General features: G+C 47.1%; 1 protein-coding gene across 11 annotated transcripts; it reads right to left on the bottom strand.

The window, feature by feature from the left end:
- Positions 1-448: 448 nt before the first annotated feature.
- Positions 449-209,740, bottom strand: ARHGAP22 (Rho GTPase activating protein 22). 11 transcript variants are annotated; one of them, XM_054436169.2, is made up of 11 exons: positions 208,964-209,740; positions 205,852-206,014; positions 136,379-136,578; positions 108,824-108,911; positions 33,392-33,568; positions 14,037-14,244; positions 9,352-9,484; positions 8,436-8,509; positions 7,651-7,772; positions 4,637-5,516; positions 449-1,014 (listed from the first exon to the last, which is right to left on the bottom strand). In XM_054436169.2, the coding sequence occupies exons 2-11, from the start codon at positions 205,901-205,903 to the stop codon at positions 786-788; spliced, it is 2,163 nt and encodes a 720-aa protein (XP_054292144.1). In that variant the 5' UTR covers positions 205,904-206,014; positions 208,964-209,740; the 3' UTR covers positions 449-785. The 11 variants fall into 11 exon arrangements, with proteins under 11 accessions (XP_054292144.1, XP_054292147.1, XP_063525939.1 ...); XM_054436172.1 differs by having other exon boundaries at positions 33,440-33,568; positions 208,964-209,717; XM_063669869.1 differs by lacking the exon at positions 208,964-209,740 and having other exon boundaries at positions 205,852-206,029.
- Positions 209,741-240,821: the final 31,081 nt, after the last annotated feature.

Genomic DNA, 240,821 nt, shown 5'->3' on the forward strand with positions numbered 1-240,821 from the left:
GTGAGGCATGGGCACCTGGAGTATGGTGAACAGACGCTTCCCATGGCCTTGGCTCAGCCCTCCTGTAGAGTGGCCACACTTGCCCACACCTCACTCAAGCACAGCATCTGTGCTGGGTGCCCACTCAGGCTCTGGCCCTGGAGCAGAGCTAGGGCCACGGTGGAAAGACCAGGGGACCTCCCAAGACAGAAACTAGATGCAGAGGTCCAGATGGCCAGGGGGCGGGGGGGAGTAAAGAAAGGCATCCCACCTGGAGCATGCAGACGAGAGAACTGAAAGCACAAGGCTGCTGCCCCTCGGGGGGCTTCACATCCCACTTCACAATGCCTGTACTATTCCACCCAGGGGCATACCTCAGGGGGCTCCTAGCCCTTGGAGAAACAGGAGCGGTCCTGTATTGTGCCCTGTATTGCGCGGCATGAAAAACGAGCCAGGTAACAAGGCACCATGCTTTGTGAGCACATTTAATAAAGAAAGCTGACTGTTCTCGGTGGCTGCCTGGATCCTGGGTGCCCTCCATTTCTGTGGCCATGAAGGACATTTCCTGGGTAAGGGCTAAGCGCTACTCTTGGTACCGTCCCCTTCTGACCCTCACCAGGAGCTGCACGGTTGGAGCGGCATCTGATCCCACCTGGAGTGTGTGGGGTCCCAACAGAGGTATCAGGATCTCTCTCTCTCCAGCTGGCTCCAGAGCGCCTGGCTGCTCCAGAGATACAGAGGCTTCTGACTCCATACATGGCTGGAGACCAGCAGACGTGGTACAGAAGTGAGCTCTGCCATTCCTTTTACTTTGGGGCCCTGGCACCTTTTGCCCCAACAGTCAAGCTTCCTAGTGTCGAAAAAAACTCCTCCATTTCCCTCTGCAACAGCTGGTTCCTCCTCTCCGCGTCCTCCCGCGCCCGTTCAGAGTTCCGCAGCTTTATTTCCAGCATGATGTATTTTTTCTTTTCCTGGTCCAGTTCTTCTTCTAACCGAGACATTCGTTTTCTCAGGTCAGTACTCCCTTCTTCGATTCTGAAAAGTCAAGGAGAGATGCTGTTTGACACTCTGCGGGCCAGGTTCACTGTCCCATGGGTGTACCCTGCTTGTGTGCACTGTGGGTTGAAGGGTCAGGCCAAGCCATGGTGGCAGGAGGAAACCCCGGCTCATCTACTCCTCACAAGAACCCCAGTACTTCACCCATGAGCAAACTGCCCCCTGCCATAGCTCCCCTAGCTCCCCTGGGCCTGTGATCCCGAAATGCCAACACAAGGATCCATGCCTTCGGTGCCTCCCTCGGTCCGCATTTGCCCCTCCAGTGCAGTATGGGATCCCTGCCAGCTGGTAGGAACAGTACAGGCCCCTGCATGGGGAGGGTGGGAACTCGGACTGTCCCCTGGCCTTTGCGCCTGTGCTGTGGCCTCCCCTCCCACAGCTCCCTGCGGCTCCCCACACTGTCCCCACGATCCAGCCACACGTGGTGACCCACAGAAGATCCTGTGGGGTGGTCACTTCCATTCCTGCTCGCCCGTCATGTTCAGCTCAAGCGCCCCCTCCATGATGCTACTTCCTGTGATCCTCCCCAGCAGGTCACAATGGTGCTCCTCTGCGCCACCAGAGCCTATACCACACGCTTCCATGCAGGCTCATGCCGCAGTGTGCCAAGGTTGGCACGGCCGTCTTTTTGACCAGACGACCAGCTTCTGTCTGTCCAAAAGGACACACCTGAGCCCAGCCCCTGGGAACATATGCTGGATTTTAACGCCCAGCCTGGTGACCTCTGAGCCACATGGCTGTGGACAGGACACAAACCACAGTGAAATGCAGAGGGTAACTGCTCCTCAGAGCACTGGTAACCATGGACTGGAACATGCCAGGGGCCAGCACAGCACCTGATTCGTGGTGCATGATGAACAAACACAGATTCCCCAACCCACCAAAACGAAGCCTCCATCCTCATCACTGAGCCTGAAGCATGGCCTGAGCCCTCCCCACCAGGAGCACAGACAGCTGTCAGAGAGAAGCCACCCACCTCCCCACTGCTGCCCCTGGCTCGGGCCTGGACCTCCCCTCTTCCTTCTCTGTCAGGCTCAAGACTCCAAGCCCCAACTACACGCTGATGACTCTGCACCATTTCATCAGCATCTCTGACTTAAAGGGCCCTGACCCTCATCTCCAGACCACCCTTCCGCAGCCCTGGTGCACTCTTGGTGAACACCTTCCCTCAGCTGCTCAGCTGAACAATGATGTCCTCCCCTGGGTCCATTCTTTTTCTCGGCCCCATATCTGATCAGTTAGCAAAACCTTTTGGCTCTACCTTCAAAATAATGCTCAGCACCTGGCCGCTTCCCCCACCTCCACCTGCTGCCCCATAGGGCCACACCCCCCATAGGTCAGGCCTAGACTCCCACACCTCCTAACTGGTCTGTTCTGCCCTTGTCCCCTGGCAAGCTCTGCTCGGCACGGCATCCAGGTGCACCTGTCAAAGTGCCCAATGTGCCAAGACCCTCCATCGGCTTCTCACTTCATTCTCATCTCACTCCACGAAAAATCAGAGCATTGCCCCCGCCCCACACATCTCCAGTCCCCAGCCCCTGACTCTCCCTGCCTGCAGGGGTCTTGGGGTCAGTGCTGGCTGCAGCTCTGGGGTCTCCTTCCTAGGGCCCTCCAACCTTCTACCCTGAGGCTCCTCTCCGCTCCCCTCCATGCTGCTCTATATTCCCCTCCTTCATCTCCCTTCTAACACACTGTGTATTTTTAAAAATGTATCGTGCTTATGGTCTTTGTCTCCCTGCAACCCAAATAAGAATGCAGACAGAGATTTTGATCAGTTTTCACCCCAACTGTGGCCACCTGCACAGCATCTGGTACTTCACAGAAAACAGGTTCTCTTTTGGGAATGCACGAAGGAAGGCTGACTCCCCAGCAGGGCCCTGGGGAGGGGCTCTGACCAGAGTCCTAGGAGCCAGGACAAGGCCATCCTCACCCCACCCCCCACCCGATGGCTCCATACTTCCAGAGAACAGGACACACATTCCCCAGTCACCTGCTGGACAGGACAGGTGCTAATGCCCTCACCTTCCTTCCTGTGCTCAGAGACCTTCCTCACTCTAGACCCTCCCTCTAACCAAGACAACAACCCAGACCACTCTGCTAGTGAGTACAGTCCCTCCACAAGGGCTACCACTGCTGTCCCTTTTCCTCTGGGAACCTCATCTTACCTCCAGCCAGCAGGCAGGAGTTAATGTGAGCAGCAAAGTTTCCCGAGCGCTCTCATCCACTGTGAGTCACTTAATACTCAGGACAAATGGGTGAGGTCACTGGGGCCCAAAGGTCCTGCCAGGGACACTCAGCCAATCCCTGGTGGAGCTGGGACTAGAATCCAAGTAGTCTGACCCGGAGTCCAACAGCCCTGCATCTCCCTTGAGAAACCAGGCCTCAGAGCAGGCCAGAGGAGCTCCAGGCACTCAGCACACAACTGGCGCAGCTGGTCCAGCCCAGCCTTCTGCATGGACAGCCTTCTGTATGGTAAGACTTCCCACATACCCTGTAGTTTGGTCTGTGAGCTCATCTGCAGCAGATAGCATCTTCTACTATATTTCTGGAGGCCCTTGGGTTCTGCTGATACTATTTCCTTTCTCGGCTCCATCCTATGGGTCCTTCCAGCCCTGCCTGGCTCAGGCACTGCCTGCTGTGACTTCCCCCAAGGCAGAGGCCTCTGCCCTCAAGGTCCCTCTCCTGTCTCTTCCTTTTGCAGACACGGTGCCTGTACGTGCCTGGCACTCTCCATCACCCAGGGAACAGCTGTCAGCAGAGCAAAAGGGCAAGGGCTGCCATTCCAGCTCCCAGTGGAAATCACAGGCTCAGAGTGGGTGGCAGGAATGCCTTCCACATCCATCCACTGCCTCTAATGGATAAAGGAATTCCCTGCTAGTGGGTGGGACCCAGGTGAACAGGTCGGCCGGCTAACGGGGACCTGCAGCCAGAGGGGCCAAGGAGTCTGAGATGCTAAGGGAAACTCCCTGCGCTGGACAACCTGGTCTCCAGGAGCTGAGGTTCCTCACTGCAGAGGGGAACCCGGGTCCTCATGGGAGGCTGGAACTCTGGCCCTCTGTTAGTGAGATTGTAAGCCTCAGGGTGCAGCACAACCATCCTGTGACAAGGGCGGGCATGAGGGCTTGGTTCAGCAGGGAAACCGGATTCTGATCCCATCAAGGAAGGGGTCCTCACTTCCAGCCTGGCTGGCCTGGGGCCTGGGCACTTCCTGGCGCTCAGCATCCAGGCTATGAGCCCTTATACTGGGACAAGCCTGCGACCTGCCTCCAGGGGCCGCCCCCTCCCTGGCTGCAGACTGCACACTGACTCTGTTTCCACCCCTGCGGCAAAGGTCCCCGGCAGGCTGGGCAGGCATTCCCACTCGCGTGGAGTCAGCAGGCCTCTGCAGCGCTGACTGCGTGCCAGACTGACTGCGTGCCAGACTAACTGCGTGCCAAGCCTGCCAGTCCCAGGGCTTTCCCAGAGCGAGGATTCCCCTCTCTGAGGCTGGCTTCCAGGACCAGCGGCCCAGAGGTCAGGGGCCGACGCCCATGTGCCAAGAGCACAGCTCTCCCTGCAGGCTCCGCCCCGTCACAGGAGGCTCCACGGGGCAGCACGTTACCTTTTCACACTCCTCTCGTACTCAGTCCGCTGGCGGCACAGCTCGGCTCTGAGCTCAGTGACCAGCCCCTGTAAGGCCTCGGAGCGGCGCGCATGCTCCCGGGTGGGGCTGTCCGGCTCGCTGGGCTCGCTGTTGCTGGCACCCGCGCCCGCCTCGTCCATGCTGTGGTCCAGGTCCAGGGACTTGGGGTCCTCGCTGCTGCTGGGGAGCGGGGAGGGCTCCAGGGCCCAGTCGGTGTGCAGGGAGCTGCGGGCGGACGAGTCACTGGCGCGGCCCGCCGTGCAGCTGCTGAGTGAGCCCCCCACCGACGACTCGCTGGACGAGGCCCCGGACCACGCCATGCTGGCCACGCTGGGTATGCCGGGGACCAGGCCCGGCGCGGGCACATTGTCGTAGGTGGAGAGTCTCTGCACGGAGCCCGAGTCCTTGAGCCGGTCTCCCGACGAGGCCCGGCGGTGGCCGCGCAGGGAGGACAGCCCGTTCATGAGCCAGTTCCCGCCGGAGGAGATGATGGGCACCTCCAGGGATGAGCCGCCCCCCTTCGGGCTTCCCGATCGGGACCCCGGCTGCCGGAAGGAGGACTTCCAACTAGGCAGGGTCTGCACCTTCTTTCCAGGGCTGCACCGGCTCCCCGGCCCCGTGGGGGCTGTTCTGGAGAGCACCGCCACGGCCGCCCCGTCCAGGGAAGAGGTCCTGTGCGCGGGCAGGCCGGGGCCGCTGGGCTTTCCTTGGCTGTCCCTGTTGACCTCCTCGGAGCCCCACCCCACTGCGCATTGCGGGCCCCCGCGCGGGGAGGTGGGCCCTTCTGGGACCGGTGCCGTGAAGAGCTGGCTGTGTTTGCGGATGAGGACGGTCATCAGGTGCTGGACGAGGGAAGTGCCTGCCGGGAAGAGAGGCGGAGAAGGGCCTTGCTGCCGGCCACTCGGCCCAGGCTCGCTCTGCCAGTCATGGAGAAGCTGCAGCTTCGTGGGAGCTGGCCCTGTCCCCAGAGCCAGGCCGCCCCTCAAGGGAGCCTTCATCTGCCCAGAAGAAAGGACCACACACCCTCCAACTCCAGGCAGGACAGCAGGATGGGGCCGCAGAACCGCCTTCCTCAGACACAGAGCCTCAAGCAGGGAGGAAGCACTGTGCCTGCGCCACGCCCTCCTGCTGGGGTAGGGTGAGGAAGCAGGCACCAGGGCTGCAGGGTGAGCAGGTGGCAGGTTGGAACTGGAACCTGGAACCTGAGATGCCAGAACTCTCTCGGCTGCCCCATGTCACCCCCCTGTACTGCTGACAACTGCCATGCCTGAATGTCCACACTCTGGGAGCATAGAGCTCTGGGACAGGGAATAGAGCCATCTTTCCTGTGTGGGGGCACACACATCCAATTGCACACACTGTGCACCCCGCCCACCCCCTAAAATCCCCCCAACAATCACACGTACAATGCACCCCATCCACCCCCAAAGTCCCACACACACAAACAACTGGACAATGCACCCACCCAGCCTCCCCAAATCCCCCAACACACAATCGCACATACAATGCCCACTCCCGAAAATCCCACACACATAAAATTACACACACAATGCACTCTGCCCAGTTTCCCCAAAGCCCCTACACACACACAAGTGAACACACAAATCCCCCACCCAGCCTCCCCAAATCCCCCCATATACAATCGCACAATGAACCCCACCCACTCCCCAAAATCCCCCACACACAACTGCACACACAATGCACCCTCCGCAGCCTCCCCAAATTCCCCCATACACAATCGCACACATAGTGCACCCTGCCCACCCCCCAGAATCCCACATACATATAATCTTGCACACACACAATCCCCCGTCTCTAGGCCAAGGCCCCTGAGATGCAGCCCTCAGTCCTGGGGACTCAGTTCCTGCGGTGGTGGGGTGGGGGCCCGCAGCGGAGGTGGGCAGTGCAGGAAGGACCAGGGCATCTACCCAGCTGCCTCATTCCCTCCTGCCACCCTCACCACAAAGGCCAGACGCTAGGAGGTCCCCCGGGTAGGAGGGAGGGCTGAGTGCCAGGGTGGACTCTCCCACTGAAGTTGACTAGAAATCCTGGAAGAAGTCAAGGAAGGCATTCTGAGGCCAAGAACCTAGGTGAAGCAGGAACTCCATGAAGCAGGCAGGGCAGGCCTCCCCCCTCAAGCATCTGTACCACCAGGCAGGTGGGAGCTTGTGTTATCCTGGCCTCAAGGGGCCCTGGGGTGGGAGACCCAGCCAGGGCAGACCAAAGTGCGGACTTGAGCAAAAGCACTCCGCCATGTCCCTCAACATGGGATAAGGGGCAAGAACAGCCTCAGCTGTGGGCTTCCTGTCTGAGCAGCACATCTCTCATGCATACTCCACTGGGGACAGTGTTCCATGGGCCCTATGAGGTGGGCTCTCTTTTCTATGGCAGCCTACACCTGTGCCCTTTGCTAAGTCTGGCTGACTGGCCTCAGTTTCCTCATCTAAAGTGGGGGCGATTACCACAGCACAGGCTGGTTGTAAAGCCTGAAATGAGGTGATACAAACAAAGCACTTGGTAGAAGCTTACTGAAAGCGGCTGCTGTTGCTGCTATTTTTAATCACTTATTGTTATTTATCATAGAGAAATTCTCCAGGGTTTGCAAAGCTGACATCCAGGAACCTATGACAATTGCTTAATTGTAAAAGAAAAGCAAACATGTCTGTGTCCAAGGGCAAGAGTGCTGACCTCTCCCATTCCTCCAGCCTCTTCCATCCACAGAAACCCCTGGCCATTCTAATTGCACCCAGTGACCTGCTGTTGCCCATCGCAGGGCAAAGTTCCTTTATATCTTATAGCTGGACCTCATGGGGGTCGGGGGGGTGAGGTCTGCAGAGGTTCCTGCCAAGTCTGCAGAGATGGAGATATGCCACCTGAGCCACCCCTCCTGCTGGCCTGGCCCTGGGCTGGGACGGTTCCAAGGACTTGCCCCGGACCAAGATGAGCCCAGACCCCAGCAGCACCCAGGGCCACCAGGTGCACCTCCCACTTACCTTCCATGATGGTCACTGGGTCCTCTACCTGTGGCCGCAGAATGTTAGGTCCAAAAACGGTTGCCAGATTCTGGACACTCATCTTGTTGACGTTTGAGTATGCCTGAACTTCATCCAGAAACCTACAAAGTAAGGAAGCAGCAGTCATCAAAGAAGCAAGTTCTGACGCCCAGTCTCCTGTGCGCGGCCTGGACGCCCCACCACACCCCTGCTGAGCCCTGCTGCCTGTGGGCTTTTGCCCACTGGGTACAGCCTGCCTCTGCCAGGCTCGATGAGGGCAGGCTTCCCCTGGGGCCCAAGAGGGCCATCAGAAGTAAAGGTCACTGGGACAAGGGCCCACTGCTATTTGTGTGAAAGGAGGACAAAACTCTGCACATTGTAGTGGGCGCAAATTCTGGGAAGTCCCAGACCCCAGTCAGCGCTGCCCCTGCATGCCCCTTCTCAGTGTCTAGGATGGGGATACATGAACGGTTGGGGTCAAGGGGCAGATGCCTGGGGGGACAGGATGGCAAGAGACACACAGGAGGGACAGAGGGTATGTCCCTTCTGGAATTATCTACCCAGGGCTGTTTAAAACCAGCTGCTCCCATGGGACTGTAAGCTTCGTGAACTCAGGGTCTGTGCTTTTCCACTGCCTGCTTCGTCCATGCTGGGTGAGGCTGTGCAGGGTGGGGAATGACCCGGGCCCCCCTCTGACAAGGAAGAGTTATGTGTCTCGCTGTGGGGCTGGGGGAGTGTGGAGCCAGTGCAGGAAAGTGTGGTTCCCCTCCTGCCACGCCGCTTACTTGCAGATGTATCTGAGCAGGTTGTAATTTGCCTGAGGAAGGTTGCTCACTTGTTTAGCCAACTCCAGAGTGCCCTTAGGAATGGAGAACAGAATTTCAAACACCGGCAATGAGGCCCCTGACCCTTCTCTGACTGCGAGGAGGGGTAGGCAAGGAGAAGGGAGGTGGGGGCTATGGCGGCCCAGCCCCAACGGACCAGAGGGCTCCACCACCTCCACCTCCCCTCAAGGAGTGGCCAGGGCCCAGCTGTGACCTCCCGGGAATCTAACTTGCTTCCAAGGAACTGGTGTGAGGGGTGAGCCTCTGCGGGGCCCGTGGAGGAATGTCAGGGCCAGCACTCAGCTCACTTATCAAGACACAAATATTTGCCAGATAATGAGCCCTCACCTCCCACATGGCTGCAGGGAAGGCAAACAGTCCTTCCCTGGCCCTGGGCCACCTGGGGCTGCAGACCAGCACCTGCACGGGTGGGGACGGGAGGGCTGGCTCATCTGTCCTGGGAGCCAGCTCAAATTCTTTTGGGAAGGAAGCAAGATATAAATAAAAGGTCTCCCTGTTTCTGAGCCCATGACAGGCCTGAGTGGCCTGAGTCGGGTGTGGGGAGTGTGAACACCTACCGGTGTGGCAGCCAGAGCTGGGGACATCGGACCCACCCCTCCCAGGGACCAAGGCCGCAGACAGGTATGGCTCCAGACAGCAGGATGCCCCAGCCCTCCCCGACCTAAGCAGGATGCCCTGGCCCCTCCCCCACCCGAGCAGGATGCTCCAGGCCCCCACCACACCCCCAACACAGAGCAGGCCTCCACAGGATCCATGTGCCATGAAAATTCATAAAAAGTCAGAGTCTGTGTCCTGAGTCTACAGGCTGCCACCCAGCCAGCCCATCTCCCAGGAGCTATCCCCAGGAGCCACTGACCTCCCCCTCGTCCTTCGTGAGCAGCTGGGCGCAGCTGAGGAAGTCCTCATACCTGGCGAAGGGGACCACGGGCTCGGGGAGCTCCCGCAGGTACAGCTTCAGCAGGGAGGCCACCGTGTGCACGTCTGTTGTGCTGTTGGGGGGAAGAGGACAGGTGTGTGAGGTCTGGGATGCCAGGGGACTTCAGGGGTGACTGGTACCCCCTGACGCCAAGAGGCAGCCTCTGGTCTCAGATGCATTCTTGGGCGCACTGGGGGCTGTATCTGCGGCCAGCTGCCCTGGTCAAGGAAAGGCCAGTGCTGCTTCTGGGAGCAGTGGATAGAGCTGGGGCAGGGACGACTAAGTATCCATGGCCAGGAGCTCCAGCTCAGGGACCACCCATCATGTCTAGGCACCTGCTCAGAATCCCTGAGTCTCATGTCTGTGTCAGTCCATCCAGAACCTGCTCCTGTCCTGCGTAGACTGCGTAGGACTCCAGGGACTAAGAAGCCACAGGGCCCTGCAGGGCACAGCTGCTCCACCCTAGCAGCTGCCCTGGGCCAGAGGAATCAAGTGTGATGCAGGTCAGGTTGCACAGGGGAGGGCCCTGGGACATGGGCCAGGGAGCCCCTTCCACAGGCCTGGTGGCCATCCCAAGGTCCCCTGCAAGACGATGTGGGAGCTGCCTGCTCTGCAGTAGGAACAGCTATCCTGCAGGCCCTCCATAGGTGCTGCCAACCCTCAGCCCGAGCTTGTCCTCTCCGCTACACTTGACTTTGGCTGGAGTGGGAAGAGCTGCATCAAAGGCACCCACAATGCAGGGCTGCTGGCTCCTTGTCGGGGAGCAGGTATCCGGGTACCAACCGCAGGAGCAGGTCGGAGGTCAGGCCCTTTCCTCTCTTCCTGTCCACAATGGTGACACCTAGGCTTCTAAGCTCATCACCCCCTCTCCAGTGCCCCAGGAGTCCACTCCAGGCCTCAGTCTCCTGCTCTGGCTCGGAGCTGCCAAGGCAGAAGTAGACCAGTTGTGGATGGTGGTGGCAATGGGCCGGGCATAGTCCTTCCCTGGGTCCTGTGTGGGGTCTGCAGTTCAGGTCCTAAATGAGAGCCTTGGCATCTCCTCCGAGCTTGCATTCCAAGCAGTAGATGGGCCCCAGGTTGTTCATCGGCTTGTCTAGGACCATGGACTTAAACCCTGGGCTGCATTTCCCTCAGGAAAGATGAGACCGGGGCCAGGAGACTGTGGCTGTGCCATTATGCTATCACCTGACCCCAGATGAATCCCAGGCTAGGCTCACTGAGATAAATACCTTCTGGCCCTGACATTTGGGATTCTGGGGTTCCATGTATCCATATGCACCCCAAATCCATATACCTGGGGGCCCTCCTTGCCTGAGGCTCAATGACTCTTGGTCTGGCTGGGTCCAGGCAGCCCCCATCCCACCCTCCTTCCATCTCCAGCCAGGTATACTGCTACCACACCCTCCTCAGCCTTCTCCTGGGCCATGTTCCTGGCCAACTGCCCTGGGTACCCAGGCTTGAGCCCAGCAGCCCCTTCCCCACTGGGAGCCCATGGCTTCAGTGGCAGCCTGAGTGGAGCGCGAGAGACTGGGGGAAGGGCAGGAGGCAGGGAAGTGTGGTTGGGAGCCAGCCTGTATGTCTTCCTCTTTTCTGCAGCTGGGGGGATGGGAGCATTTCTGCCCTGGGTGAGTGGACACAGAGCCACCCCTCCTCTGCAGACCTGCCCGGCTGCATCCCTGCCCCGCGGGGTCCTGCTGCTTGGCCCTGCCTGACCCCCTATCTGTTCAGCACCTGAGCTCTTACTTCCTTTCCTCGTCCCTCCCTCCCTCCCTCCCTCCTTCCTCACTGCAGTGCCTTTCCTCCAACAGCTGTCGCCAGGCCTTTTCTTGGGACTTTTCCCTAAACTGCTGTCCCCTTCCCCCGCTCCAACAAGCACCCAAGGAGAACTCTGTACAGCCCGTGGCCCTGTGGGTGCCTCCCCAGCCTGTGGGCCTCCCAGCATGTGGCGACATTAGTGCAGGCAGAGGGTGGGGGCGGGGGCGGGGGCGGGGGCGGGACAGAAAGGGCAGCAGCTGGTCAGGGGACGAGGTGCCTGCCCTGGGGGCAAACCGGCCCTGGTGGTCAGTGCAGCCCACAGCAAGGTGACCCTCCATCTGCAGGTCCCTCGTCACCTCTTTGTACCCAGGGAACCCCCCGCCCACGCCAACACCGGCATCTATGCAGGATACGCCATGCCTCCAGCCTGGCCCTGACTCACCTCACTCCCCTAGAGTCCATTTCTCATCACCCAGCCCCACTTCCTCGACCTGCCCCCCAGCCGGGCCACCTGCTTCACCCCACCTGGGTGTCCGCAGGGCTCCTCCCTGAGCAGCCCAGCCCTGCCATCTGCAGCACCCTGGGAGGTTCCCTACCACTAGGCCCGGGACTGGTGCCCCTGGTGTTTACTTGTTATCTGTCAAGACCCACCCCTCTTAGAATTTCTAATGCATGTGGGTGCCCCTCCACCCCTAGGCCTCCCAGTGGTCCCTCCCTCAAAGGATAGCAGCTGAGGGAGTAAGGAGAGCCTGGCGGCCAGGAGTCCATGCAGCCCTAGGCTCCGGCCCACAGGAGGCCATCCTCAGAGCTCAGCAGCAGGGTGGCAGCCCGGGAGATGGACAGCCCAGTGCCCAGGGGACACTGTGCTGGGAAGGGGCAAGTATGGGACAGCTCCAGGCACTGAGGCTTCCAGGCCTGGTGAGGCTTTAGCAGAAGAGAAGCCCAGGACCTGGGGCCAAAGGGGACCTTCTTATAGAGATGAGCAGGAAAGTGAGGAGGGGGCTTCATGGGGAAGGGGCCAGGACAGAAGCCAACACCCTGGCAGGCAGGCAGGCTATGGCCTTGGGAAGAGAGCTCCATCCCGGGACCCTCTGTTGGAAGTGGGGGAGGAGGGGACCCTCTGTTGGGGGTGGGTAGGGAAGGGGACCTTCTGTTGGGGTTGGGTGGGAAGGGGGGCCGCCCTCAGGGGTGGGTGGGGAGGGCCCCTCTGTGGGTAAAGCTGCAGAGCCAGAGGAGCTGCCATGGAAATGGTGGAAAGTGGGAAGGATGGCCTCAGATACCCCAGGAGGAGTTTCTAAAGGGAGAGGAAACCAAAGCCCAGGGCCACCGTGGCAGTATGGGGGTCACTGCTGAGATGGGGGTGGAGGGACAAGGCCAACATGCCCACTGTGGAGATGGCCCTCCTGACACAATTCCAGAAGCAGGGTAGAAGCAGCCAGAGAGGGAGAAGGCAAACAAGGGAGGGCTTCCAAGACATAGGGAAGGCTGCCCCAGGCTGCTGGGAGGCCGAGAGTCAGGTCTGCATGGAACCCACCCTAGGGTGCCAGCTGCCTCTCAAGGAGGCTTCAGCAGGCAGGCTAGGTGGAGAAAGGAGGCTGAGCATGCCAGGAACCACACCTTGGGAGAGCAGGTGTGCCCAGGTGGAGACCCGCCCAGCAGGATGAGAGAAGCTTGGCAGGGTGAGTGAGGCGCGGACGGCCTGCGCCACTCCAGGGAGACCCAGCAGAGTTTGAGTAGGGGAGTGGCAAGGTCTGATCTGTGTCTGCAGAAGCCCCTCAGGTAGCATCAGGCACTAGGGCAGAGCATCTGATCCTGGGGAGCTTCCTAAAGTCTCGGTTCCCAGGCCTTACCCAGGTGACATTATTTGAAGCAATCTGCAACCCTAACAGGATGGAAGAGGCCTGGCTGGCCGGGGTTCAGAATGGACGACAAGCTCACTGAGCGTCAATACTGGGATGGAGCTTCACAAAGCTCCAGAGGAAGGGTCCCCCGTACCTCCCTGGGCAGAGCACTGCTAGGGAACAGTGGTCAGTCCTGGACTCCATATCTAAGGAGAGGAGCTGACACCCTCCCCTGGCTGCAGTGACGGGCCTGGGAAAGATCTGAGGGGCTGAGTGTTCTGCCCCCAGAGGAGAAGCCCTGGGAGGCCAGGGCTGCCTGCAGGTCCTGGTGGGCCCATCCTGGGGCAGATCCAAGAAGACAGGGCAGAAGCCCCATGGAGGGTAGGTTTTCTTGATGTAGAAAGAACTCTATGAAAAAACTGTCCCATAATGGGTGGGGGCACTGTCAGGGGAAACAGAATCCCCAAACGGCCCTAGGCTGGGGGTATAGTTGGCTCCACCCAGGGGCATCCAGGGCCTGGGTAAGCCCCCATGATGGGTAGGATGGACATGGCCCCAGAGCAGATGGAGGAGACTCGCTCTCCTGTCCCCAGAACCCAAGAGGAGGGGAGCCGAGCTGCTGTGCCATCTTGCCATTGATAGAGCCTGGGGGTAGGTCACTGAAGGAAGCACGGCCAAGAGACAGACCCCGCAGAAGGCCTGGGGTCCCGGATGCAGCTGCGCCTGGTCTGTCCTCACATGGCAGCCAGCAAAGGTCCTTTTCCTCCTGCCTGGGTCAGGTTTATTAGCATGTGCAGGGGAGGCAGGCTGTGTGGATGTGAGCTGGCCTCGTGCATGGCAGGCATCCATCCTGAGAGGGGACCCCGGGCTGGCGGAGTGAGGGTGTGCCCTACACTCTGCCCAATAGGAGGGCTGACCCACCATCCTGTTGCCAGCCCACCCCTGCCCACTGGAGCTGGTGTCCGGGGCAGGAGCCCCTGCAGGAGGAATGGACAAGTGGCTCCACCTTACCCCCAATCACGAGCTCACCTGTCAAACAGTGGCTTCTCCCCACAGTCGAAGGAATCCTGCAGGTCCCTCACCAGGTTGGCCTGGCCCGGCATGCGGAACAGCCCCTCCTCAGTAAGCCCGCGCTCCCGGATGAAGTCCACACACTGTTCCACCAGCAGGGGCGCCAGGCGGGGGCCATACTTCCGCTCGTGGTGGACTGTGTCCTCCAGGCGCTGCCCAAAGATCCCTGAGCACAGAGAGGAGCTAGTCACACCCTCCACCACCCAGCTCAGTGTTGGGTGCTCAGGACAATGGAGGGCAGGCGCACTGTTAGGGCTAAAGGTGGCTCCTCCTCAGGAAGCAAATTACACACTGGGAGGATGCATACCAGGAGGCTGTGCCCTGGCCGCCCGGACACATGCCGGGAGGACGCACACCAAGAGGCTGGGCCCTGGGCTGCCTGTGGACAGACAGCAGGAGGGAGCAGTGAGATGGTGGTGTGACCTGGCCCATGGAGCTTGCCCAAGCCAGGAGCAAATGGCCCCTGGGAGTGTGCATTATGCCTGTCATGGATTGGTTTTGCAGTCATTCCAAATGAGAAGCCATCCAATGCCCATCAACAGCAGATCTCCTGTGTTCTATTCTTACCATGGAACACAGTGCAGCAATGAGAATAAATGAGGCACAGCTCACTGGACAAGACAGATGACATAGTAATGTGAAAACCATAGTCATGACTCAGCATCAATCATCATTAGGAAAATGCAAATCCAAACCACTATCTGATACCACCTCACACCCACTAGGATGGCTACTGTCAAAAGATCAGATAGTAACAAGTGTTGGTGAGGATGTGGAGAAACTGGAACCCTTCCTTGTGCACTGCTGGCAGGATGATAAGATGCTGCAGTTGCTGTGGAAAACAGTACGGCAGTTCCTCAAAAAATTAAAACCAGAATTACCAATAATCCCTCCCCTGGGTATATACCTAAAAGAATTAAAAGCAAGGTCTCAAAGAGATACTTGCACATCCATGTTCACAGCAGCATTATTCACAGTAGCTGAAACATGGAAGCAAGCCATGTGTCCATCAATGAATGAATGGAGAGCCAAGACGTGGTATTTGCATACAGTAGAACTTGATTCAGCCTTAAAAAGGAGGGAAATTCAGACAAGTGCTACAACATGGGTGAACCTGAGAACATTATGTGAAGTAAATCATTCACAAAAGGACAAATACTGTGTGATTCCCCTTATATGAAGAACCTGGAGCAGTCAAATTCACAGAGACAGAAAGTAGAATGGTGGCTGCAAGCGGCTGGGGACACGGGAGATGGCAAGTTAGAATTGAATGGGCACAGAGTCTCAGCTTTGCAAGATGGAAAGTGTTCTGGAAATGGATAGTGCTGATGGTTGCATGATAATTCAAATGAATGTAATGCTGCTGAACTGTGTGCTTTAAAAATGAAGACAGGAAATTTTATGCTAAGTGTATTTTATGAAGTGTTTTAAAAATTAGAAAACAAAAAAACAATCATCAGAAACAAAAGAAGCCAAACCCCAGGGTGCACACTGCATGACTCCATGTATGTAAAGTTAAAGACAGGCCAAACCCATCTGTGCTGTTAGGCCGGGACATGGTTACCTTGATGGGTCAGTGACTGGAAGGGTCTCAAAGGCTTCTGGGGTCCTGGTAACACTGTGTCTCTCCCCCAGCACTGCTTACCCAGTTATGTTCCTCTTGAGAAAATTCACTGAACTGTACACTTATGACTTGTATGCTTTTCTGCATGTTACTCTTAAATAACATTAGCAAGAAATCAGAGAGAGAATGATCTAAAACAATACATGACAAGACACCAAATGAGGAATAGAGGGAGAGAGGAAGGAGGCAGAGGAACTTCTGAGAAAATCTATGAAAACTAAATATATCACTAGGCTAAGAGGTTCCTGGCAGCCCAGGCAAAGAAGGGAAGGAGTTGAGATCCATAAAGCTGTCTATACCATGGCACAGTAACTAGAGAAACAGACTTGTGCCAGCCCCTAAGCTCTACAAGGTGAGTGCCTGACTCTTTGGAGTGCCTGACATTATTCACACCCACTGTGCAGAGACCTTCACTGCAGGGTGGCTTGTGGGGTGTTCCAGGGGCAAGATGCCAAAGCTCCATGTCCAGGCTTGGGACTTCTCAGAGACCTGGGCACTGAGCCAGCTAAAAGTGAGGCTCCATTTGTCTCACTTAGCTTCCCACCCAGGGGCTATTTTGGAATAAGATACATCGGTCCCTGATACAGTGCCTGGCACAGAGCAGAACACAGTAAATGCTCCTCCTCACCCTGCTTGACCCAAAAACAAAGTGTATAAAACCTGAAAGGCGAAGACTCTTCCTTTGAGAACACATGCCCACATGGGCTGCACCTTCTGGATACCAGCAATGCTTTAGGGAGAAGTGTGTATGCACGTGTGCATGTAGTGTGGGCTTGTGTGTGCATGTGTATGCACATGTGCTGGATGTGCGCTTATAAACATATGTGCATATGTGTGCATGTGGGCTTGTGTGTGCATGGGCCTGCACACGTGGGGGGGGGGGGCACATGAGTGTGAGGAGAGTGCCGAAGTAGCTACACACGGTGTTGTGGTGCCAGGTGCTGTTCTGAGCATTTTACACTCATCAGCACATTTAATCCTACCCATCTGATAACTTAGGGACTGTCACTATCACTAACCATCATCATCATTATCTTGACTTTTGCCTGTTCAGTTTGTAGGATGTCTGAATGGAGAGGCATGGGGGCTTAAGAATGTGCCCAAGTTCACTCAGCATGCATGACAGGGACAACGGTCCAACCCAGGCAGTCTGGCTCCAGGTATAGAGAATGTACTCAGCCGCATGGCTGCTTGGCACCCACGTTGGTGTGGAGATACCTATGTGAGGCATCCCCCAATCCAGCACCAGCAGTTCCTGAAAACATGGGTCATGTGAACAGACAACAGGCAGAGGTTGCAATCCTAACACGAAGGGAAAGCTGCTCCCACCTGGGACCTGGTGGACAAGACCAGGCGCCCCTGCCCAGAAATGGGGCCGAAGGGGCCATTCATCAGCCTTGAGCACAGGGGGTGATCCTGCTGCAAGCGTGGCCTGCTAGCTGCCTGGGACAGCTGTGAGAAGCCAGTCCGAGGAGGTTCCAGGGCCCACCACTGGCAGCATCCTGGCCTTTCCACCATCCCAAGAGTGGCCCGGGCTGGTCCAATGACACTGAGCCCCTGCTCTCTCTCACCTCAGTCAGGGCTCAACATCTGATGCCTAACAGTGGGCCACACAGGTCCACAGATGTGCCTGTTTAGCTCAAATGATGTTTGAAACATTTTTAAATTAGTTATTTACAATCAAGAGATTTCATATACAAATCTGGATTTTCCCAGCTTCTCTTAAAAAATCCAGACGTGGTGACACCAGGCCTGAGTTCCAAAAAAAACAACAGTTGCAGAGCTCAGTGGCATCTGTGCCCTTTTGACAGGACACACACTTGCTAGTTCTCCGCAGTCCCCACCATCCCCTCTCACTTCCAACCTAGCCCATGCTTCGCTCATGTGGTCTTGACAGGTATTCGTTCACCTCTTCTGCTTTGACCTCTGGGGCACAGACTTCCCCCAAGGACAATGGGGCCAGGATAAGTAGGAAAGGTAGCAATGGGAAGCTACACCTCTCAGGACCAGAGGCCTCTGCTAGGACCTCAAATGAGCAGGCAGTGGGCATCCAGGAGGAAGTGCCCATGGGCAGAGGGTCCCATGAGGGGAGGGGCTGACCTGGCAGTGCCCCTGGTGCCTGCCATCTGCCTCTTGCCTCCCTCCCCTTTCCTCCAGCTCTGCCCACTACTTGAGTGGCATGAATCCGTCTGCCTTCATGGGCCTGTGAATGGGTAGGGCCTTCTCCCTGGGTATCGCTTTCCTCTTTGGTCTGGGCAAATTTCCTACTAGCCCTTGGAAGAAAGCTCAGAAGTCCCTCCTACGTGAGCTGCCCCAGATCCTCCCTTCAGCTTTCCCTCCCCTCTGTCACAGCCCTGACTGCCACTACTCCAGACAGCGTGAGGACACTCCCCTCTGCTGGGTTGCTGAACTGCCCAGAGCCACATGCTGGGCTTGCAGCAGAGGCCAAGGAGAGCCAGTGAAGGAGGGGACCGAGCTCTCCAGGGCCGCCACCCATCTCAACTCACAGCGTTCAGCCCCACCCTCAGCTCACAGCTGACTGAAGGCCACAGTCAAGGAAGAGATACATGGGGGAAAAATTCCAAAATTCTCTCTGGAAGCCCATGGAGCATGGGTAATTCCACCCAGCCATCTATTGGCTCCAGCCCTGCCTGCTGTCCCATCTCCTACCCCCAAAACTCCTGCTGTCTATCTGTCCATCCACCTTTCCATAACCCCTATACTTTGTGCCTGGCCCCACTCTAGGAATTAGAGAGCTGCCCTGAGGGCTGTAAACATATAAATCTCCCTGGGGCCTCCCCTGCTCCCTGTTCCCCCACACACGTCTTCCTCAGGATAAAGCCTAAACTTGGCAGGCAGGCAGGCAGGCAAGGCCCTGCCCCACTCCCTCCACCAGACCCTAGGGGTGCAGAGCCTGGGCCAGCCTACCATTTGCACAGTGCCCGCACATCCAGGCAGCTCCCAGCCCCAGCACAACCACTACCCCTTTGCTCCCCCATGGCGCCTTCCTGACCGCTTTCCCAAAACAGGGATGGAAGAGCCAGGAAAAGGACATCCACAGGGTCCTGGGCACTTCTAGAGAGAACAGGTTCAGGGAGGAGGTGATGCTGAAACCAACGTCTAAAGATGAGCAGGAGGTAGCCAGGTAGGCGGGTGGGGGTGCAGAGCACATGACAGAGGAGCATGGGCGTCAGAGGGCAGGGGTGAAGGAGCATGGTTGGCAGCACCCTGCCCTGGCATGGTGGGGCTGGGGTGGGGACACGGGAAAGTAGACAATGTTCAAGGCCAAAGGTCACAGAGACAAAGATTCTGGGTCTGCACCAGCACTGGTCTGGTGCACGTCCTGGCTAACCCACTGAGGAGACGAGCTGCTTCCCTTTCCTGGGGCTCAGTCTCTCCATCTATGAAATCTATAAAATGGGATGATCACACCTGTCTTTAGGGGGTGCTATGAGGGCGAGACTTCCCTGAGGCCCAGCCCCCAGGTACCACAGGCTGCAGACTGGCCCCACATTCCCAGCTGGCCACTGGAACCCTTGGAGGGGAGCTGCCAGGAGCTGTGAGAAGGTCTCGTTCCAGCTCAGCCTCCCAAGAGGCTTCCTTCCCCGCGGCCCTCCTGTGGGAGGCACCCTGTGCTGGGGCTTCTGGGCCCGGCCTCCCTTATTAGGGGCCTCACCAATCCCTCCCCTCATCAGGGTCTCTCGGGAGCCTGGCAAGGCCTGCCCCCGCCTGGCTGAACTCCCTCAGCTCTCCTGGCACCCTCGGAGGGGAGCCTTGCCAAGAACTAGTTCCAGTAGGTTTGTCAGCTCCCTGGAAACCCAGCCATCGTGTGGGTTCCTCGAGGTCCCAGCCCATGCTCTTCACAGAGCACTGGCTCTGCCACGGCAGGGGAAACTGGCACAGGCTGCCTCTCCTCTTGATGAACTTGCTGCCAGGCCTCCCCCGCCAGCGTTCCCTTGGCAAAGCCGTCCCTCACTCCCCTCCCCGGGAATCCCACACCGGAGAGGAAGCCCAGGCAGAGCAGTCCGCTGGCTCCAATCCGCGTCCTCAATGACCCTGGGCACTGTCCTAAGCCTCTCTGAGCTGGACTTGGCCACCTCCCGGGGTGTGAGCGTCCACGGGAGATCGATCACACCAGGCACCCGGGAGAGGAGCTTTGAAATGCGGCTTTCTCCGGACCTTGCAGGGTCAATTCCTGGACAGGTTCTGCCTGCCTCTGAGTCCCACCCCCAACGCCGCACTGGGGAAGGGAGACCTGGGATTCCCTCTTGGAGCTGATCCCGGAGCAGAGTGGAGCTGCGCAGCAGGTCTGCTTCAGTAATATGCCTGCTTTTCACTCTTACAGGAGCGGGCAATGACATAGTCTGAGAAGAGGCACAATGAGGAAAGTAATTCTAAAATTCTCTCTAGAGACTCCCAAACTTTGGGTAATTCCACAGTTTCCCTCTTGGCTCCAGAACCCCAACACTCACCATCTTCCATGCAACCACCCCACCCTTTGTCCGTCAGTGCAGGGACTCACTGGCCCGCCAACTCTGTCACTTCCAGGCTCTGCGCTAAGTATTAGAGAGCTTCAGAACTGTCCCCAGGGCTGTAAGCGGTAAGATCCACCAGCCAGCCGGCACAGCTGAAAACTCTCCTGCTCCCCACACGTCCAGGCCTGGAGGAGCACAGCAGAAGCTAAGCTCAACTGGAAGGGTCCTGCCCTGGGCAGTCCACCCCAGGGCAGAAGTGATTCCCTCCTCCTGGGGCCGCCGGTCCCACACCCTTTCCTGTGGGCCAGGTAGGCTTGGGGTCAGAGCCCGAGGCTCGGATCCCGCTGGGTCCCCTCCGTAGTTTGGGGTGCGGAGGGATCCTTTGCAAGTCCCTGCGTCCCTCCCAGACTCTAAGTCCTCGTCTCTACATGCGGAACGCCCACAGCCAGCAGGAGATTGGAGGACGCCTCCGGTCCCTGTCTCTTCCCTCGGACACGCACGACCCCCGCCCCCTGGGAACCGTCCGCAGCACCAGATCCGCGGTGACACCCAAACTCCCCCAGGCTCCCCGCCGACCCCCGCGAGACGCATGCGCGGCGCTCTCGCCCGCTGCGCCGGTCCTGGCTTCGAGCGCCTCTCTGGCCCGGAGACTCAGCTTCTCCGGCGGGCCCGGGGGCGCCCGCACCCCGTCCCGCCCCTACCTGGGGCGGCGGGCGCGCAGCAGGCGGGCAGGCGGCAGGGCGGCCGCGGGCAGGCGCGGCACCCGGAGTAGGCCCGCGCGGCCGGCATCAGGCCCATGGCGCGCCCAGGCGCGGCGGCGCGGCGGCGGCTGGAATGCCCGGCACGCGCGCAGGTAGCGTCTTGCCCGCCGCCCGCCCGCCCCGGCCAGCGCCGCCCCAGGCCCGGACCCTGAGGCGAGGGAGGGCCCAGGATCTGTGAGTTGCCTGGGATGCCACGCCCGAAGTCGGCCTCCGTGAGGGATCTCCAGTGTCAAACTTCACACCCTTTCCCCTAATGCCCCACGTTCCCGGGCACCGCAGGAATCCCTTCCCTCTTTGCCCAGGACCGGCTTTCGAGCGCCCGCTCAGCCCTTCGCCTGGGAAGCAGGTGTTCCAGGTGAGGCAATGGACGTCCAGGGAGGTTAGGTAACTGAGTCTGGGTCACCCAGCAAGGAGGAGGTGCTGGCTTCACAGTGGGGGTCCAGGCTTCAGGCCCTCCTGGCCTCTTCCTGCCTGGGCATCCTAGTGCCAGAGATAGTGGTTTGGACTTGACATACAGTATGCCCCTGAGCAATCTGAGGGGTATTAGCTCCCCTATATTACAGAGAATCAGAGAGGTTGTGTGATTTGCCTAAGGTCATACAGCTGGTGATGGACCTTCATTAACACCTACATGATCTTTCTGCAAAGCCTGTATTCTCGAGTTAGGTTTCCGAGACCAGCCCACAATCCCCATACTTCCAAAGGGTGACGGCTGGAATGGGTACACCAGGAAGGCAGGTGGACAGAGAGGCACGGCTAGGGGCAGTGCAACGCCAGTAGCAGGGATGGGAGTCCCAAGGGTAGGAGGCCAGAACTCTTAAGGGAGGGATTTGCGGCCCTGGGGCTGGAAGAGGCTGGGGCCCTTCTTCAAGCTGGACGTGCAGAGCTGGGTCACGCCTCTTGCTCATTCTAAGCAGAGCCTGGCCTAGGGTGAAACAAGCCAGGCGCTCACCACAGGGGCACAAGTTAAGAGGCACCCAAAACCTCACTCAGTAACTAGGATAAACACTTTATTGTAATATTTTTAAGAATAAATATTAGGCAAAAAATCTTTGATGAACAAAAGATCAAAGTTTTCAATACAGACAGGAGCAGCTATGCACTTGCTCAGGCCTTGAGGGTGAGTGCCTCCCACCCCAATCCCACCACACTCCTGCCTTTATTTCACATGTTCGCATTTGACCATGGATGTGGTTGGCTGAATAATGCCCTTCCCCACAAGATGTCCTGATCCCTGGAACCTGTGGCTGTGTTATCTTACACAGTACAAGAGACTTTGTAGGTGTGATGAGGGCTGGAGAGGTTAACCTGGGTTATCTGAGGGGCCAGGTGCAATCATAGGGGTTCTTTTACGAGGAAGGCAGAAGGAAGTTTGACCATAGTGGAGGCGGCGGGGGCAGGTCAGAGGCAGAGACTGCAGTGCTGAAGCAGCAGCCAAGGCCTTGCTGTAGCCCCTGGAAGGTTAAAGATACAAGGAACTGCTTCTCCCCATGTCCTACAAGAAACCAGTCCTGCTGACATCTGGATTTTAGCCTTAGAAGACTGGTTATGACTTCTGACCTCCAGAACTAGAAGATAATCATGTTGTGTTGTTTTAAGCTGCCAAATTTCTGGCAGTTTGTTAGAGCTGCAATGGGGACCTAATATAAGGATATTTTTGTATTAATGTTCATTTTTTAAAAGATTACAATAAAATATCTTGATTACTGAGTTTTTTTGGTGCCCCCTTACATTTTGTGCCCCAGGCCAGGGAGGATCCCTAGTCCTGGCCCTGACACTAAGTATGGGGGCTAAGGTCCTCAAAACTGGGAGTGGGGCCGTGGAGCTGTTTTCTCCCTCCCCAGAGCTCAGGTGGACATGAGGGTGCCAGGGCAGGTTGGTGCAGGGTGTCACAAGCCAAGGAATGTCTGCCCTCCACCTACCAACAGAGCCTGGCATTCCCATGGCCCAGGGACCTGCCAGCCCTGAGCAGCCCTGTCCATGTTAAAGAGCAGGGGCCAAGGGCTCAGCAGAAGCTCCCACCAACCGGGGGCCAGCAGGCTTCTCTCAGGTGGGCAGGCAGGGTCTGGTGCCCACGTTTTCTCTGCTCTGAGCCATGGTTTCCCTGCCTGCGTCTTCAGAGTCAGACTGGCCAGTCTCTGCAGAGTGCCCTCCACCCCTACCCAGGAGCCCCACATGGCTAGAGGCCTGCAGGCGCCACCCATTAGAAGGCTCCGACAGGCACTGCCACATTGAGCTCCAGGTGAAGCCCTAGCCCTGCCAATGCCCACCCCACCTCGGGGGTGGTTTTTAGCGGTGGGGCCTGTTGGGGATGGGAGTGCAGAGACAGTCATGAGACTGCCTTCTCGGGGCAGGGCTGGGGAGCTGACAACCTGAGTCTGTCCTCTCACACAAGCAACCCAGTAACAGTTGGCCTCTTCACTCTGGATGGTCTTTGTCTCTGAGCTGTGTGTACAACAGCTCCCTGGCTAGGGCTGGGATCCAGGACCTCAGAGACTGCCTCTTCCCTCAGTCTTAATTATGTCCGCCTCCGCCATCAAGACAACTCAGATCTAGTGGGTAGAATGCGCTGAGGCCTACCTGGCAACAGCATCCAGCGATGAGCTTACCCTGGAGGTGGGCTGCGCTGCCCCCAGCCCCACTGTGTGTTGTTAGGTAAGTTGCTGAACCTCTGAGTCTCTGCTGCCTCCAGATTGTACCAAACTCCTTGCAAGGGCAGCCCATAGCCAGTGTGAGCTCCCTTCCTCTTCCCTCAGGGTGTGTGGGCTGAAGTCCTCCAGGGCCACTTGGAACAAGCTGAGAGACAAAGATCCCAACCCTAGGACACCCTGAGGCTTCCTGGCATCCTGCTCTCTACAGCAGGCAGCCAGCACCCAGGCTCTGCACTCCAGCAGACCTAGGTCGAAATGCCAGCTTCCCACTTATTTGTGGTCTGGACAAAATGCTGGAGCCTCCTTGATTCTGTCTCCTCACCAAAAGTGGGATATAATGGGACTGATTTCACAGGGCTATTGTCAGGCTCAGCAGGGACACAGAGTCCAAGACAGGAAATGCTGGGGTCCCCAGGGGTTCATCCCCATCTTAGCAATAATTGAGACAAACTCTTTTCTGGTTTTGTGATCTGAGGTCTATTGAAACCAGACTGAAACCAAACTGGCCAAGCTGATGGGCATTTCTCATCAGAGCTGCTGAGAAGGAAGGGCTTAATGAACCAGCAAGGTGGTTAAAAGAGTGTTGAACGTTAGCGTCCTGACCTTTGCAGGAAGCAGTGGTGACAGCCCCCTGTAAATCACCCCGACTAGCTTACCAGGCTCTCCATAGATAAGGCAGCTGCTCTGGCCTTTGTTCTGGTAAACAGCTCTGTGGCTGTCCCATCAGCGGCAGGGGAGGGCGGCTGTGGTTGGAGGCCATTTCCTCTGCCTTGGGGATCCAAGTTCTCAGGCTCCTGGGGCTCTGGCAGGGGAGAAGCCTTGAGCGCTGCAGGGGAAGGAGGCCCAAGTGTGCTCTGAACACCCTCTATACCCAGAAGAAGCCAGGCCTGCCCTCTATGGGCCTGGACAGGATCCAAGGTCCATAGGGACATCTTCTCCACTTGAGTACATGGACCCTCAGGGCCCACTAGAATGGACAGAAGGCACCAGAACTAGTCTCAAGTACCCCTTCTGCTGGCTTAGTGACCTGAGGCCTAGCCCAGGTCTGCAAGAGTCCTTTCTCTCCCCTTTTGGAAGGGCTGCCTGGAAAAGCCCAAGCCCACTGGCCAGACAGGTTGACATTCACAGGAACTAGAAATAAGACTGTCTTCTTGAATCTCCCAGTAGGGCTGGGATATAGAGCAAGCAGTGCTGGGGGAGAAGTGGTCCACTTGGCCTCCAGCACTGGCAGCCTGGCCTGGGGGTAATCACCTCTCACTCTGAATTTGATTATGCCTCCAGGGCTTCCTTTTAGAGATGTCATTCCATCAAATGATGACCACTACCAGCTAACAAGGTTGCATTGTGTCCCACCAGATTGTCCCAAGGTTGGATTTTTTCCATGTCACATGTCCTGCCCTAGGGCTTCAGGGGGCTGTATTTCTCCCTTTTCTTCCACCCATGATTCCAGAGGAACCCAAGGGCGGGAGAGTTGACTCCTGGGGGTCTGAGAAAAGTCTCCAGAGGCCTGTGATATTCCCACACAGCCAGGCCAGGGCAGTGCAGTTCTGATGATGACCACAGGCCTACTGCCTGTCTCCGGCCCCCATGCCCCGCCCCAGCACCAAGCAGTCACTCTGGGCGGGGACACCTTTTCCCAGCTGGGCTCCTTGCCCCAAGACTGCCTTCTGCGCTGCCACTGGTAAGGTTGGGACCAACAGCTTCAGGGCTTTGCTTGGCGGTGCCTGCTGGCCGTAGTGGAACTGTTACCACAGTGCTAGTTAGCACCAGTCCCAGCCCCCAGACTTCTGAATCCAACTGCCCGCTCAGCGTCTCCACTGGTTTAATGACTCATAGACACCTCAAACCTAAACGTGTCCAAACAGAGCTATGGTCTTGCCATAGCCTCCCAAACCAGCTCTGTGCTAAGTCTTCCCTTCTTACTTCATAACAACTCCAGCCTCCAGATGCCCAGCCAGACACCTTGGAGTTAGCCTCCACTGCGACCTTCCTCACATCCACAGCTAGGAGAGCTTATCGTCCTACTTGCAAAATAGATTTGGAATCTGATCACTTTCACTACCCTGACCACAGGGAGAGCACCCCCTTCTCTTGCCTGGATTATTGCAAATTCATCTCCAGCTCCCTCTTGCACAACTCTGGTCAGCAGGCAGAGTGGTCCTCTTAAATGATGTATTACATCAAGACATTTCTTGGTCAAAGCCCTCCAATGCCCCCTCCTCATTTCAGAGTAACAGCAGCCGGGCCAGTTGTGGTGGCTCATACCTGTGATCCCAGCACTTTGGGAGGCTGAGGCGGGTGGATCACGAGGTCAGGAGTTGGAGACCAGCCTGGCCAAGACAGTGAAACCCTGTATCTACTAAAAATACAAAAATTCACCGGGCGTGGTGGTGGGTGCCTGTAATCCCAGCTACTCGGGAGGCTGAGGCAGGAGAATCGCTTGAACCCGGGAGGCAGAGGTTGCAGTGAGCCCAGATAGCGCCACTGCACTCTAGCCTGGGTGACAGAGCAAGACTCGGCCTCAAAAAAAGAAAAAAAAAAAAAAAAAAAAGAGTAACAGCGGCTGGGTGTGGTGGCTCATGCCTGTAATCCCAGCACTTTGGGAGGCCGAGGCATGTGGATCATTTGAGGTCAGGAGTTCGAGACCAGCCTGGCCAACATGGTAAAACCCCTGCTCTACTCAAAATACAAAAATTAGCCGGGTATGGTGGTACGTGCCTGTAATCCCAGCTACTCGGGAGGCTGAGGCAGAAGAATTGCTTGAACCCAGGAGGCAGAGGTTGCAGTGAGCCAAGATTGTGCCACTGCACTCCAGCCTGGGCAATAGAGTGAGACTCTGTCTCAAAAATAAAATAAAATAAAATAAAACAAAATAAAGTAACAGCTAGAGTACTGAAAGGGGCCCAGGAAGCCTCTACCTTCTGGCCACCCCCATCTGGCTCCCTTCCTCACTCCCTCCAGCCCATCTGCCTCTGTGCTGGTTCTAGACCACATCGGATGTTCTGCTTTTGCCCAAGCTATGGCCTCAGTCTAGCACACTTCCACTAGATGTCCCCTTGGCTCACTCTCTCACCTCTTTCAACACTGTATGAACAATGAGATAATACTTCATACCTGTTAGGATGGCTATTAAAAAAAATCCAAAAAAAACAGAAAACAAGTGCTGGTGAGGATGTAGAGGAACTAAAAACCTTGTGTACTGCCAGTGGGAACATAAAATGGGGCAGCCACTGTGGAAAATGATCTGGAGGCTCCTCAAAAAATTAAAAATAGAATTACCATATGATCTAGCAATACCACTTCTGGGTATATACCCCAAATAATTGAAATCAGGGACTCAAAGAGATATTTGCACACTCATATTCACAGCAGCATTATTCACAATAGTTGAAACACGGAAGCAACTCAAGTGTCCATCAATGGATAAATGGATAAACAAATGTTGTATATCCATAAAATGGAATATTATTTGAGCTTAAAAAAGAGAGAAATTCCAATATTCCACATAGATGAAACTTGAGAACATTATGCAAAATGAAATAAGCCAGTCACAAAAAGACAAATACTACAGGATTCTACTTATATGAGGTACTTAGAGCAGTCAAATTTATAAAGACAGAAAGTAGAATGGTGGTTGCCCAGGGCTGGAGGAAGGAAGCCAGAGTTTCAGTTTGGGAAGATGAAAAAGTTCTGGAGATGGATGGTGGTGATGGTTGTACAACAGTGTGAATACACTTAGTGCCACTGAATTGTACACTGTACACTGCTTTCTTCCCTGCTGAGTCCTCTGCCTGCATGTGACAGGTCTCAATAAGTGTTTGATGAATGAATGAGGACTGTTTAGTACTGAGAGAGCGCTGAGCACTTTATGTCCATTTTCTCTCTTAATTCTTATGACAATCCTGCAAAAAAGATATTATTCTTCCTATTTTGCAAACAAGGACACAGAGGTACAGCGAAGATAAGAGGTGTGCCAGGTCATGCAGCAAGCAAGTGGCAGAGCCAAATCACACCTAGACCCAAGCCTGTTGCCAAAGCCTCACTCTGCCTCCTCTCACACTTCAATGCAATGGGCTTGGCTAAGCCCCTTCCTATGCATATAAATTCCAGGCTTTACGGGGGCTTGCAGACTCTCTGCAGATAACCAGGCAAGGGACACACATGTTCAAGCACCCACCAGATGCTGAGGCAGCCCTGGGGACCCTGTGACTATTGTCTCCCTTCTCTCTCCTCTCAGAGAGAACTGGCAAGGAGACAGCTGGCAAGGAGGTACTGCCCCATGCATCCTTCTGGGGCTGTGTTCCCTGAACTGGGCGTGGAAGTTCAGAGATCAGTTTGAGGAGTATTGGCCTCTTAACAATATCAAGTCTTCTCATTCCTGAACATGGGATGTCTTTACTCTTATTTAGATCTTTTTCAATTTCTTTCAGCAATGCTTTGTTATTTTCAGAATATAAGTTTTATACTTTTTTTTGCTAAATTTATCCCTAAGTATTTTACTCTTTTGGATGCTCCTGTAGATGAAATTTTCTTAATTTCGTTTTCAGTTTGCTCATGGCTACTGTACACAAATACAACTGGTTTGTATATACTAATCTTGTATCCTTCAACCTTGCTGAATTTTTAATTAATTCTAATAGTTTTTTTGTACTTTCTGTATACGAGATCATGCCATCTGCAAACAGAGATACTTTAATGTCTTCCTTTTCAATCAAGCTTCATTTTATTTCATTTTCTTGCATAATTGACCTGGCTAGAACCTCTAGTACAATGCTGAATAGAAGTGGTGAAGGCAAGAATCCTTGTCTTGTTCCCGATCTTGGAGGAAAAGTACCCAGTCTTCCTCGATTAAGTATGATATTATCAGTGGGCTTTTTGTAGATGCCCTTTATCATAGAAGTTCCCTTCTATTCCTAGGGATAGAATAGAAGTTCACTTCTATTCCTAGTTTCTGGAGTGTTTTAATCATTAAAGGGTGCTGGATTTTATAAAATGCTTTTTCTAGTCTACTAAGACGGTCATGTGTTTTTGTCCTTTATTCTGTTCATATAGTACATTAATTGATTTTCAGACATTAAATCACCCTTCCATTCTTACGATAAATCTCATTTGGTCATGGGGTATAATTCTTTGGATTCAGCATGTTAGTATTTTGTGGATGATTTTTGTATCTATATCCATAAGAGACATTGGTGTTCCAGCAATAATTCTCTGTCCCTCCTGCACCATCAATCTTTTGCAATGATGCTTTGTCTTCCAACTTAAAAAAATAAACAAACTTCCTCTTTACCTCACCTCCTCCTCCAGCTGCTGTCCCCATTTTTCTCTTTCCCTTTTCTGCAAACTTTTTGAAAGAGTTGGCTATGCTGACACTCCAATTCCTCTCCTATCATCCTTTCTCTTTCCCACTATTACCAGGCATTCCACAAAAGCCCCTTTGCTCAAGTCACCAATGACTGCTCAGCTTTCACCCTCTGGTTGATCTATCAGCAGCACTTGGCTGCAGTTGATCACTGCCCTTGTTCCTTCACTTGGCTCAGGGACCCTGGTGGCTTCTGGCTCTGCTCCCTCTTGGGGCTTGCTCTCTTTCTCACCCCCTCTGCTGTCCCTCCACCCGCTCTGTGCTGTCTCATCCAGCCTCATGACTTCAAACCCCATCTATGTGCTGGTGGCCCCCTAAATTTATCTCTCTAGCCCAATCCTCTCTCCTGATTTCTAGGCTGAAATATCTACCTGCCTACTTGACATCTAAACTTGAGCATCTTATAGGTATCGCAAACTAGGCCCATATCTTCCTTCCAAATAGCTGCAGTTCCCGTAGTCTTTCTATCTCAGTTAATAGCTAACCCATTAGCTTCCCATTGCTTAGATCAAAACATCTCAGAATTACCCTTAACTTCTCTCATTCATTCTCATACACCTCTCATCCATCTTAGCAGGGGAATACCACTGGCTCTACCTTCAAAATAAATCAAGAATTCAATGACTTCTTATTGCCACCACCACTGGGCCAGGCCACCCTTACACTGTTGTGTAAGGAGCTCCTAACTGGCTTTGGTCTCTTCTCAACATGGCAGCCAGAAGGATCCTGGTAGAAGATGGGCCAGGCTCTGCCACTTCTCTGTTCCATGCCATGAGGTGCTAACAGCTCTACCATGATGACAAGGCCATTCATTCTTTGGTCTCTCTCCTCCCCTTTGCCCACTCTGCTCTGGCCACACTGGCCTCCTTGCTGTTCTTCCGGGATGGGCCCCCTACTTCTGCCTGTGCTGTTATCCACCCTTTCTTTCCTTCTACTCAAAAGTCACCAAACCCTAACCCTATCTCTTGTGTTCCCCTCCCTGCCTCTTCTGTCCCCACTGTGCCCACCACCATCTAACCTGCCATGTGCCTGCTCAGCTGGTCACCCACCTCCTCTACTAGCACGTGAGAACCATGAGGCCAGTGCTTGTCTCTCCAGCTCGCTGCTGTCTCCTCAGCCCCTAGAACATTTGCAAGTCCATTGCAGACTGGCTGAATGACCAAATGAATTCCCAAATGAGAGGCACTCCAGCTGTGGCCATAGCTTGGTGGGCTGGGCAGGCCACCAGAAGTGAGGCTCCCCTGACCACTGGCCTGCTCCCATTTCTCAAGGGGATGGCTGGGCTGTCCCATTTGCAGCAGGCACGCTGCCCACTCCTGTCTGTCAGAGGTGGCCTGCCGGTGCCAGAATAAGCACCCCAGGAAGGGCTCAGGGGCTCTGTTACAAAACAGTCAAAGAAGGACTGATCCTCTAAGCCTCCTTCCCGGGGGATGTGGGCTAATAACAGCTCTGCCAGAAAACCTTCAGGGGCTAACTGAGCCCACCTGCCAGCACCGTGCATGCCCAGACATGTCTGGCATCGCTAACTCCTGAGATTTCTGCATTTCTTCTGTACTCCCGGGAGAAAGGAGATAAGCGCCTTTGATGGCAGTTCCTGTTTTAATGGTTGTGAGTTCTTCAGCACACAGCCTGGGAAGGCAGATAAATGCCAGGCCCGGGGAAGGGGTCAGTCTAGGGTCTATGTGGGATTCTGCCAAAGATCCCCAATTCTGGGCAAGCAGAAACGGAGATGGACATGTGGCTGGGGAGCCAGGCCTGCTGGGTGCTGGTCTTGGTGCAGCTCTTGGACGGGCTATTTGGACCAGGACCAAGCACAGTCTTTGAGGTCAGAATATCTAACTCCACTTCTCAGTGCTGCCCCCTAGCCGGCTGTGTCATCTTGGGCAAGTCATCTCACTTCTTTGACCCCAAGTTTCTCCCTTTGTGTCATTTATTTTTTATATGCACACATCTAGAAAAGCACTTAAAGCATAAATGTGCAGATAAACATGTCATTGTAAAAGGAACACCTGTGTAACTACCCAAGCCAAGCTAGAGAACATTTCAGATATGTATGCCCCTCTCCCATCCCATCTTAACCTCTTCCCTCCTCCCTACTATCCTGACTTTCATAGCATTCATTTCTTTGCTTTTCTTTATATTCTGTTGCCTATCTATAAATAACATAGTTTACTTCTGCCCTGTGTTTCAACTTTATATATGTAGATAATACAACATGTTATTTTGTTTGTTTGGGTTTAGTTTCGCACTGCTTTTAAGATTCATGCATGTAGGTGGCACTGTAGTGGATTCATTCCCATTGTTGTGGAGTTTCCCATTGTAAGACTGAGTCATAGTTATTCATCCATTGTACTGTTGCTGGGCACTTGGGTTAGTGTCAGGCTATCATCAATAAGGCTGCCATGAACATCCCATGTATCCAAGTCTCCTGGCATACCTGTGCACACATTTCTATGTGGGACATGCTTCATATGGAATTGCTGGGACACAGGTGTGCACAGCATCAACTTCAGCAGACACTGCTGATTTCCCTAGCAATATGTGCAAGTTTCTATAGCTTTCTATCCTCATCACCACTTGCAACTGTCTTTTTCATTTAGTCATTCCAGTGGGTGCATACAAGTATCCCATTGTGATTTAATTTGCAATTCCCTGATTACTGATGAGGTTGTGCACAGGAGCCTACGTTCACTGGTCATGAGGATTTCTTCTTTTAGGAAATGCCTGTCCAAGTCTCTTGCCCCTGCTTCTGCTGCCTTGTCTGTTTTTGCCTCATTCATTTGTAGGAGTTTGGGGAGTAATTTGATGACCATATGTGTTGCAAACACCTTCACCCAATCTATAGCTTATCTTTTCATTTTCTTAATCTACCTTTTACAAACAGATGCTCTTCATTTTATAAAATATAATTTATCAACAATTTCATAATAGATCAGTGTTTTTTTGTAACTCATTTAAAAATTCTTTCTCTACCCCAAGATTATGATAATGTTCATTCCCTGGTGCTCAAAAGTGCCACCTGTCATACATCAAAGTCCAACTATGTAAGATTCTGCTTCTGGGCTCTATTCTGTTCCACTGGTTCACTTTCAGCAACCTGGAACCAAAGCCACTGCGAGGCTGCAGAAATCCCTGGGTGGGCTCAGACCTTTCCAGGCCATTAATCTAGGGCCCTAAGTCAAATGTGCTGCAACCTTCAGGGATCAAGGAGACCAAGGCTGACAGTGTGATATCATTCATGAAACCTGAGAGAACAACTTTCACTCTCAACATTATATTGACTCTTCCTTGTAAGGGATTTATCATTCAATGAAAGGTGGTCAGGCAGACCATAGCCAGGGGTGGGAGAGGAGAGTGGGCAAACAGAGGAGCAAAGGAAGGGGCTCAGCCTATGTGGCTTGTGAAATCTGGAGATTGGCTCAGAGCCCCAAAAGGTGAGTCCTTTTGCCCAGACTGTGTGCTGATCAAATACCATAGGGAGAAAGAGGACATCCATAGCTTGTGTGGTCAGAGCCCAGCCAGCTTTCAGACCCCCAGTCTCCACATTCAGCAGGGAGTCGGTGGCCCTGGCCCCAATTCCATGGTGATCCCATTATGAAAGATCTTCTCATGACCCCTTCTTATGGACACCAACCTAGAGATAGCAACTGCACGGTTGGGAGTCACCTTTCATTTCTGTCATACCCCATGTCCAGACCATAGGCAAAACCTGGCAGCTCCACCTTCAGGATACACCTGCAGCTGGCCACTTTGCACCATCAGCTGCGTGCCCACCCCATGGACTCTCCTGGCCTGCTGGGTCTACTCCTGTCCCTCTATGGTCCACTCCTCATGTGGTGGCCAGGGAGCCTTTTTCATAGATCTGACTGAGGTCCTGTGTGTCTCCTGCTCTGAGCCCTCCTGGTATCCCACTGTATATAGAACAAAATAAAAAATCCCCACCAGGACTCCATGGCCTTGGTGACCACTCTTACCTCAGGCCCTCCCACTCTCTTGGGCTTCACTCCCTTGGGGCTCCGGCCTTCCTGACATGCCTCGTGTTCCCAAAGCTTGTCCCTACCTCGGGGCCTTTGCACGTGTCCATGTCTCTGCTGGAATGCTCTTCCCCAGCATGCCCCTGGCTCCCCATCGCTGCATTAAGCCTGCTTGGCCACTCCACCTAACCACACCCCCGCCATCCTCTCACTGAGCTTCACTGGCTTTGTGGCATGTCTCACCCCTGGACACCACGAGACACATGTCCTTGTCTACCATCCCTCCCACAGAGAATGGAGATGAGGGAAGGTGGAGGTGTGGCCTATCCTCATGAATTCCTTACCCCTGGAATAGAATCCAGTACATTTAGATGTCTAATACACAGTTTTCAATAAAGGAGGAAGTGAGTACACGGCAGCCGTTGGGTGACTCCTGAGGGCTGGCACAGGCAGGGGGCATGATTACCTGGAGGCAAGGGTTCTAGAGGGTGGGCATGCGATCTACGGGCAGTACCTCCGCCCAGCGGGGCCCAGATGACCCGGCGGATGGCCTGCACCCAGTCCTCCATGTCACGCTGGGAGCTGGCCATGAGTAGGAGCGCCTCGGGGTTGGCCGGCACCTTCTCCCGCTCCCCGGCACCACCTGCAAGACAGGGAGACACAGGCTTACGCAGGGTCCCTGCCCACAGCGCACTCTCCATCCCCGGCACTAGTCAGCGTCACTCCCTGTGGGATATTCCCAAAGTCCTTCCAGCAACAGCTGAGCTTTGCTTTTATCTCACAGTCCATCCCTTTCACACCTCATACCTCTTTTTTTGGAGCCTTTTCCCATTTTCTCTTTTTTCCCTTAGTCTCACTTTGTTATTTTCCCATGCCAAAATAGAAATAATTTAATGCACCCCAGGACACTATTAGAAAATAAAGCATGCAGATGTTAGGCCAACTCAGAGACTTTCGGTGCCCCAGGGTGGCCTCACTTTATGCTTTGTTTCAAATCAATTTTGCCCATTTTAAGAACACAGTTAAACGTCACTATGTGCTTTTAACTTTGGCTCGGAGATTAGGGCCTCCCTTCCCCATCCTGAAGACAAGAGTCTCCGTATATATTAAGGTCACAGAGGCTGGATGTTAAACCAGGATGCAGCACAGTGCCCCAGAATTCTCCACCACACCCATCTCATGGCTAGACAGTGGATCGGCACCTAAAGGCAGAAGAATCGGAAAACTCAAACAGTTGCTTGTGAACTGACTTTCTCCTCTTTGGTTCTCAAGTTTTCATGTGTAAGCAAATTGGTCTTTGGGAAATACAAAAAACTATTTATACTGAACTTTACAGGTAATTTTAGGGTTTTCAAGAACGAGTTTGTCTTTATACATCCTATCCCTGACATCCCAGGACTATCTGCCAGTAGGGTGTGAGATCCACAGACCTGTGTTCCCAGGGGGTGGGTGGGCCCAAGCCATGCTTTGCTAGAGCCTGTGACCCAGGGATGGAGAGCAGACAGGACCAGCACTTACTGAGCACCTGGTACATGCCTGGGACCCTTCTGGTAAGCACAGCTGCCACATACATGCCCTCCTGGGGTTCTTTATCCTCCACAGTGACTCCGTGAGGAAGGTACTATTTCCAACCACATTTTACAGATGAGAAAACTGAAGCACAGAGGAATTAAGTAACCTGTTGAATGCGCACAGCGAATGAGTGGCACAGCCAGAGATTCAAGTCCCGGCTCTGGGCTCTCAGCCATCCCACGCTCCCTCCTGCCATCTCTCCGCCAAGAACTGGGGAAACCAAGCAGGCTGCTCTGAGGGCTGAGGCAGAGGGCGGGGCTATGTCCCGGCTGAGGGCACCACAGCGGGCCTGGGGGAGAAGCGGGAGAGGCCGTGGTGCCTAAGGCTCAGGAGCGTGAGGAGCAGCCAGGGCTCTGTGATACCCTCTGGAGCCCTTCACTACGCAGGTAAGCCCTGCTCGCCGGGGCTCAGGCAGCCGCTGGGCAGCAGAGCTGTGGAGGTGGGTAGGAAGGGAGCTGGAGGCTGAGACAGCGGAGCCCGAGACAGCGGAGCCCAACTCCAGAGGCTGCTCGGTTGGCTGCTGTGGTCACTCACAGGACTGTGGGCACTGCCACCTACCGAAGTTGCCACCTGGAAGCAGCTGTGTCTTGGGGACAGCAGTGCTGCACAGCATTTGGGCTACGAAGGCTGGAATGGCTGAGTGTGCGAGATGGAGAGAGGAAGCCAGATGCCACCAGGAAGCTTTTTTATGTCAGCATTCCTAGAAAAATATCTCAAGATGACTTTGAAAAAAAAAAAAAAAAAGGAACCTGGAGATCCACAGCTCCAGGAATTTGTGGTTACTTGGTTTGTCCTAAATATTCACTTTTGTACCTAATCTTGAATTTCTTATTTGAAAATTATTTTCCCTGAAGAGGGCCACCCAAGTCATACAAGCTTCAGGCCCCACAAAACTTGGATCTGCCCTGCCCAGAGGCTGGCAGATACCCTCATGTCCAGCTGTGCCCCTGTCCTGGGTCCCGCCCCAACGTGCTCTCAGCCTGTCTAACTTTTTAAGTATTTATATATTTTTTATATATGCATAACTGTTAAGGAAATGGCCACACACTGTTTTGCAAAGTGACTGCTCCATTTTACTTTCCCGCCAGCTGTGTATGACAGTTCTGGGACCCCCACATCCATACCAACACTAGCTACGCTCAGATTTTTTACTTTCAGCCATCCAAATAGGTGTGCAGGTGTTTGAATTTGCATTTCCCAAATGACTGATGATATTGGACATCTTTTATGTATTTAGTTGCTATCTGTGTGTCGTCTTTGGTGAAATATCTTTTCAAATCTTTTGCCTATTTTTAAAATAGGTTATTTATTTTCCATTATTGGTGTTGAGAGTTCTTGACATATTCTGGATATAAGGCCTTTACCAGACATTTTCTTTGCAAATATTTCTCCCAGTCCATGTCTCTCTCTTTTTTCATTCTATTAACAGTGTATTTCCAAGAGCAGAAGTTTTTAATTTTGCAAAGTCCAATTAATCATTTTTTTCTTTTATTGAGTGTGCTTCCTGTATTGTATCTAAGAAATCTTTACTTCATCTAAGGCCATAAAAGTTTTCTTCTAGGTTTTCTTTCAAAAGTTTCACAGTTTTAGGATTTACATGTAGGTCTATGAGTTACTTTTTGTATATGGGAGAAGGTATAATTGAAGTTCATTCTTCTGCATATGCACGTTCCAGCCCCACTTGGTGAAAAATCTATCATCTCTCTACAGACACCAGTGAACCTCCATGTGCAATTGTGCTATCTGCAAATAGAGAGAGTTTACTTCTTCCTTTCCAACTGGGAATCGTTTCTTTCTTTCTTCTTCTAATGACACTGACCAGAGCCTCAAATACCATGTTGAATAGAAGTGGTGAGAGCAGACATTCTTGCTTGTTCCTGTATCTTATGGCAAAAGCATTCGGCTTTTCACCATTAAGTCTATCTGCTGTAGGCTTTTTGAAGATGTCCTTAATCAGGTTGAGAAAGTTCTTTTCTATTTCTAATTTGCTAAGAGGTTTTTTTTTATTGATACATAATATTCGCACATAGTTATGGAGTACATGTGATGTTTTGCTACCTGCACAGAGTGTGTAATAATCAACTCTAGGAATTTGGGGTGTCCATCACTTCAAGTGTTTATTATTCCTATGTGTTGGGAACATTTCAAGTCCTCTCTTCTAGTTATTTTGAAATATGCAATACATTGTTGTTAACTATTGTTACTCTACCCTGCTATGGAACATTAGAATTTATTCTAACCCTATGTGTGTACACATTAACCAACCTCTCTTCATCCCCCTCTCTGCTCGACTCTTCTCAGCCTCTGGTAACCATCATTCTAATCTCTACCTCCATGAGACAAACTTCTTTTCAGCTCCTGCATATAAGTGAGAACATGCAATATTTGTTTTTCTATGCCTAGCTTATTTCACTTAATATGCTGGTTCCATTCATTGCTGCAAATGACATGATCTCATTCCTTTTCTATGGCCGAATAGTATAACATTTTGCATATATACCACAGTTTCTTTATCCATTCATCCACTGATGGACATGTAGGTTGATTCCATATCTTTGCTATTGTGAATAGTGCTGCAGTAAACATTGGGGTACATTGACGTATTTATGCCTAGTGTTCCATTATTGGAACGCTAAGCTTGTGGGAGTTATGCGTATCCTACTGCTCAAGGTCACTGCCAAGGTCTGATTTTTCCCCAAAAAATTTGCAACCTCTGGCATAAATGGGTTAATTCCTTTGATATACTGATTTCCTTTCCTTTGGATAAATACCAGCAGTGGAATTGCTGGATCACATGGTGGTTTTACTTTTAGGTTTTTTGAGAAATCTCCATACTGTTTTCCATAATGACTGTCTTAATTTACATTCCCACCTACAATGTATAAGAGTTTTCTTTTTTCAGTGTCTTCTCCAGTGTCTATTATTTTTTGTGTTTTTTATAATAGGCTTTCAAACTTGGGTAAGATGATATCTCACTGTGGTTTTGACTTGCATTTCTCTGCATTTTTTTCATATACCTCTTCACCATTTGTATGTTTTCTTTTGTGAAATGTCTATAGGATCCTTTGCCCACTTTTTAATGGGTTGTTTTGCTAGTTGAGTTCCTTGTATATTCTGGATATTCGTTTCTTGTCAGATGAACAGTTTGCAAATATTTTTCTCCTATTCAACGGGTTGTCTCTTCACTCTGTCGATTGTTTCCTTTGCTGTGCAGAAGATTTTTAGTTTAATATAGTCCCACTTAGCTATTTTTGTTTTTGTTGCCTGTGCTTTAGGAGCATTAGCCATAAAGTCTTTGACTAGACCAACATCCTGGAGTCTTTCCCTCTATGTTTTCTTCCAGTAGTTTCATACTTTCATGTTTTATGTGTAAGTCTTTAATACATTTGTAGTTGTTTTCTGTACAGAGAAATGTGAGAGATGGGGTCTAGTCTCAGTCTTCTGCATATGGATATCCAGTTTTCCAGCACCACTTATTGAAGAGGGTGTCCTTTCCCCAATGTATGTTCTTGGCACCTGTGCTGAAAATTGGTTGGCTGCTGAGCCACGTTTTTATTGGGAATGGATGTTAGATTTTGTCAAATGTCTTTTCTGCATCTATTGTAATGAGAGTATAACTTTTTAGTGTGTTAATTGATAAATTACACTAATACATTTTCAAATGCTGAACCAATCTTGCATTCCTGGGAGAAATCCCGCTTGGTAATGATGTATTATCCCTTTTATATATTGTTGCTTTGATTTGCTAAAATTTTGTTAAAAATATTTTATGTATTTTCATGAGGGATATTGGCCTGCAGTTTCCTTTACTTACAATGTCTTGGTCTGGTTTTGGTGGCCTCACAGAATAAGCTATTAAATATTCCCTCATTTTCAAACCTAGAAGTTTGTAGATAATTGCTATTATTCCTTCCTTAAATATTTGATATAATTCACCAATGCAGCCATCTAGGCCTGGAGTTTACTTTGTGGAAAGGTTTGTAATAACAAATACAATTTCTTTAATATATACATCTATTTCTTCTTGAGTAAACTTTACTAGTTTGTGTCTTTCAAAGAATTTGTCAGTTTCATCTAAGTTATTGAATGAATTGGCATAAAGTTGTCCATAATGTTCCCTTATTATCCTTTTACTCTCTGAAGAAGCTGTAGTGATATTACCTCTCTCACCTTGATATTGGTAATTTCTGTCTTTTTCCTTTTCTCCTTCAATCAGCCTTGCTGGAGGATTACCAATTTTATTGATCTCAACAAATCAGCCTTTTGCTTCATTGACTTTGTTGTTTTTATGGTTAGCAAACTTGTTTTTAAAGGACTAGATGGCAAACATTTTAGGTTTTTAGGCCATATAGTCTCTGTCACAACTACTTTACTCTGCCACTATAGTGCAAATGCAGCCAAAGACAATATGTTAAGGAAAGGTCATGACTGTATCTGTGTAAACTTCATTTACAAAAACAAACAGCCAGCCCGCAGGTTGTAGGATGCCGACTTGGGTCATAGTTCATTGATTTCCATTCTGATATTTATTTTTTTTTTCTTCTGCTTACCTTGGGTTTAATTTGGTCTTTTTCTAGTTTCTTACAGAGTTCAGTGCTATAATTGTCCCCTGAACTACTACTTTAGAGGCAGCCCCCAGATTTCGATACGTTGTGTTTTCATTTTAATTCAGTTCAAAATACCTTCTAGTTTCCCTTTGGATTTCTTCTTTAATTTATGGGTTATTTAGAAGTGTGTTAGTTTCCAGATTTGGGGGGATTGTACCAGAATATGGTATATCTTGCTAAGTGTTCTGTGTGCACTGAGAAAAATTATTCTGCTGTGGTTGGGTGGAGTATTCTATAAATGTCAATTTGCTCTAGTTGAAAGTTTTGTTCAAATCTTCAATATCCATACTGATTTTTCTGTCTACTTCTTCTATCAATTATTGAGAGAAGGCTATTCAAATCTCCAATTATAATTTTAGATTTGTCTATTTTCTCTTTGTATTTCTATCAGTTTTTGCTTCAGGTAGTTTGAAGCTGTTATGGAGCATAAATATTTAGGACTGTTATGTCCTCTTGAAGAACTGACCTCTTCATCATTATGAAATGACATTATTTATCCCTAGTCATATTTTTTACTCTGGTCTGAAATCCTCAATATAAATATAGCCATCCAGTTTTCTTTTGATTAGTGTCAGTATGATGTTATCTTTTTCCATCCTTTTAACTTATTTGTGTCTTTACATTTTAAGTGCATTTTTAATCAGGCATATAGTTGGGTCCTGCTTTTTATCCAATCTGATAAGCTTTCTTTATAATGTGATTATTGGGATGCTTAGATTTAAGTGTGGCTTGTTTTCTATCTGTCCTTTTTTCTTGTCTTGTTTTGGATGGAGTTTTTGTTTTTTGTTTTTAATGATTTCATTCTATCTGCTTTGTTGGCTTATTAGTAAAAATCTCACTCTCTTCATGCTATAGGAATTGCTTTAGGGTTTATGGTATACATCTTTAACTTATCAGTCTACATTAAGTGATACTATACCCCTTCATGTATAATATAAAGATCTTACAAGATTCTACTTCCATGTCTTCCTTCCTGACCTTTTTTGCCATGGTTGTCTTACCTTTTACTGGTATACTTTGTTATACATCCCATAATATATTGTTGCTATTTTTATTTTATCATTTTATTATTATTATTATTATTATTTTGAGACAGGGTCTTGCTCTGTCACCCAGGCTGGAGTGGAGTGGTGCAATCTCGGCTCACCGCAACTTCCTCTGCCTCTTGGGTTCAAGCGAATTCTCCTGTCTCAGCCTCTTGAGTAGCTGGGATTACAGGCACGCACACCACGCCAGGCTAATTTTTGTATTTTTAGTAGAGACGGGGTTTCACCACGTTGGCCAGGTTGGTCTTGAACTCCTGACCTCAGATGATCCACCCGTTTTGGCCTCCCATGTTATTTTTACTTTAAATCTTAACATCTTTTGAAAATATTTAAATTATAAGAGAAAAGCATATATTTACCCATGTAGTTACCACAGTGCTTTTCATTCTGTTGTGTAGATTCAGATTCCCATACGGTATTATTTTACTGCTGCCTGGAGGTCTTCCTCTAACATTTCTTGGAGTATGCAGCTATTGGTGATGAATTCTTTCAGCTATTGAGTGTGGGAATCATTAATTCATCTTCATTTTTGAAAGATATTCTCACTGGATAAAGTCTTCAAGGTTGGAAATGTTTTTCTTTCACAACTGTTAAGATGTTGCTCTACTTGCATTGTTTCTCATGAGAATTTTGCCATCATCCTCATTTTTTGATGTTTTGTGTCTTTTTTACTGTTTCACTAGTTATGGGTAATTTGATTATGACGTGCCTCGGTGCAATTTTATTCAGGTTTCCTATACTTGGAACTCACTGAACTTCTTAGATTTGTGAGCTTATAGTTTTCATAACATTTGGAATATTTTGGCCATCGGTACTTCAAATACGTGTTTCCATCCCCTGTCCCTGCTTGAGATTCCAGTTACATGTATATTACACAACTTGAGGTTATCCCGCAGCTCGCTGATGCTCTGTTTTTGTTAAATTTTTTTGTCTCTGTGTGTTTTATTTTTGTATAGTTTGGTAGCAGAATAACAGCCCCCCCAAAGACATCCACATGCCTGTCCCTGGAACCTGTGATTAGGTTAGGTTACACAGTGAAGAATTAAGGTTGCAGATGGAATTAAAGTTGCTAATCAGCTGGCTGCTTTGAACTAGGAAGATTATCCTAGATTATCCAAGTGGTCCCAAGGTAATCATAAGGGTATTTAAAAGTGGAGAGGAAGACAGAAGAGGAGTGTAAGAGAGAGATGTGACTATAGCAGAAGGGATAAAATGTGAGAAGAACCTGATCTGTCATTTTTGGTCTTGAAGGTGGAGGAAGGGAGTCAGGAGCTGATGAATGCAGGCAACCTCTAGAAACTGGAAAGCTCAAGAAAAATGGATTCGCCCTCAGACCCTCCATAACGGAATTCAGGCCTACTGACACCTTGATTTAAGCCCAGTGAAACCTGTGTCAGACTTCTGACCTACAGAACCATAAGGTAAATTTGCATTGTTTAAGCCACTAAATTTGTGGTAACATGTCACAGGCCAGGCACCAGGCACAGTGGCTCACGCCTGTAATCCCAGCACTTTGGGAAGCTGAGGTGGGAGGATTGCTTGAGCCCCAGTTCAAGACCAGCCTGGGTAACATGGCAAGACCCCAACTCTATGAAAAATAATTTTAAAAAATTAGCCAGGCATGGCATGACCAAGCCTGTGGTTCCAGCTACTAAGGAGTCTGAGCCCAGAAGTTCCAATCTGCAATGAGCTGTAATCACGCACTGCACTCCAGCCTGTGCCACAGAGCAAGATCCTGTCTCAATAAATAAATAAATAGTAAACAATGTGTCACAACAGCAATAGAAAACTAATACAGCTAGTTGCTATTGCTATGTCTTCACAAATCTTTTCATGTTAGTGTGTCTAATCTGCCATTAACCCCACTCAGCATTAGTTTTCATCTCATACATAATAGGTTTGATCTCTAGAAGTTTAATTTAGGTCTTTTTAAAAAAATAACTTTCATGTGTCTACTTTTTGATCATATACAACACAGTTAGAAAAACTGTTTTAATGTCTTTGCTAATTCTAAAATCTGTGTCATTTCTGGGTTTGTCTCAATTGATTGCTTTCTATTTTTCTCCTCATTATGGGCTACATTTTCCTGCTTCTTTGCATTCCTGTTATTTCTAATTAGTTGCCAGACACTGTGATTTTTAAATGGTTGGGTGATGAATGTTTCTGTATTTCCGTAAATATTCTTCAGCCTTTTTCTGGTATGAACTTAGATTCTTTGAAAGAGTTTGATCCTTACAGATTTTGCCTCTAAGATTTGTTAGGTGGATCCAGAGTACTCAGTACAGAGCTAATTATTTCCCACTACCGAGGGAAAACCCTTCTGTGTATTCTGTCCTACGCCCTACAAGCTGTTAGGTTTTATGGTCTTGCAGGCAGGAACAGGTGCCATGCTTTGCCTGGCATTAGTGTGGGTGCTGTTGCCTCTGATCCTTTCTGGTAGTTCTTTGCCCAACCTGGGGTAGTTTTCCTCACGTGCATATGGTGATGAGTGCATGGCTCAATTCTCAAGGCATTTTTCTCTCTGTGCAGCTCTTTCCTCCTCAGCAGCTACCCTGCAGACTCTAGATGTTTTGGTCTGTCTGGACTTTTAGCTCTGTCTCTTCAACTCATGGAGTCCAATGGGCTCCACCTGGATCTCCCCTTCCTGCATACAGCCTGCAAACTTTCTCCAGGCAGTCAGCTGGGGCACATGTAGGGAATCACCTTGTTTCCCATCTCTTGGGGGTCACAGTCCTTCCCTAACGTATCTTGAAAGCATTGTTTCCAATATTTTGTGCTTTTTCTTTCTTTCTTTTTTTTGGTTGTTTCAGGTGGGAGGGTAAATAGGTCCCTGTTACTTTATCTTGTCCAGAAGTGAAAAACCTATTACCATGCCTAAGGGCCTACTCTATATGAAACACCCTGCAAGGTGCTTAATAGGCACAGTCCCAGGCAGTCTTCATAGACACCCTAGGAAGGAGCATTGATGACCCCATTTGACAGGTGGAAAAACCGAGGCTCAGAGAAGTTAAGAACTTTGCTCATGGACAGGCAAGTGGAGGTGTTGGAATTCAAACACGGGTTTGTTCGCCCATAAACTCATTCTGTTTTCTCAATATAAAATCTTCCTTATGGCAATAAAGGGGAGTGCAAGGAAGATGAAATGGGGGATTACAAGATTACAACAAACTTGGGGACTTTCTACAGTGTTCCATGGTTTATGCTGACCTTCTTCTCTGTAACTTAGGAAACATTAGTATTAGCTTTACTTAAATGAATAAGAATTACACTGGCAAATATTTCAGGAATAAATTCATTATGAAAGATGAGGGTCTATTATCACAGTTCCTGGTTTTTCCTCTTTTTTAATTGTCTGTGTGGTCACTGTGTTTCCACCCCATCCCATTACACATGACAGACTTCTGAGGCTCTCTGTCTCTTTTTTTTTTTTTTTTTTTCTTGAGACGGAGTCTCACACTGTAGCCCAGGCTGGAGTGCAGTGGCGCGATCTCGGCTCACTGCAAGCTCCGCCTCCCAGGTTCACGCCATTCTCCTGCCTCAGCCTCCCAAGTAGCTGGGACTACAGGCGCCTGCCACCACACTCGGCTAATTTTTTGTATTTTTAGTAGAGATGGGGTTTCACTGTGTTAGCCAGGATGGTCTGGATCTCCTGACCTCATGATCCACCCGCCTAGGCCTCCCAAAGTGCTGGGATTACAGGCGTAAGCCACCGCGCCCGGCCCTGAGGCTCTCTTAAACAGTGCTTAGGGTCCAACGTCTATGGGTCAAACCTCAGCTCCCTCAATGTGGAGCACAGTGACTTAATTTCCCCAACTGTCAGACTCATGCACCCGTAAGGGGATGAAACGAAAGGCACCCACCTCATCAGGAGAATGAAATGGGACAGCCCCTTAGCTTAGCCCCTGGCAGCTGGCAAGCACTCTCTAAGTGTTCCCTTTTATTATCATATTTAAGTACAGGATAGAGGGGGATTTCTCAGCCTCAGCACTACTGACATGTTGGATGAGATCATTTTTCATGGGGTGTGGGGGCCTGTCCTGTGCATAGTAGGATGGGCAGCAGCATCCCTGACTTCTGCCAACTCTCGCCCTCCCAGGCTATGACAGCCAACAGTGTCTCCATACATTGCCAAATGTCACTTGGAGCCCAGATGCCCCGGTTGAGAAACATTGATACAGAAGAGCCAGATCTCTATTGCCTATGAGTCTAAATGACTTACAATTCTATCGTCCTGTGACTTCCCACAGGCACAATGTGGCATGTCCAAAAATTCTAAGTGCCGCTTCTATCAAACTAGCTCCTCCTGTGTTCCCACTTCGGTGGCCACAACTAGGTGCCCAATGCAGGACGTTGGGAGCCCCCTGGACTCTTCCTGTCCCTCACCTTTACACTGACCCCAGTCTCCCTGGTGGGCCCATCCGTTCTCAGGCTTTAAATGCTGTCCTCGTGCTGATGACATCCAGATTCACTGCTCCCCTGACCTCCAGACCTGCGGGAAGTCCACCTCCCATCTGCCTACACCCTCCGCTCTCAGGTGAGGGCAACTCCATCTTCTGGTTACTCAAGTTGAAACCGGACACATCCTTGCTCCACTCTCTCTCACCTCTCCTATCCATTCCTCTCAGCAAATTCTATTAGCTCCTCCTTCAGAACATAGCTGCAATCTGGTCACTTCCCACTGCTCACCTGGTCTGGGCCACCAACACTCCTCATCTAGAGTGCTGCACAGTCTCCAGGCTCCTTCCTTTATCCCGACAGTCTATTCTCAGTTGAGCAGCCACAGAGACCTGGTAGAGGCCTGAACCAGCTCCCCAACCCCTGCTCAACATCCCCCAGCAGGCCCCTCTCAGCAAAGGCCTCACAGTGAGCCTGAAGGCCCCTCACCCCTACTCCTGCGACGTCATCTCTGGCCCCCCTCCCCTTTGCTTTTGCCAGTTCTCAAGCACACCCGGTATGCTCCTGCTTCACGGTTTTTGCACCTGCTGTTCTCTTGCTCCTGCTGTGGCCCAGAAAGCTGTCCTTGCAGCATTGGCCCCCTTCAGGTCTTTCCTCAGATATTATTGGGGAATCTTTCCTGACCACCCTATTTAAGCCTCACCATGCATCACCCACCACACCCCATGCTCCTTCCTGGCCTGAATTTTTCCATAGCACTGATTGCAATCAATACACTCTGTATGTATTTTATGCGTTTACATGACATGCTTATTCATAATGTTTCTGTTTGGCCCACCCCGACTCTGTCTGTTTTATAGGCAACTCCAGCACAGCCAGCAGAGCCTGGCATGGAGAGGACATGTGCTGAGCCTGAGATGAATAGGAGGTTAGTGAGGGTGGCAGCGGCAGAACAAAGGAGACTGGCACACAGGAAACCCTCGTGTAAGGCGGGCATGACACTCACAGACTGATGAGCGTGAGTAGTGTGAACACTTGTGGGATCTTGAGGGAAGCAGTATCACTATTCCCATTTTAAAGAGAGGAAACTGAGCCCAGAAATGTTTAGAAACAGCCCAAGCTCTAACTATGAGCTGTGTGTGTATGTACCAGGGAACTATGACCCCAGGAAGTCTGGCTCCTATCCCAACCCCACTTTTCTCACTGCTTCTGCCTATGGCTTGTTCAAGGGCACCAGCCCCAGGTGACCAGCACTTTTTGATTCCAGCCAGGCTTTCTCCCCTCTGAGCTCCTGAACTTAAGGATTTCCTTTTGAGACTCGGGGAGAGGGGGAGGCTCGAAAATGCAGGGGTTCCAGGACAAGAACTGGCTTTCAACTTTTCCATATAAACATTTTCATAAGAAAAAGAAAAAAGAGTAACTGATATGTGTGAAAGCATTTTGTAAGCCACTGGGACTTATTCCATGATGTTCAGGTGAAAAAGTTGTCAATTGATCAAATTATATATCTGACTTAACCCTTCTTTACCAAGGTTTATTGAAAAATATTAAAAAAAAATTTTTTTTTTAAAAATATTTTTTAAAAGTGGCAGCAGCAATGTATGATTTGTCACAGGGCCCACTGTCACTCTCCTGGCTGCCTAGAGCATAGAAGCCCTCAGAGGGCCCTAGCAGCTGGGTGTCAGGGGTGAAGGCCAAGTGTCTAGATGCAGCCGTCTAGAGCAGTGTGATCCAACAGAGATATAATGTGAGCTACATGTGCAACTTTCAAATGTTTTAGCAGCTACACTCAAAAAGTAAAAAGGAAAAACTGTATTTATGTTTAATGTATATACAAAATAAATTACTTTCTTTTTTTTTTCGAGATGGAGTTTCACTCTTTTTGCCCCAACTGGAGTGTAGTGGCACAATCTTGGCTCACTGCAACCACCGCTTCCCGGGTTCAAGTGATTCTCCTGCCTCAACCTCCCAAGTAGCTGGGATTATGGGTACCTACCATCACACCCAGCTAAATTTTGTATTTTTAGTAGAGATGGGGTTTCATCATGTTGACCAGGCTGGTCTCAAACTCCTGACCTCAGGTGATCCACCCACCTCAACTCCCAAAGTGCTGGGATTACAGGCCACTGCACTCAGCCAAAAATAAATTACTTTCAATGGCAAAAACAGCAATTACTTTTGCACCAACCTAATATTTTGTTTATTCCAATATATCTACAATAGTAGTATTAATTTCAACATGTCAATTAAAATTATTGAGATATTATACATATATTTGTACAAAGTCTTAAAAATCTAGTGTATATTTAGCACTAACAGCACATCTCAATTTGGACTAGCCACATTTCATGTGCTTAGCAGCCACATGTGGCTGGTGGCTACAGTGAGGGACAGTGTGGACTGGGGCTGGCAGTGTATGTTGCCTTTGATGGGCCATTATTTTGGCAACCACACTCTCAGGCATCCTGAGACCTGCCTGTGTGTGTGGTGTTAGCCCTGGGCAATGAGCCAGCTGGAGGTTCCTGCACAGGATCCCCAGCGGCGGCCTCACCCTGCCAGATGTACCAGGCTGAACCTCCCTGCTGTCCTCCCAGTCTTCATTCATGTCTTTCATTTCTCTTTACCTGGTTGCAGCCACCAAACACCACTTCCCTTTCAAGGATTAATCGCCCTCCCCAGTCTCCTAGCCTGGTCCTCGCAGCCTGCCAGTGACTCCAGCTATCCACTTACCCCTGGGCAGACGCCTACTCCTCTTCAGATGCCTGATGGGCCAGAAGGGCATGGTGTGGAGCAGTGGGGGCTGCAGCGGGAGGAGCAGTGGCCAGACACACCTATTGGGGTGCAGAAAACCACCAGGTGCACAAGGCACTTCTCCACTGTGGGGCTGCGGCCACTCGGCTGCCTGTGTGCTCTGCCTGTGGGCACCAGGCTGAGGCCTTTTGTCTCTCCTGGGGAACTTCTGCATTTATCAGTGCCCAAAGGCTAGGACTGTCTGGGGCGGGGCAAGAAGGACCTGCTGGGATCCCCGCCAGTGGGAGGTCGGCGTGATTGTTCTGCATCCGCATCTGTGCCTGCCGCCCCGTGCGCTTGTCCTGCTGTGTTCTTGACTCCCTGGAGGTGGGGGGAGTGTCCATCCTATTTATCTGGCATGTGGGAACCCCAGCTCAGTGCCACTAGCTTTATGCCTCAGGGTTCTCTCCAGGTGGACCCACCCACCAGGTGGTGGAGGTTAATGAATGCATGGGAGAAGCCTGATATAAGTGCTTAGTTGCCACATGGTCTTGAGATAGTTACTTAATCTTTCTGTTTCCATTTTCTCATCAGCAAAACAAGGCCAATAACTAAACCCACCTCCTGGGACTGTGGTGAAGATGGAATGAGACCAAGAAGCCAGAGACTGGGCACAGCACCTGCACGTGGTACTTGGTAAGCACCCCCATATCCTCTAAGATAGGCACATGGTCTGTGTCACAGAGAAGCTGACACTCCATGAGCTTTCAGTGGCCTAGGGTCACCACGCTGGGAAATGGCACAGCCAGGATTTGAACTAAGCTGTTGTGGATTCTGTGCGCCAGTCAGCTGCCACCCTTATGGTGTCTCCTTTGCCTCTGGGACAAAGGGAGCAGGAAGCAGCTCCTTCACCTAGCCTGGTCTCCTCTCCTCCAGCAGCAGTCGCTCCTCCCAGGATGTGGTGTCAGGAGCTCACACCTCAGGCAGCCCTGGAGGGCAGAGGGAGGCAATGGGCACCAAACTTTGCTCAGCAAGTACAGAGCAAGGGGCTACGCCTGTGCCGATGCCACCTGTTCATCTGCCCATCTCCCCCATTTCTCCATCCATCTGTCCACTTGTTCATCTGCCCATCTATCCATCTGCTCATTTGTCTACCCATCTATCTATCCATCCATCTGTCCATCCATCCATCCACCCATCTATCCACCTCTCCAACAAAGAAAAGCAGCCTCTTAAGGGCAAATCACAACTGCTGGAAACCCTTCAGAGGGCCTACTGTTTTTGGAATAAAACCCAACTCTGATGTGACCGTGGGCCTCCAGTTCCCTCGGACCACCTCTCCTCCCCCTGGCCCATGTCCTGCTGTCAGCCACTCTAGCACCCTCTCTCCCTCAAGCTCACCCTCTTCCCACCAGAAACTTTGCATTGTCTCGGGTGCTCCAAATGCCCTCCCACCTTCTTGCATGGCTGACTCCCTCTCATTTTCCAGCCTCAGCTCAAATGTACATTACAGAATCCTTCCCTGGGTGAGAGCCTTTGTCAAGGAGCTGCCCCCTCCCACCCAATTAGTCTTACACGACTTTCTCTATAGAACTTATCCTGATTGGAAAGCAGCTTGTTTGTCTGCATACGTGTTTACTGCCTGTCTCTGCGAAAGGAATGTACGACTTATGAAGGAATGTATGACTGTTCTTCCTGGTGTCCCCAGGGACTGGCCTAGTGCCTGGAAAAGGGTCGGGGTTCAGTGAATGGCAGCAGTCACAGTGGGGGATGTGGAGGGCTCTGGGAGGTAACAGGCAATCTCTCTTAATTAAAATATCCAGCTTTGATTGAATGCTCACCATATGCTGGGCACCATCCTAAAAGCTTTCGTGTTTTATCTCGATGTCCTCACAACCACCCGATGTGGTGTTACAATGATGATACCCAATTTACAGATGAAAACACAGAGGCTACAGAAGGTTGAATAATTAGTCCAAGGTCACATGACTAGTAAGATATATCTTCCCAACTGCCCCCGGTCACCCAAGGGAAATTAGTTGCCAACTGGTGCCTAAAGCACTGGCCACTCACAGCCTACTCTTAATAGCTGAGGATCTGAATGCCCCAGGCAGTCTGGCTGCAGAGTAGGTGCTCCAGGCTCCATCCCTTGGTGGGCAGCCTCTGCAATGGCCCCCAGTGAACCTGCCTCCTGGTAGTCAGACTCTTGTGTAATTACTCCTCGTGAAGGTGGGCAGGACCTAATAACTTGCTTTTAATGAATAGAATGTGGCAAAAATTGACAGGATGTCACTTCTGAGATTAGGTCACAAAGAGACAGTGGCTTCCCTCTCACATTCCCTTCGTTGTTCTCTGGCTTGCTGGCTATGATGAGGCAGGCTGCCCTGCTGCGAGCTGCCCGAGGCAGAGGCCCATGTGGTGAGAAACTGAGAGAAGCCTCCAGGAACAGCCAGCAAGGGACTGTGGTGGTCTGTCCAGCAGCCCTCAAGGGACTGTTCCTTACAAATAGCCGTGTGATTCAGCTTGAAGTGGATCTCCCACCAGTCAAGCCTTCAGATGAGGCCACAGTTGCAGCCAATTCTGTGATGAGCCTGTGAGAGCCCCCAAGCTACAGGATGCAGCCAAGCCACACCCGGATTCCCGACCCACAGAGCTGTGGGATAATAAATGTTTGTGTTTTAAGCCACTAGGCTTGTGGGGTAATCTATGATGTAGCAAAGGTGATGTATGCAATACCCATTTTGTCAAAACATAGCCTGAAGCACAACTGTCCCCCTTGTGGTCGGTTGCTTTCAGAGGCCTGGACAGTGGGGCTCTGGTGGTATGAGGATATACAATCCTCACATCTCTTCCTGTACCAATAAAGATGGGGACGGTAATAACATTAAATAACAACAGCAGCCTACTATGCACCAGTCGTGTGCCACATATACGCAATCACATAGACTATGGCATTTTATCCTCTCCATAGCTTGTGAGATAGATGTCATGATTCTCATTTTACAGATAAAGAAACTGAGGCTCAGAGAGATGGACTTTGTTGCTCATAGTCACATAAGTAAGAACTGGAAGAGCAAGAATTCCCCAGAGCTGCTGCCTCCAGGGCTGCCTGTTCTGGCCGCTCTCTTCACCTTAGCTGCTGGACCTGACCTCCTTCTCTAGAATCTTACCTAATCCTTATCCCCAGGTGCCTGCTGAACAATCGCCTGGTGCCTGCCAGAATATCTGCAGGAAGACAGCCGGTAACACTAGGTAAGGAAGTCTGTACTGCCGTGTGCCGGTTGCTACTTTATGGAGTCCCCCTCCTAGTTCAGTGCAGTAATGGAGGGGGGCTGCATCTTGCCGTAAGGAGTTCACAAACCTGGCTGTGGAGGTGCTGTGTAATACACCTCTGGAGATTGGGGGGTAGGAACCAAGCTGCCCTATCTGCCACTGGACCATGAGCTACTCATATTCGGCTTTCTCAGGTCCTAGCTCAGAGTGAACTGGGTGTACCGGATTCCTTGGGGCTCTGTGCAGGGGGTCCAGGGCCCACTGCTCCATCCCCCAGGGCAGCACTGCAGTGGGCCCTGGGCCCTGACTCTCCCAACTGCCCATGGCTAGTCAGGAGAAACTGCATGCTGCTGACCTCCTAGGGGGTTGACACCTCCCACCTGCCCTTAGGTGGTGATCATGGGACCTGGACAATCCACTGCCTGCACATACAGGGCTAGGGCCTCCCACGGAAAAATTATCAAAATGGCAAGATATGCTTGCTCAGCTGCAAAAGCAAAGCCCACTCCTGAAGGAGAGCAGGATCCTGACCTTGTCTCCCCAGGGTAAGCCTTGGGCCACAGCTCTGTCTCCTTGGCATGGGTGAAGAGTAGGTGGGGTTCTCCAGGGCAGCTGGGCTTTCTACTTCCTGCCTGCCCCTCAGCAGCGCTCAGCCAGGGATGGGAGGAGGCCGACGACTCACTTCTATGTTTCCAGAAAGTGTTTTTATTGCCATAAATGCAGAGAGAAAAGGAGACACAGAAGGCAGAGGGGAAGGAGGGAACAGGAGGTTGAAGAAGGAGTGCTGGTGGTCAGTGGACGCTGTGTAAGGAGTCGGCTGTCTGAGGCCTCACAGTGTGCTGCAGTACAAGCTGAGCAGGCTGGGGAGGAAGGAGCCCCTCCAGGAAAACAGCTCTGGAAAGAAGAGGCAGGGCACTACTGGGGACACAGGAACAAAGCCAAGGAAACCTGGGGTCTCACCATCCACCTGCCCTGTCTTCCAGGTCCCCCTTGGCCACAATACCTCAGTCCCAGGTGCAGCTCCTGCCACTCGCAGCAACCACAAGGCCCAGGGGCTCAATAAGCGGACCCCTCTCACTCTGCTCCATCCCCCAGGGCAGCACTGCAGTGGGCCCTGGGCCCTGACTCTGTTGCTGTCTGTCATGGGGTAGGAGAAGGTGGCCATTCTAGGGTCCTCCAGCAGGGCTGAAGAGATAAAGGGCAGAATATCAGGAGGGGAGGTGATAGGCTGAGAGCAGCAGAAACTTCAGGTTTCCATGGTTCCTCTAGGGCTTTGCCTCTATCTATCCTTTAGAGTTGCTGTGTGTGCACTCCAGAGAAAGAGGATGCAGCACCTCGGGCCAGTCCCCAACTTTCATAAGGCTCTCTGCAGGTAACATCTACCTTGGCCTGTCATCATGAGCCCACATGCTCTGTTTTCTGAGAAGGAAGATGGGATCCTGTGGTGAAAGGAGAAAGCTGGCCCGAGCAGGACAGGGCCCAGAAGAGTCTCCCATTACCTACTCTCGCACCTCTGCAGGGACCACGGCAGCCACACTGCATAGCTGTACCAGGGCACCTAGAAACCTGGTGAGTCCCTCTCCTCCTTGGGGTGTGCTGGCGAGCAATGAAGGCCCCTGAACAAAAATACTGGGCACCTGTTGGTCCTCAGAGCCTCCGGGTGCTCCACATGATGGCCCTTCTGGGCCCTTGCCCAAGCCAGAAGCCAGTGAAGTGAAGTGGCCTACATGTAGAGGAAGCCACCCCAACACCCCCACCAGTCCCAGCACAAGGATTTAGAGCCCTCTGCATCCCCAAGCAGTGGCCCCGCTGCAGCCTCCCTCGGCCCGGCCCCTTTGTGGAGTTCTCATACCTTTGTGCCCTATCCTTTGTGGAGTTCTCATACCCGCTCTGCACACAATAGCACCTCTTGATGTGCTAGAGCCAAAAGTACAATTGTAGCTGGCCTAAGAAGGGCAGCAGCCACAGAGTCCATACTCAACATTTCAGAACCCAAAACGCGCAAACAAGCAGGCAATGACAAAAGCCAATCCAATACCAGAAGCAACATCACGACCAAAGCAGGGGAATGGGACACCAGGATACACAAAGGTGATGGAATGACAGGCAGCCATTGAAAGAGGTGCATACCTATCACTCATTAAAGAAGATCTGGAAAGAAATGAAAAGCAGTTCTATTTTATAGGCTGCCCTAAGACTAGAGATGCAGCCACTGAGACCCAAGGGGAGCTTCTTGGAGGGACATCTGAGAAAGGCTCCCTCCTGTCTAAGAAGGACTCCACCAAGAGACCCTCTCCATGGAAGGGACGTGTCCTGCCTGTTGGTTACTTGGTGGTCATCTTGCAGCCACTCCAGCCAGCAAGCAGAGCCAATAGTCCAAGGCGGGTGAAGGGGCAGGGGGAGGCCATGTCCTCATTGACAGTGCTGGGGCCCTGAATCACCAGCCTTGGGGGCCGCCTCCCTCTGGGTTTCTTGGTCTGTTAAGAATAACATAGCTCCTTTGATTTTGGAAGGTTACATGGGCTTTCCTGTTTCCTGCAGCTGGAAGCAGGATGGTACAGACGGCGTGAGAGCCACAGGCCGCCTGCGTAGCTGCACCACCTCCTCCCCAAGCTGCCAGGCATGGGCAGGCCTCGCTGGCTTGCTGGTGCACACTGGCGGCCTGCAGCTCACCAGTCTAAGGGGAAATCTGAAAAGACACTTGACAAAACTGAACATCCATTTTGATAAATATGCTTTGTTAAATGAGAACAGATGGATTCTTCACCTGGATATACTCAAAGCCAACACTGCATTCAGTGGAGAGACAATGGCGGCATTCCCATCAAAGCCAGGAATGATACAGGCACGTCTACTGAAGCCCCTGGTATAGAGCATTTCCCTGGAAGGGTTCACCAATCAGACAAGAGAAAGAATGGAAAACTGTGAAAGCTGGAGAGGAGGGTGAGCTGTTATTACTCCTGCTGTTAAATTATTTTTCAGGGTACTTGTTTATATGTGTGGAAGTTCTAAGTCAATGAACTGAAAAACCATCATAATCAATAAAAGAATCCAGTAAATCAACTGGGTACAAAATTAATATATAAAAAGACCAATCTATTTGTAAATTAGGAGAAACAGAAATGCATTCTATGTATATAAGTAGGAAAACAGAGATGCCAGCAGCATAATAGAGATGCCAATTCTCCCTAATTTGGTCTATTAATTTAACACAATATGAATAGCATTTCTTTTTAAACCAGATAAGTTGATTCTTAAGGTTCATAAGCAAAAATAGCAAGTGCACTTTTGAAAGAAAACATAGTGAAGTCCGACCAGCCCAACCAATTATTAAAAGAGAGTATAGAGGCTGGGCATGGTGGCTCACACCTGTAATCCTAATACTTCGGGAGGCCAAAGTTGGAAGATTGTTTGAGGCCAGGAGTTCCAGGCCAGTCTGGGCAACATAGCAAGACCCCACCTCTGTAGACAATAATAATTAAAAAATTAGCCACATGTGGTGGCACACACCTGTAATCCCAGCTATGCAGGAGGCTGAGGTAGGAGGGTAACTTGAGCTCAGCAGAGCAAGAAGCTGAAATAAGCTGTGATCTGAACTCCAAACTGGGTGACAAAGCAAGACTCTATCTCAAAACAAAACAAAACAAAAAACAAAACAAAACAACAACAAAAACCTGAGTAGAGCTACTCAGAAATTAAAACAGCACTGGGTGGCATGACCAGAGAAAGACTCACACACATATGGGAGTTTGGAATGTTTAAGGAGCTCTTTCAAAGGGATGAGGACAGGTGGGATTCTCTAATAAATGGGATAGGGACAATGGGAGAGCCACATGAGGAAAAATCAAGCTGAATCCTTATGTCACAGCTTACAACCAAATAAAAATACACAATAGATCAAAGATTAAGGCCAGGAGCCATGGTTCACACCTGTAATCCCAGCACTTTGCGAGGCTGAGGCAGGTGGATCACCTGAGGCCAGGAGTTCGAGACCAGCCTGGCTAACATGGTGAAAAAAACCCGGCTCTACTAAAAATACAAAAATTAGCTGGGCGTGGTGGCGGGCACCTGTAGTCCTAGCTACTCGGGAGGCTGAGGCAGGAGAATTCCTTGAACTCAGGAAGCGGAGGTTGCAGTGAGCCAAGATGATGCCACTGCACTCCATCCTGGGTGACACAGTGAGACTCTGCCTCAAAAAAAAAAAAAAAAGATTTAAAGTTGAAAAATGAAACTATAAAAGTGCCAGGCTCAACCATGGGAGAAATTTTGTATAAAATTTTGGAGAAGGCCTTTCTAAGTATGACTCAAAAACAAGAGACCACAAAAGAAAATGTAACTACATAAAAGTTAAAAATAGTTGCAAGGCAAAGAAAAGAAAGTGAAAAGACAAATGGCAGAAGGAGAGGGCCCAGCTACATATCCATAAAATGGGATGCTTTGCAGGTATTAAAAAATGAGGGTGTACTTTATGCCCAGATTTGTTTGAATATGTACAAAGTATCTCTGGACAGAGAAAGAAAACAGTGACTTTTTCTGCGGATGAAGGTGAGTGGCTGGAAGGCAGGGAAAGAGGGAGACTGGCTTGTGCCTTCTGATAGTTGTACTATTTGTTACCTATTTTAAAAAACAAATGAAAATGAGGTTTAATATAAAGTGACAGGTGAAATAAGCCTTCTCACACCACGTGTTCCAGGTGTGTGGGTGAGGCCAGTGCAGGGCCCCTGAGGCCTCCCCATGGGAGGTGCTCTTGGCTGGTTTACCAGCATCTCAAGGGAGGGGTTGCAGCTGAAGGCACCCACCTGATGGGGTTGGTGAAGAAAGTGGGCAGACCTTCGAGCTGTTGCTAGAAGTAGATTTTGGTTTTGACAATCTCTTTGGAAGAATAATTTGAGATCTATCAACCTTTTAAATGACCCAGTAATCTATTCCTAGAAATTTACTCTTCAGATAAATTTGTACATGTGCATAAAGAGGTAGTAAAAATAACTGGGAACAACTTAACCTTTCTTCAAATTAAATAATGTATTGATTAAATTATGTACATCCAAAAAAAAAAAAAGAAGGTGGTGAAACTGTGTGAAGTGATACGGGATGCTCCGTTACTATGTGGAAAAAGTATATGGATGATATATACTCAGAGGTGCACAGATCTGCATGCCTATTTCTGGAAGGAGGAGCTGGACACTGGGCCCCAGGCTGGCTCCCAGAAGAGAAAGGGGGGTCTCAGGAGTAGGGGAGGAGCAGCTTCCTCTCAAGAGAGGCTCTGAAGTGCTGGCATGTGGATTCTCATAGGCACAGATAACTGTCTTGAGTGAAGATTGTGTTTACTTTCATTGCTGAGAGAGTCAGGAGCTCGTGTTTGGTGCTGGAGAAGTTAAGCCAGCCCTGTGTTTTGAGTACTTTTAATTTAGGAAAATGCCCCAAATGTCCTCCAAATGGTTTCAGCTCCGTTCCCCTTTCACTAGCTTATAATCATAGCAGAGTTTCACTTCTTAAAACCAGCCTCTCCCTGAGAATCTTCCTTTGTGATTCTGGGGATGGTGGGGCTTTTAGGGGGTTGGTGTGTGACCTTGCCCTGGGCAGTACCCCGTGGGGGAAGGAGGACTCTGATTTTTCTCCCAGGGACAATTGCAGAAGTGAAGAGTGTGGGAACAGCTGGGGAATGCCCAGGCACTGCCAAGGGGTGGTCTCTGCAGTGCAGTCAGAACTTTCCCTTCTCCATTGAGAATCTTACATCATGGCCTTACCCTGTTGTCTTCAGGACATTTCCCAGTTTGCTGCTTCCCACTGGGCTCCTGCGTGATGAGCGGAGAGCACCTTTCCAGCCCCAGCCAGCTCTCCCCATCTCACCAGACACTCCAGGCGCCCTGCCGTCTTGCTTATTGCCAGGAAGCACCACATTCTTCTTGCCTCCAGGTCTTTGCACATGCTGGTGCCTTTCCCACCTGGCCACCTGGCAAACTCCTACTCATTCATCAAGACCCAGCTCAAATATCCCTACTTCTCCCTCACCTTCCCCAACTGTTGCCCCTCATCCACTCCCAAATTTCCATATCCCATTCTTCCTCCCATAAATATTTATTGATGGTCTACCATGTGCCAGACACTGTGCCACATACTGGGGACACAGCAGTGACAAAAGCAAGAGTCTCTGCCTCTCAGAGAATGTGGCCTGGTAGCGGAGACAGGCATTAACCAACATCATCAACAAACTCAAAGCAGCCAATGCTAGGAAGGATCCTGGGGGCCTGCTGGGGTTGGGGATGAAGCCATAAATTCAGAACAGCATCCTCTCGGCCACCTCCACCCACGGCTTGGGCTCGCCTGGCTCTGAGGCTGATTGGATGAGGCCCCCTCGTCTCCTGACCTTGGAGAAGCCAGGACTTGGCCAGGCCTCAGCAGTAAGAATGCGTGGCTGAGACTGGAAAACACCAAGGAACGTGGTGCCATCGCTGATGTAAAAATATTCGGAGGGAGAAGGAAATAAATTAAAATAGCAGCATGTTAAACGGAATATGTTAACTGTCAGCTGAAGACCATGTTCTGAAATGTTCAAGAGAGGGGTTGTGGGGACGAATGGGTAGCCTGGTGGTTAGACTGAAAAAAAATGTAACTGATGCTGAGTGACCTGGAGGGAATAACGGATGGCTCAACTCATTATTCTAAGGAACAAAAAAGGAACATTTATGAGGCACCTACTCAGTGCCAGCTTCCAGTGTCAACCTGTCCAGTGACTCTGTGGAGGGGAGGGGTATTTATTTCTACATTGGTACAAACGAAGTCAGTCTCAGAGATTAATGAGGCCCCACACCTGCTGCTGCGGCTACTGCTGCTACCGTCACTGGCACCACCACCCTGCTAACACCACACACGTGCTTTGTGAAGCTCCTCTCCCAGCAACTCTGGGAAGTACAGGCTATTATCACGCTGTCCTTCCCTACCATCCCATGGTACAGGGAGAAGCCCAGGCCACTGGGGTGAACTTCCCAAGCCCAGGAGGCTGGTAAGTGATGGAACTGCAATGTGCATCGATGTCCCCTCCTCAGCCCAAGTCCTGCTGGCACCCACCTGGAGTGCCCCTTCCCTAACTCCTGCTGGAGTGCTCTGCTATGAGTGAACACATCAACATTTGCTAAATGAGTAACTCCGAGCAATGTGGCCTAATAGGAAGCAGATATGAACCCCGGCTGGCCTATGCCTTTCTCTACTTTGGGTTGCTATTGAGAATGTTTTCCCCCAACTAACAGTGTGTCTTAACCTGGGTTCCCTAAAATCAAAGCCTGAGGAAAAGGTTATTGTTCAGGAAGCTATCCCAGGGAGAAGTGCAGGATGGGGAAGGAGGAATGGGAAGGAGGGAGAGCCCCACAGGGAAGCTGGATAAGCTGCCTGCTGCCCTGGGGGCCTGGGAACTCCATCTGGCCTCACGAAATGTGTGTCAGGACTGCCAGTCCTGGGACGAAAAGGGGAGGAGGGATCCACTGGCTCCAGTCGTCCAATGGCCAAGGGTGATCCCTTAGCTCCCCACTCTCCAGAGGGCTGGACCCATGCAGGAAACCTGAAGGGCAGGGAGGCTGATTCTTCCAGTGAGACCACAGGTACTTCCCAAGACTCTGGTGTGTGCAGGACGCTGTGCTTGACATATGGGGTGGCCTGGAGGGGGTGTGTGGGTGAACAAGGGAGACAAGGCCCCTGCTGTCCTGGAGAACCAGCCAAAGGACAGGGAGCCAACCAAGGTTGCAGGGAAAGCTCAGATGGATGGGATAACAGAAATGGGGTGGGTCAGGAAAGGCCACTCTGGGGAGGGGATCTGGCTTTCTTGCACAGATCTGGTCTGGGCACAAAAGGATGAGCAGGGGAGGCGGTTGGCAGATGGGCAGGAGAATTGCAAAGGCCCCGAGGTGGGAAAAGTCCTGAGCTCTTCTGTGGGGCTCCGTGGGCTGAGGAGGGAAAGAGTGGGTCAGGAGCTTAGACAGGAGGTTCTGGTAGGTGTCCAGGGGAGGGAAGCAGAGGCTGGGGCCACATGGGCTGGGATGCAGGTGGTGACAGGCACCCAGGCTCAGTGCCTGTCTGGATCTGAGACTCACCAGAACTTGTTCATAAGTTGGGGGTAAGCTGAGAGAGGGGGTGGGAAGAGTCCTGGTAGTGATGAATTGAGAGGAAATTTGAGACCATGGGGTTCAAGCACCTGGGTGTGAGTGGAGCCTAGGCAGGCAGAGGGGCCCAAGCAAGCAATGGGGAGAGGGGGTGCCCCAAGTCCCACCACACCCTGCTTCCTCTGTCTCCAGAAACTGTACATTTTATTTTATTATTACTATTATTTTTTAAGACAAAGTCTCACTCTATTGCCCAGGCTGGCATGCAGTGGCACAATCTCGGCTCACTGCAACCTCCGCCTTCTGGATTCAAGCGATTCTCCTGCCTCAGCCTCCTGAGTAGCTGGGATTACAGGTGCCTGCCACCACGCCCAGCTAATTTTTGTATTTTTTAATAGAGATGAGGTTTCACCATGTTGGCCAGGCTGGTCTCGAACTCCTGACTTCAGGTGATCTGCCTGCCTTGGGAAACTGTACACTTTAGACTAAATATAATAAATAAATAAAAATCAGTCTGTAATTGTAAGCATCAAACAAAATATGCTGGTGGCATCACCCCACTCCCATCCCACTCCCCTAATCCATCCCCACCATGAGACCACGCCCAGCAGCTCCAAAAGTACAGATGCAGGAGTCCCATGCGCCTGACTCTGCTCTCCTGGCTGTTGGCCACTGAGCTCCATCCCCAATTCTGCATCACAAAACCTCCCAGGGCCAGGCTGGAGGTGGCTCTAGAACTCCTCCTTGTGGTTGGGGCAGGACCTGGCTGGCCATTCCCAGTTCCTTCCTGGAAACCTAGGGTGGGTGGATGGGGATCCCCTGGGAGGATTTTTGCCTCCCCAGAGGTGTGTTCAGACCGCTTCTCCTGGCTGGGATGGAGAGAGGGGTAGGCCAGGAGGGCTGCCTGGTGGAGGCATGCTGGAGATGTAGCCAAGGCCTGTAAGGAGCCTGTAAGGGCTGGTTGGAGAAGCTGCAGCCCAAGGGAAAGTGGCTTGCCAAATGGCAGAGGCCACCAGGGCCTGTGGCTCTCCACACCTGTGTTCTACCGGCCCAATACTCCATACCCCAGTTCTGCCCCCTCTCTGGCTTGTCACGCAGACATTTGTTGAACCACAAAATCTACAGGCATCTGAGAAACTTCCCTAATTTGATTTGGCCACCATGTATCTCTCACCGACGCTCCTTCCCTCTTCACGAGGGGTTCCTGTAAGGTCAGGCAGCAGTGGGCCCTCCTCGGCAGCTGGATGGGACCTCAGGGCCTCAGCTAATGTCCTTCCCACTCTTTTTCACTCAAGTTCTTTAGGTTCTTATAAAAGCAACATATAGTCAGGCACCGCTTAGTGACAGGGATACATTCTGAGAAACATGTCATTAAGCAATTTTGCCATTGTGCAAACCCCACAGAGTGTGCTCACACAAACCTAGACAGTACAGGTACTGCACACCCAAGCTCTATAGTACAGCCCATTGCTCCTACAGTACAAACCTGCACAGCATGAGACTGTGTGGAATACTGTAGGCAATAATAACACGATGGGAAGTAATTCATGTATCTAAACATAGAGAAAAGGTGCCGTGAAAATACAATACTATAATAGGATCACTGTCACATATGCAGCCTATTGACTTAAATGTCATGATGTGGCACATGACTGTACTACTTTTATAAGCTGCCTCCTTCCTGGAGGCCAGGTATAAGCATCTAGACACGTAAGAAGTACCCTTGCTAGTGCTAGGATAGAAGTTTCACAGGTTCCCTGTCATCCAGCACCATTCCCTAGCACAACACCAGGAGGCAGCCATTCGCATGGTAGTCTAAGTGCACGCACCCCCCCACCAAGGCAGCCACTCTCACTGTAGTCTAAATCAATGGTGCCCTCTGGAGGCAACATGGTAGCTTATGTGAATGGTGCCCCCTAGAGTTATGTGATACGAGGGCCTAGATGTTCTCGTATTCAAGCCTGTAGACAACCTTCAGGAAGGTCTTATTTTTCCATTTTCTGCAGAAGGAAACTGCTCAAGCAAGAAGGCCAGAGCTAGGATTTTATGCTTTGTCTGCTAGACTCTTAGTTCAGCGCTATTCCCCTTTGCAAAGCTCACAGGGCTGCGGAGCAAAACCTGAACTCCTCCAGCCTCTCAGGGCCTCCCACGCCCCCCCACCAGTCCCCTGGCAAGATAGGGTTCAGCACTAATTTTGGGAAACACGCTCAAAAATGACCTTGTTCCCAAGGGCCATCATCATCTTAGCCATCCTCATGTGAACTTGCAGAGCCAGAAAAGCTGCCAGACCCAGGGTGAATCCTGTCCCTTCCATACACAGAGCATCACAGTAACACCTGGTTTATCTAGAAATCACCCATCTGTCAACCTCATCCATCTAGAGTCCAAGGGCACGCAAAACAATGATTGGGAAAGGCCAAACAGGTGAAGGTCCCCTATGAGCCAAACGACTGACCTTCGAGGGCCTTACTTGGGGCTTGCTGACTCTTACTTTGCATACATTTCTAGCAAGTGCAGTTCACTGCTTTATGATATGCAGTGAATTAGAACAGGCAGTTAAAAAAGGACTGGGAGAGCTGACAGAGGCAGCCATGCTGATATCAGGAGGTGATGGCTGACAGCAAGAGAAGAAACAGGAAACGCCAGGACTCAGAAAGGTTAGCCTTTTGGGGAAAGGGTGAGTAACATCAACATAAAAAATCAACCGTGCAGGCACACAGAGTGAAAAGTGAAAAGTCAGCCTCCCTCCTGCCCCAGACTTCTGTGTGCTGGGTCCTCTCCCACAAAGCGGCACCTGTGAGCAGTTTCACGTGTCCTCATGGGACAGTCATCCACCCATGTATCCATGTGCTGAGGACACCAGAATAACAAGCAGTCAATCCTGAATTTGCTCACAACCTCAAGTGGGGGCAGCCACAGGCTAAAGAAATCACAAAACCTCCCATTTACTTTGTAATTCACTTAAGGATAGGATGCCACCAGTAACAGCCCCCACTCAGCCAGACACAGTAATTACACCATGAGCAACTGAGGCTCGGAAATGCTGGGGCGTGGGGGTGGGGGTGGGGGGGATCTGAACATAGAAATGCCAAGTCCCTTGCCTGAAGCCCTGCAGTTGCTGAGTCATGTGGACCTGCTTGTCTTGGAGGCACCTGCTTCTCAGGGCATCCCTGCCTTCCACTGGGATGGTCAGACTCCAAGTGTCAGGGCTCAAAGGCTGGGGTGGCCACTCTCCTTACTGAGGCGGGTTTTGTTCATTACACAGTAATGCTTTGAGAATCCCAAAACCACCTGTGGGACTTCAGCCTCTGGCCTGGCTTTCACCCCAGGCATATTTGCACTCCCAGGCAGAACTTCCCCATCAAAGGTCACTTTTCCTGCTGCAGTTGGGTGTAACAGCCTCACCACTGCTCAGGGAGCGGTCATGTGTGCCTCATGACCAGCTGTTACTGGGGACATGTTGGGGACCTGCTGACGACACGTGGCTATACTTTTAGAAAACTCAAAACCCCACTTCAGTGCGGCTGGCATGGCTGCCCAGCGAGGGCTGCTGGGTCCTGGCTGCCTAAGCCTTTCCCACCTGGGAGGGGGTCCCAGTCCCATCAGCCACTCCCAGATCCACTGTGAGGTCCACTGCAGGCCCTTGTCTTCAGGCATGGGCCAGGACCAGCAAAGTCATCTCCTTTTGGAGCAATGTCTGGCTGCCTATGCAACTCATGGGTAGGTATCCATGGGAAAAGACAAAAAAATGGGAAGTCATCAAACCCTTTGAACAGATGGGCACACTGCCAGGATCTCTAGCCACACCCACATCCTGCAGGGCGAGGGAAGGCCACAGCAGGCTTCCCAGCCAGGCAGCTGTGTGAGGAAGGGCCTGAGGGTAAATTGTATGGGAGGCAATGCCCAGGGCAGGGTACATTCACATAGCAAAGGCTCTGACAGGTCCAGAAGCTGGGAAAGCCCTCAAACTGCTATACTTATCCCAGATACCACAAAATGCATTGCTAACTAACAGTGACACCAATCAACATGCCAGGAGCAAGCGTTCCTAAGGATGCCCTGTGGGTACCACTGGGGCAGGGGAGAGAGATGCAGTTGGTGAGGATACCACTGTTATCTAATGGGAAACAGAGGTCTGCCCACAGGGGAAGGCAGAGAATGCCCGCGGCTTTGAAACTGAATGCTAAATGCTTTATTCTCCTGGGTTCCCCCTGTTATTCTTTGCTCATTGTCAGTCCACCCAACTGTAGCTGAGCAGGCTCTGGGCTGAAGCCTGACATCAGAGCTGGGGGTGTGGGGACAGTCACGAGAAGGGCAGCGGTCTCACTTGCAGAGTGCAGCATGCCATCCTGCACTCAGCTGGCGAGCCTGGCGCAGGACGTGCTCCTGGCCAGCGTGGGGGACCAGAGTCTCTGCTGGACCCCATGGGGCCTCGCTCAGGAGCACCCAGGACAGGGAGGACACCAACATCCCCAGTCAGTGGAGCAGAGGGGACACCTCCAGCAGAGGCCAGAACGGGATGCCAGGCACAGCGGAGCTTTGTTCTGTCCGCCATCGGTGGCTGTGCAGACGCTCCATGAATGACACTGTTGTGGTATTTTAAGAAGATTCTACAAATAGCACTAACTTGGAATGGGCCTCAGAGCCAGGCTCATGAATGCTCAAGTTGAAGGCGGGCCAGCCTGGGAGCTCCAGCCGGGACAATGGGGCTTCACAGCAGAGGCAGGGCAGGATGCTGGGTGACCCTGGCCTCTTCCGGGGCTCCACAGTCTCATTTCCCCCAGACTTGCTGGGCCCTCCCCACACAGCCCCATCCTCCCCACCATCAGTGCCTTCCCAGAAGGTTATTGGAAAGGAGAGGCTCTCTGAATAAAGGGAGGGGGCCGTGACATCCTTTCAGTGCCTGCTACTCCGGATTTCCAGGGACTTCCAGGCTCTGAACACGCCCGACGAGTCATGGAGGAGGGGGCACAGGAAGGAAGGATGTTCTCAGATTTTCATCAGAAATCACTTTATTAGGAGAAACTCAAAGACCTGTAGTCCCACAGTCAAGAAGTACTAACAGAACGCTTTCCAGACAATCCATTCTGGACACTTGGAAGACAGCCAAGAGAAGAGAAAAGAACATGAATTTTGGAGTTAGTCCGCAGTGGGTTCACACATAGCTTCACCAGCCACATCTAGGTGGCCTGGGGCAAGTTTTTTACCTCTTGGAGCCTTGATATTTTCATCTCTTTAAAACCAAGGGCATTGCACCCCCTCGTGGGGACAGCTGAGAACCCAGGGCACAGTGAGCCCTCAGCAAATGTTGGCCTCTCTTCCTCCCTGAGTGAGAGACCACTGATTTAGCGCATGAGCATGCTCCACGCATAAAACAGTTCTGTGCTATTGCTGAAAAACACAGCAGGCATAGAAGGAACTCCTCTTGACCAAGTGAATCTACAGACATCAGGGCAGGCAGCAGGAGCCTGGGTGGGACAACAGAAAGCACTGGGGCCTGCGGCAAAGTAGAGACGCTTACATCTAAGCCATTTTGTCCTGGCTGGTACTTGGAGAATGTCTTGAGACAATGGAGGAAAGATCATTTAAGAAAGGGGTGCCTGACCCCACCCCTGGCACATTCTGAACCAGGCTGCAGCCATGGAGTGGCTATGCCCTCCAGCATGGAGGTGGCATGGAAGGGCTCAGCTTCCTCCCTGCACCCTCATCCTTGTCTTGACTAACTCTTGTATGTACTGTCTCCACCTCCACCATTCAAAGGAAGGAAGGGATAGCACTGCTCTGTAAGTGCTGTTAGTGGCCTTACACAGTTTTGTGTGCAGAACTTGTGCTCAAGTCACACAGACTAAACTAAAATGAAGTGAGGCAGCCTTGCTCAGAAACAGCACAGGGATGCCCAGACTCAGGGGCTGTGGGTGGAGTCCTAGCTGGCCTGCTGACATGCTGTGTGGCCTTAGTCAAGTCATTTAGTCTCTTTGGACTAAAAAAAAAATCATCTGGAAAACGAGAAGGCTGAGCCAGTGATCTCCATGGACCTCTCCTCCAACCCCTCCGAGGTTGTATGTTACATCTAAAAGTAAGCGCGATGCCATCATTAGCAAGAGGGTGTCAGGGTTTGAACAGCAGATGCCCTCTTTGACTCTTCCCTGGGGGCTCTTCACTGGAATAGACCTTGCTTGTTTTTCAAACTGGACTGGAGCAGGATAGAGAGTGGCTGTCTGCAGGCAGGTGACTCCATGCATGGCATGGCAGCCAGGACCTCACCAAGTTAGAAGGTGCTGGTGTCTACAAAGGACATTGGTTGCCCTGGCCCTCATCAGGAAGATGGTGTGTGGTACTGGTGGACACACATCCTGCACAAGTCCTGCTCTCGGTGCCCTCATGGCACACAGCAGCCCTGAGATGCCGCTCACCCAGCCAGCATGAGACTGAGGCCCAGAGAGCTCAGGCACATGCTCAGTGGCACAGCAACAGTCAAGATTTGAGCCCAGGGTGGCCTGACCCCAAGGCCATCCACGCTGCCCCTGATTCTGCACCCTCAACTCCCAAGGAGCTGCTGCTCCCTCCACACAAGCCATGTGCCCCAGAGGGTGATGCAGGCCTCTCTCCATCCGACTCTCCCTATTGGTAAATGGAGGAAGCAGAAACAACCTAATCTCAAATACCTCTCCTTGCTCCAAGGTTCAGGGACTCTCTGCTTCCAGAAATTGTTGATGCAGACTGGGTGCTGCTGGAAATCCTCAACAATGGCTCCATAGGGCCCAGGACTCATCATAACAAAGTGGCCCGTAAGTCCCCAGCAGAGGACTGGTGCGTCCATGCTGGGCCAGGCATGAATGCACCAGATACTTGATAATGACATCATTGACTGTTCAAGTCATAATGACTGAAAGAATCCCAGGGTGGGGTTGCCTGGTCCTGCACGGCCCTGGCCTGTAAGGGTCAGCACTGAACCGGCTTGTCAAGATGAGCACTCAGTTAAAAGTCCTCTCTGCCGCTACTGTGGGCTCCCAGGTGGATCTGACTGTGACAGGCTAAAGCACAGCAGTCCCTACCCACCTCCCCCAATTAGCCCCCAGTCTCAACAACAGCCTGAGCAGACTTAGTGGGCAGGGAGGAGGTTGCTCCAGGGACAGGGCCCTACCTCAAGAGGAACTCCAGTGGTGAGCAGGCTCTCTGCATGACTGATTCTCAGAGAGGAACCTGGCCAGGCTGAAGCCACAAAGGGGAAGTTTGTATCTGACCTTTAACTTCTTCCAAATTAGATTGACTAGGGGATGTCCCAGGCCTTTTGTTGCCAGTTTCATTGACAAATGACATATGCTGCTTTTCTTATTGTCCTTTGGTGTTCTCCATTGCTATTTGTCAAAGTGCACACCGGCTTCTCAGTTATGTAGTATTAACATGAAACAGATGCAAGAGTGCAGGCTCTGGTGCCAGATAGCCTATGGGAATCCCAGCTGTGGGTGGCCTTAGGCAGGAAACTGCACCTGAACTTCCTCATCTCTAAAACAGGACAATTAATAAAGTCCACTTGAGGGCTAGCATGAGGATTAAATGAACTCTACATAGAAAGTGCTTAAAACAGGGCTTGACACATAATGTTTATGTGTTAAAAATGCTTTTATTTCAACAAAACAATACTGGTCTCATCACTTTTTAGTGTTTTAACCTAAGCCTCAAGCCAAATAATAATCATTCCCATTTTGGGACATTTTCTGTGTGCTAGCAATCTTACACACAGAGGCCAATTTAACTCTTCCCTTAATACAACCTAGTGAGGCATCCCAGTTTACAGACAAAAGTCTCCCTCTGGCTCAGAGAAGCATCCTATCCAAAGGCTGCACAAACAGTAGGTGGCAGAGCCAGAATTCAGAACCAGGTCAGCCCAGCTCCAAGCTTCCAGAGCTTCCAACATTTCACACTGCTTCCTTGAGACCAAGCCCTCAGGTCCCTTAACTCACCTCCATGTCACCACTTAGCATTTAGATAAAGATTAGATAAGGGGGGCAAGGCCCCATCTAGAGAAGCCTTGAGAACTTGTTCATATACCTTGGTATGAATTCATTTCTCAAAGATTCTCATTCCTAGAGCACTGTAAAAATTTGATCTGTTTTGCAACTTCTTAAAAAAGCCCCTTTTGCAGAGCATTGCTTTTTCTCTGTTTCTCCCCCACCCCCTCTTTTTTAATCCCCTGTGCTTCCACAGACACTGAGAGAGCATTGTCATATTTGATCTGACTCAGACCTCACTCTGCAGGAAAAGATCTAATTCCAGGGCATTTGTCAAAAATAATCAGCAGCAATTCCTTAACATTACAGCTGCCTAAAGCTGTGATACCAATTGGGGCAAACAAGAGCTGGCCAAAACTTACAGATCTGGGGAAGGAGATATCCACTGGGGACTTTGAAAACCCATGATATACTCCTAGAGATCCAGAAAGCCATATGCCTGAGCAGCGCTATGCCATTGTGGAGGAAAGACCTGAGAGGCCTCTGTCTCTCATCTCTGGCTGATTTTGAGTCCCTGCACAAGCAGGAAGGGAAGACTATGGCAGAGTCACAAACTTCCTAAGCAATGGAAGTATGCCCCAACACACAAACATACATGTGCAAACACACTCTCCTCAAAGGGTAGAAGACTTATTGCTTCAAGACACTTAAGTATATTTGTGACAAATCATTGGCTGACCAATAAACTAACCAAGAGACTTGGGTGACTGCATACAACAGGGAACACAAATTTAATTCAGGAAATTCACTAAACAAAATAGCTACAACAGCAACCTGAGGAGGGAGGGTAAATATGATTTGCAGAGATGCCACATTATATTATTTACAATGTCTAGGTTTCAACAAAAGATTGTAAGATACCCAAGAAAAATAGGTAAGTATGGCCCATACACACACAAAATAGCAGTCCATATGAACTGTCCTTGACCTAGATGTTATACTTACTAGATAAAGTCTTCAAATCAGCTACTGTAAATATGTTCAAAGAACTAAAGGAAACTATGTCTAAATAATAAAACATAGTGTGACAATGATGTCCCACCAATTAGAGAATGTCAATAAAGAAATAAAAATTATAAAAAGAAACAAATATAAATTCTGGAGTTTAAAAGTACAATAACTGAAATACATAAATCACTATTTGGGCTCTAACAGCAGATTTGAGCTTATAGAAGAAAAAAAATCAGTAAACTTGAAGATAGGTTAATTGAGAATAGCCAGTCTGAGGTCCAGAAACTAAAAAATAATGAAGAAAAACGAACAGAACCTCAGAGATTGATGGGACACCATAAAGTGTACCAAAATACACAAAATGAGAGTCCTAGAAGGAGAGGGGAGAGAAAAAAGGTAGAAAGAATATTTAAAGGAATGATGGTTAAAACTTCCCAAATTTGTTGAAAAAAAGAGATTTACACCTAGACATATCATAGTCAAGCTGTCCAAAGACAAAGAATCTTGAAAGAAGCAAGAGAAAATACAACAGATTCTCAATAAAATTAACAGTTGACTTCTCATCAGAAACCATGCAAACCAGAAGACAATAGAACAACATTTTCAAAATACTGAAAGAGAAAAAAAAGACAGTCAACCAAGAATTCTATATCCAGCAAAACCATCATTCATAAATGGAGAAGACATTCTCAGAGAACTAAAAACCAAGAATATTCAGTCCTTCGTCCTAGCTGATCAGACCTACAAGAAATCCTAAAGGGAGTCCTTCAGGAAAAATAAAAGGACATTATGTTCATTGAAATCCACATTAAGAAATGAAGATCACATATATAGTTAAACATAAAAGACAAAATAAATGTATTTTTATAGCTCTTCTATTTAAAAGATAACTGCATAAAGCAATACTTACAAAACTCCAGTAATTCATAAAGATATAATTAGTATGGCAATAATGGCACTAATGAGTCAGGCAGCGGGGAGAACAAAGTTATATTGGAGCAAAGTTTCTGTAAACCACTGAAGTATTAATCTGAACTATACTGTTTTAAATTAAGAGGCTAATTGTAATGCCCAGAATAACCACTAAGAAAATAACTAAAAAAATACTGTGAAGAAACAATAAGGGAATTATATTGGTATGTTGGAAAATTTCTATTTAACACAAAAAGAAAGCAGTAATGGAGAAATAGAACAAAAAAGATATAACATGTATAGAAAATGAATTCCAAAGTGGCTAACATAAATCTGTATTATCTGTACTTATATTAAAAACAAATGGAATAAATACTCCAACAAAAAGGCAAAGATTGGCCAATACATTTTTAAATAATCAAACCATTACTGCTTATGAGAGAAACATTACATTAAAAAACACACGTAGGTTGAAAGTAAAATGACGAGAAAAGATATACCATAAAAAAAATACCCAAAAGAGATCTAGAGTGGGTATACAAATATCAGACAAAATTGACTTTAAAACAAAAATGTTACTGGATACAAAGAGAATGAACATTTTATAATGATAAAAGGGTAGTTGCAGGAGGAAGATAAAACAATTATAAACATATATGCCCCTGTAAACAGAACCCCATAATTCACATGACAAAAATAAACAGAATGTAGGAGATTTTAATAATTGTTGGAGACTTCGATATCCTACTTTCAAAAATAAAACTAGGCAGAACATCAACAAGGAAACAGAAGACTTGAATAACATAAGGAATCAAGTAGACCTAACATAGAACTGTAGAATGCTCCACCTAATAACAGCAGCATGCACATTCTTCTCAAATGCACACAGAACACATTTGAGGATAGACCATTTACTAAATCATAAAGTAAGCCTTAAAAATTTTAAAGGATTAACCAAAACAAAGTTTGAAAGTATATTCACTGACTACCAAGGAATGAAATTAGAAATCAATAAAAAAGGACATTTGAGAAATTCACAAATATGTGGAAACTGAACAACTCCCTTCTAAATACTCAAAGAAGCTGATCATAGCGGCATCTGTGCTAGCATCTTTGGGTATTTAGGCGTGAGGTGGGAAGTGTAGTCCCAACCATTCAAGAGGCTGAAGCAGGAAGATCACTTGAGCCCAGGAGTTAGACGCAGCAGTGAGCTATGATTGTGCCACTGCATTCCAGCCTCAGTGACAGAGCAAGACCTTAACTCAAAAAACAAAACCAAAAAAACTAGAAAAACAATAGGAAAAATTTAAAAATCTATAAAAACAAAAGTTGGTTCTTTGAAAAAATTACCAAGTTTGACAAACTTTAGCTAGACTGACCAAGAAAAAAATAAAATTATTAAAATCAGGAATGACATAGGGAACATCACTACCAAACTTACAGAATAAAAAAGATTGTAAGAGATAATATGAAAAAGAGTTTGTGGCCACGTACAGCGGCTCATGCCTGTAATCCTAGCACTTTGGGAGGCCAAGGCAGGAGGATTGCTTGAGGTTAGGAGTTTGAGACCAGCTTGGGCAACACAATGAGACCCCATCTCTAAACTTTTTTTTTAATTAAAAATTAGCCAGGTGTGGTGGTATGTGCTTGACTCCCACCTACTTGGGAGGCTGAGGCAGGAGGATTGCTGGAGCCCAGAGGTTTGAAGCTGCAGTGAGCCATGATTGTACCATTAGACTCCAGCCTGGATGACAGAGCAAGACCCTGTCTCAAAAATAAATAAATAAATAAATAAAACCTATAACTGTTTGCCAACAAATTAGATGACTTAGATAAAGGAGACAAATTCCTAGAAAGGCGCAAACTACCAAAACCAACTCAAAAAGAAATTTAAAATCTGTATTACTGAACATTTTAAGAATTAATACCAAATGTCCACAAACTCTTCCAAGAAACAGAAGAGAGGGAACAGTTCTCAATTCCTCCTATGCAGCCAGTAGTCCTCTGATATCAAAAACCAAGACATCACAAGAAAACTACAGACCAATATCTCTTATAAATACAAATAAAAAAATCCTCAAGAAAAACTAGCAAAATACAATCCAAATCTACTGATGAATGGATAAACAAAATGTGGCATATTCATACTATGGAATATTACTCAGCCTTAAAAAGGAATGAAGTAGCCATACAGAGATGAACCTTGAAAACATTATGCTAAGTGAAACAAAAATACAATATATTTATTGTATGAAAACAGTTTCATGGTTGTCTAGGCTGCAGGGCTGGGGACGAGGGGATACAGGGAGGGTTGTTTCTGGAATGAGACATGACTACTAACGGGCATGGGGTTTCTTTCCGGGGTGATGACAATGTTCTAAAATTAGATTTTGGTGATAGTTGCATAACTCTGTGACTACATTAAAAACTGCTGACCGCTGAATTATATAAATTCAAATTCAATTCAATTGAACTAATTTATATAATACATGAAATACACCTCAATACAGCTGTTTAAAAGAGTCCAGTGATAGGATGTTTAGGAGAAGAGCCAGCAAAAGACACCTTAGGCAGGATAAGCATTAGCTACATAGCTGGCTGGGGGTGGGCGATAGGAGAGATATTTTAGGATTCATTTCATTGAGGTGTTCCCCATTTTGGTCCCAGGATTACTGGGGACCAAGGAGGGTCCCCTACAGGTACAAGGACCACAGAGTAACAAGATGAGAAAACACACCTCCAAGCCTCTTCTTCCTCTTCCCTTTGGGAGTTCAGACCTCTGAAGCTCTCTGGGAGGCTTGCTGCCCTAAGGGCCGAGGTCAGGGACTTAGGGCTTCCTCAGGATTGGTTCCTCCCTGGAGCCATGAGAGCCAACCCCCTAACCCTGGAGGCCAGCAGCGTAGACCCTGGCTATGTGCTGTCGAGCCCCCAACCTCCAGCTGAAAGACCACAGGACTCCTCTCCAAGCAGATAGGAGGGGGTGCCGGGACTTCTCCCGTCCCGTTGCTAGGCGCACACAGCAGTTCTGGGTTTCCTCGGAGAATCATCAAGGTTCAAGCCCCCAGGGACCTAGAGATCATCAAGTCACGCCTGTTTCCCTCTTTCCAGATAAAGAAACTAAAGAAACTGAGCTTCTGAGTGGCGGGGAGCTGGGACGACTGCTGGGCTTTCTGACAGTCTTGAGGCCTGCGTGCCTGTCCCCATTACAGGTGGGAGGGCAGAGTCTCAGAGGGGTGAGGGGGAGGCCTGGCTAGGAAATGAAACCAAATTTCTCTGCTGGATGCTGGTTCCCTTTCTGAAAAACCCCCAGGGCTGCTGTGCAGGACACCGAGTGGAGAAGAAGTCACAAAGAGCGGCCCTTCTCAGAAACCGAGTGGAGCCAGAAGCCTCAAGGTTCAGTCTCCTGAGCATGGCCCTCAGGACAGCAAGGCTCGACCACATCCCAGCATGTGGTTCCAGGCCTCACATCTGTCCACGTCAGTCCACCACTGCTTTCAAAGTCAAGTCAGACACGAGGGCTGCCACCTCGCCTGGCCCCTGCCAGCCTTCCCAGCAGCAAGCATAAGACAGAGTCTGCCCTGGCCTTCAGGGAGCTTCTGGCTCACTTAGTGAGGGAACAGATTGTGCAAAGTAATGACACATGTATATTTACACATTATGGAAAGTGTTTTAAAGGAAAAATACATAATGGCAAGTGAGCAAATAACAGGGGTCAGAAAAGGCCTCTCAGGAAATAGTGACACTTAGGCCCAGACAAACGAGGAGCAAGGTGACTTCAGGCAGAGAGAAATGAGGAAAGCAAAAGCAGGCCACGTGTGAGAGGAGGATGGGGATGTGGGGAGCTGGAGACCACATGGCTGGCAGTGAATGGCACTGAGAATCAACTGTCACTGCCGCTGGAACCACTCAGCATGCATAAGTAGGGAGCAGTGAGACCCCGCAGGTGACCTGCACAGCCCACACTGGCTACTGGAGAAGGGACTGGAGTTGGGGATGGTCCATGTGGGAGGCCTTGTCGGCAGAGGCCACTGCAGCAGATGGGGCCGCAGGTGCTGGCATAGCATAGACAGCAGAAAGATTCAAGTGCACTTTGGAAATAGAACTGGCAGGATGTGGGGATGGCAAATTGAAGGAAAAGGATGAAATTGAGAATTCAGTTTTAGCCCGATTAGCTTTGGCCAATCTCTAGCCCAGGAGACATCCAGTGGAGGTGTCCAGGGGCCAGAGGCCTGAGCCGGGAAAGTGACTGATGATTCTGATGAGTTTGCCAGCCAGAGCGCCGAGCAAGCAAGCAAGAAGCATCAGAATGTGCAGGCCCCTGGGGACAGGAGCAGAGACGGAATGGCAGAGCAGGAGGCAGCCACCGTGCTGGCCTGAGGACTGTGGCTCCCTGAATGCTGCAGCAGAACAGCAGAAACGGTCCTATCACCCAGTCAGTGACAGCCATGCCTCCTGACCTCTCCCTCCAAGACAGAGCAGGGCACTCTGTCCACTCATCTTGCACCAGACCAGCAGCAGCATTCCTGCCCAGGCCCACTGGCCTCTGTACCCTGGCTGCTGGGCACCCCAGTGAGCCTAAGCCTGGCAGAGCCTAAACTTTGTCCACCAGCAAAGGGGCACTGGGTCTGCAGGAACCCATGCCCAGAGCTCATCTATTACAATGCAGTGATAAACACAGTGGACTGCCACTGGGATCTGCTGGGTGTTGGGTGACTCAACAATAGGCTGGGTCCAGCCAGCAGGTGAGCTTGATGGTTTCCTGTCTCTGCCCACACTCTGCTCTTGCTAGTGTTCACAAGTACAGATGCTGTGCCAGTGTGGTGCCAGGCCACATAGGTGACAAGGTGATCACCAGCAGCAGACCCAGGCTCACCGCACCAAAGGGAATGAAATGAACTGGGCCCGAGGGCTGGGGCTCAGAGATGGATCCGGGCACAGGCCACCTGCCCAGGCTCGACTGCCCTCAGGCCCAATTGATGGCATCTTGAGAGGAAGTGGTGTGGTGCGGAAACCAGAGAGGTGGTCTGGGGAGCCTGGGAGGGGGAGGGGCGAACACAGTGCCAGCAAGGCTGGGAAGCTGAGCCTTTTCTGCAGGCAGTGTGGGGCCAAGGTGGGGTTTGAGGAGGACCATAGTGTCACCAGAGCTGTGGGTGGATGCTGGCTTGGGCAGTGGACTAGAAGGGGCAAGGGTGAACTCAGGATGGCCAGCCAGGAAGCAGTGCCATCAAGGTCATAAGTCGATGAGGGAATGCACAGGTGTTGCCGTGGCCTTCAGGGCAGGAGCACAGGAGCCATCAGCCATTGGTTGTGAGAAATGAAGACAGCGGGGTCAAGAGCCAGGAAAGCAGAAGAGGCAGTGGGAGTACGGGACTGCACTGGAGTCTAATGAGGGGCTCTGGATCTGCAGGCCGCAGACAGGCACTGCAGAGCTTGGAGGGGGAATTTTGGGGGCATTTGTTTAGAGGCAATCACAGTCATCAGGGCCTTGAGGGAGACAGCTCAGAAGGTGAACAAATTTATAGCCAAAAGCCAGCAGGGCAGGGCTGCCTTCAGCCCTGGTTCTGCTGTTCTGCTGCAGCATTCAGGGAGCCACAGTCCTCAGGCAGCCCTCAGCAGCCCAGGAGGGGCCTAAGGGGAGCAGGCTCGCAGGTGCTCAGAGCATCAGGACTGGTCATCTGGTCCAGTGCAGATGATCTCCTTCAAGGCAGAGCCTGACAGGGGGGTCAGGATGAGTGGGGAGGAGGACAAAGGGGAGTCAGGGCTGGGCACACTGTTCCCTGATGCTGGGAATGGAGGGGAGGAACAATGGGCAGGGCTTATGGAGCATAGACAGGGACAAGAAATTGGTCTTGTTGGTTTTGTTTTTGAATTTTTGGATGAGCAATTCAGGCAGGTTTATGGGCTGACAGGAGTTGACGGGAGTGGGGGTGAGGATGTTGGGAAAAGCATGGGACCTTGTCATGGGCAAAACCCCAGAAGGCAAGGAAGAGCTGCTGCTGCTGCGAGCAGCGGGAAGGGTGAGGGGTGAAGAGCTCCAGAGGCAGCTGGAGATGAAGCGGTGTCAGAGAATGAGTGCGTGTCAGGATCTAAGGACCTACCAGTCCGCTCCTGCCCCTCGCTGCCCTGGAACAAAAGCTGACTCCATGCTGTGCTCCAGTACCACCTTCTTCCTCCAAATTTCCACCTTGGGTAACAATGCAAAGCTGAAGAAAATGAAATTTGCCACCAAACAGACCCATCACAGAGCTCTAAATACAGATGCACCTGGAAACATGCCCCAGAAACAATACCCTCAGAGTTCAGACAAGTACATGAGCCCTCTGCTTTTAGGGGAGGCTTATCCTCTACAAATCAGATCCTACTCACTGAACTTTCAGCTTTTTGGGAGCACCTAGAACCCAGGATTTCTCTATTTGTGACAACCTGTCTTGCATATGATACTAAGTGGGATTAATGTCACAGCATATCACACCCTCCCCTCCCCGAAAAAGGCATGCAACAGTCCCTTCCCAGACCCACTGTGCCCACCTGCAGCTTTGCAGCCAGCAGCAGAGCAAGGGGCTCCTGGATAAAGCCCAGGACTTGGGTTTTAAAGGCATGATGATGACACCTACTAATGTGGCTCTGGCTCTTGATATATTTTTGCTGCTCTCTTCATGAGATTATAGAATATTTGAGCTTTTCTACTTTATCAAGTAGCTTTTTACACAGGGACAAACATGCTAAAATGTTCTGTTGTAAGAGTTTGATTCATCCAAGAATGAAATCAATAAGAACAACTGTTGTCTTAGCTGTTGCTTTAATTGAAATGATATCAATGATTAATGGACTCTCTTTCAACCTTTTCTTTAAAAAAATGCACATACACATCTCTAGGCTAGAGAGTCAGATATCTCCTTAGGTGGGTGGCAAGAGCTAAACACACACATGGATACATACACAGACATACTGTGTTACTGCTATTACAACTGAAGAGTTTAATGTCCAAAGCAGCATTTCTCAAAGTGTGTCCACACATATGTGTGCCATGAAATGCTCTATGAAAAGAAGGTTCCCTAGGGAAAGGTGTGGAGACCATACCTCCAATCCACCTGACTTAGCGGGCACAACTGTGCCAGTATGGCAAAGGCTCTGTTTGCTGTGAAACATCTTCCAAACTTTCATAATTCCTGATGTCTAAGATTATTTGACCAAATAACCCTTCCCGTGTTTGTTGCAGAACTAATTGTGAACAATGGTTCGGACTGTCTACCACCCAGCCAGACTGGCCACATGGGTTCAAATTTGTTAAATGAGTCTGCAGCATTTAAACCCTTAGAGATTTTGCACACTAAGAGATCAAACATCTGTCTTCCTTGAACCACAGACTCTCCAACAATTGCATGGGTTCTCTCCCCCCTGCCAGACAGTGGCTGGTCACACACTCTGGCACCACAGTGCTCCCCACCCACTTGGCCAGCTTGGCTAACTTCCATGGGCTGCAGAACCTTGTGGGCACTTCAGACTCAGTGCCTACTCCCAGGCTGCTGTGGCCAGCCGTCTCTCGGGTGGGTGGGAGGGTAGGGCCCAGCTGGGGAACACTCCCGGACCAGGCTTTTTCCTTACCTGGATTGGTGAAGCCAGCAGCTGGCCTTGGGGGTCCACAGCCCCAGAGGACAGACCTAAGCAAGAGGAGGTGCCCCTGGCTCCCTTCTGGGGCTGCTTAATGAGTCTATGTCCTCTCTAACCAAGACTTTGTAAATCCACCCTTGCTTTTGGGACACCGTTTGCCATGTTTACTGAAGAGGGGTCAGGAGAGACTAAAGCTGCTCATCCAGGCCCTGGCGGGGGTGAAATCCTGGGCTCTGACCTGCCCTCGGGGAGCATGCAGCAAGACCTTGCCCTCTAAACCCTACTGCAGCCCTAGCTATTGTCATAGTGAAGACACCACACACAGGGCTCTCGGCCCCTGCTTCCAAGAATGAAGCCTCATGTGCAAAATTCTTTTTCATTCTTTCTACAATCAGAAGCCTAGAAAACTGTTGCTCTGGGACAATGAGAACCTTGCAACTACAGCACTCACATTTTTCACTTGGTTTTGGTTGCAAAGAGGCTCAACCACAGATCATACCTCATGGCCAGATTAACTGGGCTCCATTTTCCCTTGACCTCTCTATTTCCTGTGTAAATGTAGGGTCCTGTTTAGGTTTTTAAATAGTTAAGTATTATACATGTTATAAGCTACTTCAAACCCTTTGTGAAACCAGCCTGTACATTGATGGCACCATTTTCACCTGGACAAGGTCGAAGGCTGTCTGACTTTTTCTGTATCTGGATGCAGAATACACTTTTCGGAGGAAGAAAGACCTAGTGCTCATTCTGGCAGAGCCTGCCTTACCCTATATGGTTTACAGGCAAGGCTTCCCAGACTCACCTGGCGATAGGAGTCACTTGGGGAACTCCTTAAACACAGTTTCCCAAGGCCTTCCCCAGAGCCTATCCAGCAGGCCAGGTGGGGCCTGGGAATCTGCATGCTTAATAAGCGCGGCAGGTGTGTTAGGGTCAGGTGAGTTTAGGGAGCGCTGCAGGAAAGGGATGCACCACCATATTCCCAACGATCAACAGGGATCATTTCAGTCAGTCAAGGGTTAAGTCGGCCGGGCCCCAGCCCCCGGGAGGCCGGACCTCCGGCGGCCGCCAACGTCCTAAGCGTGTTTCTGGGCTTTGGGCCCTCTCCAAGACTGCTACATTCCTCAAGCAGCTCTGCTTGCAGGTTCCGCCGCGAGTTTTGGAAAACTCTGAGTCAGGGCCCCACCGTCCAAGTTTGTGACAGAGGCGGGCGAGAATGAATGGTCCCTCTCCCGGCGGTTAAGCCGCAGGGGCGGCGCAGGGCGCGGGCCGGGCTCGCGGTGCAGAGACCTGCGAGCGGGTCTGGGCGCCTGGGGTTTCTCCGCCCCGGCCGTGGACTTGGCGGACCTGCAGCCGGCGCCGCGGCCAGCCCCGGGCCCTGGAGGGCGGACCCTCCCCTCGGCTCTACCCACTCCCGCCCAGGGGCCGGACCCCACCCCCACTCCCACATGGGGACCGAGAAGCCCCAGGATGCGCCCCCGCGCCCCGAGTCAGGGGGAGCCTCCCCTTCCAAAGTTAGGAGACTCAGGGGAGCAGCAGCCGCACCTGAGCCCTTTCCAAAGCTGAGGCAGGTGCGGGCGGCCCTGGACACCCCGTGGCGAGTCACCGAGGCGGGGCTGGCAGCCTCTGGCGGCGGCCGCAGGGAGCGGGGCGCACGTGCGCGCCGGAGTTACCTTTGGGCGCTCGCAGGTGTCCCCTCCAGTCCTTGCAGCAGCACAGCCCCATGGCAGCCGCCCGCGGCCCCGCCGCTCGGCTACTCTCCCCGCCTGCCGCCTGCGCCCCGGGGCGGCGCGGCCGAGGTCCGGCCCACGGGCAGTGCCCAGCCGGGCGCAGAGTGCGCGGGGCCGCCGGCCCGCGGCTACCGGGCCCTCACACTTTACCGCGGCCCCGCGCAGCGGGCATCCCGGCCTCCGGGCAGACCCTGCTAATCAATAGGAGAACGCGCAGATCGCGACCGCCGCGCCGCTGCCCGCTTTTATCTCCGCGAGCCAGGGCGGCCCCGCGCTTCTCCCTGCCCTCGCCGGCGCCCTCCCCACGGCCCGTTACTCTCCCGAGGTGCCGGGCCGCGCACTCGCCCAGGAGCCGCCAGGGGGCGCCGCGGAGCCGGGGCTGCCTCCGTCTCCCTGGGAGCCAAGCAGGGGTTGGGGGCCACACCGGCCTGGCCTCCCCGCGCAGAATGGGAAGAAGGGGCGCCCTCGCTGTGCAAGGGAGACGCCCCCCACCACACCAGCATCCTCTGGGCAGTCATCTCAAGGGTGACTTGGTCGGGGGTGTTCAGGACCACCGAGCTCTCAGTTTCCCAGCTCACCTGTACTGTGCAGTAGTAGGAAGAGGGAGTGTTTGCCCAGGCTACCCTCAAACCTGGCGGGCTACCTATGAGCTGTGTGACTTTGGATAAGTCATCCCTCTGAGACTGTTTCCTCACCTGAAAAGTGAGGAAAATGATACCGGTTCAGATGCTACTTAGCACAAATTAAGAATTAAGTTATTCAAACTCTCTCTGTGCCCAGTTTCCCCACCTATAAAACAGAGAAGATAACAGAAACTGCTTCACCGGATGGTTGTGTCAATTAAATGAGTTGATATATACAAGGACTTAGAACCCAAGTGGTCTGTAGCTAAGTGTTTTGCAAGTGTGAGCTATCATCATCATCAAGTCTTGGCGAGGATTTGGGCACTTTTTCATGAGTGTGTGTTTGGTGCAATCACCTTGGAAGGTAACGTGGAAGCTGCTTTATTAAAACTAAAAATGCTGATGCCCTGGGAGCAAGCTATCTCATTTCTTAGTATGCACCCCATGGAAATGTGTGCCCACATGCCCAGGAAAGTCTATGGAAGGCTCTTCATGGGAGCCTTGCTTGTGATTGCAAAAAGTTGGAACCACCAAAATGTTCATCAGTAAAAGAATCATCGGCCAGGCATGGTGCTCGTGCTTGCAATCCCAGTACTTTAGGAGGCCAAAGTAGGTGGATCACTTGAGCCCAGGAGTTTGAGACCTGCCTGGGCAACATGGCAAAACCCCATCTCTACTAAAAATACAAAAATTAGCTATGCGTGGTAGCGCACACCTGTAATTGCAGCTACTCAGGAGGCTAAGGCATGATAATCACTTGAACTCGGGAGATAGAGGTTGCAGTGAGCCGAGATTGGGCCACCGCACTCCAGCCTGGGTGACAGAGCGAGACTCTGTCTCAAAACAAACAAACAAATGAAAGAATTATCAAGTACACTGGAATTTTCATAAGATGGTATATGATATAAAAGGAGAGTGCTATGGCTGAATGTTTGAGATTTACGGATTCATGGCACTTATGTAAAACACATACCCATACTCACAAAATATTACTATAGTGTTCACTCTGTACCATGCTCTGTTCTAGGCCCTTGGGCTTAGAAAAATATATGGGAGGAAAACAGGAAACCAAGAGTGATTCCCTTTGGGGAGAGGGTGGAAGAAGAATGGAGTAAAGTGGGTGTCAAGAGACTTTGGCTTTTTTATAATGGCCTCATTCTGTAAAAGGAAAGCATAATCATGTATTATTGTGTAATTAAAGTAAATAATCAATTTACTTTGATTGAGATAATTATATTTTTAAGTGTTTGGCACAGAGTAGGCTTCTTCATGTAAGGTTCTTTGTCACCCCCCAGTTCATAGGATCTGTTCCTGACCCTGAAGCAGGGCTGTGGTCCAGCTCTGATGGCCTTGACTTGACTGGAATTTTCTCCCTCCCTACCACAATTCCATTTGGGGAGATCAGAGGTGGTCTCAGAGGAGAATCTCAGCAAGGGCAGGCTGGAAAGTAGAGGCTGCCCAAGGCACGGAGCAGAAGAGTTAAGTAAATGTGGGGGCAGGAAGGAATGACTTAGAGCAGGGAAGAGGTTTTCCCAGGAGTTCAGTCTTCATTCAAAGGAGAGATTAACAACAGCGGGGCAGATTTCTGCCTCCCTCTCTCTCCTTCAACTCCTCAGAAAGACCAGGGTGAGGCTTTGGGGAGAGAGAAGGGTCGTCCTGCGTTAGATCCGGAAAGAAAGATGTTTTCACTTCATGACATGTAGGGGGGGGTTACAAAGAGAGAGTAACTGAGAAAAAACAGAGAGACCTGACTTCTGGTTGCTGCCAAGTCATTTTAAACAGTTTTAGCACTAGGCAAGATCACTTAGTCACAGCAGGCTTAATGAGGCCCCAGGAATTCCAAGCTAGAGCTCCCTGCATTCAGGGAGAGCATCTGCGGGGAGCGAGCCCCTCGGGTGATTGTCCAACGGCCAAGTCCTACATTTGGAAAGCAAGATTTAAAAGAAAACATCACAGCGGCCATTGTGGGCTGCTTGTTTATCTTTCTAAGAGGAAGTAGCAAAGCAGGATCGTTTCAAATGAGCCTATTATAAAGGGTCAACGTCCCCATTGAACCGTTTAAATATATTTTGGGATACTCGACTTTTCAAAGCGGCTTTAAATATCAACTCCCAAGGCAGTTCAGCAGACAAATAGGAAGGCAAGGGCTTCTTGTTTTATTGCCTTTGGTTTCACACAGTTTAATTCCTAATTACACATTGTCTTTTTACAGTTTTTTAGTTGTGTGTTCTTCCTCAAGGGGGAAGGAAAATAACATTCACTATGTGTTTCCCACCATGTGCCAGGCAACTCACAAAGGTTATCTCAGTTAACCACAGGACAATGGCATGAAGCAGATGCCATGAAATTCAGTTTACAAAGGAAGAAACTAATATTCAGAAAGGTGAAGAGACTTGCCCAAGATCAATGAGGTAGTAAGTGGCAGAGCCAAGATGGATGGGTGGATGAATGGATGGGTGCATGGATGGATGGATGGGTAGATGAGTGGGTAAATGGATGGATGGATGGATGGATGGATGGATGGATGGATGGATGGATGGATGGAGAAATAGATGTTTGGAGGGAGGTGTAGGTAGGGGAATAGATGGATGGATGGGTGGATGGATGGTTGGTTGGATGGAGGTGTGGATAGGTGAATAGATGAATGGATGGGTGGATGGATGGTTGGATGGAGGTGTTGATATGTGAATAGATTGATGGATGGGTGGAGGGATGGTTGAATGGATGTGTTCCATAGGTGAATAGAAGGATGGACGATGGATGGTTTAATGGTTAAATAAACAGAAGAATGGGTAGTATTTCCCTAGTTAGGCCTAAAGTCATGGGCTGCAACTGGCAAAGCACCCACTTAGCATAGAATTTGTCTGAAAAATCAAATTTTCTGAACATAGCTCTGCCACTCAAATTGATGATGACCCCAAACTAACTAGAATTTAGCCAAAACATGAGGATCACACATGCTGCAAGGCTCTAGCTGTGCTCAAGCCGCCTTGCTCCAGAAGAAGGGCCAGAGGTGGGAGCCTCTAAGACATGTTTCCCAGCAGGAAGGCCAGCCTCCAGCCCACCACCAGGCACAGGGCAGAAGAGCTAGAACCAGGGGGTGGATATCCAGTGGGCACAGTGGGCTCTGGGAGGAGGCTGGACACTAGCTTTGAGGACAAAGTTTCTATGGGATAGAGGCTGCCCCATTCATCCAGAGCTCTACTTTCTGCCACTTTACTCCATTTCTCTGGGAGACCCACAGTTGGGTGGTGAGGATGTCAAGCTGTTTCTAGGGGGTGCTGCTGCTGCTGCTGGGATCCTGAAGCCTGTGCAGCCTGAGCCCCTGGTCCCAGATATGCCCCAGGTCATTCAAGGATTTTCTTAGGAGACTCAGGACCTGCCCTCCATAGTTCCAATGCAGGAGTCTGGATTGCTCCTCCCCAGAATATCCAAGGCACCCTCACAGCACTATCTCAGGTGTGAGCTCAGCCCTGGGTAGCTCAGAGGAAGGGAATAAATGGGAATGTACCATCTTAGCCACAAGCATAGCTTAGGGAGCCTATAATGATCATTCTTTCCTTCACTCATGTACAAATGATGACTGAACACAGCTCAATGCCTGACACAAGGCCCAATGTGGGGCGGGGGATAGGAGGTTGCCCTGGGAGCTGTAGGGGACAGAAAGCCAGTCTGCTGAGGGTGGTAAAGAAAACTCTGCAGAAGAGGATGCTTTGAGGTGGGACCTGAGCTGCAAGGAGGGGTCCAGCACCTTAGGGGATGGCACAGGAATGGTCCCTGATATGGTGTAGACATATGTCCCCTCCAAGTCTCATGTTGAAGTATGACCTCCAGTGTTGGAGGTGGGCCTAGTGGGAGGTATTTGGGTCATGGGGCAGATTCTTTATGAATGGCCTGGTGCCATCCCTGTGGCAATAAGTGAGTTCTCACTCTGGTAGTTCACATGAGGGCTGGTTGTTTAAAAGAGTATGAGACCTCCTCCTCTCTCTCTCTCTCTCTCTGTCTGTTACTTTCTTGTCATGGAACACATATGCTCCCCTTTGCCTTCTGCCATGATTGTAAACTTCCTGAGGCCTCCCCAGAAGCCAAGCAGATGTTAGTGCTATGCTTGTACAGCCTGCAGAACTTTGAGCCAAAATAAACCTCTTTTCCTTATAAATGACCCAGTCTCAGGTATTCCTTTATAGCAATTCGCATGGACTAACACAGTCCTCCAAAGGGTGCAGTAGTATCCCATTAAGAACTTGCTCTTTACTTGGGTGGGGGGAATCACAGCATGGCATTTAGCGTAGGAGACATGATGCAGCCTGTGATTCTGACTGGCTAGCCTGGTGGCTAGAGCGAGATAGGGACTGGAAGGGGGAGACTGGAGTAGAGAGAAATCAAAGATGCAAAAGGCATAAGCCAGGTGAGAGATGTGGGCCAAACACAGGTTGGAGGAGTTGGAGACCAGGCAGGGCAATGTGTTAGCTCAGGGGCCCCAGCTAACCACACTTTCCAGTTCTTGCATCTTATGTAACCCTCTCCCTCGAATCTAGGCTGCCCTATGAGCTGCTTTAATAGACAGAAGGTAGCAGAAGTGACTCTGGACCAATTCTGGGTCTAAGTCCTGAGAAAACTTGGCAGCTTCTGCTTTTCCCTGTCATCAGGGAAAGCACCCCCTTGTAAACAGTGGAATTGTCCTGAGACTGTTGTGCTGCAAGAACCCCAACCTACCAATGTGGAGAGGCCAAATGGAGAACTGAGGTCCAAGCCAGCAACCACATTGACTTCCAGCTGTGTGAGTGAGGCTGTCCTGGAAGTGGATTCTCCAAGTGATACCATGTGGAGCAGAGAGAAGCTGTCCCCACCAAGCCATGGCCACACTGCAGAACAGTGAGCAAACAAAATGTGTTTTGTTTTTAGCATGGTACTGGTATAAAAATAAGCATATAGACGATTGGAACAGAATAGAGAACCCAAAAATAAAGCCAAATACTTACAGTCAATTGATCTTCAACAAAACAAACAAAACATAAAAGTAGGGAAAGAACACCCTATTCAACAAATGGTGCTGGGTAATTGGTAAGCCACACATAGAAGAATGAAACTGGAGCCTCATCTTTTACCTTATATAAAAATCAACTTGGCTGGGCTCGGTGGCTCACGCCTGTAATCCCAGCATTTTGGGAGGCCAACACGGGCAGATCACCTGAGGTCAAGAGTTTGAGACCAGCTTTGCTAACATGGTGAAACCCCATCTCTACTAAATATACAAAAATTAGCCAGGCATGGTGGCGGTCGTCTGTATTCCCAGCTACTTGGGAGGCTGAGACAGGAGAATTACTTGAACCCAGGAGGCAGAGGTTTCAGTGAGCCAAGATTGCACCACTACACTCCAACCTGGGAGGCAGAGCGAGACTCCATCGAAAAAAAAAAATCAACTCAAGATGGATCAAAGACTTAAATCTAAGACCTGAAACTGTAAAAATTCTAGAAGATAACATTGGAAAAACCCTTCTAGACATTGGCTTAGGCAAAGACTTCACGACCAAAAACCCAAAAGCAAATGCAACAAAAACAAAGATAAATAGATGGGTCTTAATTAAACTAAAATGCTTCTGTATAGCAAAAGAAACAATCAGCAGAGTAAACAGACAACCCACAGAGTGGGAGAAAATCTTTGTGATCTTTACATCTGACAAAGGACTAACATCCAGAATCTAAAAAGAACTCAAACAAATCAACAAGAACAAAACAAACAATCCCATCAAAAAATGGGCTAAGGACACGAACAAACAATTCTCAAAAGAAGATATACAAATGGCCAACAAGCATATAGAAAAATGCTCAACATCACTAATGATCAGGGAAATGCAAATCAAAACCACAATGCGATACCACCTTACTCTCGCAAGAATGGCCATAATAAAAAAATAAAAATAAAAGAGATGTTGGTGTGGATGTGATGAAAAGCAAACACTTCTACACTGCTGGTGGGAATGTAAACTAATACAACCACTATGGAAAACAGTGTGAGGATTCCTTAAAGAACTAAAAGTAAAACTACCATTTGATTCAACAATCCCACTACTGGCTATCTACCCAGAGGAAAGTAAGTCGTTATATGAAAAAGATACTTGCATACGCATGTTTATAGCAGTGCAATTCGCTATTGCAAAAATATAGAACCAGCCCAAATTCCCATAAATCAATGAGTGGATAAAGAAAATGTAGTATATAAATACCATGGAATACTTCTTAGTCATAAAAAGGAATGAAATAATGGCATTTGCAGCAACTTAGATGGGACTGGAGACCATTATTCTAAGTGAAGTAACTCAGGAATGGAAAAGCAAACATCGTATGTTCTCACTCATAATTGGGAGCTAAGTTATGAGGATGCAAAGGCATAAGAATGATACAATGGACTTTGGGGAATTGGGGGAAAGGGTGGGAGGAGGGTGAGGGATAAAAGACTACACATTGGGTACAATGTGCACTGCTGAGGTGATGGGTGCACCAAAATCTCAGAAATCACCACTAAAGAACTTATTCATGTAATCAAACACCACGTGTTCCCCCCAAACCTATTGAAATACATTTTTTTAAAAAAGGAAAATGTGTGTTAAGTCATTAAACTTTGGAGTAGTCTGTTAGGCAGTTACAGATAGCTGAAGCACAGGAAGTGATGCAAAATCCTCATGGCTAGCACTGCCTGGCCCTGACAATGTGCCAGGCTAAGAGCTTGACATGTGCACGTTCACTTAGAATTCAGAGCAATCCTATGCATTCAATGTCATCATTATTTCCACTTTCAACAGGAGGGCACTGAAGTACAGAGAAGTGAAGTCATTTGCACAAGGCCCCAACAGCTAATTAGTGGCTAAGCTCAGATCGGAACCCAGCCCATCTTGCTTTCTAGCCTGTGATCTTAACAATTCTATGATAAATGTTTTTAGGGGAAAAGGAACAGGACTCGATGGTGAATAAGATGGCCTGTGGGACAAAGGCACACATAACTGTAGTTGAGACTTCCAGTTAAAAAAGAGAAGCCCTGTGGAGTGCTGGATTGAGACCGCGGGTCATTGCTCCTAGCTTTTCAGAATAATGTCTGTCTTCTGCCAGCCCTGGCCTCTGGTAGAGGGAGCTTGTTGAAGAAGGGCGTGATGAAGACACTTTGTAGACAGCTTATTGCAAAACATAGCTTTGATTGGCACTAGTAACTCACGGGCATTATTTTGTTTAATTTTCACAATAGCCCGTAAGGGTGATATGTCATCAGATCCAATCTACAAGTAAGGATATGGACACCCGCCCAGGTTATGCGAGCTCTCAAGATCACACAGCTGGTAGGTAGAGGGTAGAGCCTGTCCTCCAATCTGGGCAGTCTGAACACTGCTGGTCACCCTCTTAACGACCACTCACTGCTTCCTGCCTCTTGGCGGTGAGGGTGTCATCTGGTCCTGCCTCCCTAACCCCACCCCCTTCTCCCATCATATTTCTGATCTGTATTAGGAGTTTGGCTGAAATTCAGTGTGCACACACACTGTATGTCCACATACCACAGACCCACAGACATTGGAATTGGAAGGTTCTCTTTTAACACAACCTCCTCATTTTTCACAAGCAATTTTTTTTCTTTTATTTTTTATTATACTTTAAGTTCTAGGGTACATGTGCACAACGTGCAGGTTTGTTACATATGTATACATGTGCCATGTTGGTGTGCTGCACCCATTAACTCGTCGTTTACATTAGGTATATCTCCTAATGCTATCCTTCCCTCAACCCCCCACCCCACAACAGGCCCCAGTGTGTGATGTTCCCCTTCCTGTGTCCAAGTGTTCTCTTTGTTCAATTCCCACCTGAGTGAGAACATGCAGTGTTTGGTTTTTTGTCCTTGTGATAGTTTGCTGAGAATGATGGTTTCCAGCTTCTCCATGTCCCTACAAAGGACATGAACTCATCCTTTTTTATGGCTGCATAGTATTCCATGGTGTATACATTCACGAGCAATTTATTGAGGGCCTACTTTGTGCCAGGCACTGTAAGGTGAGTTAGTGACAAGTTGGGGCTGTCCTTATTTAACTCCAGTTTTTGCTCTGAAACAAATAGATCTACAGAAATGATAAGCAGAAATGAGGCTTCTTACACCCTCTCAAAATGTTTTATGCACTTTTAGCACAGTGCATGGAAGCCAACTGCTTTGCCTTTCCATATGTAGCTCAATCTCTGGTCAGACATATTAACAAGAACCCCTGTCCCCATACTGACCCTCATCAACAGCATTGCTGTTGCTATTCATTTTGCAGACTCATTGTTCTGTTTTTTTGTTTTTTTGTTTTTTTTTAAACTAAGTATATGATTCTGGGGAAGGTGGGTATTACTCTTTTTCTGTTTGAAGCAAGCCCCATACATCTTTGTGCTAGAAAAAGCTCTAGATCCCATAAGGACTGGTATTCCTTTTTCTTTTCTTTTGATGAGACTTGTCTCATTTCTCTTTTTCCTTTGGCTTCCGGGAAGCTCAAGAAAAATTTAAAGCCTGGCTTTGGCAAATATGTGGGTCCTAACAGTCTTCATATTTGTGTTGTGGTTAATGATTTTGCGTTGCTACTTTTATTTGCATTTTCTCGGGCTCTCAATTATTTTAAACTATTGTGTTATCACTATTTTATTCTAAGTCTTCTCAATAGAGGCCATTTCAAATCCTGTGTGGAATAACAAAGGAGTAAACCAGAAGTCAGTAAACTTTCTCTAAGGGGCAGATAGTAAACATATTTAAGATTTGAGGGCCATACAGTCTCTGTAACAACTACTCAACTCTGCCATTGTGGCGTGAAATCAACCATCGACACTACATAAATGAATGAGTGGGGCTGTGTTCCAATAAAACTTTATGTACAATAGCAGGTGGCAGGCCAGATCTGGCCTGTGGACTGTACTTTACAGTGTTTTAAAAGAATTTTAGAGCATCTGGGAAGTAATTTCCTCTTAAGTCGGGAAGTATTTGGCTTAGAAAAAAAAGTGAATGGATGGGAATTCTCTCCAAGATGTCTAGTCTCCACTTCCGGGTGATAGATTGTGGAAAAGCAGCTGTGAAAGCTGTCTGGGCAGTTTGGCTCAAGAGAAGAGAGGGCTGTGCCCAGGAGGGGTCAGTCCCTGACAGAGCAAGCTGTGAGGTCTGCCAGTGAGAGTGCATTCTCTGGCACACCGGCAGTGCCTACTCCTTGAGGGGGGGAGGCAGTAGGGGCAGAGCTCTAGAAGTGCCCGGCCAGCCAGGTTCCCCAGCTGGGGCCAATGGGCCTTCAGCTGCCACGGATGCTGTTCATGGAAGGAATGTGTCTGCAGCTCCAAATTCCCACAGAGAAAGACAAGGGGAATCGTTGGGGAGAAATTCCTGGGCCACATTTTTCTTGCTGTTCATGTGGCCTGAAGCCATTGAACTTGGCCAGCCTGCCCAGGGAGGGATTTACAAAGCCCATTGTCCTTTCCCTGAAGCTTCACCCCCACCCTGCCCCCACCTGCTCTTTCCAACTTTCTTACCTCCCCACCCCCAGGAGAAATGCAGCATGGGAAAGAGCAGGAGGCCATGGGGCCAAGAGGGCTCTCTCTCCTTGCCATATGGACAAACACAGCAGCAGCTCCCAAAGGGGACAGGTACTTCCCAGCGGCTGTGATGACATCAGACCCTACCATGCACTCAGGGTGGGAGGCGGTCTCGGTTGCCTGAGCAGGAGTCAATTAGTGGCATACATGCCACTTACTGTATGCCAAGCACTGTTCTGAGCATTCTGCATAAATTAACTCATTAATCCCTGCAAGAACCCTATCATAATCTCCATTTTACAGATGGGGAAACTGAGGCTTGAAGTGGTTAAGTGATTTATGTGGGTTCCAACTAGTAAGTGGAAAAGTCAGAATTAGAACTGAGGTGTCTGCCTCCAGGGTGATCCTTAGTTTCTTACTTCTCACTTTTACTACGTGTGACCCCTTAGCTTAGCATTCTATTTACAGATATCACCTTAATGGTCTGCAGTTATAGGAAAAATTCATTTTACAAAGCATTTGCAGTCAGTCCTGCACACCTTTTAAGGCTCCCAGCACCCCCATGCTATAGAACATGAGACCCTGTATATGAACTAGGCCCATCTGGTGTGTGGTCCACTTAGCTGGGGCATAGTACTGTGCACACTGGGAGTCAACTAGTGCTCCTTGCACTGTTGCTGCTGTGGCTGCTGCTGACACTGTAAGGAGGGACCTCAGTTACCTAGAATGTGTCAGATCCTGGGTTTGTGTTTTCACTGCATCGTAAGTCATTGACATAACAACCCTGAGAATGATGTTGATAACCTCCTTTTACAGATAAGGAAACTGGGCACATCAATCAGGTAATTCATGCTTGCTGCTCTAACAACTCCCAAGTCTCAGTGGCTTAATCCCCTAAAGACTCTTCTTGCTCAGGTCACTGGCTCCTGCAGGTCAGCATGAAAAAGGAGGAGGGAGTGGGGCTGCTCCATGTGGTCACTCAGGGACCCAGGCTCCTTCTAGGACCTCAGTGTCCTCCTCTGAATCCTCTGCTGTGAGATGCAGGGAGAGGGGGCAGGGAGTTTCTCAGGGGATTTTAGGAGCTGGTGCTGACAGCAGCCTCAGAAGCCTCAGAGGTCACCTGTCACTCCTACCTGTGTTTCCTTGACCAGGGTTTAGTCATGTGACCCTGTCTTACTGCAGGGAAGATGGGAAGTGGAGTCAATCTTCGCGGCTGCAAGAGAAGCAGAGGCTTTGGCTGCCACACGGGTCCAGAGGGGTAAGGTGCTGTAAGGGACAGTCAGAACTTTTGGCACCCAAGCTGGTGCTTTGCCACCACACTGCCTTGACTGAAACTGATGCCAAAGCTATCTGAATTGAATTCCAACTTCTACCATCTTGAAAGACTCTCAGTTCATGTGGACAACGAATGGGGTGGAAGGCCCTGAGGGTTGTCAGCATTGGCTGTGATATGAAAAAAAGAGAATGGCACATGGCAAATGCCCGACACCCTTCCCTTTCTCAGTGGAGCTGTGGCCAGGTGTGCTCACAGGTGGAGGGGTGGGAATTGGGAGAGTTTCTGCCCTGAGGAAAGGGGAGCATGGGCGCTTGCTGCTGCCACCTAGCTGTGGAAGGAGAAAGGCGCAGGACGGGCCCGGCAGAGGCCGGCCTGGGTCCTGTCCAAAGCGTAGATAGATGTTGGGGTGGGGAAGGTCCCTTGTTCCTCGGGGTTTTGCTGCAGAAACTGCAACCCTTCAAGGGTGTTCTGCCTTCTGAGAACACCTCCGCACTCTGCTCAGTCTTGGGGGGGAGGTCCCTGCCAGACGAGGGCACTGGGTTGCCCCAGGATGATGGGCACAGGGCTGGTATCTTCCAAGCTGGCCTTGGTGTTGCCAATGAGAAGACAGCTGTATAGAAATAGGGGGTTGAGCCTGTGGAGCTGCCAGCAGGGGAAGGAGAGGGCTGCCAGGTCTCTGCAGGGTCAGGCAGGGGACCTTCATGCTAGAGGACAAAGTTTGCAAGCTCTTGTGCCCTCGCCACTATTTTCCAGGGTGAGTTGGCCTCAGATGGCCAGGTCAGACCCAGCTCTACTGTTGCATAGCTCAGAAGACCACTGTCCCCCCACCTGCTAGTTACTCAGTACCAGGTTGGCTCACTCAACCTCCAGTGCCTCTGTTTCCCCACTTCCTACAGCCAGGCCTCAATCCACCCAACAGACCTCCTGTAAACCAAATCTCAAAATCATTTTTCAGACTATGAACACCAGTTCATTAGAGGGGTCATGAAATCAATTCTGTGGGCTTTGTCTGGAATTTTTAAGAAGGAGATAGACTCACATAGGACAGGACATGCCAGAAGGCACTGCATGTAGGAATAGCAGTGTTTCCTGAAGCCTCAGCTTCTGTTGCCCTGGGCTCCCAGGGGGCAATGTAATGTCTATTTCTTGTCAAAAAAGTGTGAAAACACTGTGTTGGTGTATTTGTCTCATTCCTTTCAGAAAACCTGGGCTCTTTGTGCCAATTAGTCCACAAATTTCTTTTCCTCCCCGAGCTCTCTCAACCAATCACCCCTCTTCTGCAGGCCAAAGAAGGGCACAATCTTTGCCAGGCCACTCAGTAAAAAATAAAACCCATCACCAAGGGCTGCAAAAATTCCTGTTATACAGGAATCCCAGGAGGCCGGCTGCTTTCTAGCCTTGCATTTGCATATCTAAGAGGGCCACTTAAGTGACCCTTCACAGGACAAAGAAGGTTAGCTTCTCTTAATTTTTAAAAAATGAAAAGAAAGAAATCCTTCTGGTTTCCACATTCCTTCAGGGCAGCCCTTGCGGGTTGAGCCCTTGAGGGTTGCAAGACCCTCAGCCAGAGGGTCCTTTGCTTCTCCAGCATTATTCCTGCGACCAGGATTTGTGGAACCCTGCTCTGTGCCAGACATGGAAGACTGTGGACCAGAGCCCCTTCCTGGAGCCCTCTCCTCATCCTCGGGCTGTGTACATGTGATGAGGATAAGCAGCTCACATCCCTCTCCAGCCTCACTATGGGTGTGTTGCTCCTGTCCCCACATGCTCCAGCTCCGCCCCAAAGCCCATCGGGGAGGCCTGGTTCTCCAGGATGCTAGAATTCTCAGTCTTCCCTATGCTGACTTGACGGGAGGTTCTCATGTTTACTGAGCATCTGCTGTGTGTCAGGCACTGCTGTATTCCAAAATGTCTGCCAAGGGCCTGCAAAGGTCATTACTGTCACCATCCAGTGAAACTCAGGGAGATGAGGTGACTTTCCAAGGTGGCGCACACGGGCAGGAAGCAGCAGGTCCTCTCCTGGGTCTCTTGGATGCCTGCAGCTCTGTTCTTCCCACCTGACTGCAGGCCTCCAGGAGCGGCACTGGAAGTCCCGGGGCCGGGCCTCGGGCCAAGTAAATGATACAGCATGGCTGGAGCAGCATGCTGCATGGATGGAGGTGCTAGGCAGAGAGGGGGTGCAGGAAGATGGGAGACCCATCAGGAGTGGACAGCAGGAACAGGAGCTTGGTCTTCTGGCCCCTGAGAGTGTGGACTGGATTCCAAGATTGGTGAGCATGGGCCCTGATGCAGAGGGCCAGTGGCCCTGGCAGTATCACTCCCAATGCCACAATGGTATGAGTTTTCCATAGGGATGCCATAACTAACTCCCACAAACTGGGTGGCTTAAAACAACAGAAACTTCTTTGGTTAGAGTTCTGGAGGCCAGAAGTCCAGGATCGTGGTGGAGCTCTAAAGGCTTGAAGGAGGAATCCTTCCTTGCCTCTTCCAGCTGCTGGTGATTTCCAGGTTCCCTAGAAACCCTTGGCTTGTAGACACATCCCCCAGCTTCTGCTTCTGTCTTCACATGACCTTCCTCCGTCTGTGTCTCTGTGCATCCTGTCTGTCCTCTCCTCTGCTTATAAGGACACCAACCATCGGATTTGGGGCCACCCTAATTCAGGATTACCTCCTCTTAGCTCCTTGCATCTGCAAATACCCTATTTCCAAATAAGATCACATTCTGAGGTTACCAGTGGGCATGAATTCTGGGGGACACTATTCAACTCAAGACAACAACTTCCCTTCTTTCCCAGCCTTGGCCTCCCAAACTCTGTCCCCTCAATCTCAAGTTAACAGAAAAGCATCAGGGAGACCTATGTTCTTGGAACCCACGAAGGCAACTGACTTGCAGAAGACTCTCCAGACCTGGTGTTATTCAGTAATTGTAATTCCAGTTTTTGGGATTCTGGTATTCCAGAATAATGTGCTTTTGAGAAATGCTGAACTATTAGTATTTTTGTGACATGTTTTTTAAAAATTAGAACCATTTACACCTGGGAATACACTACAGTAGGTGTTTGGATCCAGTAAAGGAAAGCTTGTTTAGAAAGCAGTTTCCTATTCTTCCACAACCCAGAAGGAGGGGAACTATGCTGCCTCCATCATGATAGAAATCTTCACTCTGCTTCAGAGACTTTCCAGCCTGGAATTTGCTCCAGGTGACCCACTGGCATCTCCACCTACCCACATTAACACTGGAGAAGATGACCACAAGCCAGGAACGCTTTCTCTGAAATAAAACCAAAGCTCATGATCAAATAAAAAAATTTAGTTCCTGCCAACAAAAAAGAAGGGAGTTTAAAATAAAAGATATCTTCTAAAGTGGGGAAGAAGAAATGGAATTACTTGAAGATGAAGAACTCAAAGGATAATATTGGAAATTAGTTTGAAATTTAGCTTGGAACATCTCACCATTGCCTTGACCAGCCTAGAGTAAAAAAAAGGTTTCAGCAGCCGGAAAAAATGGGCACAAAAATATGCTCATGATCCAGATAACATCAAATAGTAGATTTTCATTCCAAATATTATTAGAAGTTTCTTTATCTTATAGGGTTTAGTTCATTACTTTTGAATTGTATTTTATTCATGTCATCTGCTAACAATTAGTATGAGAAGGGTAACATTTTTAACATTTATATTTCATAGATTTTTGTTTGCACTTAGTGCTTCTAATATTTATTTTTATTTGAAATGTCTAATATTTTAGCTGAATTTTAAAATGTTAGGCATTCTGAACACCTTTCCACAGAAAATATTGATAATCAGTGTTGGTATTTTAGCAATGTAGGGAATAAATACTTGTATTCCTTCATGTTGTTTTGCTCTGGTACTGCAATTATAATGCTGTGCTAATTAGCTATTGTTAAATAGCTGTAAATTAATTTAAATACATTGACTTATAATAAATTTTTTAATTTAAACTAATTTATAGCCTTTACCAATAACTAACCATGTGCCAGGCAACACGTTTAACATCCTACATGGAACTACTTTTGTCACGGCCATTTTTCAGATGAGGAGCCTGAAGTTTACAGGGTTCTGTGACTTGCTCTGGACCTCAGATCTGGGGAGAGGCTGAGCCGTGATTGAAACTCAGACAGTATGACTGAGCACCTCACCCTTAACCATGACCCCACAGGACAAATAATTAAGGGTGTCAAATAAGTCAGCCAATACATAATAACCATCATTTTCTAGCCATCTTTGCTTTTGAGTTTGTTATGTGCACTAGTACACACAGAGTCTAACCCCACAGAGATCAGGCAGGTAAGATAAACTGAAAAAGCAGCTTTTGCTCTTGCTGCCAGGCTGGAGTGCAATGGCACAGTCTCAGCTCATCACAATCTCCGCCTCCAGGGTTCATTCTCCTGCCTCAGCCTCCCGAGTAGCTGGGATTACAGGCATGCGCCACTGTGCCCAGCTAATTTTGTATTTTTAGTAGAGATGGGGTTTCTCCATGTTGGTCAGGCTGGTCTCGCACTCCTGACCTCAAGTGATCCTCCCGCCTTGGCTTCCCAAAGTCCTGGGATTATAGGCGTGAACCACCATGCCCTGCCAGCTCTTGTCAATTCTTTATATGGAGAAAGCAGGCCCAAATTTACTCTATAGAAATCTATATATTTTTAGTGGGTAAAATCCTGTGCATTGAAAAATATTGCATGAGCCAAACAAAATATGTCTGTGAGCCAGAATCAGCCCATGGATAGTCAGCCCTGGCTGCAGCTCAGTTTGCAGCCTGAGAACTAGACTCCATTTCTTGTTATTGTTGCCTCTCCCAACCATGACTTTTAGCATTCTTTCTGCTTTTGGATGATTGCTCCTTCATTGGTGTAATTTATCAAACACCTTTAAAGAACCAGGCACCTTAAAAGCAGCGCTTTGGAGCAAAACAACATCAAGGCTACTCAACCCCGGACTAGGAGTTCTTGAGGGAGGGGATCACATATCAGGAGCTCCTAGTCCAGGGTTGGGTAGGCTTGATGTTGTTTTGCTTGACAGTGCTGCTTCTCCAATTTTAAGATGACACAGAGCACCCAGGACATACTGCAAGAACACAGATTCTGTTTGAGGTGGCATGGGTGGGGCCCTAGGGTCTGTATTTCCACCAAGCTCCCAGGTGATGCTGATGCAGCTGGCCCATGGACCACACGTGCATAGGAAGAACCTACTCTGGGGAGCAGCCTGTGTCTCAGAAGGTTCCTGAGCTGACAGTTGGAGGAGGCTCTGTACTTGGGCTTGGTTTCTCAGAGGTGACCTGGGTCATTCAACCCCCACCTACTAATCCCCTGCCACATTCCTCCCCACATCCTAATTTATCTAGGGATTTAGTCTAGCTGAGATCACTCGTAAAGAATTTTATCTACATCTTTGTTCTGCGCTGGCACCAAGCATACCTCCTCCTGCGCATCACCCCTTCCTGCCCGGTGCGCTATCACCATCTGAGGGATTTCTGTGCACATCCTTCTGTGTCTCAGTGTCACAGAACTGTAGTGCCCAGCACCAGCCTGATCTTCTGTGAGCCTCCTGCTAAGAGCGTGACCCTGCTGAGAGTCAGCCTGGAGTCTAGATCCATGCAGCTAGCCCACTGCAGGACAGGATGCATCCTGGAGCCCCCAAAGGCCATGGAAGTCTCCCCCTGCGTAGAACAGGCAGTGGGGCCAGGCAGGCAGGCAGAGTATCACACTGAAGAGAGAGGCTGGGCCAGTGCACTGGAGTATAGACCATGTTATGCACCCAGGAAGCCAAGCTGGTCCTATTGGTGGGACACTAAAGGCACCTTCCAGTTGGCATCATTCAAGAGATGTGGCTGAAGTTTAATCACCTAATTGAGACCCTGGCCTCGATCTGCAAGGATGAAGGTGCAGGCCACCCTCCAAGGGTGACATTCCCTATTGCGCTCCATGTGGGGAGTTCAGTTAAAGGCCCCTTTGCCGTATTGGATCAGGAAGAGCCACCTGTGAAGTGTGTGCTGCAGCCTTGCTATCACCAGGTTGGACAGGAGAAGGCTGTAGGGCAGGGGCCTGGTGCTGGAGGGAAGAGCATGGCGCTATAATGTGGTGGGAGCTGTGCATGCCCAGCCCTTGGAGAAGCCACTTTCCCTCTCTGGATGTCAAGTTTATGAATGAGATGAGGACCCTGATAATATGTGCACCAAACTCACTCAGGACTTGAGCTCTGAGGGCCAGTGCATTTGCAGAAAGAGACCAGCAAGGAATGGTCGAAGGTTGTACCCACAGGATGGAGCCCAGCAGGTCAGAACAGAGGGCCACTTCCTGCATTTAAATTCAGAAACTCATGGTCAGGGCCAGTTTCATGGCCTTCAACTAGGGCATGTGCTCAGTGACACCCCTGCCTCTTGAAGGGCTCTGCATTTAGAATTGAATGCTCTGTGGTTACTGTCTTGAAATTCTTAATCATTCTATCTTTAAATTTGTGTTTTTTAAGTGAAGTTGAGTGGGCCAGTGGAGCGTATGCTGAGGGCTGGGGCCCTTCTGCAGTCCTGCCTCCTGCTGCCTCTGCCTCAGCCTCCTGTGAGTGGGTTTTCCTGGCTCCCTCCTGCCTCCTGGTTCCCAGGCCGCTGCCCCGCCTCTCCTGGCCCTGCCCAGTGGCTGTTGCTGTCTTCCTCTCATGCCCAGTGGAGGCCTGACCACAGGTATGAGGAGGGCTGGGGTTGGGGTCACACACCCCAGAGTGTTTTGGGGTGGAGTACGCTCAGGGTTGGCAATGCCAGTGCCACAGAGTGGGTATCTTTGTGGGGATGGGTCTGTTGCCCATCCCCAATCCAGGTGCCTAGTGCATGGCAGAGTGGAGGCTGAACACCCTTGGGGGTGACCTGTCCACTGCAGGCGGGGTAGCAGGCTGTGGGAAGAGGAGCTGCCTGGCTGGACTTCCTTGCCCAGGATGGTGTCTGTATGTAGAAAGGAAGGCTCCAGAGGAGAGCTGGGGAGGCTGAGCCCAGGAGTCATCTCGCTATTGGTGCCCATTTTCAGTACACCCTCAGCAGAGCACCACGGTCCCAGTGACTGGTGGGAGAGGGACCTGGCTGCTGGTGGGCGTGTATGGAGCAACTTGGGGGCTCCTGGGTGTCTGTGAGGGTCTGTTCTCACCCCTTGAGTATCCATGTGCCCAAGGGGACACACCAGCTAAATATCAGCTAAAAACCATGGTGCAGGGGCTAGCCCTAGGCCTGCACAGAGATGTGCAGCCCTTCACATCCATTTGTGTGGCCATTCAGCCCCACAGAGTCCTCCTTCCATCACAGTGGAGCAGCTCAGAGCTGCAGGGAAGCGGGGTGGCCTCCAGGCTCCTCACTGCCTTGGGGACAGCCCTCCTGAGCACAGTGCCTAGAATCAAACACAGTCCAGGGACATCTCTCTGCATCCCAGATTCATACCACCCTGAGCACAGCCTCAGGGCCCCTGCTTCTGGGGTGGCTCACCCACTCTGCTCAGGACCAGCTAAGAGAATTTTTGGGGACTCAAGGCAAAAATAAAAATGTCCTGTATTAAAAAAAGGAAAAAAGTGCCATTAAAGGGATTAAGTATGAAGTTTTTTTCCTTTTTTCTGCTGTCTCTTGACCTGTCAGTGAGTGGTTCTCAGACCAACAGCACCAGTATTGTCCAGAGTTCATTAGAAATGCAGATTCCTTGACTCACTCCAGGCCTCTGGAACCAGGGATGGGCCAGCAGCCTGGGGGATTCTGATGCACCAGGAAATTTGAGAAGCACAGCTGTAAAGCTATGATTATTAGATTTTTTGTTTGTTTGTTTTAAAGCAACACAACTAAAAAATTAAAATCTCATTGGAAGCTTGTTTGTCTATGACAGATAAAAGAAGAACTGAAAAAAAAAGAGAGAGGCTGGGCATGGTGGCTCATGCCTGTAATCCCAGCACTTTGGGAGGCCAAGGTGGGCGGATTGCCTGAGGTCAGGAGTTCGAGACCAGTCTGGCCAACATGGTGAAACCCTGTCTCTACTAAAAATACAAAGAAATTAGACGGACATGGTGGTGTGCCCCTGTAATCCCAGCTACTTGGGAGGCTGAGGCAGGGAATTGCTTGAACCAGGGAGGTGGATGTTGCAGTGAGCCAGGATCGTGCCACTGCACTCCGGCCTGGGCGACAGAATGAGACTCCGTCAAAAAAAAAAAAAAGAGAAAGGACTGGGTGGGTCAGGGGAGAAACTGTCCTGCTATCTGCAGTTCTGCATATCGTACTTCACATGATGATTACAGCCGTCTTGCCAAGTAGGCAGTTTCCCTTCTATGATCAGATGATGAAAATGAAGCTCATGGGATTTAAGTCATTGGTCCAGGTTCTTTTATTGAGCAAGTGGCAGAGCTCAAATGTGAATCTGGCTCTGTCTTACTCCAAGTACGAGGCTCCCACCCACTCCCCATCCCTGCCATTCTTTCTTTGTTCATCCTTCCTTCTTTCTCTTTCTCCCCTCGCTTCTTTCATTTTTGCATGTAGAGTACCTGTTCTATGCTGGTGTTCTCATCTAGGCCTGTGCTGTCCAATACGCTGCCACGACACATGTGGGTCCTGAGCACGTGAATGAAGCAAGTGTGCCTGAGCAACGGAATTGTCAATTTAATTTAATTTACATTAGTGTAAAAACTGACATTCAGTTCCATTGCTGAAAAACATTTAAGTATGTTTGGAATAACTTGGGTATGTGACTCTACTTTTCAATCACACATTTTATGATATCTAAATGCAGATCAAAGATGGCTATAGTTAATTAATGTATTACATCATTTCAAATTGCCAGAAGGAGGACAGTGAATGCTCCCAACACAAATAAATGGTAAATGCTTGAGATGGTGGACATGCTAATCACCCTAATCTGATCACTGTACAATATACGTATCAAAACAGCACTATGTACCCCATGAATATGCACAATTATTATGTGTCAATTTAAAAAATTAAAAAATTAGAATAAATAAATATATATCAAGTACTCCCAGTGAAAATTTAGTGTCTGCATGGAAATGTGCTTTAAGTGTAAATACCAATTCAGACTTGGAAGCAAAAAAGAATGTGGAATATTTCACTAATGTTTATTTTGATTACATATTGAAATGATAGTATTTTGGAGCCAGTAGTTTAAATAAAATACACAATTAAGAATAAATTCACTAGTTTTCTTTCCTTTTAGTTTTAAAAAAATTTTAAATTTTTAGTCTTTGTGAGTGTGTAGTAGGTGTATATATTTATGCAGATGTTTTTACATGTGTACTCACTAGAAAATTTACAACAACAAAGATGGCTTGTGTTACATTTCTATAGAAGAGCGCTGCTCTAGGACACGATTTTGGCCAAAGGAATGATCCTGCTCAAGGGGCCTCTTTCCAGGGAGCCTGCAGGAGTTTCCCACACCTGGTCCTGTGCTGAGCTGAGAGAAGTGAGGCTAAGACAGGAGAACCCCACTGCAAAGCCAGGAAGTGTAAGAGCCACTCCCATCTCAGGGGTGGGGATCACTCGCAAACTTCTCATCTAATTTCATTTCTGTCATTACCCATCATCTGGCGCTCTGCAGACAACCTCAGCAGGGGCTGTGCGAGGTCAGGCCAAGACTCAGGCTGGCTGGTACCAGGTGCCGAGATAGGCCGGTATCAGCATCCTCCCCGCTCAGGCGGCGGCTAATGTGATCAGGGATGCTCTGGGCATGTCAGACGCACAGTATCTGTCTCCTCTGCGGAGTAATCTGTGCACACTGGCTCCCCTTCAAGGTCAGGCCTTCCTTCAAGACAGCAGGCAGCAGTCTCCTATCTGCTCCAAGGGCAGGCTGGATAAGGCCAGGCAGCTACAAGCTCCATGCCTGAGGGCGACTTCAATGACCTTGTGTAGCCATAAGACAGGCAGGAACTGGCTCCCTCTGGGCAAACTTGGCTATAGAATGCCAGCTGGTGCCATTCTACTAGGTCAAGCAGACACATCGGAGGTCACTGGGCCAGCCCTCTCATCTTACACAGGGGGAAACTGAGATTCAGAGAAGGGAAGAAACCTAATCTGGTTGCCCTTGAGAGCTAGGATCTGAGCTGAGTCTGGAAGCCACTTAAACAGGCCCCAAGGCAGAGATGTTGTTAGTGATCAGGACTCCCTGGCTTGATCCTGGAGAACTTGGCCCATTGACTTGTAAATGCACAAAAGACTCAGGGCTCTACTTTAAGCAGCCTGGCTTCTGCGCTGCCTCCCACAGGGGTCCCTGTTACTCCTGTGGTCTTTTCTGTCGACACTAACAAGGTGGGGGTGGGAGCACAGAGTAGACATTGGTGGAGATGCGCATCAGACATTACAGTCCTTTTAAGCCCCTCAGTTGGTCTACCCTGAGTGATCTTTCTAACACATAGTTTTGGTTTTATTTTTAAGGATTCAAATGTACTTTACTTCTTCTATAATGCCATATTTTGATGGGCACATGGAGCTTTTACTGGACATCAATTATGATTTGTGTTTTAAACAATTCAGTATGACACCAGCTGGGATGATTGCTGATCTCTCCATTCCGTTAGGGGTGACCCTGGCAACAGGGCACAGATTCCATCCGATTCCAATTTGCGTTGCAACATAGGTCCATACGGGCAATAGAGAAAGAGGCTCCGCTAGCTAACATGGCATTACCATATCTGTCATGAAAATCATGTGTACATTTCTGGCGGCTCTGCCTTTCCATTGTTTGTTGAATGCTTTGAACTCCGAGGTTACTTACTGTGCTGTTGGCCAAGGGAAATCCTGAAGCTGAAGATAAAAGTGTCTCAGTCAGGGACACCTCTATCAGAGCACTCATCACACGGCATTGTGATGGGATTGGGTTGCTGTTATTAATCATAACGATTAATGATTAGAGAGCATGCAGGGAGGACGGGAGCTTATCTAGATCAGGTACCTACTATGAGCCCAGATCTGGGTTCTCAGTGAATCCTCACCTCAACCCAAGGTGCTTGGCAATATTCTCACCCCCAGTTTTTGGGACATTGAGGCTCGGAGCCCTCTGTGACTTGTCAAAACCCACACAGTCCCTGAGTAGCATGGCTATGCTTGCATCCAGCTCTCCCTGACTCTGGCATGGAGAGATGGGTGGTCTGGAACAGCACTGACTAGACGCTGTGAGGCCCTTGGTGTCTGTTGAGAGTGTGTGGAAAATGGGCACAAACAGGAAGATGGCTCCCAGACTTGCCTCCCCAGCTCTTCCTCGGAAGCTTCTTTTCTACATGCAGACACCAGCTTGCCCAGGCAACATCTGCATCCGTGTATGGTGTGTCTGGCGACAATCAACCCTATGGCCCTGATTCCCATGGGACACAATGCTAGCTTTGCTACTACCATGGTCTCTGAAGACTGGTCGGAGCTGAAAACCCAAGACCTCAAAGCCATCCCTATCCAGGCCTCCTATTGCCTGCAGGATGCCCATCTGGTGTTTGGGGAGTTGGGGGGAGGCCCCATGGAGCCCAGTGGGAGGGAAGGAGCGTGGACCTCTGTGGGAGAGCAGAGAGCTTGCCAGGCCTCTGAATGGTACAGCTGGCCCCCAACTCTCCTAACCCTGATCTTGAGAAATATGCGGCTCCCAGCCCAAAGCAGACAGGTGCTCCAGAATGGGGACTAGACCCAGGCCTCAGAGGAGCTGTGGTACCCTTCACCTCCTTCTGCACCAGAAAACAGAGCACTCTCCTCCTCCTCCTTTTCCTCAGATCCAGGGTGGCCATTCACGTCTTCTTCGGGCTAATCCTCAGCACTGCACACTCAGGTCCTTCCCCACAAGCAGGAATTGCTCCTGAGTGTGGGGGGCCGTCGGCTCAGTGCAATGTTGAAAAGGCACCCCGTCCTGGCCCCTTGTCTAGCACTAGGAAAGGGCAAGGCCAATGATGTGACATTCAGCCCTACAGAAATATAGTCATGGACCATCTGGAGCAGTGAACATTTGACAGAGACTGGCTGTTTGTCATCTACTCTCCCCTCTGGAAGGCACCCAAGTTGCTTTGGCGTCTCCTTGCCCCTACTAGGCGAAGCCTTGGGAGGGCTGGTCCAGATGCCAGAGTGGATAGGCCCTTCCTCACCACCCCAGTGTAGTCAGGGGTGGGCATGTAGCTTAAGCACAGATACTGAGACTTTGGGCTTTCGGCAAGTGAGCCATGCCGGGATTGCAGAGCCAGGCAAGATTCAACCTTCCCAGCACAGAGCACCACCCGCCCGCCCCTCCCAGCTCCTGGCCCCGCGACAGCCCAGCCGCCTGCCCCATCCACAAGTGTCACTCCCATCCCATCCCACCCCCTGGTTTCTGGTGAATTTCCCCTTTGCTAGAGTTAGCCAGAGCTGGATTCTGCAACCCGCTCCCAACAGGACTCTTAATCTCCACTCCCCTGGCCCCACCCCATTTACAGTTACTCACTAGAAAGATTTATGGCTCTGGTCTCAAGCCTGCAGCCAACCCACTTGGTTCCCTTTGATAGCACCAACCCACTTGGTTCCCTTCAATAGCATTGTGCTAATTCCAGAAGACGGATTTTAGCAATGAGTTACAAAGCTTAACAGATGACCTAATTCATCTCACCAAACATGGCCGTTTTTTGGGGACAGGCCTGCTCTGGGATCTTAGCAACTCTTTTTGCCCAGAGTGCCAAAGCAGGCCTCTCCACTCCCCACCCGTTCCTTGTGAATTTAAAGGGAGGCCTAAACTTGGCCTGGGGCTGGATGCCCACATCAGCAAAAAGCCCAGGTCTGAGAGGCCCCCAGGATCAAGTCTGCAAGGAGCAGACAGCTTTCAAAGGGCTGGGAGGGGCAGGGTTTGCCAGGCAGCTGCCCTGGCAAGAGAGAAGTACCAGGTGGGCAGGACCTGGGGGTCCTTGAGTTTCAGTCCCTTTGTGGGGCCTGGCTCCTTCATGCCTGCCCCGGGGGAGCTAGCCTCAGCAGGCTGAGGAAGAGCAGGGCTCTGGGGTTAGGGTTGGCTCAAGCTGCAGTTCCACCTCTCACCAGCCCTCGGATCCCAGCAAGTTACTTAGCTTGTCAGAGTCCCAGGGGCCTTGCCTGTTAGATAGGTTAGTAGAGGTTAGTCCCAGGAGTGTGGTGAGGATAAACGTGGTGTGCTCAGCTTCATTCCTTAGAAGGAACTCAGTGAATGTTTAGCCCACTAGCACTCATACACACCTTGGTCTACAACCTCAGGCACTCAACAAATATGATATTTGTTAGAAAGAATCATGTTAATTCTATCTCCAAGCCCTATGCTCCCAGGCTGGAAGGGAGCTGAGTCCCAGCTACTATTGAGATGGAGGGAAGGGGTCCTCTTTGCTGTGGTCAGGCTTACATGGGGCCTGGCAAAGGGATGGGCTGTTCTTGGTCCCTCCTGGTCACTTGATGTCTTTACCTGCAGTCACTTGGGGCTGGAAGCTAGGTAGCTCCCCTGCCTTTCTTGACCATGGTGTGTCTGTCTGAGGTGGGACCCTGGTGCCTGGAGCCAGCTTTCCTGGTGGCACCATGCCTGTCACCTTTCTGGGGCATTGCTGGGGGCAAGGTGACCAGTCTAGGGGAATGCCTCTTTCCCCACCCCGTCCACATCAATTATCTGGGGTGGGAGAGCAGGCGATTTCTGCTTTCTGCTCCAGAGACCTCACCTTCCCCTGAGGCAAGTGGCCTAGGGATTAAAAAGGGCCAGGAGATCAAAGCACAAACCAGCATCTTATACATTATACGGTCCTCCTCCTCCTGGAATAGTAATTATTAGAATTAAAACATTGGTTATAGCTTTACCTGCCCCCAATTAACTCAAACCTCCTCTCACTCACTCCCCCTGTGAGGCCCATCTCATTCACCCTTCCAGGATTCTAAGTCCCCCGCTATCTCTACACCAGGGGCGGCCTCTCCACCTTGGACCCTGAGCCTGCTCAGCAGTGTTTTTTGCAAGCCCTCCAGATGAGGCGGAGTCTCGCTAAAGCTTGAGAACCACTGCCCGACACCATTCTCCTGCCACAGAGGACAACTTTTCATTCTGGCAGAAAGCTTAACCTCCTGTTGCTTCTAATCCTTACATTAAATTCAGTTACCTATGTGCTGAGCGCCTTGGAACTAAGGTGTGAAGGAGACACACAGCCCCCGTGCCCACTGTGCTTGCCCATTGCTGCTTCTGCCCAGCTGCTCTCCCTGATTCTTCACCTGGATGACTCTCATTTAACCTTCAAAGAGCAGGGTCATTGTCACTTTATCCTGGAAGTCCCGTGTACTCCCTGCGTGCATCAGGGTCCCCTCCTCCAGGCTCACACAATTGCCTTTTTACTCTCCTCCTAGCCCTTCTCATCCTGTGAGTCAATGCCTGCCTTCCTGCCTGTCTCCCCGACCTTGTTAATTCTGTGAGGGTAGGAAGGTGTCTTTCTTACTCCAAGGTAACAGATCATTATACAGAATGGCAGGACTACTGACTGTTCACCAAACCAGCCTCGCCTTCCTCCTGGAAAGAGCTGGACTGCATTTCCCAGACTCTCTTGCTCCTAGGTGTAGCCACGCAACTGCATTCTGGCCAATGGGCTGTGATGGGATGATGGGGCCACTTCCAGGCCTGGACCAACACATCTCCCAGGCATGATGGCCTCCTAGCATGGAAACAACTAGGATGCTTTTTCAAGCCACAGGTTTCAGATGGCGAAACCATGAAACAGGAAGATGCTGGGAGACCAACTGCCTGCCAATCACAGGTGTTCATTTTTGACTTTATATGAAAGACAAATAAATTCTTGCGTCAAGATCCTGAGATTTGGGGGTTATTCCAGCAGTTCACTTACCCTAATACAAAAAGCTAAGCTCACTGGAGAATAAACATGAAATGGTTTTACTTTCCCAATAACTATGCTTATCACTTCCCACCTTCCCTTTGAGTCGCTGCTCACTTGGTGATTTTCCCAGGGTCCAGATTGTGTGCCACTCTTAGTTATTCTAACAGTCTCATTAAGGATCTCTCCAATCCTTAATTCTGTTCCCTCACATCTGGTTCAAAGCTCTTTTTGTGCTGCTCCCCCAGCACTGTGGCCCTCGGGGACTGGGGTGTGCTGGCATATATGGGGGTTGCTTCTCCTAGACTCTTCCCTGAACTGCACCCTGGGCACTGGGGTGGGAAGGAGGCAGAGGGGAAATGCAGACCTTTCTTTGCTTGCCAGGCAAGGTTGCAGTTCCCTCCCTGGTGGATGGTGTTGTGAACTGGGGCAGGGGCACCCTCCCAACCAGCTCCTCTGGGCACTGGGGATCTGTTGTGAGTTCTGACCTCAAGTCTCAGTTGACTTCCTGCAGGTGGCATCTTGCCTATCTGCCCTGCACTATGAGAATTCTAGAAAGTCTGACGGCCCATGTCACCCTCTTTTCTCCATCAGTGCCCAGGCCTGTGGTCCCACAGAGGCTTCACATTCTGCTCCTCTTGAGAACTGGATGCTTACGGCAGGAGGTGTGCCTGGCCCCACTCTCTGCTTGGCAGAATCCCATTTGCCATCAGTCCTCAGTTAGATTTTCCTTGCCTGGTAACCATGAAAAGCAAATCTTGTGTGTAAGCAACTGTCCAAGCAAGACACAAATGCCAGTCACCCTTTCTCTCAGCCTCCCTTAAACTTTATAAGTGGTTTTCCTGCGTGTCCCCACAGCTTCAGGGAGGAGACCGTCACCTCTGCCTAAAGCAATTGCTCCCACCTCTCAGTATGCTTTATATACTGACCATGTTGGGGAAGCAGTGGCAGGCCACAGCCACAAGAGGACAGAAGTCCCACTGGCACTAAAGCCCCTTTATAACAGTGTTTTCTCTGTGTCTTGCTCAGTGGCTGGATGTGCAGGTTCTCAGGTGCTTTTGGAACCAGAGGTGTATGCTGTATCAAGTTCCAAGACCTCCCAGCCCAGATGGGAACAATGCTAGAATCTGCAGGAGGCCCCATATGGCCAGATACCTGTGTTGGAGGGCAATTTTAGTGTGTGGCTTTGGAAGCCAGATGGCTCGGCCTCAAGCTCCACTCCTATCTAGCTGTGCTGTCTGAAAGGCAGGGGGTGGGCAACAGGGCCTGCACTTTCTGGCCCAGAACTGGCAGATCTCTCCACTAGATGGCACTCACAGTATAATATTTCCTCATTTTTAATTCTACTTTGAAAACATTGTCATTTTTTATATCGTTGAAGAGCACAAATAGAACTATGGCTTAAAATTTACGTAGTTGATTCTACGCATGACCATCCTTGGAATTCTGTCACATTTCCAAGAGTTGTCAAGTTTTTCCTCCTTTTGGGGGTGCTGGCTGGAGAGTGGGGGACCCACTGTGGTGTGACTGGTGCCACAGGCCAGCACAGGCATAGCCTGGAAGTGATTGGGGGTTTGTCCTCCTTCCTCATATTCTGCCCTGATTTCCCGGCCTAGGCCCAGACCCCAGGCGGGGCTGTTAGGCTCCTTCCTGCGCCTGTTAGTTCACTGCTCTCAGAGCCTGCCACCCGGCACCCTCGGAACTGTAGGAGAAGCCCCTTGTCCCCTCAGCTGCACCTGCCGCCCTTCACCCACCCAGCCTAGATTTCCTCTTGGTCTTTGCACATTTCCCCCGGGGGCTGTGCTTGGTGCACACTGGCACAGCCCACTTGGTGATACTTCCTGCTCCTGCCTCCAGGTAACTGTGCTTGGCCTAGTGAGGATAAGTCCTTATTGTGCCTTGAGCTCAGGAAGAAAATGTCCCCAGACTTCTTAATGGCAGAGACTGACCCCTGCTCATCTCAGGACCCCACAAGGCTGGCTCAAAGCTGAGGTCACACTAGAGATTTGCTAAGTTGGATGTGAATGGGTTTCTTGGCCTTCCTGTGACTGCATGTTACTGTGGTTTAAGGTAGATTCATCCAATCTTCTTCTTATTCATTTTTAGCCCCAACATGGCCTATAGCGGAAGCCTCAGTCAGCAACAGCTGTAACAGGAAGCCCACCCTTCTGGGGTCAGGCTGACCTGGGAGGGTCCAGGCTCCCCTACCTTCCAGCTGTTTGGCCTCAGGAGATTCACCTTACCCCTCTGGCCTGACACCTTCATGGGCTGTGAAGGATGGGGAGCTTTGCCAGCTGCAGCCAGAACCAAGCATGAGCTTCCAGTGCAGGCTCCCAGGTCCCATCTGAGCAGGCTGATAGGAAGCACCCTAAATCCGGAGTCCCCAGTGGGAGAGGAGCAGAGAGGACCACTCTTGGGCCCTGGACAGCACTGGCATTGTGCTCTGCTCTGCAGATAGCTGCGCCGTACTCTGCAAAGGCTGACTGGACCACTCACCGCCCACCACCCATCCTGCTCTCCCTGAACTGCTCAGCAGCTGCACAAAGGCTGGAGGGCAGAGATGGGCAGCTCTGGGGAGCAGCTCTCAGGATCTGCAGGAACCTCGTGCAGGCAGGTTACTGTTGCTGTGCTTGAGACAAAGGAGTTCAGGAACTTTCCTTCCCGTAACAAAGTCCTTAAGCCCAGGTGGGGAAAATGCTAGAATCTGTAGGGGTCCTCAGATGGCCAGATGCCTGTGTTGGAGGGCAAGGTAAGTGTGTAGCCCAGAATGTCTGGGCTGAAGCCCCAACTCCGCCACTAGCTGTGCGTCTCTCTAGGGATTCTTTCTAATCCCCATGGTTTGTTTTTGTACAATAATTCTGACGACATTCCCTATCTTAGAGGGATGTTGGGAGTATTGTGGGAGGCAGAATAATGGTCCTCAAAGATGTCCATCTTCTAATTTCTGGAACCTTGTGACTATGTTACCTTATATGGCAAAGGGTCTTCTCCTACTACCCCCCCATACCCCCAACACCACTGGCAAGAGTCAAATAAACTCTTGTAAATAGCTCTGACCCAGATAATGAACATGCGCACAGGCGATGTCCCTTATCTGGTCTATGGGGCACACACTCAGTGCCTTTCTGAATTGATGGCTGGAGTGTGTTGACCTCTACCTTCTAGTTCTGGCCTCGACTCACTACCCCTCTCCCCAGAGCCAGGGGCCACACCCCTCGCCTAGATGGCAGGGCCCTGCCTACCTCACTACTTGCATTTCTTCTCTATCTGAATAGCTGAGGCCTTTTCTCCTGGTTCCACAGTCAACCTCTGTTTTCTACTCCATACCCCAGGATCCCTTTGTTACCACCTTCTGATGTGCAGTTTTACTACAAAGATTCTTGCATTAGATGAAAAGGAATACCCAAGTGAAACCATAGGTACTTGAATTTTGCACAGGTGCATACAGTTGGAAAGGGTGTTTCTGCACTTCAACTTCAGCCTGTGCCCCTGTGAACTCTAGTATGGACAGGACAAAGGTAGACATGCCCCTATCCCAGGCAGGATCTGCTCATACCTGTTCCCAAAGAGCCTCTGCTCGTGGCCTGAGCCTGGGGTGCTCCCTCAGTGGACAGCCAATAGATCATTTCTCAGGATGGCTGGGGTGGCTTTACTGCTTTGCGACCAGTCATAGACTTACTGGTTCACTGGGCCACAGTGAGGCCCTAGCACACTCAGTTCACAGCCACCACTTCCCAGGATGTCTAAATTCAGCTGACACTCTTGGTACCCTTCCCAGACCCCTCAGCACTCACTGTTCCCATCACGCTGCCAGTGGTCTCCTTCCTCAAGCATCTGCAAATGTTCCTGAAGGCTGTCTCTGTCTGCAGAGTTTGGTCCATGTGAGGGTAGGCCAGAAATGTCGGTTACTCCCCAGAAAGAAGTTCTCAAGGACTTGGGGGGTGGGAGTGGGTGGGTAGAGACCCAGCCTCACTTCTTGGATGAGACCCCTCTGAAGCCTGTTCTGCACTGTGTCCAGAAGCCCCTGTGGGAACTGAGCCAGGATGCCTGCAGCAGCAATCCACTCACTAGCATGCCCAGGCTGGCTTTCTTCCCTTCTCTGACTCCCTTCCTCATGCCAGATCCTTGTCTCAGGCTCTGCTTCTGGGGGAGGCCAAGCTAAAGAAAACACTGGCTGACAGCAGAGCCGGCCCTGCTATGTACACTGGCTTCTCTGCAAGGCACTTTTACTTAGTGCATTAACAACGACATTGTCAAACTTGGAAGTTTAAAATATTGTTTTGTAACTGCTAACGTGACAGTAGAGCAGTTCTTTAGGCAAAATTATTCCTCTTCCTCCTGCCACATCCCAATTCTCTGCCTTGGAATTTATAATCATCCTTACTTAAATATTCTTGATCTGTGCTAGTGTTTTTCCCTGGCTTTATTTCCAGGTATTGTGTTTAGATTTTCACCCTGAGATGTTCCCATTGACTAGTTTCTTTCCTTGCATTTATCGTGAATTTAAAAATCCTCATTTTGCGTTACCCAAAAGCTCATTGTCCAGATAATTGATGGGACTTTCTAATTTCTTCCCCATGTGAGTATCCTGTAGATTTGGCCCACATTTCCGAGTCATGCCTGGAGACTGTGCTGTGGCTCCTGCGGGAGGAGTGTCATGAAGGTCTGCCCTTCCCAGGCCAGGGGCATGGCAACACCCCCACCAGGGCTGCAGAGCTGGAAGGTGCTCAGGCCTACCTGGGCTGATCTCAAAGAGGTGCTTCCCTGGGTCCTCGGGGCCAGGAGGAAGTTCAGTCACCTGTGTCCCTTGTAGAGAAATAAATCCCTAAAAAGGAGGCAAACACAAACACAGGAGCATGAGATGATGGGGAGGGGACTGCTGTCGTCAGGGTCCCTGGAGAGGAGAGGTTAGGACCTGGGGCCCTCCAGGCCATGGCTGGGAAGGCTGGGCCTCAGGGCTTGGCACACACCTCCTCTCTCAGGGAGAGATGAGGCCTACTCAGGGCCCCAGGTGGATTAAGGTGGACACTGTTGTTTGCATACATGCTTGGAGGAGCTCTCCCCACAGGCAGGGGGAACTCTGGAGCAGGGGGGAAGGCTCCCACCACTGGGAGTGCCCGATCCAGTGTGCCACCTAAGCCTTTCTGGGCCAGCAGGGTTTTAGGCTGGACAGGGTCAGGGAGAAGCCTGGCACTCTGGCTCCTGAGGCAACATGGGGGAAAGGATCAACAGATCTGTGTGCGTCCAGTCCTGCCACCTCTTGGCTGGGTGAGATTTCATTTCTTTATCTATGAGATAGGAGTCAGCTACCATGTACACGGTACCCCACTACAGAGAGTGCCAGGTGCCTGGAGTGCGTGTGTATGCATGACAGAGGGCGGCTCCACCTGCTCTCTAGTGCTGAGGTCTGGCAGCCGGGCTGAAAGGTGCAGAAAAAGAGCATGAGGTATCGGGATGGGGAGGCTGGCTTTGAGTCCCAGCCTTGCACTTCCAGGCTATGTGACCTCAGGTAACCCGCTCAATGTCTCTGAACCTCAGTTTCCACATCTGCACAATGGGACACTAACTCACATGTCTCAGGAGGGTTGAGATGCCAGATTCCCACGTGGTAAGTCCTACTCAAGAGGATGAGGTGTTAAAACCGCTGTGATTGACCCTTCCCCAACCCCCAGGCTAGGCAGGGCCTCCTTTATCCTCCTTCTGTATGTCAGTGACTGTGAGCTGTGCTGAGGCCTTTATTTCATTCATGCTTGGTTTTGCTCAACTCAGACTTGGTATGGCTTCACTACACATTTTTGGTCCTCTCAGTGGGAAACCCATTTTGAACTCCATCCCTGAACCAGCTACCTGGGTTCAAATCCTGGCTCAGCTACAGGAACGTTGTTCAACCTGTCTGTGCCCCAGTTTCCTTATCTGTGAAACAGGAATAATAAAGTAATTTGTGGGGATGTTTGGAGCATCAAATGAATTAGTACTTGGAAGTTCTTAGCACTTAGTACTGGTACACAGTGAGAACTGTGTAAGTGTTTGCTAAATAAATGCCTGCTATTATTGTATGTCAGGGCTCCACACCCAGTGGGGCACCGCATCCCTATGTCTGCATTTACCCAAGTGAGGGGCAAAGTCACCTGCTGTATTCAGGTCACCTCCTGCCCCTACACCCCTGTGTACTCACAGAGTACAGCCCCCCAATATTTTCCAGGAAAATCCTGGCTTTCACAGGGTGATGGGAGCCTCCCATGTGCTGCTGGAATCTTGTGCTGCAAGGACACATGGAAATGCCTCTTCTCATTTAAGCAACGTTAATGTGGAAAGGCAGAACATCGTCCTTACCCGCAGATGCTTGCTTTAGAGGAATTACAGCAATAAACAAGAGAAGCAGCTGGTAATCTTTGTAACTGAATTAATGGTTACTTTCTTGCTAGAGAACTTGGAGCTACTGGAAATAAATTAGGATCGCAGCCCCAGGATGGAGAAATGTGCTCATTAGAGGGTGTGGGTGAGATCCATCACTGGCTAATGGGATGCATCTCGGGCGTTTGCTGTTTCAGTAACAGAGTCCCTGTGTCATTCTGGGTACTTTGCTGTCTTTTTTCTGTGTCCCAAAATCTGTCATCCATACAAGGAGAGTAACAATATTGACATTGACATTGCTTTCTACTATAGCTAAATGGAAAAGCAGTAATAGCTTCTGTTTATGAAGACTGTACTGTATTCCTGGCTCTTTGCCTAAATTATTGGATTTAACGTAGAGACCCCGGGGGGTAGATACTACCATTCCTGTCTTCCCAGACAAGCAGACAGAGGTCAGGAAGGTGATGCAACCAGCCCTGTGCCCACTGCCCACAAGGGTGTGCTGGGGACATCGGCTCAGGTGTGCCCAATGCTGGAGCCCCAGGCTTTATTCTTTGCTTCCATATCTTTATCATGGCAGCCACCAACTGACTTTGTTTGCAAGAAGCCACAGTGGAGAGCCAGGCTGTGACTGTGGGATCCACTGTTCACTTCTCAGGGGAATCCCAGTGTGCCCCCCACCACTGCAGGGGCCCTAGCACTGGCCCTCAGCTGCCCAGATTCCTCTGCCTCCCACAGGTCAAGAATGTGGCTCTGGGACTGGCTGGGGGTTGGGGGCCTGGGGAGCAGAGGGAGTCTGCTCTCTGGTCCCTGATATGACATTTGCTAAGACTGTGATGAAAAGATGTGAATGAGTCAGAATATAGCATTCAGCTGAGACACTCAGGGTAGGTCTCAACATTGAACGTGCCTTGGAGTCACCCCAGGGCTTGTTAAAACACAGAGAGCTTGGTGTTTTGGTGGTATTTAACAATGGGGTCTCTGAAAACTATAAAGTATCCTGATTTGGAGTGTTTGCTAACTTCAGTGATATAAATACCCTCCCCCTCCATGGCCCATTTTATGACGTCATTGCATGTGGAGCTGAGAAGAGATGCACCATAGTGTTTGCACCACATGGATGCAATGGATGTCAGTAACCTCCAGAGCTTAAGACAGTACGTGAAGTCATAGTACATTAAGTTAGGAAATGATATATTTTGAATACTTTTTAACCTTTGTTTTTACTATAACTTATTTATCGGTAGTTTTTTGTGATTTAATGTTTTTGTTTTTGTTTTTTTGTTTTGTTTTTTTTGCTTTTTTGGGTCTGGCTCTGTGGCCCAGGCTGGAGAGCAGTGTTGTGATTACAGCTCACTGCAGCCTCTACCTAGTGGGCTCCAGTGATCCTACCATCTCAGCCTCTATTTGGGACCATAGGTGTATGCCACCATGCCCAGCTAATTTTTGCTATTTTTAAATTTTCAGTAGAAACGAGGTTTCCCTATCTTCCCCATGCTGGTCTCGAATTCCTGGGCTCAAGCAATCTTCTTGCCTTGGCCTCCCAAAGTGTTGGGGTTACAGGTGTGAGTCACACCACCCAGCCTGATTTAATTTCTAATAATGTAAGTGTTCAATCAGAATAGTGCTAGACCCCACCCTTGAGTTTCTGACCCTATAGGTCTGGGGAAAATAGGACCATTTGCATTTCTAACCATTTTTCTGATGCTGAGAGCCCTGGGGAATACACTTTGAGAACCACTAGTCTAGGGACACTAAGGGAAGGTGGCCAGAGGATGACACCTTTTTCATGAGCTCACTCAGCACCTTGGTTTCCTTACCTGGAAAATGAGGACAATAATAGTATCTGCTTCATGAAGCTGTCCTGAGGATTAAATGATTCGATATCTGGCCCCAGTGGCCTTTGAGAGACTGTTTTTTGCCAAGATTCTGTGCTTTAGACGCATGCAGGTCACAAGAACCAGTACCTGCTTCTAGCACCTCAGACAGCGCCCTCAACTATGAGGGTCCTGGGAATTCTTTGAGGAGCCCAAAGTGAGTGTCAGCACTTTGCCAGCTGGCCTTCCTACTATAGTGCCAGGTCAGGGCTTAACTGTTTGTATCTCAGAAGGAACCAGGCACACAGTTTGCACCTAGAACGGCAGTTTGCAGATGGGCACCTAGGTACAGAAAGAGTGTGCAAACTCCAGGCACATGATAGATTTCTACAAATATTGGGCCCTTTCCCCCTTCCCCATGTGTCCGAGCTCATGTTAGTTTGCTCTGTTAGGGAATTGCTCAGCCTATGTATCTAAGTTCCTCCTGAGAGGCTGCAGCTGACTTAATGCATCTCTAGCTCCATACAAATGCAGTCCATTGGTGTAAGTAGCTAACGGACAAAGGATGTGCCATTTCATCTGCTTCTAGGAGGGCTCAGTATTTGCAAGTTTTAGACATTGCAAAATTTCTTTCAAAAAGTCTTTATCAAATGATGTTTCATCAAAAATGTATGAGAATGCCCATTTCTGTATGCTGTTCCCATTGCATGGTCGTTAAGTGCTGATTGGCCTTTTAAATGGAGAATCTTATGACATATTTATTGACCATTTGTATTTCTTCTATTAATTCCTTGTTAACATCCCTTATCCACTTTTCTATTGGGTTGTCTTTTATTTTAACAATATGTATTTTTTAACGTATTTATTTATATTGGATAACCCAATATGTCAAAAAAATCAGCATTTCAACAAGTAATCAATATAAAAGTATTAGTGAAATAGTTTACATCTTTTATAGTAATCTTTGGAATCTACTTACAGCATATCAGATTTACATTCCAAGTTTTTATCAAATATATGTGATCTGTATTTCGATCTTATCAAATTTGAAGTAGATTCATACACCCAAATTGTTTCAGATACACTGTAGTAGGTAGAATAATGGCTCCCCAAAAGATATGCCTGTCCTAATCCCTGGAACATGTGAATATGTTATGTTACATGACAAGCATTCAATTAAGGTTGCAGATAGAATTTAGTTTGCTAACCATCTGACCTTAAATCTAGTAGTATTAGAACTCCAACTTAATTATTCTATTTCAAAATTGTCTGGCTATTCTAGGCCCTTTAAATTTCTACATGAATTTTAGAATCAGCTGGTCAATTTCTATTAATAGAAAAATGCTTACTGGGATTGTGATTGGGATTGCATAGATCAATTTGGGAAGAATTGACATCCTAACAATAGTAAGTCTTCTGACCAATGAACACAGTATAACTCCTCATTTATTTAGAACTTTCATTTTCCCCAACAATAATAACTCATTTTTTAGTTCAGTAGATTTTTGCAGGCTTCATCAGATTTTTGACATAAACAATTATGTCGGGTATGGATACAGTTTTACTTCTTCCTTTCCAATCTGAACAACTTTCATTTCTTTTTCTTGCCTTATTACACCAGGCAGGACTCCATGAAAGTGTTTTATGGAAGTGGTGAGAATAAATATCATTATCTTTATCCTGATCATAGGGAAACAGCTTTTAGTCTTTCACCATAAAGTATGATATTAGCTTTCAGTTTTCCATAGATGGCTTTTCACAGGTTTAAAGAAGCTCTTTTGTATCCCTGGCTGGTTGAGAATTTTTATCAGGAAGCAATATTGAATTTTGTCAGATGCTTTTTCTGAATCCATGAGATGATTATTTTTTCTCTTTCTTCATTTATTAATATGATGAATTACATTAATAATTTTCAAACACTAAATCAACCTTGGATTTTTGGGATAAACCCCACTTTGTCATTATGTATTTTCTTTTTATGTATTGTTAGATTCAATATGCTAAAATTTGGTTGAAAATTTTTTCAACTGCATTCACAAAGAATATTGATCTACAGTGTCTTTGTCTTGTAATGTCTTTGGCTAGATTTATATAGGGGTAATGCTAACCTCATAAAATGCATTGGAAAGTATGCTCATTTTGAAGTAGAATAATCAAGTTGGAGTTCTAATACTACTTGATTTCAAGACATTGTAAAGCTACAGTAACCAAAACAATGAGATATTAGCATTAAAATAGACAGATTAATGAAACAGAATAGAAAGGTCAGAATAGACCCATATATACCTCCATATCTATCTATCTATCTATCTATCTATCTATCTATCTATCTATCTATCTCCATATATGGATAATTGATTTTGACAAAGGTGTAAAGGCAATTCATTGGAGAAAGGATAGTGTTTCAACAAATGATGGTGGAGCAACTGCATATTTGTGTGCAAAAAAATGAATCTCAATTCACACCTCACACCATATATAAAAATATACTCAAAATGAATTATATACCTAAACACAAAATCTGAGACTATAAAACTTCTAGTAGAAAACCTTTATGACTTTGGATTAGACAAAGAGTTCTTGGATACAACGTCAGAAGCTTGACTCAAAAAAGAACTAATTGATAAATATGACTCATTTAAATTAAAAAAAACTGCTTTTCAAACACATTAAGAGAGTGAAAAGACAAATTACATACTAGGAGAAATATTTGAATATCATGTATCTGATAAAGGACTTGTACCCAAAATATATAAAATACCATCAAAATTCTATAATAAGGTAACAATCCAATTTAAATAAATAGGCAAAAGATTTGAACAGATAATTACTATAGAAGATATAGGATTGGAAGATAAGCTCAAGAGATGATCTTCAATATCATTAGTAGTTAGGAAAATGCAAATTAAACCCATAATCGGATACCGCTACATATCTATTAGATAAAGTAAGAAGACTGACCAGACTAAGTGTTGGTGTGAGTGCAGAGGACCGAGAATTCTTGTACAGTGTTGGTGGTAATGTTAAACGACAATCACTTTGGAAAATAGTTAAGCAGACTCTTAAAAGAGTTAAACATACTGCCAGGGGCAGTGGCTGATGCCTGTAATCCCAGCACTTTGGGGGGTCAAGGCAGGCAGATCACGAGGTCAGAAGTTCGAGACCAGCTTGACCAATATGGTGAAACCCTGTCTCTGCTAAAAAATACAAAAATTAGCGGGGCGTGTTGGCACGTGCCTGTAGTCCCAGCTACTCAGGAGGCTGAGGCAGGAGAATCTCTGGAACTCAGGAGTCAGAGGTTGCAGTGAGCTGAGATCGAGCCACTGCACTCCAGCCTGGGCAACAGAGCGAGACTCCATCTCAAAAAAAAAAAAAAGAAAAAAGAGTTAAATATACACCTGGGATATGACCCAGCCATTCCTCTCCTACATATTTACCCAAGAGAAATGGAAGCATATTTCCCTACAGAGATTTGTATGCAAATCATTGCAGTTTTATTTCTAATATCCAAAAATTCTCTATAACGCAAATGGCCTTCACCAGGTGAATGGATAAACAAATTGAGGTGCCTGCATACAGTGCAATACTACTCAGCAATATGAATGAATGAACTCTTAATGCACGCTGCAACATGGATGCTTCTCTAAATAATTATGCCACAGGAAAGAAGACAGACAACAAGCCAGAGTACATACTGTGTGATTCCATTTCTATAAAATTGTAGAAAATGAGAACTAAGAAGACCAGCCTGGGGTCAGCGGTCAGGAGGGGCAAAGGGAGTGGGAGGAGGGATTACAACAGGATACAAGGAAGCTTTTGGCAGTGATGGATATGTTTGCTGCCTTGATTGTGGTGATAGTGTCACAGGTGCGCATCTATATTAAGACTTACCAAACTGTGCCCATGAAATGCGTGCAGTTCATTGTATGTCAATTATACCTCAATAAAGCCATTAAGAAAAACAGAATTTGATTCAGTTATCAAAAAACTTTTAGAAATATGTATTTGTTTCCTAACAGATTACTAAAAACGTAGTGGCTCAAAACAACAAAAATTTATTTTCTTACAGTTCTGGAGGTCAGAAGTCTGCAATGGGCCTTACTGGGCTACAGTCAATAGCTGGCACGACTGTTCCTTCTGGAGCTCTAGGGGAGGATCTGTTTCTCACTTTTCCAGCTTTTAAAGTCTTCCTGCACCCTTCCACCATCTTCAAAGCCAGCAGCCTCACATCTTCAAATCACTCTGACTCTGACCTCTTTGTCTGCCTCCCTTTCCACTATAAAGAACCCTTGTGATTATATTAGATCCACTTGGATAATCCAGGATAAATTTTTTTTTTTTTTTTTTTTTGAGACGGAGTCTCGCTCTGTCCCCCAGGCTGGAGTGCAGTGGTGCGATCTTGGCTCACTGCAAGCTCCGCCTCCCGGGTTCACGCCATTCCCCTGCCTCAGCCTCCCGAGTAGCTGGGACTACAGGCGCCCACCACCATGCCCGGCTAATTTTTTGTATTTGTAGTGGAGATGGGGTTTCACCGTGTTAGCCAGGATGGTCTCGATCTCCTGACCTCATGATCCGCCTGTCTCGGCCTCCCAAAGTGCTGGGATTACAGGCGTGAGCCACCGCGCCTGGCCAATCCAGGATAATTTCTTTAAGGTCAGATGGTTAGCAACCTTAATTCTATCTGCCCCCTTAATTAAATGCTTGTCATGTAACATAACATATTCACATGTTCCAGGGATTAGGACAGGCATATCTTTTGGGGAGCCTTTATTCTACCTTATACTACAGTAGACTACAGTATATCTGAAACAAGTTGGGTATGTGAATCTACTTCAAATGTAGATTTGAGAAGATCTAAATACAGATCACATATATTTGATAAAAACTTGCAGTGTAAATCTGATATGCTATAAGTGGATTCCAAAGATTTGCTATAAAAGATGTAAACTATTTCATTAATAGTTTTATATTGATTACTTGTTGAAAGGCTGATTTTTGGACATATTGGGTTATCCAATATAAATAAATAAAATATGTTGTTAAAATAAAAGACAACCCAATAGAAAAATAGGTAAAAGGTGTTAACAAGGAATTAATAGAAGAAATACAAATGGTCAATAATTTTGTCATAAGATTCTCAATTTTAAAGGACAATCAGTACTTAATGACCATGCAATAGGAAGAGCATACAGAAATGGGCATTCTCATACACTTTTGATGGAACATAATTTGATGAAGACTTTCTGAAAGCAATTTTGCAATGTCTAAAACAATTTTAAAATAAAATGTCCTGTAACCTTGTATTGAATTTTAAGAATTTGTTCTAAGGAAAAACAAATGCACAAAAAATGGATGCATAACAATCCTCAATGTAACATTTTTTACTACACAAAATGAGAAATGACTTGTTCATCTGTCAATAGAGGAACGGTTAAATCATTTCTGGTAAGGCCATACCAGAATGAGGTACATAAAAAGATTTCTAAGATGAATTGCTAAGAAATAAGACCACCAGAAAAATAATTTTAATACAATTCCATCCCAGTGTCTGTTACTGTCCTCTTCCCAGAGCCCATGAGTTACATGTTAATGTATAGAAATAGCACGGAAAACTTACACTCTGGGAGGGAGTGGTGGGAATGGTGAAGGAGCTTTCATGTTTTGCCCTATAATGTTTGCATCAACATAAAATTTAAACAATGTTAAAGTTGAAAAGGAAAGCAGTCGGCTAATTCATGCAGCACTGCCCATGCCCAACTCACGAGCTCCTGCCATCTGACTACCATCATACTCTCCGACCTCATGTGTTGGGGCCAGGCCAGCCTGCACAGTGTTTCTGCAGCCCAGAATGCCCATCCATCATTTTCAGGAAACAAAGAGTGATTTTCCCTCTCTCTTCTGCAAGCATTTAGGGTGACAGTCCCCTCAAGCTTCCTCAGACTGAAATAAAGTGGCAAGTACTTTCCAGGTCCTCTGATCGGGGTCTGCACACATCCCTGCCTGCAGGGAGCCCCTGCCCACATCAGGAGACTGCCATAACTCATTTTGCAAAGAATGATCCGTCTTGGGAACAGCTCCCAGAACACCGGAAGGTCTGGAAGCCTCAGCTAAGTCCAGGGGAATAAACGAGATTAACAACAGCAACAGCGACAATGATTTCTACTCACATGTCTCTAGTCAGATGTCTCACACCCAGAACTCACCCAAATCGTAAAAAGATAAGCACCCATTACATAATAAATCCGAGATCCTGTAAGACCGTCATGGAAACCTCACAGGTTTTAGCCCCAGACAGATCTGGTTTCAATCCTGACACCACTGCTTAGTGATAGTAAACTATGGGACAAGTTTAGCCTCAGTTTCTCTCTCTGTTAAATGGGGTAGTGGCATCTCCCTCACAGATCTCTGAGAATTAAACGGGATCAAGTGAGCAGAGGGTGTGGAATGGAGCTGGGCTGTAGCAGGTACTCAGAATGGCAGCATCCTAAGAAAGGGCAGTGCTGCAGAGGTTTTGTGTGAGCTCATGACTGGGTGTCAGGGTCAGACAGGTCCTCCACCAACCCAGCTGAACCTCCATTTCCTCCTCTGCAATGTGGAGGTGTTTTGAGGATTTCCCCAGGTTTAGTGCCCAGTGAGAGTAAGTGCTGTTGCTGTGATCATGCATTATTATAGGGCCAAGGAGTAGACTCTGTGCATGAACATTTTATAGGAGTGTGAATAGATAGAAACACTTAGAATTATTATAGGGTTTGTAATTACTGTGACATTGCCGCTTACGTAGAACACAGACAGGTGTGTTCCAGCCTGTTCCACCAGGCTGAGGCCTGGTTTCTTTATGTGTAAAAATGAAGATATTTGTCCCAGATTTGTCACTGGGCCATCTGAGATAGTGCTGTATACGCACTAGGGGCCTATATAAATATGAATTATCATAATAATGACTTCAAACTCATTTTGGTCGCTGTATCATTTGTTTGGTCTGTTTGTAGAAACAATCTCCCCTCCCCTAATAATACCATTGCTTGTGCCGTGAAATGAGGTGTGAAACAGACTTCAGGAGTCCTAGCACGGTGAAGGCAGGGCCCTGCTTCCTAGTGTGTGATGACAGTCCATGGGGACCTCCTGCAGGGCCCGGGATGTCTGTAATCCTCCTATTGGCCAGCCTTTGGAGTTTGCGACAGTTTGAGGTCTTTGCAGTCTGAATTCAGCTCTTTTCAACATGATCAAAGACTGGCTCTCTGGGAAGTCTTCATTTTTCACTTTGTCTAGGAGACTGCCTGAAGAAACAACTTCTGCAATTCTTTTTACCAAGTCTCCTGATAAAATCCTCCACAGGCAGCATCTTGGAAAATGGCAGGCATGTTTTAGAAAGCAATCGCTCAGGGTTCCTTATCTCTGTTAACTCTGATTGGGGTCTCAGATCAATCTTAAAAACCTTTATCCACCTGACACCCAACCAGGAACTGAATGTCTCTGAGTTGTACATAAATAATACAGATGAGAATGAAGTTCAGTGCCAAGGAGGGAAGCATCCTCCTTGCTTCCTTATCACACAAGCCTGTAGCCATGCCCCATGACTGTCCAGAACACAGATTTAAAAAGGCATTGTAAAAATTGGAGACAATTGAGTTCTTGGTAAAAGAACGTTCCCTCCCTAAGGAGTTGAGATACATCATTTGTCCAGCTTCTTTCCTTGCCGATGACTTTGTCTTGAAGCTTCTTCCAACAGATTCCACAGTGATGCTGCCACCTGTGAACCTGTGAACTCCAAATGCTCTTGTATGATCTACAGGTCTGAAGTCAGCAGATCAGCCCTGGGAACGCTCTGCTTCTTCACTGTGTCATGAGGCTATCCATGGTCCTCTTAGAAAATCTTCAGCACATGCGGTGTGCCACAGGGACAGTGTGTTGAGGTCAGCACCATGTTCTGCAGAGAGCAGGGGCTTTGAAGTCAGAACACTGGCTCCAGGCACCTTCCCTATCCCTCCCAACGGGCCACAGCCCCTAAAGCCCTTACTCTCAGGGCTGCACAGCTCAGACCCTGAGCCTGTGTAAGTCCAGCTGGGAGCCAAGAATGAGCCCAGGGCCTGGGGCCTGAGACCTGGGATAGACTTGCAGCCTAAGCTGGAAACCCTGGTGGAGCCCTCAAGAACCTTCAGGTCTCAGAGCTCACAGCCTCTTCCAAACCCTAGGGAGTGCCCTTTTCAGGGTGAGTGGGTCCTCTTTGCAAAGTTCCGGTTGCTCTGTGGTAAGCCAGGACCTTGCACTAGACTCCGTGCCAAACAGCGTGCCCGTGACTTTCCCTGAGTCGCTCCTGGGGTCTACCCCTTCAGGCAGTCTCATCTCACTGGATTCCTGAGCCCTGCAGAAGACCCTGTAGTTGAGGCTGCACTACTGGTCCTCACCCAGTGGCCTTGGGCTCAGCCTCTCTTCCTCTCAGTCGTGTCATTCATGTGAACATTCTAATGCCTGCGACCATGCTCATGGGAATGAGATGCCATGCCACGTTGGGAAGAGTCACTAGTACTAGTGTCCTGGCCTTGGTGGCAGCCCAGGGCTGGGTGCTGAGTAGTGCCACAGGGATGCAGCAGGATTAATGTGGAAGTGACTAGTGAACAGAATGCTTACCCAGGGGAGCTCCTGAATCCTCTAGTGTTTAGCTTGCCCTGGGAGAAGGGAGGAGAGGCCAAGGTGCACGTGATTTTACAACACATTTGGGGCAGACCATTAGTGTCATCAAATCTCCATGGGCTGCTCTCTGAGTGTCCTTTGTGCTTAGGTTGGGGCCATGGGATGGGGTTCTGGCCAGTGGGATTGGGCAGGAATGACAGCATCCACTTCCAGGCCTGGTCCTTTAAAAACTGCCAGTGACCTCCAGTCCTCTCTCCTATCTCTCCCCCGAGTCAACCTTGGTGACCACAGAGACAGATGAGGCCAACATCTGGCCCACCACAGACATTACTGCAGTGAAAGGTAAACTTTTATTATGTTCAGCTGCTGGGATCTCAAGGACATTCAACGTTGTTCATTTTACTAATTAGATGTTATTTTGAGAAAAGTGTTAGAGAATTTTGTCCTTAGCTGATCACCTGGCCACATGAACAAAGAAGTTATAAAATCATAGCACTAATTAAACATTGTATTTCCATGCTGGTAAATCCATTTAACTAATAATGATGATTTCCTTTCTCCTTGGGTTGGATGTTGGGAAGGAAAAAGAAAGGAGAGGTCAGTCTCATCTACTTTGACTCTGGGGGCCTTGGGTTTATGGGAGCTGTCTTACTCTGATGGTTGGAAGCACTGAGCATGGCATGTCTAGGTTCTGGCTCAAGCTGTGATGGCCATGTAGTACCCGCTTCCTGCCTCACTTTTTGGACTGGAGCATTGGAGGTAGCCCAGAAAAGACTGATCTAGATCACTGTCCAAGAGGGGTTGTGGACCCTATGCCCATTCCTGGCTGAATGACATGCCCTGGGAAGCATGAGATCCTGGGAGTGTGCAAATGACCCTGCTTCCTCCTTGGCTTACTGGACCATATGGTAGGCCTCTTTGCCCCCTGAAGTACCTTTTGTTCCATGTGGAGGGGCTAAGGGGGAAACTCAGATGAGCTGAATCCCTCTGGCTGCCCATGGCGTTTGGTGGCTGCATCAGACACTGCAGTCGAGGCAGGTGTGTTCACAGGGAACCAGCCCTCAGAGGGCACATGCTCTGAGCCTCTCCAGAGGGAGTGACCACCCACTTTTTAGTATTTTCTCTGATCTCGGACTCAGGTGGATATGGGCGTTAACTGCTGCACCACTGTGATGCTCACCGTCTCCGCTGCTCTTCAGAGCCTGCCGACTGGGTGTGAAACAGCCTCTCCTGTTCCTCCAGAACTGGGAGCTCTTGGTAGGTGCTGCTTGGCCCCCACCCCCACCAGGAGGAGCCCATGGGGACACAGGGCCTCTCCACTGCCTGCGTTGGCAGCACTGAACCACCGGCCTGCTCTTCCATGCCATGGTCCCTGCCATGTTTTCCGGGGTTGCACAGTGTTTCCAGTCTTCTCTGTCCACGATGAACAGACCCAGCTGCTCAGACTGGGAGCACTGGTGCTGTCCCTTCTTGTCCTGAGCCTAAGAGCACACTCTTGGAAGATGTTTTTCTGCTCAAAATACACCTTTGGGACATGTTGATGCTGGGTCCAGGGCCCCTCCTTGGAGTGGGTGGGGCCCTCCTTTGGCTGAAAATGGTTTGATTCTGTCTTATTTCTGGGAGGCCCTGAAACTAGTGTTATGCTCTGGGGTATATGGTGTCTCTGTGAGAGAGGCTGCCATGCTGCTTAGTTGAGCACAGGTTAGCCTGAGTAACATGGTATAGACACTTTTGCATTGACCTGCCCTGGCTGTGCCAGGCTGACCTGCTGAGCCAACTGCTGCCAAGGGGCACTGGCTGCATTTTGCTGAGGAAGGCACACCTCATCCCTGTCTTTAGCAAAGGCCACAGTCCATTTGGGAAATGTACCCATCGTCCTCGGCAGCCCTCCCAAACCACCTCCATTATGCTGATCAGCTGTAACTCAGTATTCCACCAATGCATTAAGGAGCTAGAATGCTCCAAACACAATGAAACATAAGTTATGCTCTTCTGAACAATGAATAAAATATGTTTCCCATGCTGCTTCAATGTTACTTGACTCATTTTTCTGCCTTGTGATTGATAAAACTCATAATTTAACTATCAGTTTTCTACATATTACTGTAAATTAACTGGGTTGCAATGAAAGCCAAAGGATTGCTCTATTGTAAGTGGGAGACCTTTAAGTGCTGTAAACTAATATCCATGCTGACTTAAATTAGCAGACCCTGAGAGAAGCTCATTACTACCGGTAACACTGGAGGAAACACAAAAGTCATTTTTAGAAGGTGAAAATCCGTCTTGTAGGCAGTATATCTCTGGGTGCAAAACAATTCGGGGGCAATCAAGACATTGTCACTTGTGATTTATTTGGTCCTGAAGTGTCATCAGGCCTCTTCTAACTTGATTTCCTTTTCCTAGAACAGTGGCAAAATTTTGCTGTCCATACATTAGTCCCCAGATATTGCTGATGCTGTCATTTCAAGGGCCTGCTCTCAGAACCCTGCAGGATGGTATAAAATAAACCTTAAAATGTATTTTTGTGTGATTACTTAAATCTTGTGTTTTTCTTTGACACGCAGAAAAAATGGTTTTAACTAAATATTGTTTGAAATTTGTTTAAAAACACGGCTGCTACTGCCAATTTCAATTTAGTAAATAAATTTATATTTGATTTAAAATAACTTGCTTGAATAGAATTTTCATTTTGATATGTTTAATAGTGGGGAATTATGGTTCTAAAATAGCTGCAAAAATAGAGCATCCCTTTAAAAAAGCCACAAAGTCTCATAGTTCAACCTAAATAAATGATACCCCTCTCTCTTTTTATGACTCCAATGAGTAATTCTTCACAGAAGAAGCATTTCAAGTTGTCCCCCAGGACATTTTAAAAAAGGAAATATCTGTTGTTTAATTTTTCTTCTGCAACACTAATGGGAGTGTGAAGCTCAGTTCCTAATTAACTCAAGGTGCTCTCTAACGTGCTGCAGAAGACACTTTTCAATCATTGCTGGCTTATCCTGGGGCAGAGAGGGTCTGGGGGATGCACCAGAGCCTGTATTTTATGCTCAGGTTTGTTTTTTTCTGAGTATAGATAGATCGACTGAAATTTGCTGTGGCAAGATCTATGGGAGCAGCTTGGGAGGTAATCAGCTGCTTGTTCTTTTGTGGACAGAGACTTGCAGGTGGGAAGTAGGAAGGAGGGAGTGAAGTTAGATTCTTCAGGGCTTCTCAGGAGGTCAGGGGCAAATTCACCAAGAGCAATGAGATCCATGAGTGACCCTATCTTCAAGGGTCCCATGGCATCAAGGTCCGCATCCATCAGCTCTCTTGCCACCAACTGTGTCTCCCCAGAGACCTTCACCTGGCTCAATAGTGGAGCCAGGGTTCCAAACGCTCTGCACAAAATGGCCATTGAGGACAGCCAGGGGCGCCCACAGTGGGACTTCTGGGAAACTGCCCTGCTCTGGCCAGACCTCCAGAGCATGCCTGCTTCTTTGGCCTTGTTTTTGACTCATCTAGGGTGGAACTTCTGAAAACTGCTAGGATTTGGCTGAATGTAGTTCTTGTTCCTCTATTCCTCTTTGCCTTATAAGGTCTCGGATGAACTTTTGACTTTTGGAGTTGAGAGGGCTCTTGGAGATCATCTCTGGCCAACTTGCTACCCAGTGGTCAGCTCTTCTCCAAGCCACTTAGCCTAGTGATAGTCTGGCCTCTACTTGTCCAGCACCAGGGACTGGAGCCCACTACCACCCAGTAGATCACTCCATCAGAATGAAGTGTGGAATGGAGTGTAGAAGACAAATCAGGGAGTCTGTCCATTTGTCTTCTGGTCTTGTTCATATGAGGATTCAGAGCTTCATATACTGCCCCTTGGCAAGATTTCTTTTCTCCAGATGACTTATTCAGTTATTCCTCCTATGGACAGGAGTTTGGACTCCTCTCCATCGTTACTGCCCTGTTCTTGAAAATATAGTGCCTTGAGGGGACTGTCACTCTCCAGAAGTGACCTGGTCTGACAATGGAAAAGCTTGGTGGGGCTTCCCCTCCCTTGTTCTAGTTTCTGTGCATCTTAAGAAAGTCACCTAATCTCTTGTGCCTCAGTTTCCCTATTGGGACAGTGGTGATAGTACTCATTCTTAAATTGTTTCAATCATCTGCTGCTGTGTAAGAAAACTCCAAAACTTATTGCCTACAAAATAGTGATCCATTATTTGTCATGATACCATGGCAGGGATCAGTGGATGGTTCTTCTGCTCTCTATAGCTTGGTCCAGAGTCACTGACACAGTTGCATTCGGCAGCTGAGCTGGGCTATAAGGTCCAGGAAGGAAGGCCTCACTCATTCATCTAGGCTGTGTGGTTTTTCTCTCGTCCATGCTTCCTCATCATTCTGTGGTCCATTCAAACATTTTTACAGCATGGTGGCGGCTTTTCAGAGCAAAGCAGAAACATGCTTGGTTTCTTAGGGATGAGAACTACAATTAAATCCTAAGGCTCCCACCTGACCAAATAAATACACTCTTGGCCAAGGGGAACCTAGGGAAACCTTAAAAACTGAGTTCCTGGCTGTGAGAGGAGGTCAAACATGCCTTGCTACATCCTTCTTCAGTTTAGACACCACATCCGACCAGCAATAACATTACAGTAGCGATCATACAACTGACTTTATGGCAATAAGATACCAAATTATAAATAAGACCCAAGGCCATTCCAACCCACAGTTAAGTCATACACCCCTACACTTAAAGAATAAACAATGTTCTGACTGCCACAGGTTTTTCTTTTTCTCTAGCAGTTAAACAGGCACTGGCCCTAAGAAACAAGTGCTAAAACAATTGTAGTTCACCATTAGACCTTGACTAACTGACCCCCAACCCCTGGTCCACAAGTCACAACTACAGCTTTGATTGGACAAGAGATGGATGTCAGTAACTTTCTCCTGATAAAAGACCGCCAACCATAGGCTGGCCCTGACTGGCTAACAAGAGGCTGCACACGGAGGGCCTTCATGTCCCTGCTTCACCTGTTGCTGTATAGGGCCTACCTGCAATGCATTTAAATGTTAAGCCTCTGCTCCAGAGTGAATATGAGTCACATTTAATATGGATGTTCAGTAGGCATGCGTCAGGACCCTCTTTGTGAATATTCGTAGCTCCTCCTGTAACCCTACTTAGCTAATCTGTTCAGCATAAATTCCTGCCTTACCATCCATTCCCTCAAAGTGCCTGCCTTTCCGGGTCTATCAGAGGCTATGCTTCCCAGTCTGCAGATGGCCAGCCTGCAGGTTGTAACTCTTTACGAAAAATAAGATCTCCTTTCTAAATTTATAAATTGTGTGATTTTTAAGTTAACAGAGACTAAACCTGGAAATGGCACAGCATCACTTCTGTCTTATTCTGTTTGTCAAATAGTCACAAAGACAGCTCAGATTCAAGGGGAAGGGAAATAGACTCTGCTTGTCGGGAGAAGGGGCAGGAATGAGTGGCAACCATCTTTGGGATTATCTACCATATATCTTGCAGAGTTGCTGTGGGAATTAAAGCAAGTTAATACATGCAAAACACTTAGAACAGAGCCTGGTTCATCAGATATATAAAAGTTAGCTTTTATTTAGATTCAAACTGTTGATCAAACTCACGAAGTAAGGCAGAGGTGAGGTTGGAGCCATATTGCCTGCCCCTAGATTCCACTGTTTGATTGTGTTGCATGATTTGCTAAACCTTCATTGGGTAAAGTTTCACCCAGGGGAGAAGGCCACCACTAGGGTATTTCCTACATGATTTACAGCATGAGTTTATTCTCACCACACTCCTATAAGGTAGGTGTGGTTATTCTCAATTTATAAGGAGGAAACTGCGGTTCAGAGGGTGAAATATCTTTTCTGGTTACCAGCTAGAACCATCCTGGTTACTCACAAGAAATCTGCCATTTTTCTCTATCACGCAAGATCCTGTAATATGACATGCTAAAATTTAGACACCAGGTATTCGTGGCAGACCTACCACCCACTAGTCTGGACTCCTAATCAAGAAAGGGAGTGAGGACCATCTGAAGGGCTGGTCTCAGGGAGCTCTACATGTTCAGGCAATCACTGTTTTCTAGATCTGCATCTTCCTTTTTATATTTCATATTTGATGCCTTTGCATGCTTCTTGAAGGTCTTTCATTTCAGAACCCATTCTAAGAATTGTAACAGTCTTATCTCTGACTGTTTAGGCAGCATTGACAACACTATCAACCACAGCAGCTTCCATTTGTCCAATGCTTAGTGAAGCCACAGCCTCAAAGGACCACACCAAAAGTAGGAACAAGAGGGCTTCAATGATCTTCCCAAATCTATAGCTAGTAGGTGGTATAACTGGGACTTGAAGCCAGGTATTCTGGTTCCAAATATTATGGTTTTTTCCATTATAGTATGCAAGCTTTCATTCTACCTTGTTGAGCCCCACATTCTCCACCAGTACAATGGAAATTGATTGTGCCTGGCCTTGTGGAGATGCTGCGTGAATGTTTATTGAACAAGTGTTTATTGAGCTTCTAATATGTGTCAGACATTGTTCTGGATACTGAGACACAGAAATAAACAAGATAGACAAAAACCTCACCTTGATGGGCTTACAATCTAATAGGGAAGGCAGTCAATAAGCTCTTTGCCAGTTCTCAGGCACTTTACAAAAGCAATAAATTATTTTTCCATTGAGGATCTAATACAAATCTGGGTCACACTATGCACTCATTCATTCCATTTATTTTTCTTCGTTCATTCATTCATTCATTCAATTATTCATGTAAGCATCCAATATTACTGGATACCAATTATGTGTCAAGTACTGCTAGGTGATAGGAAAAGAGAAATAATAAGACAGATTGAAGCCCTACCTGAATGAGGTTTATGATCTAGAATGGAGAACAGAAATTAAATTGAGGAAGTGTTATAAATAACAACAGCAATATCAAAACAGTAATGTAATAATAATAGTAGTGACATCCTCTTGGCTGGTTTGAGTAACAATTTACAGCTTACAAAGGATGCACAGTTAGGGTTTGCTAAATCAACTTGAGCTGGGTGGAGGTTATGAAGTCTAGAAGTGAAGGGCATCTGACACGGGGGCGGTCCTGTGAGCTGTGAGCACAAGATGAGCTCCGACACCTGATGGCATCTTCATCATACCCCCAGGTGGTGCTGAGATGAGGGCCATGGAAGATAGAGCCAGCCAAAGGTGTGAGGTTTTTGTGGGCAGACATTAATGGCACAGCAAGGGGTTGTCCTAGCAGTCTCACTGAACTTGTGCCAGCCTTCAGGCGCTATCTGAGAGTGAGTACCTGTTAGTCTTGGCCTGATGTCAGTCCTTCAGTTTCCTCATTTGAGAAATGGAGACAACCCAGGCATCTACTCCAGGTCAAGGACTCAGGGAAGGAGCATGATATGGTTTGGCTCTGTGTCTCCATCCAAATCTCATGTTTAATTGTAATCCCCAGTGTTGGAGATGGGGCCTGGTGGAAGGTAATTGGATCATGGGGGTAGTTTCTCTTGAGTGGTTAGCACCATCTTCTTGGTGCTGTCCTCAAAATAGAGAGTGAATTCTCATGAAATCTGGTGGTTTAAAAGTGTATGTGGCACCTCCCTGTTCTCTCTTTTGCTCCTGCTCTGGCCATGTGACGTGACTGCTCCCTCTTTGCCTTCCGCCATGATTGTAACTTTCCTGAGGCATCTCCAGAAGCAGAGTAGAGGTCAGCATAGTACTTCCTGTACAGCATGCGGAACTATGAGCCAATTAAACCTCTTTAAAAAAAAAATTATCCAGTCTCAGGTATTTCTTTATAGCAATGGGAGAATGGACTAACACAGAGTTCATGAAAGCAACATTTTGTTTTTTGTTTTTGTTTTTGACGTGCAAATTTGGTAAACAATGGGCTGGGGAATGAAGATTCCCTGCAGGCTGAAATATTCCTGTGACCTTCAAGCTATGGGATAGGATGGCCTCTCTTTCTTCCCCTGAGGTGTCCTCTTTCTTAAAGGTTTCTGGTTTCCGACTGTCCAATATTAATGTTCCTCTCCTAGAAGTGCATGTGCTTTCCCATCCATCTTGTCTTTCTCCCCACCAGTCGCAAGCTTTTACTCAATTACATCAAATTTTAAATCAATCTTCTATGGCTCCTTATTGCTGAGCTTACCTCACTTATTCTCCTGGAAAAAAAATAAAACATACAACAGAAACCTAGCCTTCTCTCAAAGTGATTTTTAAATTGCCTCTTCTAGAACATAATGTTGCATCAGGCATGGCAGGTAGGTGGGAGGGGGAAGTGTGGATTCCAAACTCCACCTGCCATGTTCCCTCCCCTGCTTCTTCCAAAGCCCCCAGCCCTTGTTCCAGCATGGTGAGGATTTTCTTGGCCTCAGCTGATATTAGAACACCAGCCCCATCTAAGTGGCCTTTCTGCTTCCAGCCTGGTCCTAGCCAGCCCCTATCTGTGCTGCTGCAGGATGACTCTCCTCTTGAGGCTCTGATGGCCAAGTATAAGCAACCCACAACCTTCACTGACCCCTATCGCAGCCCACAAAGTGAGGACCTAGATCCTGGGTGTGGCAGTGAAGCCCCTCTACAGGCGTCCTCTAGTCCCACATCTGCATTTTGTGTTCCCGCCTGTAGGATGAGCATCCTATGCCCTACGTCAGAGACTATGGGCTCCCCACTGGGTGTGGGCTGCCAGACACATAGCATCCGTGGACCTCCCACCCCATTCCTAGGTTCATTCTAAACACATCTTCCAAGAACCTCCAATATGCCAAGCCCTCTTCAGAGGCCAGCGTGGGGCTCAGTGGCCCTTTCTAGAAGAGGGAGACCCTGGCCTGGCCTCCCCATTCTCCTCCTGGTCATCCAAAGAACCTCTAGCACTTTGGCCCTGCTGCATTCTTTTTTTTTTTTTGGTTTTAGTTTTTCTTTTCTTGTTTAAATTTTTAAAATACTTTAAAATATGGAGTTACATGAAGATAGTCTCAACGTGAGAAATTACAATGACACAGAAAAAATGCAAGCTGACCCTGTCACCAGCTCACTCCCCTGCCCCGTGTCCCTGCCCTATGGCTCTGATTTGTCTTATTTGTATGCTGAAAATCTCAAAAATAAATTATTTCCATCTTATTTCACTTTTTTTTTTACAATGAAAGTTACACTTGCACACAGTTTGAAGAATCAAGAGTTCTACACAGCTTATCATGAGGCAGCAATTTCTTCCTCTGCCATTGCCTGAATCTGTCACCACGTTCTATGCTCTCAGATGAGGTTTCTTTTCTTTTTCTTTTTTTTAAGATATTTATTTCTAATCAGTATGCTTATGTTACTCCCTTTTGATTTTACATTTTAGTCATTGTCTGTGGAATTCCTAGCATGGGCAGTGAGATTTTGCTTTCTGCCCCTTCTCCACCCACACCACCCCCTCCCCCCACCTCCACCCACCGCCACCCAACCACACGCCTTCCCAAACCTCCACGGTAATTTTGGTTATCTCAGTTAGTATTTAGTGTTTATACTCCCATCCTGGGGAATTTATTTCAAGCATTTCTCTAAAGACTCTTTTTCCTTCATTTCTCTCTTCTCTCTTTCTAAAACTCCTTCTATTTGGACATTGGGTTGTCTCTCTTATTGTCCTCTTCTTCCTAGGAGTGTCAAGTTTTCATCCAACCCTTCTTTGGAGTTTTTTATTCATGATATCTTATTTCTGACTTCTGGGGATGGGTTCCTCCTCTGACTCTTCCGTATTTACAGATTCTCTCTGAGGATATTACAGTAGTTTTGTATAACAGTTTTCTTCCCCCTGCACAGTATCTGCTGCCTGCAACTTGCTTTTTGTTTTCTTCCTGTTTTTGTCTTGGTTCCTCAAATGAGAGTCTTTCCTCAAATGTCTGCTGAACCAGGCCTATCACTCCCACTTGGGAATGGTTCTCTATGGAGCTGACTGAGTGGCGTCGGAGGATGGGGAGGGCATACACAGGGGGGTCCACCTCCGCCATTTTACTGGAGAACCTCTGGAGAAATTTACTGGAGAGAGAAAATTCATCAGTTTCCTTCCTGGGGGCTACTCCTGACTGCTGGGGCTTGGAAACCAAATGTGGATGGAGACTGGGGGCTAAGGAACTGGTCTGCACACTGATGTTCACCCAACCTTCCTGTTCTGTAAGATATTCCACCAAGAAAAGGGCCAGAGTCCCCATTCTAAAGGGCTCCCTTTTATTCTCAGAGAATACAACTCCAGTTTTACAGCTGAGTGGGGGCGGGCAGTCACCTCTTGGCACTGGATTGTTCAGAAAATCTGAGATCTAACTGCTCTTTTTTCGTTTTTTTTTTTTTTTTTTTTTTTTTTTTTTTTTTTTTTTTGGAGACAGAATCTCACTCTGTTGCCCAGGCTGAAGTGCAGTGGCGCAATCTCGTCTCAACCTCTACCTCCCAGGTTCAAGCAAGTCTCCTGTCTCAGCCTCCCGAGTAGCTGGGATTACAGGCATGTGCCAGCACACCTGGCTAATTTTTGTATTTTTAGTAGAAACGGGGTTTCACCATGTTGGCTAGGCTGGTCTCGAACTCCTGACCTCAAGTGATCTGCCTGCCTTGGCCTCCCAAAGTGCTGGGATTAGAGGTGTGAGCCACTGCACCTGGCCCTAACTGCTTTTTTTAAGTTAACCTTCACCCAGTGCTCCTGTCCTGAGCTCCTTTTTTGCCCTCATTTCCAGAGATATCTAGTCCTGCGAAGCCCCAAGTCTTTGAGGAGTTTTGTTTTGCAAACCAGACAGCTTCCGTGCTCTCCTTTGTGCTGGTTTGGGATTTAGCTGTCTTGGATCAGCTAAATAAATCAGCAGCCTCTCTCTCATCTGTTTTCCTGCATCCAGAATGCTTTCTCCCCTCATGTTCTTTCCATCTAGTTGTGCTTGTGCCTTTAAAAACATCCTTTAGTGCTGTATCATGAAGTTTTGTGATGTGGAGGAGCCAAATGTGACTTTTAAATGTCACCCTTAACTGGAAGTTTGAATTTGAGTTTTGGTTTTCTCATTAGCTACAGAAGTATTATGCCGCGTATGTGTGTGTGTGTGTCTGTGTGTGTGTCTGATCCTCGCTCTCTCATGCCTGCACGCTCTCCTCAATGTCATTTTGTTATTAACTTGTCTTTTTTTGCCTTAGCATTATTGACAGTAAACGGGTCTCTGATTTCATTTTTTTGAAAAAGTTTTTTTTTTTTTTAGAGGGAAACAGTGAGTGTTCTTTGTTTATGTCTTCCTCAAAGCTATGTCATTAGGAGTATAAAAGTTCACAGCTGCTCTCTTTTCTCAGTAGGTTATCTATATTAGGAATTATATCTCTCTGTTCCCCTTTTTTCTTAGCACTTTGAATCTTACTTTATTTGATGTTACTAAATTTGCTTTCTTTTTGCTCACATTTACTTGCTTACCTTTTTTTTTCTGTTCTTTTGCTTTTTAATCTTTTTGTTTATTCCTCTCTCTTTTTTAGACCCAAGCTCACACTTTCTATTTTAAGGGATAGATGAATCTAACCTATTCATGTTTACTATGAGAAACAAAATGTTTGTACCTTCTTTTGCCGTCTTATTTATTTGTTTTTTACTTGTCTTTCTTTCTTGTTTTTTTTTTTTTTCCTTTCCCCCATTTTGTCCCATTTGCTCAACAGATCACATTTAATTTTTTACTTTTTTTGTTGGTCTTAGGTTTTGGAAGTTATACTTTCCATGTCTATTTTGTTCCATTTCAATTCAAAGCCAAGAAACCCACAACAAATAAAGGACCGAGATAACTAGACTTAAAGTGAGTTCCCAACAGTGGAAATAGACCAGGCTGATCAACAAAGAATGTGGCAGGAGTTTTCATGACTCAACATTCTAAGCACAAGCTAAAATCACTAAGGTTTAAAAAACCTGGAAGCCTTTACTTGTGAGACTGTGGGATCTGTCTGCTGGAAACCCTCAGGGACAGGTGCTGGGAAAAGCTGGAGGGACAAGGGTGCACTTTCAGGCTCTGCTGTGACATGCCTTTGCCTGGTCTTTCCATCTGAGCTTGTGCAAGCTGCTTCCTTTTTCTCCGTCTTGAACTGTCTTGTCTCTATGCTCTCTGTCCTCTGCTGACCCTCCTGCCAACAAGATGGGGAGAGGGGAAGAGATAGGGCTTTGGAGAGAGAACAAGGAATGTGGGCTGGGAGTGACTCTCCTCCTGCGTTGTGAGCTCTGCGCAGCATCAAACGTGGCTGGATATCCCTCTTCCCGACAGTTACATCTGCTGGTGCAGCCCGTCCTACGGGAGAGTGCTGACTGCCTGGGCCCCCTGTCACTGAGAACAGTGAACAGGGCATATTTTTCCAGGAACCAGATATTGAGAATTAGTCTATTACATGCCGTTCATGCAATTAAATAGAAATTTGTGAGGCTATGTTGCCAGCAGCTGTGCAAGTTTGAGATCATACCGTATAAGCTGAATGAATCAAAATTGACCGACGGTTGCCTTGAGATTGGGAACCTGGGCAGTGGGGTGCCATAGAAGCCAGGCTTTGTTGGGGGAAATGGGAAGAAGTTTTATTGTCCCAAGAGGAATTGGGAGTGAGTGCCAGCCAGACCGAGAAAGGCCACAAGACCTCTGGGCAGATGCTGGCATCTGCTGGGAGATACTGGCCCCTCTCATGATTCAACGTGCTCCTTGGCAATAAATGCCCTGGTCCAGTTTAGATTGGGCTTGAGGGCTGCTCTTGTGTCCAGGATGGTGACTGCGGATGTCCATGCCTCCATTTTATTAGTTGCTTCCACCAGAGGATGTGGAGGTCTGGGAAAATGTGGCAGGGGAGGGAGAGGAGTGTCTGGCTCAGAAATTTCAAGAGATTGAGGTTCCTTATGGAGCTAGCTGATGGGTGAGGGCTCCCAGGGCCACTTCAAGGCTCACTATAAGGAATACGTGGGGAAGCCTGTGGCAGAGGAGGCGCTGTCCGTGTGTGGCCTGGGTGGCCTCAGGGTCATGAGCACCCGGGCTCTCCCAGCGTCACAAAGTCCTGCTCCCAGGAGGCAGCGCTGTGGGCTGGTACAGGAGGAGGGTGACAGTAAGGGTCCAGGCAGGGCTCTGAAAGGCTGGGAGCACCTCTGGCAACTCTGTTCACAGTAATCAGAGTGACAGATCACCAACAGGTCAGCCAGGAAAGCCAAGACACTGTTGAAGGGCCAAGGCTAGTCTACAAAACTGGGAGGCCAGAAGGAAATGACTGTGGGGAACCAGAGGTGTGGTGCCCAGCCTAGGAGTGAGCCTGGGGGACAGTTGGTGGCCAGGTGAGGGCAGGGCTGGGTGGGCTTATTGGCTCAGATTTGAGTATCCAGTGTGCTAGGATTTGTACCCAGTTATGTGTATGTTATACGATTTAACCCCTGGCTCATCCCTGTGATGGAGGTAATATTGTCTCCGTTTTACAAATGATACAATCTAAAGTAAAAAAAAAAAAAAGGACTCCCCATTGTAAACCAATGTGAACCTGAAACAGCCAGTCCTTCAAGATGAGTCCCCAGGGGCTAACTGGACCTAAATTTAAAATAGGGCCAAGTGGACATTGGCTGACTAGGGATCACACATGTACTCTGCCTTCCCCCAAAGACCAGACTCCTGTTTAACTCTGGAACTCTCAGATCTCACCTGAACCAACCAATCAGAGTTCACCTGAACCAACCAATCAGAACTCACCTTCCAGAGCTCAGCTGTATCATCCCTCAGAACTAAATAAGTCCAAATCCTTCATTTGCATAAACAGACCTGATTGGGAACCTGGGCTGCCACGTTTGCTATAAAACCCTCCCTTATGTTCTCTGGAACACATCTTCACCTTTTGCACGGAAGCTCTGTCTCCCCAGTTTGCAAACTGTTCACTGGAATAAAGTCTCTTTCCTCCATATTCCATTTCAGAAAATTTTTGTTCACACTGCACAGCTAGCATGCTAGGTCTCATTCAGATCTAGCTGACTCCAGAGTTCCTATCTGGCTCACTTAACTACTTAGTTCTCCTTTCGCATACAATCAAGGAGGCTGGACAACATCAGGGTTTTCTGAATCCACCTTCATGATTTTTGTCATACTCACGTTTCATCTGTGCTATTATTTGTGTAAAAGTTTTCCTGAAGCAGTCTTACTTCTCATTAATTTATTTTTATTGTGGTAATGTATGTGTAACACAAAGTCTACTATTTGAACCACTTTTAAATATATAGGTAAGTGCCATTAAGTGCATTCACGTTGCTGTGAAACACTTTTGGTTTTAATGTCAATATACAGTATTTTAGAAAGGAAAACTTGATATCTCTACCACAAGTGGGAACTTTCCATAGAGGTAGCTATTGGAATTACTTTCCATAGAGGTAGCTATTGGAATGGACAGAACGAAGACAGAAAGTTATTCATGAGCAGCCAGTTCCTGTTGCACTGAAGGCTCTAAGTAAGATGAGGCCTGTTCCCTTTTCACCCCCGTACCCCCATATTTTGTTTAAAAGGAGGATCCAAGTGTTTGAGAAGTGTCAAAAGTAGGCTCACAGGGTTGACACTTCATCCTTGACATGCTTAGAAGAACTGAAAGAGGAAATGAACATTTTCTCATGCCCAGCTCCCCCTTCACCCCTTGCCCATCCCAGAGTCCCCTCTCTGCTCCCACGCTGTGGGGATGGCTGGGATGTGAACCAGGTTCCTTCCCAGCAAGATTCCATGACCTGTGACCCTGAACAGGGGATCTGCCCTCTTTGACTGGGACCCATGACTAGAAGCAGCTTTTCGGACAAGTCCTTTAAGGTCCCTTCCTGTTTTTTCCCCAAGAGATACCCTTTCTCTCTCTGAAATCCATCGCAGGGACTGGATTGCCCAAGTGCTTCTGGCCCAGGTGTTTTGGATGGCAGCACACAGAGTACCTCATTACAACGTTTGCATGGGCCGCTGTGATGAGGCTACACTGTGATGGGCGAGGCTACTAGCTGCTCTGAGGGAGTAAACTTAGTGCAATTTGGATGAAAGGCAGATATTTAAAGCACCTTCTTAAAATGTGGGTCTCACAGTGCTGGACACAGAAACCCTATGCGGGAAGGGCGCAAGGGCTTCAGAGTGAGCCAGGTTTCAGTTTGAGGCTAGATGTGTCTGGTGACCCATTTTCCTGCAAGATAAAAGTAATGAAATGTGTGCATGTATGTCCTTCTTGGAAGCATGAAGGGGCCAAAAAGAACATGGAAGAGTTGTTTTCTTAAGTTGGGCAGGGACATTCTCTATCAACATTTTAAGGAAACATTTTCATTGCAGAAGTTATGGACATGTTCCAGTAAAACAGGCTGTGATACCAGGAACATGGGGGATAAGAATGAAAATTACTTTGGAAATCCTGGCAAAACATCACTGTGATGGAGTCAGTGGCTCTGTGCCTTCCTCCCTTCTCCTGGGCATGGTCTTCCCTCTTGTGGAGCCCTGCCATGATGCCCACGGCTCACCGGACATGCACTTCTCACCTGGGGCTTGATCTCATCTTTGTCCTTGTAGTAGAAAAGCTGATCCCCACGCAGCACAAACCAGCGCTGCTGCCAGTTCTTCATGATGCTCCTCTGCTTCTTCAGCCAGCCCGCCTTCAGCACGGGGCCCAGCCTGTGAGGGCACGGCGTCCGCCCAGGGCTCCGGCTCTGCTCCCCCATCACTAGGCTTTTGGAGCGGGCTGAAAGCCAAGGACACACACAGTGAGCATGAAGGCAGCGTGCCTGCTATCAGTCCTGCCCCCATCCTGGTGTCCCAGCTGCCTTGTGACTGAGGCATGGGAGCCCAGGCCACCAGGATGGGAGCAGCTGGGCCTACTTCCCCTTGGCATTGAAGGGGCGTGGGTTGGAGCATCTGTGCAGCAGCCTGCAGTGATCCCCCTGGTGTAGGGGTACAGCCTGCCCACCCGGTTAGTTTCTGCTCTGTCTCTGGGATCCTAGGTTCTTCATTCCTCCACGTTTGTTCATCCATGCATCCATGTATCCATCCATGCATCCATCCATGCATCCATCTGTTCATCCACGGATTCATCCATTCACCCGTTCATTTGTTCAATGATTCATTTATTCGTTCAGCCATTGCTTATTGATTTCTTACTATGTGTACAGAACCGTTCCAGTTTTCCAGGGGACAAAGTAGTGAAATAAAAAACAGATAAACATCTGGATCCTCCTGGAGCTCACAGTCTAGCAGGGTTCCTGTTGCTCAGGTCCAGAAGGAGCTGGCCCCACCCAGATCTGGTTTCTGCTTAGCCCCTCTCCTCTGGAGGCATCCGAGCCCCCAAAGCCTTTGTATTTGTTCCCTGGGACCATCCCATAGTGGGGCTTCTGCTTCAGCTGTTTGCTGTGGCTTGTTGGTGGCTTCCTGGTAGGGCAGAGGGGCCAGTACTCCTACCCCAGAGCCTCTGAGTGCCCCTGAGCCCTGCAGGTCCTTCTTCTGGTTGACGGTGCTGGGCCACACCTTGCCAAGGTTGGTGCTGCCCTTCACAGGGATGACTGAATTCTTGTCCCCTCTGCCCCTACTCCTTCCCCTTCTGTCCCCCTCCTTCATTCTCCTCTGTCCCCAGGGAAGCTCCTCTCCTCTCTCTGGCCAGTATCAAGGCCATTGCCACAGTGATCACTAGGAGGGGCCATCTTGAACTCTGGAGAAATAATTCTGAGTTCAAATGTAATCACACCTGTAATTCTTTGGCCATGGATCCTAACTTGTGATTGGAGAGCACAGTGCCTGTGACCTACAATTCTTGCACTGTATCTTTGACTCTGTGTGTGTGTGTAAGCTCTTCCCACTACACTAGTGACTGCAGTTCCCTAAGCCTGGCCTACTTCTGCCCATGTGGTCACACTAGCCTGGACTTTTCTTCCATCCCTCTCCCATCCATACCCTGGCATTAGCCGCACGGTGAGCTCCTATATATCCTTCAAGAGCCAACTCAAAGGACACTTCCTCCACGGAGACTTCTTTCTGAATCTCCTCCAAATAGTCACTCCCTCCCCTACCAGGACAGGTGGCCCATGGCTGGTGATTATCTGTGTGATTGTCCTTCTGCCACTCTGGACTGAAGGGTGGGGACTGGAGGAGATGATGTCTTACCCGCTTCTACATGCGTGTCCCCGTTACTGTGGGGGGCAGGGAATAGACGTAAGTCATGGTGGTCAAATATCACTGGATACTTAGGGTCACCCTTATTGTTAGGTATTTTTTGTATCTTAACATGACATTAAATATTACATAGTACTGGCTGGGCGTGGTGGCTCACGCCTGTAATCCCAGCACTTTGGGAGGCCAAGGCGGGCGGATCACAAGGTCAGGAGACTGAGACCATCTTGGCTAACATGGTGAAACCCTGTCTCTACTAAAAATACAAAAAATTAGCCGGGCATGGTTGCAGGCGCTGGTAGTCCCAGCTACTTGGAAGGCTGAGGCAGGAGAATGGCCTGAACCCGGGAAGCGGAGCTTGCAGTGAGCTGAAATTGTGCCACTGCACTCCAGCCTGGGCAACAAAGCAAGACTCCGTCTCAAAAAAAAAAAAAAATTTACATAGCACTCAGGCACTGTCTGAGGACACATTATAGCTTGGTGTGTTGGGAGAAAAGCTGAGTGTTGAGAGACAAGCTGAGGCAGGGCTTGGAACATGTCCAGGGTCCAGGGTCTAAAACGTCTCGTGGCCTTTGCAATGTGTCTAGACTTGCTGGCTCCTTGCTTCTAGCACTCCCATTATCTCAAGTAGCCATATGTTTCAAAGAAAATTCTAAACCATCACAGCTATAGCACATTTGCGTGATACACTGCTTCCTTTCAACCTCCACATCCTCACCACCAGTTTTTTTGTTTGATCACCAAGAAATGGTGTGGGCTCCCAGAGCTCGGGGCCTTTGCAGCCTCCGTACTAACATTGGCCCCCTGGTCCCACTTTCTCTCTTAACTTGTCTTTTCTCATTCCTTTGACTCCGCTGGACTTCATCGCTCCCACAGCCTGGTGTTGGGTCCGATCACCCCAACACTCGTGTTCACACCTTTACCTCAACTGTCATACGGCCTGGGGTATAATACTGAATCTATCACTTTTACACAGGCCCCTGCTCTGGAAGGGGCTGGCTCATGGACAGCAGCAGCATTCACAGGAGGCCTCATCTCTTCTCTCTGGCACCCAAGTAGCTGTGATGGATCTATGGGTGCCACTAGCCACCCCGCTGTCAGACTGTCTAGGTCCTCACCCGCTCCACCTTGATTCCCTGTTGTTGTCCCTCTGCTGCTGGAGAGGTTGGGGTTGAATGCTCTAGCCTTGCCTTGGCTGTGTTTTGGCCCAGAGAGGAAGTGGGTTGTTTGCATGCTTGCCCCTACACACTGAAGCTGGATTGGTGATTCCTCAGGACAGTGGGTTTTTTCCAGAGACTAACGGGAAGGCAAATCAGGGAGCTGAGTGTGGATCACATGGCCCAGGACTTTCAAGGAAAACAGCCCCCTCTGAAGCCCAACAGTGCCCTGAAACTGGGCTTGAGCTTCACCTTATCTGTGTTTCAGAATGATCGGCACTTTTTTTCCCTCCTCTCTGTGGGGTTGGTCCCCACACTTGTTCATGTGGATTTAGAGTGTGCTTCCCTCCTTTATTTCTATGGCTGGTTATTATCCCTGCAAATGGACACACCATACATTGCCTTTAGATTCTCACATTGATGGGTATTGGCATTCTCCTCAATGTGAGTTATTTAATTAAAAAGACGTTGGGACCCAACTGAAGAAATACAGGCTTTGGACTAAGGCTTGAGTTTGCATCACTGCCAGCTCTGTGAACTCTCTGTGCCTCAGTTTGCCAGTCAGAAAACTGGGCCCATATGAGATAACAACACCTCACCCAGCAGGGCAAGCTGGCAGAGGGGAGACACCATAATTGCAGAGTGCTTAGATGTACGGGTGCCTAGTAATGGGTTACTATGGTGATGAGGATTAGGATAATGGAGATGGCGCAGTGGATGTCTCCATGCAGAATTTGTTTCCTAAAGCTGGGCTCCCAGCAGCGAGGTCACAGGGCAGAGAATGGACTGCTCTCTGGCCCCTGGCCCTTTAAATGCCACTATACACTGCCTTCTAGAGATGGCGTTTGGCTGTATTCCACCAAACAATTATGCCAATGTGCCACTTTCCCCATCACCACCAACATAAAATAGTATAATTTGAGCATTCCTACTCCATAATTTAGTAGGTATAAAATGGCACGTAGTTATTGTCTTAGCTGTTCTGATTTTGAGTGATTAATCAGCTGGAACATCTTTGCATGGGCTTCTACCAATTGTATGAGACGTCTGCTCGCTCCCTTTGCCCATTTAGCTGATTGCCCACAGCAGGAGGAGCACTGAGTCAAACTCAGTGGCATAAAATCCTGGAGTCCTGGAGGCTCAGAGCTACCAGGCCCCCTTTCCCTCTCCATAGGAGCCCCAGCCCTTCCTTTCAAGTCTTCCTACAGCCTGGAATTTCCAGACACCTGTATTTCCAGACACCTGTAGCACTCTATCCCGCATCTGTGCTGCACAGCCCTGGCTGCTCTGCAACCTCAGCAGCCCTGTGTGGAGGACACAGACTTGGAAGAAACCACCCTGCGCAGATGAGGGTGAGCTGAGCCTCTGATAAGACAGGTGGGGTTGTGCCAGAAAAGACCCAACAGCAACAGAAGGGGCCTTTCTGCTCCAGGGCTGCTGCCTCCCCTTCTCCATCTCAAGCCAGTGAGGGGTTGAGCAGGGCTGGATTCAGCAGCACTCACCAGTCCCTTTCCAGGGTTGAGGCTGCATCAGGCCCTGGGAGGTGGAGCTGACAAGGGTTGTCAGGACCCCTGGGCTCGAGTGGAGTCTGGCAGGGGACTGAGGAGGACAGGGAGAGGTGTGCCCCTTTGATTACTGAGTTTTCTTATCTGGGTCTCAACTAGTTCATCTCTAAAATTCCTTTAATGGGTTGAGAATTGCTGGTCAAATTAGATCACCAGTGCCTGGGTTTTTTTTGTTTAATCACGTGAGATTCCTACCATGAGACTTGACAGATGTTGTTTCCCCTGGCAGTGAGGAGTCTCTGGAGCTGGTGGGTTGGCTCAGGCCTCCACTCTCTATTCTTGAATTCTCCTTTATCTCTTATCAGAGAATCTTCAAGGGCTATGGAGAATATTTTGTCCTTCCACAGATGTTTGCAGAGCACTCTTTGGGGTCTTTAGTGGGGACTGAAGTCACGGAATGTTCTAGAGCTACATCCCTGATTCTGTCTCTTGTCTTCTATTACAACAGGGCCTGAAGCTGGCTCATTAAATGCACCTGCTCTTCTTTCCACATCTCCCATAGCATCCTGTGTGGGGCTGGTACACATTAGGAGCTCAACAAAAACTCGGTGACTCATCAGCACAGTCCAACTCCTCTGAGCGCTGCTGTACCCTCTGTCCCAGTGGTGGACAATGTCTGTGAGGTGCTCTCTGTCCAGGCATGCCTGCCCCAAGAAGGATGAGCTCCCTGTGCATAGGACCATGGACGCTGAGCCTGGCTGAGAGCAGGATGTTGTGCAATCAATACGTGGCTGACTGCGGGACTGGCCTGTAGTCAATGTGGCAAGACAAAGAAGGTGGGCACATTCTGTGCCCTGATGCCCAAGGCCCAGGCATCAGGCCTTCTGGGAGCTTCACGTAAGGAGGGAGCAGGTATGGGGGGCCATGTTCACTAGGGCAAGGGAGCTGGTAGGCAGGAAGCTCTGGGTGGTCTCTACTTCAGTAGATGTAGGCATCCCCGAGGGTCCCACCTGCCCCACCCTGGAGGATAGGAAAGGCTGGCTCCAGCCCCTCTGACAAGGAGGCACTTCCTGCAGATGCTACTGAAACTGCCAAACCAGCCTAGGATTTTCCCCAGCTGATCAATCACAAACATATTAGGCTGATGGAGCTTCTTGAAAGGAAAATAATCATTGCTATGATTTATTAATAACTGCTGTTCCGGTCATCAGCACTTCCTTTAATCAATTTATTTGGTCCTGTTAATATTTAAACCAGGCCTCAAGTCAAACAGCTCTGGCGTTCTAAGTCTCCAGAACGGATCGGAGTTTCTGGAGGGTCCCCAGGAGCAGGCACAGGCAAGCTCAGGACCCAGAGAGGAGGACGGTGCCCTTCACCCTCCACCCTTCCCAAAGGTGGCTCCTCCATGCACACGCAGGACCATCCATTCACTCATCCATTTATTCCAAATCTATGGAGCTCCTCCAGGTACAGAGCCCAACTGACTTGATGGTGTTCCCTGTGGGGTCCCGCAGTCTGGCAGGGGAAGTAAATCACAACCACCACGGAGGGATGAAAGAGCACAGGCCTTGTGGGGCAAGCAAAGGCTGTGGATGCTGACCCTGAGGTGCCGACCCTTCTGCTATAGCCCTCTGCTGAGGTCCCTCCACCCCGTGGAGGGAGCCCCCAGGCCAGGCCTCGAAGGATACTAGAGTGGGGGATGACCTCAGGGGAGGTGGGGCTCAGGCTTGGGAGGAAGAAACTAGCCTGGCACTTGCAATCTCTTGGCTCACATGAGTGCATGTGCCGAGGGGCCGCTGTCACCTACTCTTGCTGACAGGCACATCTTGAGAGGGTGGCCACATACCCGCCTCTCCTTCCTCACCCCCTAGTCCCCACCAACTCCTTGCATTTGGAGATTTTGGCCTCTCCTGATATTGCTCTGACCAAATCCAACCTGAATTGGATCTCAGGGTCTCATCCTCCGATGCCCTGTGGTGGCTCAGACACTGTTAATCACCCTCTGCTTCTGGAAGCTCTTCCTTCCTCCCCCTCTGCAGAGCACAAATACCAGCGTTTTTGCCCAAGTTTCTTTCCGCCTCCCCAGCCTGCTTCTGGCCTCAACTTCCTCCATCCTCCCAAATCCTGCTGTTGCCCAGGGTTGTCCCAGCTGTCTCTATTTCATTATGAATCCCAGGGCGTTATTTCTGCCCGGATCTTACTCAGGAGCTTCAGACTCATGTGTCAAACCATCTGCAGGACACTCCAGAGAAATGTCTCATGGTTATCTGGGCCTATGTCCAAATTCAACATGTCTCTCCCCAACCCACTCCTCCTCCCCATTCTCATCCAGGGCTCCATGACCAAGCAGACTTAACAGCTTGGACTTGTTCAGACAAATCCCTCCCCGTCAAGCCCTATTTGTTCAGACAAATCCCTCCCTCCCCTACAAGTCCCTTAGTTTCCAAATCTGAAGATTCTCTCTGTGCATTCTGCCTTCTTTTCATCTCCCCTTTACTGAACTGATTTGTATATAACCATCCCTTGCCTGGGCTACTTCCAGACTCTTAGCTCCTGCCTTCCACAAGATTCTCCAAAATAGATATGCAGCTACTAAGGGAGCTACACACAGATCTTCCTACACACAGTTCTAAAAAATCTTATTCTTTTCACAGAAGTAGTTATGGTATTTACTACACACAGAGGAAAATCCAGCCCCAGCCTGGCAGTCATCACCCTTCCACAGCACAGGATTTTCCTGTGTGTAGCTCCCTCCACACTGCACCCCACAGGCATGTACAATTATTATGTGTCAATTATAAACAAAATTTTCAAAAGCAGGTAAACCACGCCAAGGGAAGAGAGTTAAGGTCGCAGTGTCATGGGTGGAGGGGTGAGGGTACACAAAGGCCACTTTACAAAGAGAGGGTAGGGGTGACAGGAGGGGGAGTACAGCAAAGAAGCCTGGAGAACTCTTTCAGGAATGTTCCCTGCAAGCAGGAGAGAAGAGGGGAGGGTGGTATGGAGGGGCAGGGTGCCCCTTGCTAGAATGGGAGGGACCTGAGCCAGTTTAAGTGCATTTGGACTGGCAGAGGTAGAGGCTGTGGGTGAGGGTCAGGTGGGGTGATGAGTCAAGAGGGAGCTTCCTGGGAGGTGACAGGATGTGGAGCCTGAGCTCAGGTGGTCAGAGGTTAGCATGAGATGGCAAGACACTCTCCTCAGTTGTGGCAGGGGGCAAGGAGGTGCCCTGTAGCAGGAATGAGGCCTTCGTCTGCTCCGAAGTGCCCCCCAGCTGAGGCCCTACCTGCTGGGATTAGAGAGTCTACCTGTTCCCCATAGCCCTCCTTGTGCTCATTCTGACAACGTCCCCATCCCCTCTATATTGCTGCGGCCCTGAGCTGCATCTGTGCCAGGGTGCCCATAAACCCATGGGTGGCCTGGTCCAGACTGCAGGTTGCGCTGAGCTGGGCCATCTGGCCTGTGAGGGAGGACGCGGGCTGCACGCCTTCCCAGTCACTGAGGATGGTAAACTTGGTGCTTGCTCCATGACTCTGGCTTGGCTGTCCTGGGGACTCTGGAGGTGGTCATGGGGGTATTGCTTCCTTTTGGGGTGAGATGAGAGAAAGAAGAAATTCAGCGCATGGGCAGGGTAGGGCTGGGGTGGGTGGGCAGTGGAAGGGATGGACGTTCACAAGAGCATGTGACTGCCAGAGCTAGGGCCAGGTGGGTGACCTGAATAATTTCACTTATTTCTCAGAGCAACCCTGATTTCTCAGATGTTCGAATTGAGGCTCAGAGGAGAGAAGAGCTTCCTCAAGGTCACACGACATTGCTCTTATGTGGCAGAGCCAGGATTCAGGCCCTGGCTGGTCTTGCTCACTATGGACACTACGGTTCTGAGACTGCAAATGGAGCCTGAGTAGCCCTTAAGTGCTTTAGCTCAGAGCCTCCAGAGAGGAGAAGTGCCAGGCTAAGAGGGAGGGTGCCTGTGAGCCCACAGGCTCAAAAAGAAATGAAGCCTGAGATGAAAACACGTTAACACAAACACAAGACGTCAAAACCCTGGTGTAGGCAAATGGAATTCAAGTACCCAAAGGTTCATTCATCATTCGAGGAGAGCAGAAGGACTGTGCCACGCGAAGGCACCCTGAGGTGCAGGGCCAGCAGAGGAGGCACCGTTTCATGCCATTTTCTCATTCAGGAGGGATCCTTCATTTCTCAGAATTGAATAAATTAAAGAAGTGAATATGCAATGGAAGGGAGAGGAAATACGAATAACTACCAGCATGTATGGGTATGCTGAACTTCAGCAGTGAGAGGGGAAATGCAGACTACAGCCATAATAAGATACCGCACTGTGTACCATTTAGATAGGTACTTTTTTTTAAAAGTTTGGCGATATCACATGTTGGCGAGGCTGTGAGTAATCCTGAGTCACATATAGAGAGTAATTGGGCTGTATTCATTAAAATTAAAAACGTGCATCCTGGGCAACATGGCGAAACCTCATATCTACAAAAAATACAAAAATTTGCTGGGCATGGTGGTGTGCCCCTGTGGTACCAGCTATTCAGGAGGCTGAGGTGGGAGAATTCCTTGAGCCTGGGAGGCAGAGGTTGCAGTGAGTCGAGATTGCATCACTGCACTCCAGCTTGGACAACAGAGCAAGACCCTGTCTAAAAAAAAACCCCAAAACAACAACAACAACAACAAAACATGCATACTCTGCAATCTAACAATTGTGCTGCTCACCTCTGTCCTGCAGAGAGAACTACAAATGCATGGGTAGTCACAGTCAAGCATGCCCATTGATATCTAAAAATGCAAAAACCTGAGTGCCCATTAGTAAGAAAATGGACAAACTGTGCTATATTAGAAAAGACTTGAAAAGAATGAGATCAAAATATACAAGCTAATATGGTTAGCTTCCCTTTTTATCCAGCACCTCACTGTCTTCAATCCTTGTCTCCAATTCCTGCCTTGTTCTCTCTCTCTCTCTTTTAGACAGAGTCTCACCACTACGTTGCCTAGGATAGACTGGATAGACTCGAACTCCTGGGCTCAAGCAATCCTCAGCCTCCCAAGTGGTGGGGTTACGGGTACCTGCCACCGCACCTGGCTTCCGTTCTCTGTTGAGCTTCAGTCAGGCTTCCCCAACATCTGTCCCACCAGAACTGCTCTTACCACGTTGGCAATGACTCTCACATTGTTCAACCCAAGCATCCAGTCAGTCCTCCCATTCTTTGGCCCTTTGGCTACACTTGATTGTGAGGCTGATCCCTCCCTGTCCCAGGACCACTTCGTACCCCTGGGTTCCAAGATTATACTCCCCCACTTCTTCCCTCCCTCACCGGCTGTCACTCCCATCTCCCCGTCTTCCTGACCTCTCAGTGCTGAGTGTGCAGGGCTAGTCCTTGGCCCCCATGTCTCTCTATATCTCTGCCTCATGGGTTTGGACACCATCCGTGCACAGAAGGCCCTCATGTGGCTCAACCCTGGCCTTGACCCTGCCAATGCTGCATGTCCAAAGCAGAACTCCTGGTCTTTCCCTGCCCCAGAACCCACTCCTCCCACGGTTCCCCCATCTCAGCCAGTGGATACCCCATCCTCAGACCTTCCCTGCTCCCAGCTGCTTTGTTTCTCACCCAAGTTACTGCTGCAGCCTCTTCAAAACAGGGCAGCCAGCAAGAGTTCTTAAGTGTGGGACTTAGATCACGTTGCACCCTATGAAAACCCTGCAGGCTCCTGAGCTCGCTCAGAGCAACAGTCAGATCTGACACTATGGCCTATGAGGGTCCTGGGGACCGGCCACATGGCCTCTCGGCCTCCTCTGTCCTCTCTTGTCCTGGCTGCACTATCTCCTGCTGTTCCTGCAGACATATGCCCAGCACCTGGCTCTACATCTGCCATATGCCCTCTGCTCGCTGGGCCCTCCCGGATGCCCTAGGGTTCCTCTCTCAGCCCCTTCACTCTTTACTGAAACATCACTTTTTCAATGACACCTCTCTTTCCACTCTTCAGAAACTGTTTCCCCCACTGCTCCATTTCTCCTTCCTGCTTTACCTCAACATTTACTTCAATTATATTATAGAAATGGAAGAAAGTAAGTTGCAGAACAAAATACAAAATATAAAACTACAGTAGTCTCCCCTTATTCAAGGGGGGGGATATGTTCTTAGACCCCCAGTGGATGTTCCCAGACCCCCTGGGGATGCCTGAAACTGCAAGTAGTACTGAACCCTGTATACAGTTTTTCCTATACATACATATCTATGACAAAATTCAATTACTAAATTGGCACCACACTTTTGTGCTCTGGAGCCATTATTAAGTAAAGTAAGGGTTACTGGAAGACAAACACTGTGATACAGCGACAGTGCATCTGATAGCTGAGATGGCTACTAAGTGACAACAGGCAGGTAGCTTAGACAGTGTGAAGATGCTGGACAAAGAGAGGAGTCATGTGCTGGGCAAGATAGAGTGGGACAGCGGGAGAGTCCACCACGCTACTCAGAACACCATACAATTTAAAACTTATGAATTGTTTATTTCTGGACTGTGGGTGTCTATTGGTAACTGAAACTGCAAACACGATACTGTGGATATGGGGAACCACTTTATATAAAAAGGAAAGGAAAACAAAAATCCTAAACAAAAGACATTGCAATGTATTCTCAGCGGGTGCTCGTGTTCATACACAGTTAGGTCTGGAAGGAATATATCCCACCTAGAACGGTGATAATGTTCCTAAAGGGAAGCCCGGAGCTGTTATATTGTACATTTCATGAAGGGAATGAATTTTTTTATTATATAAATTACAATTAGAAGTTTTAAATGAAAGAGCTCTTTTGGAGTGGAGCTGGATCCCCTTACAGGAGATCTAAAATAGCAATTAAAGGATCATTATTTGATACATGCTTATGAGTATTTATCTGAGACAAGCATCACACTAGGCTCTGGATCACAACAAGCAAGAAGGACAGAGCCTCTGCCTGCATGGAGCTCCCAAGCTAGTGGGAGAGACTAACACCGATCAGCTCACAACGAACAGGCCAGGATGCTGGTGGAAGCCTGGACCAAGCCTATCTGTGGTCCTCCCATGGGAACACCGTCAGGGAACTGTGAGTGAGCACACTGGTCCCTCTCTGCAGGTGAGCTGCTTGGGTGAGCCTGGGACTCCAGCCTGCCTCCTCCACCCCGTCTCTCTCTTGCCAACCAGGGGCTCAGTGAGGATGTGTGGCTCACTCATGGGCCCAGCCCTGCACTGACAAGAGCACCTGGCAGCTGCCAAAGCTCAGACATTGCTCTCTGAGATCATATGGACCATGATGGAGCTCTGCCCAAATTCTTTTGGATCCCTTTTCCTGTGTCTATTCCCCTCCCCACCCGCAACTGTACTGACTTTCCAACAGTCTTCCCAAGGGTGGGTGGTGGTTTCTCAGGATTGCTGGCAGGTTTTGGAAGACTGGCCTTGGGCTACTGGAGCCTGTTTTGCCCATGTACTGGGAAGACTGGGAGTGCCTAGGAGTTTATATCATCCACCCCTTGCCCAATTTAGGAGCTTAAAAACCCCTAACCAACCTTATTTCTAGCTAGGTACAGGGGTGTACTTCACTCTTCTGTTGGGGGCTCGGGCTGATACCTCCCTTTCCTGTTACACCTGAAAGGGTAACAGGGCCTTGCTCAAGTCCTGCTTTTGGATCCCCCTCCCCCCACCCCCCAACTGTGTCCCCTGAGGGTCTTTTTAATAGATTACTGCATGTGAATCCTTATCTCAGGGTCTGCTTTGGTTTGGAGATCCCCACTGAACATATTCGATTGTTTTCAGGACCTTTTGAATAGACTGTGGCAGGCTTTGAATAGACTTGTGCCTTTGGGCAGCTGCTGGGCTCTCAGCTCTGGAGATGCTCCCTGGGGTGAGGCGCCCTGCCGTGGGCCAGGGATGTTTCCTATCTGCAGCTCTGTGAGTGCAGCCCCTAGAGCATGGAGAAGTGGTTGCAGGACAGGAGAGCTAAAACACAATTGATTTATAAAAGTCAATGAGATTTTAAAGCCGGGCTGGGAAAAGAGCAAGATGGATCTCAGAGCTGAACTGATTTAAAGGGTAAGTATTGAGGCCAAAAGATTGATTGAGGAGAGAGAGATGGGGTATTGGAAGAGGCACTCTGGAGGGGCTGGGAAAAGATGGTTTCATAAAGTTAATACAATTTGCCGCCAAGGGCAAAGGGGACCTCCTTCAGGGTCCCACACTGTCCTGGGAATTCTGTACAAGCATCAGATGATTTATTACCTAATGGTTCTTGAGTGCCCCTACTTTTAAAAACTTGTTTATATATATATGTCTATAATTTTATTTGTTTATTTTTTTTTGAGATAGGGTCCTGCTGTGTCACCTAGGCTGGAGTGCAGTGGCATGATCATAGCTCACTGCAGGCTCAAACTCCTAGGTTCAGATGATTCTCCCACCTCAGCCTTCTGAGTAGCTGAGATTACAGGTGTGTATGACTATGCCTGGCTAATTTTTTTTTTTTAAAGATGGGGTCTTGCTATGTTGCCCAGGCTGGTCTTGAACTCCTGGCCTCAAGTAATCCTCCTGCCTCAGCTTCTCAAAGTGCTGGAATTACAGGCATGAACTACTACACCCAGCTTAATTTGTGACTTGCATTCTTCCTGGCTCTAATTGGCCACCTGTTTGTTCCTAGGTCTCCATCTAAGGGGTCTAGAGAATGAGCCAGGCCCTCCTAATGAGCCTCACCTCAGCGTGAAGAACTAAAGCCAGTAGGGTGCACAGCCTATCCATTCCTGCCCGCAGGAATGAAAATATTAATTTTTAAATAATGATTAGGTAGATTAGAGAGTTTGGATTTTGTTTTTCATAGTGAATACTTTAATGATTTAAAAATCAATATAAAAGATTGCATTCTTGAAAGTTATTTTAATCAGTGCTTCCTGGGTCTGCCTCCTGGCTCAGCTGAGGCTGGTATTCAGCAAGGGCAGTGGGAAGCCAGGAGACACCCAAAGTGTTTACTCTTTACTTCCGTGCAGGATGCTGACCTAGATTCAAGCGGATCTGGTGTTCATTTATCTATTCTTGAGATTATGTGGCCTCCCGTATGCCCACCTGTGAGAGCCACTGCACATGGAGACGCAAGACACACACCTGCCCTGGCAGAGCTAATGGGGGACAGATGCCCCAACACCAGATCTTGCTGTCACCTATAAAGGGAGAGGGGAGTGTGAAGGCAGCAGCAGCAGTGAGACAGTCGGGTTTGGGGTGGGGCTGGCTGGAGGGGGCAGGGAGCCGGGGTGAGGTGAGGAGGGATGAACGAATGCGGTGAGCCTCACTGAGGGGAGGAGTGTGCCCAGCAGGGGAACAGGAAGATGCAGAGAGTGAGAGGGTGAGTCCAGACCAGGAAGTCTGGCTCCACTCCCAGGCTTTTCACCCTGACTGTCATAGGACCCACATTCTTGCCTTAGGAGAGATCATACCCTAAGCCCTTGCCAGACTAATGAAAACCCACCCTCTGAGAAAAAGCAGCCTGTTGGACCTCTTCCAACTTCTGCCGTCAACCCATTCTGGGGTCTCTCGCTGTGGTTCCTTGGAAGAGACCGTGCCCCCTTTCCAGGGTGTAGACAGTTTTTGCTACAGCCTTAGCCGTCAGAGACATGGGTCTGATGTGGCTGTGATGTGGAGGGCCTCTGTGAGCTGGTGTCCAGCTTCCTCCCTCTCACACCACACACCTGGGTCTCTCCAAGCTGACAGGTCCCACATGGGCCATTGTGCCACATCTCCACCCCTGTATGTCTGCCTTTCCCTTTCCCTGGACTCATGACTCTGCTGGTGAATCCTGACTCACTTTTGAAGCATCAGTGTCAGTGCAGTTACTTCCTAAGGTATGAAGACCCCTCTGGTAGGCTCTCAACGCAGAATGATTGACTTCCATCCCTTATGCTGCCCCTGGGACCTTGCTGACACTTCTGGCTGGACATGCACCTCTCCTTCATAAACATGTGTCTCATATCTGCGAATGTGAGACAGGAATCCTCAAGTTTGAAGAGGATGGGAACTCATCAAATCCAAGAGACTTTGTGGCTCTGTAGATGATCCGCTTGGGTTGGAAGAAATCTGCCAGCAAGATTCTCCTACCCATGGCCTGTTTCCACACATGAAAAGCTAAAGGGCATGAGATTACTGATTCTCTGCCCATAATCAGAGAAGCAGCAAGCAGGAGAGTGGAAAAGCGAAACTGTAGCTTAGCAGTGGGTGTGGAGAGGCAGTGGGAGGTCATGGAGGATGCACAGGATTCCGAGTCCCGAGGCCCTTTAACTTCTTAGAGCCTCAGGTTTCTATCTATAAATGGGGGCCAGATACGGATCCTGCTGCTTCCTAGACTGTGGTGAGGATGAAATGAATGGGCAATTTTCTTTGAGAGCAGTGAAGTGCTGAGTGAACAGTGTTGGCCCTGCTTCTTGCTCCCGCAGGCTGTGCCCCTTGGAAGCCTCTCTCCTCTCTTCTGGACTTTGTTCAGGGGGCTGATGGCCCAGGACCCCAGGTGCTTGCTGTTTCTTCTCTGTTCAGATAAGCAGGCCATTCACCAAGAGCCTGGATCGGTAAAATCAATATAATTCCATGTCGATTATAAATTTCATTTTCTGCCTGCCTATGAGCCATTAGCTTAGATCAATATATTCTCCACCCTTGGTTGAGTAATCACCGGGGCTGGTGAGGATTTCAGCAGAGTTAGGGCAGGGTCCTGACTGCCTTGCTTCCTTGGATAGTGGAGTCCAAGGTGGCCTTCTGGCCCACGCCTAACTTAGTTCAGGCCTGTCTTGCAAATAAATCATTTATCCCCACCTTCAAACAATAAGGTCATGGCCAGTTCTCCAGCTGTCTGGGGCTACAAGGCCAGCTTGGAGCAGCTCCAGCCCAGCACCTAGCAGCACTGTGGGTTCTGAGTGTCTAAGAGCACTGGTCAGGTGGGGGCACTTATGGATGTCTAACATCTTCCATGGGAAGAGAAACTCTGTTTTCCCATCAGTTGGTCGGAGTTATCTGGGAAGAAGAAGAACATGAAGGTTGGTGGGGGAAGAGGCTTGAGTTCGCAGCGCCCCTCTTCTGGGTACAAACAGCCACCTTCATCTCCTGGCATGAACCTCAGGCAGCAACAGATGGACTGGTGGCCTAAGGGCTGGGTGGAGGGTGGTGGCTGGGAGTGTTTGTTCTCAGCTTGTGGTGCTGAAACACTCTGGTACTTACAAACTCTGCAGGGTGGGGAGGTGCCAGCTGCTGCCCAGCACACAGCTGGCACTGGGGGAAGAGTGTCTGGAAGCAGAGGAACCCAGCTCTCCATAGATCTGCTTCAACAAAGGCCCCTGTGTCTCCCTCTCCTTCTCTGCAGGTGGCAGATGGGAAACACCATTGCTCCCACCAGCATTTATCCTCTCTCCCTGCCCTCAGGGCCACTCCCTGCACACCTGCTGCCCCCACTGCAGCCTGAATCATCGACTAAGGCTCCAGCCAGGCACGCCACTCCATTGTCTAAAACCCTGCCTGGATGTGGGACAGGCTCATTCCCTCACATCACCTTGTCCTCCCACTGCCTTCCTGCATTGCAGCCACCGCAGGGGCACACCGCTTGCCCCAGGTTGCCACCTCTGGGCCTTAGTACAGAGGCTTTCACAACCTGGGGCAGCTTTCCTCTCTTGCTGCCTGGCTCCAAGCCTGGCATGTAAATATGAAGGCATGCACTATATGTTCAGAAGTCTTTGGGTTCTGGATCCCAGCAGTACCCCTTCCTGGTTGGGTACCCTTCCTGGCTGGCAAGTTCTTTATCCTTTCTGGGACTCAATTTCCTTATCCGAAAAATGGGGCAATAGTGGTCTTTTTCTCAATGGGAATCTTTTGAGGATGAAGGGAGATAATGCATGTGCCTGCACATGATAGGTGCAATAGGACTTCAAGCAGGAAGTTCCAACAGGGCTCCAAGCCACACGGGATGTGGCATTCTAAAGTGAGGGACAAACCAGGAAGTATGCTTTCAAAGAGGTAGGTCAAAGCCAGCTACCATGGACCTGGAAATGTTGACCTAGTCTTATATGTTGCAAACAAAAGTGACCCTGGGGCACCTCTATCCAGGCATGCCCAGAGTTAACCCAGGGACTGCCAGGTGGGGACATTGGAGGACACAAGTAAAGTCATTTTGTGTGTTGTGCTTGCTTGACAGCATGTCGCATGAGCTCAACAGGCATTAGTGTGGTTGTTGTGATTATTAAGCACTTGGTAAGTGCATGAAGAGTTAAATCAGTGTCTGACTCCTCATGCGAGCAGGGAGTGGAAGCTATCTGAGCCTGCAGTGTTTGGAATAGCCAATCTTTTTTCCCGGAAATATGGGAGTTGAAGTAAAATAGCCGCCAGATCTGGGATTCCTCAACATCACCAGGTGGCAGGGGCCAGGCCCATCTGAGCCCACCACACACCTTTGCATCCATGGCCAACACCTGGCACCCCTGGTGAGGGCTAACTCCACAGGGTGCCCACTGCTCTGTGTCCTGTCAATTCCCCTCCCCTTTCCCACTAGCCTGCTGCTTGGCCAGGCTGACTTTCAGGGGAACAAATCTGGGACAGGCCAGGACAGAGTGGGTGGCCTGTCTCCACCTTTCATTTTGGCCCCTGCACCTAGTGATAGCATTGTGCATACCTGCCATGGAGACAGGTGCTTGTGAGGGTTGGACAGGATCTGACAACTTTGTATTGCTGGCATCGCTGGGGGCATGTGCTGCTCAGTGACACGTCAGCCTCCATCTGCCTCTGCGCAGCACTAGATTTGGGAGGGAGGCTTCTCAGACCTCAGAGTCTTGTGTTTAAGGGGCTTCTGCTCTTATTAGTGGTGCAGTTTTGAGCATTTTACTTATATTATTCTGCCTCTGTTTTCTCCCTTGTCTCACAGAGTTGGTGTAAAGATTAAAATAGGACATTTGCATGTAATGGAAGGTCCAGCTTGCATTTGGCACATTCTAAACACTCAACAGAGATTCTCTCACTTTCCTTCCTTCCTTAAAGAGGAAAGTGGAAGGACTGTTTGTGGCCTTTAATGTATTAATAGTGGAAAGTCATATCCTTGATTGCATTTATATAAAATTGAAGAATAGGTAAGATCACTGTAGGGTGCTAGAAATCAGAGAAGTGTCACTCTGGTTGGGAGAAGAGTCAGGGTGACTGGGAAGACACAGGAGAAAACTTTCCAGGCTTAAGGAAAATGCTTTATATCTTGATCTTCAGGCTGGTCACTGAGAGAACACTTAAGATTCGTGCATTTTACTCTGTAAATTATGTCTCAATAAGAAAATGTTAAAAATTTTAGAAATAAACAATGAAAATCCTAGAAGAGTATTAAAAAAAAAATCAGGCTGCAATGTGATTTGAGGCCACTCTTGTTCAAAGATCCCCAAATTGGAAACTTTTATTTCCTTGAATCAGGTTCCCCAGGGTTTGTCCTGGACCCTTTGCTGATCTGAGGGCCTCTGTAACTTCATTTCACTTCTGAGCAAATTTTTAGAAGGGACTGACAAGAGACAGCTTGGTTCTGTCCATGGGGTGGAGTACCTGGCTAGCGGCAGAGGATGTCCAGGCTTGGGCACCTCTGCTGTCACGGAAGGTATCAGCTACAAACAGTGGTGCCAGGGCCTGACCTGGAAGTAGAGACTGCTGGGTGAGTTCCCTTTGGCCCTCCTTCTCCAGAGCAGGTTCTTCTGAGGCCTCCAGTCCCTGGCTAAGCTCCAGCCTACATCCTGGATGCACCCCTCCATGAGCGGTTCTAATACGCCCCTTCCTCAGCATACCTCACTGACCATTCTACTAGACCTCTGTTCTCTCTCTGAATCAGGCAAAGTCAGATGCTGTGTCACCTATTAGGTGACTGCTCCTTAGCTGCTTCACTCTCAGGGCCATGAAGGTGGTGAGAGCTCTCACAGGGAGCCATCATGGTACCTGACAAGCCTGGGCAGGGGCATCATGGCATCGCCAAGGGCACATCTTGGGAACCACAACATTCATAACTAAGCAATCTGAGGAGGCCTGCTAACCCTATGAGTGTCCCTGAAGGGCAGAATCTTCCAGGGCTCTGAAGGATCCCCCAGTCTGAGCAGGTATGAGGTCAGTTGACCTCTGGGCAGTGATTCCCTAACCACTTTTCAAGTAGTCCTGCAGCCTTGGGACAAAACCCAGGAGTGTCCTATCCCTTTACTTCCATTCCCCACCCCACAGAGGCAGCCACTTTCAACCTTTGTCATTGGTTCTTTTGGTATTACTTCTATGTTTCCAGATAGTATTTATTTATTACCATTTATTGATTTTTTCCTTTTAAGTGTTATCTATTAACTTCTTACTATAAAAGATGGAGATTTTGTTTCTTTTACACCCTTTTCCCCACCATCCATAAGCACCCACTCCACCCTCCCAATTAGTTATATTATGATTTTGGTTAGATTAACAACAGAATTTCCATTATTAGCACCATTTAATTGCTAGTCCCACTTGAGGTATGTTGTATATGATAATAATTTTTCTTTCATGAATCACTTCTATTTTCTGTGGAGTTCATAATTGCCTTACTTTTTTATTTGCTTAGTTTTCTGCTAGGTATCAATAATCCAACCTTAAACATTCTGTGAGTTGTCTAGATCTAATCTCCATGTGTTTAGATGCACCTTCTTAAAAATATCATTGCATTTTATCACTGAAAGAACTTACAGCTCTCATGGAGATGTACAGGGCCAGGTGCAGTGGTCTTCAGATAGTGTTGGGTTAGGGAGAAGGCAGAGGCCTTAGCATTGGACAGACAAATTTACATCCCACATTTATTGGCTGGGCAACCATGATTCTTCTACATCTGTCAAAATGGTAACAATGATATCATATTATAGTGTAGTCATGAGAATTAAATGAGGTACAACAAAAGTGTCTGGAGCATGGGTGCACAATAAATGTTGTTTTACTTTCTTGTGGGACAATCACAAGAATAAGGCCATTGAAGGTACTTCATCACACTAATAGAGCTTTCTCTCCCCACCCTCAAAGTATTGTCCAGGCTCTGAACATTCATCAAGACTCCTGAGACATTGACACTCCTGCTACAGGAGATGGTTAAAGCTCCTATAACTTTGCCCATCAGTCTGATGATTTCCTTTAAAAGAAGGAGCCTCCTTAATAGCAACAACAATTTTATTTTGAAATATTGCAAAGACAGAAATTCTAAAAGGAAAATATATACAAGTTAAAAACAAGTAAATCTAGAAAAAAAACCACTCTAATATAAAAATAAAGGGCAAGCAACAAATTGGGAAAATATTTGCAACATATGAGTCAGTGAAAGGTGAGGCCAAATTTCCTAAGTACTGGGCCAGCTTGGGTAGAGACAATGCTCCAGCCACCCAGGCAAATGCTTTCTCCTCTATCCAGCTATTCATCCACTCATTCAAAAAACACAGGTTGAGTGTCCACCAGGTACCTGGCATTGGGGGTATAATGATGCCCCCGAACAGAAATGGTTCCTGCTCTCATGGAGCTCATGGAGCAACGCAAGTGACAGATATTCACCAATCAGTCACACTCAGGAGTATACAACTGCAACCTATGGTAAATACCATAAAGAAAAGGAGAGATGGAGCAGAGGATCCAGCCTAGACTGGGGTGTGTGGGAAGACTTCCCTGGCTGGCAACACTTGAACTATACTATAACTGGAGGGTGAATAAGAGTTAAGATGTGTGTATATGTTTGCATGCATGAATGCATGTGCACACACATACATGCATGAATGTGCACACATGTGAATGTGGGAGGTATTTCAGGGGAAAGAAGGTTGTGCAAAAGCCCCATGGTGGAAGGCTTATGGAACACTGAGGACTGGAAGAGGGCTGTATGGCTGGCCTATACGCACTAGATGCCAGTAGCACCCCTCAGCTGGAATAACCAAAAATACTCCAAACAATGCCAAATGTTCCCTAGGGGGGCAAATTGCTTCTGGTTGAGAACCATTGACTTAAAACAAACATTTATGAGAAATCTTGGATTTCAAAGACAGGCTGCCTGTAAGCCCCTTTGCTGAAGCACTGGTCTCTTACTAGTACTGTCCAATAGAAATATAAAAAATATAATATGAGTCACATATGTACTTGTAAATGTTCTAGTAGCTATAGTAAAAGAATGTAAAACAGGTAAAATTAATTTTAATAATAGATTTTATTTAACCCAATATATCCAAAATATTGTCATTTCAGTAAAATAATTATTAATGAGATATTGTACATTCTTTTTTTGTACTAAATCATCAAAATTTGGTGTGTCTTTTTCTCAATTTGGACTAGTGACATGCCAAGTGCTTAATAGCCACATGTGGCCAGTGGCCAGCTTATTACACAGGAGTGGGAGGGTGGAACTAAGCTCTTGCAGAGGCATCTGGCCTGTCCTATCCCTTGGGTCATCACCAGACTTGCCCCCTCCTCAGCAAAGCCATGCAAGGTCCTCCTTTGCCCATTGGGGTACACAGGGTTCAGCCCATCTGAAAGCACCCCACGGCTGTGGAACACACTGGAAGGCCGGTCCCATCCAGGAAAATCATCCAAGTGCTTGCAGTGTGCTAATAAGACGGGTGTGTTCCCTGTGAATCCACAGGAGACTGGAGGCCCCCAGCTGCAAACACCTGGTAAGACACAAACTGTTTCCAAGCTCCCAGGCAAATGCTCCATCCACCTCCAAAGACCCATCCTCCACTTCATTGTTTACAAAAGGAGCTCAGCCCTCCCAGATACTGGCCACCTGAAAAGACATTCTATTTTTGTAAAAGACAGATGTTCTCATTCAAAATGACACTTTCCGTGGCTAAGAAGTTGTTGTCCGTGGAGATGCTGTCTCTAGCCCCATACAGTGGCCAAGTCTTCAGGTCACTGTGCTGGGTCGCTGGCTGGACACAGGCTGGCTAGCCCAGTCCTGGACTCTCCTGACCCCCATCTCTTGCTGGTCTGAGTCTGCTCCCCCATCCACCCATCCTGCCCCCAGACCCTGCAGCTTTCTGGGTGTTCTCCTGGCAAGAAAGCCTGCCTGGCCCTGGCCTGCTTGAGGAAATACTGTCTGCAGAGCAGCAGGAATGAAGACCCTCGCTTGCACCCAGCTGTCTCTAGAAGCCAGGGCATTGCCTTCCCTGGTAAGGGGTGCTTCTGTGTTGGCCACAGGGCAAATCTTGGGCATTTCCTTTTTAGTGAAGAAGCAAAGTTTCCTTAAAGTTGCCACCAGGTCACCTGGAGCGACCGAAGGCCTCTGTAAAATGTGGAATATGGGGCGAAGTGTGCACACCCACTGGGGCACTAAGCCGGCCACCGCCCTTTTACAACTTCAGGTCGCGTCCCCACCCAGCCCAGGAGTTTCACGAGGAAGGGCACTTCCTCGGGAGGATGCTCACTATTCAGCGGCAATGGTCCCAGAACGCCCGCCCCATGTGACACACGGCGTGACAGCTGGCCAAGTGTCCGCGCACGTTTGCCAAGAGGCACATTCGGTGCCCAGAGAAACCCCAGAAAGTTGGACTTACCCCTCCTGGCCTGCCTGATCTTTGGGCTCAGCATGTTCTTGCAGCCGTCCGGCCAGCCCCGCGGGGCCGTTCATGCTGTCATCCACTTGCTTTTGCTCGTCCTCGCGCCCAGTCGCCCCTCATGCCCTGCTCGCTCGGGGACCCGTGGCCGCTGGCGTCACCCGTCAGGCTCCCTCGGCTACCTCTCCCGGCTCCGGACGGACTGCTCGCCTTGGACTACCTAAACCTCGATGCATTATTTATCCATCGCAGAATTAATTCCCATCCAAGCGGACCATTAAAGCCTCAGTAATCACTGCTGATCAATCACTGGACCAGGGCGGGGCAGTCCCTCCGCCTGGCCTGGGCGCACGCGTGGCTGTCCAAGCTGAGCGCGGGGGCGGGGCGGGGCCGAGAGGGGCGGGGCCACCCAGAGACGCCGGGCGCGGTCCTGGCCCGGGAGAGGGTACTGGGGTTCCGGCCATCCTCTGCTGAGGCTGGAGGAAATTCGCCGTTCAGCTGCCGCCAGGGAGCCGCACTCCCTGCCAAGCCCGGGTGGGAGAACGCTTTGGTGAGAAGGTAGCCGAGACCCCCCCAGGGCCCAGCCCGCGGGGACCCGCTTATGAGCTCACTGTTTTACGTGTTGAAAGTCAGGTGTGTCTGGGAAGGAGCAAGCAGCCCAGCAATGTAAACTCCTCAGGAGACTCCCAACAGGAAGATGCCTGTTAGCGATACTATTTGTGCCTCTTTAGTAAGGTGACAGGAATAAGAGGGCAGGAAGCACTTAACTCAGGGCTCTTCATAGGAAGATCTGAATTGAATAGTGAATCTCTGCTAATTGCCATGTTTCTGTTTGATGCTGGCATAATTTTAAAGGGTGCATACTGGGGCTTTGTGAGGAGGGGAATCCAGCCTCAAGATGTTAAAAATTACCCACGGAATGCAATCATAACAATAGCTATCATTTATTAGGCACCTACTATGTGTCAGGCACTGAGGCTGGTGCTTTACATTCAATATCTCATTTAACTCTCAAACTCCTGAAGCAGGTGCTATATATATAGCGTTTCAAATCTGGAAAATAAGGCACAGCAAGGTTGAATCACCTGCCCAAAGTCATACAGTACCGAGCGGCAGGGCGGGCACCAGAACCCAGGGCTGTGTCTACAGCTCCTGCTGCTCTGTGATGCCAGCCTCTCCACCCTATTCCCATCACTGCATGGTAACAGCTCCTGGCTTGAGCCCCCGATGAACTTGCTGAATGGTGACCTGCTTCTGTGCCCCTGATAATCACTCCATGTATCCTCTTAGGCATCTGAGCTTGGGTCTGGCTATTTTGGCCTGAGAACTGTGTGACCCTTTCAGTAGCTTGTAAAGAGGGATTTGAACAATGCCCTCCCCTGCTCAGATGGCCATGGCCTCCATCTGACCCTCCACACTCCCTCGAGTGCCCCATGTCCACAGATCCCCAAGTGTCCTGTTGGTATGTAATCAACTTTAGCAGCTGTAGAGGGAGAGAGCCCACCAGGAGATCACTGTGGCAGTCCTCCCTAGGGAAGAGTGTGCCCTATGGAGAGGGGAGGACTGCCGAGTAAGAAGAAAGACTCACCAGGATGTGGTGAGCCACATGGCCGAGTTGGTGGGAGAAGGTACAGTCCATGGACACAAAGCTCTCTTACTCAGCATCACGTCACTTGTTCTGGTCTTTAGCTGCTCCTCAGAGGGATGAATGAGTACCTTGGCATAACATTCCAGGTTCTTTCATGGTAGCATCCATGGCCTCCTCTCTGACCTATCTCTTGCCGATGCTCTATACAACCATATGCACATACAGCGCCTGCTCCTGTGTGCCCCAGTGACTTTGCACATGCCTTGCTCCTGTGTATTCCTGTTCTTGCATGTGCAGCCCCTGCTCTCGTGTGCCTCTGTGTTTTTCCACATGTAGCTGTGTCTTTGCACGTGTAGCTCCCTCTGTCTGGAATGCCCTTCCTCACATTGCCTTGTCCTTCTTTGGTCAATTCCCCAATGACATTCTCCTGATTCTACCAGCAGAATGAGCCACTAAGCACTTCCCCTGGGCCCTTATCTATGTCCCTGGACTGCCCCTCTTGTACGCCCTCCCTGAGTCCCAGGCTGACTCAGGCCAGAAGCCTCGCAGGAAATTCTGGCTTGATGGGCAGATCCAAGAAACACCACTGAATGACAGAACTGACCTCCTTTTCCTTTAAGGCCAGGTACAAGCCCTGGTTGGGACAGGGGCCACCCATGAGGAGTGGGGAGAATATCAAGCTAGAAAACCTCATGTTGACACCAGGGTCACAGGGCAAGTCCTGTGGCCTGTGACAATGTCTTGAGCAATCAGGAAGCCATTTGTGAGTAATGCAGCCTGGACCACTTTATCCAAGTCAGAGGCAAGAAAATGCCCTGAGACTTAGTCTGGGTCCACTCACGCTTGTTTTGGTTAAGAAACCACCCCCAGGCGCTTTTCCTGTGCAGCTGTTTTCCCTGATGATATTAAGTCACTGTGTTCACTCGCCTGCTTTTCTGGGGATCAGAGCTGGAAGTGGACAAAACCACAGGCTCTGAGCTCACACCCCAGAAGTCAGGCTGGGAAAAGGGCAGGAGTTGATTTGGGTTCTGTGTCTGAGAAGGCTGGGGGAATGGGGCAGGTGGGCAAAGTAGCTCTTTTCTCCTCTCCACCCTCAGACTGTGCTCTCAGTATTTCCTGAGATGAAGGGTCCACAGAGGCAGGAATTGGAGCCCCTCCATCCTGAAGTTTACCAGCCCTGATCTGCAGGGCCCTGGGAGCCTCCCACTTCCTCTGGGGTGGCTTGTGGGAGGATGGAGTGGGGACAAGGGCAGGGCAAGGGGATCTGTTGAACATGTGACCTCCTATAAGCTTTTATTTGAAGAACCAGCCCTACTCTTCTCACTTATAAGTGGGACACCAAGACCAAGGAGTGGGAGATACAGGTCTAGCTTAGCAGCGGAGACAGATGCCTCCTTCTCCACTGCCCTGTGCCTGTTTGCACGGTGCTGCCCTTTCCAGCAGTGGTCCTAGGTCTGCCTTCACCTGGTTTCCTGCCTTGAATCATTCAGTATTTTCTAAGGGCTGTTCAGGGACAGAAGCTGAGCACTGAATGGACAGAAGTCTCTGGAAGGCATCTATTGAAATGCACACCTGTTGGTGGGATGGCTGCCAATCAGCATCAACTGGCCTAGAGCCAGGATACCTTCAAAACAGTAGTTCCTAACCTTGGCTGCACATTAGGGAGCTCTGACAGTGAATTCCTGTGTCCCGCCCCCAGTGGCTCTGATTTAACTAGCCTGGAGTGTTTATTGTCGTTGGGAGTTGTAAATGCTCCTCTAGGGATTCAGCCGGGGTTGAGAACCACGGCTTTAGAAGACAACTGCACATGGGGTGTTTGCTGGCTGCCATCCTAAGGGAGATTCTTCTCAGGGAGAGGCACATCTGCCAATAAATCTCCTGGTCAGAAAGTGGAAAGGGCATCTGTCCCAAGCCCCAACTTGAGACAACGCCACGCAGAGCCACAGGTGCTGTTGGATAGTCTGTGCACTGCGCAAAGGTGTCCAGTAGAGGGAGGTAAGGAGGCTGAATTTGGGCTCCATTGGCAAAGCCCTGCGTTCCAGCATGGGGAGGTGGCGAGGTGGGGAGGTGGGGAGGTGTGCAGCTAGAAGAGGGAGCTTTCCTCTAATTTGCACAAAGGCGACATATAGATAGCAGAGCCCTGCTTCCCCTGTTCCAGAAGCTGCACAGGGGACCAGAGTAAGCCCTTCTGGAGGCAGAGGAGAGAAACAATGCTACTCTGGCTTTGTGATGCCTGCCCAGGGGTCACCAGCACCTGGGTCCCCAGCCTGCCTGCTTAGCGCACTCTAAGTTCAAGAGGCAAAAAAGGGCAGGCAGAGTGGAGTGTGTATCCAGTGAGAATGTTGGATACACCCTCCTGCTGCCAGGAGGTCGATGCCGCAGATCCCTTGCATGCCACTCAAGGTCTTCATGGGCAGCTCCCACCCTCATACTTTGGTTTCTCCTTCTGTCTATCCCAGTAGTGGGCTGGACCAGCTGGAGAGTGCCAATGACATAACTGATTGTTAAATTTTCAGGAGTTTTGTAAGCCAGTTGTTTAGCAAGAACATCATTAGAAATTAATGTATATAAACTTATAAGTAAATAAACTATTTAAGACAAAGGTAACAAGCACTAAAAGCTCATAATTTCCAAATCATTTTACTACATTTTATTACTCTTAAGGTAATTGACATCTATTGTTTCTACATAGTGGATAATATATACTGGGTTGCTGCCATGCATCTCTTCTCAACTCTAATGTTCAGTGACATCATGCTGGTAGTTTGAAATTGAATGTTGTGGGAGTATTTACACCAAGAAAACCAGCAAGTGCAGTAAATCAGAGCTTAGATGTTTTGTTTTGTTTTGTTTTTCTTCTACAGAGCTGGTTGTTAAGCATTTGTCAGCACACCTCTGGCCCGTTTCCACCACATTCACTCTGTCTGCCCCAGTCACTGTAGACTCCCTGTTCTAGGCAGAGGGTGCCAGCTCTCCACCTGAATCTGTTCTCCCCTTCTTCCTGGGAACACACAGATGTTCTACATTTCCAGCATCCTTGTAGTTAGGTGTGACTGCATCCTGGCCATTATACATAAGCAGAAGTGATGTGGTTACTTCTAGGCCTGGCTTCCAGGACTCCTTCTCTTGCTACCCTTCTAAGCTCATTTCCCTTTTCTGGTTGACTGGGATAGGACCGCTTTGGAATTCCCATGTAGAATATGGTAGAATCCCTGCAGTCTGGGGCCCTGAATGACTGCATGGAGCCAAGCCCTCACTGTCAACCCAGAAGCATCTTGAGAGAAAGAGAAATTAACTTATACTGTATTGAGTCATTTCATAGTTGGTCCTCTTCATTACTATAGCCAACATTCTCACTGGATACACACTCCACTCTGCCTGCCCTTTTTTGCCTCTTGAACTTTGATGCATCCCTCTAGATCTTGTTCCAGCACCACCTCCTCGCTCAGTGCTGTATGGTTAGAGTTCGGCACCTTTAACATTTCCCATTTCATCCATGCCCAAGGCCACGGGGACCTTCTACAAGGCCTGTTGCGAGATCTTTAGAGGAGTATGAGTTTTTTCTGCCCCCTCACCCATAATTTAAATATCATCTATATACAAAACCTATCATATGCTGAATTAAAAAAATTCTTCCTAGATTTTTAAATTGGGAAACTGTGTGGGATTCATCAAAGGTGAACTTTTGTGCCACTTTGGTGGCCTTGCCCTGCTTGTACTGTAAGCCTGTCCTTGGTCTTCCTGCCATTGGGCACTTGGGCACTGCAGGCTGCTCTGTCATAGAGGGAATGGCCTTTCTCTCTACCCACTGCTCCTGGCTTCAGCTCTGCTGCCTTGGGCCTAAAGTCTGTCTCTGCCCTTTGGCTCCACCATCTCTGTCCCCTTGTCTTGGCTTTTCATTTCAGTTTTTCCCATACCCTGCAGCCCATGGCATACCCTCCCTTTGACAGCCCAGGACCCCAGAAGGGGTCTAAAGCCTGGACTTCTACATATCTTGGGTCTTTGTTGTCTTGGGATCCTGGACAGAAGGACAAAGACACAGAATTAGGCACTAGGAAACCACCCAGACATACCAAGCAAGAGACTTCAGACCGGAGAACAGAGGCTTTGCTTGGAAAGCCCCTGGATTGCAACCTGTGTCCTTGGGCATGATTTCTAGAGTCATTCAGCCCTGGTCTGCGGGAAAGGTGGCTTAGGGACACTGCATTGGCTCAGGCACCGTAACCATAACCTTTTGTTCCAACCACTGTTGTAGCACTTGTCACACATCACCTTTAACTTTGCAACAGTTAAGTCAGAGGATGCTTAGTGTGTGCTGAATAGATGAATGAGTGGTGCCTCAGCTGGGTTCCAGTGGCAGATGCTGAGATAAGAGTTTTTTTAGGGATTAACATTTTGCTCAGGAAAGGAGGGAAGCAGGGACAGGGAGGAAGGTATCAGAGCACACTGCATACCTGACAGTATTGCTGCCAGCCCAACTGGCACTCCGAGCAGATAACCCACTGGAGGGGTCTGGCTTTGGGCAGAGGTGGCCAGGACTTGTGCAGTCATTGGCTGGGAGCCACCCAAGAAGAGAGTGAAGTTGGCTGGAAAGCTAAGGCTCACCCTAAAAGAGCTAACAGCTAGCAGCTGTCAGCTGACTTCACTCCTGCAGTTGGGCAGTGAGTCCTTTTCGGAAGCAGGCTCAGAGTGGCTCAGTTCCATGCCTACTACACTTGGGCTTTAGAGCTTGCAGACTCAATTTTAAGCCTCTGTAAATGTTGGATTCAGGGAAATACTACTCACTTAGGACTCTTTGATCCACTTGGACAACTATCTGGGCTCCTCATTGAATTGAACAGCTTTCAGGTAAAGAATTTACTCAGCTGTAAAGTCTGTGGGTTTCTCACAAGGGGAAGCTTGTATTAGAGTGAGTGTGGGACTGATAGTAGCACAGGCTCTGCCTGTGAGTGCTGGGTTCTCACAGGGTACCTTGGAAAGAAGCTTCGGAGGGACCCTAGCTTAGCAGGTCTGACACCCTGGGCTAGGCAGGGTCCCTGCTTACAGGAGTCAGAGGCTGAGATGAAAGAGTGAAACATGTCCTTGCTATATGGCAGTCCTGTTTCTGGGTCCTGGGAACATGATGCACTGAGATTCCCAAAAGCTGCTCCCCTTCCTAGAAAAGAAGAGGGGTGGTCACTGCATCAGCTGCCCAGGCTCCAAAGGCAACCCCTGCCCTTCCACAACCATACCAACAAGGAAGTGGGTCTGAAATGATTCCCTTCCTTGAAACTTAGGTAAAGAGTCAGATTTTAGGTAAAGAGTCAGATTTTAGAAAATGATAAATCACCATTTTGATCAGCTTTGCACTATTGAAAATCAGGCCTTCTCCCTCGAGAAAATACCTGCTTGTTGAACAGATAGAAAGAATGGAAATTTCCCAGGTGCCTTCTCTCATTGCTCACACCTCTCGCCACAGTCAAATTCTTCCCTGCCCCACTCTTCTGAGCAGGTGCCACACCCTTGATCCCTCCTGTAACTTCCTCCTGCTCCCTTCCCTGCCCTTCCCTTCCCTCCCCCCTCCCCTCCCCCCTCCCCTCCCCTCCCTTCCCTTCCCTTCCCTCCCCCCTCCCCTCCCCTCCCCTCCCTTCCCTTCCCTCTCCCCTCCCCTCCCCTCCCGTCCCCTCCCGTCCCCTCCCTCCCCTCCCCTCCCCTCCCCTCCCTCCCCTCCCCTCCCCTCCCCTCCCCTCCCCTCCCCTCCCCTCCCCTCCCTTCCCTTCCCCCTCCTGCCTTCTGCCTCCTGGGTCCACACAACTGTTCTGGCTCAGCCTCCTGAGTAGCTGGGACTACAGGTGCGTGCCACCACACCCGGCTAGTTTTTGTATTTTTAGTAGAGATGGGGTTTCACTATGTTGGCCAGGCTGGTCTTGAACTCCTGACCTCATGATCTGCCCGCCTCGGCCTCCCAAAGTGCTAGGATTACAGGCGTGAGCCACTGCACCCAGCCAACTTCCTCCTGCTTTTCTATCCATTTCCCCTCCTTTTGCATCTTTAATCCCTCCCTCATTGGTGTTTTTTTTCCAAGTTGACAAACTCCCTCAAGTCTTTCCTGCTCTCAAGATTACGCCTCCTCTTCACCTCATCTGTTATAGTGGAATGGAATTTGTTTTTTGGCTGTACAATATCTAGCCCCTCCTTGTTTTGGAGGAATTCCCCATCTCCCTCTTCGGAAGCTACAAGAATGGATCTGCTCTATCCCTGGCAGGCAGTTGGATATGGTCATGTGACTGAGGCTCAGCTGAGCAGATGACCCTGCCTGGATTTTGAATCTCATCTTGAGTGTGACCCAGAGATGGACAGTCGACTTCTCAGCACTGGTGGCAGTGATGACACCTGCTGTGATGATAAGGCTTTTCCACAGGTGGCACTCTGCAGGGGTTTCCTCCCCAGGCTCTTCCTGCAAGAAGACTATACTTGTGCTTCTTGCTTTTAGGCTCTCTGGAGCCACTACCATTCTGTCCATTTTCTAACCTGGTCCTCCAGCTTACAAAGGATTTTTCCAATAAATTCTCTTTTCTGGCTTTAGCTGGTTTGGATTTCCTTTCTGTGACTCATAACCCACAGAATTCTAACTGATGCCCACATTGTGCCTCTCTGCCATGTTCCCCATTCCTGTTCTCCTCTCTCACTTCCTAATTCTTTTAAATTGGCACAGATGGTGCAGTCCCCCACTTTTCCATCCTCTCACTGATGGCATTTCCTTCCCTATTTCCCCAGTTATACTGTCAACCTCATCACTGTATGTCTCAGGCTGGAAACCACAGGCCGTCCTTCGAAACCCTGGACTTTCGATTAGGACCGATAGTAATCTCAGCTCACCAGAAGGTGCTGCTGGATGACGCCCTCCTACCTCTGACCAACACTTCTTTTCTTCCAACCTTTTTTTTGTCCTCATCTGTTTCAAAATCCAGCTCCCATCTCAGTGCACACCTTTGGCCTTTGTGAGAGTCTCATGCACATGTGCTGCCTTGTTTTAGTGAGGCCTCAGTGACTCTTCTTTTAAGGCTCTCTTGTGCATCACAGGCTTCTTAATGGAGCAGTTTATACTCATCATCATGATATGGCCTCAGTAACCACTGCCACTGTCATGTGACAGAAACTGTTTTCTTGGAGGTCACTGATGAGCACCTAGTTGCCAAATACCCTCAGTACTCATCTAACCCAGTTAAAAAAAGACAAGGGCTTTATAGTTTAGTAGGAAGATGGTACGTTTGAAGAACCCTTGGTGTGAATTTCTTAAACCAAGCATTCACTTTATCAGTTGATCTTCTTAATTTCTGGACCATTATTGGAACCAGATAGAAGGAAACTTAAGCCAAACCCAAGTTTCCAGTCTTGCTAGTTCTTAGACCTAGGCCAGACTTCATGGTGCCATGCCCTTGTGGTATATGACAGAAATACATCTAAGTGGAGAAGTTTAGAAGAGAATTGGATGTAAGACTATATTGTTTAGAGGAGAGTTTTGGCTAGGAATATAACTTTTATAGACCGCTGAGAAGAATGTAAAAAAAAAAAAAGAATAGAAAAATAGAGAGGCCAGGACCAAACTATGAGAACCTCCAACATCTAAAGATTGTTATAAGGAGGACCAAAGTTTACTTAAGGAAGTGCTATGGTTTGAATGTCCCCTCCAAAACTCATGCTGAAATTTAATTGCCATTTTGATGGTATTGAGATGTGAGTCTTTAAAGAGGTGATCAGGCCATAAGGACTCTGCCCTCATGAATGAATTAATGTCATTATTGTGAGATTGGATTGTTATAAAAGCAGGGTTGATGTTCTCTTGCATGCTCTCTCATGCCCTAACTTGCCCTTCTGTCTTTGCCTGGGGCTGACATAGCATGAAGGCCCTCACCAGATGCTGGTGCCATGCTCTTGGGCTTCCCATCCTCCAGAAATGTAAGCCAAATACATTTATGTTCACTATAAATTACTCAGTCTGTGGTATTCTGTTATAGCAGCACAAAATGGACTAAAATAGGGAGCTAACCAAATATGGGCAGAGAGATGGGAGAAAACCCTGGGGAATATGGTATCATAAAAGCCAAAACAGGTTTAGTGTTTTCACAAGGTAGTGTCTCACTCTGTCAAATGCTGATGAGAGAGTTAGACAGTTGAGAAGAGGACAATATTTACTAGATTTGACAAAGGAGAGTTGTTTATAACCTTAACAAGAATAGATTCATTGTAGGAGTGGAGTAGGATGCCAAACTGAAGTGGATTGAAAATGACTGGTGAATTCCAGTTCCAGGAACATTATGGATTACATGCTCCCCAAATCCCCTCATGAAAAAAACCCCATACTCAGCATGCTAAATATAATACAGAACACTCATTTTTAAAATAAATAGCTGAGGAAAATGGTGTCAGTTAAAATGGCAGAGTAAGACATTTCAAAATTCTGTCTCCTGTAGCAGCAGCAACAACAACAAAAAAGTGACAAATCAGTGTTTTGGAACTCTAGAAACTAACCAACAGCTTGCATCAGCCAGGGGAATGCTTAATCAGGAAAACCCAGCTAAGTCTCAGTAAGAACAGCAAGGTTTGCTGCATTTTAACTTACCCTAGTCCCATTCCAACTCTCCAATTAGCAAGAGTCTTGCAAATGACAGCCCTGGTGACAGTATCATTACTGTAGGAAGCACAATGGACCTCATTTGCAAATAGCTAAAATTATTTGTTTTGACCTATTTGGTAGTTACCCAAAAGCTGGTTCAAAGGCTTGCCTTCATCTCACCTAACCCAGAACTCTTCCAATGCTAAAGCAGATATCTGTGGAATTTTGTCAAAAACATTTAGAGGAAAATGTTTTACTCACTGCTGCCTCAGGCAGTGGATAATAGTTGGAGCAAAAAATAGACTAACCTAAAGCTCTGGAGAAAAGGCTGGTAAACAAGATGCTTTGAAGAGTAAGGACTTTGAAAAGCTCTGACATACACATACCCATGCCAGAGTTGTGTGAATGATCAGGAAAGACCCAAAAAGACCTGAAACTCTAACCTAAGGCCAACCTCTAGACTCTGCTCAAGCAGAAAGTGAAAGCTAAAACACGGTTGTAAACTTCTGGGCTGAGTCTTGAAGGCATGCTTCAACACACCCACACAGCAAAGATATGCGAGCACCCCTTGCCCCCAGGTATTTAAAGAAATCTCTGTCAAATAGCTAACTGATCATTAAGCTAATGGAACAAAGACTTCAATGGCCACAGATGATAAAGAATACATAACTCACAAAAATTATTTCAGAAAAGTTATTAAACAAATAAATGATGGAAACTACAACAAGCAGCAACAACAAATCCTGGAAAGAAGAGAAAATCTGATTTCCAGAATTGCCATATTATACAATTCAAAGTGTCCAGTTTTCAACAAAAAATTATGAAGCATGCAAAGAAACAAAAAATATTGTCCAGAAACAAAGCTACACAAAGTATGGCTTTTTTTTTGATGGGAAAAATCAGTCAGTAGAACTGTCCATAATGGAGCTCAGATATTGGATTTACTAGACAAAGACTTTAAATCAGCTATCTAAAATATATTTAAAGGTTTAAGGAAACCATGTACAAAGATCTAAAGGTAATTGGGAGAATGATGTATCATCAAATACTGAACTTTGATACAGAGAAATTATATAAAAAGACCAAACAGAAATTCAAGAGTTGGGAAAGTACAATAACTGAAATAAAAAATTCACTAGAGAGACTCAAGAGCAGATTTGAGCTAGCAGAAGAAAAAAATTAGTAAATGTGAAGAAGGTCAAATGAAATTATTCAGTCTGAGGAACAGAAAAAAAAAAGAATGAAGAAGATGAACAAAGCCTAAGATGCCTGTGGGATATTGTCAAGTACAAGAATACCCTGTTTTATTGAGCTCTGCTTTATTGTGCTTCACTTTATTCCACTTGGCAGATATTGCATTTTTTACAAATTAAAAATCTGTGGCAATGCTGGGTCAAGTGAGTCTATCAGTGCCAATTTTCCAGTAGTATGTGCTCACTTAGTGTCTTGGTGTCAACATTTTTTGGCAATAAAGTCTTTTTAAATTAAATTGTATACATTTTATGCTCAATGGACTACAATATAGTGAAAATATAACTTCCATTTGCACCGGGAAACCAAACATATATGTGGCTTTCTTTTTGTGACATTCACTTTATTGTGATGGTCTGGAATTGAACCTGCAATGTCTCCTAGATATGCCTACATATGCATAGAGGAAGTCCAAGAAAGAAAAGAGAAAAAGGAGAGAAGAATATTTCAAGGAATAATGGCCACTTTCCAAATTTGATGAAAGACATGACTGTACATATCACAACCTCAATGAATCCCAAATAGAATAAACTCAGAGATCTGTACTAAGTCATATTATAATCAGATTGTCAAAAGCCAGTGTCAGGGAGAGAATCCCAAAAGCAGATAAATGACTTGTCATACACAAAAGATCCTCGATAAGATTAGCAGCTAATTTCTCATCAGAAACTAGGGAGGCCAGAGGCAGTGGAGTGATGCATTCAAAATGCTGAAACAAAAACCTGTCAACTGAATTCAACATCTGGCAAAACTATCCTTTAAATGTAAAAGAGCAATCAAGACATTTCTAGATAAACAAAAATTGAGACAGTTAATTGCTAGCAGACCTAACCTACAAGATCTATTAAAGTGAGTCCTTCAGGCTAAATGAAAATACACTAGACAGTAACTGAAATTCACATGAAGAAATTAAAAATAGTACTTAAGATGACCATATAGGCAAATACGTAATTATTAATTTTTTTGCAACTTCACTTTTTCTCATGTTATTTAAAAGACAACTACGTAAAACAACAATTATAAATCTGCATTAATAGGCCCACAATGTATACAGATGTAACTGGTGATAATAACATAAATTTGGCAGGGGGGAACAGAGATATACAGAAAAAAGTTTTTGTAATACTACTGATATTAAGTTGGTATTGGTCCAAACTAGAGTGTCCTAAATTAAGATATGATCCCCTATGCACTCAACACTGGACCACTCAGATATACAAAGCAAATATTATTCAAGCTAAAGAGAGACATAGACCCCAAATACAATGATAATTGTGAACTTCAATACTTCAGTCTCAGTGTTAGACAGATAATTTAGACAAAAAATTAACAGAGACATTGGACTTAAACTGCACTTTAAAACAAATGGACCTAACAAACATTTACAGTACACTTCATCCTAAAGCTCCAGAATATACTTTCTTTTCATCAGCACGTGGAATATTGTCCAGGATATACCACATTTTAGGACATAAAACAAGTCTCAACAATGTAAAATAATTGAAATTATTTCAAGTATCTTTTCTGATCACATTAGAATAAAGCTAGAAATCAATTACAAGAGGAGCTTTCAAAATCATACAAACACATGAAAATTAAACAACATGCTCTTGACCAACCAATGGATTGATAAAGACATTTAAAAAACTTTCTTGTAACAAATGAAAACAGAAGCACAACATATAAAAATCTTTGTGACACAGCAAAAACAATATTGAGAGAAAAGTTTATAGCAAAAAATGCTACATCAAAAAAGTAGAAAGATTTCAGATAAACCTAGTAATGCATCTCAAGAATCTAGAAAAGCAAGAACAAACCAAACCCAAAATTAGTAGAAGAAAATAAATAATAAATATCAGAGCAGAAATAAGTGCAACTGAGGCAAAAATACAAAACATCAACAAAACCAAAAGTTGGTTTTTTGAAAAAATAAACAAAATTGACAAACCATTAGCTAGACCAAGTATGAGAAAAAGAAAAAAGACTCAAATAAATACAATCAGAAACAAAAGAGGAGACATTACAACTGAAACCACCTAAATACAAATGATCATTAGAGATTAATGTGTACAACTGTATGCCAACAAATGAAAATAAATAAATTATTTTCAAACCTAATGGAAATAAGTAAATTTCTGGACACATACAACCTACCAAGATTTAACTAAGAAGAATTGGAAAACCTGAACAGACCAATTACGAGTAATGAAATTGAATCTGTAATTAAATGTCTCCCATCAAAGAAAAGCCCAGGACCTAATGCAGAAATCTACCAAACATTTAAAGAAGAAATAGTACAATTTTTTTCTTAAGCTATTCCAGAAAATACAAGAGGAGGGAATTCTCCCAAATTCATTCTATGAGCCTAGCTATACCCTGATGCCCAAACCAGATAAGGACACAATAACAGCAACAACAAAACTACAGGTCACTATCTCTGATGAAAATAGATGCAAAAATTCTCAACAAAATACTAACAAACAAAATCCAGCAGCACGTTAAAAAGATCATTCACCATGATCAAATGGGATTTATCCCAGGGATGCAAGTGTGGTTCAACATATGCAAATCAATAAATTTGATACATTAGATCAACATAATGAGGCACAAAAGCCATGTGATCATCTCAATAGATGTATAAATAACATTTGATAAAATTCAACATCCCTTCATGATAAAAAATTCTCAACAAGTTAGGTACAAAAGGAATGTACCTCAACACAATGAAGGCCATATATGACAAACCACAGCCTACATCATACTGAATAGGGAGAAGTTGAAAGCTTTTCCTCTAGGATCTGGCACAAGACAAGGATGCCCACTCTCACCACTGTTATTTAACATGGTACTGGAAGACCTAGCCTGAGCAATTAGGAATAAATTGAGAAAGATGTAAGGAACATCCAGGTTGCAAAGGAGAAAGTCAAATTGTTCCTCTTTGCAAATGACATGCTCTTATATCTAGAAGACCCTAAAAGCCCCACCAACAACTCTTAGAACTAATAAACAAATTCAGTAAAGTTGTAAGATACAAAATCAACATACAAAGGCCTATAGCATTTGTATACACCAACAACGAACTAGTGGAAAAAGATATGAAGAAAGCAATCCTGTTTACAACAGCTACAAAAAAATACCCAGGAATAAGTTTAACCAAGGTGGTGAAAGATCTCTACAAGGAAAACTATGAAACACTGATGAAATAAATTGAAAAGAACACACAAAAATAGAAAGGCATCACATAGTCATGAATTGAAATAATTAATATTCTGAAAATGACAATCTTACCAAAAACTCTCTGCAGATTCAGTGAAATCTCTGTAAAATACCAATGACATTCTTCATAGAAATGGAAAAAATGAGCCCAAAATTGTATGGAATCACAAAAGATCCCAGGTAGTCAAAGGAATACTGAGCATGAAGAATAAAGCTGGAGGCATCACACTACTGAACTTAAAAATAAACTCAAAGTGTTGGAAACCGAACAGCATGGTACTGGCATAAAAACAGACACATAGACCAATGGCAGAGACTAGAGAGCACAGAAATAAATCCACATATTTACAGCCAACTGATTTTTGACAAAGGCACAAGAGCATACATTGGGGGAAGGACACTCTCTTCAATAAATGATGTTGGGGGACACTGGATATCTATGTGATCTATGTGCAGACAAATGAAACTAGACTTCTCTCTCACACTGTATACTAAAATCAACACAAAATGGATTAAAGACTTAAATGTAAGACCTAAAATTATAAAACTACTAAAAGAAAACATCGGGAAAATCCTTCAGGACATTGGTCTGAGCAAAGATTTTATGAAGAAGACCTCAAACACAAAGGCAGCAGAAGAAAAAATAGACAAATAAGATTACATCAAACTAAAAAACTTCTGCAAAGCAAAGGAAACAACCAAAAGAACGAATAGACAAGCTGCAGAATGGAAAAAATATTTGCAAACTTTTTATCTGACAAGGGATTAATATCCATTATCTACAAGGAACTCAAATACCTCAAAAACAAAAGAACACCAAATAATTTGATTTGCAAACAACCTGGAAAGCTAACGAGCAAACTATTCTAATGTGTGATACACTTTAGTGTATTACCTTTGATCAGTAAGAAAATAGATTTACTTCAAGCTATGAAAATACAGCTTTCCGGGCCAAACTCTTGGGAAAGAATGAATCAATACAGTTCCTCATAGAGTTTATTGGGTTGGAGCACAGTTGATTCTTGCTCATCCTGAGCCACGGAGCTGTATGTTTATACACATGCTTGTACATATGTTTTTTTTTTTAAAGTTTTGACAGTTTCTTAAATGTTTTTCATACACTGTCTTCCCATCTCAGATAGGTAGGGCAGACATTATCATATCCATTGGTTGGATGGAGAAGCAGGCTCAGAGATGTTAAGGGACTTTCTCGAGTCACTCAGATCAAGAGTGACAGAGCCAGGAGTCACACTCATATCTTCTGGCTCTTTATCTTCATGGATTCCCGCTGTGCAATGCCACAGGGTTGTTTTCACCTGGCCATGGAAATCATTTCCATTTTGCTTCAGTTGAGGCCTTGATCATTCCTTGCCTACACTATCCAACTCTTCTGCTCAGTTCCCAGCCTCCCAAAGCTCTGACTATACCATCTTGTACTGCTCAGGAGCCATGCTGGGATCTGAGCTGGAATCCAGCATGGGGAGATGAACTGGCTCATAGGCTGTGGGTGGAGAGAGGGAATGTTAGTTCTCTCACAGAGGTAGTGAACAAAGTACACAGGGAGCCATCCCTCTGCCCATAGACAAAGACATTTAGGTCGGAGTTTCACATTAATTTCAACATCCATGATAAGACGTCTCCCCACTCTCTGGTCAAATTCACCAGCGCACTGGGGCTTGAAGCCCAGGCTCCAAGGCCTTGCTGCTTCACCTTCCTCCGAGGGAGGAGTTCAGGCTGCCAATTACAAACACCATGGCCTTCACTGTCACTTCACAAAAGTGGGGGGCCCACATCAAGAGGTGAAGAGCAGGATGTGCAGAGCACTCTAGCAAGCTTGGTGTGTTACTCGCAACTGATGACGGCTCTTTCCAGAAAGCCCAATACATGATTGCCTTTGCATGGCCATCCAGGCTATTCCTACATACCTTTGTTTAAGACTCTTTCATTGTATATGAAAGTACATTATACTTGCATTTTTAGTAAGTTATCTTTTTAAAGTCATGTACATCTCCATTACAGCTTTATATTTCTTTATTTTTTGCAATAAGTTGTCGTTATTTTTACATTTTTGCCTCATTTATTTTGGTTGGTTTAAACTTGCCTCATGTAAACATGTTGTCATCTCTGTCATTTTGATAATACTTTTCAGATCATTTATAATCTTATATACTCAGCTTCCTATGCAATTCATATTATAATATTTATTCAATTACACACTGAATACCTTAAGTTGGATTCTTATTCAGAAAGTAATTTAAGTGAATGGTAACTATTGTGTACTCCAAATGGTGGAGGATTTAGATATGCCAGATTTGTTAAAAGTATAAATCACACTATTGTTTATCCTAGCATCCTCCATCTAAAATCTATTCATCCCTAGATATTACATTTGGCCCCAGGTGGCCTCAGCCTTCAAACTCAGGGCACATTGGGGCATGGAGTGGTGGCTGTAGAAAAAAGGTTTAGTTGATTTATAATGTTGTTGAAGTCTTATTTCATTGCTGGTCTTTCGTCTAGTTATTCTATTATTGGAATTGAGATACTGAAGTTTCCAGTTATTATTGTTGCACCATTTATTTCTCTCTAAGTCTTTCTGGTTTTGCTTCATGGACTTTGGTGCTCTAGCTAGGTGAATATATGTTTATATTGTTATATCTTCTTGAAAGATTAATGCTTTTACTAATATATATTATCCTTCTTTCTCTTTTGTAATAATTTCTGTCCTAAAGTCTCTTTTGTTTGATTTTAGTGTAGCCACTCCTCCTCTCCTTTGGTTATTCTTTTCATGGAGTATTTTTTTCGGTCACATTCAACCTATTTGTGTCTTTGAATCAAAAGTCTTCCTAGACAGCATATTGTTGGATCATGTGGCTTTTTAAAAATCCATCTTGCTTGTCTTTGCCTTTAAATTGGAGAGTTTAATCCATTTGCATTTAATGTAACTGCTGTTAAGGAAGGACTTACTTTTGTTATTTTGCTGCTTGTTTTCTATGTGTGATGTATCTTTTTTTGTTCCTCAACTACTGCCTTCTGTTGTGTTAAAAAGACATTTTCTGTCATACCCTTTTAAGACCTTTTTTTCTTTTACTGTATATTTTTGGGTTATTTTCTTAGTGGTTGCCTTGGGGATTACATCTTCTTTTGTTTGGTTGGGTTCGAGTTTTTAAATTTGCATTTTCTTGATTACTAATGAGGTTGAGCACCCTCTTTTTGCTTTTATTATTATTTTTAATTAACACATAATTGTATATGTTTATGGGGCACAGTGTGAAATTTCAATACATGTATACAATGTTTCATGATCAAATCAGGGTAATTAGCATATTCATCACCTCAAACACTTACCATTTCTTTGTGTTTGGAACCTGGGTTTTGGAATTAGACAGCCCTGCGATCAAAATCTGACCATCATATACTGGCTGAGTGGATCAGACTAGCCACTTTATCTCTTTGTGCCTCTGTTACCACAGCTAAAAATGAGGATAGTGATAGTCACCTGCAAGGGGTGTTTTGGAGATTAAATGAGATCAAGAATTTAAAGCGTATAGCATGATACTTGTTACCTATTTGGCCCTCTACCAAATATAGGCATATGGCTGCCTTTACACTGGTTATTAAACAGATAACTGGAGAAGCAGGTCTCCTGCTCTTAAGAGCCACTAAAGTAGTGGGACAGGGAAACATGCAGGCAGGCTCCTCATCACCCACTGGGCAGATACAGCTCCCTGCTTCCCCATACTCAACGCTTATTCTCAGGATATTTTACTCTGGTAAATAATAAAATCTAGTCAATTTTTCAGTCCTTTAAAAGATCAAAAGCCTCTGGTCCTAGGGTGGCTACTTTCAAAATGTGCCTCTGTGACCCATGCCAGGGACCGCCAGCCTGCAGACATAGCCATCAGCTCTGGAGACAGTCCTATCTTGTTCTCCAGTGATGAGCTTGGCATTCCCCTCCTGCCTTCAACCAGCCTGCCATGGTTGAAGGCTGACAGTCCCTGGTTCAAGAGACCTAGGAAGTGCCCATTGTTCTCTGCTGCCCAGCTGGTCAGCCAGCATTGGCCAGGGCAGCCTGGGTCTGACTGGCAATGTGAGGGAGGGCTGCGTGGTCACAATTTTGATTCTAGCTCTGTGTGTTTTAGCTTTCCTACTGTCTTTGTCGAGAAAAGATTTCATCCTTCATACGGCTCTGTGTCTCCAGGGGCTTTAATCCACTTAGTTATCTGTTGAGTGAATGATTGTCATCTAGGGCATACTTGCAATGGTGCCTCAGTTGAAGGTTGGATTGGAAGTGGCCATGAAAACTGAGTGATCACTTCTCTCCAAATGCAACAATGTGGGCTGCATGACAGAGAGTACATCAGGCACCCAGATTGTCCAGGTCAGGGAACACCTCTATCCCTCAAAGCCCTTTGAAGTAAAAGGGTGACCTGGATGCTAAAGAACCCTGGACCCCTCACCAAACTCCTGGTTAAGAGGAGCCCACGTCTGATCTCCAGGGCAGGTCTGGGGTTGGCATGGAATCTGCCACAGTGAGAATGTTTTGGGGAGCACATCCTGAAACAGGAACTGGCACAGGGGGTCACTGTGACTCATTAGTTCTCACATTTCCTCTCAAGAGAAATTCAAATTGGTGACAAAATATGACTTCCTGAAATTACTAGTGCTTGAAATTACTTTGTTCTCCATGTGAAACTAAATTCCTTAAAATCGGGCTGTGTGAGTGTATTTTTTAGTTAACTCTTCTTGAATCAGCCTCTGCAGTCACACTTGGCTTCCCACGCCTGCTTGGCCACTGATGAGCTTGGCTTGACCCTTGATGAATCAGTTAATCTGTCCATGTCTCTTTTTTTCTCTTCTTTAAAATGGGGACATGAACACCATCTGGCAAGGATTGTTGAGAGCATTAAAAGAGAGGGCCTAGGCCGGGCGCAGTGGCTCATGCCTGTAATTCCAGCACGTTGGGAGGCTGAGGCAGTGCGGATCACCTGAGGTCAGGAGTTTGAGACTACTCTGACCAACATGGTGAAACCCTGTCTCTGCTAAAAATACAAAAAAACTAGCTGGACATGGTGGGTGTGCTTGTAATCCCAGCTACTCAGGAGGCTAAAGCAGGAGAATTGCTTGAACTCGGGAAGCAGAGGTGCCATGAGCCAAGATTGCGTCACTGCACTTTAGCCTGGGCAACAGAGTGAGACTCTGTCTCCAAAAGAGAGAGAGAGAGAGAGAGAAAGAGAGAGAGAGAGACAGAGCGTGTTCAGGTCATTTTCCGGGAATATGTGGGCTTTACACTCCTGGTCTCCCAAACCAATGTTTTGGGCCCCATTTAAGCTCCATCCCAATGTTTTGCACCCCATCCAGCCCAAGTCCCTTTCCTTCAATACATCTGTTTTCTCTTTTGGAAATTGCAGGCATTGGATTAGATAACTTCCATGGCATATTTCAGGTGTAAGAGAACATGATCGGGTTAACCAGAAGACAGCTATTATTTTGAGCCAACTCCAAGAAAGATAAGTTCTCATGCCACGAGGAAAGCAGCACAGGTTGGAGATCAGCTCAGTAAGAGTGAAGTGATTCCACCACATTCCAACCCTAAGGGCAAGTTCCAGTCCTAACAACAGTTACAGCTTCTCTGAAAATCATGGTGATCCTCTAGATAGGGAAACCCAAGCTACAGAGATGAGAGAAGAGCAGATGGCAGACCTATGTAAGGTGGACAGTGATGCCTGGTGACCACCTTCTTCCTCTGGTGTCTGTTGGCATAAAGCTTTTTAGAAAGAGTCACTCCATGGAGGTCTGCAGAGTCATATGGAGTACTTAGATTTTGGGGCCCAGGAGACCTGAGTGTAAATTCTTCACTGCCAGTTCACTAGCTCAATGAACTTGGGCCAGTCTCTTGTCTTCTCTGAGCCTCTGCTTCCTCATATGGAAAATAGGGACAACAATACCTACCTCATAGTGAGGTCATAGAGGAAATCCCAGATCATGAGCTCCCTTCCCTTGACTCATCCCTTAACAGCAGGGATGAATATTTATATTGTTTATCAAATCACATTTATGGAACAGAAACTGTGTGCCAGGGAACTCTTATAAGTATCTTAGCTCAAACAGCTCTCAGAGTTAGATGTGATTGTGACCCCCTTGTCTAGCTGAGGGGCTGGAGTCCCACAGAGAGTCTGGGAGGGGTGATGATTTGAATTCAAGTCTGTAAGGTGCTCTAGGACTTCCACCCTAATCATGCATAAGGCTGCCCCATTATGCTGTGTTGCAGTTCATGACCAGTTTTAAAAACATGTGCTTGATATTTGCAATACACTCAAGTGAAGAGCCATGCCTTCCAGTGCTGTTATTTTGCATTTTCACCCTGAAACACTTTTCTTCTGTTTAAGGATGTCTGATTCCAGCAGGAGCTAGACCAGACAGTGCTCACGTTGCCCCTTTTTGCAAAGGAAGGGCCTCCCTGCAACGTGTATACACACACACACACACACACACACACACACACACACCTGCTTTGCTGGGCTTTTCTTCTGGGTCAGGTCAAACTCAGAGGAGGGAAGATTTGAATGTGCCTCAGCTTCCATGCTTCCAGGGATGATCTCTGCTCCACACCTATCCACACCCAGCCATCCCGGGACCCTAGCAAAGGAGTGTGTTTATATGTGCACAGGACTTAGCTCTATGACACTGTTGTCACCTAGAACAGAAAGTGCTTCCCCAAATGCTCAGCTCACCACCAGTATATCTAGTCCCAAGAGAGACCTGGGCAAATCAACATCCAGTTCTCAAAAGCAGCCATGTCCCTTCTTTGGTAGACTGACTGTAAAAGTCTCCATGAGAGACATGTGGTCCCATCAACCCCATTTTTGGCCCAGCAGCGTGGATACTAGCATACTATTTGAAGCCCTGATATTATGCTGGTTTGTTACACTAACCCTATCCCACCCCTAAATCAGAGCCAATTATAAGAGAGACTCACCCAGGGGGCTTTCTTGGTTTTGTCTTTTTCTTGTCCTGATTCCAGACCAGGAGCCCGGCATGGAAACTGGAGAGGTGTTGTCAAGAAACAGGCTGAGTATGAATTCTCATGCCCCCAGGGTCTTAATCTTGGGGACCTCATCAGGACCAAGGACATCTACCCCTCAGTGTCTTTGTGAAAACTTGTGAAAAACAGATGGAGCTTCTAGATGGTGCTGAAATCCAGTAAGCTGTTAATGGTGGCTGCTAGGAGGTGCTACATTGATATTTGTTAAGCATTTGCCTTCAGAATTGAAGCTCTGGCCGCTGTTCCAAACCCATGGCACATTCGGAAATTCCTGAATATCCTGGCAGATATTCAACCCTTTCCCTCCATGCGCATTTGCTAATAACCAACTCTGCATGAAGCCCAATATCCAGCCCTGTGGAAGGTGCCCACGCAGGAGACAGAGCCGCCTGTCCCCAGGACACTCATGTGGAGGGTGTGGTACGATGGGAACTAGATATTTGATATTTGTACCAGGCACAGAGCTCCTAAAACCCTGGGAATTTCCTGAGTGACAGAAGTGAGGGGAGCATTTTTGGTTATTCAGAGAAAGCCCCTTTCCAAGGCACCTGAGGCAAGGTTAAGGAGGTGACTGTGGGAGAGTGGGAACTGGTTGGGCATGGGGGTGAACCAGCCATATGATTAAAGGGTTAAAAGTTTCAGCCCTATCCTTGACCTCCAGGAAGGAGAGAGGAGCTGGAGATTGAGTCCAATCACGAATGACCAATGATTTGATTAATCACGCCCACGTAACTAAGCCTTCATAAAAACCCCTAAATGATGGGGTTCAGGGACCTTCCAGGTTGGTGAACACATGGAGGTTCTGGGAGCGGGGTGTGCATGAAGAGTGCATGGAAGCTCCATGCCCCTCCCTCTTCCCTGGCCCTACGCATTTCCTGCAGCAGGCTGTCCTGAGTTGCGTTCTTTGTCATTAACCTGCAAATGTCAGTAAAGTGTTTTCCTGAGTTTTGTGAGTCATTCTAGTGAATTATCAAACCTGAGGAGGGGTTGTGGGAATCTATTAATGCATAGCCAAGTAGGATGGAGTGTGGATGGCCTGGGCACCCATTTGCATCTGAAGTCGGGGAGGTCCTGTGGGATGGAGCCCTAACCAGTGTGGTCTGCACTAGCTCTGGAGAGCTAATGTCAGAATTGAATTGAATTGAATTGAATTGAATTGAATTGAATTGAACTGTTGGACACCCAGCTGGTATCGGAAATCAGAGAGGGCAAGACAGGTGTCCAAGGATGTCTGTCCTCACTCTAGGTTCAAGGCACGGTGGGCAGGGCCTGTCCCATTCCCATCTGGGCTAGCAGCCAGGACAGGGTTTGGGAGAGAGCCGGCACTCCACACAGAGTGGGGACACAGGGCTGCACAGGGCGGGCCACTGGGAAGCTTGGGCTCATGCCCACAGCATCTTGCTCCTCTGGTCAAGTTTTTAGTTTCGAATTTCAGTCTCCTCTGATATTCCAAGGGCTTTATGAAAGATCCCAACTCATAATGTGAGGCATGCATTGTCAGGGCCCCTGGATAAGGGGCACTTTGGGCCTGGCCTCTGGTGTGGCTGGCTGAGGTGCGTGGGCCCTTCATTCAGGCCACCAGGTGCTCTACTGGACAAGCTACGGGGTCTGGTGTGAGGCTGGCTCAGCCGAGAGGAAGGGGCATCTTTGTCATTTGTAGAAGTGTACTGTCTATACTTTGGTTCCTTACCCTGCACAAGAGTTGCTTGAAGAATCAGTCCCAAGTAAAACATATTAACACAGTGCTCTGGGACTCAAAGAAGGAGGGCAATGGCCACAGCTGGCATCACAGGGACAGACATCTGGCCTCCTTCTCTTCCTTGCAGTGGGTGAGTGAGTCTATCTTGGGAGTCCTCAGGGTGCCTGACTGGCCACCCTCTGTTCAGGATGGCCCGGCCTTCCAGTTCTGCACTCATGCAGTCTCAGAACCTGCCCTGATGTGGCCAGGAGCATGCTGTGCCTGGTGGCAGGTCTACCATTAGTGCAGATGTTACAGTCCTTGTTTTAGCAGTTACCATTTGCTGAGCACCTACCAGGCACCTACCATGCACCAGGCCCCAATATCTTGATTCACACATATGGCCACCCAAAGATGTCTTGTTAATTCTTATTTTAAGAGAAAAGTGAGGCTCAGAGCCAGTGTGTGCAAGGTCACTGGCTAGCAGATGGCGAAGTCTGCTGGGTTGAGTAACACCAGGTGGCCCCTGTCTGTTTCCATAGCAAGGATGTGGGCACAGATGTCCACCATATGGTACTTGTATGATGGAGTTGACTGCCTGTTCTGTTGGCTCTACCACCTTGAGGCTCCAAACCACTCCATAGGTCCAGAAATCTGCTTTCAAGGCATTTGTTTCTGCCTGTTGACTCCTGTTAGCAAATTTAAAGCACATGAACTTTTTGCAAGTTATTGAGTCATGGCCTTGACAATATAGTCAAAGTATATTAAACCAATAGGATTTCATCACAAAATGGACCTAAACCCCTTCCCATTCCCCAGGTGGCCCCTTGGAGTCATCATCTTTGGTGCAGATAGGACATGGGGCCACAGTGACATATCTTGCAGTAAGGGGAGCAAAGCTTGCTTTCCCATCCATCAACCTGGGGAGTCCGAGCTGAGAGAGGCCACCCCCCTCAAGGTGCAGTGGTGGCCACTGCTGTGACTAAGGGAAGAACACAGTGCACACCCCGACCAATGTGTCTGCTCTTTGGAGTTTATCCTGCAGGGAAAGGTGCATTCACAGCATTATGTGTAACAGTAAAAATCTAGAGACACATGGAGTAGGCTCTGTTGTGCTACCCAGATGGCCCAGGACTAGCTCCCAGCTGCTAACACCCAGCCCTTTCAGCCTTTGCCGCCACTGGGAATTTCTCAGAGACACACTCTCTTCCTAGGGGCAGCCACCACCAATGGCTGGTCATTATGGGGGCATAGAGGCCTGGCCTTCTTGCCCCAACTTAGGACAGCCTGGAAAGCCCAGCTGACCCTCAGAGCTAAGTATGGAGTCTACTGAGGCTGCTGTTGTGCCTGCATTGCAGTCTGATTTCACCTTTTGCTCACTCCTGCTTCCTGCCCTCTCCATGGGTGTCAATCCCAAAGTTATCTAGATTTTTTCCTGTTTTCTTCTAGAAACTTCATCTTTTGTATTTTTGTATTTAGGTCTACCATCCATCTTGAGTTGATTTTTGTAAAAGGTGTAAGGCCTATCCTTTCTCCATTGAATTACTTTGGCTTCTCATCAAGGGTCAGTTAGCTACATTTGTGTGGGTCTATTTCTATTTCTCTATTTGATTCCATTCTTCCACGTGTCTATCCTTTTGCTCATATCACCATGTTTTGTTTACATGTTTATTTTAGAGTAAGTCTTGAATTTAGGTTGCATGCTTCCTTCATTTCTGTGTTGGTTATTCTAGATGTTTTGCCTTTCCATATAAATTTTAGCGTCAGTGTGCCAATACCTACACAATAGCTTGCTAGGATTTTGATTGAGAATTCACTGAATCTATATAGATCAATTTAGGAACAATTGACATTTAAATAATATAGAGTCTTCCAATCCACAAACACAGAATAGCTCTCCATTTATTTCAGTCTCTGATTTTTTTCCATCAATGTTTTGTGGTTTTCTGCAATAGATCCTATGCCTGTTTTGTTAGTTTTATAACTAAATATTTCATTTTTTTGGTGCTATTTTAAATGACAGATTTAAAAAAAATTAATTTCAACTTTCAATTGTTCATTGCTGGCGTATGGAAAAGCAAAAAATAGCTTGCTAGGAGTTTGATTGGGATTGTACTGAGTCTATATACCAAGTTAGAAAGAAGTGACTTTTTTTTTTTTTTCAGATGGAGTCTTGCTCTGTCGCCAGGCTGGAGTGCAGTGGCGCTATCTCAGCTCACTGCAACCTCCACCTCCCTGGTTCAAGTGATTCTCCTGCCTCAGCCTCCTGAGTAGCTGGGACTACAGTCCCCCGCCACCTCACTTGGCTAATTTTTGTATTTTTAAAAGAGATGGGGTTTCACCATGTTGGCTGGGATGTTCTCGATCTCTTGACTTGGTGATCCACCCACCTCAGCCTCCCAAAGTGCTGGGATTACAGGAATGAGCCACCGCACCCAGCCCAGAAATGACATCTTAACAATATTGAGTCTTCTAATCCATGACAGTGGAACATCTCTCCATTTGTTTCGATTTTCTTAGATTTCATTAATCAGAGTTTTATACTTTTCTGCATAAAGATTATGTACATATTCTGTTAGATTTAAAGGTATTTCACTTTTATGCTAATGTAAATGGTATCGTGCTTTTATTTTCAAATTCCAGCTGTTCATTGTTGGTACAAAAAAGGCATTGACTTTTGGATATTAACCTTATATCCTGTGACTTGCTATAATCACTTATAAGTTGCAAGAGTTTTTTCCATCAATTTTATGGAATTTTCTGCATAGACAATCCTGTCTTCTGTGAAAAAAGGCAATTTTATTTCTTCCTCCATTCTGTATATATATGGTTTACTTCTCTTGTCTTACTGCATTTGCTAGGACTTCCAGCACAATGTTGAATAAGTGTGGTGAATTGCCTTGTTCCCAACATAGTGGGAGAACATCTAGTTTCTCACAATTAAGTATAAATTTTGCTGTAGGGTTTTTGTAGATGTCCTTTATCAAGTTGAGGAAGTTACCTCTATTTCTAGTTTGCTGAAAGTTTTTATCATGAATGACTGTTGGATTTTGTCAAATGTTTTTTCTGCATTACTTCATATGATCATATGATTTTTCTTCTTTAGCCTGTTGATGTGGTGGGTTACCACATTGTTTATCACATATTAACTACCATGTAATAGTTTTTTGAGTGTTCAATCAGCCTTCCATATCTGGAATAAACTCCACTTGGTCGTGGTATATAATTCTTTTTATAAATTATTGGATTCAATTTGCTAACATTTCATTAAGGACTTTTACATCTATATTCATAAAAGATACTGATGTGTAGCTTTTCTTTCTTGTCTTTGTCTGGTTTGGGTATTAGGGTGCTGTTAGCCTCACAGAATGAGTTAGAAAGTGTTCCCTCCACTTTTATATTCTGGAAGATACTGTAGAGAATTTATCTAATTTCTTCCTTAAGTGTTTGGTAGAATACACCAGTGAAACCATTTGAGAACTAGTGCTTACTTTGTTGGAAAATTGTTATTTATTTAACTTCTTTAATAGTTATAAGCCAATTAAAATGATATATTTCTCCTATTATACTTCTTAAAAATATTTTCTTGTTGCAGTAGATTTTGCAATATATATTTACAGCTAATCTGAGTCCACTCTCAAATAACACTACTACTTAAAAAATAGTACAGTTTCCTTATATCAGTATTCCCAGTTCTTCCCTCCTGTTCCTTATAATATTACTGACATTCACTTTGGTTATCTACATGTTATAATCACCCTACACATTGTTGCTATTGTTACTTGGACAAAAAGTTACCTGTTAGATCCATTAAGCCTGAGAAAAATGAAGACTTTGTTTTGCTTTCGTTTATTCCTTCTCTGATGTTCTTTCTTTATGTGGATCTGAGTTTCTCACCCATCATTTTCTTTCTCTCTTTTAACATTTCTTGTAGGACAAGCAATGAATACTCTTGGTTTTTGTTTGTCTGGGAAAGTCTTTATTTAGTCTCACTTTTTTTTTACAATGAAAGTTATTTTTCTATTTCAATAGTTTTGGGGTACAGGTGGTTTTGGTTACATGGATGAATTCTATAGTGGGGAATTCTGAGATTTCAGTGCACCTGTCACTCGAGCAGTGTACACTGTACCCAATATGTAGTCTTTGGTCCCTTAATCTCCTCCCAACCTTCCCCACGAGTCCTCAAAGTCCATTATATAATTCTTATGCCTTTGCATCCTCATAACTTAGCTCCCACTTACAAGTGAGAACATATGATATTTGCTTTTCCATTCCTGAGTTACTTCACTTAGAATAATGGCCTCCAGCTCCATCCAAGTTGCTGCAAAAGACATTATTTCATTCCTTTCTATTAGCCTTCACTTTTGAAGAAAAATTCCAGTAGGTATGCAATCCTATATTGGTGGGGAGTTTTACTGCAGAACTTTTAATGTACAAACTATTCAACATATTTTTATTTCAACGGTTGAAATATTTCCCTTCACTCTCCCCTTGCTTGCATGGCTTCTGTTGTGAAGTCTGATATAATTCCTATCCTTGTTCTTCTAAAGGAAAGGTGATCCCCATACTCCTGGCTTCTTTCAAGATTTTCTCTGTATTTTGTTTTCTGCATTTTGAATGTGAGACACCTAAGATGTGTATATTTTTTGTTTTTATCCTGCTTAGGTCTGTGGTTTGTTGTCTGTCACTGCCTGGAGTTGGCCAACTCCAAGTTTAGAGGGCACACAGTTCTTCACAAGACCAGCCTGACTTCCAACACCAACTGCAAATTTGGGGGTGTTCCCAAAACCACCCAGGCTAGGAACTCTGCTGTCGTTAATATTCGCTGTGTCTGCAGATGCCAGAGAGAAATCACTGATTTTAAGTTTGCACAGCTTTTTACTTGTTGTAAGGATGAGAGTGAAAATGTCTAAGCTTTTCACATGTCAAAGATGAAACCAGAAGCCAGAGTCTTTCCATTTTCATCACTGCTGCACAACGCTGACTATTCTTTTCCTTCATCTACCCTTGGAAGATCCTGAGTCACCTGCCAGAGGTCCGTGACCCACACGGAGGACATCAGTGGACAGTTCCCTCAGGCCTTTCCATTGGATGATATGAGAAGAGCATGAGCTCCAGAAGGTAAGAGTTTTTGCCAATTGTGTTGCCTGTTGTATTCCAGTGCCTAGAGCAGTGCCTGGCACAACTCATGTTTGCTGGATGACTGAATAAATTATCAACCCTTAGGAAACTTTTGAGATCATTTCCCAGGCCTGTCCACCTTTAATGGCCCCAGTCAGCTCTCATTTCTGTAGACAATCTACCTTCCTCTGAGACTCCCAGGTCTGAGGTTTGCAGTGACTGCATGCTGGAGAAGTAAAACTGGGAGAAAGCTCCAAATGTAGGATCCCTGTGTCCAGAGTCTCCATCATACCACTTGGTTTTCAAAAAATTCCCAAAGGAAACAATTCTCAGCCAGAGATTAACAGTGGCATCTGATTGTTTGTCCGGAAGGGAGTTCCCACTTATTCAGGGTTTACCCTGTGCCTTTCCTTGAACTCTCTGCTTTTAATTAGACATGTAATCCTTATTACAGTCTTGTGAGATATGGCCTATTGTGCTCTCACTTTTACAATGAGGAACTGAAGCAGAGAGATTATATCACTTGAGTAAGGGCATAGAGTAAGCAGGTGGTAGAACCTGCATCCACACCCAGGCCTGGCTTTCTCTAGACTGTTTTTACATTTTGTGGGAAAATGATGCCAGCAGCAGGGAGGGAGGGCTGGCTTTCCCTGTGGACTTTCCACAAGAAAATCCCTGTTGACATCCATCTGCAGAAGGAGATGGGCACGTTAATAGAGACAGGATCATTCCACAAGGCTAAGAGGAGGAGGGAGCAGAGGGCTGGGCATGGGAGGAGGGAGAGCCTTTCCTAACTGAATACTGGGCCAAGCTGGCTGCAGGATGCCCTGACTCCTGGAAATCTCCAGGGCAGGTGTCTGAGAGTTGACACCATGGGCATCTATGCCCTATGTTCTCCCTCACCTTCTTCCTGGCCACCAGGATACTGCTTCCTCCCACTCTTGTTTCTATGATAACTGGCAGGAGGTGTTATCTGCCAGTCAGCTCACCTGTTGAGAGAAGCCAGTTTGCACTAGTAGCTCAGTAGTATGAATGGGTACTTTCAGATTTGGGTGGCGGATTTGATGGCAGCAACCAAAAGGTGCCATCAGTGTCCCTAAAAGCAGAGGTACTGCTGTGAGTGAGCACTAAAGATGGGTCAGCTCAGATCTGGGTTGAGTCCTGTCTGCCACTAACTAGCTGTGAGCTTTTGGCAAGTCAGTAAACTTCAGATCTTCTGCTTCCTGATCTAGCCAACAGGGAAAAGTGCTCTGCTCCCACAGAGCTGGGCCATAGGAGAGGATAAGCTGCCGGGTGCAGAGGGCGGTGAGCCTGCACTGTGGTTTACCCATTTCACAACCATTTCCAGAGTCAAATCATTTCTCCCAGATGTGCAGGAACAGAAACCATTGTAGGAAACTGGGTTTCTAAGAAGAGCCGCTGACTCAGCCCTTATTTGGTTCTGTGGCTGGGGGTGGGTGAGCCTGGGCTTCCGCTTGGCTCCCTGGAGGGTAGTGTGGCTGGCAGAGCATCTGTCTAGACACTCTCTGAGGCTCTGCCCAGCCTGTTCCTTGGAATAGACTCTCCTCTGCTCCTCAGGGCTGACAGCTCTGAGCCCCGGAAAGCAAGAGGGCTGAATTGTGTCCCCCGAATCCAGTTCATGCTGAAGCCTAACCCCCACTGCCCCATACAGAAAGTGGCTGTATTTGGAGATAGGGCCTTTAAATATCAAAGTTAAAATGAGTGATTAAGTTAAAATGAGGTCATTAGGGTGGGCCCCAGTCCAATATGACTGGAGTTCTTATAAGCAGAGGAGATAAGGACACAGACACCAACTGTGTGAAGACACAGGGAGAAGGTGATATTTACAAGCCAAGGAGAGAGGAGAAAGAAGCTTGCTAACACATTGATCTTAGACTTCCAGCCTCCAGAATGGGAAGAAATACATGTGTGTTGTGAAAGCCCCGGGGCCTGAGGTACTTTGTCATGGCAGCCCGAGCAGACTCATGTACCTGCCCTCCCTCTTCCTCAGTGTGAACAAGGAAATTCCAGCACCCATGGGAGGCTCTTGGAGGCAGGGCTCCTTCTGGGTCCACCATGAATGAAGCACTTCACCTTGTTTCTGGGCCTCTGTCCCTACCCCCACTTCCGCACTGGGCCTGGTGTTTCCCTGGACCCCAACTCCCTGTCTCCTCAGGCATGACTAGTTTCATACTCCTCCAAGGTTGGTAAGAGAAAAATGCCTGGGATTTAGGTCACACTTGAAGCACAGCTTTGGGTGCCCCATAACTTGTCCCAGCCCCTTGGCCAGCTCTAAGTTCAGCCACAGCTGTGGTGAAACGTCCCCTCTTAGGTGAGCCCACTGATGGCTTCCTGCTCTAGGCTCTCAGCCCTGGGCTTTCTCTGAAGCCACAGGGACCCTGAGCCCTGGCAAACAAATACAGTCCAGAAGGGCTGGGTGTCCCTCACCCAGAAGGCCCAGTCCAGAAGGGCCCTGGGGTGGCCCTCAGCCAAGGGAGAAAGGGGGCCGGGTAACCCCCACCCTCTCCCCTTCCAGGCTTATGGCAGGTGAGTCTGCACTCTTCCCAGAGTCCCTGTGGAAGTGAGTCTTGGGACAGCAGCAACCTTCATTATGCCCCTCACACTGGCCTTCCCTCCTTCCTGGTGTCACTCTTTGCCCCATCAGTCCTGCTTCCTGGCATCACCTCCCAAATAAACCACCTGCACCCAAGCCCTTGTCTTAGGTTCTGCTATTGGACAACATAAACTTAGACCACTTCCTGGCTGGGGAAGCAGGATGGAAGGACTGCACTTTTGAGCTTCAGTTTTCTCCTCTGTAAAATGGGAACATTAATATCTTGCAAGCTGGCTACAGGAATTAAATGACATCACCCCTGTGGATATTGAAGGGAGTTGTAAACCGTGCAAGGTGATCTCAATGTTGTTATTTATTATTATTTATAGTTTGGTGGTAGCATCAGGTCCTTACTCTCTCTCTCTTTTCATTAAAGAAAGAAGAAGGAAAATCTCCATCTTCAGACTCATTTCCCAGGGTTCCTGTGCTGCCAGGTGCAGGTGAACATCCTGGAGAGGCTTGGGGGTTAAGGGGTTAATGACATGGCTTCTCCTTCTTCCTCTGCCCTGCACAGCTTCAGCATTTCTCTGGTGGCTGTCGATAAAGCCATGTTAGCTGTGGGGACACTGCATGAAGGAGACATTCGGGGTGCCTGGGTCTTTCCAGCCCAGCCCTGCATCCATGCTGTCTGTGTCCCATGCTTGGTGCTTGTGCAGGGAGACTGGGGTGAGCAGGATGGAGGCCTTAGAGCTTGTAGTATGGCTCTGGTCTTCTTCCAGGAATGTCTGCTTGAGTCTGCCCACTGGGCTGCTCCTGCCCAGGCTCCAAGAGCCAACAGGGATTCTCCCTGCTCTGGGACCCTGCCCTGAATCCCTGGGTTGCATCGGGGTCCTCCTGTTTCTTGCTGCTCCTTGTACCCCCTGCACCACAGCCCTGCCCTTTTGCAGACCACGATCTCCTAGAGAGGAGGGGATATATCTCTACACGTGTTATGTGTGTCCAAGCTTTAGAGCCATGACTGCTGGCAAACAGTACCAGCTCAAGACCCATGGCTGTAGTCATCACTAGTAGGACAGTGGGAGACCAGCGAGGAGTTCTCACCTGAGGTCACCACAAAGAGGCCACGAAGTGGGCAGGGAAAGCCCAGACCTTGAGCGGCATGCAAAACCCAGAGTGCTGGGAAGGAAGTCAGAAGGGACAGGACAAAGGGTTCAGGAAGCAGAGCCACTCGTAGAATCAGGATATGAAAGTAAAAGGTAACAAGTTGGAATAGTACATTGGGGTGGGCAGAAGACATATCAGGGAGGGCCGGAGTCTGAGAGGCTTTCTCATGATGGTCAGGACTTTAGCTTCATTCTGAGAGCTCCAGCGTGAAGGGCCAGAGTGGGTGGTTGGGACAATCAGAAAAGCTGCCTGCATACACATTGCTGCCATCCCTGCCAGGCCAGTCTCTGAGAAGCTGATCTCCCCAGAAGCCAACCAGGCCTTTAGATGAATGCCACTGAGAGTTTGCTGCCCTGGACATCCACATTTCTGAAGCTGCAGATGGAGACAGGCTCCAACTATTGTGTTGAGGTGGGGGGCAAGGGGTAGAAAGGAGCCATGAATTATTGCTTGTGTGAGGCCACACAATAGGTGTCATTCATCACTCACAGAGCTGTTGTCCAGAGACAGCTGACAGGGGACACAGGTATACAGAAGGATGGATGGATGGTGAATGAATGAGTGGCAGATGAGTAGCAAATGGATGAATGGTGAATGAGTGGGTGGATGGGTGGGTGGATGGATGGGTGGGTGAATGGGTGGATTTGTAGGTAGATGGATAGATGGTAGATGGGTGGGTAGATGGATGGATGGTAAAAAGATGGGTGGATGAATGACTGGTGGATGTATAAATGGATGGATGGATGGGTAGATGGATGGATAAATTGTGGATGGGTGGGCGAATGGATGGATGGCAAATGGGTGAACAGATGGATGGATAGATGGATAGATGGATGGTGGATGAGTGGATGGGTGGATGGATGAATGGTGGATGAATGGGTGAATGGATGGTGCTGGGATCAGTGAGATGGGATGAAAAGAAGACAGAACCTGCTGGAAGGGTCAATAAGAAAAGGCACAAAGTATCCTCACTTCACCTACCCCTTCACCTACATTCCCCTCCCAACAAGGATGTCTCCATCCTCCTCATTGCTAAAGCCAGTAGGCTGGCCTCAACTTACCTTCTTTCTCCCCCTTTTCCACATGCTGCCAGCCACTTGTGCATTCCATCTTCTTAGACTCTGTTATGTTTCTACCACCACTTTTTGGCCTATATTCTCATAAGCTCTCCCTCGGACTGCTTAAGTAGTCTCCTGCCTAGTAGCTCTCCCTGCTCTGGTCTCTTCTCCCTCTGCCCATCCACTACCCCTCCTAGAGCCATTCCCTTAGAATCTTAGAATGGCTTCCAATCTTCCACTGTTTTCCCCTAACAGAAACTACAGAATGAGGTCTTGTAGCTGCTTTGTAATGCAACTTGGCTAGGCTGAATTACACTTCCCAGGATTCCCTTTTGTGCATCTTTCCTATAAGTCTGTGCCACGGGGAGACTCTTGGGGGGATTTGGGAGACATACATTGCTGCTGATCAGTGGATTCACCTCATCAGTGTGAAGCAGCAGCTGGACCTGCCATTGTTCCACTTTCCCATGAAGCCTTGGGCAGCTTCTTCAACTCGCGCGCCAGGAGTGTGTGTGTGTTGTGTGTGTGTGTGTGTGTATTTAACTTAATGATGAAGGGCCCTGGCTTCTGCAGGATTACTTTGTACCACTAAAACTAATCATCTCATTACCCAGCTAGAAACCCCAGACACCTGAGTGCCTCCCCTGCCCAGTACTGTCAAGTGTTGTCCATTTTTCTTCCCAGTATCTCTTGAACCTCGTTTTCCCTCTATATTCTTACTTACTCAAGCCCTCAGGAAGGTCACCTGACCACCATTAGTCCCATCTCCATGCTATTTATTCATTCATTCAACAAACAACTATTAAACATATATTATGTGCCAGGCATAATTCTAGGCACTGTGCAAAGAGCTCTACCTTTAACCTTCCCCTTCCCCTCCTAATTCTAGTGGTGCTTAATGAGCAAAGGGATAATGGCAATAATGCCTGCAAGGCGTGCCTATATCCTCATAAGAAAGGGGATATGGGAAACTTGAAAAAAGGAAGTAAAAGGCAGGACTTCCAGCTATGGCTAAATGATGAAGTCAGCAAATTCTCTCCCCAAAACACAACTATAAAGCTTGAAAAAACTGACATAAACAACCATTTCTGTACTCTGGAAATTGACCAAAGACATGCAACAATCAGAAAAGTAGTTATGCTTGAAAAACTTCTAAGCTTTGAGTAAGAACATAACAAGTCTGCTTTGCACTGTGGTACTGTTTGTTAGGGCAATTCCCATCCCACTTCTCTAAGCTCAGTCCTCACACAGGTTCTGTCAGGGTGGGGCATTGTCATGGGGAGCAGCAATTTTGCTGATGCAGTCCAAAGTTGCTTACTCAATTATGATGTCAGTACTACTGACAATACTGGCAGCTAGTGAATGGGGAGGACCAATGCTCAATTAGTCTGAGGTTGCAGTCAAGGTTGGGGCAAATATATTCCTGGCTTGGACTGTATGCATGTGCAGTGGAGACCAAGATGGCTCAAAGTATCCACACATTCTTGCCAACTCTAAGACTGAGGGCATGTGCAGAGGTCATATGAAAGGTCCAACAGAAAGTAAAAGCCAAGGCAGTCTTGAAAACAACCTGAACTTTGAGAGTATTTCCCTACCCATGCACAGATCTATGGGCAGAGAATAGAGGACTTACTGGCTCATGGTTTGTATATGACATCTGTCTCTTCATTGGCTGATTACTAAATTACACAGAAACAAGAGTGACCCCTAGGAAGGCAGGTTTAAAGGTACGAGCAAGAGTAAAGGCAAATATAACAGATATTAGTTGCTATGTTCTGTGAGGGAGACAGATTTCACAGATTTAGGCCAGGCAAGTAATTAAACAAATGAACAATTTAACAACAACATTAATCATGTGAGAAAATCAGAATTCAGGGATCTTAAAATATGTTATCTAAAATGCCCACTTTCTAACAACCAAAAAACAAAAGGGAAATACAAAGGAAAAGTGTGACTCATATGTAAAAAAAAAAGTCAGTTGAAACTGTCTCTTTGAGTATTGCCGGATTTTGGATTTAACAGAGACTTTGAAATAGCTACTGTAAATATGTTTTAAAAAACTTAAAGAAACATGATTAAAGAATTACAGGGACACAGGACAATAAAAAATCAATAAATAGAGAATTTCAATGAGATAGAAAATATTTAAAACCAAATGGAAATTCTTGAGTTGAACATTCAATAACTAAAATAAAAATTTGCCGGAGGAAGAAGATTTGAGGAAGGAGAAGAAAGAACAGGTGAATGTAAAGACAGAGTTATTGAAATTAGCGAACCTGAAGAACACAAAACAATTTTAAAAATTGAAGCACAAAGAAAAGACTTTCAGAGACCTGTAAAGCAACATAAAGCATGCCAACATATGTGTAATGCAAGTCTCAGACAGGAGGAGACAAAAGAGAAAAAGACAGGAAAACTATTTGAAAAAGATAATTACTGACAACTTCCTAAATTTGATGAAAAACATTATTTTTCATGTATAATTATCTCAAAGAATTCCAAATAGGATAAATACAAAGAGATCTACACCTCAGCACATTAGAGACAAACTCTTGAAAGTCAAAGAGAAAATCTTGAAGTAGCAAAAGAAAAATGTCTTGTCGCATGAAAGGGAGTACTGATGCAATTAACAGTTGCCTTCTCATCTGAAACAGTGAGGGCTACAAGTGGGAGGACGTATTCAAAGTGCTGAAAGAAAAATACAAACTGTTAACTAAGAATTCTATATCAAAAAATATATCCTTCAAAATGAAGGCAAAATAAAGATATTTCCAGAAAAACAAAGACTGAGAGAATTCCTTGCTAGCTGATCTATGTTATAAGGCATTAAAGGAAATTTTTTAAGCTGAAAGGAATTTCGCTATGCAGTAACTTGAATCTATAGGAATAAATGAAAAACACAGGAAATGGTAAACATGTGGGTTAATATGAAGGTCCCATAAATTTATTTTTCCTCTTAACATCCTTTAAAGACATAGTATGTATAAAGCTATAGTTATAACAGTGTATTTTTGGGCTTATCATGTATAAATAAGTGTTATAAATGTTATATATGATAAGCCCAAAACAATAGTAGCACAAAGGAAAATGGATAAAATGGAGCTGTCTTGGAGCAAAAGTTTGTGCATTTTACTGGAATTATTAATCTGAAGTAGATTAAGGTAAAATGCATATTGTAATCTCTAGAGCAAACACTAAGACAACACAAAAAATACAGTAAAAAATAGAAAAATTAAAATGGTATACTAGAAAATATCTAACACAAAAGATGGTAAAAGAAAAACAGGAACAAAAAAGAGAGGACATACATAAAACAAATTATAAAATGGCAAATGTAAATTCAAACATATCAATAATTATATTAAATGTGAATGGTCTAAATACCTCAATCAAAATACAAAGACCATCTCCATAAAATAGCAAGATCCATTAGTATGCTGTCTAAAAGAGACACATTACAGATTCAAAGACACAAACTGGTTAAAAGAAAAAGAACAGAAAAATATATGCCACATGCTTCATCCCTGGGATGCAAGGCTGGTTCAACATACCAAATCAATAAATGTAATCCAGCATATAAACAGAACCAAAGACAAAAACCACATGATATCTCAATAGATGCAGAAAAGTCCTTTGACAAAATTCAACAGCCCTTCATACTAAATTAATTAGGTATTGATGGGACGTATCTCAAAATAATAAGAGCTATCTATGACAAACCCACAGCCAATATCATACTGAATGGGCAAAAACTGGAAGCATTCCCTTTGAAAACTGGCACAAGACAGGGATGCCCTCTCTCACCACTCCTATTCAACATAGCGGTGGAAGTTCTGGCCAGGGCAATCAGGCAGGAGAAAGAAATAAAGGGTATTCAATTAGGAAAAGAGGAAGTCAAACTGTCCCTGTTTGCAGACGACATGATTGTATATTTAGAAAACCCCATTGTCTCAGCCCAAAATCTCCTTCAGCTGATAAGCAACCTCAGCAAAGTCTCAGGATACAAAATCAATGTGCAAAAAATCACAAGCATTCCTATACACCAATAACAGACAAACAGAGAGCCAAATCATGAGTGAACTCCCATTCACAATTGCTTCAAAGAGAATAAAATACCTAGGAATCCAACTTACAAGGGATGTGAAGGTCCTCTTCAAGGAGTATTACAAATCACTGCTCAATGAAATAAAAGAGGACACAAACAAATGGAAGAACATTCCATACTCATGGATAGGAAGAATCAATATCATGAAAATGGCCATACTGCCTAAGGTAATTTATAGATTCAATGCCATCCCCATCAAGCTACTAATGACTTTCTTCACAGAATTGGAAAAAACTACTTTAAAGTTCATATGGAACCAAAAAAGAGCCCGCATTGCCAAGACAATCCTAAGCAAAAAGAACAAAGCTGGAAGCATCACTCTACCTGACTTCAAATTATATTACAAGGCTACAGTAACCAAAACAGCATGGTGCTGGTACCAAAACAGAGATATTGACCAATGGAACAGAACAGAGCCCTCAGAAATAACACCACACATCTACAACCATCTGATCTTTGACAAACCTGACAAAAACAAGAAATAGGGAAAGGATTCCCTATTTAATAAATGTTGCTGGGAAAACTGGCTAGCCATATGTAGAAAGCTGAAACTGGATCCCTTCCTTACACCTTATACAAAAATTAATTCAAGATGGATTAAAGACTCAAATGTTAGACCTAAAACCATAAAAACCCTAGAAGAAAACATAGGCAATACCATTCAGGACATAGGCATGGGCAAGGACTTCATGTCTAAAACACCAAAAGCAATGGCAACAAAAGCCAAAATTGACAAATGGGATCTATTTAAACTAAACAGCTTCTGCACAGCAAAAGAAACTACCATCAGAGTGAACAGGCAACCTACAGAATGGGAAAAAATTTTTGCAATCTACTCATCTGACAAAGGGCTAATATCCAGAATCTACAAAGAACTCAAACAAACTTACAAGAAAAAAACAAAAAACTCCATCAAAAAGTGGGCAAAGGATATGAACAGACTTTTCTCAAAAGAAGGCATTTATGCAGCCAACAGACACATGAAAAAATGCTCATCATCACTGGCCATCAGAGAAATGCAAATCAAAACCACAATGAGATACCATCTCACACCAGTTAGAATGGTGATCATTAAAAAGTCAGGAAACAACAGGTGCTGGAGAGGATGTGGAGAAATAGGAACACTTTTACACTGTTGGTGGGACTGTAAAGGAGTTCAACCATTGTGGAAGACAGTGTGGCAATTCCTCAAGGATCTAGAACAAGAAATACCATTTGACCCAGCCATCCCATTACTGGGTATATACCCAGTAATATAATATAAATCATGCTGCTATAAAGACACATGCACACGCATGTTTATTGCGGCACTATTCACAATAGCAAAGACTTGGAACCAACCCAAATGTCCATCAGTGATAGACTGGATTAAGAAAATGTGGCATATATAAACCATGGAATACTATGCAGCCATAAAAAAGGATGAGTTCATGTCCTTTGTAGCGACATGGATGAAGCTGGAAACCATCATTCTCAGCAAACTATCGCAAGGACAAAAAACCAAACATCACATGTTCTCACTCATAGGTGGGAATTGAACAGTGAGAACATTTGGACACACGAAGGGGAACATCACACACCGGGGCCTGTTGTGGGGTGGTGGGAGGGGGGAGGGATCGCATTAGGAGATATACCTAAAGTAAATGACGAGTTAATGGGTGCAGCACACCAACATGGCACATGTATACATATGTAACAAACCTGCATGTTGTGCATATGTACCCTAGAACTTAAAGTATAATAAAAAAAACTATATATATATATATGCCACACAACAGTAATCATAAGACAGCTGGAACTGGTCATGTTAATATATGATAAAATAGACATTAAGAAAAGAAACATTCTGAGCCAGGCGTGGTGGCTCACGCCTGTAATCCCAGCACTTTGGGAGGCCAAGGCAGGCAAATCACCTGAGGTCAGGAGTTTGAGACCAGCCTAAACGACATGGAGAAACCCCATCTCTACTAAAAATACAAAATTAGCTGGGCGTGGTGGCACATGCCTGTAATCCCAGCTACATGGGAGGCTGAAGCAGGAGAATCGCTTGAACCTGGAAGGCAGAATTTGCGGTGAGCTGAGATTGTGCCATTGCACTCCAACCTGGGCAACAAGAGCAAAACTCCATCTCAAAAAAAAAAAAAGAAAGAAAAAGAAACATTCTGAAAAAGAGGAACATTTAACAATGAAAAACAGTAACGGTATTAGGAAGCTGTAACAATTATAAATGTATGGAGATAACATGAGAGCCCCAAAATGCATGAAGCAAAAACAGACGGTATTAAAGGAGAAACAGAGGACTAATTAATTAAAGCTGGAGATTTCCATATCCCAATCTCAATAACTGATAGAACAACTAGACAGAATATCAGCAACTATATAGAAGTCTTGAACAATGGTATCAACTAATTTGACCCAATCAACATACATAGGGCACTCCTCACAATGACTGCAGAATATACATTATTTTCAAGTACATTTAGAATATTCTCTAGGAGAGACCTATGGTAGGCCATAAAACAAGTCCTGATCAATTAAAAAATGTAAATCATATAAAGTACATTATCTATCTTGGAATTAAATTAGAAATAACAACAGAAAGTGATTTTGGAAACTCTCAAATATTTGGAAGTTGAACAACACACTACTAAATCAGCCACACATTACACAAGAAATCAGAAGGGAAGTTGGAACATATTTTGAATGGAATGAAAATAAAAAATAATATGCCAATATTTATGGTATACAGCGAAATCACTATAGGGAAATCTATAGCTTTAAACATGTATATCAGAATATAAGGGCTCAAATCAATAAGCTAAGCTTTCACATTAAGAAACTAGAAAAATTAGAAACTAAATCTAAATCAAGCAGAAAAAGAAAGAATAAAGAGAAATAAAATAAAGAAATAAAAAGTCAATGAACTAGAAAACATTAAAACATTAGAGAAAATCCATGAAACAAAAAGCTACCTTGTTGAAAAGATTAATAAAATGGAAAAGCCTTTATCTGGACTGACCAAGAATAAAAAATCAGTAATGAAAAAGGGGACATAATATCAACTCAACTGAAATTAAAAAGATTTATCAAAGAATACTATGAACAACCTTATGCCAACAAAGACAGAAATAATCATACATATACATGCACGTGCCCCCACCTCCCGCCACAGATGTATAAATAGGTATCACACCAATACTTCACAACATCTTTCAGAAAATGAGAGAACACTTCCCAACTCATTCTATGAGGCCAGTATTGCCTTGATATTAAAGCTAGACAAAGACCTCCTACAAAAAGAAAACTACCAGGCTAATATCCCTCATTAATATACATAAAAATGCTCAACAAAATATTAGCAAGGTAAATTCAGCAAGATATAAAAAGGATTATACACCATGACTCAATGGGATTTATCCCAGGAATGTAACATTAGTTTGATACCTGAAAAAATCAATTAATGTTGTACATCTATTACACATCTGTATATTTTACTAATACAAATAGAATAAAGGACAAAACCCATATAATCATCTAATGGATGCAGAAAAGCATCTGACAAAATCCAACAGCCATTCATGATTTTAAAAAACAACAACTCCCAACAAACTAGGAGTAGAAGGGAAATTAATGTGTTAAAGGGTATCTATGACAAACCCAGACACCAATATCATATGTAACCGTAAAAATACTGAATGCTTTCCCCTTAAAATAAAGACAAAGGCAGAGTTAGCCACTTTCTCCACTTCTAGTCAACAATATACTGTATTATTCTATCCAGTACAATAGACAGTGAGAGACAAAGAGAAAAAAGAGGGTCGGGAGAGGGAAGGAGACGAAGAGAGGCAGAGAAAAATTTAAAGCCAGATTGGAAAGGAAGAAGGAAATCTGTCTTTATTTGCAGATGATATGATACTGTATTTGGAAAATTATCACAAGAACTAATTTAAAAATCTGCTAGAACTAATAAGTTTTTCAAAGTTGCAGGATACAAGATGGACATAGCAAAAATCAATTGTATACCTACACATCAGCAACAAAAACCCCATAAATGAAATTAAGAAAACAACACCATTCACGATAATATCAAAAAGAATAAACTATTTAGAAATAAATTTAACAATGATGTGAAGACATGCAGAAAACACTTCTGAGAGAAGATTAAGAAGGTGTAAATAATTAGAAGTACATTTCTTTTTCATGAAGTTAAAGAATCAATATTGTCAGGATGGCAATTATCTTCCAATGAATCTACAAATTCAATGTGATTCCTATCAAAATCTCAGAAACATTTTCTGGGGTGGAGAAATTGGCATGCCAATTTGAAATTTTATATAAAAACACAAAGGGCCTAGAATAGGCAAAATAATTTTGTAAAAGAATAAAGTTACAGACTACCTATTTTTACATTTTCTCCAAAGTTATAGTAATCAAGATAGTATGGTATAGGCACAAGGATAGGTCTACAGGTCAATAGAATATAATTGAGAATCCAGAAGTAAACCCCAATATTTGTGGCTAGCTGATAGTTCACAAAGGAGCTTGGGCAATTCAGTGGGGAAAGGAAAATCTTTTAACAAATGGTGTTGGGACAATTGGCTGTCCGTAAGTGAAACAGCAGCAGCAACAACAATAATAACAACTAAAACCCTTCAAACAAACAAGCAACAAAACAACCCTTTGACTTTACCTCATACTGTATACAAAAATTAACTCAAAATGGGTCTTAGCTCTAAATGTAGATGCTAAAACCATACAACTTCTAGAAACAAACACAGGAGAAAGTGTTTGTGATGTTGGGTTAGGTGGACTCTTAGATACTATATCAAAAGCATGATTCATAAAAGAAAAGATAGAAAAATGGAACTTCGACAAAATTAAGATTTTTTGCACTTTAAAATTTAAGTACACCATTAAGAAAATTAAAAGTCAAGCCACAGACTAGGAGAAAATTTAGGCAAATTATATATCTGATAATAGATTTATATCTAGAACATGTAAACATTCTTACAACTCTAATAAGACAGACAACCTGATTTAAAAATGGGCAAAAAATTTAAATAGGCACGTTACCAAAGAAGACATGTAAACAGGCTGGGCTTGGTGGTTTACACTTATAATCCCAACACTTTAGGAGGCTGATGGGGGTGGATCACCTGAGGTCAGGAGTTTGAGACCAGCCTGGCCAATGTGGTGAAACCCCGTCTCTACTAAAAAGACAATAACTAGCTGTGCGTGGTGGTGGGTGCCTGTAATCCCAGCTACTCGGGAGGCTGAGGCGGGAGAATCACTTGAACCCGGAGGCAGAGGTTGCAATGAGCCGAGATCACGCCATTGCACTCCAGTCTGGGCGACAAGAGCAAAACTCAGTATCAAAAAATATAAAAATGGAAATAAAAAGACATACGAATAGTTAATAAGCACAGGAAAGTACATTCAACATCATTAATGGTTAAGCAAATGCAAATCAAATCCCCAATAAAATACCACTTTACACCCACTAGGATGGCTATAATAAAACAATAGCAAGTGTTGGTGAGGATGTGGAAACACTGGGACCCTTATGTAAGAGGTGGGATTGTATGACAGTGGGAATGTAAAATGGTACGGAGATTTCGGAAAACATTTTGACAGTTTCTTAAAAATTAAAAAATAAACCTACCATATGACCCAGCAAGAGAAATGAAAGCCATGTGTTCACAGAAACATATGCATGTGAATGCTCATAACAGCATCATTCATAATAATCCCAATCCAAAAACAACCCAAAAGTCCATCAATGGGTGAGCGGAGAAACAAGATGTGCATCCCTACAAGGGAGTATTACTCAGTGACAAAGGAGCACACTGATCACTGATTCACACGAGAACATGAATGACCCTCAAAACCTTATGCTACATGAAAGAAGCCCAATGCAAAACACTACACAGTTTATGCTTCCATTTATAGAAAATGTCCAGAAAAGGCACATTTATGAAGACAAAAAGCAGATCTATGGTTTCCTTGGGTTGGGGTTGGGAGGAAGGATTAGTTGCACATGGGCTTGAGGGAATTTTTTGAGGTGCTGGAAATGCCCTAAAACTGGATTGTGATGATGGTTTTACAACTCTATGAATGTAGTTAAAATAATTTAGCTGTGAACCTCGAATGGGTGAATTCTATTGCATGTAACTTACGTATCAATAAGGCTGTTAAAATACATAGAATATGATAATAACCAATGCTATGAAGAAAATAAAATGGGAAAGGAGTATGGGAAGGCAGGGCAGGGTTTCAATTAGTGCGGACATTAAAATCTCCAGGCCCCCAGGATGTGGTAGGACTGCACTTCCTGGGCCCCTTGCAGTTGATTGGGGCAGTGATTAGCGTGGGACAGAGTTGTGAGCAGAGTGTGATGTGTGTCCCTTCCAGGCTGAGGATTTAACTGCTGACAAGAGACCATTCACAAGCTCACTGTTTCTCGGGCCTCTGGTCTGGCAGCATCAGCCTGGGTCTTTAAGTCACTATGATTGACAGGGCAGGATCCACCCCTCAACTCACCCAGGTGACCCGGTGGTTGTGTAACTCATCCCATTCAAACTCACACAGGTGGTCAGAGAAAGCCTTAATAAAAGCTTTGGATAAAAGTCTGAAGGAGGTGAGTCTGTAGGCCAGGCGGCTGTCTTGGGGGACAATGGTCCAGAGAGTGGGCAGATCATGCAAACACCAGAGCAGCAGGGAGGCCGGCACTGCTGGTGCAGAGCAGGCGCAGTGGGGCGGGGGAGCGTGGGGGGCTTGGCAGGAGATCCTTCGATGGGCAAGGCGGGTGCCAGAGGAGGGTGGGCAGCCAACAGAGGCAAGTGGCCTGGGCATCCATATGGATGTGTTGAGCAACATGGATGCCCATGGATGTGACAGTGCTGATTGAATTTAGGTTCAAAGAGTCTTGCTCGGTGCAGTATGGAGAGATGGAAGGGCCAAGGGTGGGAAGAAGAAGAGCAATGGGGAGGATCCTTTGCAAAGATCCAGGTGAGAGCTGACCTCTTGCCCTGCTGCCATGCAATTATTCCTATGAACATTCTCATCAGATCAGTCCTGTGCTTATAACCATCAATAGCTCCCTATGCCTCACGAGAATAAGTCCAAGTTTCTCAATATGGCATCCACCCACCATTCCTCCCTTATTACCCCATTCCAATCGCTTCAGCGCCCCTCTCTCTAAGTCCCCTATTCTCCCAGGACACAGTCATTCCCCCGTACCTGGGTTCTCACAGTACCCTTACATCTCTGCCAGCAGTGGGGGAGAGAGTCTGCTCTGGGAAAGGCCAAGGTGAGGACAACCACAGAGTCAGGTAGGCGTGGGAGAGGGTTTCGAAGGAGTCTCCCTACCCCAGGCTGCTCCCAGCCTTGGTCCCAGCGTGCAGGTCAGGGATTTGGAGACTTGAAGGAGTGGTTGGATTCAGAGACGCCTTCTCCTTCTCTTTGGACACTCTGGCTGGGTATGGGCAGAGGCCACTGTCTTTCTCTCCACTGTGATCCCGAGGCACAGTGGCTCCTTGGCGTGGGGAGTGCCAGGAGGGTCAGACAGGGAGAAGCCAGCAGTCCTGGGAGACAACCAGGCAGACCAGTGGTCTGAAGTTTGGGAGCTGGTGAGAAAAGAGGCTGCAGCTGGTCCTGCTGGCGGGAGAGTTCCCTAGGAGGAGCTGAGGCCCGCAGTGATGGAGGTGAGGGTGCTGCCCACTGCTGGGTGAGACCTTTAGCACAGAACTCACCAAATGAGAGGCCAAGAGGCTCACCACCGGCTCCTGCTGGAGGGAAAGTGCTGGTAGGTTCTCCATGTGGCAAGATTGTGGACAAAGTGAAGAAATGAAGCATAGCAGTACAATTGAACCCATAAGAACCTTTCATTTGCCCTCAATCCTTGAAAATGACAGTTAAAAGCAAACTTAAGTTTCTCAATAATCTCCATTAGCTGAGAAAGACAGAGGGAGGGAGGGAGAGAGAGAGAAAGAGAGAGAGGGAGAGAGAGAGACCAGGAGGTGGCAGGTGGAGAGAAGAAAGATAAATACACAGAGGTGCTAACCGAGAGACCAAGGATGGGGAGGAGAAGCCCCCTCCCCCTGTGCTGGAGACTCTTTTTTTTTTTTTTTTTTTTTCTGCAGCCTTTCATGAAATGGCATTGCCAGTCCATTTTTACAGAGTTGTCAAAGTGTTTGAGATTAGGTAATCATTTACAAATTAATCCAGTGTCAAAAGGAATGAATGTGGATGAACCTTGGAAAAATTATGCTAAGTGAAAGAAGCCAGACACGAGGCTTCATAAAAGGATACATATTGCATGAATCCATTTACATGACAAATCCAGAATTGGAAAATCCATGGAGGCAGAACACAGATTGGTGTTTGCATGGGGTGGAGAAGAGGGAGCAACCTCTTAATAGGTACAAGGTGATGGAAAAATTTTGGAATTAAATGGAGCTGGTGGTTGCACAACATTGTGAATGTATGAATTGCCACTGACTTTTACACTTCAAAATGGTTAAATTCATGTTATATAAATTTCATCTTGATAAAGATATTAATTCAATCAAATTCATTAAGTTCAGGTATGTCATGCAGTATGTCCTCTGTCCCTTTCTCAAAGGATTTGCACCTACACTATCAATCTGGGGAAGAATTTATTTCATCATAGAAATCTGGTGGCTGGAACCTCCTACAAAAGCAAGTGACTGTTCCTTCCAAGCCAGATAATGCAATAAACCTAGCACACGGAAAATAATACCTGGACATATTAGGTATTAGGCTTGAACAGTTAAATGTTAATCTCAGCTGCTCCCGTACCCCCTATTTTCTCCTGTGGAAAGTGAGATCCAGGGAAGTTGACAGTGTGAGAAGTGTCTGCAGCATGAGGCCAGCCCAGGTGTCCTGGCTTCTAGCCCACTCCGTTCTTCATGAACACAGAGCTTTACTCCTCACCCCATGAATATCTACTCAGACCACAGCAAAGGGGCTCTGTGGAGTCTGAGCCCACCCTGGGCTTGGTCCGCTATATCCTGAACCTGGTAGCACATTACATTACATCACCTGGGACTTTAAAAATATGCTGATATCTTGGATTCATGCAAGACCAATTAAACCTGCATCTCTGGAGGGGGATCCTGGGAATTTTTAAACGCACCTTGGGTGATTTTAATGTGGAGGTTGAGGTCTATGACTGCATTTCGCCCACTAGCTTCTAGAATTTCCAATCTTTACCAGTCCTGGAGGGGCTCAGGCAACATCATCTCATAACTGAGCCCATCAGGTCATGCATGTGACCTGACTAGCAACTGCCAACCATCACCTACACAGCCCACGCAGCCCAGCACCTGCACACCCTATCCAATCATCACCTGCATAGTCCACCCAGCCAGCACCTGCACAATCCACCCAGTCAGCACCTGCACAACCCGCCGAATCCTCACCTGCACAGCTCACCCAGTCAGCGCCTGCACAACCCACCCAATCATCACCTGCATAGTCTACCCAACCAGCATCTGCACAACCCACCCAATCAGCACCTGTACAACCCATCCAAATAATCGCTTACACAGCCCACCCAACCATCACCTGCACAATCCACCCAATCTTCACCTGCACAGCCCACCCAGCTAGCACCTGCCTGTGACCCACCTGCATAACCTAGCCAATCATCACCTGCACAGCCCACCAAGACGGCACCTGCCTGTGACCCAAACAAACAGTCATCCCACTTGGTTTAACAATTATCTCCCAGGCACTTTACTGAGGGACCCAAACAGACAGTCACAGTCATCCCATTTGGTCTAATAGTTACCTCCCAGACACTTTACTGAGGGTTACTGAGATGTCCTCACTTTCTCTACTAGCCCCTTGGCTGGATCCTTTCCAAGCAGAGACGCAGAGTAGCCTTCAGCTGCACACAGCGTTCCCCTGTGAAGGACTTGCCTACTGCCCCAGCGGTCCTTGGACATAGGGGTCCTTACAGACTCTGAATGCAATCAGAGCCCTGAGTCATTACAGCCCAGGACCCTGAAGCCTCTGTTTTTCAGGCAGACACAGAGCAACTGCCATAGTTCAGGGGTGGGGTTTGTGCCATCAGCCATTTCCAGGAGCTGAAGGAGGTCAGAACCCTGACCACAGATGCTGCCTGGTGCTCTCAGCCACAAGACCAAGACAGCCTCCGGGGACCCCATCCCTCAAGCAAGAAGTCAAATGCAAAGGTAATCATTTCCCACATAGAACATAAAAAAATTCTTACTGAAATATCTGGCTGCAAACGTCCTCCTTTTGCTGGAAGCTGTCGGCAGCATAATGAAGCTGGCAGTCTGTGCAAATTTCTTCTATATCCTTTTTATAAAGAACCAACCACATCCTCAAGAAGACAAGCTAATTCCTGTTTTCCAGTAACAGAAGATCCACATCTATAGAAAAGAAATATATTTAGAATGCCCTTTATCTGGTATTTTCTTGGATTTTAAACAACAAGCCTCGCTGTGAAGAATTAGTTCATTAAGCGTAAGTGCATCTAGGGATCTTGGAATGGCCTTGAACAAGTCATGGGGTCTTGGGGTATCAGCTCCTCAAATCTGTAAAATGGGAACAATAGTGACAACCACTTCACAGAACAGAGGATTGAGAAGTGAAAAGAAGGGGCTTTGTGAGCAAAGCCCTCAGCACACATCAGATGCTATATTTGATTTTTTTTTCCATGAGCTGACCTGGATTTAAGGGGAGCTGGGTTTCCAGAAAGCCTTAGAAATAAATACAAACAATACTGCAAATTTGCAGCATGACTTCCAGGATGCATTTATGGCCTTTGTCTGGTGGGCACAGCAGTCCTGTTAGTGGGGAGAGCAAGTCGCACAGAGGGACAGTCAAGGCCCAGGAGCACCCCATGTGAGACCCTCACCAGGCACACAGGCTGCTCATGGCATGGCTTCTCCATTCCATTTCTGGAAATTTAGCATCATTACAGCATAATTTACAGTTGTGGAGAATCAAAAAGAAAAATCCCGTTTATGAAACAGCCAAGCGATATTTACGCAGCCATCAACATCATTGACATAGTGGTCCTGGCAGTCCAAGGCAAAGGCAGGCTCCAAGGCAGTGGATACAATGTTATCTAAATGAGGGCAGCATTGATTCAGATGGAGCAGTGACTCCTGGGAGGGCATGCATCAGGATTTTCTTCCCAGCACCCTCCTTGTCTCCTCTGTTCTATTGAGCTTGCATCACATTTATTGATAGTGACCTGAAATACCTTTCAATTGCAGAGAGCATAAAAGCAGTTAAAAACCAATCACTGCTATAAAGATAAAACAAGCATAGCCAGTGCTCAGTGGCTCAGTGCAGGGTAGATCCTTCCTACACCTGGGCTTGTGGGTGCAGGAATTGGGGCTGTCACCACTGCGGGAGGGTAGAACCTGGGCTGCGGGACAGCGCTTAGTGGGGTGTGTTGGGGGAATGTCATCTTGGCCCATGCCTTGGGGATCTGTGGACAGTTCCCGTTGCTAATGTTCTCAGAAGGGATCGCTGGAACAGCACAGAGAAGGGGGCCAAACTGAGCCTCTGGGGAGTGACCAGGGACAGCTGGAAGCAGAAGGAGGCAGCAGGCGAGCACGCAACTGCTTGAAGAGAGCAGCAAGGGCCAAAACCCAAGGTGCATGTCCTTGCAACAAAGCAAGCAGTAATTTGGGTTGCAAAGGCCAGAGTGCAAGGCTGATAAGATCCCACAGGTACAGAGGCAGAGAGGAGTGAGAGGAAGCAGCCCATCCCACGACCTGGTGTACAGGGGACTTTGGAACTAAAAACTCTAGGACAAAGTCCAGGTTTTCCTTTTTCGAGTGCTGGGAATTTAGACATGGGCTAGATTTAGCAAATAAAGGTATAGGATGCCCAGTTAGTTTTGCAGTGTAACTGTGTTCTAAATATTGCATGGGACATAATACCTGCTAAAAAGGTATGTATAATTGACCTGAAACACTATTCAGATTTAACTGGGTATCCTGTATTTTATCTGGCAAACTTATACCTTCTGAATATCCATTTTCTCTTTGATCAAAAAAGAAAACACCACCAGGTAAGAAACTTTCAAATGCAGACAACAAGAAAGCCAGTTAAAAAGAGGGGATTTATTGGCTTCTTGAGTAGGAAAGCCCTCATAATATGGACTTCAGGCATGGCTGGATCCAGCAGCTTGACAATGTTAACCAAGTCTGGGTTTTTTTCCAGTTCTCCTGTTTGCTTCTGGAATGCCTGCTTCATTCTCAACAAAGTCCCCTCATTATTAAAAAATGCTGGATATCAGCTCGCTTCAGGAACTAATACTCTTTCTTTCATGCAATGTGCTGATTGGCTAAAGCCAACCTGGTCTCATCCCAGGAATAGGGTGTCTTGGCTTCATAAAAGCCACCTCAGCTGGTATGGAAAAGAGGTGGATGCTAGAGTGGATGCCAGGCACTGCAACCAAGGGTGGGGAGAAGGGGTCCAAAATACAGTGCCCACAGTGAGGTTCCCCTAAGGATAAGACACATGAGACTGCCCTGCTGGTGTGGTGTGTGTGTAAGTGTGTGCTGTATGAGAGGAGAGAGAGGGAGAGACAGAGGGAGAGAGGGAATGTTAGTTCCTCTCCTTGGATATGCTGATTTCTTTCTTTCTTTCTTTCTTTCTTTCTTTCTTTCTTTCTTTCTTTCTTTCTTTCTTTCTTTCTGTCTGTCTGTCGGTCTGTCTTTCTTTCTTTCCTTCCCCCCTTCCTTCCTTCCTTCCTTCCTTCCTTCCTTCCTTTCTTTCTTTCTTTCTTTCTTTCTTTCTTTCTTTCTTTCTTTCTTTCTTTTTTCTCTCTTTCTCTCTCTCTCTCTTTCTCTCTCTCTTTCTTTCTTTCTCTTTCTTTCTTTTTCTTTCTTTCTTTTCTTTCTTTCCTTTCTTTTCTCCCCTCCCTTCCTCCCTTTCTGTCTGTTTCTGTCTCTCTCTCTTTCTTTCTCTCTTTTCTTTCTTTCCTCTTGGCCAGGTTGGTGACCTAATCTCCTTCCTAGTCTCAGGCCCCTCCCCCGAACTGGCCCGTGTGTGCCGGGGCAGGTCCCTGCTCATCACTGACCTCCACCCACACCGTGGAGAGTGGATGTGTGTGTGTGGGGGGGGGGACGCTGCATCTGGAGACCTCTGGTTAGGGAAGTTTTATCAGGAACCACCTCTGTGACCTTTACTAACCTCAGCCTATAGTGGGGACAAGGTCCTACAGCGTGGGCCTCTCCTTTGGAAGGCTTGGGGACAGAGTTCTGCCCACCAGCTGGAGGACAGTGACCTCAGGGGGAGAAGGGACAGGAGACTGCTCTCCAGTCCCTCACCCCAGCCCTCGCCTTTCCCTCACCCACCTTTCTTTGCAGCAAGTTCAAATGCAGGTCATACACCAGATAAGGGGGCACAGCTGGGCACAGTTCCCGGGGCCTGCCGGGCAGCGCTGGGAAGGGCAGCAGAGAGCGCGGGCTGGACGCTGGTCTCGGAATGACTCAGCCAGGAGCAGCCGCCAGCAGCATGGGCCAGACAGCAAACGGGCGCGCCGTGGGGGCTGGAGAGGCCAGGTCTTCTGGAACCAGGCCAGCGCATCCTGCCCGGGCGTCACCCCACCACGGACATTCACAATGACAGTCAGCACTTCTCAGCACACTGTGGATCACATGCGTTAGCCTGGCACCTGGCAGCGCCCCGAGGTGGGCATCACGGTGGGATTGGGAGGCACTCCAGTCACAGGGTTCACCAGGGCCGAGGTGGCGACGAAAACCCGTCCCTCAGGCATGGCAGTGGCCTGGCCACGTACGCCCCAGGGCTTGCACCCGCATGTCCCGCCGGTGGTGAGCGGGGCCTCCAGCAGAGCGGGCGGGGCTGCTCACCTGGAACCAGGGCCAGCCGTCTCCTCCCCAGCCTCGGCCGCCCGGGGCCTGCCTGGGGCTCCTTCCTCACCGCCCGGCGGCAGATCCTGAGCTCCCGGCCCGCTCCTTTAGCCCCGCAGGCTCCCTGGCCGTGACCCTGACCCCGGCCTCCGTGTGATGAGCAGGCGAGCAGGGCCGTGGGGATACAGCCCGGGCCCCGCATCCTCAGGCAGGACGGAGCTCCCGGCTGCTCGGTGCCTCTGGGGATGCGGCGCGGCGGGCGGTCCCAGCGAGTCGGAAGGGTGCAGCAGCCGGGTCGGGGATGGCCGGGCGAGGCTGACCCCTGCCGGGCAGCGCGGGTGGCTCCACGGGCGGAGGCGACTTCCTGGGCTCTGGTGCACGGCGCCCCCTGGCGGGCGTCGGGGACGCGGCCTCCTGCGCGCCCCGACCGCTCGCCGCGCCTTCCCGCCTGGCTTCTGGTTACCCAACCTCATCTCGCCCGAGCCTCATCTGTAGCTCACCGTCCTGTGCGCCCCGTGCTGTTGGCAGGGCGTGTGGGATTTAGAGGCTTTTCTATACTGAGTCTTCCTCGGAGCAGGTGAATTCTGCATAGCTGGCCCAGTTCTGTGTCTTAAGTATGGGGAGAAAGTGGGGGCTAGAGAAATCACTAGCAGGCGAGGAGCCCTGAGGTTGCTGAGGGGGATCGGAGCTACTTCCCAAGGCGCCCACACCGCCCGTAGACTGGGAAACTACGGTCACAAAGGGTCAGCGCATTCCCCAAGGTCCCAGAGCCACAGGCAGCATGGCTGGCATTTGAAAGTCAAAGCAGAGGAAGCAGGCAGGTGGCTGTTGTTGAACTGGCTTCCAGAGTCTGTGTTGGGCAGAGAGATCCTTCCCCGAGAGTGAAGTGGCCTCCTGCTCACCTGGGTTCAGCGTCGAGGTTCACCTGGAATCACCTGCACCCTTGTCCTTGACCAAGGCAGGGTGGTTAGCCATGGGCTGATAGCCTTGGAGAGCCTGATTCAGCCTTTGGGCAGAGCTGGGTCAATACAGCCTCAGGGCCATCACTCACCCTAAGCATTGTGGTAACCTCCTGCCTGCCCCTGGAGACCCCGGGTGTGGGGCAGGGTGACCATGGTGGGTAATGGGAGCTGGCAGAGGTAAGGAGGCACACGTCTGCCACAGCACCAGAGCTCAGGGCACCTGAGAAGCAAGGTCATAGCATCCTGTTCTTGGACCCCGTCAGTCTCCACAGCTATAGGGGACTCCATTGAAAACAGCGTGCCAGGCCTTCTCTGTGTGTGCCCTGGTGAGGGCTCACTCACTCTCCAGGCTTGCTGGGGGAGGTGGCACGAACTTCGGTGGAAAGAACAGAACTCAGGAGCCAGAGAATCGAGTTTGACTCCTGCCTTGGACACTTCTTAGCCGGGTCTCTAGGGGGCTCAGGCTCTCTGAGCCCCCTTCCTCATGTATAAAGTGAGGATAGTAATACTGCTGAGTCCCTGGGTCTGTTAGAGGATGAAGCGAGGAAAGTCAGGCAGAGCACTTAACAAAGTGCCCAGCTCGCGTTAAGTACGCCATGCTCATGGCCATGGCCAGGATGGTGTGTTCCAGCTGCAACCTTTAGCAGGGGCCCTGGAAGTGCTTGTGTCTTCTGCTTCGTCCATCATCAGCAGCAGCAGAAGGTAGGGCAGTTTTTGCTTCTCAAACCAGGTTTCTCACACATTGAAAGATATTCTGCATTTAAATTTACATGATAAATTAAAATATAAGCCATTCGGATGAACACCTTATAATCAAATACTCCCAGGTGACCTAGTGCCTGAGTTTGCCTGTGTGTTTAAAATCAAGTTGGCGACAAGGAACAGCGAACACGGCTGCCTTTAATATTTAGTTAGACCCTGGTGGGGTGAGGCTCCCAGGAGTGGCTTCCCCTTGGGCCCTTCCTCGGTCCTCCCAGGTGGCTGAGGGGGACCTACAACCCTAGTCAGAAGTTGGGAATCCATTCTCATCAGTGAGCTACCTGGCTTCCATGAAACTAGGGTCGTGTCTAGGAATCCAGTGTTTTGGAAGCTCCTGGAAATGAGGTTGGCCACGAGGGTCTTCTGGAAATCTCCGTTCACTGAGCCATCATCCTACCCCAGTGGTCAAATTCTGCCAGAACCACACTGTAGGTCATGTTTAATTAGAGTTCTTAGGATACTTTTGTTTTTACATAGCGACGTTGTTTGTTTTTTCTAGTTGTTATAAGCATTGCAGGGCTATCTATTGTTTCACGTGCTTAAATATTTAAGCCAGTCAATGCCGGAACCTAGGGATCGTTTCTACCTTCTTTTTGAAAAGGGTCACATTACTGGAAGAAGAAACCTGAAGCTGATTCACAAAGGTAGAGTAATCCTGACTGCAGTTGAGAGTCGTAGCCACGAGGTGGCGCCCTCAGCACACTACTTGAGCTGTTGGATTTTCCAGCGGCAATGACCAGCACGGGGACAGAGGATGTCCTGAAGAGGGGCTCTGTCCGCTTCAGGACGTCCAGGGGAGTCACCTGGGTAACATTCACAGGAAATACATGCTTCTGTGGATACACAGCTGGGAACAGGGTGAGGCAAGTGAGTTATCTTGGGTGCAAATTTTAAGGGGCAATGAGCGCCCCTCTCCCCTCACCCTGGTCCCGGCCCTGGGCCACAGGACTGGGACGTGTCTGTGAGGAGCGGAGCCGGGGAGCGGCTCCCTGACACCCCCGGAGAGAGGATGACGCTTTGACATCAGCCCTGGTCAGGTGGGGCCTACACGACGGGGGCGCTAAAGCCCCTATTCTGATCCAGAGGCTGTGGCCGGAATAATCGGATGTACTTTCTGGGAGGGGATTAAGGGTATGGACGAGGTGCTGCCCCATCCCTATTCCCACTATGAATTAGAGCCACAGGGACATGGAGGGTGTGGAGCTGAGCCGAGTATGTGCCTGGAGTGCCCTTTCCTGTCTGCACTCGGGCTGGGCCAGCCTCTTGTGGCTCCTGCACATGGCAGCCCCCCTCAGCTGGAGGAGCCACCGTGGAGCAGGCGTGGAGGCCATGGCACCGTGGCAGGGGGTCTCTGTCCAGGGCCTGGGTACTCGGTGACACTGGGAGAGAATGCAGCCTGCAGAGTGGCCTTGGAAACTGGAATAAGAGAGCTGACCTATGAAGGAGGCACGGGAAGCTGGGTGCAGAGATGACCGAGAAACTGGCAAACATTTTGGTAAACCAGAGCATCATGCTGCGTGAGTGAGGAGTAACCAAGGTGGAAGTGTTAAGGATGAGGTGGAATGAATATTCATACAGTACAGTAACTAACACTGAACACAGTCACCTGGAAGAGAAGACTGGGGAGAATCGGGACATTAAGGCTGCTGGGCACTTGCGGTTTTTACTCCGGATCAGTGCTGTCCAACAGGGATATAGTTTGAACCACGTCTATAATTAAACACTTTCTGGTAGCCATATTAAAAAAGAAACAGGTGAAATTGGTTTAATAACGTGTTTTATTTAGGGCAGTATATGCAAAATACTATCATTTCCACATATAATCATTTATAAATATTATTTATTGAAACATTTTGTATTCCTTTTTTTATACCAACTCTTTCAAATCCGGTGTGTATTTTACATTTATAGCATATTCCAATTTGGATGCTAAATTTCTGCTGCAAATATTTTAACTGTATTTAGAGTTTACAAAATTTAGAGTTAAAAAAAGATTTTCAAGTTGTTCTAAACATACGTTTTTAGTATTTGGATTGTGTATCAATTTCTAAATTAAGATGAAATAAAATTGAACATTTAAGTGCTCGGTTGATCTAATTTCAAATGTGATTAGTGGCCCTACTCTATTGGACAGTGCAGTGGTAGGCATTGAAAAGTAAAGTATTCATGTTAAAAATGTTAAGAATAACAAGCCAAGAATAGTAGAATATATAACTTCTAAACCAGTAGAGGGGGCTGCATGCAAAAAATCCCAATCAATTCAACAGAAGGAGAAAGTGAGAAAACAATAAAACAAAAATTATGATAAATAGAAACACAAAAGAAGAAGATAAAAATAGGTATAAATGCCATAAATTTATCAGTAACAGTAGTAAATGTAAACAGATTAATCTCACACATTAAAAGACAGAAGTACTTAGTTTGGAATTTTTAAAAATCCAGTTGTAGCTGCTTGTGAAGAGACATCTAAAATATAAGAACACAGAAATGTTGAAAATAAATGAATGGAAAAAATATGTGAGACAAATAGGAATTAAAATAAAACTAGTGTAGTGAAGTCATATTAATATGGACAAGACAGACTAAGGAAAATCTTTATTAGGGATAAAGATTGTCATTGCAAGATTATAAAAGAAACAATTCACAGAGATACAACAATCTTGAGCCTATATATACCTAACAACATAGCCTGGAAGGAAAGAAAACAAACAAAAATCTGTGACATAATGAGAAGAATTTGAAAATTCACAATCTTAGTGGGAATTTTATGATAACACTCTCGGAAACTGATAGACCAAGTAGAACACTAGCAACAAATTAGTAGAGAAAGAGATTTTGAACAACGCATTAAGAAAACCTAATATAATAGACACATATAGAAGCCTGTACCCATGGAATATTTATAGAAATTGACCATGTACCACTTCACAAGAGGGTTCAATAAATAAACACTAAAGAATCAATATTACTCAATATTGTCTAACCTTGATATAATAATATTATACAGCAATAAGAAGATGAAAAAACATACATCTAAAAATCATACATGTAAACACCGAAAAATACATTGTTAATTTATGTCTAAAAGGAGATATTGGAATAGAAATTACAACATATTTAGAATCAAATGCAACATAGAACCACAATTTAAGTCTTGTTGTATACAGCTAACATGGTACTTTGAAGGAAATTTATGGCATTAAATGTGTATATTAGAAAATAAGAAAGGTTGTAAATTAATTAACTGAAAATTTAACTAAAAAATTAAGAAAAAGATAGCATGTGATGACAGTTCAGCTTTTCTTTTCTCTCCTAAATTTAGCTTTGAAGAGGAAATGGGTTCTCAATGTTCTACACAGTTTCTAACCGTTGAGGGTTCCCAGGTCTTAGGCTTGAGTCTTTTCTCTCCCAGGTAATCTTATCCATTCCTACAGTTTTAAAGCATCATCTGTGCTGATGAGTCCCAGTCTCGAGACTAGAGCTCACCTCTAAGCTACAGGCATGCTTTTCTGACTGCTCCGTTACCCTCACCCTATGGCATCTCACACGTAACACGTTCGAAACATATGCTCCAACCTGTCCCAAGCTTGTTTCTCCTCTCCATGCCAATAAATGTTGCCACCCATATTAACTTTAAGCAAAAGATGTAGGGGTCATTCTTGAGTTTTTCTGATGACTTATTCTGTAAGCCTTGTAGTCACTTCTATTTCCAAGATACATCCCAAATCCATCCTTTTTTCTCTCGTTCCACTATTACCACCCTAGATGTGCCACTGCCATTCTTGCTTGGCCTCATTCAAGAGCCTCTGCACTGGCTTCTATGCATGCTCTATTGTCCCCAGGCCATTCTCCATGCAGCAGTAAAACGTAAATTGGGTCATGCCATTTCCCTGCATAAACACCTCAATGGCTTCTCATCATGTTGAGCCTCAAGTCCAAACTTCCTGCTGGATCTTAGAAGGCCCTCCCTGAGAGGTCCTTGCCTGTTTCTCTAGTTTATCTTGGTCCTGTTCATGCTCAATCCTCCTACCCTGCCACTGCCACCTTGTTGGCATTATGCTTTCAGCATACTGGCCACTCAACTCCTTTCTTGCCCCAGGGCTTTTGTACCTGCTTCCCACTTCTTGAAATGCTTCCCACTTCTTGAAATGCTCCCCCACACCTCTTCAGTAAACACTTCTTTTTTTTTTTTTTTTTTTTTTGAGACGGAGTCTCACTTTGTTCCCCAGGCTGGAGTGCAGTGGCGTGATCTCCACTCACTACAAGCTCTGCCTCCCGGGTTTACGCCATTCTCCTGCCTCAGCCTCTCGAGTAGCTGGGACTACAGGTGCCTGCCACCACGCCCAGCTAATTTTTTGTATTTTTAGTAGAGACGGAGTTTCACTGTGTTAGCCAGGATGGTCTCAATGTCCTGACCTAGAGATCCGCCCGCCTTGGCCTCCCAAAATGCTGGGATTACAGGCGTGAGCCACCGCGCCCGGCCCAGTAAACACTTCTTAGTTTGTTGAATGAACAAATACATACCAACCTGTTAGCACAAGGATTTTTATCCTTATTTCATAACTGAGGACTGCAAGGCCCAGAGGGGCTGACTATAATTTTTCAAGACATTTTTGGTTAAAAAAAAAAAACCTAATGGTTTTAGCAAAACCCTTGAGATGACCTCTGAATGGACCATCATGGATCATGTGCATAGACCGGAACCCATTGTTGCAGCCGGGGCAGGGAACAATCTCATATGATGAGCCTTGGTCATGCGTCCATCCCACTGCTGAGGGTGGAATCAGCTCCGACCAACACACATGGTGTGAGGATAAGTGAGGGGAGGCTTCTAAAGCAGCTTTATTTGTAGTAGCCTCAAACTGGAAACAGTCCAGATGGTTAAACAGCTGAATGGTTAAACACACTGTGCACAGCCATGCCATGGATTCTATCTAGCAATGAAAAGGAAAGGACTATGGATGCTTGCAGCCACTTGGGTGGATCTCAAGGACATTATGTTCTGCAAAAAAAGCCAGTCCCAAAAGGACATAGGCTGCATTATTTCATTTCTATAACATTCTCTAAATGAGATGGAGAGCAGATGAGAGGTGGCCAGGGATTAGGGACAAATGGGGCAGAAGGCGGGTGTGACTATAAGGGACAGCATGAGGGATAGCTTACAGCTACAGGATAGTTCTGCACCCTGGTGGTTACATAAATCTGCATGTAATACAACTGGAGTGATAGACATTGCATCAACGCCAGTTCCCTGGTTTTGATATTGTACTAAGTTATGTAAGATAGAATCATTGAGAGACGCTGAGTCAAGGGGATCTGGGACCTCTCTGATTATTTTTGCAACTTCCTGTGAATCTACAAAAGAGTAGGTACTCACTAGTGGCAACAATATATATTACCAGTCTAACATGTGTACACATAGAAAGGTCTTGTTAGGATGTTAAAACTGTGCCAATGCATGTTATTATTACTATAGTTTTAAAGATTTCTCTAAAAAAATCAAAAAGCAAAATGTATATGATAATTAAAGAATACAAAAAATTAAAAAACATTATTTGAATAAAATTAAATTCTTGTTGTGATTTTAAAAATAAAAAATAAATCTAAAAATTAAACTGTTAGCATTTCTGGTGTTTGTTTTGCATCTAGTGGGTGCTATGAAGAATCTATGTCATACTTTACGCATGTGACATTATACATCCAGAACAAACATACGCATCTAAGAGTGAGTGAACTGTTTAATAGCATGAAATATTTCCAGGCTGCAATGAAGAACCATTGAGAATTTTGCAATGATATATAAGTACCTATGAAACTATGAATTTGAACTCGAAGAGCAGAAAAAAAAATACATGCCTGGCACTATTCAGAGACGAGATTTCTTATGGAGAACCTACTACATTTAGGTGATCTGAGAGGAAGCCTCTGGAAGTTTAGATTTTTTCCTATTGCTTCCACGTTCAATTCCTCCCAGACATGGAAGCAATGTTCTTGCTGGCAATGGCACAACCCATAAACCTAAGCTGATCCTGCAAGCCAAATCCATAACATTTGCATCCAATCACATTTTCTTTTGAGGACATACATAGGGCAAGAGATGAGGTGCCTGGACAATGCCAGTCCAGTGAGCAGGTGTGCAGGGTCAGGGCCATGGGTCATGCAGGGCAGCACTGGGCACACCTCTCAAGGAACAGAGGTGCCCATTCCATACATCCATGAATAGATGTGTGCTGTGTGTTTGGGTTCTTATGGGCCCTCAAAGTGTAGAGTCCAAGATAGGGCCCTTCTTGGTTTCCTGGACAGGTAGCATCTTAGTGCTTATGTGGGTATGAAGTCATTGCTGACTCCATGGCCATGTGTCACCAGGTTTACACCTTACCCTCCAGCAGGCTGAGCTGTCGGCATATGGAGGCTGCCCTGATCACCTTGGTCTTTCCACTCAGGAATAGCACACAGGTGCTGGGGCTCAGAAGCTTTGGGGGCAATGAACTGGACAGGATTCTCTGTGGGTCCAATGGGAGCCCAGCTCTGTGGTCTCTCCCTGTGAAGTAGAGCACAACTTCGCTGCAGGGAGACTTCTGGGTTTGCTGCTCCTGGGCCAGGGAGCTACTGCTGCAGTTATGCCTTGGACTCCATGCCACTCTGAAATGCAAGGGCAAAGACTTCAACCAATGCTGCTTCCAGACCAGCTTATCCTAGTGTTACTTTTGGAAAATACTTTCTTCTTGTTTTTAAAAAAATTTGTCAAGCATTAGTTTCTTTAGAGATGGCCCTCCAAATCCCTTCCCTCTCAGTGTGCTCATGCCCTTCCTCCCACCAAGAGGTGGAAATGATGCTACAGTAGTTCTGCATGTAGACCCTAAGAAGCCTGGAAGCTTCACTGTCTTTCTCTCTGGAAGCCAAGCTGTCATATTTTATAAGATTTGCACTGTCTAATGAATGATGAGAGGGCATGGAGGGAAAGAGAGGCTGCAAAGGAAGAGCACTGAGGCACCAGTCTTGTGAATAAAGCTTCCCTTGGATGTTCCAGCTCCCAGCCCCCTAGCGAATGCAGCCAGGTGGCTCTCAGTCCATGCTGTGTGAAGCAGAAGAACCCCCCAGCCAAGCCCTGTCTGCTTCCTATCCCACAGAATTATGAGAAATAATAAGTAGTTGTTATTTCAAGCCACCATATTTTGTTATGTAGCAGCAGATATCTGAAACACTCCTCAATAAAGCTTGGGAAAACTTGATTGTTAAATGTTTGATTGAACACCTACTATTTCTTAGGTCTGTGCTAGGGGCTATGGCTATGGACATAAACAAGAAAAATTCCCTGACTCAAGAGCTCACTAATCAAAATGGCAAAGAGGAAATTATAACAGAGCAATTTGCAGAATGGATGAGCAATAGGAAAACTGTAGGGGACTGTAGAGGACTAGGAGGGAGGGAGAATCCTATCCCACAAAGGCAGGATCAAGGACTGAAATCTCCCCCAGTGCCACCATCCAGCAACAACTACTGGGGGCAGTTTTTTTTTCAGTTGCAAGATTTAATAGAGTGAAATAGAGTGAAAACAGAGCTCCCATACAAAGGGAAGGGACCCAAAGAGGGTTGCTGTTGCTGGCTCAAATGCCTGGGTTTATATTCCGATCCTTGTCCCTCCTGCTGTGCTCTCAGGCAATAGATGATTGGCTATTTCTTTACCTCCTGTTTTTGCCTAATTAGCATTTTAGTGAGCTCTCTGATTGGTTGGGTGTGAGCTAAGTTGCAAGCCCCGTGTTTAAAGGTGGATGTGGTCACCTTCCCAGCTAGGTTTAGGGATTCTTAATCAGCCTAGGAAATCCAGCTAGTCCTGTCTCTCAGTCTCCCTCTCAAAAGGAAAACCCAAGTGCTGTTGGGGAGGTTGGCTGATGACCACTCTAACTGCTTCCTGCTGAACTGGGGCATAGTAGGGGTTGTGCAGTTGAGATTTCCTCAGGAGAGGTGACTTCGATGTCATTAACATCAGAGCATGGGCTAGCAGGCTGGTCTAGGGGTCCACGGTAGATCTTAGACATGGACTGCATCTGGGGCTCCATTTGAGGAACCATTTGTAGTTTTACAGTTTCGATTCTGGAGGAGACAAACTTAACAAGGTGGTTAAAGATACAGGGATTGAAATGTACGGCCTGCAGTGCAGGAGATTACTTCTTTGGCACACTTCACAGGCCCTGACTATCTGCTTGATAGTTTTGAAAAGGCCTGGTCCAGTAAATAATAATTTGGCCATCTGATGGGTGCTATTGATGCCTAAGTGGAAGGTTTGGTGAAGGGTTTTAAGTAATTTTATTGGTTAGCTGCAGGCAAAAGTATTTTTCCTTCTTCAGTGGCTAGCCATCTGGAGGGGAGGAAAGTATGTCCTTGTGAGTTTCCTTATTCTATTTTTCCTGCTGAGTACTGGGGCTTGGTTTCCCGGAAGGGATTACCCTATACTAGTGGTCCTTCCATAAGCATTTCTAATGGAGGGTCCTGCCTTGCGGCTCTTTTGACTTTAATATCCGCTTGGCAGTTCCTTTCTATTTCCCTTTCCTTTCCTTTCCTTTCTGGTGATCCCGGCAGTGTAAGACTGCCACCTCTTTAGGTTTCTGTATAGCCAATAGTAATCTCCTAATGGCTTCCTGATGTTTGATAGGTGTTCCCTCGGAAATTAGGAATTCCCTTTCTCTCCATATTGCTGCATGGGCATGGAGGACTAGGTAAGCATACTTAGAGTCTGTATATATATTTACCCTTTTCCTTTCTCCTAATTCTAGTGCCCGAGTGAGGGCTATTAGTTCTGCCAGCTGAGCACTAGTTCCTGGAGTGAGGGGATTACTTTCAAGTATTCCTTTATTACTGACCACTGCATCCCCCGCTTGTTGAAGTCCTTTTTCTGCAAAGGAGCTTCCATCAGTATACAAGTTGAGGTTGGGATCAGTCAAGGCAAGCTCTAAAAGGTCCTCTCAAGTGGCATAGGTTTGAGCAATTACTTGTTGACAGTTATGTTCTATCCTTTCTTCATTGTCTGGGACAAATGTGGCTGGACTAAGAGTTGCACAAGTGCACAGTTGCAGCACTGGCCCTTCAAGTAATAGAGCCTGATATTTAAGTAAACGGTTATCTGACAGCCACAAGTCTCCCTTAGCAGTGAGTATGCTGTTCACATCATGAGATGTCCACACAGTAAGATCTCTTCCCTGTATTATTTTAACTGCTTCAGATACTAAGACTGGGCAGTTTGTAGCATTTCTCTCCAGTGTTTTGTCAGTGGATTGATTTGCCATGGATGCAGTAACAATGCTGGTTATAAATAATGTTGAAGACTCACTATGTGCTGGGTGCTGGGAGCCATTCCACTGCTTCACTTGAAACCACTCAGAAAGAAGGCTACTGCTGTGGTACCCATTGGATAGATGAGGAAGCCGAGGCTTACAGAACTGAAGGTCAGGCAGCCAGTAAGGCACAGAGGCAGGACTCCCACCCAGGCGCTTCAACCCCAGAGCCGGTGCCTGCAGCCAGACTGCTCACCTGCTTTCCAACTTAACATTATAAATTAAGCATATCCTTACGGTATTAAAAATGATGTCTGAAACAGCATATTACTCACTGTATACCATGTTACTTTAAAGTCTAAGATTGAACACGTCAGATTATTTCCAATATGCAGAGAGCACCTTTCCACAAGAGGAGTTACTTTTGTGTTTATTTATGGGCCCATATTCTTCTATCATTTAAAAAATGGTTTGAAGGCCAGGTGCGGTGGCTCACTCCTGTAATCCCAGCACTTTGGGAGACCTAGGCGGGCAGATCACGAGGTCAGGAGATCAAGACCATCCTGGCTAACACGGTGAAACCCCGTCTCTACTAAAGATATAAAAAATTAACCAGGCGGGGAGGTGGGCACCTGTAGTCCCAGCTACTTGGGAGGCTGAGGCAGGAGAATGGCATGAACCCTGGAGGCAGAGCTTACGGTAAGCTGAGATCACGCCACTGCACTCCAGCCTGGGCGACAGAGCAATACTCCTCCTCAAAAAAAAAAAAAAAAAAAAAAAAACAACAAAAAAAATGGTTTGAAGCAAATGTGTAAGAAGCCTTCTCAATGTTGGATCATTTTCTTAGGATAAATTCACAGAAGGGTAAATAACAAATATTTTAATTTTGGGGTTTTCCACAAGAAATTTCTGGAAGCAAAAGGCAATTTATCTTGGTGAGTGACAAAGTTACACCCATCCATATTCACAGCAATTATCCCCACATTTCATAGTTTCTCCGGAAGCACAGAGAGGCACTTCTGCAGAGGACCCAGCCAGTTATAATGAAACTGCCCATAAATTTCTTCTGAAAACTTGAAGTGAACCTGCGGCTAAGGTTTGAGAATTCAAATGTGCCTCCTGGGCTGATCCTTCAGCAGACGAGGGCAAAAAGCAGAAGTGGCTTCACCTCCCTGCCCTTCCCCATACCTCAGAATTGGGCTAGCTTTTGGTAAGCCCTGCTGCGCATGGGTGGCATGGGTCATTTGAGCCACATGTCTTCTTGGTAATTGATGGTGGGGATGGAGACACCTCCTTAAGGAGCAAATATTGCCACTGTTTTGCTTTCCTGGGCCTGATGTCATCCCAAATGTCACAACTGCTCATGAGGCAGGCAGGGAGGGTCCTGCAGCCCCTATTTATAGATGCAGAGGCTCTGAGAATAACCTGCCCTGCCAGCTGCTTCTCACCCTGCTTCTCTGGTGATGAGTCCTTCTTATGTTACCAATGAGTCTGAAAACCCCTGGGACCCTACTGGCCCCAGAGCCAGGGAGGAAGAAGCATTCCTCTTCATTTCCTCCTACTCTCTTATGAGAGGTAGTGGTGAGATCAGACAAACCTCTGATATAGTGGTGTGCTGGTAAATGCTTAACCCACCCCTAAAAAAATGAATATAAATATATATATACATATATATGATTATTATAAATTTTACTGCTATAAAGGTTGTGCAATGAACACTTTACAAATAATAATAATAAAACAGGCAATACTCTATGTTGTAAACTCCTTGTAGTTGATTGATTATAACAGAATGCTTTCACTGATTTTTGCCAAACATTGTATCCCTAGTCAATCTATGGTCTCAATTTAACCATTATTTGACAAATGGAGTTGCATTCCAATCCACAGTACTTTATCCAATACATTTATAGCCATGAAATCTGATGTGTAATCTGCTGCTAAGTGATGTCTCCTTCCAATACAAACTATATTGATTATACTGCAGCCACTTTCAGATTCAGCACTAGCTTATATTGGAACTTCACTCATTTGTCAACGGGTGTGAGTGACTTTGTTTACTTGGATAATAGTTTTCAAATATGGTAAAAATATTATCTTAATCTTTGCACTATTCACAATGCAAGGGCTATAGACATAGCACAATTTAAGTTTAATCTACATTATTAACCTCACTTTTCTGAAGTCTAATGAACAAAACAATAAACCAAGCCCTTGTTTGTAGTGTTTTCCAATTTCCATGGTGTAAATGCTCCCTCTGTGGACAATTGGAAGCTACCAACATGATATCCCTACATGCAGAGTTGGGAAGCAACCTGCAGTAGCCACCAGGATAGAGGGTTTCCACCACTCAGAACTACAGGTGTGCCTCGCCTATTTAGGTAACAGCAAAATGTAATAGAGTGGTGCATTTTGAGTATTAATTACCTTTGTATAATAACATATAGGTTATTAAATTATATGTTTATATAATTTAATTTTATTTTTAATGGCACAGAAGTATCTTTCTTCTTTCTGGATCAACCACATAGAGTTTCAATTCTACTGTGAATATTATCTTTGAAATCACAATATTGTCAATGCTATATATTTGCTTTCTAGTTTTTAGAGTTGACCTATAAACAAAGCAAGTAAGACATTTTTAGTTAGCTAATACAAATATTTTAAACCATGATGATATAAAAATAATAATATAGAAAACAAAAGAGGGGGAGGAGCAAGGGAGGAAGGATAACTACATCAGTACAGATTGAGTGTTCTTTATCCAAAACGCTTGGGTTTGTAACACAAAGGATAAATGCTTGAGGGGATGGGTACCCCATTCTCCATGATGTGATTATTTCACATTGCATGTCTGTATCAAAACATCTCATGTATCCCATAGGTGTATATACCTACTATGTGCACCCAAAAATTAAAAATAAAGAAAATTAAACAAAACAAAATGCTTGGAACGAGAAATGTTTTGGATTTTTGATTGTTTTAGATTTGGGGATATTTGCACCATGCTTACTGGTTGAGCATCCCTAATCTGAGAATCTGAAATCTGACACAGCCCAATGAGCTTTTCATGTGAGTATTATCTCAGGGCTCAAAAAGTTTCAGATTTTGGAGCATTTGAGATTTTCATTTTGGATTAGGGATACTCAACCTCTATTCTTGTCTTTCATAGTTGTGAATGCCATCTCAATTTGATACATAAAAAAGTGAATATACTATTTAAGGTCATGAAGGAAATTATTGAAAGGTATGTAAAATATAATGAACAGAGTTGAAAAGGCAACATTTAGAAGGATAAAATAAAAATATAATTACAAATCAGGAGTAGAAGAGAGTAAGAAGGAGATAGTGTAAGCACTCTAATTTTCTTATTTTTTATGTCTGAAGGCCCAAAGATATTGTCAAAAATTTATAAATCATAAAGAAGTTTATTAGTTGAAGTTATAATGAAGATCAGAATATCTAAAAACAACTACTCTTGGTGATTATTTGGGCAAATGGAAAATGGTCAGGGGCAAAAGGGAAACTTCTTTTTATGTTCTTATAAACTGACTTATGTTTTCCAGGTGTGGGTATTATTTTATAAGTAAAAAGAAACCGATATCTACTATTAAAAATGCAACTTCTGCTTCCTCCAGCCTGGACCTTATTTACTTTGCAGTAATCCCTTTTACAGTATGTTTTGATTTTCACTACATGTAGAAACATCCCAGAAGGCCTGAAGTCACACTTAATCCCTGTCTCCAGTTCTCATGGCCCTCCACCTTCCCCTCCACCAGCGGGGGTTGGGGGTGGGGTGGGGGGGTGGGGGGGAGCGGAATTCTTCTGTTACACTGGGGAGCTGCCACATTTTGTGCCTGTCTACATCACAGTAATTCACAATGTGCTAAACACTGCACTTTGCCATAGGGTACATTTTTATTTTTCAATTCTCATTACCTCACATGTATAAACAAACAAAAAAGGCTTCAGGAAGTTCAGTGCCCTGCTCAGAGTCCTGCAGTTTAGTGGCTTACACTGGCAGGTTCGTTCTCTCTTGCAGCAGAGAATTAAGACAGAGAATCCAATATCCCCAGTGTATCCTCCCCCAGAAAATGTGGTGCTCCCCCGACAAAAAGAAGTCAATGTCTAAGGTTCCCATCTTGTCTCATAATCCCCTTCAAAAAGGAGGAATTGTAGTCTGAGAGGGTATTTTGTTCCCCAGTGACTGAGGGCAGGGCAGGGGCAGGGAAGGCTTCCCCTCTCTTCTGGCCCTAGAGGCCCTGGAAATGCACTGTGCAGTCACTGACGTGCCCTCAGGCAGGGCCCTGGCGGGAAGGGGGCTGTTCCAGGTCTACCAGCTTCACACCCTTATTCTGTTGAATTCTCATGAAAACAAAATCTGTGAAACAGCTGTGATCTTCATTTTCTGATTAGGGAACAGAGCCTCGGTGCCCCCGAGATCACTGGTCTGACTCCAAAGGTTTCCCTCTTGCCCCCGCCCCAGCAAGGGGTGGCGGGACCAGGAGCTGTCCCTTCTGCTTGGGGACGGTGCCCTGGGGCAGGGTCCCCAAGGCTCCTCTCCACCGTGGAGGCTGAGGTCGAGCCCACGGCACAGGGCACAGGCTCTGGCGGGGCGTGTCAAGGGTTGGGCGTCAGCGGAGGCCGCAGGGGCTCGGGCGAGGCAGCCACTGGAGCGTGGAGCCGGCCCCACCTGCAGAGCCCGGGCTTCCCCTCTGACAAAAGCTGCTATCGGGAGGGGCTGTAAAGCAGCAGAGAGGACCGGGCGAGGGATCTGCACCCAGAGGAAGGGAGGCAGGCGTTTCCTGCATTTATCTCTGCAGGAGCCGGGAGAGAAGCTCCTCCGCGGAAAAGTGTCAAACCTTGCCCAAGCTCGCAGATCCACGAGCGAAGCCCCCACCCCGTCTTCCCGCGCTGCTCCCGGGGGGCTGCCGACCTCGACCTCACGCAGCACTCTGTACCCACCAGCCCCAGCCTCCCAGGCCCAGAGAGCGTGGTCCATAGTCCCCTTGGCGTCTTCTCACTCAGCGTGCCCCCTCCTGTCTGTCCCTGGGAAGTCTCTCAATGACCCGCTGTAAGGGGCCCTCTTAGGGGCAGGAGCGTCTGGCTCCGGTTCCTGGCTGAGAAGACCTGTCTAGACTGCCCCGCGCAGCGCCTCTCCCAGGTGCCTCCCTGGTTGTGGCGGGAGCAGCCAGGTTTGTTCACTGGGAGCTGGAGTCCTGGCCTTGGGCGATTGCTCTGACTAGGGGGCTGACCCCCACTGACCCAGTCACCTGATCACCATCACCGGCCAGATCCCACCCCATGGCACTTGGGTGGTGCAGGTGTTCACCGGGCCAAACGGAGGTGCGTGAGCAGAAAGCATCTCTCTCCGCTGGGCTAGGGTGGACTCCAGCACTGGCCCTGGGGCTGTTGGTGAGAAACTTCGCTCAGCACGAGGCCAGGGAGTGCTGGAGGCTGCTCTGGGGCTTCCGCCCGCTGGCCGGCCGCTGAGGTGAGATATTCAAATAATGGTGGGCAGGTTTTTCCCAGGTTAATCCTCTCTTAACTGACTGCACAGCCCCGAGGGAAATAGAAGAATCTCCAGGCCACCTTCAGATGGATTCCTCGCAGAGTGCTAGGAGGAAAATACCTGATGGGCCGTCTAGTTCAACAGATTCCTCCCCATTCCACAGACAGCCCAGAGAGGAGAGGCACAAAGGATAATAACGACAAAGAATAGACATGACTGTGATCCAGCAGCTACGTTTGCCGTGTGCCCACTTGCGTGCCAGGCTTTGGGCCAGCTGCTCTGTGCACTTGCTTTTCATGATTCTGCCAGGTATGGATCGATGTACCCACTTTACAGATGAGAAAACCGAGCTCCAAGGAGAGAATGATATGAACAGAAGCTATCTCAGAGCCGGAGGCTTGGCTATGCTCCTTACTCACCCCACCACATTGAATACCTCAACAAGCTGTCAGCAGCGACGTCATTAGCTTCATTTCACAGATACACCTCTGAAATGAACTCGTGTTTTACTTTGGTCTCCTTTGGTTTTCCAGGCCTCCAAGCAGCCTCTGGGGCCACCTTCCCTGCTGGCCAGCTGTGTCCTTTCCTGCTGGAACCACCCAGACCCAGGCTCCCTATGCTCATCAGCCTTGAGCCTGGCATCTCCTTGGGACTGACCTGCTGGGTGGCCACTCCCCCAGAGCCACCTACTCACTATTACCTGCTAGATGCCTTGTAAATTCTCTTTATTTATTTATCTTTGGGGGTTTGTATGATTTTCTTTGTTACTTGTAAACAATGGATTCATTTGACTTTTATCAAGTCATGTAAATGGATCTAATTTTATTTTTTGGTATATGTCTACCTGGTTATCCCAACATCATTTATTAACAGTCCATCTTTCCCTACTGATTTGAGATGCCACCTTTCTGTGTGATACATTTTCACAGTTGAGGCTATTTCTGGATTTTCTATTCTGTTTCGTTGTTCTCTGTTTATTCCTGTGACACACTGTTTCCATGATAAAAGACTTAGGGCCAGGCATGGTGGCTCACACCTGTAATCCCAGCACTTTGGGAGGCCGAGGCGGGCGGATCATGAGGTCAGGAGTTCGAGACCAGCCTGGCCAACATGGTGAAAACCCGTCTCTACTAAAAACACAAAAATTAGCCGAGTGTGGTGACGGGCGCCTGTAATCCCAGCTACTTGGGAGGCTGAGGCAGGAGAAACACTTGAAACCAGAAGGAGGTTTCAAGTGAGCCCAGATTGTGCCACTGTACTCCAGCTTGGGCAACAAGAGTGAAACTCTGTCTCAAAAAAAAAAAAAAAATGTAGAGCATATTTTAATTTCTGAGAAACCTAGCCTTCCCTCCTTGCTCTCATTCTCTCTCTCTTTTCTTTCTTTCTTTTTTTTATTTTTGAGATGGAGCCTCACCCTGCTGCCCAGGCTAGCGATTTCGGCTCACTGCAACTTCCGACTGCTGGGTTCAAGTGATTCTCCTGCCTCAGCCGCCTGAGTAACTGGAATTACAGGTGCATGCCACCATGTCCAGCTAATTTTTTGTATATTTAGTAGAGACGGGGTTTCACCAATTTGGCCACGCTGGCTTCGAACTCCTAATCTCAAGTAACCCACTCGCCTCAGCCTCCCAAAGTGTTGGGATTACAGGCATGAGCCGCCATGCCCAGCCTCTCTCTCTTTTTTCAAAATAACTTTTATTATGGAAAAAAATTGAACATCTATAAACTGAGTATAGTAATATAATGAACCACTATATATTCAACATCCAGCCTCAACCTTGATTAACATTTTGCCATTTTTGTTTCATTTATGCCCACTCCTTCCCCCACTTAATTATTTTCATGGTTTTTCAATGTACAATTTTATGCATGTTGACATGCACAAACCTTATCTGTATGGTTCTGACAAATTTGTTCCACAATTGTAACACACATTCCTATGAAAATATTAAATATTTTCGTCACCTCACAAAGTTTATGCTTTTATCCAATCAATAGTCCCTTCCCAGGGCAACTGCTGTTCTGATTTTTTTTTCACCATAGGTTAATTTTGCCTGCTGAAGAATTTTATATGAATGGAATCACAGTATGGACTTTTTTGTGTACAACCACCTGTAGTCAAGCTTAATGCCTGTGAGAGGAATCCATGTTGAACAGTGTATCAATAGTTGGATTTTTTTTTTTTTACTGTAGAGTAGAATTTCACTGTATGAATATACCATGGTTCATTTATTCATTACCCATTAATGAATCTGTGGGTTGTTTCTGGTTTTTAGGTATTATGAATAAAGCCATTGTGAATATTTATGCATAATCTTTGTGTGGACATGTGTTTTCATTTTTCTTGGCTAAGTGTCTGGTGGGTGAAATTGGTGGGTCACATGATAAGTATATATTTTACTTTATAAGAAACTGTTTATGAAAATGGTTGCATTATACATTCCTATCAGCAATGTAGGAGCATTCTAGTTGCTCCAGTTGCAACATTTAATGTTGATAGTCTTTAAAATTTTAGCCATCTAAACAAATGTGCTGAGGTATCTCAGTGTGGTTTTAGTTTGCACTTCCTTATTAATTAATAATGTTGAGCACATTTTCATGTGCTTTTTAGCCATTTGGAGAGATATATATATATATATGATATATAAGTATATATAGCATATATATGATATATATGTATATATGTACATATGATATATATAGGTATATATGATATATATGTATATATGATATATATACATATATGATATGTATATATGATATATATACATATATGATATGTATATGGATATATATGAGATAGATATACATATATATGATATATACATATATGATATGTATATGGATATATATATGAGATAGATATACATATATATGATATATATGAGATAAAGTGTCTCTTCAGGTCTTTTTTTCTGCTTTTTATTGGGCTGTTCATCTTTTGATTATTGATTTGTCAGAGTTGTTTATGTACTCTGGATACTTCCTTGGTCAGTAATATTTTCTCCCTGTCCATGACTTGCCTTTCATTTACTAACATTGTCTTTGATTAGAAGAAGTTCTAAATTTAGATGAAATCTAATTTATCAATCTTTTCTTTTATGGTTATTGCTTTCTGTATCCTGTCCAAGAAAAATTTTGTCTCCTCTCAAATTGCAGATATTCTCCTATGTTTTCTCCTAGGAGCATGGTAACTTTAGTTTTTTTTTTTTTCTTTTTTTTTTCTTTTTCTTTTATTATTATTATTATTATTATTATTATACTTTAGGTTTTATGGTACATGTGCGCAATGTGCAGGTAAGTTACATATGTATACATGTGCCATGCTGGTGCGCTGCACCCACCAACTCGTCATCTAGCATTAGGTATATCTCCCAATGCTATCCCTCCCCCCTCCCCCCACCCCACAACAGTCCCCAAAGTGTGATGTTCCCCTTCCTGTGTCCATGTGTTCTCATTGTTCAATTCCCACCTATGAGTGAGAATATGCGGTGTTTGGTTTTTTGTTCTTGCGATAGTTTACTGAGAATGATGATTTCCAATTTCATCCATGTCCCTACAAAGGACGTGAACTCATCATTTTTTATGGCTGCATAGTATTCCATGGTGTATATGTGCCACATTTTCTTAATCCAGTCTATCATTGTTGGACATTTGGGTTGGTTCCAAGTCTTTGCTATTGTGAATAATGCTGCAATAAACATACATGTGCATGTGTCTTTATAGCAGCATGATTTATAGTCCTTTGGGTATATACCCAGTAATGGGATGGCTGGGTCGAATGGAATTTCTAGTTCTAGATCCCTGAGGAATCGCCACACTGACTTCCACAAGGGTTGAACTAGTTTACAGTCCCACCAACAGTGTAAAAGTGTTCCTATTTCTCCACATCCTCTCCAGCACCTGTTGTTTCCTGACTTTTTAATGATTGCCATTCTAACTGGTGTGAGATGGTATCTCATTGTGGTTTTGATTTGCATTTCTCTGATGGCCAGTGATGGTGAGCATTTTTTCACGTGTTTTTTGGCTGCATAAATGTCTTCTTTTGAGAAGTGTCTGTTCATGTCCTTTGCCCACTTTTTGATGGGGTTGTTTGTTTTTTTCTTGTAAATTTGTTGGAGTTCATTGTAGATTCTGGATATTAGCCCTTTGTCAGATGAGTAGGTTGTGAAAATTTTCTCCCATTTTGTAGGTTGCCTGTTCACTCTGATGGTAGTTTCTTTTGCTGTGCAGAAGCTCTTGAGTTTAATTAGATCCCATTTGTCAATTTTGGCTTTTGTTGCCATTGCTTTTGGTGTTTTAGACATGAAGTCCTTGCCCATGCCTATGTCCTGAATGGTAATACCTAGGTTTTCTTCTAGGGTTTTTATGGTTTTAGGTCTAACATTTAAGTCTTTAATCCATCTTGAATTGATTTTTGTATAAGGTGTAAGGAAGGGATCCAGTTTCAGCTTTCTACATATGGCTAGCCAGTTTTCCCAGCACCATTTATTAAATAGGGAATCCTTTCCCCATTTCTTGTTTTTGTCAGGTTTGTCAAAGATCAGATACTTGTAGATATGTGGCATTATTTCTGACGGCTCTGTTCTGTTCCATTGATCTATATCTCTGTTTTGGTACCAGTACCATGCTGTTTTGGTTACTGTAGCCTTGTAGTATAGTTTGAAGTCAGGTAGTGTGATGCCTCCAGCTTTGTTCTTTTGGCTTAGGATTGACTTGGCGATGCGGGCTCTTTTTTGGTTCCATATGAACTTTACAGTAGTTTTTTCCAATTCTGTGAAGAAAGTCATTGGTAGCTTGATGGGGATGGCATTGAATCTGTAAATTACCTTGGGAAGGATGGCCATTTTCATTATATTGATTCTTCCTACCCATGAGCATGGAATGTTCTTCCATTTGTTTGTATCCTCTTTTATTTCCTTGAGCAGTGGTTTGTAGTTCTCCTTGAAGAGGTCTTTCACATCCCTTGTAAGTTGGATTCCTAGGTATTTTATTCTCTTTGAAGCAATTGTGAATGGGAGTTCACTCATGATTTGGCTCTCTGTTTGTCTGTTATTGATGTATAAGAATGCTTGTGATTTTTGCACATTGATTTTGTATCCTGAGACTTTGCTGAAGTTGCTTATCAGCTTAAGGAGATTTTGGGCTGAGACAATGGGGTTTTCTAGATATACTATCATGTCATCTGCAAACAGGGACAATTTGACTTCCTCTTTTCCTAATTGAATACCCTTTATTTCCTTCTCCTGCCTAATTGCCCTGGCCAGAACTTCCAACACTATGTTGAATAGGAGTGGTGAGAGAGGGCATCCCTGTCTTGTGCCAGTTTTCAAAGGGAATGCTTCCAGTTTTTGCCCATTCAGTATGATATTGGCTGTGGGTTTGTCATAAATAGCTCTTATTATTTTGAGATATGTCCCATCAATTCCTAATTTATTGAGAGTTTTTAGCATGAAGGGTTGTTGAATTTTGTCAAAGGCCTTTTCTGCATCTATTGAGATAATCATGTGGTTTTTGTCTTTCGTTCTGTTTATATGCTGGATTACATTTATTGATTTGCGTATATTGAACCAGCCTTGCATCCCAGGGATGAAGCCCACTTGATCGTGGTGGATAAGCTTTTTGATGTGCTGCTGGATTCTGTTTGCCAGTATTTTATTGAGGATTTTTGCATCAATGTTCATCAAGGATATTGGTCTAAAATTCTCTTTTTTTGTTGTGTCTCTGCCAGGCTTTGGTATCAGGATGATGCTGGCCTCATAAAATGAGTTAGGGAGGATTCCCTCTTTTTCTATTGATTGGAATAGTTTCAGAAGGAATGGTACCAGCTCCTCTTTGTACCTCTGGTAGAATTCGGCTGTGAATCCATCTGGACCTGGACTTTTTTTGGTTGGTAAGCTATTGATTATTGCCACAATTTCAGCTCCTGTTATTGGTCTATTCAGAGATTCAACTTCTTCCTGGTTTAGTCTTGGGAGGGTGTATGTGTTGAGGAATGTATCCATTTCTTCTAGATTTTCTAGTTTATTTGCATAGAGGTGTTTGTAATATTCTCTGATGGTAGTTTGTATTTCTGTGGGATCGGTGGTGATATCCCCTTTATCATTTTTTATTGCATCTATTTGATTCTTCTCTCTTTTTTTCTTTATTAATCTTGCTAGCGGTCTATCAATTTTGTTGATCCTTTCAAAAAACCAGCTCCTGGATTCATTTATTTTTTGAAGGGTTTTTTGTGTCTCTATTTCCTTCAGTTCTGCTCTGATTTTAGTTATTTCTTGCCTTCTGCTAACTTTTGAATGTGTTTGCTCTTGCTTTTCTAGTTCTTTTAATTGTGATGTTAGGGTGTCAATTTTGGATCTTTCCTGCTTTCTCTTGTGGGCATTTAGTGCTATAAATTTCCCTCTACACACTGCTTTGAATGCATCCCAGAGATTCTGGTATGTTGTGTCTTTGTTCTCGTTGGTTTCAAAGAACATCTTTATTTCTGCCTTCATTTCGTTATGTACCCAGTAGTCATTCAGGAGCAGGTTGTTCAGTTTCCACGTAGTTGAGCGGTTTTGAGTGAGATTCTTAATCCTGAGTTCTAGCTTGATTGCACTGTGATCTGAGAGACAGTTTGCTACAATTTCTCTTCTTTTACATTTATTGAGGAGAGCTTTACTTCCAAGTATATGGTCAATTTTGGAATAGGTGTGGTGTGGTGCTGAAAAAAATGTATATTCTGTTGATTTGGGGTGGAGAGTTCTGTAGATGTCTATTAGGTCCACTTGGTGCAGAGCTGAGTTCAATTCCTGGGTATCCTTGTTGACTTTCTGTCTCGTTGATCTGTCTAATGTTGATAGTGGGGTGTTAAAGTCTCCCATTATTAATGTGTGGGAGTCTAAGTCTCTTTGTAGGTCACTCAGGACTTGCTTTATGAATCTGGGTGCTCCTGTATTGGGTGCATATATATTTAGGATAGTTAGCTCTTCTTGTTGAATTAATCCCTTTACCATTATGTAATGGCCTTCTTTGTCTCTTTTGATCTTTGTTGGTTTAAAGTCTGTTTTATCAGAGACTAGGATTGCAACCCCTGCCTTTTTTTGTTTTCCATTTGCTTGGTAGATCTTCCTCCATCCTTTTATTTTGAGCCTATGTGTGTCTCTGCATGTGAGATGGGTTTCCTGAATACAGCACACTGATGGGTCTTGAGTCTTTATCCAGTTTGCCAGTCTGTGTCTTTTAATTGGAGCATTTAGTCCATTTACATTTAAAGTTAATATTGTTATGTGTGAATTTGATCCTGTCATTATGATGTTAGGTGGATATTTTGCTCGTTAGTTGATGCAGTCTCTTCCTAGTCTCGATGTTCTTTACATTTCGGTATGATTTTGCAGTGGTTGGTACCGGTTGTGCCTTTCCATGTTTAGCGCTTCCTTCAGGAGCTCTTTTAGGGCAGGCCTGGTGGTGACAAAATCTCTCAGCATTTGCTTGTCTGTAAAGTATTTTATTTCTCCTTCATTTATGAAGCTTAGTTTGGCAGGATATGAAATTCTGGGTTGAAAATTCTTTTCTTTAAGAATGTTGAATATTGGCCCCCACTCTCTTCTGGCTTGTAGGGTTTCTGCCGAGAGATCCGCTGTTAGTCTGATGGGCTTCCCTTTGATGGTAACCCGACCTTTCTCTCTGGCTGCCCTTAACATTTTTTCCTTCATTTCAACTTTGGTGAATCTAACAATTATGTGTCTTGGAGTTGCTCTTCTCGAGGAGTATCTTTGTGGCGTTCTCTGTATTTCCTGAATCTGAATGTTGGCCTGCCTTGCTAGATTGGGGAAGTTCTCCTGTATAATATCCTGCAGAGTGTTTTCCAACTTGTTTCCATTCTCCCCGTCACTTTCAGGTACACCAATCAGACGTAGATTTGGTCTTTTCACATAGTCCCACATTTCTTGGAGGCTTTGCTCGTTTCTTTTTATTCTTTTTTCTCTAAACTTCCCTTCTCGCTTCATTTCATTCATTTCATCTTCCAGGGCTGATACCCTTTCTTCCATTTGATCGCATCGGCTCCTGAGGCTTCTGCATTCTTCACGTAGTTCTCGAGCCTTGGTTTTCAGCTCCATCAGCTCCTTTAAGCACTTCTCTGTATTGGTTATTCTAGTTATACATTCTTCTAAATTTTTTTCAAAGTTTTCAACTTCTTTGCCTTTGGTTTGAATATCCTCCAGTAGCTCGGAGTAATTTGATCGTCTGAAGCCTTCTTCTCTCAGCTCGTCAAAGTCATTCTCCGTCCAGCTTTGTTCCGTTGCTGGTGAGGAACTGCGTTCCTTTGGAGGAGGAGAGGTACTCTGGTTTTTAGAGTTTCCAGTTTTTCTGCTCTGTTTTTTCCCCATCTTTGTGGTTTTATCTACTTTTGGTCTTTGATGATGGTGATGTACAGATGGGTTTTTGGTGTGGATGTCCTTTCTGTTAGTTTTCCTTCTAACAGACAGAACCCTCAGCTGCAGGTCTGTTGGAGTACCTGGCCGGCCGTGTGAGGTGTCAGTCTGCCCCTGCTGGGGGGTGCCTCCCAGTTAGGCTGCTCGGGGGTCAGGGGTCAGGGACCCACTTGAGGAGGCAGTCAGCCCGTTCTCAGATCTCCAGCTGCGTGCTGGGAGAACCACTGCTCTCCTCACAGCTGTCAGACAGGGACATTTAAGTCTGCAGAGGTTACTGCTGTCTTTTTGTTTGTCTGTGTCCTGCCCCCAGAGGTGGAGCCTACAGAGGCAGGCAGGCCTCCTTGAGCTGTGGTGGGCTCCACCCAGTTCAAGCTTCCAGGCTGCTTTGTTTACCTAAGCGAGCCTGGGCAATGGCGGGCGCCCCTCCCCCAGCCTCGCTGCCGACTTGCTGTTTGATCTCAGACTGCTGTGCTAGCAATCAGCGAGGCTCCGTGGGCGTAGGACCCTCTGAGCCAGGTGCGGGCTATACTCTCCTGGGGCACCGTTTCCTAAGCCCGTCGGAAAAGCACAGTATTCGGGTGGGAGTGGCCCGATTTTCCAGGTGCCGTCTGTCACCCCTGGAAGGGGAACTCCCTGACCCCTTGCGCTTCCCGAGTGAGGCAATGCCTCGCCCCTGCTTCGGCTGGCGCACGGTGCACTCACCCACTGACCTGTGCCCACTGTCTGGCACTCCCTAGTGAGATGAACACGGTACCTCAGATGGAAATGCAGAAATCACCCGTCTTCTGCGTCGCTCGCGCTGGGAGCTGTAGACCGGAGCTGTTCCTATTCGGCCATCTTGGCTCCTCCAACTTTAGTTTTTAACATTTGTGTCTAAGAAATAATGTAATCCCTACCAAAATTCTAAAGTCATTCTTGATAGAAACAGAAAAAATTTCTAAAATTCATACGGAGCCACAAAATACATCCAAATCTTGAGCTAAAAGAACAGAACACGGCTAGAGGCATCACCATCTGGTTTCAAAATATATTACAAAGCTATAGTAATCAGAACAGCATGGTACTGCCATAAAAACAGACACATCGACCAATGGAACAGTACAGAGAATGCAGAAATAAAACCATGCATTTATGGTCAATTGATTTTCAACAAAAGTAACTTGATTTGTTTTCATTATGGGCAACTATGTCGTTTCAGCATCACTTGTTGAAAAGGCTTTTGTTTCCCATGAATCTCTTTTCAAAACATTCCCTCACCTTCCATACTGCCATTCGGCTTCCCCTTCCCAGCCTGCTGCTCACTGACATCCTCTCTCTGGTCCCACAGCACCTTCCTTAAAGTGGAGACTCTGTAGATAGAACCCCATTTCTGGCAATGCTGTATCACTGATGTGAAGAAATAAAGCACTCAGAGTTAAACTGAAGTTTCAACTCTTTATTCCTACTTCCCCAAAATTAAACCATTTGGGCATGACAGGTGTGAGTCTGTGCATGGTGGCTGAGACCTGTATGGTGTGTGTGGTGTCTATGAACTCCCCCAAAGACAGACTGGATCTCGCCACACTAGGCATCTTGCATAGTACCAGGCATATGGTGGTGTGGAGATGGTAGAGGAATACATGGATGCATAAATCATGAGAGGCCTTATCCAGCACCTTATTGGAGCTCATACCCAAAGTGATGCCAGCACTCTTGATCTCACACACCAAAGATAAATGTGCTTAGCCTAAAGGACTTGTTCTTAGCTTGAAAGCTCCTTGGGGAAAGCATTCTTACTATTATTTGTGCCTCCAAAACACACCTTAGGACTTGGTCCTGGAAAATCCTAATGCCAACTGAAATGGGTTGAATGGCCTGTGTTCACCTGGTGATGGCTCATGGTTCTTTATCTTCTCAGTGGGCTCCTTTTGAGTTTTATGTTAACTCTACCAATATGGAGTTGGATCTTCAGACCAGCTTTGAAAATTATGACAGAATTCACTCATTTGTAGTTTTCCAATCCTCCCTCCTTTCTCCAAGTCTCATGGGATGTCAACAGTGGTACTGATAATTTCTTCTGCAGTCTCCAGGTGTCCTGTGGGTTTATCTTCCATTTGCACCAGTACTCACATCTCCCTGAAAGTACAATCTGATGGTGGGATCCTCTCTCTTTTTCTGGAGTTAATTACGATCCCCTTGGGGCATATGGAAATGCAACCAGCACACAGGAAGCTGCTTTCTCTCCAGGTTTGTTAAATATGTCCTTTTGCTGTGTAAATAGTTTTCTTTTTTTCTCCCAAGATGGTATAGAAAACACATTGTAATAATGAAGTGGGGAAGTGCTTGCGATGAATTAAGTGAAAGAAAAACCCAACCAATTATGAAGGGGAATATATGGCATGATTCCCATTTGTTAAGAACAAAAAATAAGACCAAAGAAATATACTTTGGTAAACATGGAAAAAAAGTCTGAAATGCTACTGCTCAGCATAGGGTATTAGTGAGTTTTATTTTATTCCTTCTTCTTTTTATTTTTACATACTATTTAGAATTAACACACTTTATTTTAAAAGTCAGAAAAATATTTATTTTTAAAAGTATTAACTTTTTAGTATATGGCCCTGATAAGTGATGGTAAGTGCTCTGAAGAGATCATAGTGGAGACCGACAGCCTACCAAAATGCATTCTCTCTAATAACAGGATCGAGGCTGGCCCATGGCTGGTCTACACCTCCCAGTCTTCCTTGCAGCTCGATATGGCCATGTGGTTACAATAGCATGTGAGCCAAAGCGATGTAGACTACTCAGAGGCTGGGCCTTTATGGGCAGAGGTATGTCTTGTCTTGTCCATTCCCTTTCCTTTTTTACAGATTGGATGCAGATGACAAGGCTATATGGGACAATGGAGCAATATTCCTAAATTGCTATATGGGGGAGAACCACCTGCCAACTTGAACAACTGGTGTAGACTGCTCTGCAGCAAGGAAGTAAACTTCATAGCAGCTCTGCCCTGTTCATCATTGTTTCTTCAGGGCCTACCTGGGACCTGGCACAGAGGAGATGCTTAGTGTGTGTTTGTTGATTGGAACTAAACTTCTACTTTTCTGATATCTTTGTCACAAAGCCATGAAGAAATTACATATCCTTAAGACAATTTACTCAGAGTAAATAAAATACTATTTTTGTGTAAAATGTGAGATTACAACAATATGCTTCCATTGATTTCTCAGTCTTTGGTGCTGTAGTTGTGAAATGCATTCTATCCACATATGCCATCAACTCCAAAGTACAGCACTGCAATTTTCACTTTAAGCAGTCATAGTCTTTTAAAGAAGTTAAAATAATGAAAAGTACATGGTTTGTTTTTATTTACTCACGTATTTGCTATTAATAGTGCTCTTCTTTCTTTCTATAGATCCAAGTTTCCATCTGGCATCTTTTCCCTTCAGCTTCAAAAACTGCCTTTAGAATTTCTTATATTGCAAGGATGCTGGAGATGAATGATCTCAGCTTTTATTTACCTGAAATGAATGTATTTTATTCTCATTTTTACAGAGACATTCATTGGCTATTGAATTATTGGTTAAAAATTTTTGTTGTTTTCCTTTAGCATATTAAAGATGTCTTTCTATTCTCTTATGGCATTCATTGCTTCTGATAAAACATCAGCCTTAAATAGTATTTTTGTTTCTCTTTATGTAATATTTTTTTCTTTCTGACTGCTTTCTTGCTCTCTGACTGTTTTAAGATAATACATTTGTTTCTGATGTTTGACTATGATGTGCTAAGTGTGGTTTTTCTTTGCACTTGGTGATGCTTGAGTTTTACTAAATTTGTCATGTCTGCAATTTGCCATTTTTCAATAAACCTGGGAAATTTCAAACATCATTTCTTCAAATGTGCTTTTCTGCCCTCCTCTCTCTCTGAGACTCCATTTACACATATACGATACCATTTCATATTGTCCCAAGAGCAGCTGAGTTTGTTTTTTTATCAATATTTTCCTCCTCTGTCCTTCAAATTGTATAATTTTTATTAATAAGTCTTCAAGTTCATTAACCCTTTTTTTCTGTGGCCACCAATTTGCTGTTGGTCCATCAGTAAAATTTTTACTTCAGATATACTTTTCAGTTCTAGAATTTACATTTGAATCTTCTTATACTTTCGATTTTTTTTTTTGATGAAATTTGCCAGCTTTTTTTTTAAGTTCCTGAATATATTTCTGATAGCTGCTTTAAAATTCTTGGGAAATAATTCCAACATTTGGTTCATCTTGGGGTCTATTTCTATTGACAGTTTTTTATTTCTTGTTATGGGTTACATTCTTTTGCTTTTTCAGATTTCTACTAATTTTAACTGTGTGCTAGACAGTATGGATGTTAAATTGAAAGGAGGCTGCATTATGTTTTCTTCCTTTAAATCATGTTGAGTTTTGTTCTGGTTGGCAGTTAAATTCCTTGGCTGCAGTGGCTCACACCTGTAATCTCAGCACTTTGGGAGGCTGAGGTGATGGGATCGCTTGAGCTCATGAGTTTGAGACCAGCCTGGCCAACACGGTGAAACGGTGTCTCTATTAAAAATACAAAAAATCAGCTGGGCATGGTGGCATGTGTTTATAATCCCAGCTACTTGGGAGGCTGAGGCACGAGAATCGCTTGAAGCCAGGAGGTGGAGGTTGCAGTGAGCCGAGATCACCCCACTGCCCTCCAGCCTGGGGGACAGAGCCAGACTGTCTCAAAAAAAAATTACTGGAATATCCTTTTAATTCTGTCAGTCTTGCTTCTTTTATTCTTTGTTTGGTTGTATTAGGGTCCTCCAGAGAGACAGAACCAATCGGATATACATATATACGTATATATATATATGTGTGTATATATCTATATATACATGCATGCTCTTGTTTATTTCTTTATGTATTACAAGGAATTGGCTCATGTGATTATAGAGGATGAGAAGTCTTAAGATCTTCAGTCAACAAACTGGAGACCCAGAAGAGCCAATGGTGTAAGGTCCAGTCTGAGTTCAAAGGCCTGAGAATGGGAAGAGCCAGTGGTGTAAGTGTTCCAGTCCAAGGGCAGGAGATGACTGATGTTCCAGCTCAAGGAGTCAAGCAGCCAAAGTGTCCTCTTACTCAGCCTTCTGTTCTATTCAGGTCTTCAACCGATTGGATGCCACCCATGCATATTAGGGAGAACAGTCTGCTTGACTCAGCCTACTGATTCGAATGTTCATCTCATCCAAAAATACCCTCACAGACATGCCCAGAATAATGTCTTGCCAAATGTTTGGGCACCTCATGGCCCAGTCAAGTTAACTCATAAAAGTAACTTATCACATGGAGCTATTTTATTTCAATTTTGAACTTGTTCCAACTTTATGGCTTTTATTCTAGGGTGTAGTTCTTATTTCTTCCGTGTGGAGTCTGAGCTTCAGAGTTTTATGCTTTTAAATTTCCTCTCATCATTACCTTCATGTTAGCCTGCAGGAGGACTCCCCTGATTGGTGTTTCAAGTTTGATCTGAGGATTGGGGAGGAAGGAATACAAGAGGGCAGCTCTGAGCTTGGTGGGGTGAGGGCTCTGAGGTGTAAAGTGAAGTCCCACAATGCTCAGCAAGGTCTCTCCACACTCCATGGGATGCAACTGCAACATTCCAAACACTGCACATTCTCTGTTACCTCCTTCAGGGCTTGGCCTTGGGTCAGGTGACCTTTTCTGGGTCTCTTGGAGTCTCACCCTGTGCACACATAGGAATCCTTGGCCAAGGGCACACACAATGAGTTCCCACAAGGCACACTCTCCTCAGGAACCTGCCCTGAACATTCCAGCGCCTTCAGCAGCTTTGAACTCTGACTTAAACCTTTTCAGTTCAGGGAGACTACTGTCTCTGGGGCCCCACCTGCCTGCATCATAGCAGAAAAAGCAACGCTAGAAAAAACTCCAGGGCAATTGTGGGGCTCACCTTGTGTGTTTTCCTTATCTCAAGGATCACAGTCTTGCTATTCAATGCCTGAAAACAATTATCTTGTGTATTTGAACTATTCTATAGTTGCTTTCAATGGGAGGGTATGTCCTATACCAGTTACACCACCATAACTGGGTGCAGAAGTAAAACTGCCATTTTGGGGCAATTGTTTAAAAATCAGAGAATCTCACATTGCCGTTTAACAAAAATGCACATTTACATGAGCAGTTCATAGTTGCCCCAGCTGCTTCAGTGTCTTAGCTTTGGCAACTCTCTCACTAATAATAGCTTGCATTTGCACAGCCGTTTTCAGTGTTTAAAAACTCTCTTGGCCGGGTGCGGTGGTTTACGCCTGTAATCCCAGCACTTTGGGAGGCCGAGGCGGGCGGATCACTAGGTCAGGAGATCGAGACCATCCTGTCTAACACGGTGAAACCCCGGCTCTACTAAAAATACAAAAAATTAGCCAGGCGAGGTGGCG

Source organism: Pongo pygmaeus, chromosome 8 (genome assembly GCF_028885625.2).
Source record: "Pongo pygmaeus isolate AG05252 chromosome 8, NHGRI_mPonPyg2-v2.0_pri, whole genome shotgun sequence".
NCBI lineage: Eukaryota > Metazoa > Chordata > Mammalia > Primates > Hominidae > Pongo > Pongo pygmaeus.

Excerpts from the sequence above, each read along its gene's own strand:
- ARHGAP22 (XM_054436169.2), bottom strand. The coding sequence starts at position 205,903 with ATGCTGCCGACAGCTTCCAGCAAAAGGAGGACGTTTGCAGCCAGATAT. Across the intron at positions 5,517-7,650 it reads CCCAGTGACCATCATGGAAG|GCACTTCCCTCGTCCAGCAC; the intron begins GTAAGTGGGAGG and ends TCTTCCCGGCAG. Across the intron at positions 1,015-4,636 it reads TACGAGAGGAGTGTGAAAAG|AATCGAAGAAGGGAGTACTG; the intron begins GTAACGTGCTGC and ends TTGACTTTTCAG.